The following is a 288358-nucleotide window of genomic DNA, read 5'->3' on the forward strand; positions in this document are numbered from 1 at the left end:
TTCTCTTAGTGTTCTACCCTGCAGCATAATTTGAATCCACTCTGAAATGACTCATTACAAACACAAACCTATATAATATGACACAGTATTTAGTTTGAATTTAAACACTTTGCAACGTCCACAAAAATCGATGAACGATGAATGACAAAATGTTCTTGGAAATGTTCTTATACGTAGTTTACGATCAAATTTGCATATACCTCTGTTACAGTATTTTGAACCAAATCTTTGAATTCTACCAAAGTAACAAGATGATCAATCTTCATTCGCTTTTGCAGAATGTTCAGAGACTGTGGTGCTTTATATCTGGTGGCACAAGTTTATCTTGGGCAGTTTTCTCACTTGCCATTCCGTCGGCCCCAATTATGTTTCACATGTTAAATCAATGAAGGGGAGAGAGCAGAGTTATAAAACATAATGCCTGTTAACCACGCTGTCACTCAATGACTCACATTCCACTGATGTGACAATCTTTGTTGCTGAGGGACAGTTTGCTTCATAAAAATACTCCATAGTTCCAGGGTGAATTTGGAAGTGAACACAAAGATTTACTCTGGCCCAGTACACAGAACACAAAGAGATCTGGGTCGTAGGCTTGATGCAGTTATTACATTTAAGGGCTACACAAATAAATATTACACTTATTTTGCTTTGATTTACTTTTCATCCGTTCATCCGTTAATTTTGCACAGGTGAAAATGGGGGGACGGAACACAAAAAAGAGCTGTTTCTGTGAAGTGGTAAAACACACGCATATAAATACCATGACATAGAAAGCGGATTGTCTGCACTTTTGTCGTTTATTGATCTTTTGATTTCAAGTATGCAGTAAAAATAACAAATTTCTTATTTACCCTTATCACATGTTTGCAGGGCACTGTGATTCACTCCGAAACCTATGGTTGTGTCTTTGCTACCTAGTATGATATGTTTGTTAGAGAGGTTGCTTTTTTCTCTACCAATAATTTCAATGAAAGACTCATTATCTTGTTTGCAGTTGTACAGCCACAGCTGGCTGTATAAACTGTACATTGGGTTAACAAGGTTAGTATTTTGCCATTGAACTCGTGTTTAAATCCTGAACCACCTGTTTCCCACAATTCAGTGCTGTTTGCTATTGACATTAAAGCAGGGATTTCAAACTAAAATCCTGGAGGGCCGCTGTGTCTGCTGGTTTTTGATGTGTTCCTGCACTTCAGTGCTTAGTTTAAGTCATTGATTGGCTAAAGATTCTGCACACCTTGTTCCCAAGCCCATGATTGGCTGCTGATTGAAAGGAAATCACAAAAAACCAGCAGAGACTGCGGCCCTCTGGGACTGGATTTTGAGACCCCTGCTTTAAAGCCTAGATAGATTCAGACTGAGGTTGCACCAAACAGATAACGCAAATACGTAATGTGACGTGATGCCATTTGAATGTGTTTCTCATCTACAGAGACAATGAGTTACGCACAACTGCAAGGGCCGGAGTTCATCAGAACCGTTATTCCGCACCTCAGAAACGGAATTGAGAATTTCAAAGCCCTTGCAGACATTCTCCTCGAGTATGATGAATCAAAAAACCAAGCCATCCAGCAAGTTATTCGTAAGGGAAAAGCAAGCCTGGATCAGGCAGACGCAGCTGCGTCTGCTCACCTGTCGAGGGTGGATGCATACACTGAGAGTCTGACTGCCCAGAAAAGACAGCTGAGCTATGAGCAGTCATATAAACAGACAGATCTGGAAAACCTGAAGAGTGAATCCCAATACATAGCTGACTGTTTGGAGAGTAACAGGCAGGCTTTAGATACTGCTCAGTGGTCCCTGAATTCTGCTCGGGACACTCTTGATGAACTTGAAAGAAAACAGAGAGAGAGTCAAACAGTGCGGGATGTTGGAATAGGAATTATGTTCATTCCCATCATTGGCACCATTGCTGGTGAGTTCCTGTAGAAAAATAGTGTATTTTTTAAATGCCAGTTTCAGTTACTGTGGAATTTTTTATTTATTTTTACACTGTGTGTACAGTGGTCTTAAATGTGACTGGAATATAAATTGAATCTAATTTCACCATTCGCTGTATTTATTAGATGTTGGTAGCGGGCTTAGGCACAGGTTCATAATGTTGATGGTCAATGTATGTATCATTTACAGTAAGTAACTGCATAGAACTGTGGTGACAGAAAAACCGTAGAGCCCAGTAAATCCCACGGTTAATAAAAGGAACTTGTCTTTCCAGGTGCCATCATGGTTGCGGTGTCGCAGGAAGAGCTGAACCGCGCCCAATGGGCAGCCTCCGAAGCGTGGCAGGAAGTAGAAAACTGTGAATGGGCCGTCTATAATTACTCCAGTAGGTTGGAGGAAATGAAGAGGCGTAGGAAAGAGAAGAAGGAGGAGATGGAGGAGTGTCGCAGGGCCATAAGGCAGATCGAGCGGAGCCTGGCACAGGTTTCCGAGCAGCGCAACGGCATGCTTCGAGTTCAGGAGAAGATCAGGATCGCCGTCAACGCGCTGGGCACCCTGGCTGGAAGAGCGGCGGTGGCCAGGACCCTCACCGAACGAGTCATCTGCCTGCCGCCCATCGTGAACGTACTGGGGGAGATCGTTAAACTCACGCTTCAGCTGTACGAGAACAGGAAATGTGAGATCTTCCGCGATCCACAGGTCAGAGCTGCCATCCAAAGCCTGCAGGACATCTATAAGAAGGTGTCAGCCATTGATGGCCAGAACACATTGGAAGAACTTCAGTTTTATTGACGGGGATTTAAACTCATGATCCATTCCAACAGGGTACAGCATACATATATATCAGAAAAAAACCTGTATAGTATGCATATGTAGTAGAAGAATTTTGCCAACATATATACATTATTGTACCTAATTTAACTTTTTTGTTTCACACGCAGTGCATACACCTATTTTTATGTGATGAGAAATTATTGTTATCAGTATGTGATCCGGATCTGGGCCATGTTACTCTAATCAAAGGAGAGTGCACATTAATGCACTTTCTGCATTTGTTCCTTCATGTTCTTTTATGCTTTAGTTTAAAAATTTCTTTTTGCAATTTGATTAGTTTGTCATATATAATGGCATGCGAGTCATAAGTCATTTTGGCTAGGGATGCTTGATCGGAATAATTCGGAAAGAATTAATCATAAAGCGCCAATAAATGTTTTGCATAATTGATTAAAATTGCTTCAGAATTTTATGGTTTTCTCTTACGTGATATTTTAATTTGAAAAAAACATTTCTGGAAATAAAGTGCTACTTTAAAATAATGGTTTTGGGAATGATTTAATCTTAGATGCCTTTGTTGTGTTTCTTCTGGATTCATAAGAATGCACTGTCAGAGAATGCACTGAATTTTTTTCCACCCTCTTTCCCTCCCTTTACCCATGAACCCTTTCATATTAGGAAGAGACTTATTAGGTTCTTAATTGATCCATGTTAAAATATGCATAGTAATCTCAATCGATTTTAAATCTGATAGCAGCCACTTGAATCCACTTACTGTATTACACATGAATAAAGTACTTTCATGTGCTAAATCACCTGCCTTTCATATTAACTGAAAACAGAAAACGTATCTGTTTGCATTGAAGTACATGTTTTGTACTTCAGAACATGTACTTCAATGCAAGACAACATAACTGTTCTCAACAACTTTTTTTTACCCATCAAATAAGACCGTAAATTTAATGCAACAATCATTGGACCAGATTAACGGGTAGCTACAGTGTAGTTAATTGAGTTACATATAAATACTTGTTCAAACTGCAGTACTAAAGTAGTACTGCAATGGCTCAATTCAGATTTATTGTACGTCCATAGTGAATTATTTTCTTTGAATCACATGGGAGTAGCCAGTCAGTCAGTGTCAGTACAACAAATGTTTTAATACATCATAGAATTGTAGAATTCCAGGTGTGTGAAATTCATGAAAGACCATTCATCTTGAAAGTCAAACAGCATTTAAAAAAATAAAACTCCAGCCAGTCCCAAAATGCTGCAAGAGACAGCGCTTTCTTCTCAGATTGTTTTCCCGTTTCATTGTCTCTGTGCTGAAGGGCTTGCGGGGTCCCTCAGAAGAAGGTGTTGGGTCTCTTGGTGGTGAAGCGGGGTTTGTGCTGGCGACGCAGGACTCTGTGGGGCAGCGGGAACTTGATCTTGGAGTCCTGGAGGAACGTGGGACAGAGGTCAGAGGTCAAAGGTCAGTTGCCGTGAGAACACGGGAATAATTCATAATTTAGATTGTGATAAATCTGGCGAGGACAGCAATGTTCAGGTATCAGTAAATCTTCCCAGTACCTACTTCCACCTATTCTCCCCCCCCCCAAATCTGAGAATGAGCACATTTATAGTTCCAGATGCATGGTTATCACGGCCAAGCGGTGAGCTGGGGAGGGACGTAACGCATGCATATACTCAAACTGAGCAGGCGGCTGAGTGCGTGAGCTTCATCTGAGAGAATTTAAATAAATAAAAGCGGCTCGGTGGAACATGCGCTGAATGACCCTCACTGCTAACAGGGATCACAACAGATTCTATACATCGGTTTTCTTTTTAATTTCCAAAACATTAAAATTTCCATTTCAGTCGTTCACAAGGGGAAAGGGAATGTTGCCAGTTTTAAAACCGCCAGTTCTGAAGAAGTTGAGCTTGAAAACTGGAAGAGGAATCTGGCGTTGATCTTGCAGGCTTTAAACCAGAGCTGACTACAGCAGAGTCAGACCAGTGAGAGACCTGCATAATGGACCAATCAAACTGCTGACCAATGCATCTGTCACTGCCCATCACTACCCAGTCCCACAATGGACTACGCTATGAGCAGGGAGCAGCAGACCAATCCTGAGCCAGCAGCACTGGAAGCGTGAGCACAGCGAGGACTTCCTGTGCGACTGCCCGTGTGCGTCCCCCTGGCGTTCTCTGGGTCTGGCGTCGACTCACGTGGAACTGCTTGATGGCGGGACGGCGGCACTTGTTGGCGGGGATCTCCTGCACCTTCATGATCTGTATGGAGTGGGCGCGGGCGCGGTGGCGAGCCCCCATGTCCCGATCTGGAAGAGAAGCACCCGAATTTAACCCGCGGGTCGTCGGAACGCACCCGCCCGGAACACTCCTGGGGCACGGCTAACGTCGCTCCGATACTCTCGGCAGGCCGACGTCGACACTCGAGACACGCCCGATGTCCAACGGCTGTGCGGAAAGGCGGCAAGGGGCGGGACTTACAGCACTGAGGGGCGGGACTTACAGCACTGAGGGGCGGGGCTTACAGCACTGAGGGGCGGGACTTACAGCACTGAGTGACGGCGCCGGAGGTGGTGAGGTCGCGGTACTCGCGGTACATGTTGTGGGTGCCGCTGCGGGAGTCGTAGCGCAGCCAGATGCCGAAGTTCTTCACCCTGAGCGGGGACTTCTCAAACACCTGCAGGAGGAGGAGGAGGCCAGACACTACTACAGGCCTGTTTCCCTCAGTCACTTTCACTTCATACCAAAGCACACAGCCTCTGAACAGTCATCATATTCCCTGCCAGAGGAACAGAGGCCCAAGTAGTTTCTGTCTTTTCAGTGTCAGTCTGAAAGGCCACATTTAAGCTTCCAGACCGTCTGAAAAAGGACGGCATCATCGGTGACACCTCCCGGGTGCTTACATTCAAAGATCCAGCCTTTCCCCCCACCCCCCCCCCCCCGGTCCTGCCGAAACATACCAGCCCACAGTAGACCGTCTCTCCCGAAGCCTTCTTCATCTTCCTCAGCTGAGAGACGAAGTACCAGAAGCGGGACTTGGCCACCACGTGGTTGGGCGCGAAGATCCGCATGCGGTAGAGGGGAGGGGCGGGGTTCTTAGCTGAGGGCAGCAGACGCCCGATTACTTTATATTCGCTAAGCTGAGAAAAGGAGGAGGAGGGACAACTTTAACAGGCATGATTGACAGCCGTGCTTATCCAACCCTGATCCTGGAGGACCCCCATGTCCAGAGCTTTTATTCCTGCCAGGTACTTAAATGAACCGTTGTCTTCATTGGACCAATTTAGCATCCTTAACTACCAATTTTGGGGGCATTGCTGCTTTAAAGATAGCTGTAAAAAAATAGCCTGAGAAAAAAAAGCTAGCTACCCATTAGGAAATACACCAACTAGCTAACTTACCTCGCCTAAAATACATGAGACATGTCAAGCAACATGAACGTCTGATATGTTAGTGAAGTACATACAGTCAGTGTAGGACATTGCCTACATTAAGTAGAACTCATGGTTTCCCCGTCCAACTTTTCAATGGGCCTCCCAACGACACATGGTTAGCACGAGTCACCTAGACCTACAATGCCCTATTTCATACGATTCTGAAAAGAAAAGCGCTCGTTAAAACCTTCACATCTGAACCACAGCTCCAAAGTTACAGCAATGCCTGGTACTTTGGATGTTTCATTTTTTTCTCAAGTTTTTACATACTGTGCCGGACGCCTTCATTGTCCCTCTCGCAGCAGTCTCTGTCTCGCAGACAGCTTATTTTCTTCTTCTTCTTTTGGAGTTTAACGACGATGGTTACCAACTTTCGTTACCGCCACCTACTGGCTAGAATGTGAACCACAGAACAAGGTCGTGCCCGAATCAGCGCATTGCCGACTACTATACTAACTTGAATACTCAATCTTAACAAAAACACGATTTACAACGTAGAAAAAAACTTACTGACGCATACGAAATCAGTCTAGAAGTCATTAATAAATGCTCGTAAAATCAAGACCTGTCGTTAAAGGTATTCTCTAGTGGGGTCGATCTGCCTACAGAACAACGTAATTTATGCCAGTAATCTCTTTTCGCTTTGCTAATGGTCCTCCGTACAACAGCCGGTGCCATTTTATAATTCAAGTGCTGGACATTATGCATCTTTTGAAATAAACCGAACGCCCTTTTCCTCACTGCATCTTTGCATTCATCCGACCACCAAGATACTACTTCCCCACTTCCCTTATTCTTAGGGATAGATTTTAAAGCTGCTCTTACTATGGCTGCAGTAATACTTTCATTTGTACACTCCACATCTTTATTCATATCAACACCAACCATTTGTTGATCGCATATCACCTGAAACTGATCCCATTTTGCCTTCACTGGAATCCTCTGACAGTTATGCTGCACACTATAGGATAATGATCAGTCCCCACCCATTTACACAATCCGAGATGATTCAAAGATAGACTAATAAATTCGTAATCCAACGGAGTACGCCACATTTTAATTCAAATGGATAATTTGATTCAGTCGGTAGGCGTCAAATTATCCTGGAGTGTTCAAGCGAAGTATGTGAAACGGGGTCCACAGATCAAACAGCGAGCGGAAACGTGCAAACACGCGCAGCGACCAGTAAGCTTCCATATTATACTAGTGTATTATAACGGAATCAGCCTACTAAGATTTGACTGCAACCTCGATAACAGTACGTTTGGCAAATATAGGCCAATTCCACATGTACTATCTGCAAAACCATCCATGGCCAAAGTTACAGTAGGCTAAGTATCTTTGCGCTGGTGTCACCAAAACACCACGGAAGCTCTTCCTGTGGTCATGAGTCAGAAGGTTTCGCTGATTTCCGTATGTAGAATGAGCAGACACGCCGCACCGAGAGGCGCACGCTGTACGGAAGCTTAGAGGCAAAGTGAAATTCTTTCCGAAACGTGTCCACTGGTGTTTAGTTAACTACAACCGCCACGGGGGAACAATGAGATAAACTCGACAGGAAGGTATCTATTGTGTTTTTTGTTTAAAGTGTTGTCCGTATTTACGTAAAATGCCTCCGTAACTTTCCTTGGGTGTTTTTCCCCACACTGTCAGAAAGCGAGAGAGAGAGAGAGGTGTGCATATGCGATTGAATAAAGCCAATCACTAGGTTACTTCAGCTGGCAAATGAGTTACGATTCACATACTTTGCAACTTCGGTAAACTTGCATATTTCCGCAAAGTATATATAGCTTTTCAGCAGCAACTGGCCAATTATTTTGGTCTCCGCTAAGCTAATAGTAAAGCAATGTGCCCGCGCGTTTTCATGGCGTTAGCTCAACTTGGAAGTTGCAGCTCGGTGAGCGACACTGTCATTGTGTATTACCCATTTTTGTTACTCATTGTGTAATTACTCATATCGTTCGTCAGCTGTGTGCGAGTAATTTGTGAAATGCTGCCTAGTGACTAGTCGCAGTTTTGTTTACGGAAATTATTCCGTTCACTGCTGACTGGCAATTAAAAAGCGCGAATATCGATCGCGCTTTTTAATTGCCAGTCAGCAGTGAACGGAATAATTTAGCTAAACAGTGGTATCATAGGTAGCTATTCGTATGAAAATATTATGGCGACGCGTTGGAATAAAGCTAGCTAATTCGTATTGTGTTTGCCGTGTTATGAAATAGTCGTGCAGATACTGATCAAGCCAACTGTTTCACATATGGCATGTACTGTAGATTGCTGATCGGTTGCATCATTTTAGCAGTCTAATGGAATTTATTTGTAAATAACGAGTTACTCTTCCGCACAGGGACTTTTAAGAGACTGATGTTAGACGGCGGAATATATATATATGGTAATGCTTCTGTAATATCAAATGTGTATGAGTTTAAGTTGTTTGCGAATTCACTAGTCACTCATACTGTCAGGTTATGAAAAAATGAAGAAGCCCGCGGAAGTTATGATACATATTTGGTCTTGGGGGACTGCGTTTCGCCAGGTTTACTGCACTGCTTAGAAACATTTGGAAGTGTACGTGACGGTAATGTAATTACGATCCCGGCCATTCAGGCTTTTGTGTGCGGCACTTTAGGTTAGTTTTTTTACGCAGGACACCTAAATGGATACTTAAATGAATGATTTAATAATCTTGTGTGAGTAAGACACTTCTTATTGTGTGTAATTTACATTGCACCAGTGTTTCGTTAGAGTACATTACGGCTCTCTAGAACCAACCGTGAAAAGTCAGTCCCCACCAGTACTTTGTCAAGTAAAGGACCATTGTCCACTTCATATTGGTTGTTTTGCTTTCGGTGTCCTGTGTCATGTAGCTACAATGTCTCACCCTCTGTTACGACTCATTATCACATTTTATATAAACACTCTTAATCCCCCTTGAGCCTGGTTCCTCCTGAGGTTTCTTCCCATCTGCCACAGGGAGTTTTCCCTTGCCATTGTTGCTTTAGGCTTGCTCCTGTGGGGGTCTAGGCCAGGTCTGTGACTGTGTAGCGTATTGTGACAATTGCTATGAAAATACGCTTTATAAATAAAACTTTATTGATTGATTGAATGACTCGAGGGCTCATAGAATTGTGCTTCTGTGTTTAGACCATATCACACACCGCAGCCATTATACAAATCTTTTATCGTTAAGAGCTTCTGTGAAGATGGTAGTGGCATAGTCACCTGTTGGTATGTCCAAAAGGAAAATAAGTTATTGTGTTGTGATCCAGACAGCAGTACATTGTTGCTTTTAAGTTGTGATGTTTAAGTTGTGTTGACCAGAATCAAATGAATCGTGACTGAAATCAAATCAATCGTGATCATTAATCAACCGCAAAACTGTAATGCAGCAAGTACTGGGTTTTTATGTTTAGTTTTTTAAAAACTAATAATGGTGATATGTTTGTCTTTTAACATTCAACATTCTATGTACACTGTCTTCTACTGTTACCTGCCCAGGGACAACAGATGCATTTTAGCTTGATGGCTAATTCTGGGACAGCCAAGTGGCTGCCCACTGTCCCTGTCAAGCAAATAAATGTGTAGCACCTGCTGGTTGATGCACGGCAGCCATTTTGCACCAGAACGCTCACCGCACATTAGCTAAGGTGAAGAGAACCTTTTGTAGCCAGTTAAATGAGGGGGTGATTGGGTGGAGAGAGCCTGGTTGGGAACTTAGCCAGGACGTTGCGCTCACTCCTTGGTGCGGTCTGTCGTTTTGCTCTCAGATGCGAGAAGCTCGCCGGTGGGTAGAAGGGAGCAAGTTTGTAACGGAAACGAGGAACACTCCTGCCTGCCCCTCCCGCCCCCCCCCCCGCCATGGATGAGCACGCCTTGCTGGGACTGAACCCCAACGCTGACGCCCCTCACCGCCAGCAGGTGAACACGCCCCCACCCATTTTACTGTCGCTGTTGAACGCATCCATACTGGGAGGGCTGGTGTTTAGCATTTCGGTGTTGAGTGGGAGGGCTGGTGTTCAGCGTGTCAGTTTTGAGTGGGAGGGCTGGTGTTCAGCGTGTCGGTGTTGAGTGGGAGGGCTGACGTTTCAGTGTGTTGGTGTTTAGTGGGAGGGCTGGTGTTTCAGTGTGCTGGTGTTGAGTGGGAGGGCTGGTGTTCAGTGTGTCGGTGTTGAGTGGTAGGCTTCATGTTCAGTGTGTTGGTGTTGAGTGGTAGGGTTGGTGTTCAGTGTGTCGGTGTTGAGTGGTAGGCTTCATGTTCAGCGTGTTGGTGTTGAGTGGTAGGGTTGGTGTTCAGTGTGTTGGTGTTGAGTGGGAGGGCTGGTGTTCAGTGTGTTGGTGTTGAGTGGGAGGGCTGGTGTTCAATGCGTCGGTGTTGAGTGGGAGGGCTGGCGTTTCAGTGTGTTGGTGTTTAGTGGGAGGGCTGGTGTTTCAGTCTGTTGGTGTTGAGTGGTAGGGTTGGTGTTCAGTGTGTCGGTGTTGAGTGGTAGTGCTGGTGTTTAATGCTCAGTCCATTTCCTCCAAGGCTCTGGCCTACTTTGAGCAGCTGAAGGAGTCGGCTGATGCCTGGCAGGTGTGTGCGGAGGCCCTAGCCAAGAACGTTTACAGGTAGGACCGTGACACTGACCCTCTGCAGGTTCATATGGGTCATATAACCCCTCTGCAGGTTCATGTGGGTCATATAACCCCTCTGCAGGTTCATATGGGTCATAAAACCCCTCTGCAGGTTCATGTGGGTCATATAACCCCTCTGCAGGTTCGTATGGGTCATATAACCCCTCTGCAGGTTCGTATGGGTCATATAACCCCTCTGCAGGTTCGTATGGGTCATATAACCCCTCTGCAGGTTCGTATGGGTCATATAACCCCTCTGCAGGTTCGTATGGGTCATATAACCCCTCTGCAGGTTCATGTGGGTCATATAACCCCTCTGCAGATTCGTATGGGTCATATAACCCCTCTGCAGGTTCATATGGGTCATATAACCCACCCTTACATTGAATATACCTACAGTTTACAGTTATAGTGCAGAATACATTGTTTTACTAAGGGCAAATTTGAGCATGTTGTAATTCTTGAGTTTACTGATTTGGTGATGGTTGTAATTATCACCCAGTCCCAGTAATGTGAGATGGCTTCCCCCCTTACAGCAGTGACCATGTGAAGTTCTTCTGTTTCCAAGTTCTTGAGCATCAGATCAAGTTCAGGTAAGGGAGAATTGAACGTGTATTTGTTCTTGAATGTGAGTGTGTTTGTGTAAGAACAGTTCCTGAATGTGAGTGTGTTTGTTCCTGAGTGTGAGTGTGTGTTTGTTCCTGAGTGTGAGTGTGTTTGTTCCTCAGTGTGTGTGTTTGTTCCTGAGTGTGTGTGTGTGTGTGTTTGTTCCTGAGTGTGAGTGTGTTTGTTCCTGAGTGTGTGTGTGTGTGTGTGTTTGTTCCTGAGTGTGAGTGTGTGTTTGTTCCTGAGTGTGAGTGTGTGTTTGTTCCTGAGTGTGAGTGTGTTTGTTCCTGAGTGTGAGTGTGTGTTTGTTCCTGAGTGTGAGTGTGTGTTTGTTCCTGAGTGTGAGTGTGTTTGTTCCTGAGTGTGAGTGTGTGTTTGTTCCTGAGTGTGAGTGTGTTTGTTCCTGAGTGTGAGTGTGTGTTTGTTCCTGAGTGTGAGTGTGTTTGTTCCTGAGTGTGAGTGTGTTTGTTCCTGAGTGTGAGTGCGTGTTTGTTTCAGACACGCGGGCCTCAGTCCCACCCAGCAGCAGCTGATCAGAGAAACACTGCTGAAATGGCTGCAGTCACAGGTGTGTATTTCTCTCTTCCTGTACATGGGGTTTGTTTGTGTGTACACGTGTGTGTATGAGGTATGCGATTTAGCTCTGATAACGTCCAGTATTAAAACACTGTCATTTATAGTCATTGATATTATTACCCAAAATACGCATTCCCTCCCATTCTGTGGTTGATTAACTGTAAATTGATTTTGGAGATCTTGTTTAGTCACAATGTAAACCGAGGCTAACTGTAGTCATAGGCAGTTATTAGAGGCGGCGGTCCATGTAGTTCAGTGTTGGCCTGAAGCCGTGGCTGACCTCTGACCCCCCACCCCCCCTCATTGTCACACCCCCCAGTTAATGAGCGCTCAGCCACAGAAGGTCTTCATTCGCAACAAGGCGGCGCAGGTGTTTGCTCTGGCCTTTGTGACGGAGTACCTCACCCAGTGGCCTGAGTTCTTCTCGGACGTCCTGTCTGTGGTTGGGCTGAACCCGCGGGGGGCGGACCTGTACCTGCGCACGCTCCTGGCCATCGACGCCGAGGTGGTGGACCGTGACATCACGCACTCTGCCGAGGCAAGACCCCGCCCCGCCCTGCCCCGCACCCCAATGCCACGTTGCTTCCCCGGGACCTCTGACCCTGCTGTCCACCCTCTGCCCTCTGACCATGCCTTCTGACCTCTGGCCCTGCTCTCTGCGACCTGTGACCCTTCTGTCCACCCTCTATCCCTGCCCTCTGACCTCTGATCCTGCCCTCTACCCTCTGCCCTATGACCCTGCCCTCTGCCCTGTACACCCTACCCTCTGCGCCCTGTGACCCTTCTGTTCACCCTCTGCCCCTGCCCTTGCCCTCTCACCCTGCCCTCTGACCTCTACCCTCTGCCCTATGACCCTGCCCTCTATACTCTGGCCTCTCACCCTGCCCTCTGACCTCTACCCTCTACCCCATGACCCTGCCCTCTACACTCTGCCCTCTGCCCTCTCTCCCTGCCCTAAACCCTCTACCCTATGACCCTGCCCTCTGCCCTCTACACTCTGCCCTTTGACCCTGCCCTCAGACCTCTGACCTCTGCTCTGTACTAGGAGACGCGCCGGAACACGCTCATTAAGGACACCATGCGGGAGCAGTGCATCCCCGCTCTGGTGGAGTCCTGGTACCAGATCCTGCAGGCCTATCAGCACACCAACCCTGAGCTCACCTGCCAGTGCCTGGAGGTGGTGGGCACCTACGTGGCCTGGATCGACCTCGCCCTCATCGCCAACGACCGGTGAGCGGGACTGCAGGGGTTTGGTCACTACACCTGATTCTGCTCATCAAGGTCTGGAGTGAAGACCATGAGTAGTTAAATGGTTAAATCAGGTCTTGTAGTGCTGGGATAAGACAGGAACCTGCACCCACGCCGGCCCCCTTTGGGACAAACGTAACTGCAAAACCTGATTCTGGATCATTAGCCGAGAATGACAGATGTTTCCCTAGCGACGCTGGAGTAGAACTCGCTGGTGTGTTTGCAGGTTTGTGACCCTGCTGCTGAGTCACATGTCCGTGGAGGTCCTGAGAGAGGAGGCCTGCGACTGCCTGTTTGAAATCGTCAGCAAGGGCATGGACCCCGTGGACAAGACCAAGCTGGTGGAGTCCCTGTGCCAAGTGCTGCAGTCCGCTGGCTTCTTCAGCGTGGAGCAGGTAATGGTTGCTGAGCTCCGCTCCCGCGTTCAGCAGGTAACGCTCGCTGAGCACGCTCTCCTGTGTTCAGGCCTCTTCAGCGTGGAGCAGGTAATGGTCGCTGAGCACCATGTTTCACTCATGACCGTTTCACTGGACTACCTCCATCATTCAGACAGAAGTTAGTTTGAGGACAGACGAGAGACGGCAGGTAACTAGTTTTCTCCGAGCGGTAATATGCTGGGCATTGTGGGATAGCTAACTGGCCAGTAAGTAAGTACCTGTTGTTGAAGACCATCTAAATTTATGGGCGCTTCTTGAAGTATTGTTGATATTTAGGTAGGGAGAGAGCAGTTGTCCATGTTTTGAAGTTACATGATGATTGGGGAAGTCATGCCAAAAATAGTCTGTGGAATTAATTAAAATAAATCCGTGTGCTTCCACTGATGAGGGACTTGAATGGTGTTCCACATGTACGGAACATTCCGGTCTTCCATTGGCTGCCACTGTGAAGGGCCTAATACAGTCGCCATGTGGAGGGTCACCCTGTCTGTTCCCTGTCTCTCCATCCCATTGGCTTTCTCAGGAAGAGGACGTGGACTTCCTGGCCAAGTTCTCCAGGCTGGTGAATGGCATGGGCCAGTCGCTGGTGGTCAGCTGGTCCAGACTGGTGAAGGTGGGCGACTGGGAGGGTGCCCAGGTGACACTGCGGTCCCTGGAGGGCAAGGTGCCCCTCACCCTGCAGCTGCTGGCCCACGAGGACGACGACATCTCCGCCAACGTCGTGGGCTTCTGCTACGACTACCTGCACGTGCTCAAACAGGTGGGCTTCTGCTACGACAGCCTGCACGTGCTCAAACAGGTGGGCTTCTGCTACGACAACCTGCACGTGCTCAAACAGGTGGGCTTCTGCTACGACTACCTGCACGTGCTCAAACAGGTGGGCCTCTGCTACGACTACCTGCACGTGCTCAAACAGGTGGGCTTCTGCTACGACTGCCTGCACGTGCTCAAACAGGTGGGCTTCTGCTATGACTACCTGCAGTCAGTGTTGTAGAACCCCATGGCCTTCAGTCACCAGCAGTGATTGTGACATCAGCATTAGAATGTTCAGTTAAGAACATTCTAATCGGCACATTCAGGGATGTGCTGAGCTCCTCCTCGTTTGCTTCCATTCGCTTTCGCGAGGGTTCCAGAATACTCGGTCCACAATTACAAGTTTGCTTGATTTCTGTAAATGATGTAACCCAACACACAAGGTTGGTATTGTAAGTAATTCTAATGGACACCTTGAACATTCGAATATATGTGTGTTTGCTCTTCCTCTTCCAGCTTCCACATCTTGCAGACCAGCAGAAAACCAACATTGAGGTACATTTTCATAGATGATGCTTTATTTTAACTGTGTCACTTCATACAGATTTGAATGTTTTTTTTTTGAAGTAGTAAATTAAACAATGGGTATATTACTCCTTCAACAGGCTATAATGTTAGCTGTCATAAAGAAACTGACATATGACGAAGAATACAACTTTGAAAATGAGGTAATGTTTTATATGTCCCAGAGTCATGTTGAGGCTGCCACAGATTGTTTGATTTGCAGTCATTTTATTTAGCTGACCGTGATAATTAATGATAAAATTAAAAGAATGACTGCTTTTCCTCTGTCCTTCCTTTCTCTTTCTGTCCACTTGCCGTGTCTCTCATTTCCTCTCTTTTCATCTTAACCCCTCCCTTTCTATCACTTTTACACTCTTCCTCTTCCTGTCCTCCCTCCACTGCTGCTTTCTCTCCCTTAACCCTTTGAAGAGTAGATTTTTTGGAATTGTTTTTTTCTTCTTCAAAATTCTAGGTCAGCTTTCTAGAGCTCCATCACTTTCAGTTACCAGTAGCGATTGTGACATCAGTATTAGAATGTTCCATTAAGAACATTCTAATCACAAATTTGTGACCTCACACCTTAATCTCTTGTTCTCGCTCCCTTTTTCTCCCACACGTACACGCAAACACACACACACACACGCACGCGCACACGCGCGCAGGGGGAGGACGAGGCCATGTTTGTGGAGTACAGGAAGCAGCTGAAGCTGCTGTTAGACCGTGTGGCCCAGGTGTCTCCAGAGCTGCTGCTGGAAGCTGTGCAGCGGGTCTTCACCTCGACCATGCAGTAAGCCCCATTCTCACAGCAGCACCATGCAGTAAGCCCCATTCTCACAGCAGCACCATGCAGTAAGCCCCATTCTCACAGCAGCACCATGCAGTAAGCCCCATTCTCACAGCAGCACCATGCAGTAAGCCCCATTCTGTCCTACACGGGTCTTCACCTCCACCATGCAGTAAGCCCCATTCTGTCCTACACGGGGCACAGCCGTTAAAATGTGGCGTGATTAACACTCAGGTGTTTCTGACGGAAATAAACTTCTGTTGTCTAACAGAACCTTTGGATATCCATTGAGATCTCTTGCCAGAGAAATTGTCTTGAGGTCAAGATTTCATGCTGAGGTTCTTTCTGTGTGTGCCTGTGTACCTGCGTGCGTGTGCTTATATGTGTGTGTGTGTGTGTGTGTACGTGTGTCTCCTCTCAGGCACTGGCAGGCCGCGCCCTTCATGCAGGTGGAGGTGGCGATGCGGCTGCTGTATATGCTGGGCGAGGCGCTGCCCGCCCACCAGGGGGCGCACTTCTCCGGGGACGAGGCCAAAGCCAGCGCCCTGCAGGGCATGATGAGAACGGTGAGCCGTCTGCCCCTAATGCCCCTAACGCCACCTGCTGCTAATGCCACCTGCCCCTAATGCCCCCTGCCTCTTAAGTGCTCTGCCCCTAATGCTCTCTGCCCCGAATCCAATCTTCCCCTAATGCCCCCTGCCCCTAATTCTCTCTGCCCCCTAATAACACTGATGCATCTGAAATCTGCCCAGGCCAGGCTTTACTCGCTGAGTAACCTCAGCGTCTGTATTTGCTGCAGTTTGTGCCAGCGTGTTTATAAACTGGATGTTCATGGGTGCTAGACCGTGTGCATCGGATTGACAGCCTAGATATTCGCAGCCAGGTCAACCACATGGACATGCCACTGTATCTGACAGTGTGACACACTGTGACTTTGTGAAATGGGCAGCACACCCTGCGTTGGCATTCTCTGTGGCTGATGAAGAGGAGCTTGTCACTGTGATGTCACTGTCATGTCTCTGTGATGTCACAGTGATGTCCCTTCCATTCCCAGCTGGTCACCTGTGGGGTGAGTGAGTACCAGCACGTCTCCGTGACGCTGGAGTTCTTCGAAACGGTCGTGCGCTATGACAAGTTCTTCATGGTGGAGCCCCAGCACATTCCAAACGTTCTGGTGAGTATCTCCGTGGGTCCTCTGTGCGCCCTCCACATCTGGCCTCAGCTCTCATAGGTGTGTGTGTGTGTGTGTGTGTGTAAATGGGGTGTGTGTGCGTGTGTGTGTGTGTGTGTGTGTAAATGGTGTGTGTGTGTGTGTGTGCGTGTGTGTGTGTGTGTGAATGGCATGTGTGTGTGTGTGTGTAAATGGTGTGTGTGTGTGTGTGTGTGTGTGTGTGTGTGTGTGTGTTCATGTTCATGCTTAGTTCATATCTCCTGCAGATGGTGTTTCTGGATCACCGAGGCCTCAGACACAGCAGCCCCAAAGTGCGCAGCAGAGTGGCCTACCTCTTCTCCCGCTTCATCAAGACCCTGCAGTGAGTCACACCCAACACTGTCACGCCCAACACATCACACACCCAACACCGTCACGCCTGTAACACCGTCACACCCAACACCGTCACGCCTGTAACACCGTCACACCCAACACCATCACACACCCAACACCGTCACACCCAACACCATCACACACCCAACACCGTCACACCCAACACCGTCACACACCCAACACCATCACACACCAAACACCGTCACACCCAACACCGTCACGCCTGTAACACCGTCACACACCCAACACCGTCACACCCAACACCATCACACACCCAACACCGTCACACCCAACACCGTCACACACCCAACACCGTCAAACACACAACACCGTCACACCCAACACCGTCACACACCCAACACCATCACACCCAACCCGACCTAACACATTTCATCCGGCCGGCCAATGGTGTAACTTCATCACTCAGTCACAGACATTCGTGTTTGTAGGGCTGGCCCCACTGTTGCGGTCCAGCCAAAAAAACAGCAAAGAGCTGGAAATCGTGGGCCTGACCTTCTGGACCTTCTGATGCGAAACTCTCTTCTGTCTGCAGCAAGCACATGAACGCCTTTATTGAAGACATCTTGAACAGGATACAGGACCTTCTGGAACTTTTGCCTCCGGTAAGAATCAGTCAGTTGCTCTCTTTTTTCAGTGAGGTGGTTCACACCAAAAATAATAATTCAGATAAGGGCAAGTCATGTATTGATAATGTTATCTCAGAGAATGTAGTGTTTAAATTGGCACCCTCTCCTAATGGGACTGAATTGTGTTGTAAATGAGTTCAGTTTGGGAAGGTGTGATGTTTGAGTGCTTAATCTCAGGTACTGGCTTTTTTTCATGTGCAGTAAAATATTATTTAAAAACCACCCACAATATGGAATCTGCAAACCTGCGCCTTTAGATACCGGGAGCATGTTGTGATCAATCATTGGGGAAATTATAACCTGAAAAGAAATGGCAGTTCATTTTTGTTCCTCGTAGGGGACATGAATCTGTGGTCTCAGTAACCATTTATTACCACTATGCAGAAACCCTACACTCCAATGCAGATTTAAATATGTTACGCGTTTCTCTCATCCCAGACACGTGCATTATGTGAGAAAAGATTAAAAAATAAAAATGAGTAGCAGGTCTCCGGAGGACATGGTAAATCCTTGTTGAGTATTTTGAAAGGGTGCTGTGACTGTCCCTCCTCCCCCCAGGCGAACGGGTGCCCGCCGGCCCTGACCAGCGATGACCAGCTGTTTGTGTTCGAGGCGGCGGGGGTGCTGGTCGTGAGCGGCGAGGGCGGGGCGGACAGGAAGGGGGCGCTGATGCGGAAGCTTCTGGAGCCGCTGCTGGAGCGCTTTGGGCTGGTGCTGGCGCAGCTGCAGCGTGAGCAGGACGAGGAGCGGCAGGCCGCGCTCGCCGACCGCCTCAACCACGCCGTGGGGTTCGCCAGGTACGCCCCGCTACTGCCGTCCCGTAGGTTTCCACTCCAACCCTAACAAAGCCACAGCTCACTCAACAGCTAGAGCAGGGCTGCCCGACCCTGTTCCTGGAGATCTACCGTCCTGTAGGTTTTCACCCCAACCCTAACAAAGCCACAGCTCACTCAACAGCCAGAGCAGGGCTGCCCGACCCTGTTCCTGGATATCCCAGAGAGCTTGTTGAGCTGCTAATTAGTAGAGTCAGGTGTGCCAAATTATGCTTGAAAATGAAGCCCTACCGGATGGTCTATCTCCAGGAACAGGGATGGGCAGCCCTGCAGTGATCTGTGCATCTGGATGGGCTGGTAACAGAGACGGAGAGTTACGGTATGAAGTAAAAGCTGAATGGATGTGCACATCGCTCGCCGTGATGCCGGTTCAGCGTGCAGTCGTCTGATTGGCTCCTCTCCCCTCTGTGTCTGCACAGCCGCACCAGCAAGGCCTTCAGCAACAAGCAGACGGTGAAGCAGTGCGGCTGCTTGGAGGTGTACCGCGACTGCCTGGAGGTCTTCGTGCCCGCGCTGAGCTGCCCCGTCCAGCGGGGGGCGCTGCGGAGCGGCGTGCGCTCCTTCCTGCACCGCATGATCATCTGCCTGGAGGAGGAGGTGCTGCCCTTCATCCCCGCCGCCTCCGAGCACATGCTGAAGGACTGCGAGGCCAAGGACCTGCAGGAGTTCATCCCCCTCATCAACCAGATCACCGCCAAGTTCAAGGTACAATTTACTGAGCTAGGTCAGGACAAGGCCCAAGGTAGGCGTCCTAAGCCAGATCCCTGTTAAGCTCAGTGTAGAGTCCCTGAACTAGATTACAAGATTGAGGATCACCTTGAGGGAGGATTCTTAAACTGGGTCAGTACCAAGTGCAAGGCACTGTTCCTAATCCAAAAAGGGTGACCGCTATTAGAAAGTGGAAAAACAACTGTGGTCTAATAGTCCAGCATGGCGAATGGGGGAAGTATAAGACCTCCCTTGTTATCCGGACCTGACTGACCCCTCTCTCACCCATCTCTGACTGTCCTCTGACCCCTCTGTGACCCCTGTTTGACTCTTCTCTGGCCCCGCTCTGACCTCGCACTGACCCCACTCTGACCCCTCTGTGACCCCTCTGTGACTCTTCTCTGACCCCCCCCCCCCCCCCCCCGGCAGGGCCAGGTGTCCCCCTTCCTGCAGCAGGTCTTCATGCCGCTGGTGCAGGCCATCTTCGAGGTGCTGGGCCGGCCGGCCGAGCAGAACGACCAGACGGCCGCGCTGGAGAAGCAGATGCTGAGGAGGAGCTACTTCGCCTTCATCCAGGCCATGGCCGGCAGCGGCATCAACGAGGTCATAGCCAATCAGGGTGAGCCTGCGTGGAAACGCTGAGGAGAAACCTGGCCAAAAACCAGAGCCCTCTGCTTGTGATCCAGTTTGTTCATGTGAAAGAGGCGTCAGCGGATCAGGGTCAGGGCCGATGAGCAGAATCTGGTCTACTCTGAACACAGATGCCCCTGTGCAAACCCTGCTCGTGTTGTTCGCAGGGGTGGAGAACATTGAGCGGGTGCTGTTCACCATCATACAGGGAGCGGTGGACATCCCCGATCCTGTCGCTCAGAAGACCTGCTTCATCATCCTCTCCAGGCTGGTGGAGCTCTGGGGTGAGCAGCTGTTCGCGCTGTCAGACGGGTCCTCCTGTGTGAGGCTGCACTTAGGTTTGGATAGAGCAGGGGCGTCCAGTCTTATCCAAAAAGTGCCAGTGTGGGTGCAGGTTTTAGCACTGCGGCACCTGATTCAACTAATTAATCGTGGTCTTCAGTAAAGACCTCGATAAGTAGAATCCATTGACCTTAAAAGAACTTTGATTGGAACTGCAGTGTTATGGTCAACATTGAGCTTTTTGGCCTGGCATGCCAGCAGTGGGTTTAGGGTTAAAGGTCCTGTCTCCAAAGCAGTTCCATTGTAACTCTGCTTACATTTCATTTATTCATTTAACTAATTGTGTCTCAACGTGTGCTTTTTTTTCAGGGGGTAAAGATGGTTTGGTTGGGTTCCCCGACTTCATCTACAAACACATTGTCCCAGCATGCTTCCTGGCCCCGCTGAAACCGACCTTTGACCTGTCCGATGCCCAGACGGTTGTGGTATGCCGCCTAAAACCTTCTCTTGAAATATCTATTCTCAGAGAGCAGGATTAGTTGCAGGCCACATTTCTGTACAATTAATAAAAATTTGTTTGTTTTTCAGACACTGTCCGAAGTTGCTCTCACTTTGAAAATGATTCATCTGAAGAGGGTACGGTTGAGTCACTGATCTGCTTGTACACGCTTTGATATGAGACCAAAATGTTTATGACAAATACATTATTTGAGTGCTTTGTTTTTACTAGAAGTCTAGCTTATTTTTTGTACAAACATCAGCTCCCAGTTCACTCCCATTCATTTTCGGGACCTTGCTGCAATGAATAGTTTTAAAGCGCTAACTAACTATGGAGGATAATAGGTCGAAAACAAGTACTAATGTTGAAAGGTCTGTCAGCCATCTTGCAACACTGAAAGTGGGGGGAACAACCACAAAAATAGCCGTTTCAGTGAAATGGTAAAACGTACTTGCGTGTAAATACCAGGAAATAAAAGCTTATTAGAAATGGTGACATACTTTATGGTTCGATTTTTCTTCAGCTGAATCTGAAATGTCTCTTCCCAGGGGCAAGAGTTCCTCCTGTATCTGCAGCAGGAATACCTGCCTTCTGTGCACGTCACACCCGAAATCACACAGGTACGGGAAGTCCGTGTACAGCATTAGGTTCAGCTTCACCATGAATCGTTTGAGACCGGTGCCGAGCGTTTGCCTTAAAAATGATTTTTCCCCTTAGGAACTGTGTCAAGTGCTTCAGCAGCCAGATTCAAAGGTTATAAAAAGTTACATGAAGGTATGTGGCCAGCGCATGTTGTCAGATGAGCTCAGAATTGTTACTGGTCTTTACTGCACAAATGCGATGCCTACGTGAAGCCTTTTCCACTTGATCTTTGTTAACAGGCGTTCTTTCAGCGAGCCAGACTGTAAAACTGGGACGTCAGGGAACCGCACTGGAAGAAGGAGCGGTCGTCGGTGCCATTTCTTTAAAGAAAAAAAAGGCTCAGCAGAGGAATCGTTTTTGCACTTGAGAATTTGCGTACGGGTGTCCGATCTGTCCGTCAAGGATGAGGCCGCCTGGGAGTAGGAGGAGCCACTACTTCCCCGAGGCTCCGCCCCTGCCACCTGATTCGCAGTCGGACAGGTGAAGCACGCGAGGCTCTGCGGGCACTGGGCTGGCTCGCAGTAGGAGGGCTGCAGGCACTGGTGACCCCTGCTGGGAGACAGAATGTGAACTTTGGATTCTGGGCAGTCAGAAAATAGATGTTGTGAAAAAGTTTTTCTTTTTTTCTTCCTCTTTTTCATCGGTCGCTGTGGCCTAATTGGGTAATACGAGGTATTTGAGCCAATGTTGCTTTGTTATATATTAAAAGTCTTTTGAACTTTTAGAGCTACTTTATTTTTATTTTTTTGCTGCCTCTGTTTGAATTTTTTTTTGAGACATTGAGCTAATATCTAGATCGAATGGTTTGACTTCAGATGTGACCTTTCAGGTTTGTTTTACAAGGGACAAAGTTTGTTCTTCTTTTAATTTAAGGACAATACCAGTTTTATGTTGTGACCAATTTTTACATTTAGCGCAGGCAACAGTATCACCTGTACATTTTTTTTTACTGGCATTTTGACAGTCTGCCTTCCCATGTACAGCTGTCCTCTGGGTTGTCTGCATGGCTTAACGCGAACGAGCAAGTGACCGTGTGCCGCCGACAGTGTTAACAGCAGTTGTGTTTATGAATATACCGTTAGATTTGTTCACGCTATGATTACAGTGTGGATATCCATAATGGATTACTCAGAAATGGTTCACATCTTGAAAGTAGAAATAAGAGAGTGTAAATTTACCTTTCACGCCCACCCAAATCTAAATGGAGACATTTTGCGCATATATGGTCACATTCTTTGCAGACGGACTTGAGTAAACTTGAAGGGGTAAACTCTCGTTTTAGAGGTTCTATGATGTCATTTATTTGAGATGAAGAAATATGAAATATGTGAAAATTCTGGACTGCTGAATGGATGCCCTGCCTACTCATTAAAATTCTCATGAATTATTGTTAGAAAATTATTTTTACATTTATTTTTACAATTTTGTTTAATTTAAAAAGATGATGTATTTGTAAAGGTCTAATGTAGTACCTATGCAAAGTATACCCCTTTGAACCTTTTCTGCTTTGTGATGTCAGTGCCAGATTTCTCTTCTACATATGTACATGGCATACGCCGCATATTTAAGGGGAAAATTGTTATTTTGAAAAATATAAAACCAGTGCAAAACTGACATTGGATAAGACTGCCTGGTCTAGGCGGGGTCTCAGTAGTGGCATACACTTTCAGCTTCTTAATAAGCGCCTTGATTGTGCTCCAAGGGATATTTAGGGCTCATTTTTATATTCACATTCTGATCTGTGTCTTTGTAAAGATAAACTTCTTGGTGCTCATGCCCAAATCTCTGTTATAAATGCACTGCTCAGGAGAAGGAACCTACAAAAATGGCAGAACTTTTATTGAAAACTTGTGAATCACTTTGATTTACCACAGGTTGGGGCAATTTCACAGTTGGTTACAACATGGGGAATTTAGCTCTGCTTACCCAGTCAAGCATTTTAAGTTAATTATAATTTATTTAATTTCAAAGAAAGTTCGAATATTTCACTCTCAGATATGGGATGCAATTCCAGGCTAAAAGGCAGCACATTTTTGAAGGGTGTATTGTTATTCTTACTAAGAAATGATCTTGTAACTTAAAATGTACAACACAAACATCCCAAATATTGTTAGTGCAAAGATTTTTCCTGTTTTTTTTTTTGCTTGACTGGCTTATTTTACTCTGTAGCTTAAGTCCGTTACACGTTAGAGTCGTTTATCTCTTCCTCCATCCCCTATCTTTGTTTCTGCTTCTCTAGATTTCATCTCTAGACTTCATTTCATCACTTAAAGCATTTTTCTGTTGAATTTCTATCTTATGGTGGCCATTTTGAAAGTTGTGCCAAAACGTTGCTGTGGAGGGAACCTTCAGAAGATTTCCAGACATTTTCTTTTGTGGTGATATTAATGTCTTGATATTTTAACATAATAAAACTCACTGGCTCAGGAGGTACATTTACTCACTATGCCGAAATGAGAACATAATTAAAGGTTAAAGGACCGGTGGGGCAGCAGGGGACTCAAAATGCAGAGAATGTTAGGAAACATTTTTTAATTCTTTATTTAACCAGGGAAGATCCATTGAGAACATGTTTCTTTTTTTCAAGGACACAGAGAGAGAGAGAGAGCGAGAGAGAGGGAGGGAGGGGGAGAGAGAGAGAACAGGGGTAAAGCCACTGGAGCAGTTTGTAGGGTTGCTGAAGGGCCCAGTGGCAGAGTTCTTTCTTTTTGTGTTTAGGGATCAAACGGAAGATAAAAGTGAGCGTATGCCCACCCACAGCGCTCTGCAGTTTCCCGTTGTACCCGCCCTCCTGCCCTGCTGCCCTGCTGCCCTGCTGCCCAGTTTCTCTCAGGTGGAGTTCCTTTCTCCAGGACACAACAGTGGTGACCCATTTGAGAACTGAACCCTCAACCCTTGTGTTACAGACCCAGTTCTCAAACCATTATGGCACAACACTGCCCCTTATAGTTAGTCCATGTACGCGAGGGAAGTAAAGCCCATTAAAACATTAATAATGTTATGGGCTTTACCTAGTATTTCATTCTGATTACCTGTTTTTGTACCAATAAAGGTTTTTTTTTTTTTTTTTTTAAAGTAATGCTAAAATTGTAAAAAAAAATCTGTGATCGCCTTTTTCTATGAGCTATCCTTGTTCTTGCTTACGTTTTACATTTCTTAATCAGAGACTAGTTATTAATGTATAATGTTTTCAGATTGCATGGGGTAGAACTTGACTCACTTCCTGTTCCATATGTCAGATATTTGGGTGAGAGGCCTCTCTGAATCACTCAGGACTGTGGGTGGACATTTTGGGTCCGTGTTTTACTTATTGGTGCTGGGGGAAGACGGGTGGAACCCTGGCATCAACCATGGGGTCCTGCACATGCATGCGCAGGGCCGTTTCCAAAAACAGCCTCCAAACTGCTGTGTCCTCAAAATATGTACTAAACCTACTGCCTACTTGTTTGGTGTGTATTTTCTAGTACGCAATGGGCAGTGTGAAAAAAAATATCCTCTGTACTATTTTGTAATGGTGCTGCGGAAGTGTCGTAAGACGTCCCGCCCTCGTAGTAAAAAGGCCCCGCCTCTTCCTGTCTGATTTATGGGACCCACCACACCATTGTGTGGGACCTCCTAAATAGCATGGCTTACTTCCTGAATAGAGTGATCCTGATTACACTAACACACAGTGAAACCCTGGAAGTAAGGATATCATCCAGGGCTTCTTAAGTACACTACATTTAGAGAGAAGAGTGTGCCTGCTTAACGTTTTCATCCAGTGTACTCACCTTACTTGCCTACTATTGAGTATAGTTGTTTTGGACATGGCCCACGGTTATGCTGGGTGGAGATAGACACTGAAGTATGCTTGTGGGGATGGAAAAGCAGAACGCATGTCTGCTACCGTGTTAAGAGATAAAATTGTGAACTGTTGTGAATGCCAACTGAATAAATATCAGCAAATTACAATGACTTGCTTTTTGCAGCGATTCTTGAATTAGTGGTGCTTAGGAGGCTCCGGAGTTTTTGATTAATCATAAGACGGCTAAAGAAAATACAGGAAAACATACATTCCAGAGAGGAAGAAATTTAATATTTGTGTTCATGCAATGAAATGCAACCCCATCCCACCATTCCAAAGTTTTTAATCTTAAAAAGCACATCCACATTTGCAGCTAAGTTAATTTCCTGTAAAAAATGTATACTCTGGAGTTTAACTTTCTATGCAATTATTTTTTAACATCTTGAAAACAAATGAGACAGGCAAAAGTCCTGCCGAATGAAGTACCTCAAATATATAACAATTTAATTTACTTATTTCACATTTTTTATTTAATTATTGCTTCATTTTTGTACGTTTAAAACGTGTTTATAGTGGGGAAATGAACTTCTGGAAATGGTCTGCCCCAGAAACTCCGTCACCCCTCTTATCGCCTATTGGAATGTTCCTTGTTGTGCCGTAACTCGAAAGCGCGCGAGGCCAGTTGGCGGCTTGTCTGCAGGGCTACAATGGCGTCTCGTGCAAAACCAGGTGGGCATGAGTGTTTGTGAAGGTAGCTTTAACTGTGCAAGGACTGAACCGGTCATACCGCTCCGTTTATTTTCCGTTGGATAGAGTGGGCATGCCATGTTCGCTTACTAGCTCCCTCGCCATAGCTATATGATGGTTAGAAGTTCGTATTGAATAACTCTGTACGACTTTACCTAAAATGTTTGTTTTTGGAAAGTAGCGTCGCATCTCCAACTGACTGTATTATTAGTATTTCAGCGTGCCTGTTCATGTAGGCTATCGCTGTGTTGTTGTCTTCCTGTTTGCTTTGGGAAAAAATGCGCCACCGTTGTGGCTGCAGATGGCTAACTTTTATGCTGAACGGTCAAAGTGAAATATATCAGTTATATAAACAAATAGGTAAATTATTAAAAACGTTTTAAATGCAAAGAAAGGACTGCATTTTCAATTTGACCTTTGGCTGGGTTTTTGCGTGACCACGTGAAAATGATATATGAAATCTAACGGCATTGCTTCCCGTTTGCATTATGTCACCCTTGTGCCACAGCACCATGAAAATGAAACGATACGGCCAATTGAATTTCAATTTAATTTTTGTCCTGGATAATGTGGTCACTTCCGGGGTTTCGGACTACAAACTGTAACACTATTGGATCGTTTTAACGCCACCTGCAGGGTTGCCTGTAGTGATCTGTTGTCCCGACCCGTACGATTTAAAAGGCTGATTAAATGAGTAACACTTTCCTACTGGAACTCTTTCTTTGACAGAAAGGGGAGGGAGATTAAGTGAAATTGAAATTCAGAAAATTTCAACATCATAACCCCCCCCCGGTCGATAGGCGACCGCTGAGGGTCATATTTATCTAAACATACGGACGATTGGCCAACCCTAGTGTGAGTCTAAAGACTCTCTGCCTTCTTTCCTTCTACAGGTGGGCGTGGCAGGAAGCGCAAGACGGAGCCTGAGGGGGGGGAGGAGCCAGCGCTGGAGAACAAGAAGGAAAAAGCGGAGGAAGAGGAGAATGACAAAGAGGAGGGGCAGAGGGTGGTCATAGAGCACTGGTCAGTCTGGACATGCAAACTTGCTCTGTGCAAAAACAGCTGGTGTGTGTGTGTGTGTGTTGCAGTAAGAGCTGACGTGTGTGTGTGTGTGTGTGTGTGTGTATGTATGTGTGTGTGTGTGTGTTGCAGTAAGAGCTGACGTGTGTGTGTGTGTGTGTATATGTGTGTGTGTGTGTGTGTTGCAGTAAGAGCTGATGTGTGTGTGTGTTGCAGTAAGAGCTGATGTGTGTGTGTGTTGCAGTAAGAGCTGACGCGTGTATGGGCGTAATGCAGAGGGGATTCGGGGCGCCCTCCAGGCGGCCCACCCCGACCTGAGAGTCCTGCTGAACCCCCAGAAGCCCCGACGGAACAGCTTCGAGGTCACGCTGCTGAGCGAGGGGAAGGGTGAGCACATCGCCTCTGTCCCCCTGTCTCTGTCCCTGTCCCCCTGTCCCCCCGTCCCTGTCCCCCTGTCCCCCCGTCCCTCTGTCCCCCTGTCTCTCTGTCTTTCTGTCCCTGTCTCTGTCCCTCTGTCCCTGTCTCTCTGTCCCTGTCCCTCTGTCCCTCTGTCCTTCTGTCCCTCTGTCCCTCTGTCCCTGTCTCCCTGTCCCTCTGTCCCTGTCTCTGTCCCTCTGTCTCTCTGTCCCTGTCTCTCTGTCCCTCTGTCTCTATCCCTGTCCCTGTATCAGTCTCTGTGTAGGTGTAGATGTGGTTGCATAAGGAATGTAAGTATCTGTGCTTCTCTCTCACAGAGATGAGCCTGTGGTCTGGGATTAAGAAAGGTCCCCCTCGTAAACTCAAGTTCCCTGAGCCTGCAGTGCTGCTGTCCGCCCTGGAGGAGGCGCTGAAGAGCCAGTAGAGTGAGGTGCTGAAGGTCAGAGCACGCGTACACACATACACACACACACACCTCAACACCAGTGGGTACACAATGACGATCCATGTGTTTTGGGATTTCACACCAACTCATGCACATAATTGGCTCAAGTGTTGTTGCTTTTTATTATGAAATCACAGCAAGGAGTCTACTAAATAATTAAGGCTTATTGTTTTCGCCTTTAATTTTTCGAAAGAAAATGATAAAATTCGGGGTAACAGGTATACGCAAAAAGCAGTTGAGTTCTTGGAACATGACGCCTACACCAGTCCTTAAGTGTGTGTGGTGCGTGAAAAACATTAATGCTCAAAAAGAGCTGCGGGAAGTTTCACAGTAAAAATGCAGCGGCTCCCTTTCAGAGTGCAGTGGGGTGTGTGTGTGTGTGTGTTTGTTTTCTGGTCCAGTATAGTCCACTACGTAATGCTGCTTTCCTGCGTTTATCCTCCACAGCCAGTCATCTCAAGTTCTTTGCTTCGGGGCGCATTATGACGAGGAATGGCCAAAGGGGGCGCCCCCTGTTGTTCTTCTGATGCCACTGCAGCCCCGCGCTTTGGACTGGGATGATGGTGTCAGGTGACCTCATGCAGAATCGCATCTCGTTATTTTCCTGCTGAATCTCGTCTGCCTTTTTATTTTGAATCACTGCTGCTGAGAATGTTCACGATTCACTGAAACTACTTCTGACTCACATTCTGACTCCCGTATTCCACATTCTGTGTGACCTTTTCTCAATGTTCAAATAAAGATGTTCTTAAAGATTTTTTTTGTACTTTATTCCGTGAAATACAGAAGAAAAGGTTTTCACTGTGAACTCCAAAAGTAACAAATTCAGTTTTTTTTTTTTTTACAGCCATTTTGGCTCCTCTGTTCCCCGTTCGGTATCGTGTGACTGTCAGCCTTTTCTTTGACCAACATTAGATTTACAGGAGTACCTGAGAAACGAGGAACAAGTGGTGGTGTAGCGTAACGGGCAAGGAACAGGGCTTGGGCCTCCCAGGTTGCGGGTTCGATTCCCCGGTGGGACACTGCTGCTGTCCTAACCCTTGAGCGACGTGCCTAAACTGAGCTGTGAGTTGAGATGTATTCATTTGTCAACACATCCTGTTCACTGTTTGAAGTTCACAAACCAAACTAACCAGAGATAATCTGTCATGTCCCAAAGACCTGGAAAACATGGAGGCAGCTGCTGAATCAGGATTAGGGAACCTGAATATGTAACTGACTGGGGACAGGGCACTATATCAGTGGTTCCCAGCCTTGATCCCGGGGACCCCTGTGTGTGCTGGTTTTTCTTCCAACCGCAGTTGCAATCCCTGAATGTTTTAACCACGGTCATGTAAGATAGGATCCCTGCATGTTTGCGTATGGCCACCAGGTGGCAGAGCTGACGGCTCTGTGAGCATCATTAGCACAGGCAGTCTCTAGATGAGCAGGAGTGTTGGGGCTTCAGAAAGGCGGCATGTTGACTGCCTGTGACTGGCCAGTTTGGCACTGAACTTGCCAGTCATGTTGGCTTTAGAAATTAGTGAGTTCCTTAAGAAATCAGAATGCTGATAATAATGTGAAATCATAAAAGCTGCTTCATGATCAGCAATCTATGCTGGACACAGTATGTACAAAAACTTCAGAGTTCTAGTACGTATGACTAAAATTTAGTCACGCTGGTCTTTCAGTAAATCAGTATAGTACTGCCATGTTCTTCAACAAACAGAACAAAAACACCACATGGTTCTTTTGTTACAATTGAAATGGTGATTGCTCTACTTCAGACACAAATCACGGGGTGTACTTATGATAACAAACCAATGCATCCAGTGAAGGGTTTGTCCCTGTGAATGAATCCAGTTACTGCTGAATTTGGAGTAAAACAAACAGAACGTTTAAAATAAAATGAAAATGCACTTTTGTGTTTTTGTCAATGCTAACAATAAAAACACACGAATGATAGCATAGCAGCATAGCGTAACAGCATAGCAATGTGCCTTTTACAGAACTTCAGTCAGAAAGTGCACCGGCAGTTAAAGTAAACAGGAGGAATTATTTCCCCTCGGTTGCCGTAAACGTTTTTTTCAGCTTCTGCAACCAGGTTCCTCTGGTCTGATTGTCCTTTTTTATGGGAAGGGATGGTGGAGTCTGGTAAGACCAAAATTTTCATGCGATACACTTTTTTTTTGTACGTTTGTGACTTGTCAACTGTGTGATGTGAAAATGTGAGAATTTGAAAGTGACACCTGGCTGTCTTGTTCACCGTCCAAACTTCTAAACTCATGTTCAAAAACAAGTTCAACAAATTTCACACTGCACATGTAATTCAAATTAAACACTGCTTAATAAATAACATATAAAATGAGTTTCTCCTTATATTTGCAGATAAATTGCTAATTATTGTTTGAAAGTGCAGATAATAATAACCATACTTCCCTCCTGGCATTATCATAAGTGAATAAGACATCTCTGTATCTTGCAAACCCTCAGCATTTAATTTAAACAAAATAAAAGCACTTCATTCTAAGTGTGAATAAAATGTGAGAAAATAATGCTTCTCAACCATCGACATGAGCTTTTTCTGTTTATTTTCCAAGAACAACGCGTTTTTCATTTGTTTAAATAGAGTGATTGAAAACGCTTCATTCTTGTGAATAAAATAAGTATAAAATAAATGTAATAATAAGCGCAAGTTACCACACAATGAGGCAATGAGGCCATTATTAAGAAACTTGTTCATCTTTAGCTCCCGTGAGTTTTTGGCTTTAACTCACTGCATTCCTGTTACAAGGACTTATGGATTGCACCCTGGGTAGGCTGCTAGATTCCAGAGCATTGCACCCTGGGTAGGCTGCTAGATTCCAGAGCATTGCACCCTGGGTAGGCTGCTAGATTCCAGAGCATTGCACCCTGGGTAGGCTGCTAGATTCCAGAGCATTGTTACAGGGATTTGCTTTCATTCAGCCAGAAGAGCATTAGTGAGGTTCAGGTACTGATTGGATGATTAGACCTGGCTCACAGTTGAGTGTTGGATGGGGTTGAGGTCAGGGCTCTGGGCTCCAGTCCAGTTCTTCCACACCAATCTCGACAAAACCATTTCTATATGGACCTCGCTGTGTGCCCAGGGGCATTTTCATGCTGAAACGGGAAAGGGTCTTCCCCAAACTGTTAAGGAAGCACAGAATCATCTAGAATGTCATTGTATGTTGTAGCATTAACATTAGCCTTCAATTGAACAAATTGACCTAGCCCAAACCATGAAAATTTTGATTTTGAGAGTATGTAGGAACTGGCAATCCAAGTCATTTGTTGATGTTCTCTCTCTAAAAAAAAATACATTTGTATCACTTTTAAGAGCGAGCCTAACTTCTGCTGTATTTGAAAAGGAAGGGAATTCACCAAGGGGAGCACTTAATTAGCATGTCACGCTGATCAAAGACAGCTGATTAAAATCATCTTGAGAGTTCAATTTACACCGTCTGGCAGGGCTGAGTATGAACAAATTGAAACTGAATTGTCATAATTAATAATTAATTCATATTATGACGACAGGGGCATCAGTGCCAAAGATCCGGTTCCCTTTCATTGCTGAGGATGACAGCTGCCTTTCATTTGAATTATTTCAGTTAAGCGCAGAGAAGGGCTCTGTGTGCAGTCTGTGTGTGTATATGCAGTCTGTGTGTGTGTGTGCAGTCCATGTGTACATGCAGTCTGTGTGTGTGTGTGTGTGCAGTCTGTGCATATGCAGTCTGTGTGTGTGTGCAGTCTGTGTGTATGTGTGCTTAAACACAGAGAAGGGCTCTGTGTGTGTGTGTGTGTGTGTGTGTGTTTGTGTGTGTGTGTGCTTAGCACAGAGATGGCTCTGTGTGTGTGTGTGCAGTCTGTGTGTGTGTGTGTGTGTGTGTGCTTAGCACAGAGATGAATCTGTGTGTGTGTGTGCAGTCTGTGTGTTTATTTATGTATTCCAGTGCCGGTGTTTCTGTCCAGCCGTGGGCATGCTTTCGACATGAGCAGATTCACGTCCTCCACAGCACGCAAGGAAACGCTTCCCGCTATCGGACAAAGCAGGTGCACAGGGTGAGCCCGAATGCCTGCTTAGAAACCTCACAACTCTTGACGAAAATACTTTGGCGGATGCATAGATCCGAACAGAGCCATACGTGAGACATCAACATTAAGTTGCATTTCTGGGGGTCGCCTAGGCAACGCAAAAGGCACTGGGTTTCAGTTCTGAGCCACCAGCTCCGGCGCAGGTTCAGTAATCTCCCTAAATGACTCGTTTGTCGAGCGAGGGGGGCGTCCCCAGGGAGGCCACTGGCCGTATCTCAATGGGAGAGATAATCGAGCTGGGCTGTTAGTTCCCCGTTAATCGCTCTCCGGTGACCACTGCTGGCGGCGCGGCATCTGGGCGACCCGTGCCTGTAACAGGCGAAACAGCGCTCCCGTCCAGCTGTGTTTCATCGCCCAGTTAAAGGCACAGCAAAACCGGGGGGGGGGGGGGGGGAGAAAGGCAGTGGTTTGTGCTTCAATGGCATCGGAAGTCAGTGCTGGTTTTCACCCTCCAGGACCATGGCAAGAATGAGTAGCAAGGACTGAAATTTTTAATTTGGGAGAAAACAGGATGATGATGATGATGATGATAATAATAATAATAATAATAATAATAATAATAATAATAATAAAGCAGAATTACCTCAAAGCTAGAAACATCATTTTACTATGAGATACAGTCCTGTTTTACCCTTGAGTAGCATGCATCTGTGCAAATGAAAGATGTTAAAGAACAGTTCACACACACGGTTTAAAAAGAGGTGAATTGTTCCAGAATAACACATGTTGCAGCATATGCAGATCTGCAGGCAGCTCCAACTTTGGCCACCACACCCACAATGATCCGCCACATCTGGTGTTTGATGTCAGCAAGGAACAGTTTCTCATCTTTAGTGCTTTAAAACTGGTGTTTTGAAAGTTATTCTTTTGGGCGTAGGAGGAGCATTCTGGCAAGAGTCCACCTTACCAAGGACCCTGGACTTCTGTCACAGTGGAAATGTCGCTACGTTGAGGTGGAGGAGATCAAGGATCAGCTTCCACATCAGGCAAGCAATCTCTCCGCATCCATGAAAACCTCCCGCTCGCCACGGTTTAATTATTGACGCAGAACAGGGAAAACATTTCTCCCATTGCGCTGACATTTTGAAAAACATGGGGAGAGTGGCTTGTCAGGGTGATGACCTTTATGAAGGTGTACATGGTTAAGAGTGTAATCCAGATGGTCTGTCACTTTGTTTGCCACTTCTGGATTAATTCCTCTGATTTAGCTTGCAAGATTATTTGTTTATTTGGATCTGCATTAGCTGTTGCACATTCACAAGCTACTCTTCCCAGGGTCCAAAGGCAATAAAAACATGACCTAGTACAGAGGAATTATAGACACGCACATACAATTGTATTTAATTAAAATACTAAAAGTAAAGCTTTTGCACATTTAAAAAAATATAATGCTTAAAATATTTCAATACACCCTAAAATAGGCCTGGAAAATGGATTCCCTGCTACTGCTGAACGGGCAGATCTACCCCCGTTTCTGTCGAGCCGTTAAAGGCCAGTGTGCTCGTTCTCACTTCAAAACCCCGCAGTCCACTAACTGCATGTTAATTGACTCCATCTGTGACAGAACACTTGGTAAACGGTTACATGTGAAAACTGCTGAGCTTGAGTTTTACCTGATCGTTTAATTAGCAAGCAACGGGAACATTAGCCATTTAATTCTTCTGCTAGGAGCAATGACGGAAAAGCTTTCAATAGGACGCGACTGCCGGCCGTCTTCACTCTTCGCAGAATACAAGAGTCGCGAATGAAGAGGGGGAAAAAATGAGACGTGGAGCAGCGGAAGCAACACCGTTAACGCTTAAGACCTAACTGGTGGGGGAGGGGCCTCCTTCTCAGGCTAAAAACTCGAGGAAAAAAACATACCGGAAGCAGTTGCAAATATTTTGTGCAGAGTTCGGGTATGAATGCTGTTAAAGACGTTATTTCACGATTTCCTCCAGCTAAAGTTTTCGTCAAGCTACCCAAGTACGAACGGTGGGGAAAGTGTCGCTGTCCAAGGTACTTGACGTACTTGCGTTGATCAAACGCGTGGGTTTCATTTGGCTTCAATATCTCCCTACATGAGCTGTGCATATTTGTGAAAATGAATAATACATCAACATCGCACATATTTTATCCAATTCAAAACGCACAAATATAAACGAATGCGATATATTTGTCGTTTCTGTTTTTGGCTGGTACTCTCCCATCACGTCGGTGAAGCTACCATAAAATCCACAGGAATTCATGCGTTGTTTTATATTATCTCCGCACGCGCTGCTTCCTCGTTCTCATCCCACTCGGCTGATTGGTCACTCGTCATCCCAGCTTTTGTTGGTGTTAAGCGGTGCGCGCCCACTCCGGCGAACCGCCCAATAAAAACCGGGAGCATCGACAAAGGGTGGAGAGAGAGAGAGAATCAAGTCTGTAAAAAGACAGTTAACTCATATACCAAAATACAAGATCCAACAGAAAAATAAAATAAAATTGGAGATCACAAAGCGTAAACTGTTTTTCACATAAATTGGACACAGTGACAAGAGATAAAACATCAATCCAGAAAACAATCAACATTGCAAAAAACAAAACAAAACCTCAAAAATGCTGAGCCTAATGACCCATATAAAATAAATACCAGGATGAGAGCATTTGAGGGTGAAAATGAGCGGAGAATTCTGTTCTAAGAGCAACATGGACAACACCACAGGGCGACACGTTGGCACAAACGCTGATAATGAACCAACGACAACAATGGGTGAGAATTGTATTTCCAGTGAAATTTATAAATATTTATAAATAGTTGCACATTACTTCATAAGCGTAAACAGCCGCCTACAACATAATTTTGACGTGAATTTATCCTACACATTAACAACAAAACTAGTAATTGAGCCTCTGTGAAGATTGTATTATATTCCAATATTATCCAGAGTGACGTATTAAAGTAGAGAACTTCAGTGTTTGGCCTCCGGAATACAGAAGTGATATCACCAAGAGGCACAGTAGGCCCATTTATAATCAACAAATTGTCACTGAACAAACCAACAAGTATCGCTAACTAGTCAAGAATAACAGCTCATACTAGCTCAGGTTGCCTTACCCAGCGGACTATATTTCATTGGCCAATAACATTTATTAAGTGAATGCTTAAAACGATTAACGTTGAAATGATACATTATAGTCTATAACAGCACACATCCACAGATTAGAAGGAAAATAGGCTACATATAGCTAGTTGATTTTACAGTACATTTAGTCAGAGCCTATTATTTTATATATAATACTGTCGGAAATAATTAGCCACACTATTGGAGTTTATTAGAGTTTGCTTCGCAATGTAAACCTCTGGTGATTTTTTTTGTAAGAGCGCGCATGACTGAGCCGTGTGTGTGTGCGCGCGCGCGCGCGCGCGTGTGTGACAGACCAAGTGTAGAGTTTCTGCTCTTCTAGCGCCGCTCCATCCGGGAACTCTCGAATTAGCATTGACAGCCGAAGCTCTGCTTTTCCCGAGGCAAAGTGAAATCAGTCCGCGGACTCGGACAACATATAGTCCTCTGTTTTCAACTGAAAATGATCGAAAGAAAAAACTAAATCATACTGGACTGGATGCATCGCTGCGGGAATATTTTAAAAGCGGATCTGTCCAACTGCTGAAATCTTTGTGCGACCTCTGGAGTACTTTCCTCACTGGCGTAAAGTGAGTGACGAGTCCGATTCCGAGCAAAGGAGCGAGAACTTGCTTTGCGGTCTGAGTAGTTCTTCTTTCGATTGTTATTGTCGCTTTTTAAATATTCTTTATATCTCGGAAACTTCGCCGCGATTGCTTCGAAAGTATACGAAAAGTGCTTTGGAGTCAAACCATGGAACTACAAGGCCTGCAAGAGGCGTTGAAAGTAGAAATTCAGTGTCATCAGGTAATGCAAGAATCTTACCATTATAGCCACCGTTACCCCTTATTGGTATTTTGAGCGAGTGAGAGCAAGGGGGGGAACTGACCCGATCAAACATGAGCGATTTGTATTCCGAACGTATAACTAGGTGATCTTTGGTTGTTTCTGTCCAGGGTCTGTAACGGCATAGCATGTCGTTTGTGGAGAAATTGTTGGTGTACTTTTCGGAGTAGTTTGGGAATGTCGTGCGTCTTTTTAGAGCAACAAGGATTGGAGTAATAATGCGGTGGTTCTGTGTAGGGAGCAGAACGAGACTTGAATATTTATGAGGTTCAAGAAACTGTCTTGCTGTGTTTGCTCGTTGCTTTGTTCCTCCCTAACATACTAACTTGAAACACTTGTGTTGTCATGTATAGGTTATCTTATAATAAAATCATAATAATAAGATTTGTTATTATTATTATTATTATTATTATGATTATTTAGAAACCAGTTGCATAAATGAAGCCAGACTCACAGGTCAATGGATATATCTGTACTACGCTTTGCATCTCAATAAGCAGCTCTATTATGAGTGAAAAAACTTTATCAGCATAGATCTTTTTCTCTGATTTCCCCCGGGCACTAAGCGACGATTCCACCGCTTTGTCCTTAGTGTGACTTTGCAGGAAAACGCAGCGTATTAAATTTAGTTTTGTGAGTATCAGTCTTGTTATAACCGACTTACAATTTGTTTCTCGCCTGCGTTAATAGCATTTTGTTAAACTGTACGAAGACGAGCTTAACAATTACGCGAAAGACTAAAGACTAACACCCCCAAGCGAAAAACAAGTAAGAATTTGTGAATGTACTGAATAGCCAACATCTGTGCGATATTCGCATTCTCATTCTTCGTGGGCACAGTGTCGCCTGTGTAGCCTATGCGTTTCACAGACATGTTCGAAACAAAAATGGCCTGCGTCAAAATGTTCTAAAAGTATGCTATTTCAGTACCGTGTGGTATGAGGAAACCGCTTACGTTGCAGGAGACATTAGGATAGACTGCAATTATATTTGGGTACGGGGTAAGTTGTATAACATGAAACATGTTGGAAAAATTAGCGTCCATTTTGAGTAGGTCGACATGTTTCTGTTGAGTAGTGTAGGAGAGAATCTTAAGTGTTAGGCCATTACTTTTAGAGATTAAACACAGAAGAAAAAACGAGAGACCAAATAGTTATTTAACGCACCAAATATTTAGGTTTACATTTTAAGCCTGACAAATTTGTTACTTTACAGTCTTGAGGTGTTATTTCTCCTCGGTCACATGACTACATGGTAGCCCTTCGATTCGACTCCGCTATATTGACTACACTTTCACTTTTCTATAATCATGCACCAGATAGTGTTCGAGATAAACTTTAATATTTCCTCCACACAGTAAAACTAGTATTAGGAGTTAATTTCGCATGCGACCCGTGAAGACTTGGCGGTAGTTGATTTCTTGTGCTTTGTACTAAGGAGCTATTTTTCAGCACCACGCAGAGATGGCATCGAAAGCTTGAAGTCACAATGCTCGTTCGCTTACAGTCGCTCGCCCAGTCCGTTGCAGAGTTCCAGAAGCGAGGAAAGAAAATAAGATGAAAACAGGAAAGCATAAATAAAAAAATATATAACTGTCGTTGGGCGCGATATAGATCTGGATCCTAGTGTGATTGACTTTCCATTTCTTAAAGTTTAATCGATGTCGTTTCCTTAGGAATGCAGTTTTCATCATTTGAACATCACATTGTCGTCTCTTTAAAGGGAAACATGCTTTAAACATGGAACGAGGTCGCTTTTACTAAAGAAACTGGTACACAATGCAGATATTTGCATATCTGCGAGTATTTTTTATGTTAGGCTATTTTTTGAGCACATCACTTTGATAGTGGAAGCTTCCATTTTGTGTAAGAAGGGGTGTCGGCTCCTCTTAACATGGAGTAAAAGTCTGCAGAGTTTCGTGGTGGGGGGATGGGCCACCATTCATGGTGAACATTACCATTTTGATTGCTTTGATGCCATTTTTGGTGGAGGGGGAGGGGAGAAGAGAGAGAGAGAGAGAGAGAGACCCAAGACAGGACTTATTTATTTTATCTGCGTGTAAAACGACCTCCCCTATTCAATATGTTCCACCAATATGCTGCGTATAATGGTTTTTTCCATATGTAGTTTATTTAAAGCGAATGTTTACCCGTGACCATTTCCGGAAAACGTGAAGCTTTTAACTTTGCAACCTAACGATGGAAACGCATATCCGTTTACTGCATATGTACACAATTAGGCCACATGTAAAAATGCAATATTTCGCTATATGTCCTGGAATATAAACCAGTACGTCCTTTTGTTGAATCCTAGAGTTATAATTGGGTTTGCAAGCGAGATACTTACCGTGTTCCAGACGTCTGGCAACCGGATTCAGTATGCAGTATTGTACTTAGTCGTAATATTTGCTTTAAAAAGTCCAGATTCATTTTTTTGATTAAATTGAACGATGTAATATTTTAAAAATTAGAATTATTATCTAGTATATATGACGGGAATATATGTGATTACCAGTATCTCAAAAATTTTTTTGCATTTAGAATATTATGTTTGCATACTGAACAGTTTGTAAGCAAAGCACTGCATGCAGTGGTCAGGACACACCTGGGACTAAAAATGTTGTGAAAATGAGCAGATTCGTGTCAAATACACAGTAAAGGCAGGGCAATAACAATAATTAAAATAGTTAACTGTTCGTTTCTGCCTAGTCAGATACTGTTCTGCATCAACAAAAACCAGGCCATTGAAAACAAGGTCACATGTAATGTTTTTATTGTAGGTGGGATTATTTCCTCAAATGCATGGGCTTGAGTAAGAATAATCATTATTTATAAGTTTACTAACCCTCAGGGATAATTGGGGTACTACTGTACAGTATACAGTATATACAAACACAAAAAAGTACAAATAACCCTTTCATAGATTCATTCATGCGATCATTATGGTGAGGGTAGTGCTTGCAGTGGCACAAAGAGCCGCTGTGAACTCTGAACTCTGGAGTTAAAGCCCTTTTCTGCATTTCCTTTTCTATACAGCACTTAAGCACTTAAATTAAGATTTATGTACGTTTTTAATGCAAACACGAGAGTGTGCGGGTTCCCCTGGAGTGTCAGGTATTTGAACATGCTAATAATATTCATGTTTCACTTGCATTTTTAAAAATTCCATTTGCCTACTTAATTACATGCATTTTTGGACGGACCTAGCCAATTAAAAATAGCCGTGGTGATGTCACCTTTAAGGTGTAGCCATAGAAAATGGAGTGGCACTTTCTGCCTGTTGTAATTACATGGCTAAGCGAGTGGACGCTTGCAGTGGAGTGAAAAGTAATGTTAATTATGCAGGATGTGACCATTACACTTTAAAAGACGGATAGATGGATTTGCAAACCACTTTCTAATGCTGTAGTTTGTGCTGTTTGTTTTTAAAACTCTCCCACTCAAGATGAATCTCTTTCACTGAAGAGCAACGCAGAGTCTGTATGTAGCTACTCTCAGCGAGCTGCAGACACTAGACAGATGGTGGGTAGGTGTGCTTACTCTATGCCCATCAGCAGGAAACACTGGGCCCTGAGCTCACAGGAAGTGAGACCAACCTAGACGCAAGGGTAATTTGTAACTCAGAACTTTATTGACAAGAACGCACATGCGCACAAATAACCAAGAACATATTACAGTAATATGCTCACTTTTTTATAATCGTACCAGTCAAAACAATAAAAAAGGCACTTATTTTTTGCAATGCAGTTGAGAGACACATGAATATTTATTCTGTTTTATTGATACAGTATATTACATTACATTACATTACATTACAGGCATTTGGCAGATGCTCTTATCCAGAGTGACGTACAACAAAGTGTATAACCAAAACCAGGAACAAGTGTGTTGAAAACCCTAGAGGGAAGTACAGTTCCAAGTGCAGGGAACAACCGCGTATATAAAGCATTCAGATCTAATGTTGTGACCTTAAGCATGGAGGTGTGATGTCACTTGTCCTGCTCATTGATTTATTTATTGGCTATTTAATGTCAATAAATGTTTTTGCCGTTTTACATTGATGTTTGTTCTTGTTTGCTTTGGCATTGAGTCTTCACAGAACAGTGCTGGGTGTGTAATACATTCTCACTAATATAGCCTACATACTGATCGCCCTTATTCACCTAATGTTTCCTTGATAATGCTTTTTGCTCTACTATTCTTGTGTGTCAGGGCTTCAACAGTCTTCTTCAAAGAAGAATTTTATAATTAGTTTAGTTGAGTTGGCATCTGTGCTTCCATTAATGTAGTTACACTGGATTCCAATTAGTTTTAATGATGTATTAGCAGGCCACGGAATGGGAATCGTTCCTTTGAAAGTTGCTTTCATCGGAGGAAGTCCTCGGATTAGCCTCCCTGTCCGAAACGCGCAAACGTCTGCCTCGTGAAATCACTTTCTCACCGCTCACGCTCGCAGTAAGCCGATTATACCTGCATCGCTTGTCCTGTTTTGATTCTGCTGCCATAAACCGCCCCCATCCAGATTAATTAATAAAGCTTCCCGTGAGGTAGCATGGGAATGTTGCAGGGAAAGGAGTGAGAAAGATCCGCTTTAAATGCACATTTACTCATGCCCAGTTAAAGGAGGAGAACGCTTTGGGTTTTATTGCCTGTGTACGGTTTTCCGTTCGCTGTATAACCGGTGCAAATATACATTGAAAATAGAACAGAGGCAACAAGGAGAAAAGACAGAAAGGAGAGAAATGAAAGAGGGATGGAGACAGGGATTCAGGTATGGATAGACAGACGGAGAGTAAGTCAGATAGAGAGAAACAGTCAGACAGACAGAGAGAAAAACAGACAGGCAGAGAGAAACAGTCAGACAGACAGACAGAACAGTCAGACAGAGAGAAACAGTCAGACAGACAGAAAAACAGACAGGCAGAGAGAAACAGTCAGAGAGACAGACAGAGAGAAACAGACAGACAGACAGACAGAGAGAAACAGTCAGGCAGACAGACAGAAGGATCAGATGGACCTTGGGAACTGAAGGAATGAATAAAGAGATATCAGATGGATGGATGACAGAGGGTGTAAGAGATAAGGGGGGGGGGGGTGCATGAATGGACAGAGGGAATTCAGGAGAAAGCAAAATGAACCGGGAGCACAGCGGTAGTGTCCCCGTCAGGGCCTGTTTAAGATCCCAGTCAGGGTCACGGTGAGGCCTGGTAGACACGGAACAAGCAGGAAGAGAACTGCTCAAGAAACCGGTCACATGACCGCTCGGGAGGTCATCCTGGCTCAGTCCATCCCGCTCGTTCACTGATAAAATCAGACCCCTAATTAAAGCGCGTTAACGGGCCACGTGTTCTGTGTTGGACTCAATGAACGGAGCATTTAAACCGCACACAGGCTCCCAGAGCCACTTTTTACAGGCACGCGTTAATGCGTACAGCAGCGAACTGCTCGGACTGTCGAAAGTGGAGCGTTTACTAGCGCGTCGTAGCTTTGCAGCTTGCTAAATAGCCTATATTCCGCTAAGGCATAGCCATGGTGCATAGAGGCAGTGTGTGGGGTTGTGAAAAAATCAGGGTAATGTCTGTATTTAATCACTACTCTGGAGAGTGTTGCTTATTAGGACTTCACGGTATCATTTCTGTTGTTGTCACACTCCAGTATACAGTGCTACCAGTTTGTTTAATAAATCATAGGCTACACATGACATGCACGTACAACAATTGGCTCCATTCATGCTAACCAAAAATTTTACTTTCGAAAAATCTATGCAAATAATTTGATTAAAATGTTCATTGAACCTTAAATAAGTGTATTGTGGACAATTAGTGTCCCATCATGGAATTTTAATGTGATGTACAAACAATTTTTGTGACTTTTTTTTTGCTATGGACTTGTGCTGGCCAATCAATAAAAGCTAACACATTAGCGCTTCTTGTAAGTAGCCTTTCAAACTGCACTGGAGTGGGGAAACATTCCGGAACATTACTACTCACATATTTCAGACCACATATTAAAAAAAAAAAAAAAACAGAACGGCACATTCTGGAACATTATGGAACACTGTTTACATATTTCAGACTAGGCAGGTTTGTGGGAGTAGTAATGCCCGTAAAGCCTGAAAACTTTGGCAGGGCAGCAGCTGATTGTAAAGACAGGAGTTAAGATCCTCCTCCCTCACCGTTTCTCAGATTAAGACTGGAGACGCAGGGAAGGTGCGCATCCTCCCCACACTCCTGATAGAAATGGACAGAAATGGAAAAACATGCACAGGGCGGTAACTGGATACAGTTTCCAGCCCTCGTTTCTCCCACATATTGATTATCTGCTGGCCAGCTGTTGCCCTCGCCAGTAAAGGAGGGGCTGTGGTGCCGGTGCATGGCTTCGGCTCTGTAATTGGACATTTGAGAAGACAGGAAATGCTCCATTTTGTGTTCCTGAGTGGGGGGGGGGGGGGGGGGGGGGCGGGTGCTGTGCCCTCTCACCCTCAACACTCGCTCATCCCTGCACTCACTGGTGTTGGGTGTTCCCAGGTTCCTCTACAGTCCCTAAAACCCAGCCTTCTGATTGGTGGTGGGAGATGTGTGAAATTGATTGGCGTGCCCCTGGCCCCGCCTCCCTCCCTCTCCCGTAGGACTGTGCTTCCAATCCAGGGAGGCTCATTAGGGGATCTGGATGGGATTAGTATGTGGGAGGTTTTAGAAAGTTTCACTGGTTTTGTTTTCCAGGAAGGAGATTAATTCCAAGCTCTCCGTTGTTTCCCTTGACCTCCTGTGGCTTTTAGATGCGGAAAACCAATTATTTCTTTACCTTCTTTCCCTGCAAATTCTTTCCTATTGATTTTCTCGGCTTGGCCATTGTAGTTTCATAGTTCACATGCAGTTTTATTTGTTTGTTTTGGATCAGCTTACTACACCTGATTCTAACACCTACCGTTATGAAAGGTATGAGAAAAGGTATAGGCCTACCTGACTGAAAAGCACTTAAGCAGCCAACTGATAAGTGTACAATCGAAAGGAATTCTCCTTACACTTCACTGCTTTACACTTTGAAAGTTGGTCTCTTTTCCTTCCTCTCTCTGCCAGCAAAGATAATCATACGTTTTTGTTCCCCTTTATTGTCGGAGAAATTTTGATTCTCTGGATCAATATGCTTGTGAGGTAACCATATGGGACTCATTAAAAACATGTAGGCTACTGAAAGAATACTCTGGCATTTTAATTCGCTCTGGCAAACGCTGCAGAGCTTGGGTGTGTTTAGGGTTTTTTTTTTTGCATGGTGCTGTAATTAGAGATGTTGCATTCTGTTTGGGTCTGATTTGGGTCTGAGATTGGGCATGTGTGTGTACGTGCATGTGTGCACCCGTGGTTGAATGTGCGGGTATTTGTGGCAACTGCAGTCTTTGAGTTCACACTGCACAGACTGCCCCTGTCAGTTGATAACAGCCGCACTAGGCCCAGCTTCTCTGTACACCGTTCCTCAGAAGGGGAGCTTGTGGTCCTATGATTCCTGGGAAGCATGGGTTTGTAGTCATCAGGAAGGCCCCAGAGTGAATGCAGAGTTCCGATTGGTCTTCAGTGCCTCAACTGCAGGTCTTTTAACCCTTTGAAGCTGAGGTTCCCCCCCCCCCTCCCCCAACATTATGTCACTGTTCTAGAACTCCACTGCTCTCCATTACCACTACTGATTGTGACATCAGCATTAGAATTTTCAGTTAAGAACATTCTATTGACTTTTATGATCTCACACGTTCAGGAGTTAACTGAGACCTCCAAGCAGCGGACGCAAGCAAGGGGGAAAGGGGTGAAGAAAGGCCGTTCACAGGGAAACCAGGTCCCTGGGAACGTCCCACGACTCTCCCCTTTCAGTTCCTTCAGGCCGTGTGTGTCACCCGTTGTTTTGCTTGCTCTTTAATCCTTGACTGGAAGGCTGTTTTAATTGTGAGCACCATTTCAGAACTTCGCCTCTGCTGTTCCTGCGAGCAGTTCTAGCCCCAGCAGCGACAGGAAAGCGGGCCAGGCTGTAAATCTCACGTGGAAAGTGAGCATCTGAGCATCTGTTTTTTTCCCCTTTCTCTAACATCCTTTGTCTTCAGTGTGCGGATGCCTCTAGAGTGGGGGGGTGAATGTTGTGTTGCTTATTTTTTGGCATGTGGCTGAACAGTCTTCAACTGTAGAACGGTTAACGGAGGGCCTCTGTGTGAACGCTGATCCCGAATGAGTGCTGTTACACAGTCTGCAGCCGTCTAAATGGTACAGTACCCCCTCTTTGTGATGACAATGAAAGATATAGTTCATCCCATAATTGCCATTTGCTGCCATACGGTAGCAGTTCTCCAGGAAGGTCTTGTGTAGCAGTGCTGACATGGCACAGCTCTGGCTAACTTCAGGCAAGAGAAACGGCTTCTCGCTTTTATAGGGAAATAACACCTTATCTCCAACGCGTTTTACACCATCAAAGCAGAGCGCTTTTAATCAGGCTGATAATTTGTGAGACACTTGCTCCCTGAAACAGGTCACTTTTTACTCCTTAATGAGAAATGCATTAGGCAAATGAACCAGTTATTATTCTGGGAATTGGTGGTAGTATAAAATCGTGAAGGTGCTACGGCAGGCTTTTGTGAAATGGAATTCAGGCGAGTTGTATTTTCAATATCGGGTGCCTGCTCAAGTAATGAAGAGGCAGAGGTGAAACTGGGACCCCTTCGCTCAGAAATAATTCCAAATATTTGATAAATAGATGCAAATTATGGGGTGAGGCAATGTGGAGGTCTGAGTAATCAACTCGAGGAGCATTCTTTTCATGGTAAAATGTTGGGGGTTTTGGACGTGTGGCACAGCTTAAGGTGGAGCCGCCATACGGGGCAGTGATTGGACAAGAAACACCCAAAACTGGATGCAAGCAGTGGCCTTTAGTTGCTTTATTTCCAACAAAGAAAACAGTCCAACAAAAATTCCCCTGAGCCTTTTTAGGAGGTCCGGAGCGTTTGAGGGAACCAAAAGACAAAATGGCAGAGTTCCACACGGTCTCTCCTCCCAAGACACAGGGGCCTGTGCCTTTATAACGTGCAAAGGGAAACACTCGAGCTGATTGCTGATTGGCCCGAAGGTGAGCATGTCTAGTGAGAGGCTGCTGCTGTCCAAGGTCCTGTAGGTCCCTCCCTGGCAGTGGGAGGGAACATGCACAATTCACAGCCAATGAGGCTTCAGAGGGGATTTCAGAAACAAAATGGCTGTTAACCTTCTATGCCTGTCCTGGCATGGGTTGCAGATGTAAACGAAACAAAATAAAATGGTATGAAAGCTTTAAAAATTCTGAATGAGAGTCATTGATGCCACTGCACCATAACTCATAATGTGACATAACTGATGCGTTTCTGTATAACTGCATCATCTGTCTAATTTTGCACCATTTAAGGGCAGATATCAGCAAGCAAGGGTGCCTCTAAGTCATTGTTTGATATGAAAATACTAAGTTAATTTGTATAGAGGAAAATAGAATTTTACACAGCTGTCCCAGTACTTTTGCATTTAACTTTCTGTAATCAATAAAAAAAAGAACCTCACAAGAATTAAATCTCACAAAAAATGAAAGCAGAATGAAATGTGACTGGCTCCCTGGCTAGCAGGGCCAGTCTGAATTGCTAAATTCAGCGATATGCATCATGCAGGATGTTGGTGTGTGAAGAGCCGGGTTTTTTATAGCGTCAGATCTGAATAGAGGGCAGCCTTGTACACATCAGAATCTAATTATGAGCACAGGCGGACAATGGCCAGTGTCACGGGACAATGGCCAATCTCGCTGCTCTTTGCATGTCTGCCGCCTTCAGTGCCCTCTTTAATTAACTTCTTTTGCCCGTGTATCGTAGCAACAATGTTTTATCCTGCTGCAAAGTCAATTATTCTACCATTTTGAACCCCCCCCCACCCAAACCTGCTCATGTCCTGCAGTTACATTGCACCACAAGCCAGCCCCCCCAAGCCAATATACATTTTACTGCTATCATCTCATGTCTTATGCACTGTACTTTGTCTATAGCAGAGCACCAGTGACAAACTTTATCACTCTCCTTTTTAAGGATCAGAAGCTTGTTATGAAAGACAGTAAATCTCATATGTTTATTTATTTATTTATTTATTAATTAATTTATTTATTTATTTATTTTAAACTGGTTCTCCTGTTACACCCAGAAAGTATTTTAAGATTGGTGAAAGTGTTGAAAATCCATGTTATTTTACATAAAAGTGTATTTCAGGATCCACAATATTTGCAGTGTTTTTAATCACTTAAAAAAAAAAATGTAATTGCAATTCTAAACTAATTTAACAATTTGGCAGATGCTTTTAGACAAAGTAACTTATCGAACTGAGAGAGGCAAATGGCACTAGAACTGGAGAAGACAAATTTGCAGTCGTCAAAGTGCTACCATCATGGTGCCCGCATCAACTTTTATAACAGTGCCTGCAGTGGCAATTCAATCTCTTACCAAATGTACTTTCAGAAATTATTTTCAGTCCTTGTCGAGTTATAACGTTGCTCTCCAGTCTCTTGAACTTGAACTGCTGCTTGTTCAAGCTGCTGAACATAATCGTGCGGGCGAAGCCTTGCTTCGTTTCGCATTAACCAAGTTAGTCTCTAATCTTTTATTCATTTTTTATGCTAAAAAGTGGTCCCCTGGTAAAATATCAATGCGAAGGGCTGCAGCTGAGGACACTGAAGAGCTGCTGTTTGTAAACAACACAAAGGAGGGGACGTGTTGCTGCTGAATTTATCTACAGAGAATTCTCTGTAGTAAAGGTAAAACTTTAGATGAAACTTCTGGGACCACACTGACCTCATGACTATGAATTGAGAAGGATAGTCTGTGTGCCTGGATAAGAGCCTATAATATGCCTATAAATGTAATAATGTGTGTTGAATGCTTAAATCACCTGCCACCGGACAGAATAGCATTTTGCTCTCAAAGCAGTGGCCGTGAGTTTTTCATTTTTATGTCCTAAGAGGGACTTTAGTAAAGATGTTTTTCCCCCAGTTACTGGTTAAACCTTAGCGATACATTCTAAATAGAAGTGCATTTTACCCTCATTTAAACCCATAAGTTAAAATAAGTGCCTACTACAGTAGTTTTTTTTGTGAAGAGATGGAAAGACATTATAGAAAGGCCTCCCCTCCTCCTTTCCTGTTTTCCTTTCTCCCTCTCTTCTATTCTTTCTATCTTCTTTTTTCTGCTTTTCTTTCTTCACGTTGATGAATGTGTGGGGGCAGGAAGGCCGTCAAGGATTTTCTTTCTCTCCCCGGTCGAAACCAAAGATTCCCGGCGTTCCAGCCTCCCTTTGAGAACGCCAGCATTAGGCCTATGTAGCGTTGGAATCTGCACACCGTGGTGCTTGCCTCTTTAAAACACAAATTCGCTATGAAAGGCAGAACAGGGAGATAGGTGCTAATGGATGCTCGCTTTCCCCAAAGCCAGGTCCACTACCCTCCACTGCTTCTCTTTCATTTAATTTCCAGCATTTTCTGAAAGTGGAGCCGTCTGTCAAACAGCATGCTAGGTACTACAGCTAGTAGCTAACGCTAGTAGCCTACTGCAACTCACCACGATTGAGGATGGTTACCGATTAATTTTTTTTAAGGATCCATTGTGTTCAAATTTGCCTTTACAAAAGAAAAAGAAAATTTGAATTATATGGCGAACGTAACAGATTACCAGTGTTCTTGTGGTAATGGCTGTTGTCATAACCTATAATTATTAATAACCTATAATTGCCTTGTTGAAACGCAGCTAGGGTGATGAAAGAACTTTGTGTCACTTTAAAGCAACTTCCTGCTGAATTCATCCTCCATTTTCACATCTGTACGTCCTCTATTCATCGGATCCTTATGTGATCTCAGCACGCCCGGATTGATACGTTTTCTTGGGGTTCATTTTCGAAAACATTGAAGCTCCAATTAAAAATGTATACTCTGTGTTGAAATGCAAAACAAAGGACAAACTTGTTCGGAAAATGGCTCAGTGCCCTGTAGAAAAAAAATTGTTGTGGAAAAAGATTGCTTATGTATGGTTTAGTCTAGAACCAATGTTGATTGAATCCAGGCCTTAGTTTCTTAGTAAGAGTTTTTAGAGCTCATGTTTTGTTTAAATACTGTATATCAAGGCTCTAACTGCAGCAACCCTGACTGATTTGAACCTGTACCTTTCAGGTCAGGGGGCTGACGTCTGTTTGTGAGGGATGGTACAGAATTAAGAATTACGACACTGCACTGTTCCATCAGTGATATGATCACACATCCAGGGCAATAACTTTTTATGGCCCAGCAATTTATTTTTGTCCCGTGTAGGGACATGAGTCTCTGGTCTTAATCTCAAGAGCCACACTCTGTGCAGTGCTGAAACCTACAGAACTGGGGACTTTCAGTAACACAAAATAATATTTATGTACGTCCGCTCAGTCTGATTTTCATCAGGTCTTCTCCAGCTGACCGACTCACACTTTTTTTTCTTTCTATGAAACGTTTAAGATGGGTGTTATACTTGTGTCAATAAGGCCATTCAGCTTTAGTAAATCTTCATTTTTTCTTAAACCTTTGGGTACATGTTTTCTGTAAACTGGGCAGGTAATGAGACTGCAATGGTTGGCTGTATAAGACTGACATTTTTAAAAATAAAATGATATGAAATCATTTTATTCCAGTCCAGACATTGTTTGAGGATGAATTTAGACCTCAGCACACTCTCCATACCCAAACTGCTGCGTTATGCTCTGCTCACACACAACTATGTCTGGGTTGAGAACAAGAAGTTGATCATTTGAATCGTTTATATTATTAATTCAAACATGTTTATTTTGGAGGGCAAAGTCATCCAGGCTAGTTACACAGAAACATCAAGGGTGGCGTTAGCTTTTCGTCATCTTCTGAAATAATTTGCACTGGTGCAGACGCTAATCAGTAAAATGTCTTTGTAACGAGGTCTGCTTGCGTACCTCGGCAGCGAAACAGTCCTAATTATGATGATAATTTGTGAATCCGTTATTTTCAAGGAGTCTAGTGATCATGTAAAAATAAGTACAGTGATGTTTGCATTGAATCACAGGGTTTAGGCTATATCATAATTCTCTGACTCGAATTTCATTTACATGACTTTGAATATGTTGACCTGGCCATGACAAAAATTGGAAATAGTGTTGTCATGAGTCATTTTTTTATGACAGTGATGTGTGTCCAAGAAAAAGGTAATCATTAATAATTAAATGTGAGGGGTCACAGCTTCATATGAAGAAGCGGTAGCAGTATAATGGAATGTTTTAACTTTTGTTATTGGAGCCGATCAGATCACAGACCATTGCCTGATTTTTCAGTTACTCTGAAGATATCGGGTTATACACATGCAGTATCACAACTCCAACCAATTATAATATCACAACTCCAGCCAATTAGAATATCGCAAGTCCAACCAATTAGAAAGAAGCATTTCTGTGAAGTCTCTAGGCGGGGAGGAGCACATGACTCATCGCTGTTAGCTAGGTGTTGTTACCGCCATTTCTTAATTTATTATCAGCGATGCGATTCACACGCTGAAATTCATGCGTAGATTACCAGTATCGGCTGGGAATTTCTTTCACCAACATCTAAACTGACAGACAGAACATAAATATTTGTGGATAGCTGGACCAGTTACCTCATCGAACGTTGTACCTCACAGGATGAAACGGCACTCAGTGGTTCTGTTTGGAGGTGATATGCTGACTGAATTTTTGACCCAGGGAAAGTGCTTGGTCAGACATGCTAACCACTCCAAGCTGACGGGCCAGAATGAGCTGGCCTACCAAGCACGTTCCCTGGGTGCTTGTTGTTCTCTGTGTGCTCTAAAGCAGCCTGCCCACTCCTGCCATCTCCATGCCTGCTGTAGCCTGGCAGCCAGAAGATGGCATGGTTTGTTTGCAGTATGCTCTCAGATGGAAAAGCAGCCAATTATGTCATTAATAACTCTGATGGTTTTATTAGCATTAATAACTCTGATGGTTTTAAGTACGATGCTGGGAAAACACAGGTAGTGATTTTACTGCAGGAAGCCTGGCCCCAGCCAAAATGAACAGTCAATACACAGATTCTTTAAAATTTAAAAGAAAATACTGTCTGAATAACAACCCTGTGCAATCAAAATTTATAATAGCTATAAATACAGTTCTGAATACAAAATACAAATAGTCTATTCTGTTGAGGTTTTTTAAAAATATATCCTGAAAGCAAAGAAGACAACAATAAAAAAAGAATAACTTCTTAGTGTGAGCCTGCTTGTGTTTGCAATTCTCGATGAACACAATGCTAACCGAAAAAGTTTGAAAGGCTTTACAAACATTTTACTTTATACTTAGCAATGTGAATGCATATCTGAATGGTTTAGTAGGCTAAGCAATCTGGGTGTTTCACAGTGTCTGTTCTTGTATGATTTTGTGTTCTTGAGATGATATGCTTAATGACCCAATTTCTGCTCCAGAACGAAAGCAGGAACACAAAGAAGTGAGAACGGTAAAAGGTCCGGTGAGTTTGGTCAGAGTTTGGTCAAAACAAATGTTGAGCCTTGTGATTGGCTAATGAATCCACACACCCTATCCTCAAAGCCTTAATTGACAGCTGATTGGCAGGAAACCACAAAAACAGAGACACTGCGGCTCCCTAGGGATTCAGATTGACCCCCCTGGTTCGGAGTATCCAGTCGCTTATTTGATACAGACGCTAATGGACCCTCTCTCAGTTGAGAACAGCAATCCAAAAATTGATTTACATACCAGAGTGCATCACATTTGTCCGATGGGAGATGGAAAAAAAAAAGTGGATTTAATGACAGGATTAAACAAACTGTTCTCTCAAACTTGAAGAAAAGAATGTGAATTGAAACCAGCAGTGAGGTTTAATGTGGCAGCGCATGGCACCTGAATGATTCAGCGAATGTTCTGGGATAGACAGTACCTGGAGAGAGACCGCACAGCTCACTCTCGTGTTAAAAGTAGACACCTATCACCGTGGTGACTGGAATACCAACTACTGCAGAGTGAAGTGTCTCGGTCCAGCTGCTGTGGTGTCTGGTGTGATTAACGGACTGATAGCGTGTCCGTTTCTGGGCTGAAGTATCAGTTATAGTTTAGATTTGGTGAAGTTTGAGCATTGTGAAAGAAGCTTACCAATTTTCTGTGCCGCTGCCTTTCAAAGTAACTATTTTGAAGGAAGCGTCTAGGATTGGCGCTCTCTTTGGAATGTCTCAGGTGTTATTTGTTGGATGCCTTCGTGTACGTAAGGTGAAGGGGGGAAGTGCTCGGTCTGTGACAGGGTTTCCATGTCGATTCCATTCCGGAATGTTCCAGAAAGCAGTCCTATCTGTGGGTCACTGCAGCGTCTTGGGTTGATTGATCTGTGTGCTTGGGTCAATAAGGAATGAGTGGCAGTACTGTGGACCTCAAGGGCAAACACACATACACACGCAGGCACACATGCATACATACATAATTAAATCATGCACACAAACACGCAAAAATACGTAGGAAACATGCAGTTACACTCAAACCTATAACAAACGCGCACACACACACTCACAAATCCATCTCTGCACCTCTAGCAGGCACCTCATTGACAGAAACTGGTGCAAATGCCCCCCCCCCCCCAAAATAAAAAAAAAAGAAAGACATTCCTGGACCTGGCAGCTCCCTGTAGAAATGCCTGCTGCACACATTATGTGTGAAACTGGACTGCTGGGAGACCCAGAGGACCGTTTGCTCATTAAAACCCACAGAGTCAATATTTGCCATTGAGTTCCTGAGAGTGTGCAGATAGAGGGGGCCCCCCCAGATAGAGGGGGCCCTGAGCTCCCTTTTAAGGGGCCATTACCGTGTTCGGGGTGAGAGACGGGAGGACAGGACAGGGCGAGATGCGGAGGTCTCAGGATGAACTGTGTGGATAAAATAAGAGTGGGATTCTCTTTTATAGACAGATTTGCTGTAGTTTCATTACTGCCGTCCAGAGCTCAGGGGACACTCCGAATTTCAGAGGAGGGAGGCGTGTGCCTGCTGCCATGGCAGCAATTCTGTTTGGAAAAAAAACAAGAAAAACGTATGTTAAGAAAACTGTATAAATGCTGTAGATTGACACACACTTCTCCATCATATTACAAGCAATTAGAGTGTGCTACGAGGGAAGAAGAGGTCTGAGAATTTGTGTTTATTTTCTGTGTTGCACTCCTGGTGGCTGTTTGACCCAACGCTGGGTCAGGGCCGAGTTTTATTTCTTGGAGGAGTGGCGGGACAGTGTGGTTCTGAGCGCTTTATTGGGCCTGCGGGACCGCTTGTCCCTCTGTGACCCTTCCCAAAACGCGGGCGCATTACCCAGCCTGCCCCGGTCCTTCTGACCAGCCGTTCCCAGCAGCAGATCAATGCGGTAATCAATAGGCAACTCAAAGAATCGATACCGTTTTATGCAGCGTAGCTCTCTCAAACAGACACATCTATTCTGTCGCGGCGCGCTCTGAGTAGGGCATTTAATTAAAGTTAATTCATTGAAGTCGAGGCGGATGTAAATCTGGAGCACAGGGGACAGCGTTCGGGTCGCTCAGCTAAACGCGAAGGCACAACTGTGATGAAATGTTTACGAGCTCGATCACCGGTTTTACACTTTTGAGGCACTGGATGCAATTTTGCTCCAAATTGCTTCCGAGATGACAGAAAGCGTCTCTGGCTCGTTGTGTTGTTTTCTCTTTTTTTTTTAAGTTAAATGAAAGGCATCCACTTTTCAGGCACGCCGTGGCTTCCTGTCGTAAGCGGCACACGATGACGTTTGTTTTTCTGGTGTAAACAGCGGCGAGTTTGCGGCCGTTTGGCCACGTAAACAAAGCACACGTTTGGTCTGCCCATGCAGAGAACGTCCTTGTGTTTCATGGTGACAAAGTTATATATTTCCTACAAAAAAAAGGGTGTAAGTTCACACCATGTTTTTTTATGTACAAAGGGTTACATTTATATATATATAAAAAACAGAGCTCCATGCTTACTTATGTGTTCAAAGTTCATAACAAGCTCGGCTGGACTAGGCTCGCGCTGAAAAACCACTTGCCTGTCATTCTAATACTACCCTCGTGAAACTGAAGGACATTACACATTCTCTTGTACTCCTTACTTGTGAGTCAAATTTAAGTGCTGTTTTTTTCAGTCTCATCACAAACTGGTTTGGATTTCCCGTGGTCGTAATACCGTGCTTAACAGCAGGCTCAGGTCAGCCAGGCTCTGGTCAGCCGATACTGGGCTGGCTCTCGTATCGGTGTGCTCTGGCCGGCAGAAGGTTCCGGAAGTTATTCGAGTGGCGAGCCTGTGTTTGTGTTCGTATTGACCAGGCCTCTGAAGGCTCCTGTCACTCACAGAGGCAGCAGGCCGAGGTGCTCCTGTGAGTTTGGGAGAGTCCCTGTGTGTTTAGAGACCTGGGGGGTCTCTCTCAGAGGAGGAGGAAGAGGAGGAGGAGGAGGAGGCACACTTGTGGCTGTGGTACCTGCTTAGCTTTCAGAGGGGGGCTGTTTCTTGGGGGAATGGGGGGCATACCTGCTTAGCTTTCAGGGGGGGCTGTTTCCTGGGGGAATGGGGGGCATACCTGCTTAGCTTTCAGAGCGATTGCTCTTTGTTTTTGAGGTGCAGCCTCATGGGGGGGGTGGGGGGGGGGGGGTGGGGGTTTGGGTTTGGGGGTGGGGGGGGGGTTGGCAGTCCCTCTCCCTGTTCTGCTGTTGGGCTGCTCTTTGTCACTGCATCTGTCTGTGGTTACTGTCAGACTGACTCCATCTGCTGCCCCCCACCGCAGGCCCCCAGCATGCAATGCGCACACACTTGCACGCACAAACGCGCATTTACACGCTCACACGTGCATTTACACACGCACACAACTTTTACTTTTTACACGGCTCTACAATTCCTGCAGATTACTGATTTTCAAAAGAATCCATTTTCACCAGAATGCTGAACAGAGTGAATCATTTTTACTCTGCGTTTGCACATTTTGGTTAGTAGTATGTTTTGTTGAAAAGTCTCAGGGATTGCAGGAGGTGTTTCATCTACTCCTATGCACATATCTATGTCAAAACATAATCATTTAAATGTCTTCAGAATTTTATTAAAACTATTAACTTGAAAATTACTTTTGTGTTGAATGTACTGCGTTGGTGAGGGAGAAGAATATATTAACAGTGTAAGAGCATATAAATCTGAAAAAGGGGTGTGAATGCTTTCTGAAGACACTGTATTCATAAACATCACACAGAAACATGAACTCCCTCCCCCCACCCAGCATCAGATTTCTCCTTTATCCCTTATTTCATTTCCTTTCAGCCTTAGCCAATAGAAAAAGAACAATTACAGAAAACATTATCTAATGCTGTATTAATGAGCCGATTGCTATGAGAAGAAATGCGATTAAATCCTTTTCTTCGGAGTCACTTTGTAACAAAAGGTTAAATAAAGAGGTTGAAAGATGACCGAGATGGTGGCAGAGGAAGTTTATGGGTGTTACTTCCTGTTTGGTTAGCATCTTCTTCTCTGCTGTGTATTCAGAGATGTGGTTCTGCTCCTTCTGGACTTGAATAGCTTATCTTTGAGTGCCATTTTGTTATCAGTATTAGAAGAGGTGTCCTACGTATTGACCAGATATGTACCGCTGTGTTCGGAATATTGAAAAGTCTGTCTGTGCTGTTGTTTAAACACAAAGTGACCCGAATTGTGTTCTCATTAAAATATTAATGAGGAGGTGTGGTTAGAGGCAGAACATCCAGCTTGTGCATTGACACAGACAGCACAGGAACTTCCCGTGGAAACCAGGAACTTCTAGAGCAGGGGTGTCTCACCTTATCCGAAAGGGCCGGTGTGGGTGCAGGTTTTGCTTTAGCCACAGTATTAATTCTATTTGTCAAGGTCTTGATTGAAGACCATACCATATGATTAGTTAAATACTTAAATCAGGTGTTGTAGCGCTGGGCTACAGCAAATCTGCACCCACACCCCGGCCCTGTCCGGATGAGATTGGATCCCCCTGTTCTAGAGAAAGAAAGTGCTGAGTGCTGAAGTATTGCTGAAACTGACTATCTTTAGTTAGATCATGTTCTTCTCCTACTGAGTAGGAACAGTGCTCAGTAGCGTTAGGGCAAAGTGGCTATGGAGCCTTAATAATTAGTACAATGTTATGGGTTTTAGTCCTGAGCAAGGTACTGGTTTGAAAAAGACACTTCAGCCTAATTGGTCAGTATCACTCCATATCCATGGGTATAAAAATGTAGAATATGAGGAGCTTATGTTGGGATAAAGGCTCAGCCCTGGATAAAAGTGTCTGCCACAGGAATAGATAATGTGATGTACACACCAACCGGGTTATTGCTTCGTAAGTTCATTTGTGTGTGTGTGTGTGTGGGAGTCCTTCAGCTCAGTGTCTTCCCTGGCACCCAGCCAAAGAGCATGTTTCTGCCAAGCTCTCAAAGAACAGGAAGATAATAATAATAAAAGAAGCGTTCTTTAATATGAGAGAATTTGAATGCTTGATGGTGCAGGGTTGTTCTGAAGGGCTCTCCAGTGGTGGTTTGCATATATTGCTGTGGTGTAGGCCCCAGCTCTCTGTACGCTAATCTTGCAATGCTAAGTTCATCCGGCGCAGGGTTGACCAGACACGTACTGGGCTTCCAACTTGAGAAAAACATTTCACCATTCAAGAAACCTTAATATAAGCACCTGTTTTCATTCCCAAAATTTTTGTTGCAGTGTCCAGAATATTAATTCACCTGTGTTGGGTGCATTCAATATACAATGTACTATGCCAAGAAAGTAGATATTGACTGCAGGTCTTGTGGAACTAACTGACTGGCAATCAGTAGGACCTCTGTAGAACATGTTCAAACCTCGTTCCTCATCCAATCTCTGAACAGTAGTAGAACTCAATGCTACTTACACAAAAGAATCCTGTCCCGTTGGATGCCCATCTCTCGTGTCGGTGTGGTTTTGTGATTCTTTGTTATGGTTGCTGCAGTGCTTGCAAACAGGATTCCCCTGTTTTTGCCGTAATGTGCACAAGCCTGAAGTAGACTTGGCGGCTGTGATTAAAAACTCAACACTTGGTACAGCGCAGTGCCACTAGGCAGCAGGAAGTAGGCAATTATTAACAGTAATAACACTTTTCCCCCCATTAAAATTTGTGAAAGTGCATTTCTGTCCCAAAGCCTGAGGTTTTTTTGCACTCCGCAGTATTTCTCTAAATATGATATTGAATGAAACTCCCTCTTAATGAGTGAGATGGAACAGGTAGGAAGTGCCAATGGAGTCAGTGTTCTTGGGTAATATCATATCACAGGAACTGAACATGCTGTGAATGAACACAGATTTGCAAATTGGAATATTATTACAAGTCACTGAAATAACAGCTGTGACATCAGGGGTTTGGTGAATTGCGATTGGGTAGAGGGGATACCTTTTTAAAAAATAAGTCTTGGGCAATGGAAAAAATATATATAATTCAAGGAGTTTACTGGGTAGAAGGAAGGACCATTTTTTTACAGTCATCCACTTTGCGAGTACAAACCTGAAGAGCCCTAAATGTCAATGCATCACACTGTGGGAGATTATACTGGTTCGGCCACCCAGGATGGAACAACAGCCCATTATAAAAATAAAAAAAACGTTTGTTTCTTGCATCAAATCAAAAGCAGACCATTTCTGAATCAGCAGCCGAAAGGTTGGAGTTTTCAAGTTTGACAGGCATTTAAATTATTCTGTTCTGTTTTTGTTGTTGTTGTAGGCCATCAAACCTCAGGAAATTCTCTCCAAATTGCTTTAACACTTGGAAATAAAATGCAGTGTATAAAACAGGATTGATAAGAATTGTTGTTTGGGGAGGGGGGACTTTACAAGAAGGGAATGTTTTAAAAGCATGCATTTTGTGACATTTAAATGCAAGTTTATGTAGGTATCTATTGTTGAATGGATAATACAAAAAAAAAAAAACACACTCTGCTCTCTACATTCATGGAGGAAGGCTATTTTCGCAAGCTGTTTCTTAGAGTTCACTCAGAATGAAAATTATACCTGGGGTGTGTATGATTTGCATTTAAATAGATTTATTGTCTTCTGATAGTGTGACAGGCACCAGACACACGATTACATAGATTTCTCTGGCAGGAAATTAGGAGTCAGAATTTGATTTTGCTTCTCTACGATGTTAGATGAAAATGTCCACAAGTCAATTTTGTGAAGTTTTGGAAGTAAACGATTGCTGATGAGATATGCATCTGATAATAACTGAAGGGATAAAAATATAGCTGCAAGCAGCAATGTCGGGGGCCAAGCAGGGTGAGCTATAGCCCATTGGGTGTACTTTGTCATGGACTTAAAACCTAATTCAAATACCTTCCGTACCAGCTGTGGTGTGTGTTGGATCTGTAATAATTATTTTGAGAAATTGCTCATTTGAAGTGATGGTGTAGTGCCACCTAGGGTGGTAGTGGCCCAAAATTTGACTCCCATGACACTGTGCTCAGAAGACTAAGAGGCAAATTACAGAGGTTACACTTCCAGATGAGCATGATGAGTTTTGGGAGCAAGTCTCATGGACAGATGGGACGAAGATAACTCTTTTGCCAGAGCGATGGAAAGGTGAAAGTGTGGAGAAAGAGGGGGGGTCTGCTCTGGACCCTCGGCATACTGCTCGTATAATCTGCCTCGCATTGTCGAGGCGGTGTGATGACCTGGGCCTGTATGGCTGCATCTGGACCTGGTTCAGTGGTTTTTATTGATGATGTAAGTTAGTGATGGTGGAGAATGGCTGCTGAAGGGTTCAGAAACATTGTCCACCAGTATCCAGAGAAATGGACTAACTGGGCAAAAGGGTAACATGCACGAAGACACCAACTGAAACATGGCAATATTTCTGCTGTACAGTATTTAACTGTACATGTGTGCGTGTGTCTGTGTGTGTGTGTGAATGAATTGCATTTATATAGCCTAGCACTCTTCCGAATGCTCAAAGTGCTTTACAGTGATGAAGGGGAACTCACCTCACCCACCTGGGCGATGCACGGCAGCCATTTTGCGCCAGAACGCTCACCACACATTAGCGAAGGTGGAGTGTGTGTGTGTGTGTGTGTGTGTGTGTGTCTGCGTGTCTGTGTTATATTATAATTAGCCCTGAAGATGTGACTGAAGGTATCTAGCCTAACAGAACATTGTGCAAACCGAGTGCAGGGAACAGATACTCACATTTTTATGTGCACAGCAAAACCAATAGCACAGCAAATCACTGCTAGTGTTATCCTCAGACCGTGCAGAGCAGCAAATGCAAATATAAATTCATTTCACAGCGCACAGCAAATACATTATGAGACAGCTGCTGGCAGCCGAATCCCTGCGGAAGCTATAGGCTCAGTCCACGCGCGCATCTTCATAAGTCGTGCGTATCTGGGGTTTGTGGGTTCAGACGTGAGTCGCCGTCCTGACACGACATGCATGAGCGAGCCAGTCTGAAACTCACCAGCGATGCACATCAACAGGCAGAAGACCAGACACTGAACAGGACAAACGCTAATATTTCACCTGCAGGACTTTATTCTTTAAAAAAAAAAAAAAATTTAAAAACGCAAGTGGTTGGTTGGGTTGAGTTCAGCAGTCACCAAAATTAATAAAAACTGCATCTGTAGTGGAAGGGAGGAGAGGAGCAGTGGAAATGACTTGCAGTGAATCTTGGATACAGTTTCAGCTTGAGGATAGGTCCCAGTGCTCCTCAGTTTCACAGACAGACGAGAGCCATTTCATCTTCTCAAATAGCAATAAGTTCAGATGAAGCATCTCAGGTAAAGGGAAAATAAAGAAGTAAAAGAATCTCCAGCCCGGTTGTGCCGATCCTGCGCACAGCCATTTGAGGCCAGAAGCGCTCTGTCCTCAGGCCACCTCTCTCCTCGCCTGCGTCTCTCTCACGGTGGGAACCTGCGCCTGGCGGTTAAACGCAGTCTCAGCGACCGCTGAGAAACGACCCGCCGACGCTTGTGAATTACCCGCGGAAGAGACGGCGGTGCGAGCGGCTTTAGAACTCCGCCAGACGGTCCTTAACCCTCTGAAGAGCAGGTTTTATGATTCTAAAATCAGTGTTTTAGAATTACAACAATCAGCGGTGATTGTGACATCAGCATTAGAATGTTCCGTTAAGAACATTCTAACAACGTATTGGTGATCTCACACCTTAAGGGTTAAACTGCTCCATTTGATTTTTTAAATTTATTTAGCATACTACCCAGGATATAGCGTTACCAGAAACATTTCCTGCTTAATTTATAATGTGAATGTTACTCTTCAGTATCGTGCACCATAATGTCTCATTGTGCAAGAGTATCTTCTCCGATCTCTGTGCTCTGAAGGTAGTAGCTGTCCAGCACCGCTGGTGGACTGCTGGATGAAAAGCTTCTAAACACGCTTGTCTGCTTCTTCCCAATTTACGGTCGGAATCATTCTGATGAGAGTGGGCTCACAGCAGGATTGGCTGTTCCAATTTAAAGTAAACAAAAAAAAAACCAAACAAAAAAAAAAATTGTATTTTGAAACTCCCATGTTGCAGTTTGAAGGTAAATCGAGTGACAGACATGGTGCTTGAACATGCACCTTTCGATAACGCTTGGCACTCAGGGTGTTCGTACGGTTTCGACTGGAGTGCTCGTTCAAACTAAACCTTAACATTATGATAATGAGGGCTGCATCACTGCCAGGGAGTGCGGTATTGATCTGGCTCCTGTAATAACTGAGGCAAGTGTTAGACTGATTTGACCAGCACTCTAAAAGGCCTTGAGGCTGCAGGAGATTAGATTCACCCAGGAATTATTCTCTCTTCAAGCCTTTTTTTTTGTCGCTCACCTTGCTGCTAAGTGCTCCACAATAGCAGGTTTGTGCCGAGAGCAGCAGTGTTCTCTTGCCTTCAGTTTACTGTCCTCTGTCAGTCGGAGTTGCTTTCCCCACTCATCACCATAACAACACCTGAATGCAGACTGTGTGTGGAGCGATCAGTGCAGCCTGGCTCCTGGCAGGAACTGCTCCTCCAGCCTTATTTTGAGAGAATAAAGCACCTCCAGGGGCATCAAACCTTATTCAAAGAGAGTAAAGCACACCCAGGGGCCTCAAACCTTATTCTGAGAGAGTGAAGCACCTCCAGGGGCCTCAAACCTTATTCTGAGAGAGAGTGAAGCCCTTCCAGGGGCCTCAAACCTTATTCTGAGAGAGAGTGAAGCACCTCCAGGGGCCTCAAACTTTATTCTGAGAGAGTGAAGCACTTCCAGGGGCCTCAAACCTTATTCTGAGAGAGCGAAGCACCTCCAGGGGCCTCAAACCTTATTCTGAGAAAGTGAAGCACCTCCAGGGGTCTCAAACCTTATTCCGAGAGAGTAAAGCACCTCCAGGGGTCTCAAGCCTTTTTCTGAGAGAGAGGGAAGCACCTTATGATGACCTAATTCTATAATAAACATTTCTAAAGTATCCCTAATAGACAAGATTTATTCTTGTACACTAATGCTACAAACAAATCCCATGTCAAATACACACAGAACTGCCTTTTGTACCTTCTAGCAGTCATAATTCATCACAACCAGCAGAATTTTTGAAATGTGTACTCTTCGTAAGGAATTTTGTCAAAGTGCTTGAGTGTTTCTGTTTCTGATGATATGACAAGGACGTTATTTCCTGAAAAATGTTTTTGGTTTCCGGCGTTCACCTTTGAAACTGGTCTCTGAATGCGTGGCTGTAGGTTTGATGAGCAGCCACAATGCACGCTGAAGTAAGTGCTGATGTTGTTCATTCAGATAATGAATGACATTTGACTGAAATGGCCCTGTAATGTCGCCATTATACAGCAGGCTTGCAGGAAGAATGTATTACAGCTGGAGCACAAGGTTTTCATAGCAGCTGCATTCATCACGCCCAAGGGCATCTGTGCTTCTGCAGTGGAGCACATTAAAACAGGGGAAACGTTTGACGGACGGACGCGTCATGTGTAGGCCTGGACTGGGGAAGCACCGTCCTTTTGAGTCTCGGACAGTTCCCTGTAGATTTCCTAATGGATTTTATATGAAATATGGATGCAACTATTCCACTGAACTTCTGATGAAATTAATAAAACAGGGCGGTTAAAAGAAAGACTCATTACAGCTCAACCCAATAAAGATGTCTGTAGCATTTCTTGCATTTCTATGCGCTGACAGTAGAAAGTGACAGAAAGTTGATTTCTGTGCTCCATTGACCTCATTCGGAAGGATGACTGAATTGTAGGTGAGAAGACTGCCCTAGGTAATCTGCTGTCCCTACTTGTACAACTGCGTTATTTTATGAAGACTTTTTTCCCCCCATTTTTTTCCAAGGTTGCCAATCTGCAGTTTCTGAAAACAATTTATTAAAGGCATACAAGAGTGAAGTCACTGCTTACAAAATGCCATTGATTGTATTATATCGATTAATTATAACTCTGTTGAACTGCGAAATTAAAAGGAATTTTATGTGGTCTTTCATATGGCAGAAATAACAAAGGAACTATTAGCACACATGTGCACACACACCCACCCACACTTTGGCACATGGTGAATGATTATGTGTTCTGTGGAGTATTCTCAGGAACCCTTGGGGACCTCCTGATGCCAACAGGGCTGTCTTTACTCACCTGGAACAGAATGGAATCGACCCAGTTTTGCCTTGCTGATGTTTAAAGTGCATGTTTGTGTTCTTTTTTTAACCCCTCTCTCGCTCTCATTCTCTCCCCCTCTCTCCCTTTTCCTCGGAAGCTGGCCGTCAGGAACGCCAAGCCCCTCTCCCTCATCAAGTCCAGCCAAGCCATCGCCACGACGCCGGCGAAGGCTCCCGTCTCCATGGTGACCACGCACGCGAACGGGCAGAAGGCCCTGGGCCCCGAGCCGCCGCAGAAACCCGCCGCCGGCCTCCTGACCGCGAGCGCAGCGCCCGGGAGCGGCCCGCCCGCCAGCCGGAGAGCCGGGGAACCGCCGCACTCTCAGGTACACTTACCGCGCTTTACCGCCTGCTTTACCACCCGCTGTACCGCCTACTTTACCACTCGCTTTACCGCCCACTTTACCATGCTTTACCGCCCTCTTTACCACCCGCTGTACCGCCTACTTTACCATGCTTTACCGCCCACTTTACCATGCTTTACCGCCCTCTTTACCACCCGCTGTACCGCCTACTTTACCATGCTTTACCGCCCGCTTTACCGCCCACTTTACCATGCTTTACCGCCCTCTTTACCACCCGCTGTACCGCCTACTTTACCATGCTTTACCGCCCTCTTTACCACCCGCTGTACCGCCTACTTTACCATGCTTTACCACCCGCTTTAGTGCCCACTTTACCATGCTTTACCACCCACTTTACCACCCGCTGTACCGCCTACTTTACCACTCGCTTTACCGCCTACTTTACCATGCTTTACCGCCCTCTTTACCGCCCGCTTTAGTGCCCACTTTACCATGCTTTACCACCCACTTTACCACCCGCTGTACCGCCTACTTTACCACTCGCTTTACCGCCTACTTTACCATGCTTTACCGCCCTCTTTACCACCCGCTTTAGTGCCCACTTTACCACCCGCTTTACCGCCTGCTTTACCATGCTTTACCGCCCTCTTTACCGCCCGCTTTACCGCCCTCTTTACCACCCGCTTTAGTGCCCACTTTACCATGCTTTACCACTTTACCGCGCCACACAATGGATCCGCTTACGTTACAATATTTGAAACGGTCAAACTGATGTGCACATGTTCTATTTACCCATGGTTTATAGTGCAGCAATGTTGTCAATGTTGTATTGACCAATGAGCATCCAGGGGCAGATCCGTTTTATAATACTAAATTATCTATATGTGGTACATAGAAGTCCATGGTCTCACCAACCTTTTTCTTGGAGCTTCACAATGTTTCTACAAAAAAAATTAAAATAAATAAATAAATAAATCACTGCTGTGATGTGCCTTTGCTGAAAGTTACTGCCGGAACAGTTTCTGGAAGAGTGTGTCATTCTTTGACAGTTTAGTTGACAGAAACCTTTGAGCTTTCTGACAGGGTGATAGTGGCCAAAACTCCACGAGCAAAACTCACATTATCAGTTTTCTTGACCCCTGACCTCCCGAGGATCTGGGAAGGAAGATTTCTATTTTAGCGGTCAGTGATCGAGTTGGTTTGAACTGCCACAAACTGTCGGAGCTTCACCAACACGAGGAACTTGTATTAGAATATCAGCCTGCTACGGGCTTGCAGGTCATTTGGCACAGCCTGTATTCTAGCCAAAATTAGCACTATGATAAATGCACATCAGTGTGTGTCATAATATGGCCATATACTGTATGCAAGTAGAATAAATAAATCAATACATTTTCTGTTGTGAAATATATCTGCTATCACCACTGTCATGTGTAAGCACCACAACAAAAATAACTACTGTGACATAAATACGGTATATGCATCATCTGTGTAAAATTACTTTGACGTTTATCGACTGAAAGATTGATTAACATGTGGAATTAAGATATAAATGCACTTATATGGCAGAGAACTCTAAAATATGAAATTGAAATGACTGAAATTAATTCGTTTTTGGTATTGAAAGGGTATACAGCAGAACAATTACAACCATGAATGGAGGAGAGTGATTTATGATTTTCAGCCCCAACAGAAGTGTCATTGTAAAGACAAGCAGTGCATTATCTTCAAAATAAATTTTTCTAGGAAAGTGTCACACTGATCTTTAGGAAAATGGAATCTTAGGGAAAGGCGTGAGGAGAGCATGAAGCAAAGCAATGCTGTGAAGCCTGAGAAGAGCCCGTTTCACAGACTCATTCAGAATTACATGGCCTAGCCTCTACTGGGGGGGCATTTTGTCCCCCCCCCGGGTAAGGGGGCAGGAGGCAGAGTTGTATTGCGTGCCTTTAAGGCTGGGGGAGGGGAGGGAGGAGTTTCTCAGAGGGAGGCGTGGGCTAGTATTGAGTCATTCTCTGTGAGATGCCAGGATGCTGAGTCAGTAGAGCTGCAGCATGTCTTCCAGCCTGCGGACGGGCACAGGATTCTCTCAGGATGTGGGTCAAGATGAAGATCAAGGAGAAATAGCCCGAGTACCTTCAGGCATGGGCCGGTGTGAGATTGACCGTGTGAACTTCAGCCAATAATGCCGCGGTTTCACGGTCTCATTGTGTCACGCAAGTGTGAAAGTGTGCTGCTGCAGACTCGTTTGCATACGTTACAAAAAAAAAAGAAAATGAAATAAAATAAAAATTAAGTCATAATGCTAATATTTTTTGTATTTGTAGCATATCATAGGAGTCATTTTGATTGGAGGAGAGGAATTTTTTTCCCCCTGTTCACCTGTGGTTCCGCCCCTGATGGCCCTTTCCAGAGGGTCACTCTTTGTGTGCGATCATTTCCCCACCACTGCTTCTCACTCTGTTTAAGTGTCTGGGTGTTGGGTTACCCCCCCATACCCCACAACTACACTGGGGATGTTTGTTCCTCCGAAGAGTGGCAAACAAACTAATACAAATCCCCCTAAATTCTCTGGACAAACTTACAAAACGTGCAGCACTTGCCACGGGACCACTGTTCGGGGTGACCGGGCTGATTAAAGCTACACAGATGCATACTATAAACTGAAGGCTCGCTGCAGTCCACCTTGGACGTTTCTTTGTGTTTTTATAGCTGGACTGGAATGAATTGCAGAGCAGAATGGCGGTTTGTGACTGACAGGTAGAGCACTTTCCAGCGCTGTTATTTGGCGTTCGTTTAGCAGGAAGGTTTTGGTCGATCCCAAACCCCTATTAAAAATCACAGCTGCTGCCTAATACTGTGACATTTCAGTGGCTATAAAATAAAAAAAATAAAAAACGTCCCTCTGGATTTCACGGAAGCAGGAGAATAAGATATAAACAAAAGGGAGTATCTGAACACAGTCGGACCACACAAGATGCTCCAGGGTTTCAGAGAGCTGGGGCTCATTGATGATCATTTACAGAACTACATACTCCGAATCTCGCTTCCATGGTTACAAGCCCCTCCCCCTAAACGTGATTTTTTTTTTTTTTTTTTTTTCCAGCGTTGAATATTCTCTTTTGAAAATTCTCTGTGATTCAGCAGCAGAAGCTCTGCTTTTGTGAAAGCTGCTTTCCCCTGCTCTGGCCTGCTTCTCTTCTATCTGCATTCTCTCTACGCCACACGGCCAAGGTCGAGGCTCAACCCCCCCTCCCCCCCCCCAGGTGTACCGTTTAACTCCTGTCAACACTCTGCCAAACGTGTCACTTCCTTTCTGGTGGATCATTCTCCTTTATGTGGGATCACTCAGCTCGACCGCTCATGGTACTGCGAGGCTGTTTTCTGAATCGCACAATGTCGTTGTGTTACTTCTACAAATTCACACGAAACCAGTGAGAGGACTGTGTACTGTGTGTACATGCTAGTGCACAGCTGTCCCCTGTCGGCTGAATTCCTAATGTAAATGTGTGCGTGCAGTTGCAGAGAGTACACACGGTTTCATATCTACTAAATACACTGAGGTCTGGTCAGATGTATTCTTCAGTAAACAAAAAAAAAAGCCTAATTTGAAAATGCACAGTCAGTAGAGTCCAGCTTGTTTAAATAATTCAGACCAGGCACCCATTAAAAATAATGATTTAAAAAAATATTTGTTGAATAGACAAGTGCATTACTAGTTTTTGAGGATTGTGAATATGAATTAGCTGAAATGATGAATGAATTATGAATTATGGAAGATGTGCATAACAGAATATAATCTATAAATAACAATATGAATGAATGTTAGGAAATGATGCTGAAATGAAGCATTCAGAGATGGGCTGATGGTTTGATGCCCGGCTGAGGTAAAGTCTCGTGTGAGTAGGCAGGTTCATTGAGAGAAGTCCATGGAGAAGTTTACAGAGAGGGATTCCGCGGCTGGCATTTCTGTGAATTTGGCTGCTGCCTGTATGTGACATGACAGAGCCCCTCATGTAGACCTTCCAGTGAGCAGAAGCCCAAATACAGATGGAATCGAGACGACTGGAGGCGTGGAAATCTAGGTTTTGACATTAACGAACTAGTTTACTGCAATTTAGGCCTAATTTAGATTGTATATACCATCCAGACGTTCGGTGAAAAACCGGCTGGATTTGGTTGAAATGTGAAAGTTTTCTAATCGGCTGGGACATAGCCAGGCTATATCAGGGTAAAACCTGAGCTAAGTTAGGGCTAAATTAGTCTTGCATGGCCAGACCTATCTCCACACTTCGTTTCAGCACTGTGCCAGGGAGAAAGGTCTGGCTGAACCCATTATCATTCCGGTATAGGGGGAAAAAACGGCTTGTTTGTATTTCTTTAAACCAATCACAATCGTCTTGGGCGGCGCTAAGCCAGTGCCAGGCTTATACCCACAGTCTAAACTAGCCCAATTACGTCAAAACACCTGTCAACCCAGAGTTGTATTCAGGCTCGTGCCCTCTGGGCTTGGCTCAGGGGTGGAAAATAGAAATCAAAGATGGCACGCGAACAAACGTGAGTGATCCATCGTCTCCTAAGTGTCAGTCGTGTACAGATCCAGATTAGGCTACGTTGTGACGCATTATGAAACTAGTTCATTTGTACATTGGTGTGAAGTCACCAGATATGGCCCTCCTGACTCCGAAGCTGTCGTGCCACTGCAGGGGGTTATGGGGGATTTTCCTCGTGGCCACTCCAAGAAAGTATGGCTGTGGAAGTTTTCGTGCGTGCGCCTGGGGGGGGGGAAGGCGTAATAAATCAGACCAGCCCTTACGGTGCTTCGCTGAAACGCACGCGACAGCAACTGCATAAAATATGAAACGTGTGAAAACAAGAGAGATATTTCATATCGTGTAGTAGCGCTATCATTTCACTCAAATTGAAAATATATCTTTTAATTGGGTTTGTGTAAAATGGCGGCCTGTCACCGGGAGAGGTTTTATGAAGTGGGAGCTGGGGGAGAGACAGCGGTCGTAAAAGTGCTTCTGTGGAGCGGGGTGGGGGGGGCTCGGGCGTGCGGGGGGGGGGGGGGGGGCGGGGAGGCCTCTGGAGTGCGCCACTAACTGCCCGCTTGGTAGTAAGTGAATTAGGTTGGCAGAATGCCCGCTCCCTGCCCGTTGGGACAGGCGAAGTGCCCTCAACTACCGTTCTGACAGTCTGTGGCACCCGGGGACCCCCCACAGGGCATTGTGGGTAAATAGATTTTGTTGCTTCACAGAGGAAAGGTTGTTATTTCGGGGGGGGGGGGGGGTGGGTATTAATGTTTTTTGCAGTGTAGGCCACAGTTTTTTTATTTGTGTTGTGATTTTGCGCATTACTTGGTGATTGCAAACTGAAGTCCTGGTGGGCTGTGCTAGGTTCTGGTGTGTTTCAGCATGTAAGCGCCGAATCGCAGGCTTTGGCTAAAGATGCTACATTAGCTGCTAATTCAAAACCACAAAAACCTGCAGATGCTAAAGGCCGTCTAGGATTCGAGTTTAAGATCCCTGATTTAAACTGGCAACACACAAAATAAACAGCTTTGGATCGTCTGGAGATTATTTTAAAAAATATTAAAAGGTAAAGCCTCCAAGTAAAAATGTGAATTCATAATTTAAAAAATGTGAATTGCAACAGAAAAACACATCTTGGCTCTTAGCTTTTTATGACCTAATATGTGTAGTAGCTGAGAAGTGCGCATACAGTGATTGATTGATCTGAAGATTAATCCCGTTACTTGGCTGCTACAGGTGTAACAAAACATGTAAGAGTAGAAGAGTAACAGGGATCCTGAAAAGAGGTGTGGTGTTGCTCCAGACTGCCCCCTGGTGGCAGAAGAAAGAAGTTAAAGGGAATTTTAAAAAGCAATTCTATTACCTTTAGTTTTGAACGTAAACATTATAAACATATCTTTATGGGATATCAATCAATCAATCAACCAGATTTTTTTGGGAAAAACTCCCAAAGAAGAAACCTCGGAAGGAACCAGGCTCAAAGGGGGGAACCCATCCTCCTCTGGCCAGCTCAGGGTGTAGCTTTATGACCAACATGGATACGGTCAGTTGAAATCAGTTATAATACTGATAACCTTGAAAGCTTTAGCTTATTGAAAGAGGGTATTTGTGGTTTCATTATTCCATGCTTTTCTGTTTTATGCACTAAATTGTTCCTGAAACTTTACAGTTTAAAACAAAGGCTGTGCCTGTGTTGACACAAATTGCATTTGTGATGGTGTAATTAAAACAAAATGCCACTGCTGAGATTTCAAGAAGAATTTTGATTAATTTACCAGTATATTCATTTACAGAGTTTCAGCGGGAGCCAGAACTTGGACCGTTATTTTGAAAATGAAAAATAAAAGGGTGGCTTAAATTTTAAGCCTGGAGTTTGAAACTACCTGGTGTTTCACAGGCTATTTGTGATGCATCAGTATGCATTAGCGACCCAGTGCTATATCCTGAACTATAATGCTATTTGCACAAAGCAGTGGGTGTAATCACCAATATAATCACCATGAACAAAACCACCGTAGAGGCAGTGTATATCATACACAATGCTGTTTTTTTAGAACAGGAAGCTAATGGCTGCAGGGGGTAGGATATGTACAGTAGCGCTTGCAATTATACGAACAACTGCCCTGTTCTCAGAGATCTACCACCCTGCTGGTTTCCATTTCTACCCTAATCTGGCTCATCGCGCTGTATTAATTAGCAGCTCAACGAGATCTCTAGCTGTTGAGTGAGGTGTGCTTTGTTCGGGTTGGAGTGAAAACAAGATGGTAGATCTCCAGGAACAGGAGTGGTTAGCACTGCGCTAGCTGTTGAATGAGGTGTGCTTTGTTCGGGTTGGAGTGAAAACAAGATGGTAGATCTCCAGGAACAGGAGTGGTTAGCACTGCGCTAGCTGTTGAATGAGGTGTGCTTTGTTCGGGTTGGAGTGAAAACAAGATGGTAGATCTCCAGGAACAGGAGTGGTTAGCACTGCGCTAGCTGTTGAATGAGGTGTGCTTTGTTCGGGTTGGAGTGAAAACAAGATGGTAGATCTCCAGGAACAGGAGTGGTTAGCACTGCGCTAGCTGTTGAATGAGGTGTGCTTTGTTCGGGTTGGAGTGAAAACAAGATGGTAGATCTCCAGGAACAGGAGTGGTTAGCACTGCGCTAGCTGTTGAATGAGGTGTGCTTTGTTCGGGTTGGAGTGAAAACAAGATGGTAGATCTCCAGGAACAGGAGTGGTTAGCACTGCGCTAGCTGTTGAGTGAGGTGTGCTTGGTTAGGGTTGGTGTGAAAACAAAATGGTAGATCTCCAGGAACAGGAGTGGTTAGCACTGCCCTGCTGAAAAAGAGCCATGTTTCTGCTAACCTGTGAGAGTGCCTGCTGGTGATTACTGGAAGCAACCAGCTCAGAAGTGCCCAGAAGAAGGTGGGCTAACTTAAACCCACCATGGAACTGACCCACCGTGTCTGTGAATGCCTGGTCACAGTTTACTCACACCACAGCCCTGGCTGAAATGTGTTGTGTTTTGGCTAATGGGACCTGGCTGTGCTCCTGGGGAACGCCCTACCTGACAAAATGGGACAGAGAGGACAGCACAGCCAACTCCAGCTTTGTGTGGAATGATTCTGAGTAACTGACCCATTCTGACTTCTGCCGAGTCGTGCGTCTGTGGTTCACTGGGTCTGAAGCCTGACCGTGTCAGGGAATGGCTGTGGCCCTGTGGAGAGAAGGAAGAGAGGGAGAGAGAGGAAGAGAAGGGAGGGGGAAAGGAAGAGAGGGAGAGAAGGGAGGGGGAAATGAAAAGAGGGAGAGAAGGGAGGGGGAAAGGAAGAGAGGGAGAGAAGGGGGGGGAAAGGAAGAGAGGGCGAGAGAGGGAGAGAAGGGAGGGAGAAAGGAAGAGAGGGAGAGAGGGAGAGAAGGGAGGGGGAAAGGAGGAGAGGCAGAAGAGAGAGAGAAAGAAGAGAGAGAAGGGAGAGGGAAGGAGGAGAGTGGGAAGGAAGAGAGGGAGAGAGAGGGAGAGAAGGGAGGGGGAAAGGAGGAGAGGCAGGAGAGAGAGAGAAAGAAGAGAGAAGGGAGAGGGAAGGAGGAGAGTGGGAAGGAAGAGAGGGAGAAGAGAGAGAAGTGAGTGGGGAATGAAGAGAGAAGGAAGGAAGAGAGAGAGAGAGAAGGGAGGGGGAAAGGAGGAGAGTGGGAAGGAAGAGAGAGAGAGAAGGGAGCGGGAAATGAAGAGAAATGAAGAGTAAGAGCGAGAGAGAGAGAAGGGAGGGTGAAAGGATGAGAGGGAGAAGAGAGAGATGGAAGAGAGGAGGAATCAGGTGGTCAGTTCTGCGATTGGTTGATGCTCAAAGGCCTCGCTGTTTGTGCTGAAGGAGTCTTAAGTGGAGGGACTTCAGCTCATAAAAGAGATGGAGCAATTACTAAAATAAATGCCCTCGGTGTAAGAAGGCTCTCTCGGCCGTTACCATGGGAATGGGCTTTTTAACTCCTTCTCACCTTTTCAACGGCAGTGGTACAGAACAAAAGGGGTTTCATGTTGGAGGAAAAAACTGTGACTTTGGCCTGTTTTGTTCTTTATTCATCATGGTTCGCTGGATGAGATGCTGAAAAAAAAAAAACAGAATTATATTGACTGCTGTTCCCTGTTCCCTGAATAATACTGTTACTACTCCTAATTGTGTGCACTTGATTAGCTGCACCTGGGTCAAATTATATTCTTAACGGATAGGGGAGCGGTACAGGTGCACTTGCTTTTTAACGCACGGCTTCTGCGTGCTGACTTATATTTGGTTGAATAAATAATGACAAAGTTAAATCTGTGTGTGTTACGCGCCACGCAGGGTTAGATTATCTGCTGTGTGAGGACTAGATGAGGGTGAGTTGTGTCCTAATATGAAAGAAAACCACAGAATTGAACGAGGGCGTACTTCATGACATCACTGTAGTCTGCTGTGGTTTTCAGACAGGCATTACATTACAGGCATTTAGCAGACGCTCTCATCCAGAGAAACTTACATAGCATTTACATTGCATACAGCCGGATATATACTGGTATGCTGAAGCAGTGCAGGTTAAGTACCTCACTCAAGGGCACGATGGCGGTGTCCTGCTCAGGTATTGAACCTGTGACCATTAAGTTACAAGACCTCCAGACGGTAGATCTCCAGGAACAGGGTTGGGCAGCCCTGCTCTTGCTGTTGAGTGAGGTGTAGCTTTGTTAGGGTTGGAGTGAAAATCTACAGGACTCTCTTTAACCCCACCCCCCCCCCCCCTCTCTCTCAGATGCTGGGACATCCCACAGCTGGGCCCATTAAGGTGCCTCAGGTCCACTCCCTGACCCGCCTGCCAGTGCAGAAGCCCACGGTGCTACCTCAGGTTTGAGCTCACCTGAACACACCTCTACCTGAACACACATATACCTGAGCACAGTAGTAATGCTTCTGATCAGGGCGTGTCTCCAGCCTGTGTACATGTCTGTGACCCCCCTGTGTGCCCCTCACCCCCAGGTTCGGCCAAAGACCCTGATCCCAGATGGCCTCCCCCACAGCCCCGCCCCCGCGCAGCTGGCCAATGGGCTGGCCCATCCCCAGACTCCGCCCCCCTCCGGCGCCGACCCCGCGCAGCTGGCCAACGGGCTGGCCCATCCCCAGACTCCGCCCCCCACCGCCGCCGCCCCCACCCCCGCCCAGATCAGCGGGGCGGGCGTGGCCTACGCCATCATCTCCACTTCTCCCGCGGGTCCCGCGTCCATCGCCAAGGAGACCATGGAGGTGCATCCGCTGCTCTTGAGTTCCGACAGCAAGGTCAGGTTCTGGTTGGTTTACCCCGCTCACTGTGCTACAGCTAACATCAGCTTAGCAGAGCTGGCACTCTGAGTTATCCCAGTTGTTCAAATTACAATGCCTATTAATGCCCATGAAAATTATTATTTCAATCAGTCGATCGGTTTTATTTTTATATAGCGCACCTCACACCAAAGGTCCCAGGGTGCTGGCCAGATCGGAGCGAAGTGGAGCAAGTTTGAACATGGTTTAGTGTTTGAGCCTTTAGCTTCGGCTGCATCAATACACGCTAAATAATACAGAGCCTGTGTGAGAAGTGAGTGCAGGTCAGCAGATCGGCTGGTGCATTCACACATAAAGGTAGAGGTGGAAAAACAGATAGATGTGGGGGAAAAAATAACAGAAATGAACAAGCTTGAGAAGCCGATTGCCCCAGTGAGATCCAGTGTAAGTGCGTTCATGCTCTGGCGACAATGTTCTGCTGTTGGTTAGGCTGTGTGGTCTCAGACTCACTGGAATCAAATTGATCTGGTCTCAATCTTGCACCGTCTTGGACATGACTTGAACTAAAATGACCACCAACGCAGCTTAGAATCAAACTCAGCTTCACTACAACCCTGATTTTATCTACGGGAGAGATTCGTTGCAACATTCATCAGACAAATGTATTAGTTTCTATTTTTCAACTCATGTTTTTTAAAGTTATTGCTTGTTTTTTTAACAATTTGCTTCTATACTCAAGATACATACTGCTAGATTGGCTTTCAGATGTCTGGGAAGATGTTTTTGTTTGCAGTCTCCCATAATCCACCAGGAGGCACTCTCCAGCCAATAAGATTGCATTACAAGATGTAGGAAGGTACAAGGTCAATAGCATTGTTTTTGGCATGGAAGCATAGCTAACTGTGTTACTGGTGTATTGCATTACCTTACAGCATGTGCGCTTGTCCAGAGTGGCTTTCACGGCTGACATTATTACACTGAATCCATTTATGCAGCTGGATATTTACTGCAGCAGTTCAGGGGAAGTGCTGTACCTCGCTCAAGGGCACCCCAGCAGCACCCCATCTGGGAATCAAGCTCGCAACCTCCCAGATTCAAGCCCAGTTCTTTAACTTGTGACCGTCATTGTGACAGTTTTCTGTAGAAAGTGCTATACCAATAAAAATTGACTTGATTTGATGTTGGTTGCTGTTTTGTATATAAATTAGAATTTTGGATCCCTCTGCCTGGCAGACCTTACCTACTGACTGTGCTCCTGTCGGCTTCTCTGTCCTCAGGTGATCATTATCCAGCCCCAGGGTCCTAGTGCCTCCCATATCTCCCCCGAGCCAGAGGCTGGCAGCCCTGACCAGGAGACCACGCCCACACTATCTCCTCCAGCCAATGAGAAGAGTGAGGAGGACCAGGAGGTAAGATGGAGGCTCCTTATCCTAAAATGGATCCCCTCTTTTATCACATAGAGTAGAGGCTTCTGAAGGTTCTAGTGTGTACAGTGGTGAAGGACATGGACCCTGTAATGTAATGATGCATGTTTGAATCGCAGACAGGGCAATGAAATTATTCCTCGTAGCCAGTAAGTTTTGTTACCCTCATTAGTGAATGTCCAGTTGTAGAGAAAGTAAAAGATATTACTGCAACAGTTTGTTTCTTCTCAACAGAAAATAACGTTCATGGTCGCTCTCGGCCTCGTGACCACAGAACATCTGGAAGGTGAGTGGCACGCGTGTGTCATGCGTGTGGGGGTGAGAGCCTCGTGGCATTAGAGTGATATCGGCACGCGTGTGTCATGCGTGTGGGGGTGAGAGCCTCGTGGCATTAGAGTGATATCGGAACGCGTGTGTCATGCGTGTAGCGGTAAAGTCTTGCGGATTTAGTGTGATTTCAACATGCGTGTGTCATGCGTGTAGCGGTGAAGCCTGTCAGCCTGAAGTGCAGTCAGATGGAGCATTTAATATAACGCAGAGCAAACTGCAAGTTTAGCCGTAATGTCAAATCTAAAATGATTTCCTGGCTCTTTGTAATTATTTTGTCTGCTACAATGCTTGGGATTGAGCTCGGGGAATCATTTCTCTGAATAGCAAACATTTTGTCATAACATATTGAAACATATTGGCCAATATTGAAATTTTCTTTTTCCCCCACATCATTATAAAAAAGAAATACAGATATGCACACTATTACAAACACAGAGGGAATCTGTGCACTAACAAGAATATCACAGCCCATCAAATGGTAAATGGTAAATGGACTGCATTTATATAGCGCTTTTATCCAAAGCGCTTTACAATTGATGCCTCTCATTCACCAGAGCAGTTAGGGGTTAGGTGTCTTGCTCAGGGACACTTCGACACGCCCAGGGCGGGGATCGAACCGGCAACCCTCTGACTGCCAGACAACCGCTCTTACCTCCTGAGCTATATCGACCCCCTAATATAAATAAAACATACCTATACGGTACATTTATATATATTACATATAAACATTTTCAGACTCTACTCATTTAGTGTTTAATACATATTAAACCTGAGTGTATCTGAGTATGTGCAGATCTTAAGATAAAATGATATGGCAGAGATACACATGCTTGGCAGCTTGAGCTGAACCATTTCTTGCTGGAAGTGAAGGTTGCCTTTTTTGGTGTTACGTTAACCTGGTTCTGGTAAGATGTGCAATGGCTCAGCCTGCTGTGCATTGTGGGTGCCATTTTCTGACGCATGTAGTCAGGGTTAACAGGATCTTTCTGTTGTGTGGCGTGTGACTCTTCTGTGACCTGCAGAGATCCAGAGCAAGAGACAGGAGAGGAAGAGGCGAACCACGGCCAATCCGGCCTACAGTGGCCTGTTTGAGCCTGAGGTGAGTGGATGGTTAAAGGCATTCTGGGAAATGGAGTTCCTGTACTGGGGGGGAAAAAAACACACACAACAGTGCCTGCATTGTATGAGTGTTGATGGCAATGAGTAATGATGTGCTAGTGCTTCAATTACAGATAAGCTAATGAAGTAGTCAGCCGCATTCTTAGAAAGAACGCTTTTGACGCAGATCTGTGTATTGGTGCGCTGAGTCACATGGTGTGCCGATGTTCTCCTTTCTGTTTTGGCTTCGCAGCGGAAGAGACTCATGGCACATTATCTGAACAGCCAACTATTCCCTCCTGCGAGAGGTAAGAGAGACTTCATCTCCCAGCTGCTCAGGATGACAATTGTGACTATTTTCAGACTCACACACACACTCACATACACACACACACACACGCACACACACAAACATACACATGCGCACATGCACGCACACACGCACACGCACACACACACACGCACACTCACACACACACGCACATGCACACACACACACACTCACACACAGGTGCACACACACACACACGCATGCACGCACACACACAAACACACACGCACACACACACACACACACAAAAGCAGTGACGTGCGTGTTTTAAAAGTAAAGGATATGACTGGACTATTTTGAAAAGTAATGAAATACAGTCTCCAGCATGCATCAGTCAAAGCTTATAAAAGAGAGAAGGTTCAGTCAGTGTGGGACAGAGCATAGAGACAAAAACATATTTTAAAAATACACCTGAAGAACCCAGGTATATTTTTTCTCTATATTCTGAAAAATAATTAGGACAGGGGATTTATAAATAAGTCAAATGAGTCGTCTTGTAGGCCTCTGTCATATCCGTGCTCTTAGTGTACGGTGCTTCAGTGTTCTTTCCTAGAGCTGTCGCATGGCTTTTCCTTTCCCCCCGTCTGTGTCCCCCCCCCCCGGTCCAAATTTACCTGTGCCCCCCCCCCCCCCCCCCCCCCCCCCGTCCAAACTTACTGCTGCCTATTAACCTGTTCTCTGCCTCCTGCCTGCATGCTAGACACTGAGGATCTGTACTGGAAGGTATGTAGTGTGACTGTAGGCCTGGTGTGTGTGTGTGTGTGTTTGTGGTATGTAGTGTGACTGCAGGCTTGGTGTGTGTGTGTGTGTCGTGTGACTGTAGCCTTGGTGTGTGTGTGTGTGTCAGTGTGTGTATGAGGTATGTAGTGTGACTGCAGGCTTGGTGTGTGTGTGTATCGTGTGACTGTAGCCTTGGTGTGTGTGTGTGTGTGTGAGTGTGTGTATGAGGTATGTAGTGTGACTGTAGCCTTGGTGTGTGTGTGTGTGTGTGTGTGTGTGTGTTAGATTGGGTTTCCCTCCATATTTGCTGCCACTTGTATGGTAGCACTGTGTCTTGTTCTGCTGTCTCATAGATACTAATAAAATATTTCAAACCTAATTGTGACTCCCACTGGAATGAAGCACAGGTTTTGGTACAGGATACAAAAAGTCACTGTTTTCTGGAACAGTTTAAGGGTTTACGGGGTGTGTGTCAGAGCCGGGATGTGAACCTGCAGCCTCCTGAGCCGTGTCCGCTCTGTGTGGCAGGAGGACTTGGCGGCTGACGAGCACTGTGCCGTGTGTAAGGAGGACGGAGAGCTGCAGCCATGCCACGGCTGTGCCCGCGCCTACCACCCCGCCTGCCTGCACCCGCCCCTCCGGACCCCACCCACGGGCGCGTGGCACTGCCCCTCCTGCCAGAGGAAGGTGGGGGTCTCGTCTGGAGTCTGTGGGGAACCTCTGGGCTGCGTTTGGCCCGGGAAACTGCCGCTGCGTGCCTCTCAAGGAGGATGATGGGATACATCTTGGCTGACAATTTCACATATGAACTTTTCATGCCTTTTTTTTTTAAACTTGAAGTTCCATGCTTTAAAACTCTGTGCCTCACAACTCAAAGTTGCACATCTTTATCAAAAATTGGATGATTTAAATAATTGTGCCATCATTTCAAAGCTTAAATGCTGTTCTTTTGATTATACATATTATAAACTTGTATATATAGTATAACTATAATATACAACCCAAATGTGAAAGTTCTGGAGATGCACTGCATTTCACCTGAGTCAGTCTCAGATCACTTGATGGCTATCAGTTCTGTGCATTGCTCCACTGTGCAAAAGTTCTGTTGTATCCATGATTCAAACATACAGCAATGAATGTGCATCCTAAATGATTGCACCACTTGTGATAATGTGATTATGGGGTCATGCTGTCAAAAGTATCTATTTTTGCATCTGTTAAACTCATAAATATATTTTCTTCCCTTTTTCAAGGTACTAAACAAAGATGATACGCCTTGGACACAGAATTTCATCCAGTCATACTTAACACACAAAACAGGTAAACAACAGTGCAATGCTATGCTTCAGTAATAGAGTAGTGTGTACTCTATAGCTACATGTTAAGTTCTGTAACCATGAGCAGAGTGTCTGTGTGGAGACTGAATGGAAGTGGTGCTTCTCCTTCACTCTGTGTGAGTTTGTACCAGGGTGGATTCTGTACTCTGTTGCTAGAGGGAATTTCCTTGTGTTCCGGGTTTGTTTGGTGACTGAGTGTAGGTGCTGATTTCCCTGTGCTCTCCCTGTGTTTGGTGACTGAGTGTAGGTGCTGATTTCTCTGTGCTCTCCCTGTGTTTGGTGACTGAGTGTAGGCGCTGATTTCTCTGTGCTCTCCCTGTGTTTGGTGACTGAGTGTAGGCGCTGATTTCTCTGTGCTGTCCCTGTGTTTGGTGACTGAGTGGAGGCGCTGATTTCTCTGTGCTCTCCCTGTGTTTGGTGACTGAGTGGAGGCGCTGATTTCTCTGTGCTCTCCCTGTGTTTGGTGACTGAGTGTAGGCGCTGATTTCTCTGTGCTGTCCCTGTGTTTGGTGACTGAGTGTAGGCGCTTATTTCTCTGTGCTGTCCCTGTGTTTGGTGACTGAGTGGAGGTGCTGATTTCTCTGTGCTGTCCCTGTGTTTGGTGACTGAGTGGAGGTGCTGATTTCTCTGTGCTGTCCCTGTGTTTGTTGACTGAGTGGAGGCGCTGATTTCTCTGTGCTGTCCCTGTGTTTGGTGACTGAGTGGAGGTGCTGATTTCTCTGTGCTGTCCCTGTGTTTGGTGACTGAGTGGAGGTGCTGATTTCTCTGTGCTGTCCCTGTGTTTGTTGACTGAGTGGAGGCGCTGATTTCTCTGTGCTGTCCCTATGTTTGGTGACTGAGTGGAGGCGCTGATTTCTCTGTGCTGTCCCTGTGTTTGGTGACTGAGTGTAGGCGCTGATTTCTCTGTGCTGTCCCTGTGTTTGGTGACTGAGTGGAGGTACTGATTTCTCTGTGCTCTGTCTATCTTCAGTACGGCAGGAGGAGAGAAGGAGACTGAGGAAGAGGAACAGCGAGCTGAAGAAAGAGTACGCGCTCGTGGAAGAGCAGGACCAGCAGCTTACCCAGGCCCTAGCGGTACTCCTTCCCTACGGTCACCTTCGCACACATCCAAGCACACATTCTGGTGCAAGACAAGCAGTAGACATAGACCGTTTTTATGGACAGGTTTCATACCCCAGTTATACCCTGAATCAGGTCTGCATTTTTTACACTCACTGTCTGGGGTTACGATTAGTAATGGGAGCAGAATGGGAGTTCTTAGAACAGGTATGATTTAGCTGCTGTCTTCGTCCTGCATCATATTTAGGGCCACCAGTTTGTTGACACTTTCTCACACTGCACTTCAGTCCTCCGCCAGCTAGGGGTCAGAATAGCCTCTTTGTCAGACCACTTCTCAGACAATTGTCTAATTTGCACCACCTCGATCATCAAAGTTGATAGAGTAATTGACATTAATTAAGCACAGATGATGAGTGACAGCAGTGTTTACGTGTTAAATTCAGTTTTATTATTACACCTCTCGTCCATCTCTCAGAAATGCGTGGATCTGAAGCACAGCCTTCTGGGACGGCAGAAGGACACGCGGGCCTCCCTGGAGCGGCTGAAGGCCCTGATCCGCCTCATCCAGCGCGACCAAGTCATCCAGGTCACCATGATGGCCACCACCACCTCCACTGGCACCTCACTGCTCTCCCTGCCCTGGATCAAACCCACCAGCACAGCACACCCTGCTGGCGGCACCATGCTACTGCAGAAGAGCCTGCCCCAGAAGCAGAGCAACAACTGACCCACCCAAACTGCCCCCTCCGTCACCCCCCTGACCACCGTGAGCCTGGCGGCAAACCCGCCAAAACGCTGGTCATCACCTGCATAATCTCGACAACAACGAAACAACAACAACTTTCTTTTTTAAAAAGTACCATTGAGGGTATTGTCTGAACAAAACACCGCTGTTCACCCGGTGAGGTTTCCGAGGAGCCATTACAGAAAAACATTCGCGGCGTACAACTACTCCTGCCTAAGTAATATTTTTTTAAACCCAACACCTTCAGTGCTTATGAGATTTTTTTACTCATTGTTTTTATTATTTCTTATTTCTTAATGTACTTGGCCTTAATGTATTTATGAATATAAAAGAATGCCACAGATTTATGAAAATAAGTGTTCTGTGAGGCGATTGTTTTTTTTTTTTTTGTTTTTCTTTTTTTACAAGGGTAATAAGAACTGCTTTGAATACAATACGGGAGAAAGGAATGACTTTTTATGGTAGTTGAAAATAAATGGCAGAACAGAAAAGGACTATACATTGATATCTGAGAAGCTCATTCTTATTCTCCCATGAACAGTGTTTGCCATATGAATTCAGGTAAAAGAGCTTGTTCACTGTATATGTATGAACCTTATGAGCCTTCAAACAAAATAGAGAATAACGTTTCACAGTATTAATATAGTTGAAATTGGAAAAAAGAATTTAAAGAAGCTAAAGAATTTACATTTTTTTGTGTGAAGAGTTTAGTATTTTCAATGCCTGTTGATAATGCAAAAAAGAGTTTTTGAAGGATCTTTGAAGGTCTTTGTACAGATGTTGTGTTGTTTTTCGCTGTTCTTTCTATCTTCTGTCTTTTTCAACATTAGTGAATCACACACTCACATGGTGTTAAAGTATACATCTCCAACGAGCTGAACACCATTTATTCTTCCATTCTTATATTTCACTTTCATTCATCAGTATTGAAAATATGCCAAAAATGTACAATTTTTTTACATTTTTAAAACATTTTTGCTACCATGCCAAGCTTTAATTTCACCCCTAAAGACATTGCCTTTTTATCAATGAAAGACGAGAGATGCTGAATGGTGTAAACAACTTTTAAAGTGTTCAGCGACGTTCAGAGACGGCTTGATTTGTGTGTTTTGATTTGTCTTGGAGGGATTTTAAATGCAGACCAGTGGATTTCTGTAGCCCGGGATCCTGCGAAACAGAGGCTTCTGGGACGCAGAAGAGCAGATCTCACCCCCGGGCTCTGGCACAAACTGCTGGAACAGCTTCCCTGGGCCCAGAAAGGTAGCATGCTACTCGACAACTAAAGCTGTTATGGTATAGTTATTTATTTCTGTTGCTGTCACTTTTAATGATGTTTAAAATATTCATTGGCTGATTTTTTTTTTTTTAATGATTGCTTGTTCTGTGCAAATTCAGCTGATACAATGTGCCTGGCAGCACAGACAATAATTCTACTTTTTGGACATTTTTTTGAAATGTTTCAGTTTATGTTTCCATAAAGCTGTGCACCAATAAAAACAAGAATGATCACTTTTGCATAGAACAGGGCTATTCATCTCCAGGTCCTGTGGGACTCTGTGTCCGCAGGTATTTGCTCCAACCATGCACTGCACCACCGGATTTCACTAATTATTTTACCTCCTTGGTTCAGGAGGGAAGCTCATTTGTGAAATCTGGTGGTGTAGTGTATGGTTGGAGCGAATACTGCAGACACTGTGACCCACAGGACCTGGAGTTGAGTATCGCTGGAATAATAATGCAGGCACTACCACAGATGCACAAAATGTTTTTTTTTTTTTTTTTAAATAACTTTGATGATTATAGATTCATATCAGTGCATATAAATTAGTATGCATCTTTTCTGTTATTGCAAAAGATTGTATGCATCACGTTAATGTTTGAAAGATTAGCCCACCACATGAAGCTGAGCGTTGTGTCTGCCAGTTTATTGAGTTTTGATTCCTTGTTATGATTCCTTGCCATTCTCGCCTTGAATGATTTTTACCATACATTTTTACATACTCCAGCTTATACAATGTATTTCAAAATATACATTCCTTAAAATTAACATAACAGGTATTCTTAAATATCACTCTAAGGGATTTACACACACAGTTTTATGAGTATGTCATGTTTGTCATTGAGCCACAAATTTTAGAACAAGGTTTTAAAAAAAAGAAGCTGTCTTTATGCCCCGTACACAGGATCCTGTCAGAACAAACCTGAGCCTTGGAACTTTCCTGTCGAATCTTGCCTGGAAAGAAATAACTGGATAACTAGCCCCTTCACAGTTCCTTTTAAAAGCCGAACACAAATGTGCATTTGCTGCTGATGCTCATGCTGACGGCTAGAGCCAACGTGCCACCATTTTAAAATCAGGCCATTTTACCCGGCTTGGGTAATGATTTTCTGACATCCTATCGTGCATATTTGATCCAGCAGGTCCCGAATGTGCCAGAATGTCAATGTCAGCTGTCACTTACTCAGTTCTCCGGGGAGGTCGTTTATCAATCTCGCTCCTGCGCGGATTTGGGCGTTAGCCATGCTCACATTTACTTCCATGCCAACTTGAGATTTTATCTAATTTTAACCTGATTTAAAAGTGCACATCTCTGCGCGGATTTCAGATCATGCAAATGCACGACCAGTAGCTGAAAAGTCACATTGCAAGCCGCAGAAAACGTTTTATTCTTTCAAAACGAATACGAGGTTAGGTATGTGTGATTGGAAGGAAAGCGCCTATCAGGTTGGATGTCACACAATAATCCATTTACATAGTTATGTATTTATTATATCTATCACATGCTTTCAATCGTTGACTTGTATGAAGCTATCAAGGCTTATCTGCAGAAAAGCACTATGATTTGTTTGTCAGTCACTGATGACACATGATGACTCCGCCTAATTTGTGGTTCGTGAAGCCTCATTCACAGTTATGTACGAACCCTGCTGAAGGTTCATTGGAGAGATGCTGACATATGTGTGGATTTATGTGTTTGGAGGGGAAAAAAAGGAACATACTTAGAACCATATCATAAATTGTGTTCTATGATGGGAGTCTATCCCAGGTGTTTTCAAACTGAATATTTCCGGGAAAAAACTGTGCGGTGTTTTACAAATCTATTTTAATACACTTGACATTTCGTTTGAACACATTTTTTTACATTATTTTGCCAATGAACAAAGGACAAAAAATGTTTTGAGATACTGAATATTACTGTTTGTCATTTATGTGTTCTGATGTGACTTGCTGCACACAGTGTAATTTCTTACATTCAGTGTACTTTAATTTGTCTTATTTGCTGTGCGAAGGTATAGCATTGGGAGCTAACGAGGCTACACAGAGCATTCGAGAGGAACACTGGCTGGGGACTGTTGAAAATGTTTTCTTTGTTGTGAACAAGGGATTGTCTGATGATTAGAATATATTCAGTAGGAAAAGTGTTTGTCTTACGTATGGCACTGTAGTTTATTTCTTCTTTACAACGCATTAAAAATTTCATTGATGAAAGTTGGTAAACTAGTAATGACTGGGCTCACTTTTTTTGTATTGTTACAAAGATGGAAACAATAAATGACTTCTTGAAATATTACTTGTATTTGAAGTGCCTAGTTTTAATTCAGTCTTGAGTAGAAAAGGATCGCATTGATAGAAATATAACTCTCTTCCACCTCAGCTGATGTGTGGTGAGCATTCTGGTGCAAAATGGCTGCTGTGCATCTCCCAGGTAGGTGCTACAGAGATGAGTTTCTTCCTCATCACTGTAAAAAGTACTCTGACTTTTGAGAAAAGTGCTGTATAAATGTGCGGTTGTGATTGTGGAGGTGGTGGTTGTTGTGGTTGTGGTGGGTGTGGTGGTGGATGTTGTAGTGGTGGCTGTGTTGGTGGTTGTGTTGGTGGTAATTATTGTAGTGGGTGTGGTGGATGTTGTAATGCTGGCTGTGTTTGTGGTTGTGTTGGTGGATGTTGTGGTCACTGTGTTGGTGGTTGTGGTGGTGGATGTTGTGGTGGTTGTGTTGGTGGTGGCTGTGTTGGTGGTTGTGGTGGTGGATGTTGTGGTGGCTGTGTTGGCGATTGTGTTGGTGATTATTGTAGTCGGTGTGGTGGATGTTGTAGTGGTGGCTGTGTTGGTGGTTGTGGTTGTTGTGGATATATTGTTGGGCAAATCTCATCACTCGTGTGTAGAAGACAGCGCTGGCATTGCAGGTAGCTGCTGGGTGAAGGTCTAGCCTCTGACAGTTGTTTCATTTATAAACTTTGGGAGCGTCACCTCCATCCTTCACAGAGAGCAGGTGTGGAGAGCATACACACACAGAGCGTACTCAATCAAAGGGCCAGCAGTCTGGCCCGTCAGCGATAGGTAATACAATAACGATAAGCTATGGATGTTCTGTGGCTTATTGGTGCAGGGTGGTACAAACTGTGACACTCTGGATTTGTTGGGCATCTAGGATGTTTGTATCAGACAGAACTTGAACTGAAGGAAGTCAGGCGAAGTGAAAACAATGACTGCAAAGTGACAAGAGATTCAGCTCCCCAGGAACGGAAGTTATGCTCAAAGTCACCATCAATCCCACAATTCAGTGCGGTGTTTTTCAACAGTTTTTTTTTTTTTTAAACTTCACAGTATTATCAAAAAAAATGTACTACCGTTATCTGCAACAACACGAGAACTGAGGGCTGTTCTTCTAGTTTCTTTCTGAAAACAGTGGACATATACTGCACATTTGAATGCTGTTTACGTTATGGTAAATGATCTAACATTAGTTTGCCTGTTCAACATAAACCTAGTTCCAGTATCAAAGGTACAATTTTCTGCATCTGTGATTTTTTTATGCTAATTTAGTCATCTCCCGACACTCTGAATGGTGGTATTTCAATGATATTTTAATGTACCTCTATCCACAATGTAACTTAACCCAGCACATACGCCGATTCACATCGCCCTGAGTGAATACATTTCATTATTTATAACCGTCCTACAGAAGATCGCTTGGCAGCAGCTGCAAACATTTCACATACTTTCACCAGATCTTCACCAGAAGAATACCACACAATACAAGCCTTTGGATATTTCTGCTTTTTGCAAACGTACACCCACTCAGCATCAGAATACAGCCACACATCTGTGTGAGAAGGAGGCCTTGAAACAGAAAAATCCACTGTGGTTAATTGTAATTTGCAAAGGCTTACTAGCAACAGAGTGTGTGTGTTTGCGTGTGAGAGTGAGAGTCTGTGTGTATGTATGTGCATGTGTGTGTGTATGTGTGTGTGTGTGTGTGTGACTGAGTGTAAGTGTGAGTGTGAGCATTTCAGTGTGTGTGTGTGTGTGTGTGTGTGACTGAGTGTGAGTATGTGAGTGTGAATGTGTGTGTATGTGATCTTAGCTTAAAATGTTTTCCTAATGTGGCTGCATATCTAAAATGGTTTTTCTGTGAAAACCTTTGGAGACATTCCGAAAACTCCTTCAACCACGCAGGACGCCACTAAAAACGGCAGGATTTCTTCCTCCTGGAGTGTTCAGTTCTGTCTTTTTCGGATTCCCGTTCTCTCTCCGGCCATGTCTTTATGTGCTCGACGCACTGTACTCCGGAATTGGAAAATGACTGCACGGCGTAAATGTCAGACCGCGTGGCCTGTCTTTGTGTGATGTATGTGTGCGGTGCGCGAGCGTGAGCGTGCGTGTGTGTGTCAGGGCGGGATGATTGGGGCGGGGTGCTGACAGTCAAACACGTTTTTCGTAATCTGATCCAGCGGCGCACGGAGGTGTCTGGGCCTTTCGCGGCGGCAGGAAGTGTCAGCTCGCTCCCTCGTGGCGCGCCGGACGGCTCTCGCTACGCCGGCTAATTGGCCTGGAGCTTCAGTCAGCTGTCCGGGCTTCACTTCTCTCCATCTGCAGGCCTCATCTCTTAAATGCCACATCCTGGCCGTGGCTAAGCCCCTCTAATGAGCACGAGGAGCTTGTTAGTCTGAGGACCACAAGGGAGGGCTGGTGGTCGTATCGATGTTGACTGTAAACACATTAGGAAGAGCTGGGGAGATCTTCTGAAGGCAGCGTGCAGGCCTGTTTGACTTGGCTTATTTTGGGAAGAGCCCTTCAGTCAGCCTGAAGTACTCTGTTGCCCACTATAGCTAACGAAAGAGCCACCACCTTTGAAGTGTCCTGTGTGTCCTGGAGAGGTGTATGCTTTGGCTGGCTGTCCGTCACTACCAGCACTGTGGAAAAACACTGGCTCATATTTCCTTATGGAAATTTCAATTTTGAGAACTGGAAAAGCTTCACCCAGGAAGCAATCTCATTTGGTGGGATGATTATTTCTCATTGCGCATACTGTGGTCAGTAAGGTGCGCATAGTCTGTCTGTACGAGCTAGGCCTTGACCACAGAACAAAAAGAAAAGATAAACAGGAACAGACACAATATGATGTATACCAAGTTGGGTGAAAATATGGGCGACATTTTTTTTAAAGCAGGAAAAAATACACATTTCATCCACATATGACCTTCTTCAGTGCTGACATGTTTCAAGGTTGTTTGTGTAAACTGTAAAATTAAGTGTGGGCAAGTAGGATGTGTGAAAAAATAAGCCACATTATCCTATGTAAATACTGGAGGCAAGTGACTCAGACGTGTGTTATGAAATGTAAAACTGAAAATGGACGTTGTGGAGATGAACACTGGAGGATGAGTGACACCTTGTGGTGGAGCAAGAAAAAAAGAAAGAAGTACGGTTTCCCTGTCACCCCCCCCCCCCCCCAGAATTTGGTATAATGACTCTCCAGTCCCCCACTGTGTGGTCTGTGTCCACTCAAGACAGCTGGTGCAAAATGGTAACCAACGCATTTAAACGGCTGAGACAGTCACATCAGTTTTATATGCCACGAGCTGTTGTTATTATTTCCAATAGGTCGCTACATCTTGGTGAGTTTGATGTGGTTCTGGCTTTACGTTTCTTCTATTTGGCTTGTGTAGGCCTAGCATTCGGTCCGCCGGAGAGGCGGATTGGTCTCAGCTGCGCCGGCTGGTGGAGGGAGCACACGCACCTGGGCTGCGTTAGCTAATCAGCCCAGGTGCTTAAAGGTGTGGTGCTGTCCACCGTTCGGGGTCGAGACCGGGGGCTAACACCGAGGGCATGTTTCTTTGCGTTTCGGTTAATTTCTGTTTTGTTTCTTTTATTAAGACGAGGAAAAGTTAGCCGCTACTGAAAAGTCGGAGGAGCTGGTCTGCTGGAAAGCAGTCCAGCTACAGAGCGGCGAACAGAAATAGTTGTCGCTCTGTTTTACTTTCTTTTGTCTTCGTTGTTTTAGTTCATTGTTTTTGCCCAGAACCCGTGAGGGGGAAGGGGGGATGTGCCGTTTATTTTATTTCATATTTGTTTGGGTGCGCTCTCTGTCTCAGACAACGGTGTGCCCTGCGCATTTCCCTCCCAGGGGTGTCACACTGGTTTCCAAACGACACAAACCAGAGAAGGCCTACAGTAGATTCGCTAATCGCTAACAACCCAAGTAGCAATTAATGAGAGCGCAATGGCAAGACCGTATCACCCAGGTAACGGCCAATCCTTTGTCATTAGAATTAACGCGTGGATGGGGAAAGGTAGAGGATTTTGATTACTACGGAAGGTAGAGAGGTACACTGCTGTCCCGACCCTTACGATAAAAATCACTTGTAAACGCCAAACGTGAGGATTTCACACGTGAACTATAAAAATGATCCCACTTATGAGAAGAAAGGGTAGAAAAGGGCAACCTATACTACACATTTCAAGTCACCCGTTTCCTTCTCACATCTATGTGGAAAATTTCATTCACACGTGGAAAAAAGCCAGCCACGTGTGAAAAATGTTCACTTCGTATTCGACTTTGTCGTTTCACGTGCAAATATGTTTAATTTAACCCAGAGGCTGTGTTGTGTCCATATTTGACACACCGCCTGTTTGCATCAGAGATCCGTTTCAGTGGCGCAGTGCTTGCTTACCACCAGCAGAGGTCAGCATTGCAGCAAAAGGCTTTGAACAAGCGACAATTAATCCAAGCCCTGAGAATACCATATTATCATTCAGTCAGTGTCTTTTGATTCCAGGGATACTGGATTTTTGTAATGGTTTGTCTCAAAATGATCAAATGTAGTTTCTCAAATTCCTGAAAGTAACTTTCCTTTGATGAATTCATGATGCATACTGTATGTTCACTGTATGCATTTAAAATCTCTTAATGTAGAAGGTCCTGGGTTTGAATCCTGGCTGGGGCCTTTCTGTGTGGAGTTTGTATGTTCTCCCTGTGTCCACGTGGGTTTCCTCCGGGTACTCCGGTTTCCTCCAACAGTCCAAAAACATGCAGGCTAGGCTAATGGGGATTATAAATTGCCCATAGGTATGACTGTGAGTGAATGGTGTGTGTGACCTGCAATAGATTGGTGACCTGTCTAGGGTGTATTCATGCCTCCTGCCCAATGCATGCTGAGAGGCTCTAGCAACCCCCCCCCCCCCCAAAACCCTGACCAGGACAAGCGGGTATAGATAATGGATGGAATGTTACATAATGTGGCATCAGTCATTTCAAATTTAATAATGATTATATGTTTGTGTTATTGGTCATTTCTCACACACAGTAGTCACAGTGTCTCATTTAGAAATCTCCAAAAGTGTGCTGTGTTTGTTGGAAGTGAAACGTAATGATGGTGCCAATTCAAACAAGAGACTCACGCAAAAATACACACACGTGGCCCAGGGGAGGCCTCACCATCCCGGCATGGGAAAAAAACGCAAGATTCATGAGTTTTGGAACACTACGGCTAGCACTCTGGGCCAAAAAGCACCCCGTGTGAGAGACGCAGCCGACAGATTGTACCGTTGTTATTATTTCTTTAAGCAAACAGGTGCCAGTATCCAGGGCGATACTCATTGCAAGAATAATTCTGACGACCTCATCAGCGTTGATTATTGTACTTTTGTATTTTATTAAAATGTTTTTTTTTTTTTTTAAACCGGAGACAGGAACCATGTTCCTGCTGACAAGTGTGGTCCCAGGGTTGGGTAGTTCTCATCCAGGAAAGGGATCGGCAAACTGTCAAATTTTTTAAAAGCCCTTTCCTTTCCCCTGGAATACTAAAGACTTTTCACATTCATCCTTTTATAGTTATTAGTAACACTTTACAATAAGGTCCCATGAATTGGCATTAACTTATGTAGTTGTTAACGTAAAGTAATGATGAAGAAACACATTAACAAACACATGTGGCCCAACTAAAATCTTGACAATCTTTTGGTGTTAGTAAGAATTATGATGAAAAAGGTGCACCAGTGGTATCATTTACAAGTTTAAAAAAATCCAACAAACATACTAAATTGTGCTAGCTATACGTCCAGCATTCATCAGATGAAATGCATTTCTTTCAGTGCAAGTTCCCAGGCCCCAGCGTTTCACCACCAAGCTACCAAAAATGGAACGGGCTTAAATCAAGACCCGGGATCTCTTTCCGGAAGCCACGGAGAAGGGCCCGAATGTTCCACTAATATTTCGAGGGGGCCGAGCTTTCTGGATCGCTGAGCTGGGCGGCGGGGTGTGCGAGTCCAGTTACGGCTCAGGCTCCTTGCCCAGGTCCTCCCAAAAGGCGGAAACGCTGCCGGTAACCTCAGACCGCCGGCTGCTAAAACTGGCCCGCGGATGTTCTTTTCCGGAGTATCCTTTTACGCGGAAGCAGGCCTGGGTTTCAGTCAGCCCGGGCTTGCGAGCTACGCTGCCTCTGATCTCCAGCTAGCGACCTCGGTTTATTGACCTTATGTAATTTATGGGAAATGTTGGAGCGGAATCACGACAGTCGTACGTGTCAAAGTCGTGATGGGTTCTAATACTATTTGCGGGTTGCGTTAATGGGAGCGCAACCACTGCATGAAAAGCGAAGTTTCTGGAAGATATGCGTTAAAGAGGTCATGAGTGGTCGTTTCCCCGTTTTTTCCCCCAGAAACTTCTGCACACTCCCGGGCCACGTCTGTGATCAGGGATTTCTGGACTCGGATATCCCTAGTTAATTCGTGGAATTGAAAATTTCATGCCGTGTCCTGAGGCGATGACAGCCATGTCTGGTAATTTATGCCAAGTGTCTGAACACACATCTGCGTGCCAAATCATGTCCGTTTCTGTCACGTAACTGTGGTTTCCGGTGTTGATACATGCCGCACACGGCAGGACGAGAGGTGTCCGTTCTCATGCAGTGAACTCCAGTGCAATTAAGGGTGCACAGCACGAAATTATACAGCAAAGATAATGTTTTAATTATCTGTAGTAATTCAATTCAATAATATCTTGATTTTGTAATTATTAGTAATGAAAACTATTTTCTCGATCTATTCTCTCCCTATTCAAATTTAGCATCAAAATACAGGAAAAAAACATATTTGCTATTATGAAATAACAATAATGTTACAATATTTAAGGTAAAGCAGAGCTGAAAATTTTACCACATTCTTAACACTGAAAAGTAGAGAGATGTAAAAAAAAAAGAGTTAATATTAGGATTAGAAAATAGCATATACAGCAATAATTTTATTTATTTTTTAAAATCATCACCAATGACTGTGAAAATGGCGATCAAATGGATCCAATTCAAAGTAATTTGCAGGAAGCGCATGCTTCGGCGAGGTTGCGACCTTCGACTCCGCGGCCTAAGCTGTACGTCTGTCATCTGTTGGAGGTAATTGGGTGACAATCCCTCCAAGGCCTCGGAGGACTTAGCATGGTGCAGAGAGGGCAGCCCTGAGAATGTCACGGGACGCGTGTGGAGCGTGGGTCCACACGGCAGCGCCGCCTCGGCATCGTGCGGTGAGGACAGTGTTAATTTTGGCGACGTTTATCCACACAGGCACCGTGCCGCTGGGATCTCTTACTCAGACGCACGATGGAGACGCGTGGCACGCCAGAGCGTTCGGACGGCGGCGACCGGGACACACTGTGACCGCCTGTCCGGCTGCTTTGGGTCCACACACACACAGAGCCAGGCAACAGAAAAAACGCCTCTGTGTCTGGCACTGTGGTCAGGAGGAAGGAACAGAGACATCATAACAGAGACACGGGGGCTATTCACGGCAGCGAACCGTGCAGAAATAGCAGTCTGTCCCTTTAAGAGAATTAAACAAATGAAGCTGTGCTGCGGTGTTTGTGGAATATAACCAATGGGCCGCGGCGCTCACTAGACTGCTACCAAAACATCGATCACTTACTGCAGAAGTCTGGAAGAAGTGAGAAATGATGTCAGTAATGCTCTGTTTGGACATTCTGAAGAAGCGCTTCAAACGCTTTTCACCTGACACATCCGCTTCGCCAACAGAATACTCGCCTCTCCTCCGTGTCTCTAAAGATGTAACCTGAACATTTTTATCATGCTGCCATGCAAATGTGGAGGTGTATGGCCACATAAACAATGGCTTTCCATGGTAGAAACAGAGAGAAAAATGTTTACAAAAATACTGCCCTGACAAAAGCCAAGTGATTTAAAAATATTCACAAAACATCCTAAGGCTAAAAGTAGTTCATAACTTTCTGATTTAGGATAAGCTCTTAAAAATAATGGGTGTGTCAATCCTAACTTTATAACTCCTAGGTTTTTGGAGAGTGATTCACAAAGCATTTTAGAGTTTAAACCAGCTCCTAAATCTGCGAAAAGTTAAGAGGAAGGAGGTAGTCAAAAGGACTCCTAGGTCGCTAAGACCAAATCACGAAGAGTCCTAAAATTGGCTGCAATTCACCTCATAATCGGGTCAAAGTTTTAGAATAGTTGAATAACGTCCAGCAGTGGGGACGTTGCATCTGCCTGGAGGCATATATGTTCCCAGGGTTCTTTTTTGGCTTTTGAAGGGATCCAGACTCCAAATTTCCCTTCAATAATGTCCTTCCTTCCAGGGAACACTTTGGCAAGAAGTAAAAGCTGTTCTTGCGTCCAGTTTGGTTTTCATTTCTGTTTGCAGGCTGATGGAGCCTCACACTAGTTGCTGTCACAGCCATGGGTATTCCAGCCTGATAATTAAAATGCTGTTTAAATGCATATTCGCTAATTATTTTACAAGCTTCCAGACATCAAAGAGGCTGACAATCAGCCAAATATGTACTTAACTAGTCAGTATATTATTTTTGGTTTAATGTTAAATCAGTGACACTTAGCCTACATTTTCATTAAAAATCATTATTTGGATATAGCAACGTGGTTTGTACCTTCTCCTGTGGTATTTCTACAATGAATTAATTGATACAGACCCCTCCCCTATCAGCCAATCACATTGGGCATGGTTAGTATGTTTGTTAAGGAAACACAACATCCTCTGATAGCAACCAGGACAACCCAGCCCCTCTCTCTTGACTTAAGAGTTTTCCCCATTACTTTACAGTGAAAGTTAAGTCTCAGCGGCTTTGTGAATAGGTTTTAAGAGGAAGCTCTTAGCTCTGAACTTTCAGTGCCATTTCACCTTCAATTTCAAATGAGAGGTTCATTGGAACTATTGAGTCCGGGGGACTCACGGACAAAGCCAGTGGCCAGAAGGTTGCATGTGACACCACCCAGCGAGATGAGATGGGCCAGGGAAGAGGTCAAAGTTCACTGCCCCGAACAAGAACAAACGCAGCGTTTATCATCCTAGTTGACAAATGCGTGGGGTGGAAGGACAACCGAGCTGTACGAATGACAGCCCAAAGAATGATGTCAGCGAGCTGACAGTTCTGGGAAGTGCAAACTCTTATAATGCGCAGTATGGTTATAGGGGTGGGCTTGTCATCGAAGGCAGATTTTGGTTGATTTGTCTTGCAGTAACAATTTTGCTTTTGGCTCAGGCCTTCGCTTGAAAATGAGCGCCAGGACACACCTTGTCAATGACTGTCGATTATTCATTCATTTCATACAGTAATCATGGCCAACCAAAGCCTCCCCCACCCCCACACATAGTTACATAGTTTTGCTTCCAAACAAGTCATTAGGTAATGCACTGAGGAAAAACTGAATTAATTTCTAATTAAAGTTCAAATTGAAGCAGAATTCGGCTTGTAAGACTTTGCCACTTTTCTGAAGATCCTGTGGAATTCATGAAGCTGAATGCCTGACAGGAACTTGTGCACTTACATTGAGCACTGTTTGATTAGCTTTTCACAAAGCCTCTTCTGTGATAGAGCAAGCAGGAAAACAAGATAAGTCTGCTGATAACCATGCAGATGACTAATATACAATGACCACTCCCTCCACGACACTGCAGACTTTCAGGGTAAGCCAAACATTTATGACATATTGACTGGTGCCGTTGCTGTAACTCATTAACAAATAATGCACACCTACACAAGCTATCTGCAGTTTGTGTTGGACAGTGTTCCGCAGAGACAGCAAAGTTTATAGAACGCTATCACACGAAAAGTCAACACGATTGATCTGCAATTCAAATAAGTAATGGAAATGGAATGTCCATTTAGGAACCAGTACAGACAGTAGGATCCTTTATCCCTGTCTGTGAAACTCACTGCTAATGATTACATTCAGTACAGCATGATTTGTTTCCCACTGAAAGTATTCATCTAGGTTCAACCTAATAGCAATAGCAATGGCTTTGCCTCTTAACTCATAAATACAGTGCTTAGCTTTCATGTAATATAACGCAACTTAATGAGTTTGGTGGCTTCTAACACTAGGACAAAATGGCCCACAAGAAAACAGATAACAATTTCTCAGACTTAAAGACATGGCATATTGAAATTGTTGTGAGTTTATTCTACAGTATATGCTTTTTCTTGATGCACACTCACTGTGTAGTTATCGTCTGTAATGCCTATCCAATCACAAACTTTCAAAAAAAAAAAAAAAAAAAACTTCTAGTAGGATTGACTTGCCATTGTCCCCTAATGTTGAACACAGGTTCGATATAAATTTTACCCATGACCTCTAAGCCAACCGAATGTTACCCTCGCACACAGAAGGTCCTTTGGAAGAGTCACAGCCTGGAGCTTTTTGGTTTGTGAGGCTGCGGGTCTGTATTGAGAGTCACAGCCTGGAGCTTTTTGGTTTGTGGGGCTGGGGTCTGTATTGAGAGTCACAGCCTGGAGCTTTTTGGTCTGTGAGGCTGAGGGTCTGTATTGAGAGTCACAGCCTGGAGCTTTTTGGTTTGCGGGGCCGAGGGTCTGTATTGTTACCCAAACGCTGACAGCCCTGGCAGGAACACTCTTACGTAGGTGTTCTATATCGGTGTGGGCACCTGTTGCCATGCCGTCAACAAATGCAGCTGTTCCTCGTGACAACCAATCCCTCATGAATGTAATGGGTCCAGATACATGGTAATACACAAAATTAAAAACGAAGGTTGATTATATTTTGTATACAGTTCATATCCAAAATTTATGTTTGTTTTCTTCCTTTATGTAGGCTATGCTATTTTAATTAACAGTCTAATAGAGGACACTGTAATGGGGTTACAGTGAGGAATAACGAAGGAGAACTATAACCACCACTGCTTGACTTCCTGTGGCTCAAAGGCCGCAGTAGTGGAATGGTGCCTCGCTTGAGGTACCAGAAAACTTTCAAGATATTTTTCTCATACTTTGTTGCGTCAGTCTTTTATCCAGACTGTATTCAGGAAGCTGATTTGGGTCTTACCTGGATCATTTAACCTGCTCCCTTAAGTGTTATGTTTATGGTGAACTTTATAATAAGCTATTAAAAATATGTATTTTTTTTTTAATTGGTGTGCAGAATTATTTCCCTTTTATCTAAAAAATCATTCACACACAAGAAATGTCCGAGCCAATCAAGAACACACTTAAACTGAAACTCCACAAAGTGAACAATGAGCAACACGTATGAAATGCACAGAGCGAGATCAGATCAGTCAGGAAACTTACTGCAGCCAACCATCGGTCAGCCTCAGCAACCACATGTTCTCATACTCAACCAATCACAAGCACACATCAGTCCATGTTCTCATACTCAACCAATCACAAGCTCACATCAGCACATGTTCTCGTACTCAACCAATCACAAGCACACATCAGTTTGTGTTCTTGTACTCAACCAATCACAAGCACACATCAGTACATGTTCTCATACTCAACCAATCACAAGCACACATCACTCGCCGTTAGCCGTCTCCAGTGCTGCTCATTGCCACTGCTGCTCTTTGCATGCTTCGCTTGCTGATACTCACAGAATTGTACTCACCCTCCACCACCCCAAATGCCACCTGTTTGGGTCTGCTTCTATATACTGGGAGTTTTTACTTCTTTAGTAGGGGAGATGCACTGTGGTGTACCGTGTCTGATAGGTTAGCACCTAAAGCTAAATATATGAGTCGTCCTGACTGCAATCCTTTTAAGAATAACAAGTGACTGTAGCATGATAATTTCACAGGCATGGTTGGACCAACAGTATTTGAAGTTTCACAGTATTTAGTGACAGATCATTTAGACCATTACCTCATTCTCTTTCAGGGCCTCTCTCTCTCTCTCTCTCTCTCTCTCTCTCTCTCTCTCTCTCCCCCTCTCCCTCTCTCACACATGCACACATATCGCCCAAGGCCAGTGTACAGTGACAGACATCTGATCCTTTGTGAATTGGCTTTCACTCAGAAATGAACAGAATAGCGAGACTGTCATTCTGAACTCCTGGATGGCTACTGTCAACATGGATTTCTTTATTTTCTGTAGACCTAAATTATTTTACTGTTTACTTTCTCAGGCAGTACAATCGTTTTAATGGTTCCTATTACTGGTAATAATAATTTTTATAAAAGGTGAATGCACAATTTCATAGCACTTCTGTTCTCTTTGGAATGAAGAAGTGAGCAAAGTCAGTTTTACTTTGTTTTTTTTTTTGTTTTTTTGGTGTCCAGTTTCATCACTGTATCATAAATATTAATCACATTTCTTGAGTCAAATGTAATACTCTCTGTATCTAAAACAGCGAAATGCAAAGTATTAATTCTGCAAAAAAAGCAAAAGGAATACTTGGACATCTGGCGTACTACGACTTCAGATAGGATCACTGTACAGCATGCTGCCAGATGATCAGGCGTATTTACAGATAACACCATGCGCTACTCCATCAGTCAGCAGCCACAGCTTCAGATACCATTAATATGCAGATTTTATTTATTTTGATGTGGAAGAGAGGAAAACTTTTATCCTGCCGCGTACATTATCCGAGAACGAGGGTGCCCTGACACAGTAATTTGACGAGAGGCCAAAAGCGGAGCGGGTCTCCGACCGGCCGCACTTCCATTCACCCTTCCTCCTCCTCCTCCTCCTCCTCCTCCTCCTCTTCCTCCTGCGCGGTATCCTGTTCCCACGAGGGATCCCAACTCGAGACCCTTGTCTGCCGCGCCTCGCCGTGCCCCGCCCCGCCCCCGCATTCCGTCCGTTTCGGGAGGGTATCGCCCGTCAGAGGAACCGCCGGCCGTGCTGTGCGCTCCGCGGTTCGCGCTCCGCGCGGGCTTCCCGCCGCTGACGGGCAGGCACAGCTGGCGGTCTGTCACACGAGGATTCCCCGCGCCGAAGGATGAGCCCTGTTCCATTTCAAACATGCTACGCCGCGCGCGGCAGCTAGCCCTGGGGGACGCGGTCCACCCGCCCGTTCCCCTGTGAGCGCTCTTTGCTGAATGGGACAGGCCCCTGTGAGTGCTCTTTGCTGAATGGGACAGGCCCCTGTGAGTGCTCTTTGCTGAATGGGACAGGCCCCTGTGAGCGCTCTTTGCTGAATGGGACGGGCCCCTGTGAGTGCTCTTTGCTGAATGGGACAGGCCCCTGTGAGCGCTCTTTGCTGAATGGGACGGGCCCCTGTGAGCGCTCTTTGCTGAATGGGACAGGCCCCTGTGAGCGCTCTTTGCTGAATGGGACAGGCCCCTGTGAGCGCTCTTTGCTGAATGGGACAGGCCCCTGTGAGCGCTCTTTGCTGAATGGGACAGGCCCCTGTGAGTGCCTGTGTACCATAAAAAGGCATCTGCATTGGCCATTTTTGGCCAGACATTGTGAAACAACCACTGCTCTGTTCGGCCTTTTTGTGATTGTTTGTCTCCATGGATACCGGAAAACATGGCCCCTGACCCCTGGGGCTGACCCTGTGCCTTGCCATGTGCCCAGAGAAAGTTAAGACTTAATACCCCAGCTGCAAGTGACCCGTGTCTTAAACACAGAGCAGCTGAGATGCTCTGCAGACTGGCTGTTTGTGCCATGTCATGAAAAACTTGCGTGCGTGTGTGTGTGTGTGTGTGTGTGTGTGTGAGTGTGTGTGAGTGTGCCTGCGTGTGTGGGGGGAATAGTACATCTATGTTGCATTGCCCCTTATACACTTCGACAGCCTTGGATATTTTATGTATGTGTGGTATAAAATCCGGGGACACTTTACAGAGAACCATTCATTACCCCCAGAATGCATCTGGTCAGATTCAATATCGGAGGAAAATACTAAATCTTCCCTGTAACCTTTCTTCGGCGCTAAAAAAGTCCCGCTTGTTTCTAAACCTCCGTGGTCCACACATAAGTGGAGAATTAATGGAAAATAATTGACGGAGAGCGAAGCTGAATTTTCGCTGTAATGATGTCAGGCGTGTCAGCCTTGCTGTGGTCGCAGCGCGTCCTCCTGCAGTGGAGGGATCTGTACAGGAGCGCGTGGAAAAGGCCCGTAAGACATCTCCAGCACGGACCTGGGGAGTTATGTGGCCTCTGTGCAGGGGGTCACATACCCCCCTGGGGCCCTGCTTCTCCAAGTTCCAGAATTGGACACTGTAGGCACAGGGAGGCTCTTATTTTGGCTCCGGTGTTCCGCGGATGTTCCTGTTGCGGTCGCTCAAGTGTCAGGACGTTACTGCGGGGGCATCCCCTGCCCAGACCCAGGAAGCCCACCGAGAACAGCAAGTGGGGGCTGCGGCTAAAACTCTCAGGTCCATAGGCTGGGTAGAATAATCAGCATTATGAATTAACTGTGGTTGTCTCGACTGGATGTCTCAGATATCTGTTTTATCTGTTTAGACTTTTTTTAAATTTTTTAATTTTTTTAGAAATGTACACACAAAAGGTGTGCATACATGAAAGTTGAGGATGACACAAAACAGTCCCAGACCTGTTTGCATTGTAGTCCTCTTTAATACAAGATGGACAAGGCCGGATTGACAGGGAAACTGAATTTAAATACACATGAACTACAACTGGTAATAAATACACTTGAGACAGGGTTAAAAATGACAAAACAAGACAACAATGATTAATTATTATTGGAATTAATACAACAATGAATCTGGTATCACTGTAATTGTAATAATGCAATTTGGGAAAATAGTCTTTGATGTGAAGAAGATTTCAAAGGGAGAGAGTTGTAGTGAAAACCACGATGTTAAAAAAGGCCATATTTGTGAGCTATAATTATGTGAGCACTCTGTATTACTACAAACACAATGCAGTGTATTAGTAGCACACAGTCTTAAAGGCATACTATGCAGGATTTTTCAGCCTTGCTGTGGTCCTGTGTTTACAATCAAAGAAGTCTCCTCCTCCGTCTTCATCCTCCGCCCACTCATCCCAAACTTTAAGGTGCTGGAAATGGATTGAATCGATATGAATGGGCTGTGAGATCAGGTCGAGTGAATACGTGCTTCTTTTCAGCTGCTTGATAAAAATTGGATGGTTCAATCAACATTTCTCCTCAGATTTGACTCATTACAAAATGCAACTATTTGTTTTCTTCTTCACAAATACAGTTTGAGTTCATCTTTCACATTAATTAAACAAAATGTGAAAAAACAAAACAATTAACACATGATTTTCCCTAGAATCCAGGCCTAGGCCTTGAGCTCAGTGTGAACGAAAACGTCCTCGGAGAAAGGCACACAAAGTATCTAATTCAAACAGCAATAAATCTTGTTAATTATTATTTAATCCAGTCGTGTCATGTGGAAACGCGTGTTCAGCAGTTATTAAAAAATAAACTTCAGTTCCTTAACACATCCTCAAGGCGAGAACAAAGTTCGTTGCAGTAACACTGAGGCTGGGCTCGGCTTATCGGCATGTCGTGGTACAGTACCATACCTTTATTTCTGTGCAAATATGTATGAGTCTCTTATCTGTTAGTAAATTAGTTAATGTTTACGATTTGCAGTGCTACATCCTTTATCGAAAGCCAAATATTTAATAAGCTTGATTAAAAATTAACTGCAGGATGGCAGGAGATTAACCAGAGGCAAAAATGTCTGCCAACATTCTCAGTTCCAGTTATAAACGTTTGCTCAGACGGATGTACACTCAGTGGCCACTTTATTAGATACACCTGCTCGTTAACACAAATAGCCTGCTCCTCCAAACAGCGAATCATGTGACTGCAACTCAATATTTAAAGCACACGGACAAGGTGAGGAGGTTTAGTTGCTGTTCGACCAAACGTTAGAATAGGGAAAGATGCGTGATCTGAAAGACTTTGGCCGTGGTCTGATTGTTGGTGTCAGACGTGGTGGTTCCAGCATCTCAGAGACAGCTGTCCTCCTGCGATTCACACACTGCCGTCTCTAGAGGTTACAGAGAATGGTGCAATCAACAGAAAACTTCTAGTGAGAGGCAGTTCCATGGGCAAAAACACCTCGATAATGAGAGATCAGAGGAGAATGGGCGGACTCGTTCTAGCTAAAAGAAAGGCCACAAATGTTAAAATGGCAGCTGTTTACAACAGTGGTGTGCAGAAGGGCATCGCACAATGCATTGAGCCTTGAAGTGGATGGGCTGCCAAATGTTAAAGTCACTGGAAACTGTGAGCTCTCAATGAGATATTAATTTATTTTTTAAAATAATTTTTATAAAAACTTCAGTCCTGAAACTTTGTTCGCTTTTTAGGTAGCGCATCATAACAGAAGACGCTCCACAGGCAGAACAACCTGCGTTGGAGGGGGAGAAAAACTCAAGATGTTTCTTCCCCTCCACGTTGCCCAATGCAGGCCATGGGAAAAAGACATTCGCCTGCTGCTCTGGGAGAAATCCTTCTATTTTAAGAGCGCACGTCATGCTTTTATTATTCCCTCCCATTTCAGAACTCTCTCAAAGAGCTAAAGTCAACTCCAGGATTTACATCAGGGACATGCACAGCGCAGCTGCACACAGAAGGGTCTGATCACTTAAAAACAGCTAATGTTTTGATCTGAGAAACACAGAGAATTCTCCCAAAGTAAACAATCACCCCTTTCTTTATGCAATGACTCCCCCACATTTCTTTAAGGGGGGCAGTTTTTTTAGGGGAACTTTAACCACTCCCAGTACTCTGTGGTCACGTTGTATAAATGAAAATACTACTTGGGATAAGCTAAAGAGGCTGTGTCAGTCACAAGCCAGTATTCAGTACAGGGTAGCAGGTAACATTCTATATTGGAATGCTTTTTTTTTAGTTAGCTCTTGGAGGGTGTTGCTTCTGGATAAGGGGTACCTGTGAGTGACCGCCAGGTAAATTCATGAAACATTTTAACTGCACTCAGCCTTTTGTTCCCAGTTTCGTTTGAGCAACAGCAACCTGTAACTATATACATTTATGTGGCAAATTTGCAAATCGAGAAATTTTTAAGACGCGCGATTATTGCATAATTACTGTAGTTAAAGCTAATACATTGCATTATTCGGTGCATGACTAATTTGTGTGTGTGTGTGTGTGTGCGTGTGTGCTGCTGTGCTTGCGCGTGTCTTCCATTCAGCAGTAGACAGCGCCTATACGTCACCCCACTTGGGGAGGGCACTGCTGTTTTAAATGCTGTGAGTTTGACAGCTAGCAGTCCAGACTGCCCACACGGGGAGGTGACGGTGGGAGTTGTATAAAAACCTACAAAGAAAATGTGATCAAAACAATACGCTGGCATGTAAGAAAGTGACCGTGGGAAAGCAGGGCGCGCGCGAGAGACGAACCTGTCTTCTACGAGAAATTGCATTAATTTGTTCCAAACATTTTTGGTTTGAAAAAAAGTGCGCACAGACGCCAGGAGAGGGCAACTCAGACGAATCGTGGCGCGGTTAACTGTACCCTTTGGGGTAAAAAGATGACCGTAGTGGACGGAGAAGCCCTGGACGAGACTGTGGAACTGACAGCCTTGTCCCAGGATGCATGCGACCCAGAGCGCGCTGACCAGGAGTGCTGCGAGAGAGTCGTCATAAACATCTCCGGCCTGCGTTTTGAAACTCAACTGAAAACCCTCGCGCAGTTCCCTGCCACTTTGCTGGGGAATCCCAGGAAAAGGATGCGTTTCTTTGATCCTTTGCGAAATGAATACTTCTTTGACAGGAATCGACCCAGTTTTGATGCCATTCTGTATTACTATCAGTCTGGGGGTCGGCTCCGGAGACCTATGACCGTGCCAGTGGAGATATTCATGGAAGAGATCAAATTTTACGAATTGGGAGAGGATGTCATCGAAAATTTCAGGGAAGACGAAGGTTACATCAAAGAAGAGGAGCGCCCACTGCCAGACAATGTATTCCAGCGCCAGGTGTGGCTTTTGTTCGAATACCCCGAGAGCTCCGGACCTGCCCGGGTGATCGCGATGGTTTCCGTTATGGTCATTTTGATATCAATTGTTATTTTCTGTTTGGAGACTCTGCCGGAGTTCAGGGATGATAAGATACCGGACGATCGCCTTGCTGTGAACGGGACCGTGCGTGTGAAGAAGCCCAGTCCGTTTACAGATCCGTTTTTCATCATCGAGACACTATGCATCATATGGTTTTCATTCGAATTCATAGTGAGGTTTTTAGCGTGCCCCAGTAAGGCAGCCTTCTTTAAAAATCTCATGAACAGTATTGACATCGTGGCGATTATTCCCTATTTCATCACGCTGGGCATGGAGCTCGCAGAGCACCAGGGAGTCGGCCAGCAAGCCATGTATTTGGCTATACTGAGGGTCATCCGCTTGGTGCGCGTTTTTAGGATTTTTAAGCTCTCAAGACACTCCAAGGGCCTCCAGATTTTAGGGAAAACCCTCCAAGCAAGCATGAGGGAACTCGGGCTGCTCATCTTCTTCCTCCTCATTGGCGTCATCCTGTTTTCCAGCGCAGTTTATTTCGCCGAGACCGACGACCCAGGTTCAGCATTCGTCAGCATACCGGCCGCGTTCTGGTGGGCTGTGGTATCCATGACTACCGTGGGATACGGGGACATGTGCCCGGTAACCATCGGCGGCAAAATAGTCGGCTCTTTGTGCGCTATCGCCGGTGTGCTGACCATTGCTCTACCGGTTCCGGTCATCGTTTCGAATTTCAACTATTTCTACCACAGGGAGAAGGATCAGGAGGACCAGATCGAGTACACCCACGTGACATGCGGTCAGCAGCAACCCGTCTTCGGGGAATTCATAAAAAGTGCGAGCAGCCCGTCTCTCAACAAGTCAGAGTACGCGGTCGATTTAGATTTTGTAAAATGTGAAAACTGCAGCTCGCATAATTCATACACCGGCAAGCTGACTGATGTCTAGCCTAAGTGCTGCAAGACTATGCAGAACCACAAGAAACGATTGCTTTACTTAAGTAGCCTATAGGCTGCCGAGAATCTCAAACTCGCAACATGTCATGAAAAGTGGGAGTTAAAATGGACAAAAATAGATAACGTTAAAATAGGTAACGCATCGATACAGAGTCTGTTATTAGGCTATCCTTTTTTTTTTTTTTTTGCTTATAGACCTTGCTTAATCGATTAAGTGTATACAGTTGAAATTAAATCCACGAATCGGAAAAACAAAATATTCCTTATGTGACCCACTCTCTGTAGCACTTTATAATATATGCTTTGGAATATGTAGGCTATATACTATTATTTACAGGTTTGTCGTATAGAACGTTTAGAAGTTTAGCCTATATAAAGAATGTGTGTGTACGGGCAGAGCAAGCAAATGTAGGACCAATTAAATTAAGTAATGAATGCACGCTAACCCCAAATGCACCCTGTGCAGTCGTTAACACAAGAAAGCGGAGTTTTAACACATTCCTGCAGCGACGTCAAAGTGAGGACATTAGCCGCCGCGTCACTTAGGAATAACCTATCGCTCTAAGTAACAAAGCAGAACGCAAAACGTAGCACGTGAACTAATCCACGAGCTCTCGGGTTTTGGCTAATTTGCCGTTGTCTTGTCTATATCGATTCTCACTTTTGAATGTCACAACAATGAATTTGCCGAATCGGAATCATATTAGTAGCTGACAGAAGCTTAAGACGTGGGGCTACGGGAGGTGCAGTTATTTATTATTGTTTTTTTCCTGCCTGTCCAAAAACAGCGAAACATTATCTGACTTTCTGAAGTGCAGCAATGAAACGCTATCCGACACATGTTGTACTTAAATGACGTGCTTGCCATGTGAAATACAGACCGAGAAAATAGACGTGATTATGGGAATGTTGCCTAATACTGCTGTTGACTGCGCATGCTGCCAAATGTCTTGAAATTTTAAAGCGAGGACCGCCTCCAGGTGGTAGCAAGTGGGCCTTGCAACCGTCTCGGAAGACAAAACCGTTTCCATGGCAACCTTCCGACACGTTATACTTTTTATCCTCTGGAAGTTGTTCTGGACAAAAGAAAAACGTTCTTCTGGACGAGCTGTAATTGGACTCGTGGGTAAATGTGGCTGCTCGTGGAGTAGGCTAGGCTTCATGGCTATAAAGTTATTGTTTTGGTTAAATGAATGCCAGCAAATCACGCCATTGTCAATGTGTAAAATGTTAATTTTGGTAGAAACTGGCCTACTACTTTGGTGGCAAAATGATAAGTGAGATAGGCTAAGCAAGCAACATACATTATTTATTGCAAGATAAAGTTTATCCTACGTTATAAATGAAAGCATTAGTAATCAACTTTCTCAACGGTTACAATGTGAAAACATTTTGAAAGTCCCCACATCGGTTTTTCCCTGGCGTCGGGAATGGAGAAACCGGAAATCAATAAAAATCCGAGGATTTGGATCTGCTAACGCGAGCTCTTGCCTCTGCTTGAGAAAGACGCGTTTGGAGTCATGGAAATAGGAGGACTTCTGAAAGACACTTCACAGTAATTGTGCACACAGCTGGATGGTAAACCCAACTAACTGGAGAAATTTGGGTGGTGCCGCTGCTATGCTGCTACATAGGCCCACCAGGCTCGACTGCAGCAACGTGGAAAGAATGCAGACCTGGCAACAGCACTTTACCTGTGACATGGGCGCGAGTCAGCATGTTCTGCAGCCTAGGCCACTATACGCAAAGGCTGATGATCACCTTCATGGGATCCAATCAGAATGTTCGATAGCCCAGGGTACTACAAGCAAAGGCTGATGATCATCTTCTGTGGAGGTGAGATTGAGTACATGCATCCATCCATCCATCCATTTTGCAAACCATTTGTTCCTGCTCAGGGGGAGGGGGTGAGTGGCTGGAGCCTATCCCAGCATGCATTGGGCGAGAGGCAGGAATACTCCCTGGGTAGGTCACAAATCCATTGCAGGGACACACAACACAACTCACCATTCATTCACACACTCTTACCTTCGGGTAATTTAGAATCTACAGGTAGCCTACTGCATGTCTTTGGACTGTGGGAGAAAACCTGTGTGGACATAGAAAGAACATGCCAACTCCACACAAAAATGCCCCATGTCACTATGGTCTGCACCACCATGCCACCGCCGGGACACCCTATTTAACCCTCCTGAGCTTTGTACTGTCCAGTCAACCGAACTGAGAGTGCCCGAGTGCCATATGCACTTCCTGCTTTTTCAAGCTCCTCATTATGAAAGACAGAGAGTTTCTAACACGTATCAAGCCTAGCCTTGAAAATCCCCAGAGGTTCTGCCTCTATTACGGTAAGCTTTATTTAATCAGGAATTCCCCACTAAGAATTCCCCATGGTTAATCAAAGCAGCTTCACAAGCATTTGTCTGCAAGAACTACAGCACTCTTCTCTTTTGTTTTGCAGGAGGAGAGGAAGACAAGAGTTGACAACGTCTCCGTTTTTCTGCTTAAAAAATAAAAATAAAAACCTCACGGCTCACAAGGAATGAAAAAAAGAAACAAACATTCAGAGGACACTATGTTTTCACACTGGAGAAATCTCACGGGCAGAGGGAGAAGGACAATTTGTGTGTGCACATGCGTGTGGAAGACAATTTCAGAAAAATGGGCATTGGCCCTTTGACTTGTTATAATGTACCAAGGTACAAAACTCTTACTTGAATTGCCCACTTTACGTACATTGTATATGAAACCATTATTGATTTCAATTAGGCATTCACCTGAAATGCTTCTCTTACTGTAGAAAAACTGGGTGTGGGCTGGTATGGATTTATTGACTATGTTTTGAATACGCATTGCATATCACGTACTGTACTGTACTGTACCAGAGCATGCCTTGCAAGCTGGAAATTTCAGCAGGTGAAAATGTGCTGACCGCTTAAAACTACTCCAATGTCAGTTGTCTGCCATGTGGGAACAATTAATGACTGTCTGATACATATTGTATTAGATATGACACTGCTGAACTGAGATTAATGTGATCAAAGCTATATTTTTCTAAGCAATGTGTATGTTTTATATAAACAAATCGGTTAAACTGGTGATTTATTTTTTCTCATTTGTAACTTTTTCTTTGCTGTATGATTGTTTCCATTTTGGCTTGATGGAAACAAAAGGAGGTATATACACGTGTGTGTGTGCGTGCATGTATGTCTGAGTGCCTGTGTGTATGTGTGCGTGCAAGTGTGAGCTCGTGTGTGTGTGTGTGTGCATGTGTGTGCCCTTTAAGGCATGAGATCACAAATATGTGATTAGAATTATCTTAACTGAGCATTCTGATGCTGATGTCACAATCACTACTGGTAATTAAAAGCAGTGTTCTAGAACACTGACTTAGACTTTTTAAAAAACATTCCAAAAATTTTTTTGAATTTGTCCAAACTGTGGCGTTCTGGTCATAAATCTGAATGTCTAACCCTAAGCCACACTGAAACTCATTACATGAGCTTTGTGAGCAGCTGTAGGGTGTTCATTGAGCGTGGAATACACACAATTCCATGACTGCATTGTGCTGCTTTTGCTTGACCAGTAGGTGGCGCCCATTACCCTATATAAGCCTATCACAGAGCTGTCCCCTACTTCACTCTGAAAGATTTTTCCAAATATTTTTTTTCTTCCAATTTTTTTAATCCAAATTGTGTTTGCAGGTTAATTTTATCACAACACAGTTACCTCCATCAGTGCAGTAGAGCTGGGCCTGTCCCCTCTGGCCTGTGCTGCCAGCCATCTGAACTCTCGCATGGTGGATAATTAAATACACAAACAAACAAACAAACAAACAAGTGAGCAAGCAAGCAAGCAAGTAAATAAATAAATAAAGCATTTAATGTCTTAAGTGTAGGCTCACTATCATGATCATCAACTAACCTGCCAGCTAATATTGATGCCCATGATTGGAATCTACTGTTATGTAACCTACCTCAAGAGATCTAGTAAAAAAAATTTTTTTAATTACACGTTTTCTTGATTCCTCCTTTCCTCACGTCCTCCGTTGGATGGAGCTAAGGAAGCAAGGAGGTAAAGTAAGCAATTGGAAAGATCCCAAAGACACATTCCAGCTCCAGCGAGCCAGAGAGAACCAATCAATGCAGACACACAATTCTGCTCTGGCCAGCCAGACAGCATAAATCAAACAAGAGGTGCTCCCTGCTCGGACGGCTCGTGCAGTACTGCCTTCCGCCACACAAGCTGCTTCATTACATTCCGCACTGCCAGTACTGACTCTGATGCACACCTCTGTGAATCTGAGCTAACCCCCCATCCACCCCCCCCCCCCCCCCATCCCCCCGTTATTCCTCCAACTGATAGAAGGATGTTTTAAAAAAATGAAGAAGGACTGGTGGAGGCAGAGGGAGTGAAAAATGATGAGGCTGCAGATTCAGGCACTATGCAGAGCCGATGAACAGCTGTCGGTTAAGCCCCGCCCATGCAGGCAACTCACATATGACTCAGGGGCCTAAGCCCCGCCCATGCAGGCAACTCACATATGACTCAGGAGCCTAAGCCCCGCCCATGCAGGCAACTCACGTGTGACTCAGGAGCCTAAGCCCTAAAGACTGCATCACACACCTCACCTGTGAAGCCTTTTTTTCTTTTTGAACTCTATTACAAGTGCTTTCTTCATCAGCAGCACTGAGAAGAACACATAACTAACTGAGAAATTCAGACAGTGTTGTTCTCAACTGAGTCAAATGAAACTACAGTACTTTCAAAACAACTTTGGCAACCACGCATAAAGTTATTAAAAAATATGAATAAACAGTTTTGGATTATTTATAATGAACTGCAGAAATGGTGTGGCCTGATGGAATTACTGAAATTCATTCATTTATGTTCACTCCAAAAACAGAGAACAGGAAAATTATGTTTTGAAATAAGTGGTTGACTTATTTCTTTGTGTATGTGTCTGTGTGTGCGTGCATGCAGGCGTGCGTGCGTACATGCGTGTGTGTGTGTGTGTGTGTGTGTGTGTGTGTGTGTGTGTGTGTGTGTGTGTGTGCCTGCGTGCATGCTTGCGTGCATGTGTGCATTTGGGGGGGTGTGTGTATGCGTGCCTGTGTGCATTTGTAGGTGTGTGTGTGTGTGTTTATGGGATTAGCAATATTGTTACATAATAACCGTTATACAAAAGCTAACCCTTCAAGTACAATGTTTCAGATACGAAAAGCCAGTAGCTTATCTATATTGTTTTATCAAGATGGAGCACAATACTCAATACACACCGACAGGGAGCATATTTGAGTCTTTACTCTGTTATGCAGTTCCTTAGCAGATACCTTTATGCAGGGAAATGTATTGATCTACAGTAATGCAAGCAGGCAGTGCCTAATGCCTCAGTGAGGATTCAGACCTGACACTTACTGTACTTACCAGCTTATTTTCCTACATGCAAAACTGTAGAGATGTGTGTGTGTGTGTGTGTGTGTGTGTGAAATAGCACATATGATTAGCATGTAGGTGTAACTGTAGAGATTACATCATCACCCCCATATCTTAATCTCCTACCAGCACAATACCAGTTTTCTCCCTTCTTCTCTTAAACCGTTTCCTATGTGTTCCTCTTTCCTCTGTCTTGGTCTCAATTTCTCTCCTCACTCATAATACTAATCCGCTTTCCCATTCTGTGTGTGTATCTGTGCACCTATGCCTATGTATGTATTTGTGTGTGCACATCTCTCTATACATGGGAAATAGAGGTTTTCGTTCCTGAATGCGGAATTCATTTATGGATTTCAAGCTACGGAGTTGACGCTGTCCACGGTGCTGATATCCTTCATTTCCACCGCTACGATTTCTGGTTCCGGCAATACTTTTGCTGCTTGAGTGGCATTATTGAAGCATCTTGCAGACCGCTACAAGTTCAGTGAAAACAAATCAATTCTGAGAGCGCCGACTTTCGAAATTCAGTGTAACGAAATACAGTCATGGTTCAGCGGCAACAAACACGTCCTATTGGACATAGTCCAGTCTATCCAAAATCATTACAGAAACAACAAATCCGCCTTGGAGTCCCATTTCAAACGTGTGGGGGAGCTGCAGGTGGCCGCTTATAAATGCAAATGAATGAATGAGCTGTAATTTTCGGAATTCAAATTAAAATACATAAAAGGAAAGTCACCGTCTTTCAAATCGCATCAGATTTCATCAGACGCGTTTAGCGATTCTTCTGTCAATGTCTGGAGCCCCAGATGCTAACGATTAGCTAACCGAAATCAGGCCTTATCCGAACCAAGGACGGCAAAATCGTGCTTCTGTTTCACGCTGACCAGCTTTAACTGTCGTTTATTTTATCCGCTCGAACTAGAGTCCAGTGGCCCCATAGCTCAGGAGTATTGTTTCATCAAAAATGTATGCATGATAATTTTGTGTTTTTAATTTCCTACACCGGAAAGGATGTTCCGATCACTTAATGACCAGAGGTGAGGTAATATGCCCCGCGCAGTGCAATTTAATATGACATTATGTCTTCCAAATTCGGACAGATGCCATCTTTAACAGACCAACCACGATGTTCTTCTGAAATTATTGTGCATGTGCTTTTTAAAGCATCCATACCGGACACGTACACATATACGAGATTATTATTATTGTTGTTGTTGTTGTTGTTGTTGTTGTTTGCTTTGAAGACGCCCTTATTCAAAGCGAGTTTTAAAAAATGCAGATTTAAAGACCATCTTCGTGGATATTTGCATACCTCTTTGCGTTCCAACAAGGTACAGTACAGGATTGGTGCCGGCTAACCAATCCCCTGCCGTCTTTACAGGGTAGTTAATCATTCAATAAAATGTTCCAACCAAGTCCTCTAAATGGTCCTTTAAATAGCCCTTGCCATTTCCCATAATAATTCTCGAACTCTGGCGAGCAGTAACACACGAGACTAATCCAACAGCAATCTTACATGAAGGACAATATCAGTCTGCATGACAATTTATGGCTGTTGCTGCAAAGATTTTTTTTTTCCGTCTGCGGGGTTCCCTTACCTAAGTTAAAATATCTGTGGTAAGCAATAGCTATGATTTGAAACATATATGACGTACACAGATGAACATAAACTCACTGAAATTAAACGTGTCTGTGAGAGACAGGTGTGAGATTTTCAGAATAAAAGACTTGGAGGTGCAGGGAGTTTAATATTCCTTGAAACATATTCTGTAATTCATTAGGCCTAATGTGAGAATCAGTGTGTTCATCGGCCATCGCTTCCCCTTCAGTGGATAAAGAAAACGGAAGTATTGCACATTTAAATGTACAAAACCTTTTGGAATGTAAAAAATCCGTTGGAATTAAATGACTGACCGGTGATGAGGTTGGCACTCAAAGCGTTAAGATTTTGGCACCGAAGTAGCGGAATGAATACAAGATTCTACAGCTTGCCTGGCTCGAGCGGTGCTCCATTGTTTTTATGATGTGGAGAGCACTCGTGGCAATGTGTATTAGCTCGCCCTGGCCTGCATTGCGTCGAATTCCCCCCAACCCACACGCGAGCGCGCGCGCGCGCACGCACGCACGCACACACACACATTCACACACACTCGCACACATACACACAGTCTCTCTCTCTCTCTCTCTCTCTCTCTCTATCTCTCTCTCTGTTATGTATGCGAAATGCAGCGCATTTTTTTCTTCTTCTTGTAATTACAAATAGCCGTCGTTCTTCGCAGCCCCCTCCATTCTAAACACAGTATGAAGGAATACCCGAGCGCCCCGGGACGTCTGCATCCTGCCCGCGCCAAACAGGAAAAAACCGTCAAATTTCTGCTGATGTGGCAGCGTCGAGTAGCCTAATGGAAAGAGTTTGCTTATTGCCCCTTAAGATATTCAGCTTTCAGTCCCGCCATCCTGATGTCTCGCGCTGCATAGCACGCCGAACTGAAGTGCAAACGGGCTAGGATCGCCAGATATTTGTTTCCGCTTTTTAAAAAATCTCTCTTACTGGCTCTTGTACTTTCCCTTTCTTTTACGGCATGGTTTTATATCGCTTTGGCTTGAGGACTTCAACCCTCCGAGACTTAAACCTTTCTGAGATCTATCTGTTCAGGTCATCGTAAGCTTACACCAAAATGCTAGGGATGCTTGTGTGGATAATGCAGTCTATGACTATTACAGGAAAGCACACACAGAGTGCACTGTGAACTGATTACATTACGAAACAGGGTCCGCGAAGTTATCGCGTTATCGGAACCCACGAAACATACGCATTCCTGTATAAGAAACCGACTCTCAAGATAAGAGGTAAGCGCAATTGCAGTTAGGAATGACAGCGATACTGTTTTAATAATAATAATAATGATAATAATAATAATAATAATCATGCTTTTATGTAAAGTATGGCAGTGTCTGTAGTTGGCTGAAGCTCTGTAATTGTTATCAAGAGGCAGATGTGGTGTGCAGAGAGTGGGCAGCACAGTCAAACTCGTATAATGCGGCATGCGGCATAAAAAAAATAAAATAAATAATAATAATTGTATGGTTCTGCTGACTGGACAACGCTGGATTTGTAACCCTTTTGCAAAATTCTGCATTTCGCGTTCATAGAGACTGTGCAGTTTTGCGTTCTGGCCATCGTAGTGTCCACAGCATTAGAGAGGCTAAACTGCTGAGCTTGCAAAGACACGAACTGTTCGATCCATTCTCCTCTCTTACGCTCTCTCCTTCCATCTTTCCAGCTCTCCCGGAACATTTGCAACGCGGAAAAGCAATGATCGAGACATCAAGAACCGCCGGGAGAGCGCACTAAGGGAAGACGGCCTGTCGCATACGCTAGATAAGCTTTACAGGAATAGAAATTGGAGAAGAGAACCGCGATAAGACTGAATGTCTGTTGAACCGGGCTAACGAAACCCTGCACATCACACAGTCACCAGTCCGATTTAGACCAGCGGAATGACTGTAGTGGCCGGAGATAACATGGACGAGACCTCGGCTCTGCCCGGGAACCCGCTGGACACGTACTTCCCTTACCACGAAGACCACGAATGTTGTGAGCGAGTGGTCATCAACATAGCCGGGCTTCGCTTCGAGACTCAACTGAAAACCCTGGCGCAGTTCCCCGAGACTCTGCTGGGCAATCCCAAGAAAAGGATGCAGTACTTCGACCCACTGAGAAATGAGTACTTCTTTGACAGAAATCGTCCGAGTTTCGATGCCATTCTCTACTACTACCAGTCCGGTGGCAGGTTGAGAAGACCGGTAAACGTACCTCTGGATATGTTCTCGGAAGAGATCAAATTTTACGAGCTCGGGGTGGAAGCGATGGAAAGATTCCGTGAGGACGAGGGGTTCATACGAGAGGAAGAGCGTCCTTTGCCCGAAAAAGAATTCCAACGCCAGATGTGGCTTTTGTTTGAGCACCCAGAAAGTTCAGGGCCCGCCAGGGGAATTGCTATAGTGTCCGTCATGGTCATATTGATTTCAATTGTCATATTTTGCTTGGAGACCTTGCCCGGACTGAAACAAGACCCCGCGGGGCATCTGGAAGTCATGGGGAACACTACCTTCTACTATAAACCAAATATATTGACAGACCCGTTCTTTATTGTGGAGACCCTCTGTATCATCTGGTTCTCGTTTGAGTTGATAGTGCGTTTTTTCGCCTGCCCGAGTAAGGCGGCTTTCTTTAAGAACGTGATGAACACTATCGACGTAGTGGCCATCATTCCCTATTTTATCACTCTGGGGACAGAGCTCGCGGATGATCAAGAAGGCAAAGAGGTCAAAGGAGAGCAGGCGACGTCCTTGGCTATCCTCAGGGTAATCCGTCTGGTTAGGGTATTCAGAATATTCAAGCTTTCACGGCACTCGAAGGGTCTGCAGATTTTAGGGCAGACCCTTAAAGCCAGCATGCGCGAGCTGGGACTACTCATTTTTTTCCTCTTCATAGGCGTCATCCTGTTCTCCAGCGCCATTTTCTTCGCCGAAGCCGAGGAGAGCGGGTCTCACTTCACCAGCATCCCGGACGCGTTCTGGTGGGCTGTGGTATCCATGACAACCGTAGGCTACGGGGACATGTACCCAGTGACGATAGGGGGCAAGATCGTGGGATCCCTGTGCGCCATTGCCGGCGTGTTGACGATTGCGCTTCCGGTACCTGTCATCGTCTCTAACTTTAATTACTTCTACCACAGGGAGACCGAAGGGGAGGAGCAGGCTCAGCTTTTAAATGTCAGCACCCCGAACATCGCATCTGACTCCAACTCAAGCCGCCGCAGTTCTTCTACCGTCAGCAAGTCAGAATATATGGAGATTGACGAGGACATAAATAACAGCATTGACAATATAAGAGAGGCAAACCTCAAAACTGGGAACTGCATCGTAGCCAACCAAAATTGTGTTAACAAAAGCAAGCTGCTAACTGACGTTTAGAACTTTAATTCTTGCCGCCACTGCACTCAAAGGACTCCTCACTCCTTGAATAGCCTGTTCTGTACTTCGCCTGTATCCGAAAGCTTTATCTGCATAATGCGTTCTTGCATTGCGATTTTAAGCCCCAGCAAGATCAAAGGAGAAACACTTTCAGAATAGGCCTCATGAAAGATGAATATGTTTTCTTTTGAAATGGGATCCTTGCAAGCTGATACAGGAGCAATCTGTTAACCTGGGTGATTCAAATATGACTGTAGGCTACAACAAATCCACTACACCGGACTTCTTTCAATTGCTTGTCAAAACAGACTAACTGATGGTTTAAAAAAAATATGTTATGCATGGACTCAGGCAACCTGGAATGTCTCTTGAGTTATTAATTCTACTGAAACGCACGCATCTGCAGCTATCGATCAACGTACTTCTTCGTGACAGGTGACCAAGCTATACTAACCAGCCTAAAGCACTTTAACGAAACCTACAAAAAGACTGGTCTATCGCAGCGAGAGGAAATAACGGTCTCGAAGACGTCCACAATGCTGCTATTCTATCGCAGATGCTGTAATTTCAGAATGTTGCCGTGTGGAACATGTGAGATGCCGTGCCCTTTATATGCTCGATAGCACAATGACAACAAAAAAGGAAGAAAAAGTTAAATATTAGCATGTTCAGATATTCTAATTTTTTAATATTGGCATGCGTGAAACATTACCTCATTACAATCAGATTTCTTTGTTGTTTGATCCCATTATTATTATTATTATTATTATTATTATTAAGTTTCTCATTTGCTTTCACCAAAAGTGCACTAGCTATCAATAATTTAAGTTGTTAATAATTTAAAAGTATTTAAGTGCTGAATGTTAAATCCTTAGGGAACAGTAAATTCTGCAGATCATTGCATGTCAAAAGTGCTCAGCATTATAGCCTAATCGACTAAGGTACTATGTATCCTAGTATATTTAATGCATGACGTCAGCATTAAGAAGCTTGCGGTAATGAATGATTTATCGAACGACTTTTTTCCTCGTTATTGTTTGGGACGTGAGGAAGCGCCGTGACCACGGCGTGCGTCCCAAAACTTGACTATGTATAAATCCCAGGCCAACACGGGAAAAAAAGGTTTTAAAACCATAAAAAGATTAAAGGGGAACGGATCAAAAGGTATATCATATAGCCTGCACTTAGCACCCATTACAGTCAACACTCATTTAAGGGTGCACTGCATGGACGTTCTATAAATAAGGAAGCTAAAAAATTGCAATGTAAATGATGCATCCCTATTGCGTTATTTTAATAAGTTTGCTAGTGCCTTTGACCCTGTAACCCATTGGATTGTTGAAAGTGCCTCATTGTACACTAGAATAACACAATTTAAAGTTGAAGTGGAGTGATTCTTTGCTCAATTGCACTAATAATCAATCCATGTGTTCTTTAGTGACCAACAGTTAAATACCCTAAGCTTACGTTAGCAAGTGTTCTGAAAAATGAGTGAATTCTTGGATGTGGTGAAGAAGTGAAAATGTCTGAATTTGTGTCTGAATCGAAGCTTTGGGCTGCCGTTCAAATGGCACACTGTGTGTCAGCCTCAGTGAAATCCCCAATACGACTTCATTATGAGTCAATTATGAGTAACCTATACTAGTAAAATTCATCTTAATCTATACACTTTTTCTCAACATACTGTACCAACATACCTATTTGTTATTCATTTTTCTATTTTTTATTTTTTATTTTTCGTTGTCTAACTGCCCTGCGGTGGATTGGGGGCCTGTCCAGGGTGTATTCCTGCCTCTTACTCAATGCATGCTGGGATAGGCTCCAGCACCCCCTGCGACCCTGCCTAGGACAAGCGGGTATAGATAATGGATGGATGGATGGATGGTTGTCTAACTCAGCTGTGGTGGTATTATTCAATGCAGCGCTCGTTATTTGAAATGTTATTTGAATTTAGCGTTCAGCTGATTGTCATGCTTTTGGACAACCACTTTTAAACCACTGGGACACCCGGAAGAGTAACGCAGGCACTTAGCGTGAATGAACCCCAGACCCTGACCCCTCCGAGGCACGGCCGTAAGTCATACATGGTCGTAGGATTTATAGATTTCAAGTCAGAAAGCTGTAGACTTTGGGAGAGTCTGTAAGGGGTTGTCTGGTATGGAAGGGGCATACTTCAGACTTCAGTTTCGAACAACAGGAAACCCCACCCCCCCTCCCCCAACAAAAAAATTTAAATAAAAAGCAAAACTGAATAATAATAGAGGGCATTATCCAATTCTAAAAGGGAAATTTCTCCCTTACTAGACATTCTCATATATTTTTAAAGACATAAAATTGTGTTGTGGTTATCTAGATACAGTGAGCTCCATAATGTCTGGGACAAACATATATTTCTTGATTTGGCTCTGTACTCCACAATTTTAGCCTTGCAATAAAACTAATCACATGTGGTTAAAGTGCATATTCTCAGTTTTTATTTAAAGGTATTTTATACACTTTGGTTTCATCATGTAGAAATTGCAGCACTTTTTATACACAGCACCCCAATTCAGGGCACCATAATGTTTGGGACATAATAATGGTATGAAATGAAAATAGTCATCTTTAGTACTTAGTCACTTATCCTTGCATGCAATGAGTGCTTGTAGTCTGTGACCCGTAGACATCACAAGGTGCTGAGTGTTTTCTCTGATGATGCTCTGCCAAGCCTGTACTGCAGCCACGTTCAGCTCCCGTTTGTTTAGGGGGTTAGTTGGCTTACATTTTCTCTACAGCATATGAAACACATGTCCAATTGGATTCATATCAGGTCAATGACTTTGCCAGTCAAGAATTATCCAGTATTTGGGAAACTTCTTTGTTGTTGTTTTTAGTATGTTTGGGATCATTGTCTTGCTGTAGGATGAAGCGCCATCCAATGAGTTTGGAGGCATTTGCTTGAACTTGAGCAGATAAGACGCTTCTGTACATTTCAGAAATCATTCTGCTGATGATGTCAGACGTTATATCATCAATGAAGACAAGTGAGCCAGTATCTGCTGCAGCCATACATGCCCAAACCATAACACCCCCGCAGCCATGTTTCATAGACAAGGGGGTGAGGGGGGTGCTTTGAATCTTGGGCAGTCGTTTTTGGCCTCCTCACATTGCTGTTGCCATCACTCTGATACCAGTCAATCTTGGTCTCATCTGTCCAACAAGACATTTTTCCTGAACTCAACTGGCTCTTTCAGGTATTTCTTAGCAAACTGTAACCTGGCCGTCTTGTTTTTGAGCTGACCTAGTGCTTTGTGTCTTGCATTTGTCAGGACAGTGAGGACTGAGTAAAATATGCATATGTTCTGAATACAACAATGTATGAAAAGTGCTGTAATTTATACATGGGAAACAGTATAAAAATAAAAGTTGAGTATGTGCCCTTTAAATGCATGTCAATTGTTTGATTACTAATCTGAAATTTTGCAGTAGAGAGCCAAAATAAAAAAAAGATGTCTTTGTCCCTAGGATTATGGAGCTTTCCATGTCCTACATCTGAGACATTTCTCAGAGCTGCCACCACATGGGTCACGATTGTCCATATGTTGTTCTTAGTTTTGTTGAGGCGTTTGGACTTCTGAGGTTGTTGTGCAAAGGAAAAGACAGGAACCACAGCTACCTTAACCTTAATGCAGGTATGTTTAGTCCTCGCTTTGAGGCAGAATGGTGAAATAATAAACATGCATGCTCTCTGTATCCTCCCACAATGTTTTATTGAAAGAAAATACGCACTGGAAGAGCTTGATGTACATAACTTGTGGACATTCCAAGAGACAAAAGGGTAACATACAAATTCATACTATTTAGAAATTAATGAAGTTTAAAATGGTAACGCAGGCTAACTTGCTAGACTTGTATTAGTGAGATACTGATCCAGGGGTGTTCATCTCTGGTCCTGGAGGACCAAACTCTGTGCTGATTTTTGGCATATGTGCAGGCTGCAGTGTATGTTGGTTTTCGTCCCAACCAGTCGCAATTTCAGAATTTTAACAAGCTGTTATCTTTTCTTAGTGAGGTGCTTTTTAGAGGGACTGTTTATCCCCTTAAGCCACACTATCTAAACAGAACTCACTATCCGCTGTCCAAACACTAGTATGGCTGACTAGCCTTCTATCAAGCTTGGTAGCTGGATACTGTTTGTCTACTCAGAGAGCTACAATACGGTCCCATTGGGTTTGGCTGGCAGTTCATCGGCTGCCACTGCACTGGACGTTTCTAAAATGGCCGATGTTATGAAGGCAGGAGATTTCCGTTACTTACGACACACGGCTCGTCCTCACTCAGCTGCAGTCCACGGTTCCCTTCGTCCCAGCAGCACACTTCTTCTGCAGCCATGGCTTCTGATTTTCTACAAGTTATTGTTTCTTTTGTTTTTTTTTTTAAAAAGGCTTTATTTATTTGAGAAAGTGTTTGAGCGCTGAGAGAAATGCCCGAGAGAACAGGGCTGGGTTCAGGACCTTGCTCGTTTTCCATGTCGTTTTCCTGCCTTTTGGGAATTACTGGCTTTCAAACCTGGGAGGGGATGTTGTGGTGACATTTTTGAAGAAATTTTCTAGATTCCGAGAAAATTATTTTTGAAAATTAATATGCTTTTATTTGTTTGCATGTACACCTGCAAAAATGTGAGTGCGTATGCAAGTGATAGAAACATCTTTTATTATCTTACTTGCCAAGGGAAACAAAAGAACTGTACTACTACTGTGGGAGTAAATAAGAGTCATTAAGAAATCCTCGTGCTTAGTCTAGGAAACACAAGTTTATTTGATCAAAGTGAAAATAATCAATGCTCTGCAAATGAACTAAGGCAGAACTCTCTTGTGTGCCTTTGTTGATTTGGGATATATTTAGCAATGAGTTACATGATGCTATGACATTGACATTTTTAACTATGGTGGACTACACATCAATTGTGCTGAATTGACTTGAATTATTGGCAAATCAGTGAGGACAAAAACCTGACTAACTGCACTACCTGGACTTGGTGTGTGTGTGTGTGTGTGTGTACGTGTACCTGTGTGCGTGTGTGTGTGCATGCGTGAGTGTCTCTGTGTGTATGTGCATGCATGCGTGTGTGTGTAACCTGATAGAGGCACTTGGATGCAGGGTTTTTGCAGGGTGTTTGCATATGAATAACTACAGGGAATATGTTTTTGTCCCATTGAGAGTTTCCCATTTCACCAGTGAGCAATTGCAGGATACACAAAGACATGCATTCTTAACCAAGACATGAAAGCCATACTATTATTTTTTATTTTCTTATTTAATTTTGGAAGAAAATGCTCTCAGTATCCCCTGTCTGTTGTATTGCAGTGGAGGAGAACTCTGAACCAGTCATACTCTTTGGTAAAGCACTGTGTTGTTTTTGATGCCTGTAATGAAGGTTTATAAAGCATGGAAAAGCTGCTCATTGAGTTTGCACATTATTGGGGCATTGTATAACAATGCGCTGTGACCATACCACCTCTAATTTTCATTTTAGTTATTACTTTATGTTGACGGTTTATGTTGTTTTTTTTACGTTTATTATTATAACCTCCCTTCAACAATTATCTGTACATTTTTCCCAGGGAAAGAGCTTGGTTGGACGCATTCAGAAGGCATTAAGAAAATGGCCGCCTTCGCAGTCTCCTCAATAAAGGCTTTGTGAGTTTCAGCCTTCCTTGCAATTGGTTTCATTCAAGGCAACAGCTCAGCCCTGTAAGTCACTGTATTCCTCATATGAAGTACTGTATATTTATATGGTGCTACGCAAATCAAGTATTTGAAGTAAATCCTGAATGGTAAATCCGGATGTGTTTTTTTTTTTTTTTTTTTTTTTTACTAAACAAGGTCAAACCCTATGAGGTGTACAATTAAGCGAAGGTTATCTCTGTGCACAATGGGACTGTGTGACTCCTGGTCTTTTGTAGTGCCGTTTATTGATTTGTTTGGTATGGCTGGTCGAAATGAAAGAGGCCTTTTGTTAAACAACCTACTGAGGGACCAAGGTTAGCTAACGGAGAATGTATTTTCACAAAGCTTCAAACACTTGACATTTGTAATATGATAAACTATGATTGGCAGAAGGAAATACAATGTGAACAGTAAAGCACAGCTTATAGAAAAACACTGTGAGCAGTAAAGCACAGTTTATAGATAAACACTGGATAAAGAGAACATTTTATTGTCACCTATTATATATATATATATATATATATATCTTTTTGCATATAATGTAGAATATACAGAAAAATAATAGGCCCTAGATTGTAAACTAGTTTACAATTTACATCTCTTGACTTTAAAAAAATGGAAATTGAAATACATACTCCATACTTATGTCCTTCTGAGTATTCTTTGGCTTTCCTATTTTGCAATTTATCAAGAAATAGGAAATACATTTTCCCATGTTGAATCAGGTCCAAGAACAAGTGCAGTCGGTAAGAACAGGTTTAAGCCAAAACAAAATGGTAATTATGTTTTCTGTTGTATTTCAATGCCATTTCAAATGATGATTTTCTTTTGGTTTTGAATGAGAGAAATAAGGACATAAATTCCAAGGATTCTTTCAAATAGTCTTGAGTATCATGGGTGCAAGTACATGCAAACTGACCAAAATTTTAGTAGATTATTTTCAACAAATGTATGATTATTTGACCAAATCAAAATTTTTTAAAGTTTTACTGTAGTATGCTAAGTGCACACTACAAAATTATAAATATCCACAATGACGCTATTTACAGATTTAATATTTTCAGTTTCTTTGTAACTTAATATATGTGAATTTGTGTGAATGACACAGGAACTGCAGATAATCAAACCGTAGGCATTCCAATATTTGATACATCATAAGCTTTCATTCCGCTTTTGTGATATAAAAACGCTGGCATATTGCAGCAAAATCATATCTATTGAATGGTGTGTATAAGATTTTTTTAAAAAGCATAGACACCGTTATCTAAATGGATTTTTGCTTTTTTGTATCGGCTTCATTGGTTCTTGTTGGGCATACTCTTATTTCAAGGATTTATCTTTGAGTCTGTTCATTAAGGAACTGCATGGCTTTTTGAAAACTGCATGATGATTAGCCATCAGAAAATTCAAAGACCATCAGTGATTGTCTAGCCCTGACATTCATCTACATTCTATATTATTATTATTATTATTATTATTATTATTATTATTATGAAATATAAATACATATTACAATCTGTTGTGTTTTTAACTGTACTCAATATGGTGCATTTTCACTTACAGTAACATTTAAGATACAAATTAAACCAGAAACATAACCGCAGAATACTTGTTGGTGAAAGACACTGGCCACAGCTCAAGACAGATGCAGTACGCCTGCAGTGTGATTTCTCGGTACCTTTGAATAACACAAAGCGACTGCTTTCTTTTTCTGTTTTTTCTGTTGCCAGTCAGAAAAACAATGCGGTGTTAGTCCAGGATAAAAAGTAACACCAGCTCAAATGTGCTGAGGATGAACCATGTGACAGTTACACTGAATGCCAGGCTTTCATCTGACCTTTCTGTTTCTGGGATAATAGTACTGATTGTTTCTGTGTACCTTAAACTGTTAATATTATTTTGTATTTGTTTATTTTATTTCATTTTTTTATTTGGGACTCTGGTACATTGTAAGGTTTGTCGTATGTCGGCAAAGGCGTAGTCTATGATCTATGCAAGAGTTTCCCCTGTTTTTTTTTTTACTCATGATTTTGTCATATACAATATAGCATCTGATTAAAGCAATTTTTAATGACCTGATCCCTGTCTATTTTTCCTTTACACTTTAAAGCATTATGTTTATATCATAGACATTCTACCAAGTAAAGAGATATTTCAGCTTCATGTGAATATCTGAAATTAATTAGACTGATACATGTATGTAAATAATATGGTTTCTGAATTTGAAAGTGTTAGCCTAAATTTTCTGTCTGATCTTTAAGCTGATTTGACCATACCTTTACGTGACGATTGCACATTTAGAATTATTCACACCCTTGGTAAAGAGGTAGTAAAAGACTATTAAATTATACCAGTCCTGAGTTATATTTTAATTCTGTGGATACATTATTTTATAATGATTCACATCAGCTCGCATGAGTTAGACTCATGTTTCAGAGAATTGCATCATGAGTGGGATCAGGGAAACCTGTGAAAATTGAAAACTGCAGCCCCCCCCCCCCCCCCACCATACCCCCTCCCTCCTCCCCTGTTCTCTACCACCCCCCCCCTCTTACCCCCCCTCCCCGCTCCCCCTCTACCACCCTCCTCCCTCCTCCCCTCCCTTCTACCACCCTTCCCTCCCACTCAGCCCCCAGGCAGCCCCACCCCCAAGGTCACAGTGGAGGGACCCCAGACCCCCCCCCCCCCCCAGACACTTGGTATGCTCCGCTCCGCTCTGAGCTCCACTTTTCCCGCCCACGTGCCGGTTGTGTAATCAGCCCCCGGCGGCACCGCTGCCGCATTCCGACCCTGTTTGCCGAAACCGGGCCTCCTCTTCTCCCCGTCCCACCATCATCTGCCAAAACCAGGCCTCCTCTTCTCCCCGTCCCACCATCATCTGCCAAAACCGGGCCTCCTCTTCTCCCCGTCCCACCATCATCTGCCAAAGCCAGGCCTCCTCTTCTCCCCGTCCCACCATCATCTGCCAAAACCAGGCCTCCTCTTCTCCCTGTCCCACCATCGTCTGCCAAAACCAGGCCTCCTCTTCTCCCCGTCCCACCATCATCTGCCAAAACCAGGCCTTCTCTTCTCCCCGTCCCACCATCGTCTGCCAAAACCAGGCCTCCTCTTCTCCCCGTCCCACCATCATCTGCCAAAACCGGGCCTCCTCTTCTCCCTGTCCCACCATCATCTGCCGAAACCAGGCCTCCTCTTCTCCCCGTCCCACCATCATCTGCCGAAACCAGGCCTCCTCTTCTCCCTGTCCCACCATCATCTGCCGAAACCGGGCCTCCTCTTCTCCCCGTCCCAACATTATCTGCCAAAACCAGGCCTCCTCTTCTCCCCGTCCCACCATCATCTGCCAAAACTGGGCCTCCTCCCATCCCCGTCCCACCATCATCTGCCGAAACTGGGCCTCCTTTTCCCCGCTCAACCACTGTCTGTCTAGAACCCCAGGGGCTACTCTCCGCAGAGAAAGAGCAGGAATCCCACCCATCCCACGCAATTCTCCCGTTTAACTGCGCGCGCGTGAGCACAGCCGTGCCCCTTCCCGCTCCGCCGTGGATAAGAAAGGGGGGAATGACTCGATTCGGGTGGGAGAGGGGAAGCATTTGAGAGGCGCGCACACGGCTTTGATGGATGTCCTTTCCTTCAGCAGTCGTGCAGTTCCACAGAGCTCATGAATGTGTTTCATAGCAACAGCAGAATGTTATGTTTTTTTCCCTCTCTGCTCAACTGCAGTGCGCACCCGCCATTTTTTATACATACCTCTCACGGTTGTCAAGGTTTTTTTTCCTTCCATGCTCTTAAAATCAGACGAAGCTCTGATCGAAAAGCACTACAGTTAATAACATTTATACATTCATGACTGACAGAACACACAGTGGCAAATGGGGCAGGTCTCACAGATATGCTTTTTCATTCCAAATGAAGGAAAGTATGGAATAGAAACAAGTTATAAAAACGAATGAAATAATTGGAGAGCAACACCGTTTTAACTACTGCTCTTAGCAGTCACTGAGAAGACTTGTTTCAGAATTCTGTGCCTAATTATGCAGTTGATCAATTAGCAGCCAATTCGGACGTGACAAACATTTTTGTTTAATTGTCTCATTTTAAAGGAGAGCGTCTCGTTTTGTACCTTATACTGAGTATTTGCTTTGCAAATTCCCTTATTCAGGGTCATTTATTCAACACACGTACTTGAGAATGCTAATGACTGCACTTGTGGGATTTCATCCTGGAATACATTACATAAATTGTGCAATCATGGAGTACATGGAGTTCTCTTACAGCAAGGACAGCATGGTCCGCAGCTTCCTGTTTATTCACCTTCACAAGACTCTAAAAAGCAAGATGTTATCATATAATTTAAAAAAAAACATCTAAATAATTAGTTTTGACGTTGCAGAGTCACTAATACAGGAGAGAGGGAGAGAGAGAGAGAGAGAACAGGCCTGGATTTGCTTTTAAGGAGATCCAGATGGATGTGTGATTTGTGCCCCTACCCACAGCAGCGCGCTGACTCAGCACTGCGACGGGCTGCCAGAGGGCGGATCCATACGGCCGCACAGCGTGGGGGAGATATTTAACGCCGGACACCTTGTCAGACGCCTGCTGTAACGAGGTGATTTTATGCTCTTTGGCTGCGATGTGAAGCGGAACGGAAGTGCGATTCGATTGGTCCCTCACAGAGGCGGGCTTCGGCCAGACGATACCCCCCCGCCCCCCCCGCCCCAGTCCACAGGGCGGCTTGGAACACTCAACCTGCTGCAGAAACGGGGGCTGTACCTCGTCAGACTTCTGCTTCGGCAAAGTCGTTTATCTCTTCCTTAAACAATGCAGGTCATGGAAGCCCGGGGAGGTTGTTGCCTCTGTAATAAATCCCTGTGCACGTCCTACATTGACGCGCACAACGTTTCTCATAGCTGCTGCAGGCTAGCGCCGAACACCCATCTTGTGCACAAGCAGGCCTGCGGTCGTATGGACCTGAAGCAGCCTCTTTGTTTGACAGACATTCTCTGCTTTGCTGGCATCAGGCCAGATCGATGGAACAGTTTGTCCGCTGAACGAACGCGAGAGTTCAGCGCCGGGCTGTCCCAGCCGGGCCGGGTCTGGGGCGAGGCCGATCCGTGCCCGCCAGCGCCCTCCATTTCGGGTCTGAATTGCATTAGGCCTCCATTACCTGCGCTGCATTGAATCATGGGATTGTGTTTTAGAGCAGCGCGGTGTAATTACCTGGCAACTGGGCTGTCGCCCGAGGAGCGTGTGCAGCGCCTTCAGGACGCTCTCAACCCCCGGGCCCTGCCACCCACACGAGCTTGTGTTGGAGCAAATCTGCACCGAGGAATGGGAAAATATTATTTATAAAAATTTTTTTAAAAAGGTACAAAAATTACACAAAGATCATGCAGACATACCCAAGAGTAATCAGAGCGGTGCTGCATGTGCATGAAGCATTGGGCTGCATATTTTTGTAAATGAGAAATCTAAGTTTTTTTTTTTAAAGATATTTTTAAAAATATATTTGTTAAATAAAAAAATCATGTTGAATTTAATCTGAATTTTAAACAAAAGAAAAAAGGTTCAACCAGGGCAAATACTTTCTGAAAGCACGGCTAGATGTGTGTCGGTACTCTATATTTCGATCTGCAGTGCCTTTTCAAAGCTCCCATTTAAATAATGGATCCATGTATTTTTAATGGACGCTAACAGGCCGGATTTAAATGGGCGTGGCGTAGCCGTGGACACGGTTTCACAGCACATTTCCACAGCACATTTCCACAGCACATTACCACAGCACATTTCCACAGCACATTACCACAGCACATTACCACAGCACATTTCCACAGCACATTTCCACAGCACATTTCCACAGCACATTTCCACAGCACATTACCACAGCACATTACCACAGCACATTACCACAGCACATTTCCACAGCACATTTCCACAGCACATTACCACAGCACATTTCCACAGCACATTTCCACAGCACATTACCACAGCACATTTCCACAGCACATTTCCACAGCACATTACCACAGCACATTTCCACAGCACATTACCACAGCACATTTCCACAGCACATTACCACAGCACATTTCCACAGCACATTACCACAGCACATTTCCACAGCACATTACCACAGCACATTTCCACAGCACATTACCACAGCACATTTCCACAGCACATTACCACAGAGCCACTGCCTGGCGAAAGGGTCTGGGGTGAAAACTGCAGTGCAAAAAGAGATTACTTTTCACCTCCCTCTACAACTCTTAAAAAATGATTTGCCATTCCAATTAAGCTAATATTAAACAAGGTTGCGGCACACATGTTTTCTTGCATTCTTAAAATTAATTTGAGCATATGTGTTTTCTTTAACTTTTTTCTTCTTCCAAGCTTTGCCTGCCAAATGCGTATTTGGTTGGCTCGGCTGATTCAGTTCTATCGTTCTAGGAAATGATTTGAAATTCCTGCCAAGAACCGAGGCCTATGGAGGAAGAAAGAGAGATTTAGGACAATTCATCGATATTCAGTTAATCGAACTGTCCGAGCAGAACACTATGGGCATTTTTCAACTCATTAATTGAATTTCAGTTTATTTTCAGAAGCGACTGAATCAAAATCCAACTGGCCCCAGGCCTGGATACCGTAATTCAGGATAGAAGGCATTAGCAGTGCTTTGATGCGGCACTTGTGGCTAACCTAAAATTTGTTGTTGACAGATGATGAACCATAACTCCAGTTCTCACTCTTTAAGGTTTGGAGTGTGGCCTATTTTTTCCCTTTGGCTCTGCACAAACAGTTAGTTGCATATTGTGCAAAACTAAATTTATTAACTGGCGTGCAGTGAAACGGGTGGAAAGTCTTGCGCTCTGGACCTCGTTTGTCGAATATGCTACAAAGTGTTGCAGTTCCGGCTGGCCCTTGCTAGAGGGCGCCAGTTTCCCAGTCTTTAGTTCCTTCCCTGTGTTGGCGTTGGGTTAATTAGTGTTAAGCATTGTACTATTGTCTGTGAGCTCTGGACAGGAATACTGTCGAGTTCATAAGCACGCTGATTAATTACCTCACTTACTCACACGCAAACACACACACACACACTCACTCACACGCACACACACACTCATTCACTCACACGCACACACACACACACACACACACACACTTCCTGTTTAAGTGCGCACTTTAAGGGACAGTCCACTGCGGCTTTGAGAAATGGCCAAGAAAAAAAAAATCTTTGGTGAGGGTGAAATTTAAATATTTCTTTAAGTTCATAAAAATGATTTTATTTGAGCAGTAGCATCGGAAAGCAGTGTGTGTGTGTGGGGGGCCAGGGGCTGGGGCTGGGGGGTGGGGCCGGCGGCTGTGGCTGGGGGCAGGCCGATCCAGCAGACGCGGCGGATTTCGGAGCTCCCCGCTGTGCCGCCAGGTTGTGAAGGGCACAGAGCGACGGGGCCAGGTCTGTTTGGCGGGAGAGGGCGGCTGCCGCCCGCTGCACTCACACGCACTCCCCTCCTTTAGCAGGGCTCCAGCAGCGCCCCACTCTGGCTTACAGCACCACCTGCAAGCCACGCGTCAGCACAGCCCTGCGGCGCGGATGCATCCGCCAGGGCGGGTAACCTTGGGCCACCTTCAGCAGAGACAGAGGTAAAACTGCCTGTGTTATGAAAGAAACACACTGCATTTACATCGCCAGCTACTCCCCCAAATGAGCCGTCCTTCAGTCAGCGAGTGAAACTGCAATGCCCTTTTTTTTTTGCTAAAAGAACCCAAAACCCCATCCTCCTCATTCTAAATCAATGAATAAAGGCCCAAAAAGAGGCCAGTGTTCTCTGTGGAAATACAAAGTCAAATGTTTTACCCAAGAAATGATGGCTTAAAGGGACAGCGCTGTACTTTAAGTGTGAAGCTTTTTTGTGAAAGCACAGCAAAGTCGTGCTTCAAGCCACGCTGCACAGCAGCTAATCAATGCTCACACTTATTTCCGTCGCTAATTAGCAAAGCTAACGTTGCTTCCGCCTACAGACACTCACAGAGGAAGCACAGTTAGCATGCAGCCCGTAGACAATGTTTAATATTTTTGGACTGAACTCACTGGGATGAAAATTGACATCGATTTAACTAAGGGCAAGATAGCCCATAAAATATGTTTCAGGTAGAATATTCTTGCATTGTTACAGGAGGGGATGTATGGTACATTATGGAGGAATGTGTAAAATTCATAATAAAGGGGACGCCAGACAAAACCTCATCTGACCTTTGACACCTTGGCCAGCTCCGCATGGGCAGTCTGAAGTGGCAGAGTGCATTGTGGGAAACCGTTTCCTTTCCTATCATCCGGGCATGCGATCCTCTTACTGATCTCCAGCTGAACTGAAGACGTTTGAAGAAAGAGGAACAGGAAGAGTCCCCCCTCTGGTCCAGCGTACGCTTGCCACCCCCGTTAAATTCACACACTCATGGGGGTTTACAGTGACACGCTGTGGTGCTATGCCTGGGGTGTCCAATCTGAAAACAGCTGGTGTGGGTGCAGGTTTTTGTTATAGCCCTGCATGCACACCTGATTCTACTTATCAAGGTCTTGATTGAAGACTGTGATTAGACTGTTAGTTAAATCAGGTGTTGTAGTGCTGTGCTGAAACAAAAATCAGATCATATCTTTATATAGTTTAAATACTTTTTGCCGTGTGTTTTCCATGATTGCATTGAGAGATGATTGCAGCTCTTGGAAATCAGTGCCTGTTCAAAAACACAGCACCTCAGCCACAGAATGCTATTCAAATGAGAACATTCATCTTTCATACACAGCCAGAGAAAAATCTCTGGCGGTGCATGAGATCTGTATTTTTCCAGATGTCCCAAAGACAACAGACTCCGGGCTATGCACCATTTTGCCTACTGCTGTAGTACCGTGATCGCACACTAGGTGGCAGTAACGTGCTGGCTCTGAAGGTAAAGGTGATTGCAGCAGAACACTCAGGACACTCCTCTCGTTGCTGAGAGCAGCTGAATCTGAAACTGAGATTAAATGGCTCTACTTTAGTGCAGCTCTCTGGGAAACCTCTTCTCATCTTTTCTTTATTTTTTTGTCTCCAGAGGTGATGATAAGTGAAAATATGTTCTTAGGTCAGCATTGCATCGTCCTGCACATCATCTGAACTCGTGCTGAACCCTCGTGTGCTGGACCTGTCTGCAAGGTGAGTCCCGATTGATATCCCGGCACGAATCGCGTGCGCTTCTCTCTTTAACACTGGGGGCTGTGTTTAAATGGTCGCCTGCACTTCTCTCTTGAACACTGGGGGCTGTGTTTAAATGGTTGCATGCTATGTATTGCACAGCGGGGATGATTTTTTCGCAGAAATGCATCATAATGTATTATAAGGAATTTATAAGTCAGAGGCAACCACCGCAGTGTGGTTCTTCATACAGAGCAGCCCAGGGATGCATTTTACTAGCTCTCTGTGGCCCTCTAGTGGCCAAGTTTAGCATCTCAGGACTGTGAAATGCAGTTCTTCAGCTCTAACTCCTGTGGCATGATTTCCTAATGATGTAGTCTTAGTATGGGAGGGACTGACAGACGAGCCTGACCCAGATAATCTCTGCTGTATGGCAAAGGCATTAATGTGGACAGACCTCCTAACCTCTGCCAACCAAAAAAAAAAAAGTCACTTGTCTGTCAAAATGCGCGTGGAACTCATTGTGTCATAGCTAGTGAGGGAAAACAATCTGTGTGTGTTTATATGATACTTAAGGAATAATGTAAATACATTTTGAAAGTGATAATGAAGGTATTCTATACTATAGGATAATGTGGGATATCTGGTTTATATAGTGTGTTATGCATGGACTGTTGACCCATGGCTGAAGATAAGCTTGGCAATGTTTTTTTTTTTTTTTTTGCATGTCACTTTGCTTGCTTTAATGAATTGTACACTTGTTGGGTTTTGCTTTTCTTGTTCACAGCCTTGTGGAAGTCTTGTGAAAATATCACTTTTTCAGATGGAGCAGTCACGGATGTCAATTAGAAAATGAGGTAAATGTGCATTTTATAGAGATATACACCTAAAATATCCAAGAACACCAGTAGATGTAAAATCACATTTGGCCACTGGAGGCACTGTTGACTGTATTTTCCCCACTTTTGTTTCATTTAACTCAGTGGTTCACTTAATTAAGACACGGCCAGTGTGGGTGCACACACCTGATTCTACTAATCAACCTCCCTGCTCTAAGCACCTTCATCAGTAAAATAAGGTGTGTGCTCCCACACTGGACCTTTCTGGATAAGACTCAGGACCCGGGCTCTAAAACATGAAAAGCACATAATTAAGAAAAAAATAGCAGCTTCTTAAAATTCTGGGATTGCAGTTGAGGTTGGAATGAAAACCAGCATATACAGTGGGGTCCCCCAGGACCGAGTTTGAGAACCACCGATTTTAAAAAAGAAGAAGTTGTCCACTTCATGGAACTGAAAATGCTTGAAATGAGATGGCCTGGAAAAACGTGTTTTATCTCACATTTTGAATGTGATTACAGTCCTGCCAGAAGCCGGTAAGCACACTTTGTTCACACTATAAGCTGGCTGGGAACACCCTTCTCCCCCCACCTTTCCACCATCGCACAACTCCTGCGGGTGAAACAAAAAAGAAAAGAAAAGGGAAAATCCCTCCAGCCAATCACATCGTTCCTAAGCGTGTTGTCAGTGTGGTTGTGAGGGGGTTCCTCTACGGTAGTCACAACAGTGTTGCCAGGCGTCAGAAGGCGAATCGATAAGCAGCACTGCATCTTAAAGATGGACGTGGCCGACACGCTCATTCCCACCCGTCTACTGTAGCGTGTGCAGCCAGATGCCCCCCCCAAAAAAACACACACTCTCTCATACCCTTCTCCTACCCTCTGTGCCACCACACATGCCTACGGGGAAAAGATTCAGCTCAGAACTTCAGGCCTCATAGACTTCTCTGTACACCTGCCTGATGTACCTGTCTACCTGCCCCTTTTACCTCAAGCAGCTTTAGTCTTGTAAGAGCTCAAAAGTGCTCTCATCTGTCTTGGCTTACTATCATCTTAAAATAAGACTATGATATTTAAATTCTCACATTTTTATTGCAAAACTTTTTTTAAAATGCTGTACTGTGGCAGCATAAAAATGTCCCAGCTTAAATGGTATATTTATATGCTTAAAAACATATTTTCTTTAGTATCCGGCTCAGCCTAATTTCTCAAAATAAATTTTTTTTTTTTTTAGTTTTTTGAATTTGAAATTTTTTTAATCAAAGCGTGCATTCTACTGACTTTATCTCCATACACAAAAGGACACAAGCTCGATTGCTTGGGAGGATTACAGTTGTGCCTCCGTATATGTCTACCAGAATTCTTGGATATTTTAATCTTGCTGGTAGTGTACATTGTAAGTAATCAACACTCTTCCTGCTAAGGTCAAAGGTCGTAGCATCTTAATGACAGTGCAACAGCACATTGCACATCTCACCAGTTGTTTTGCCCTGTGAACTTGCAAGCTTGGTTCCATGTACGTGTGTGTGTGTGTGTGTCTGTGCATGCCAATGCAAGAGCAGGGCTTCCATTTGAGCCAGCTGTCCATTTAAAGCTGATTTTTAAATGCTTAGCATGTCCAAAAACAATTATGTATATTCCAAATCTATATAGAATTTTTTTACACCTAGTTGAAAAACACCTTTCAAAGCAAAAGAAAAAAAAAAGTATATATGCTTGCATCTGTAGCAGCAGAATAAAGAACTAATCTTAACTCTGTAGTATTTGACTATCATTCCTACCATAACAGGCATGTGATTAGAGAAGGCAGCTCTGCTCATCCTCTGGCCATGTTTCACTGGAGGAAGACTCTCCATGTGAAGAGTAGGTGTGCTGAATGGAGTGCAGAGATGCCGTTTCACACTCTGTTTGGCACAGAGAAAGAGGCTTTACTCTCAGTGCAGCGTCTGCTCCATCACCCCTCATTCAGCGCTCTGCTCTGCTTTTCAGCTCTGACCCCCCTGGGGGGGGCGCGGAAACTAGGGCGGTGTGCGAACAGACTCAACTGGATACCCCCCCCCCCCCCCCACCCCTCGAAGTCCCGCCCCATCCTCTGCCTGGCTGTGAGAGCACTCGGGGGCACCTGTACCTCACTGTCACACACCTGCTCTCAGGTGCGTATTTTAAATTCCTCACACATCACACCTCACACGCAGGTGAAATGCGGTCGCGGTCGCGTCTGTTTACAGCACCGACAAAGTTCCACATTAGCCTTATGATGTGAATGAGATTTCATCAAGCATAGCGTAACATAGCATATAGCATAGCGCATAGCATATATCATATAGCATAGCATAGCTTATAGCATATAACTTACCATAGCATAGCATAGCTTATAGCATATAACTTACCATAGCATAGCATAGCTTATAGCATATAACTTACCATAGCATAGCATATAGCGTAGCATATAACTTATCATAGCATAGCACATAGCATAGCGCACTGCTGCTGTTCTGGTGGGTGGAAGAGGCTGTGTGCGCTCGCTGGGAAGCCTTTGACCTCAGTGTCAGTGAATCTGTGTTGAGCACAGTCTCAAGGGAAAAACAGATCGCACAAAACGGATTCCCCAAATTACTGTAATTCTGTACCACCCTCTCCCTTCTGCTTCTGTGCCCCCATCGCCATCTTGCCCCAGCTGTCAAAAGCTATTTTAGTTTCTTGCTCGTCCCTAGAGGGAAAAAAAAGCTGCAGAACGGAGATTCAGACTGCTGTCAGTTAGAATCCTTATGCATGCCCCCCCCCCCATCCTTTTCTCAGGAAAACACACCTCCCTCGTTCGTGGTGGGGAGTGTGTGGAGTACATGTGCGATGCCCCCCCCCCCCCCCATGTCTTTTCTGTCTGGGTGGCTGTTAATTCCTTGGAGATTTTCTCATGCATTCATGGATATGGCCTCTGCTGGCTCTGGAGCCTGCCCCTGAGTAGAGGGGAGGGAGGGAGGAGGAGGGGCGTGAGAGTGTGTGTGTGTGTGTGTGTGGGGTGGGGGTGTGTGTGTGTGTGTGTATGTGTGTGTGTGTGTGTTTAAAGCGTGTGATGCACGTGGCTCACCTCTCCTCGCGTTCATTCCCGTGACGCAGTCATCATCCAGCTTCGCTGATTATCCCGGCGTCAGCGTCTTCTTCGCTCAAGTGACGGGTTTTTACCCCACATCGTCTAGAACGTGCCTGTATGCTGCAGGACTAGCATCTGCCTGCACTGGAACTAAGGGGCCTAGCCCAAGCCAACCCTAACCCTAACCCTAACCCTAACCCCAGACCAAGGGCTGTCCAGATACTTTTGGTCACCCGGTGTATCTGGAACCTTCTGTATGCCACGGTATTCTGTGTTCATTGTTTGTAACATCCAGCCCATTTGGAGCGCTGATTCTTTCCACTGTAATTAGAGGGCTAATTTAAATGTCATTATAAATGCCGGTTGTTACTGATTATCTGTTGTTATGGTTACTGTTTCCATTTACGACCGGCGGTGGGACATGGTGCAGAACAGAAAGCAGAATTCTCGCACCGTTGAAAGGGCCACAAAATTGCTGCTCCTCCGTGTCAGAGTCAGAACTGCACCAGAATTGCTTGTTTCTTTACACCGTAAACAGCGGCTCTCCCAGGACAATGTCACACGCCTGATTTACCACAGGGGGCACTGTTGCACAATAATGCGGGGAATATCCTGCTGACTATGGCTCTCCCTCTTCTGCGTGATGCTGAGGCTGGTCGGGTGTGGCCTCCTGGTGAGGATTGGATCTGAATCGCAGCGAGTATCACTGCACTAAAAGTCTCTCAGCCAGAGACTCAGAGACATGCTTTTTCCCCCTTTTCCTTCTGTTTATGCGCTGTCAGAGCACGAGATTTCTCCTCTATGCAGACCAGGCCGTTTCCAAACTTCTGTGCAGGTGAAGCATTGTGCATTAATAGTATCAGATTTTTCTTTTCTTTCTTTAATATTTAACACATTCAAATGATATCCGTTTAGGAGAGGGTCAAAGTACTTCATCGTTCTGTCGGGATCGCTCAGCAAAGTGTCCAGGAACTGATTCAGGGTCCCCAGCTGAGTCTCGAACCTCAAGCCGGCGATATTAAACAAGCCCTCTAAATTGTCCGTTGGTATGAATGTGCGAGAGAATATTGCGTAGGCCTCGCGATGGATTAGCGACCTGTCGTTGGTTGTATTTCTGCCTCTCGCCCACTGCATGCTGGGATAGGCGTCTTCTTAGGGTCACGGTCAGCCCGTTAAATGGTTTACCACCACTGATTTCCTAGAAAACACAACGCAGGGATAAAGATTACACAATAAAATGGAAGCATTTGTTTCAAGTACGATGCTAATGCCAACTTCTTAGCGTCTGCAAGTCTCATTCGTTCTATGCATCTTTGTGTGAGAGCTTCTGAACGCAAGCAGATTTGACTTTAAATAATGTGCAACGATTCTGCTGAAAGGATGAAACGGATAATACCCCATTATGCGTTTATGGGAGAAGTACCCTACTGTCAACGCACTTTGCACAACTCGATTGAAAAAGCAACCTATATAGTCTAGCCGCTACACTTTGATCTAATAATGGAGTAATGACATCAAATAAATGTTTTACACTGTGTTACCCTTAGCCATTGAAAATAAACAATGTGTAAGAATAGAAACTTAAAAACGTATTTTGTTAAATAATTCTAATTGCTTGTCAAAGTAAAGGACTAAGCCTCTCAATTATTTGATGTAATGTCCCTATTGAATGGCGGCGCCGAGGGCTCAGTAATGAATAGGCTACTACTGTACGGCAAGTTAATTTGACTATGGCGTAAACATCATAAAATGTGTTAACAAATTGAAAATTACTTGCATCGCGCCCTTTAATTCTGTTACGTGGAACTTCGGGATAGGGTAACATAAATGCTGTTTTTATTATTAGAAAAAACATTCCTTCGAACAAATTATTGGCTATGCTGTTCCAGAAATGAAATACATCCAATAACATTTCCAATTTTGAAAAATAAGCATCGCGCACATATCATATCACTTCCTGGTCTGAACCTTCAAAAAACCCGAGGGAACTGAACAGTCTTCGTGAGTGACAACTGTGAATAGCAGATACATGCGCGTGCTTTAAAAATAATCTGTAATATAAATAGTCTCTCAAATCTGCGCGTAAATTGAATGGTGGACCGATTTAAGAGAGGCGTAAAAACGCACGGACTCGGTTCCCATTTGCAGCTAAATCCCTCCTCTTTTTCGTTTCTTTTTTTCGCCTCTGAGTTTGAGATGACAGATTGCCTGACAACAAGAGACATTTTCAAAGGATTCCCTGACAGCGGTGGCAGAGCGGCTCTTTTGACGTCAGGAACAATCATTACTTTTTCATCCGGGTCTTCGCTCCCTCTCTCTTATGGTATTATTTGCTTCAATAAGACATAACTAGTGGGTTCAGGCGTCTTCTGTGTGCACATGTATTATACGCGCGATAATAACTGCGAGGAAGAGGACCCTTTCTTTATCCAGATTCATCTGGAACTGCTTGGTTCTGAGGTGAACAAATAGTGCGCGCGGTGAAGGGAAAATCTGTTCAGACTATCCAAGTCTTTTACAAATGAATATTTAATGGCTCCGGAATGGAGATAGCCCTGGTGAGTTTTGAAAACGGCGGGGCTAAAGGAAGCGGGAGCGTTGCCGGCGAAGCTTGCTCAAACGCACTGAATCTCACACAGACGGGACACGGCGACGGGTACGGAATGGAGGCGAACACCCTGGGCAGCCTTCAGACGGCCTCGCTGAAAACAAACGACATGAACAACACCTTCAGCAGCAGCGAGAACGCAATGGACGCGCTGTTGCGGGCTGATCACAGCCCGCATCTCTTTGACGAGGACATGCTGGACATGGACATGGATAACGAGAACAACGAGAGGGTTTTGATCAATATCGCTGGCTTGAGGTTCGAGACTCAGCTGGGGACCCTGAATCAGTTCCCGGATACTTTGCTGGGCGATCCCGACAAAAGGATGAAGTACTTTGACCCTCTCCGAAACGAATATTTTTTTGACCGCAACCGACCGAGCTTTGACGGCATTCTATATTTCTATCAGTCGGGCGGGAAAATACGGAGACCAGTCAATGTGTCAATTGACGTCTTCGCGGACGAGATCCGGTTCTATCAGCTCGGAGAGGAAGCTATGGAAAGATTTCGAGAGGACGAGGGCTTCATCAAAGAAGAGGAGAAGCCTTTACCCCAGAATGAATTTCAGAAGCAGGTATGGCTTATTTTTGAGTACCCAGAGAGCTCGAGTCCCGCTCGAGGAATCGCCATTGTGTCTGTCCTGGTTATCACCATATCCATAATCACCTTCTGCATGGAGACGTTACCGGAATTCCGTGACGAGAGAGAACTGGCCGCCACGAGCAGGGCTGACAACGCCACCCAGCACCGGCCGTCCCACAGCTTCTCCGACCCCTTCTTCATCATAGAGACCACCTGCGTGATCTGGTTCACCTTTGAACTCATCGTGAGGTTTTTCGCTTGCCCGAGCAAGTCCGAGTTCTCCAAGACGATCATGAACATCATCGATATCATGGCTATAGTGCCTTACTTCATCACGCTGGGTACGGAGCTGGCGGAGCAGCAGGGACAAGGGAACAACAACGGCCAGCAGGCTATGTCTCTGGCCATTTTGAGGGTGATTAGATTGGTTCGAGTGTTCCGAATATTCAAGCTGTCCAGACACTCCAAGGGACTGCAGATACTAGGACAGACCCTTAAGGCCAGCATGAGAGAGCTTGGACTTTTAATCTTCTTTCTGTTCATCGGGGTCATCCTCTTCTCCAGCGCCGTGTACTTTGCGGAGGCGGATGAGCCCGAGTCCCATTTCTCCAGCATCCCCGATGCCTTCTGGTGGGCCGTCGTAACCATGACAACCGTCGGCTACGGGGACATGAGGCCGGTGACGGTGGGAGGCAAGATCGTCGGCTCGCTGTGCGCTATTGCCGGCGTGCTGACCATTGCCTTGCCCGTGCCCGTCATCGTGTCGAACTTCAATTACTTTTACCACAGAGAGACCGACCAGGATCAGTCGACGCTCAAAGAGGAGCCCGACAGCGGCAGCGCGAGCCCCTGCGGCGACTTGAAGAGGAGCACGAGTGGGTCCTCTCTGAAGCCCGCGGGGGACGCGGAGAACAACGAGTGTGCTGACATGCCAGTCGAGAAAACGAACATCAAAGCGAACAGCAACATGGACATCAAACGATCCCTTTACGCCCTGTGCTTGGATATTAGGGAAACAGACCTGTAGTTTAAACCGTGTGCATTTTGCCAGTAGTGAACATTTTAATGCTGTCTTGCAGACAGATCATTAGGCTACTGTAGCCATACCATTTAAAATACTCAGAGTTCTCACTTCCCTTTAGTTTCTATACGGAGGACCATACGTCACTGCACGTGAACATTCATAGCAACGATGTTAAGCACAATATACAATTCAACATGGTATATAGGCAACTTTAGCATTTTACTTACCAAAAAAACAAGTATTTACGAATATATGAATACCATTTACAAATCGCCAACATAACCTATTTTTATATTTATTGACAGAATGACAATGGGATTAACTTGAGAAACGTGGTCTCTATGCGATGAAAAGTCTCTGTTACCAGAGTTACGCGATTTTTGTGCTCTTAAGTAGGCTATATCACAGGGGGCGTATATGAGAGAAGATAATATAATTGACATTGGTCGCATAGGCCTTAATCAAAACCGAGTAAAATATTTTGACTTGTAGGCTAATATATAACATTATGTCGTTTCTAAAAAGCCAAATGTGCATTTGTATATGCACTGTCTATCGTCGTCTGTTTACTATAAGTGAAGTTGTTGTATTAGACCTATGGGCTATAGCCTATGTGCATCTAAATATATGTACATATTTATTGAATTGAATTATTAATTTATTGTAACATTTATAGTAAGCGGACTGAGAAAGTAGTGGACGACTCTGCATAGATAAATTAATTTTATATGTAGCAAAATATTACCGTTATTCAGCTGGGTGTGATTACGTCTCCTTCCCCGGTTTCCTAGGCCATTTTTTAATATACAAAGTATCTATTTTTTACAAGTGTATAGCACATGTGTCAATTTTTTTTTTTTTTTTTTTTGGAAAAAAGTTTACATTTGTGACTGTTTCTGAGGAGGACATGAGGGAGAGAAGATGACTCTTGATATATATTTTACGTGTGTATCTGTTTTAACCATGGCGCCGAGACATGGCCGCCTTGCGAACCTGAGCGCTCAGCTGGCCTGTACCCGAGAAAGAGAAGCAGATGCACGTGCAAAATGCAAAGGAATAGCAGCGGAAGAATTTAAACAACCGAAGCATCTGTCGAAGGGTCGAAATCCCAGTGATCGACCGAACGTGCCCAGAAACATCAAGGATGTGCTATCGGTCGTGAAACACCAACAGGTCAGTACCAGAACGTCTACACTTGAACTTTTTTTTTGGTCTTGACCTAAAGATTTCAGAAATGTGCGCTAGTGTTTTCTCTAACGGTCCGAACAAAAACACTAGCGCGCGCTTCCTCTTTAACGTCATACTGCGGGCCTATACTTTCTGAGAACCTCCTTGAAGGAAGTGGTGTCAGGCTATGTGCACTGTATGTCAGATTTAAATAAAAAAACAAAAACAACAAAAAAAACGGTTTACTTATAGTAGGCTATTTTGTGTTAACTGTGAAAATGGAACGATAGAAAGCAGTCCAGCGTGACAGTGCTCCCTTAATAATTTGTCCTAAAAAACATTAATGAAAGTAGGCTACGTTTTACGGAATATGCTGTAAAACCAGCTGCCAAAGGCTGTTCAAGTCTCACGCAGGAAAGGCATCAGGAGCTGTCCTTTCAGCACCATTATCGCGGATTACAAGGGGCGCGTTAGCCTGCATCTCATGGGATGTCAGGACCTTTCGGGAGCCACAGTATGTTCACAATCTGCGCAAAAACACGGTCTGATTAGTGGTCTCCCAGGCTGTTTCAGAAACGGGTCTATAATCGTGAAAACACCGAATAACAGACATGTGAAAACTATTCTCGACAAATGTCGTATGACGTAAGAAATAATTACAAGCTGTGCACAGTTGAATGTTCTGTGTTAATTCAATTCTGACAGAGTACATATGTGTCCAACAGGGACCATATGTACTCTGTAAGAGTTGATTTAACAATGAATATTTTACTGTGTACAACTTGCAATTATTTCTCATGTCATATTAGACTTTGCATTTATTAAATGTATCAATTATTATAAATATATCTATTATTAAAATCCACTAAGAACATAAATAAATATCTTTTTTTTTTTTAAATAGCTGAATTTTATTTCGTGAGTGCAAGAATTTAGTAAAAGTGAGTCAAAAGGATGAAGGCTCAGCTCATAAGAGAAAACAAAAATTAACTGAAAATGATCGACTGAAATATTTTGTTAAACAGGAAACACAAGAGTACACGGATGTTGGACGGAAAGGTTTTGTCCATCGCCGTTGCCGGTTGGCACATTGAGCGCAGAGCAGGACCTCATTCTCGCGCCTATCCGGTTACGTCCCCTGTCTCTCCGAGAGCATCACAGCGCTCTCTTCATTACATGCCCCTCACTGCAAAGCTGGAATGTCGTTTCTGGGGGAAAACGAAAACATCTGTTTGCAGATGATATAACTATAACCGCAGGAAGTGGATGACGTTGAATAACAAAGCTTCCTGAGCGGTAAACATTAAACCTTTTTATCACAATTTCTATGGTGTGTAAGTGGTCTGTTGCCTTACAGACTGAAAGAATATCTAGTTTATGTGGCCAGGAGCTCTCATGAAAGAAGTCTCCCTATCATTTACCCCCGTTTTCTCAACTTGATGTCCGAATATCATACTTACCCTCTGTAGTGAATTAGAAGTGAACTGATGCTTGATATCAGACTACCTGGAAGTTCAGTATTTGCCCTCGATGCTTGTTGAAGGAAGTTTTTTTCCCGACCAATAGCATTTTAGCGGAGACATTTTTGTTATTTTGTGGAGCGTTGGTTGGGACACAGTGACCTTTTCAACTCTGCTCATGTCTGCCTCCAGTCCCTGCGTGCACAGCAAGCTAATGAACACCCTTTCATCTGTTCTCCTCCCACAATATTCACCATCTAAATGCGGGGGCCTTCCAGAGCTTTTTGGAGTCAACTTCATTTCAGTACAGTCCAGCTGCTCCTTGGTGAAGACTGTAGGCCGACCAGTCTAGAAAATGGATCTTGCATCCTGGGATTTGTATGAGACTTTGATTAACATGTAGCTGGTCAAGGAACTACCAAACGCTGACTTTTACGATTTGTTTTTAAATTACACTAATTCTTGATGAGCATATTTGCTAGAAGGATGGACGCTTGGTTGAAAAATGGTATTTTAGTCAGTAGTGTAGATGGCACAACAGACAGCTCTATAAGAAGCAGTAGCCATTGCACTAGTGCAGTGATGCCTTCTTTTGGATCCCTGATTAATGGTGGCCATGACTTACTGTGGTCCCACGACACGCAGAGTAGAGACAGTATTCCAGCAACTGTGAGCTGTGCTTTTGTTAATCAGCTATCAGGTTATCTCAGGCTGCTCGGCTGGTCAGCAAGGGTGCAAGGATGGCCACTGTGCACTGTGTGGTCCTCATTTCCAGAGGTCATACCTCTACACCAACAGGAAGAGGGCGGGCCACTACAACCACAAGATTAGAAGCACCAGGAGCAGCCAGGGTTCCTCCTGTAGGCAATGGGAATACCAGACAAGGAAAATACTGTGATATGAGAGATGGAAAAATAATCTCACCCATTACACTACACTGGGGCGGCAGTGTAGTATAATGGGTAAGGACCTGGCTTTGTAACCTAAAGGCCATAGATTCAATTCTCAGCTAGGACACTGCCTCTGTACCCTTGAGCAAAGTACTTATAGTAACCTGCATTGCTTCAGTATATACCCAGCTGTATAAATGGATGCAATGTAAAGTAAAGATTTGTGTAAGTCACTCTGGATAAGAGCGTCTGCTAAATGCCTGTAATGTAATGTAATGATTTTACAAGTAGTGTAGTGTGTTTTCATGCAATTGCTTAATCTGAGCCATTAAAGTGGACAGGTGTGCATTCTGATGCAGATATGGCTGCAAAGACTCACACGCTATGGATGAAGCCCCCCTCCAGATACGATGGAAGCTACTCACTTTAAAGGTCAGTGGGGGCTCGTTCTCTTCCCTGACGATCATACCCAGTGTCAGCCGGGACGCCACGTGCTGATTCTTCCCTCGTCCCGAGCGGCTGCGCTAACCGTACTTTTGAGAGCATTGCGGGTCGCCCGTGTTGGTTTGCCCCAGCTGGGTGCCTCCTGGCCGCCGTCGAACGCGCGGGCAGATGCGGCGGCTTTTTAACGGGGTCTGATTCTCAGGGGGAGCCTCGAGGGAACGTGTGCCCTCAGGGACAACCGCCGAATCTCGGCGGTGCCTCGGATTGGCGTTTTTTTTTTTTAGGACAGACGCAACTGTGCCACGTCACAAAGAGCCTTCGTCTGAGAAAAATTAGCCGCACGTTAAATCATCGGGAAAAGAGTAGCTGCTGAACTCTCGAGTGGATCTGTGAGCTGGATCAGGGATAATGAAGCAAATCAATAAGAGATAATGAAGGTTGGAGTTAGGGGGATGGCATTATCCAACAATGACTTACAGTGGACAGGAGGCTCATCGTGTCTGGGGCAGTGTGGGTCTACGGCAGGGGTGTCTGGTCTTATCTGAAAATGGCTGGTGTGGGTGCAGGTTTCTGCCTTAACCTAGCACTACAACACCTGATTCAGCTAATTAACTAATCATGGCCTTTCCTGTCCTCTCTCTCTGCTTTATACGCCAACCAGCAATGTCAGAAAAATGGTAAATGATCTGCACACAATGCCGATGTTGTTGATGATGCTGGAATTCCTATTGTTGTTGAATTCATTCTTGTCAATGTTAACAAAGCTGTTAATGTGTAAAATACTATAGTTGATGGCATTTTGTAGTGTGCTTCTTTTTTAACTAGACACAAGCTTGCCACTTAGATCCACAGTCTTGGGTTTTGTTGTCGGAAGCCTCCTGCTTCCATGTCGCTCAGTGGTGATAATTAATTGAAAGTGCAGTCTTATGATTTGGTAGAATAATAAAACTGGAAAAGAAATGAATTATTTCTCACGCTGAGTGATCAAAGCCAGAAAAACCAACATCCATTCAAGTGGTTTGATGATGAGCTGAGAGTCATCCACCACACATACAGAACAAACAGCCCTATTCATCCACCACACATACAGAACAAACAGTGCTATTATTATTCCCTGTGGTAAAAAACCACTATAGGGTCAGACAAAGTTTAATATCATCACGCGCATGAGAATAATATCTATTTATGCTTGGGTTAATCATAGATTTACAAAAAGCTAAACTTAACATAGTACACACATGGCATCATACAGGCCTTGTAATGATAATAATAATAATACTAATGTTGCGCTATAGTTGTGCAGATTCAATTCAAATTAAATTCACCATTAAATTATATTTTAAAAATGAGAATATAATTGATTCAGGGTAAAATATGTTGATAAGCATTTGAAAAAAATCTCAGGTTATAGATGTACTTGTTTGGACATAAAGGACAAAGCACAAACCAAAATGAGTCAAATGCTACGATCCAGGATATAAGCAATATGTGCATTTGTTGTTTTTTTTCTCTCTCATAGAAGTAATTGTGTTTTAAGTCCTTGTTCAGACCTCTGCACCGTGGTCATTCATTCCTATGGCTGTTCAGCTCACTGTGTTATGAGGCTGAATTGATCCCAATATGGTCTTATTCACCCATGGTGCTGAATGACATTACAGCATTATATAAGGGTGTTTTTTTTTCCTCCTCCCTTGAGAAAAAAAAAAAAAAAAACGAAAAAAAAAACAAGATTTCTCAGCTTGAAGATTTCTCTGCTTTCTATTATTAACCTCAGAGCTGGAGGAAATAGGTGATGTCACATGTGACAGCTGTCCATACTGTAGCTTATTTCCACAGCTTCTAACAGCTGGATGGAGGCCTAATTATTGCTTTCCTTCTCCCCACATAGGAGAGGAGGCTGGCCAAGACATTGCCTGATTAAAATTAGAAAGATCTTTTTTATTTGTATTGTTGTGTATAATTCTGGTTCCACTTGCACTGAAGGCCCAATACAGAGTCTGTCCAATCAGCAGCTCTTTATTGTATAGTGGTCACGATGCAAATGCAGGTTCCTCAGGACTGTGCCTGGCTTCAGGTCATTCTTGAGCATCCGGAATACTTCCTGTCTGCATACAGGAAGATGTTTGCGTTTTTCTCACGTAGTGCTTACCTGAGTCTATGTGACGGGCATGAACAGTCTGGACAATCTAGGGAAATATTCGGCACTCCATAGTCTGTGCCCTCCAATGGATCTTTGTGGTGGATCAGCAGAGCGTGCCTCTTGTAGGTTCTGCATTTCTTGTCCTCCTTATTAACAAGCGCTGCAAGTGCTCCCTCAGTCAGGCAGCTCACAGGTGGAGTCACCTTCCGTCACATGGGACAGCCTGTGTTTGACAGTAACTGGCAAAACCAGATTGGTTTGGTGTTTTATATGAAGCATCATAAATGTTGCATAATTATAATTTTGCACTTTTGCAAAAATGGGACATACATTTCTTAACACCGCAGGGCGCTGACCTTACCAAATGCGCGTGTGAAATGTTTTATTTCAGAAAAGTCCAATTTAAGCCGCTTGAGGGTTTTTATTTTTAATACATCACACATAAGGGGAAAAACAATGCACAACGGGTCAAGTTTGGGTCATGCAATTAAGGTTCCAAATGACCAAATCCCAGCTAAGTCACAAGCGACACTCTATTTTTATTTTATTTATTTTAATTTTTTGGTGAAGTACTTTACTTTTAAATCTCCACAGGAAATTCCTGTGCGTAAGTGTCTGCATGAATTGAGTTGGTTCAGCTCTTTAAAAAGCATGAGCCAGATGTGTGTGCATGGCACCCTACGCAGGCCCATCTGCTGAGTAAACAGTTACAACTATTACAGGCTCCAAATGGGCTTTTAATGCACAGAACAGAGACGGGACATGCAAAGCAGAACAAAGTATTAAGATAAGTGCATTATGTAGTAAATATGCAATTCCACCTCAAATTTGTCACAGCTTATGGAGTGAGCTGCGGGTCAGTGATATTGGGGGAGGGGAGGGAGGATTAAGGGGGTAAGAGGGGCGGGGGCTTTCTCATCTTAGCAAAGGACACACAGTCCACTGTATGGTTCCGTCTTCCTGTGTTCAGGCGTGGGGGAGAGCTGCAGCCCGTTTCCTCTTGTGTTCAGGCGTGGGGAAGGGTTGTAGCTCGTTTCTTCCTGTGTTCAGGCGTGGGGGAGGGTTGTAGCTTGTTTCTTCCTGTGTTTAGGCGTGGGGGAGGGGTGTTCAGGCATGGGGCAGGGCTTCTTCCTGTGTTCAGGTGTGGGGGAGGGATGTTCAGGCATGGGGCAGGGCTTCTTCCTGTGTTCAGGCATGGGGGAGGGGTTTTCAGGCATGGGGGAGGGCTTCTTCCTGTGTTCAGGTGTGGGGGAGGGGTGTTCAGGCGTCGGGGAGGGCTTCTTCCTGTGTTCAGGCATGGGGGAGGGCTTCTTCCTGTGTTCAGGCATGGGTCAGGGGTGTTCAGGCATGGGGGAGGGTTGCAGTCCGTTTCTTCCTGTGTTCAGGCATGGGGGAGGGTTGCAGTCCGTTTCTTCCTGTGTTCAGGCATGGGTCAGGGGTGTTCAGGCATGGGGGAGGGTTGCAGTCCGTTTCTTCCTGTGTTTAGGCGTGGGTCAGGGGTGTTCAGGCGTGGGGGAGGGCTTCAACCTGCATGTACATCACCACTTCGCCTGCGGCTATCCCCACAGATGTAAACAAGCGGTTATTTCCCAGGTGGCAAATCCCACTGAGGGCTTTTGTGGATTACCCAATCATAACAGAGCTGTAACCAAGGGAGCAACGCTACTGTGTGCGTGCGTGTGTGTGTGTGTGTGTGTGTGTTTGTGCATGTGTGTGTGTGTGTGTGTGTATGTGTGTGGGTCTGTGCGTGCATGCATGTGTGTGTGTGTGTGTGTGTGTATGTGTGTGTGTGTTTATGCGTGTGTGTGTGTGTGTGTATGTGTGTGTGTGTGTGTGGGTCTGTGCGTGCATGCATATGTGTGTGTTTGTGTGTGTGTGTGTGTGTGTGTGAAAGAGCGAGACAGAGAGAGAGAGAGACTGCTTAAATATTTCTCATCCAGTCTGATCGTATCCCTGGGGGGTGTGACTGAGTGTGTGACTGAGCACAGTGTAGGAAAGCAGGGAGAGAGGAAATGGGCTGAGAGAGGTTTTGTAGCCGCAGTTCATTTGTACTCTTCTACACTGACAGCCTTCCCCTGTGCTGTATTCTGATTTAGGAGCTGTGCTGTATTCTGAATTAGGAGGTGTGCTGTATTCTGATTTAGGAGCTGTGCTGTATTCTGATTTAGGAGCTGTGCTGTATTCTGGTTTAGGAGCTGTACTGTGTTCTGATTTAGGAGCTGTGCTGTGTTCTGATTTAGGAGGTATGTTGTATTCTGAATTAGGAGGTGTGCTGTATTCTGATTTGGGAGATGTGCTATATTGTGATTTAGGAGCTGTGCTGTATCCTGATTTAGGAGCTGTGCTGTATTCTGAATTAGGAGGTGTGCTGTATTCTGAATTAGGAGCTGTACTGTATTCTGATTTAGGAGCTGTGCTGTATTCTGATTTAGGAGGTGTGCTTTATTCTGAATTAGGAGCTGTGCTGTATTCTGATTTAGGTGCTGTACATCACGCGCGTGAGCTCGCACCCACACTTTCTCGTGGTTCACACATCAGCCATGATGTCACATCCACACGGTGATCTCGTGCCTCACACTTACACAGAAGCTTTTTTCAGAAACAGCCTTTTTTTAAGTGCTGAGAGCCCAATTAACTCCATACGATATAAACTTAACAACTGCATTGGCTTGACTTTTTTTCTTCTCTGATACAGTTCAGCAGTCGCCAAAAAGTATCTTGTCACTATCTGTGTGCGTGTGCAGGTGTGTAGGTGTGTAGGAAAGACAATTGTCTTTAATTGTAAGTTTCAGGTTAAGAGCAACTGTTAATTCGGGCCAAGCATGATTCCTTTTGGCAGGGGAAAAAAGCAACTTTAAAAAATGAATGATTGTTTTATACTAAAAGCATAGTGCAATGATTCCCAACCCTGTTCCTGGAGGTCTGCCATCCTGCTGGGATTTTCATTTCAACCCAAATTTGGTACACAAGATTTTACTGATTAGCAGCTCAACAAGATCTCTGGGTGTAGAATGAAGTTAGAGTTGCTTTGTGCAAACCTGAAGGATTGTAGATCGCCAGGAACAAGGTTGGGAACCACTGCTATAGTAGTGGACATACCTCTGACCGTAAAATATAGCCCTATGTCTGTGTTGCTTATTTTGTATGGCTGTTTTCCACAGTTTCACTGAGGATTCCATTAACTGTCACTGTAGAGTCTATTGCTCACTAACTTACTGAGATATCTTGATGCCCTCCTGCACATGTTTATTGTGTGAAGATATGTGTAGACGTCCATGTCCTTGTATGGGGGTCCATGAGTGGACGCCAGCAAAGACTAATACTTTGCAAGGGACTTATCAGAAAAAAACAATCTTCTCATACATTCTTCACACTTAACGTATCTGTTATATGCTGATGTTTATTTATACGCTGATTGCTTCAATATATAATAGATGTACAATTTGACCATCTTTGATATGAAAAGGTATAGGAAGTTTTTAATAGTTGTAATAGTTTAAGTGTAACAGTTTTACATTTTAAAGTATAAAATGGTAACTGAAAGCAAGTTTCATTATTTTAATGGATGCGTTAAAAACGGCACTGGAATAATCCTTTAAAAACAGATGGAATAGGGGTAAATGCATCAGATTAAAAAAACTTGTAATCTCATGTTAAAAAAAAGAAAAAGTTGACCCAATTCAACTATAAAGTATGTTTATTAAGTAGAAAAAACACCCCCACACACAAAAACACTTGCTGTTGTACAGTTCCAGAGTAATGAAACCACAGTCACTAACATATCATCATAGAATATATACACTACATGGCTAAAAGTATGTGGACACTTCACATCCAACATCTCATCCAAAATTATGGGCATTAATATAAACTTGGTCCACCCTTTGCTGCTATAACAATCTACACTCTTCTGGGAAGGCTTTATACTAGATTTCAGAGCATTGCTGCAGGGATTTGCTTCCATTCAACCAGAATAGCATTAGTGAGGTCGAGCACTGATTGAGCGATTAGGCCTGGCTCACAGTTGGCCTTAAAATTTATCCCATAGGTGTCGGATGGGTTGAAGTCAGGGCTCTGTGCAGGCCAGGGAAGTTCTTCCACTCTCTTCTTGAAAAAACAATTTCTATATGGACCTCGCTGTGTGCCCAGGGGCATTGTCATGCTGAAACAGGAAAGGGCCTTCCCCAAATTGTCTCCACAAAGTTGGAAGCACAGAATCATCTAGAATGTCATTGTATTAAGATTTGCCTTCACCAGAACTAAGGGACCTAGTCAAATCCCCTTAGTTCTACTGAAGGCAAATCAAGAGTGGAATCATGTGAATTTGAAAGTGGATGTGAGTGGAAGCATGTGTGAATGTGAATGTGGATTTGTTGAGTGACACAAAGTCACGGATGTGCCTGATTGGCCAGGATTCCATGGTATGGCACATAGGAAAGGACAGGCAGTCAGATCTGATTGTTTGCTTGAATCATATAGCTCACAACACTACCAAAGTTAACAACAGCTTTGTGGACTATGAACACTGAACGACATACTGTAACCTGAGACTTTACAGTCATCTGTAGACCTTAGCTTCCTTCTGCAGGAAATAATGATGCAAAGATTCACAGCCGGCCAAGAAACAGCTGGACAGCCAATTGTCCAATTATATTTGCTCCCCTAAAATATCGAAAAACATACCGATCAACCAATATGTATACAAATACCCTCAAATTAAAGATGTCAGTCTGCACTGTAACCTCATGCTCACTGTTTAATTTAAATTCCGATGTGCTGGAGTACAGTGTGTCACTGGCCAAATGCTTCCCTACTGCACTGTGACTGTAACGGTGGCCAGCCTATTTTAGTTTCCTTGCGTGTACATCAGGAGCGACACTTCAGCGCAGATAACATTGTTCAAAACTCCCTTTGCAGTGGTAATTGGGATGATCTGAAATGGGCGCGAGAAGTGATTAATGAGCCATTTTATTTTCGCTGGCCTGTCTCGAGGCTCCCTGTAATAATTCTTCCGGGTGAGCATCCGTCCAATCTGGCCTGAGGCATAAGCGCTGAATTACATATACTCCGTGTGCAACAAAACTCGTTTTATTTTACTTTATCTGAAGTTGTTTCTTTATTTCTGTATATGAAGGTTTCTCGCCTGTCCGTAAGCTCCTCCCCCACAGGTATGTTGGCAGCCAGTTCATTAGTAAACGCAGCGCAGCTGTTTACCTGGGCGGTGTCTATTTAAGCAGCCGGTTTTCCTCAGTCAGGTGGGTGACGCCAAATGTGCGGTCACCCCGAACAGCGGTCCCGTGAAATAACGAAGCTGGGTTAGTTAGGTCTGGCGTTTGTTAAGTTTGTCCAGAGAATTTAGGGGGATTTGTATTAGTTTGTTCCCCACTCTTCGGAGGAACAAACGTCCCCAGTGTAGTTGTGGTGTTGGGCGTGAGTAACGCGTGCGAAGCAGTGCTGGAAAAAGCCTTACTCCAGTCAACCGTTTGTTACTCCTCAGATTCTCAGTTTCGCATTATGGTATAAAACCGGGGTGCTGACTTCTGTTTTAAGTCTCTTCTGAACTTCCTAGTGGGTCACGCTTCGTGCGCGATCTTTGTTAACGATGCATTTATTTATTTCTATTTTCGCGTGCGTGTTTGCATGTAGCGTCCTCGCGGGACGAGTTGGGCGGCATCAGCATTCTTATAAACACAAACGCGTCATGCAGTTGTCCAATTTTACTCCAGCTATTGAGTAAAAAATGATATTACCACAAGCTGAATGTGCCAGTTCGTACTCCGCCAAAACCTCTTGGCCGGTGACTCTGAATGTCTAATTGTGTCTTCGGTGTGAAGCCACTCATCCCAGAGGAATGCTGCAGACGTATTCCTCTTTTCCGAGTAATGCTATAGCTGCACAGTTTGGGCTTTTTATTTTCTTTTTTTGGGGGGCATTGGGATTCAAGACATTTTAATGCAACCCCGTAATCACAAAAGTGCCATTATGCACGGTACGCTACACCAGATTTAGGCTAAAACGTTAATTTTAATGATGGCTCTGTGGATTTACATTATGTTCTTCCACGTAGAGAATAAGGGGCTTTCCGCCGAGCTACTCGAGTTCGCTCGAGGTCCGTGCCACGCTAAGGCAAGCTGCGCTCCAGTGGGCTCGTGGAACTTAATTGTTTTGCCTCAGGGAAGAGCTGCTATCTTTAAAATGGCTGCGCATCGAGAGGGCTCTTATTTAATCAAAAAAAGAAGCTATTAAATGTGACCCCTTATCCCCATCTCCACTTGATCATGAGTTCTGTTATTAGTATGTATTTCCTCATTCATAGCAGGTGATGGGCAGCACAAGCTAGCAATAATGCCCTTAACAGTCAGTGTCATCCTTGAGCTTAAAGCTGAATTTAACAGATCTGGAATAAATTTACCGTTTTTGTCTTGTATAAATTTCATCGAGTTCATTTTTTATTTTATTTTTATTTTTTGCTTGTGTAAAACACAATCCCTGGTCTTCATCTATGCTTTTAACTGCAAGATGGTGGTCCCCTGATTTTCCTGATCAGTTTATTAAATGAAGTCTCTCTGCTGTCTCTTGGTATTGTATTGTGTCTTCAGATGTACAATGTGGAAACTAGAGCAGTTTTCTGAAATGTCCTGCAGACAGTTTCTCCTTCAACGCATTTAACTGGAATCCGTGTTATTACTCCTTATGAACACTTCAGAATGAACCCAAAGTGGAGAGCTTAGTCTGACCCACCAAGCATGCTTCAGTTCAGTGGACCATTCGAGGGTTAAGAACTGCCTGAACGCTAAAACTGCTTCAAGCCTTGGTGGTGATTCAGTTCTCAGAAAGGTTATGTTTTTATAACATGTAGCCTTTTTTTGTTGCCATGGGAATAATACTGACTGTATGCACAAAGTAGAATGTGTGGGTGTTCATGGGTACTCCCTGGCAGTGGCTTGTTTTTTTAATTTATTTTTAAAAATTACTATCTCATGCTATATCTATCTGTAATGACAGCTGCTGTGTGTTAAAGCATGTTACCCAAAAGAAGAGAAAACACACAAATAAGACCAAAGTACACAGAAACAACAGACAGTGTGCAGAGAGACATTACAGCTTTGATTCCTGGGGGAACTTCATCCCTGTAGGGGGAGTCTGGGGGCATGCCCCCTGCCCTGGAAGATTTATTTTATTTTTCATTAAGAACAGCTGTGAAATGATAATTTCTGGTGAATTTTGAGGGGAAAATACTTCAGACTACAGATGAGTATATCCCAATCACAACATGGAAATCCCAGTTTTTATAACATGAAATATTTTCTAATCATGCTATATTATTTGGGGGGGGGCACAATGTAACAATCTCATCATTAGTCATTGCATTGTTACTGACATCAATACAATACTTCCTTATCAGTCTGGTTCAGACACCTTAGCTTACATTTCAATAGTCATCCATTCATACAGAATTCTTACCTGTACTTGTTATTTTTATAGCTAGGAGCGGAAAGTCCCATTTGAAGTTTGACGGGTGAAGGTTTGAATCCTGAGTGGCAGGGAGCACGTTTGCCTGCGTGTGCACCATTAGTTTCACATGGCTGGGCCTTTTTAACGACAGCCCTGTGCATCCCTCCCTTTAAAAGGGCGCCCCGGGCTGTGCGACGAGCAGAAACTCTGGGGCAGCACGCAGCTGGCCGTGAAAAAGAAGTGGCATGTGACAGACTGCCCGATGACTGGGACCACACAGGGAATGTCCAAACAAAACTGAAGCTTCAGTACACATTGATTTTTTCCAGTAGAAAAAAACAGAAAAATATTTTCGCGCTCAATTCAGAAACTGTGACGAATGGTGAATCATAACCGATAATGGTGTTTTCCAAAGAACTGTTGGAGTTGGACTTCAACGGGATGGGGAAGGGACACGGAGGAGGGCCACAAATTGAGGGGTATGGGTGCAAAAGGCCCAAAATAAGCTCTGGTGGAGTGTGGCTGGTCTAGTAGCTCCTGCCCATAGGGGATGAGGGAAGGAGCTGGTGGTGGACAGTGTTGAACACAGCAGAGAAGCACAGACTGAGAAGGACAGATGAGTAGCTTCCCTCTGACCAATCAGAGAGCATGACTGCAGGGACAGCAGTCTTAATAGAGTGCAGAAAGGCCTGAAATTAGCCCTGGTGGATAGAGGGCCCCCTGGTGGAGAGGGAGCCCTGGTGGAGATGGGCCCCTGGTGGAGAGGGGGCCCTGGTGGAGAGGGAGCCCTGGTGGAGGGGGCCCCCTGGTGGAGAGGAAGCCCTGGTGGAGATGGGCCCCTGGTGGAGAGGGAGCCCTGGTGGAGAGAGGGCCCTGGTGGAGATGGGCCCCTGGTGGAGGGGGCCCCCTGGTGGAGAGGGAGCCCTGATGGAGGGTGCTGGGTGAAGGCTCTCACTGTGTTTCTGCATACAGCCCAGCACCAGAGGGCATTCTTTTCTCCTGGTGCACTCAATCTCGCTAGAGCCCAGATCAGTCCGCGGGAATGAGCGGAGGGGGAGGGGGAGAGAGTAGCACTCAGCTGTACCACCACAGCGACCCTGGGGCGATGAGCCCCCCCCTTAAAAATATTCACCACCCGCTATTCTGAATAATCTGTAAACGGCGTATTTTTGTGGATAGAATACAAATTGTGTACAGAATGCTATTTTGTCGAACATAATGAACATTTAATCTCTTTGAAGAGTTGTGTTTTTTTTTTTTTGGACAAGACGAAGCCCCTCCAGGTCACCTGGTAGGAACGGTCAGCAGGAAGAAGCTGATGGATGAGTGTTGAGCAGCAGACCTGTCAAGATGGAGGAGGACAGAGCTGAGTGACTTGGCTCTCGCTAATTTAAGAGCCTCACTGCTTTAAGAGCCATCTTAGTGCAATGCCCAGAGGTGCAATCTGATTGGCTGGTTGCATTCGAGAAGGTTATTCTGTATGAAATTGAGAGCTGTTTGATTGCTGACTGCTCGAGAGTTTCGGATAAAAATTAGAAGAGTGAGATGGAGTCTAATTAACACGTATGCTGGGTTCAGAGAAGGTTCGTTTGAGGGAACGGACCGCTTTTAACAGCAACGGGGACAGCGCAAGTGGAACGGGAGAAGTTGATAGGAGAGAGGATGGAATATTGTCAGTAGAACACGTAGGAGGTTGTGGGACGAATTTCGGAAGTAGTTTCGGGCTAAACAGGAAGATTGGGATTTGGGAGGTTGAGGAAGGTCAGAGACAGGTGTGGGAGGGGTGAGCAGAATGAGCTGGAGATGACATTGACCTTGTAGAAGGATACAGATTAATTTTTGGTTTGAGAGAAAGTGGTCATGGTGTGAGGCGAGGTGAATATGGAGAACTGATTGCGTGGGTTAGAAGTAGCCGATTGAATTCTGGAGTGAATGAAGGTAGAGGAAAGTCTAGATGAGACGGAGGCTAGGTCACTCAAGTCAGTGAAAGTTTCAGATTTATTGAGCTGGCTTTCTGGAATGGTCCCCAGGGAGGACTGAAAGACTGGTCTGGGGATTTTGGTTTGTCACTACTATACGTAGTTTGTAAATCCTTAACACAACTCCATTCACTGCAACAGATGCTCAGGCGCAAGCCTTCTCTCTTAACGAGGTCACTCGCGTTCACTTATCTTGGCAACTTTAATTATAACCATTACATGCTCACCGGTGTTGAGTGTCGCCTTGTCCATAGCTAGTAGCTGTGGCTATTTATAGTTCGGCAGAAACTGGGAATAGGCGACTGAGGACTATTCTTGCCAAGAGAGACAATTCAGTTATTACATTCTACATTTCAATTTTTTTGAAGTGCCATCACCGAACTAGGGATGGGTGTTGGCATGCCTGATGGTTATTTCATTATCTTCCACTTATTTATAATTATCATAATCATTATCAACAATTGCAATAAATTATTTCCTGAACTTAATATAATTAGCCTACATGATTCATATTTATTTGAATTGCAGTAGGTGGCAATCAAATTGTGTCTAAAATGTCATCTTCCAGCTTTTGAAAAGACTGTGTTCCCCAAAACAAATATGACTCCCCCAGAGCTTTTGTAGTTTTGATTATACTCAGCACATTTCTAGTAAATATGTATGATGTGTTTGCTGAATACCAGTTTTATTTGTAGGTCACATGGTATGGCACATATGGGGGGGGGAACCATATCCCATGTTTAAAAGAATCATCAGCTATTAGACAGAAATGTTAAACATTGCATATTTGTTTCTCGCTTCATAATGCATATTTTCCACATACCCAATCATAATTTCAAGTTTAATCATTTCTCTATCATGAAATTTGGCACCTTCAAGTCAATATATTTTAGTCCTGAATAAACTATGCTGTTAATAACTGAACAATGATTTCATTGTATGCTGTTTTTTTACACAGTGAGTCATGTGATCCGTTCTTTTGATTTCGGCCATGCTGTGTCATACCTGGCCTCCGGAATCGCTGCTTGCGGCTCCTTGGCATTATTATAAGGGGCCCGGGAAGATAATCCATAATTTGACCATCTGGGCTGTCGGCCTGAATGTGAGCAGTTCCTCCTCCAGGTGTCCCTGCAGGTAATCAGCGGGCAGTCGGTGCACACATGACTGATTCCACAATCAGGGACTAATGACCAGCAATGCATCAGCGCAGAGCAATAAACAATGCTGTTACAGAAACATGTAGGACAAGGGTCCTTCGATGGGTTTGATTTTTATTTTTGCACACTAATTTACCTTCAGAGGGAGATCTCTGTAGACAGACTCCAATGGACCCGCCAGGCTGCCAATCTCGATTTAAAATTTTACATTAACATTTAAATGAGGGTGTCGGATAATCCGACACGTCATTTACGCGGCAAGCGGTTATGGAGAGTTTAACCGAACTGTTGGGGGGGTTTTGTGTGTGCTGCAGGATGTACTTTAACCGCGCATGCGCCGTGGTCTGTGTCTGGACTAATAATAGATTGACTCACTCCTCAGAAGTGAAATAAATGTCAGGCCTGCGTTGCCAGATTTGTTTTATTTGGACTCGGAAAACCTAAGAATTCTGCAGCTGCCTCATCTCTGATGCCCCTTTCCCGCCTTGGCGGCGCAGCGATCATGTGATTCCTTTCTCCTGCATGTTTTATACATCATTATCAGAGCGATTTACGTAACTGATTATATAGGAGTTATCCGTGTTTACACGTGGGTGTTCTGTTGAAGCCGTTCGGGACTTAACAACCTCAAGTTATTGTTTGGAATGCAATGATTCCATTTGGACGAAAGTAGCGATAGCATGTGTAAATAGACAAGAGTGAAGGCGTTTTCACCCGTGCAGCCACGCAACCAGCAGCAGCAGCAGCACCGCCGCTGGATGCACAGAATAAATCGGCAACTAAGCCGCTTTTGTATCATTAAATGGATGTTACATTAAGGCTATAAATAGTCACGAAGTAATAAGTCTGGTCAGGCGGGACACTGGAACTCTGGGATTTCACCTTAATGTGGGCGACAAAACGCATCTGGAGAATGCGATAAGGGACCTCGTGGTAGACAGAACTGTGCGTGCGTGTGTGGGCGCGCGTGCGCGCGCGTCTTTAAGCCGTTCCACTTGGACTGGCAGCTGATGCAGACACCATCCAAGAAAATAGACTTTAGGAAATCACGAGTCGCCTCCTCCGTTCGACAGCTCCCCGGAGCTGCGTGCTGATTCTCCATATGTCCCATCTGTTTCCAGACTATCGCATATCCTCTGAATAAATATTCATAAATATTCACGTTCTCAGTTCCTCCTCGGTCTAGTGAAGCGATGCCGTCTTGCGACGTCATAACACAAGAGATCGATTGTCATCATGTGTGCAGTGTGCGATATTGGCAGTGGTTCGTATTGAATGAATATTATCATGCTTGTTTAAAATATACATCTGTATATAACAGCAGCCCCATTTTTAATATTGATAAAATTTGTAAACAAAACGTTGTGGTGATTTTATGACAGTCACATGTTTATCGCATCAAACAGAAAACATCTGGTGCCGTAGTAAAGAAATGGGACGTTGGATCCACCTAGCGGCAGGTAAATGGCTGTCGCTCGGTGAGTTGCAAGTAAACCTGTTAAGAACGTAAATGGGACTCAGCTCAAGTATTATGTTTCGAATCAATACTAAATTGTGAGTGAAAATATAACAGCTTTTAGAATTATTTAAAATACCCCCTACCCCCCGCCAAGCTTGTAGGTTTTATTAATTGACAACGCTTTGCTTTTACATAAGTTAACATAATAATCACTTCCACAAAATCTCTTGTGTGAACCCACTTAAAGGCATTTATTAAAGTGTTTTTTTTCTATCATATAATTGCGAAATGGGCAGCACAGTGGGATAGCACTGTCACCTCAGAGCAAGAATGTCCTGGGTTAAAATCCCAGCTGTGGCCTTTCTCTGGGTACTCTGGTTTCCACAGACAGTCTTTTCCTGCCTCTAGCCCAGTGCATGATGGGATAGCTGCAGGCCACTAACCACGCACCCTCCTGGTTAGATGATGGATGGATGGATGGATGTTAATACTATCCGAATTGCTTATGTGTGCCTCTGCTGCACTCTCAGAAAATAAAGGGTTCCTCTGTTTCTCCATAGAGGTTGTAACACACACTGCACATGAACTTTAGGAGCGAGATGTAAAGCTTGACAGGGATCTAATTTGTACCCACTAGAACTGGAGATCAATATGAGTTTGTTTTTGGGTTCCTGCACCATACAATGTCCAGTGTTAATTCAACTAACGGAGTATGTACGAGTCCAATAGAAATATGTACTCTTTAAGGGTTGACTCAACATCTGAAAAGTTAACTGTGCGCTAGCTTGTAGATTTGTGAGCCTCAGTGTTCCATTTACAGTTGATTATAAACCTTTGAATTCATATGCTTCTGGTGCGATTTTGGCAGCAGTTTCATCCTTGCTGTGAATGTGTTACAACTAATGACAATTCAGGACTGAACTAAAATACTCCAGACTGCTGGCATACAGTAAGTCCTGTCAAGACACCACATTACAGGAGATTTTCATATTTTTAAACTGTGGTGCAATTTAAAGATCTGCAAGGTCCCTGCACAATATCATGATCTTGGTCCTGTCTAACAAAAAATAGATAAAATAAAATATATTGCTCTTGCTCTTAATCTGGAGGTCTGAGGTCAATAGAAAATGTTTTCTGAGGAAGCTGCTTAAGGAAACAAAAGATCCATACCTTCTGTACAATAAAATGTTTTTACAAGTTTAACTGGGTTGTCAGAAGACACCTGCTTGTAAAGCACAAAAACAGATTATTGTAATGCATTAATGTGAGTACACAAAAAACAATACGGTGCAGGGCCAGGGATACAACACTGCTGCCCTCTAGAGGATTTGTGTGGAATGGAAATGTATTCTTACGAGCCCTGGGTATGGAGTGTGTCAAGATGTTGTTATATACTTTCTTTTTTATTTATTTATTTTACACTTATTATTTTACCTGGGAGACCTTGCCAGGTAAGAAATGACCATCCTGTGGTGTTTTCGCTGAGCCTTGAGATTACGCTGTTTACTCTGTGGTGTTCTCGCTGAGTCTTGAGATTACGCTGTTTACTCTGTGGTGTTCTCGCTGAGCCTTGAGATTACGCTGTTTACTCTGTGGTGTTCTCGATGAGTCTTGAGATTACGCTGTTTACTCTGTGGTGTTCTCGCTGAGTCTTGAGATTACGCTGTTTACTCTGTGGTGTTCTCGCTGAGTCTTGAGATTACGCTGTTCACTCTGTGGTGTTCTCGCTGAGTTTTGAGATTACGCTGTTCACTCTGTGGTGTTCTCGCTGAGTCTTGAGATTACGCTGTTTACTCTGTGGTGTTCTCGCTGAGTCTTGAGATTACGCTGTTTACTCTGTGGTGTTCTCGCTGAGCCTTGAGATTACGCTGTTTACTCTGTGGTGTTCTCGATGAGTCTTGAGATTACGCTGTTTACTCTGTGGTGTTCTCGCTGAGTCTTGAGATTACGCTGTTTACTCTGTGGTGTTCTCGCTGAGTCTTGAGATTACGCTGTTCACTCTGTGGTGTTCTCGCTGAGTTTTGAGATTACGCTGTTCACTCTGTGGTGTTCTCGCTGAGTCTTGAGATTACGCTGTTCACTCTGTGGTGATGCTGTTGTGTGGCGTGGTTTTGTGCGGCGTCGCGGTGCCCTGTAGAGAGCTGGCCTCCCAGCCCTTAAATGTCTCTGCTCTGCTCTGCACTGCCAAGCTTTCTCCCCCCGTGACCCAGAAATAGACAGGTCAGCCCCCCCCCCCACCCCCCCGTACATGATGCTGCATTCATAGCCTTGGAGGGGTGGAGGGTGGGGGGGGGGCCTTTCTTAAGGTAGAGGCACTTATCCTTATAAAAATCCCCCCCCACCCACACACCCACACACCCACACAACACTTGAGTGCTTTGTGTGATATGGGAAATCAAAGAGAGAGACGGAACGGTTTGTTCTTGGTAGTGAATGTTTAGCAGGTAGCTTCACTTCCAGTACATTAAGACGTAATAAATGCGATCAGGGCAGGAAGTGGGCACGGGCCGGGTCATGCTGTTCAGCTGTACTTGTAAAGCATCTCAGGAGATGGACGCCGGGTTCCTGATGATCCGCTGTGTCAGTGACACCAATGGTGGGCTAATCTGTCCAAGTTCGGAAGTGCTTTGTGTCAATCCGCATTTACTGTGTTCCTCAGAGGACAACCCCCCACCTCCTCCTCTTTCCCCCTCCTCCTGTCCATCAGCTGACTGGTTGAAGCTCCTTGCCAAAATCACACAGTACTGCAGCATAATGTCATACATATACTGGTTATGTGAGTGACTTACAGTGAAGTGAAATCAACTTTCACTGAGACACAGAGAACGTGGGTTCTTTCTTGTATTTTTTTAATCCCCTTTTGCATGTGGAGCGTACAGGGTTTTTTTTTTTTTTTTTTTTTAAATGTGGCTTTGTTGGCTAAGGACAAGGTAGCCCGGGTTCCTGAAGTTACTGTGTCAGCCACACAAAAACCTCTGATCCGCCCAAAATGGTATTCCGTTTTTATAGAAGCTACATTTGGTCCTCTGCTTTTGGAAATGTGGGAGAGAGAGAGATGAGGAGAAGAGAGGAGAGGGAGCGAGAGAGGAGAGGAGAGGAGAGGAGAGAGTGCTGAATGGTACAACAGGGAGCATCCCTGAGTGGATCTGGGCTGGAAGGCCGGTGCATATGCTCCCCTGGATTACACTGATCCAACTTAATGCCTGAAAGGCGATGCAGCCGCTGGTGTCTGCGGGAGCTGGGCACGTTCTGGGGCAGCCCTGGAGCGGCCCTGGGGCCTGGGGCAGCCCTGGCTGAGCCCTGGAGCGGCCCTGGGGCCTGGGGCAGCCCTGGCTGAGCCCTGGAGCGGCCCTGGGGCCTGGGGCAGCCCTGGGGCAGCCCTGGCTGAGCCCTGGAGCGGCCCTGGGGCCTGGGGCAGCCCTGGGGCAGTGCCAGCTGTGTGACGGAGCCGGATTAACTCCCCGGAAGATAACGGGGGAGACGGACCGTCGGAGAGGCGGGCTCGGTGACACGCTCACCACCACCACCTCGCACGCACCGCTGGCGACTTAGCAGAGTTACCGCCACTTCTTAATTACTGCGTGCGCCATGGGCCCCGTCCTGGGTATGGGGAACTCCACAGACCCCCCCCCCCCGCCCCCAGTTTGGCTTGCTTATTGCGTTTCCTGTTTCGCAGAGTGATCTGATCACTCCAAAAAAGGATCTCTGAAAGACAGACTCTCACTCCCTGATGTTAAAGGCTGCCTGCTGCAGCAGAGGAACATAATTAGAATAAATGTGCAGCTCGCTGTGTGCAGGGAAGTGGAAATGGGGGGGCGGGGGGTGGGGGGGGACACAAAATGGCATAACCATGTAAGTTTGGTACAAAGATCTGAGTCAGCAGATTGGTTGATTCTAACAGTAATAATCCAATGAAACAAATAGTTTCCCTGCTACTTTTAACCATGGTTTTGGTTTGTGTGAAATGTGTCAAACGAAAGACTGGTGACACACACGCACACACACACGCACACACGCACACGCACACACACACACACACACACGCACACGCACACGCACACGCACACACACACACACACACACACAAACACACTGCTTTCAGGCCAGGCCTCCAGCTGAATCGATTTACCCTGAGACAACCTGCAGGGAACACACAGGAATTTCAGAAGCATACAGCATTCATGAGTGAGCTGTGCTTGCGCGTTCAGCAGGTTGGAGCAGAGAGCGATTCCTAACGAGAGCGTGACTGCTCAGCTCAGCGATCCAGCCGGCCAGGGAAGCAAAATGGACGCGTCTCTGGGAAAGTGCTCATCTGGCACAGGGTCCCTCCCGGTCGCCTTGGTATGGCTGATGACAAGTCAGGCAGCGGCGATCTGAATCAGTTGTGGAGGTCGTATGGTACAGGCTGGCAGGATTGCAAGAAGGGAGTTACAGTAATCTAGTCAGGACATTACCATAGACTGGACAAGTAGCTGGGTGGAGTACAGGTTTTTAATTTATTTATTTTTTTACTGTCCTAATACTTGTGGACTGCACAGCACTTATTTGAGACATAATGGAACAAAGTTGTATATACAGGAAAGGACTTCAGAAAATGTATTTAGAGGTGATGCATGTTGTCCAACTGAACACACATTAGAGTCACTAATATGATAAGCTCCTTTGCTTTACTGGGTAAAGTTCGGGTTTTTTTTCCTTCTTCTTTTTCTTCCCTGTCCATCACTAGAGCCACGATGTCTCGGCTTTAACGCGGTTTCCCTGTCCTTTTCAGATCCCGCTGCGAAGGAGCCGACCTGAGCCGCCGCCCGCGCCCGGACTCGGCGACCGTTCCTCTGGAGAAGCGCGTCCCGTCGCGGAACGCCAGCTCAGAAATCTGTGCCTTCTAACCCCGCCCATCGCTGCTTTTTCGAAACGCGGTTCGCGTTTGAAATGTCCGCGATGGAACAATCGAACGAGTTCGTACAGCACCGAGGGGGGTTCTGCCGCACCGCGCCAGAACAGAACCGGGCTTCTCGTCTGCGACACAAGAACCTACGGAGAAACGATATGGAGGAGTTATGGCTTTTATATGGGGGATAAATAAAGTGAGTGTGGAAGCTTCCCTCCATGTGCAATATCAGTCAGTCATGTTAGTGTACCGTTGTCATGTGGAAGTAGACATTTGGATGACTGTGCTCCGTTTATTTTTGTAATAACTGCATTTTTCCTAACTTATATTTTTCTAAAAAAAATGATGAAGTCCCACCCAGGGAAGGGAGAAGGGGGGTTTATTAAGCATGCACACTGCGGAAGCGCGGTCGTGGTTACTGCACACACGGCCGTGGCTACAACCCGGTCCTGGTTACAGCACAGCATGGTCCTGGTTACAGCCCGGTCGTGGCTACGGTATGGTCCTGTTTGTACATTCGGCTGCGGAAAAGAGGGTCTGGATATTAACTAACGTGCTACTCTTCCGGTCTGCGGACGGCCAAAACCACTGTCCCGGCACGCGGCTGGTGTGCCCGCCTCGAGATTTGGACATTCCCAGAGCGTGGTCATGGCTTTGCTTCTGGGCGAGAGTAACTCTGCACGTGGGATGCGCTGGCGAATGTGGGCCACCGTGCTTTTCTACTCTCAAAGCATTCGCACTGCTCTGATTGGGCAGACACTGCCCCCACAACGGAACATGACTGGAACCATACTGTTTTTTGATTGATTGGTTGTTTTTGTGTCCATACCGAGGCCAATCAGAAGCAGGCTATGGTCTGCACAGAGAAAGGCATCAGGCCCCACATCAGGGAAACAGAATCCGCGTAGGTCATCAGCCATTTTGAGAGGCTCAAACTTATCTACCTATGTGGCCTGTTTTTTTTTTTTTGTTTGTTTTTTTCTTTGTCGGAAGGTCAAGTTATTTCTTAATTTTCCTGTATTTCAAGACATTCCTTGTGTGTGTGTGTGTGTGTGTGTGAGAGAGAAAGAGAGTATGTGTTTGAATGGTTGGTTGACTAGTTTGATTTAGATGTTTTGTCCCAATTCCTTTACCTTTTTGGCTGCTATATCGTTGTGCTGTGTTGATGGAATGCATCCATACCCATTAAGAGATGTGAGCACATTTCATTAATTCCTTGAAAATCTGTCTTAAATAAATTTCATAAATAATGACTAGCTGTATTTATTTTGGAATCTTGCTGCAATTTCACCTTGGAGCTTTACAATCATTCCCTGTGTTTGAAACAACAGCCCAACAAGGTTTCCAGTTTATTTTATTTTATTTATTTTTTATTAGATTTTTTTTGGTTCTGACTGGAGCCATGTGATGCACTTGTTCAGCACAACCAACTCCGTGGAGAGTCTCCCTGCTAATCCTAAGCAAGGGACAGGAGCCAAATTCTGTCTCCTGTACAATGATGCTTCCCAAATTATTTTTTTTCAGTGTGGAAGCCCATCCAAACACACACCAACCTGCATTCATCAACCCATAAATACTATAAAATATGCACTCGCTCCAAAAAAAGATGAAGAGCTTAAAGCAATACTGCTTAAAATTAAAGTAGGCGAAGTGAAGTATGGGCTCTCCTCTTCCGTCTTTTGAAGTCATGAATATATGATGGGTAAGATTAGTCTTACAGCAGTAAACGGAATATCATGGCAAAGAAGTAATTTATTTACCAATTTAAAAAATATCAGCATCAATTCACACTCTAGCTTGACTAATGTCTGGAGATATAGCATTTCACCTATCCATGGGGTTACACTCCCCACTATGAAACAGGGCACTAGATTTTCAATATTTATCAGAAATCTTTTGTGATTTGCTATTTTGAAAGGACATTCGGAAGAATATGCTCAACTGATGTACACCAGTAATAAATCACCCCAGAGTGGTCCAGAGGGGGCATGTGGCCCGCTGGTCACTGGAGAGCAGGACGTTCCTCTGCGGGGGCCATGTCCCTGTGTACAACCTGCTGCCGCAGTCTGCTCTTCCCCTGGAGAAGAGCTGCTGCCGCAGTCTGCTCTTCCCCTGGAGAACAGCCGCTGCCGCAGTCTGCTCTTCCCCTGGAGAAGAGCTGCTGAGGACCACTCCACCTGCAGTCTCACTGTAAACACAGATTTTTAAAGATGCAAAGTCTTTCAAAGACCCGGGGGGGGGGGGGGAGGAGGGAGGGGTTCCAGGCGGGCGGGTAGGGGGGTTCCAGGCTTGGTGCATGAAACGATAAACTGATTCAGCCAGCTGCTGCTGCCACCAAATCGATTCCCGTACCCAGACCAGTGAATTTTTTCCAGATGCTATATGAGATTGAAAGTCAATGCTGTTGACAGACGACAAGTTATGTAGCCAACTATCGTATCGATGATGATGATCAGCTGTGCATGGTAAGAGGGCCCAGGTCTATACCTCACACCACTTTCTCTTTAGTATGCTTCTAAAAATAAAATAAAAAGTCTATTAGGGCTCAGCCAATGAAAAACGGTCATTTCCAGTACTCGGCACTGTACATACATAGAACTCCGAATGAAACCACGGCCACCACAAGTAGGCCAGTGTAGAGCACGGGAAGCAGATCGCAGGGAATCGGGTGCTAATGATGTCGGCACCCTGAATCTGTGAATCGGATTCTCCGCTTCAGTATCGCACTCGTGGAGGATTAGAGGTGCAGATGGGCGGCATGAAAAAATCGACAATATGAGCGATCCAGATGGATCCACGCGCTGCCTTTCATCCATCACTGGCCTGTGAGGAGAAATGACAGATTGGAATCGATAGCAATCTGGCTTTGCTTCATTTCACAACACCCCCCCCCCCCCCCCCCCCCCCGTGCCCCCTCCCCTCCCAGGAAGAGGCCGGGCCCTCCATCACTGCTCTCTCACAAGGGGTTTGAAAAACAGCTGCTCTCAACTGATGGGGGAAGACATTAACTTTGAGTTGCATGTATTAAATTATTGATTGATTGTGCATTAGCTTTTTGGGTTTATGGATTATCAATCCCTTCCCCTGCAGCACTGCTACTCTTGTGGACATGTGCTCTAAGCTACTTAAATGCATTTACTGTTTGACGAATGTGATCCAGAGACTGTGAACTGAAAGTGCCCAAGACCAGTGTAATTGTCAAATATTTGATATTGTCAGAGGCTGTGACTGAATCTGTTGTCATAACCACTTACCAAAATAATTTAGTATTGTTTTATCACAGTATGGATCCAGATTCTTACGACATTTCAGTTAAATTAATACAATTAACTTAAATACATTTTTCCTATATCCAGTCATGCATAGAGTGGGGGTAAATCATACCCCTTCAAAACTCTGATTCAGAAATATCAGAAAAAATACTGTTTTCTTGATCATGAACCTACATCACCCTCTTGTGGCGATAAAGTGCACATGTAGTTTAACTGTGGCTGTACATCAAATTATACTGTGTACATTTTAATAAGCCTTTGTAAAGGTCATTTACTGTTAGGTTATTATCCTATTAATGTTATCCTATTCTTAAAGATGAGGATTATTAATTTGACCTTTAACACAAAAACAGGGCTTAGAACACTTCTGAAGTTCGGGAAGGCTCTGAAGCATTGGTGGCATTGTCTTTGGGGGCATCGTCCCGAGTTTTACAACCCATAAAGATTTCGAGCACATTTCATCCAGCTGCAGCAGCGAGGCTTACCGGGGACGGGGGAGCAATGCTTCTATGTAACTGACAAAGGCACGTGTAAGAGACGCGTCTCGATGCAGGTCTCTGATCGAGTTTATACCATCGCATCATGTGTCCCAAAAGTTTAATCTCTTAATGCCCTCATTGAGAACCTCATGGAGTCACTGTCAGGGGAGCTGCCCGGGAGCATATCTGTGAGCTCGGCAGTTTATATATATATATATATTTTTTTTTTTTTTTTTTTCACAGCCACCGAGTTATTAATAGCACAAAGAAATGTTCACAAGACTTAGAAGGAGACTGTGTGTGGGAGCATTTCACTATACTATTATATCATATTCTCGCGCTCTCTCTCTCTCGTCACCTGTGCTACAAATACTGTGTGTGCAAACGTTATGTTTCTACAATGGCAGCCAAAGTGCCTGAAAGTTCTTTCACTGCCGTGTCGGGGAGAAGAAGAAAAAAACTCATGTGATTTATGATTGGTTGAAATGGGAGAATTGCTGTGACTTCATTAAAGGAGGTAGTAAAATGTGTACTAAAATGTGTATGTCAGCAAGCCATTCTACTCTGTGTACAGGTTCTGTCTGTTTGTTTATTTAACGCTACGCAGAAGGGAGAAGCATGGCCATATATTGGCTGTCCGTTCAGCACCATGGACAGCAGCCCAGCTAACGAAGATCAGTCCTTGCATCTAGGGTGGAGAGCATGATTGTACAGTCAAAAAAATTATAGTGTTTTATATTTCAAACTATTCATGAGGTGGCAATGGACGAGGTAATATAATAATATACAGTAAGAATTTTCTTTTTAATGTATTTTTGTAAACGTGTATATTTGAAAAATATTATTATATACGTATATTATTTCAAACGTTATGCCCTGTAGAGGTGATTTGAATTATGTGACCAGTATCATGTCAGCCAAATTACAACGATCAATAGGACCTGTACTAAACGGTTTATTTTCTAGAATGGAATGGGCACAATGAAGACAATACAGATTCTAGACACTAGAGGGCTCTAGTCACTGAGATTTCATGTGAATTGCACTACACCGTCAAAATCACCGCAGTGCAAGTGATTATTGGTAATAAATCAGATTAGACATCATTTAAATGCATATTAACATTTCACAGTTTTGTTGTTTAATCCCAATTACATAGTTTGAGAGAGAGAGAGAGGCAGTAATTAAGAGAATTATCGAGAGGCATTTATGTGTGTAGAGCAGGTGTTTCCCAAACTCGGTCCTGGGGCCCCATGGTGCATTGCTTTTATTACTGCCAGTCTATTTATCAATTAAAGTTATCAGACAAAAAAGCATTCTGCATAATTTGTGCCAGACAATATTTGAACACAGTGCAGGTTTGGTTTTCCTGTTCATTTTCTGTCTGGGGAGGGGACTGGTTCAGTTTCAATAGCTTCCAGCCTTAAGGACTTTATTTTAGCTGCAGGTCTAATCCATCAATTAAATTTCAATTAAAAAAATTAAACCATTTCAAATAGAATCATTGGCCACAGCAGATTACAGAAACTTGAAAGTCTGAGAACAACGGGATTAAAAGTCTTAAATGAATATTGATTATACAGCCATGGCTGTATAATTAGTATCAGATGGAGAGACTGGTGGTATAAGCAAAAGGCATTGGCATGTATTTTCCACTGATCTGTTGGGTGCAAACATTTAATAATCCACCTTTTTCTCATTACAGATCAGAGAATATCCAGGATTATGCAGTGTGTGCACACTCACATGCCTGCTGATGCCAGAGGCTGACCTGATGCTTTTTTAAAAATCAAATAAAAAGTATATGGTTTCATAAGTACTGTGACTGAGAGAGAATATAAAATAAATGACTTTGTCACTTGCAACTCAAAAAAAAAGTTATTTATCTGTTGCAATGTAGCTGTGGTCTCCAATATGTTGGAAAAACCAGAAAGCCAGTTAAAACTGGCATTATTGAACACCAGAGTGCTGTAAGATGCAATGATGAAAATCATCTATTGAAAGCCATTTCTCTTTCAGATAACATGGTCTCAGATTTATCCTTCTTGGTGTTTGGGACAGATCAAGCGATACAGGAGAGAGGGGGTGTAGAAAGTCTGCTATTCAGAGAGGAATGTAAATGGGTATATTATATGAAAACATTACATCCCCAGGAGATGAATGAGGAAATGGTTTTCAATGTATTCTCAAATGAAGGACTCCTCTTAAATATATCTCCCATGTACTCGACGCATTTGACAAATAGGAACTCATTTTGTCCTCCTTTTGGAGATGGCTCCTACATACAGGAAGCTTCATAGCGTTTGGGATATATCATTTTTTATTTGGCTTCGTATTCCACAATTACAGATTTGTAATCCAAGCCATTGGTAAAAGTACAGATTCTCAGTTTTTATTATTATTTTTTTTTTGAAGGGTATTTTCATACATTTTTGTTTCACCGTGTAGAAAGCAAGTTTTTATACAGCCCCAATTTCAGGGCTTTTCAGTGCACTGCTAATTCCCATTCACAGTAATATGACTTGCCCTTGTAAATGTGTACGACGGACGTAAACTTTGGAGTTACTAAATCTCATTCTCGTGTTGTTTCCATTTTTTTTACAACCCGTTTCTGTCCAGCTCATGTTAGATCTAAATGTCCTTATATTATACAGTATATGTAGGTGTCAAAGTTATCGCCACCTCTGTTTTCAGTAATTTGTGTACCCTCCCTTCCAAAGGATAACTTATCTCTGAGCCTACTGCATTGTGCTTGCATAACAGAACATAATTTTCCCTTTTATTTTGAGCACATAATTTAGCTCACCTGAGTTGTGCATCTTGTCCAGCCTTAGCTCATCTTTATTCAGGGAGCCAATAGCATTGGCTGGCACTTCACGCATCACAGCTTTACTGTACTGTATACGCTGGATGACAGAATAACTGCGGTCAGTATCTTTGACAAAATTATGAATAAAGCCTTCTGCTTGCGTTGCCTCCAGCATCTATTATTTCCAAGCATTAAAAAACATAAGCATAAACACGGAAATTATCATCCTGGTGCTCAAAGCAAAACTGGTACCAGCAGAGGTTTGTTATCTTAGAAACGAAAGAAAGAAAAATGATGGATAGCTTGAATTCTTGAGAAGGGATGTGTGGAATAAAACAGGTGTTTTATTACACCCATAATAATATTCAGAGAGCACCGAATATTAAGGGCCATATACTTCTGGATTATTACTGCAATAAGTGACATAAGACGGTATGAACAGTTTACCTCTGATAAATCATTCTCAAATATATCCTGCTTGTGAAAATTGTTCAATAAAGTCCTACACAAGCGACTTGTCATCAAACCTGAGATATGTGGGTGTGAATGCTACTGGGGGTGCCACAGTGGCTCGGTGAACAGCGATGTCACCTCTCTGCCTCACAGCAAGAAGGTCCCGGGTTCGATTCCTGAGCAGGAGCCTTTCCGTGTGGAGTTTGCATGCTCTCCCCGTGTCCACGTGGGTTTCCTCCAGATACTCCGGTTTCCTCCCACAGTCAAAAGTACATGCAGGTCAGGCTAATTGGAAACTCTAAATTGCCCCTAGGTATGAGTGTGTGAGCGAATGGTGTGCGTGCCCTGCGATGGATTTGCTACCTCTCCAGGGTGTGCTCCCGCTTCATGCCCAATGCATTCTGGGATAGACTCCTGCCCCCGGGGGGGGGGGGGGGGGGGGGGGGGGGGGTGGGAGGCTGGAAAACAGTCTTTCAGTGGCTGGTGTTAGGATCTCTGCTCTGCCTTAATTACATAATTAACACTGATAAGGATGCTAGGAGCAAAGTAGTTCTAACAACACAAAACCTGGGGTGTAGAAAACCGTTTCGGGGGGGAGGGGGTGGTGATATTTCAATAGGATCCATCTTGGAAATTAATTGGTGTATTAATATGGTGTATATACAGTATATGCCTCTGCAATTAAAGCTCTACATATGGACCAGAACAGCTGAGGGAAGGTATCCAGTTCTAGGCATCACAGAATAAATAGACAAGAACTGTTTAAAAAGCAGAGGGAGCCCAGTTCAGATGTGATGCTTCCGGGCTGAGAAAGCAGACTCTCTTTGTCCTCCATTTTCTATAATCTACAAAAAGCTATCAAATTAAATTCCGAGAACTTTTCAGTTATTCATGCAAGAAGACTTCCCAAAAATCAGAAAAAAAAGCAGAAGCACAGCATCGATCAAGAACAAACTAGAGCCAGGATTAGATGACCTTTTACATACCATTTATAAATGGACATGAATATGCAAAATGAAGCTTGCATATGCAAAGGAAATGACTTTTTTTTGCATGATAGAAAGGTCACACTGGGTCTGATTACAGTCATAATGAAATGGTTCTACATCACTGACTAACAATGCGAAGAAACAAATGATAAACATTAGTGCTATGATTAGCAACATAACAATCTCCCTCTTGGACGAGTGACCGTGGTCCAGTTAGAGCGATGAATACTTCCATTACGATGTAATGAGGTTAGGGTGACACAATTTATTTTTTTTAAAACCCCACTTTTACAGACGGGATTGCAGAAAAGAATACACTCTGGGCCTGATACTCCAAGCACTTTAGCATGTGCAAAACCTTTCAGCGCATGCAAAACCAATAACGAAGCCAACGACTGGCGCAAAACAAGTGCCATGGCCCATCACTGATCATGTGACGGCCCATCATTGATCATGTGACGGCCCATCACTGATCATGTGACGGCCCATCATTGATCATGTGATGGCCCATCATTGATCATGTGATTGACTGTGCATGCACTAAAGGCCCTCTGTTGCCAGGGAACCATGCCAAAAATCTCTCTGAGACCGAGGACCTCGTCTCGTAGATAAACACCGTTTTAGAATTTAACAGTGACAGCTGTGCAATCAGGATTAATTAGTCTGCGCAAGTAGGAGACGAGTGGGGTGAAGGGGGAGAGTGGCGCTCAGAACCTCCGGATCAACTGCACGGAACAATATACGCCCAGCCATCGCTGGTCATCGCCGCTAATTGTTTGCTTTTAGCATCCTCTCATCTCGTAAAACTTAACACAGCATTAAATTGTTATGATTTGGCTAAACGGCCGGAGTGATGCGATGCGTCTCCTTCGCCACTAGGGGGCGCAGGTCTCTGACCCGTCACGTTGATCTGCTGCGTGTGGCATCAGAACAAGAGGAACACGCAGAACGTGAACTGCTCGTTCTGTATTAGCGACCGAGCTAAGCTCGCGATTGGCTGTGCCGTTTTGTGCAGCAGAATGCATGAGTGTGTGTGTGTGTGTGTGTGTGCGTGTGTATTGGCTTCCGAGCAGCTCTCTCCATTTAGAGCTGGCTAACTGCCATCTAATTGGCTGTGATAATTGCCATTGAATTCCAATCGGAATCCTTTGCATGAATTGTTGGGGGGGGGCTCACATGAAATTACAGCTGAACTCCACAGAATTTATGATCAACTCTGTTTTAACCAGATCTCTGAATGAGCGGTAAGGGACCAGGCCGCGGCCCGGCTGCAATGCTAATTTAGACTGGGCTGCACAAATTAACATGAGTCGGTCAACACATCTGAGTGCAATCCACGATTGTGCAGTACACTTAAAACCACTGTATGACAGAAAGGGACTGAGTCTGTATCTGAGACTCTCTGTCCCTGTCTCTCTCTCTCTCTCTCTCCGTCTCTCCCTATCTCTCTGTCTCTCTCTTGCTGTCGCTCCCTCCCTCTGTCTGTGTGTGTGTCTCTCTCTCTCTGTCTCTCTCTCTGGTATAATTCTTCCTACCAAAGGGCACACAGGACCGTTCATGCTCTGCCATTAAAGCCAGCCACCCAGCCGAGTCCCAGGTGGGGAGAGACAGTAAAAGCAGGGATCTTTCATTTGGCAGAAAGGCCTCTAAGAGGGAATTAATAGCAGCATGAGCGTCTCTCTGCAGTTTTTACTGTCTCGTGGTGAACGGGGTTTCCAATAAGGCTGCGATCTCGTTAAATCAGCGTGTACCTCTACAACCCCGCCCTGGAGCGGGACACACACACAGCAGGACACTGGAGCGATGTGTGTGGGCTGTGTGTGTGTTGGGTGTGTGTGTGTGTGTTTGGAGAGTGCATCATAACACGCCACAGCTTTGTAAATGATGCACTCTCTCTTCCCTCTCCGCTTTGACACCATAACTGTGTCTCAGGGTGGTTCGTGGGGACCCAGATGTATGCCGTGTGTGTATGCCGTGTTTCCAGCTGGTGTGTAACGCCTTCACCTCAGCTGTACAGCTCAAAGGGCCTTCACTGAATGCTTATTTCCAATAACTGGAGCCTTTACAACCTGTCATCAAAGCACAGTAATGACTGAGGATGGTTCACACAGTTCAGAGAGCTACACACACACACACACACACACACACACACTAGCAAACACAGGTCGCTTCTCAGATCAGGCCGAACCTGCATCTGTCTAGTTCAAAGTCTAGACTTGATATTTCTGTTGGAATCTAAACCAATTAAATTGCTTCTGGTTGGGTATTGATATGAAAAATGAAATTAAATAAAAATATCCACAAGCCTCTTCATTTTGTTTTATTAGGCAGCCGCTTGACCATCAGCACTGTCTTAAACAGAGACGGACACAACCACGTGTCTTCATCATTTACTGCATACAGACATCCACGTCCCCCTACACATTATGTGTATGTACACACACTCACACGCATATGCACACACACACAGACACACACACACACCATGGCCCGCTACTATCTTTGTCAGGTCTTCACACAGATAGGAGCTGAAAGTGGGGTCACTAGTGCAAGCTTGGCCATTCCAGCCAACAAGCAGAGGAGCTTCATCCCCCCCCCCCCCCCCCCGTCTGACATTCAAAACTGAGAAGAGAGGGGGAGCTGCCTGGGATTTGAAAAAAAAAACCAACAACCTTGAGTTGCCCTCTAATCCCTCCACAAAGCTGATGCAGATATTAATTTCACATTCAGTTTCCAGCTCCAACCCAATTTGATGAGCTGAGCAGTAACAGGAATCCCAGCTGAACAGTAACACCATACAGCCACTGATCTTCACAGTACTCAGACAGGCTTGTCTAATTCTGTACCCACTTCCAGAATATCCACATATAATGTAGCCCAGTGGATCTCCGGTGATCCTGTAGTTCTGATGCCGAAGAGCACATTCATACATTTTCAGTTTTTGAGAGATTCTGTCCGGCCAGTCTTCCCTCTCCTGCCCCAGGAGTTTGTGGGTAGTGCAGGTAGTGCATTTTTAAAATTTTTATTTTATTTTATTTTTTAGCTGCACACTCGCTTATTTCAGACATGAAAACCGTAAACACATTCCAATATTTTAAACCACTGAATACAAATAAAAAATAATTCATATCACTTTTTTTCTTTTTTTTTTGTGTCCCTGTGGGTGAAACTTGAATTCCACTGACACAATAGGACTTCTGCAGAGGTTGAGCAGCTGGTGACAGGGGATAGTAAGACCTGGAAAAGCGCTGCATCACTGGGCCACAGGTTGCCGTGGAAACACCCAACCGCTCTGCACCCAACGCCTGGCCGCAGAACCAGCGGAACGTTCCGGTGCTTCTGAGCGTTCGTCCTCACTTTCGCGTGCCCGCATCCTCCGGACAAAGTGTGCCGACGGTCCTGTTCGCCGCTCGCGTCCGAAACGGCAGCCAGGACAGGCCACCGTGTTCCACGCCGCCGACCCAGCCAATGTTTCGACGTGCTTTACAGCAAACCTCAGCGACCCGTCCCCCTTAAAAGCACAATGCACAAACACCCACGAAATAAGCTTTCTTTTTTTCTTTCGCTATAAAAGTACAGAAGTTTCCGTTGTGGACGCTTGGTAAGCTGTGGGCCTGTGGAATTATTCTGAACACGTCTGCCACTGTTTATGAAGAAAAGTCAGCGTTTGCCATCCAAATATCAAAAGCCCACAGGATGTTTTTTTTTTTTACCACAAGCAATTTCTCCTTTCTGGTATTCTTTAAATAACATTTCCTCTTTGTATGCCAAAAAAATATTTGAATTTTATTATTATTATTTTTATTTTTTTACAGTGGAACCCTGGGAATTCTGTTACCCAGATCATAATCCAGCCAGGCCGCTCCGATTTTATTAAACGCAATAAAACCTTGAAGAATCCGCACCCCCCCGGCACATCGCGCATGCAGCGATGCCATTGGAGGGCGTCGCAGAGAGCGCTTCATCGGTGGGGAAAAGGAAAACAGGCCCAAGATGAAGCTGTTTTTACACTGCAGTACGTCTTCCCTCCAGGGCCTGGAGCTCTCCGGCTCAGTGGAGCGGCTCTGTGTTGTCAGGAGCATGTACAACGTTCAAGGAAAATAAAAACCAGCAGCACAGAGCATCGCTCGGCTTTAAGGTGGTTAAGGACGATGGAGGCTGCCTTTCCAGGAAAAGGAGAGGCATCGATTTCTTGCCATCGGTGTGCTGTACCGGCAGGCTTGCCGGCTTGGACAAACATTTCCTTTCCGATGCACTCAGTCTGTATATCTGGAGAACGCCGGGAGGTTGGCAGGGAGATTCCAGCCCTCACAGGACCGAATGACCGCGTGAGCGAGTGAACACACACCCTCTTACGGCTCACCGCTGTTTGCACCGTCCACACACACACACACACACACACACACATCTGACCCTCCCCTGCCACACCACCGTTTACATCTCATTAACCCTCTGAGGTGTGACATCACAAACACATCATTTAGAATGTTCTTAACTGGACATTCTGACGCTGATGTCACAATCACGACTGACAACTGAAAGTGATGGAGTTCCAGGACACTAAATTTTGGGGGGAAAACATTCCAGAAAACCTTCTCTTCAAAGGGTTTATGGCAGTACCTCCCCACTCCTCCCCTCCTAAATCTTTCCTCTTTGCTCAAAACGAAAAGCAAAGTTGGCAGCAAAGTCAGCAAAGGGATTCTGTTGCATCCATTAGGGGGAGTTTCGTTGGGTACTGAGAGTTCCAGAATGTTCCTTGTTCCTCTTGTACAGGCCCCCTTAGCCACCCCACACACGCACCTAGCGCTCGACTCCTCCGGGACCGAGACGGGGGGCGCCGGGAGCCCCTGAGTGGGCGTGGCGCGGGGCGGGGCGGGGCCTAGCCGCTGTTTTCGGCGGTCATGTACTTGAGCGCGGCGAAGCCGTAGCGGCGGGACATGTTCTGCTGGAACTCCTCCTTCAGCGTCCTCAGGCACACGCGGTACTGCTTGTTGGAGCGGAACTTGGTGATGTCGAAGCTGGGCGCGTGCGGCATGTGGATCATGTAGGCGTTGGGCAGCACCACAAACTCGTACTCCTGCACCAGAGAGAGGGGGGGGGGAGGGGGCAGGGGGGAGAGAATGTCAAAGGAAAGACAGTTCTGTACACACAGTAAGGACCTAGATTTACCAGTTTCTTAGTTTCACTCATCTTTTCCCTCACCCAGTGTGCTGTCCGAAGAGCTGGTTTCACTGCTGATTTGGGTATACCCTGCATACTTTAACTGCCAAAGTGAATTTTTTAAATGTATGTTGTTGCCAGTTCAAACACCACACCGCCCCCCTCCCATGTCCACTAATAAAAACTTTCTAGGGGAAACAAGTTATTTACAAGTAATATAAACTATCTTCACATTTTGGCAGCCACATGTTGTCACATTTCTAATTCGCACACCGTTGGCTCAAGTGGTGTACTGCCTCTTTAAGAGCTGATAAGAGCACCTACAGTAAGTGAAATGAAGTGGAGTTTGTGAAGAGTCAAAAGGCTGGGCTGAGTGGTGTAAGCTTCCGGATAAATTAATCTTTGACCTGCTTTCTGATTGGCTGCCTGCTTTGAGCTATTGACCCAAGCCTGAAACACAACTGCTTTCACTCTGTGTTAGTGCGTCTCTGGTAAGCAGTTTTAACAGCCCGGAGAGTGTTGGAGAGGTTGTTTTATGGTAGTTAGGCCCTGAGGAGACCTGGCGGTTTGTGTGTTCTTTGATTCCTCAAAGCTCTGCTCAGATTTATTTTCCTCTTCTTCCAGCCAAATAAATGTTGGGCAAAATCGCATCGCCATGGGGATCATATTGGCCATTGTGACTGCATATGATCACACGCATCGCCATGGGGATCATATTGGCCATTGTGACTGCATATGATCACACACCAAGGATTTCCTGGTGACCTGCCTTTCAGTCTCTCACATATAGCACATACACACACTGTAAAATCCACAATCTGTGTGGAGTTCATGCCATATGTCAAATAATTCATCATAACCTTCCAGGAAGCAGAGGCTCTGTTTGGCCACTGTTGTATTTATTTATTTTTTAATAACTGTACTGTCTTCTTAAAGTTAGGCTATACATTTCATTTCATAAACATTTCATTTTCAGAAAAGTGAGACAAGAGAGCAAAAAAAAAGAAAAAGTCGTTCCCTGTCGATCCCTGTAAAATCCATATCCGTGTGTCAGTACAGCCCTGATATTCAGCTGGTTTAGATCGAATCGACTCATCCAAAATGCATTATTCACACAAAATGAAAAACAACAGCCGTCCAGAACAGCAGCAGTGATGTCAAACGACGAGCTGAATTGAATTTGCTCAGTTTTTGGCTTTTACTGGAAGCATGCAAATAAACCCTGCACACAGAATGGGTGAAAGCTGGACTATAAGCAGCCACGGCTGCAAAAAGGGAAACACTGCAGGATTGGTCCAGTGTGTCCCCTTAAGAAATAAAGGGAGAACATAAAGTGTATTACCATACAAAGCCTGGAATATTTTGTTTAAAAAATGAGTGCTGTATATCTTGAGGTCCTTTACTTATTGTACATGCAAAAATACAATAAAAAGAAATTTGATAACAAAAAAAAGAAATGAATACTAATGAATCATCTTGAAAGGTTTTTTTTTTCCTGGAGAAAAGTTAAGCAGGGCGTCCGTTAAATTTGCATCGCCTCTGGGGACATAAGACCGCTGAGAGATTATAGCACCGTTTCAATTATGGAGGCACTGTGTAAATGTTTGATTCTGCAGCCTCATCTTCATGGGAGGATGAAAAACACTGAATACGGAACACTGGGGAACAGAAGGGCTAACTGAGCAGCCCGTTAGCCCGTTAGCCCTTTAGCCCGTTAGCCCTTTAGTCCGTTAGCCCTTTAGCCCGTTAGCCATTAGTCCTTTAGCCCGTTAGTCCTTTAGCCCGTTAGCCCTTTGGTCCGTTAGCCCTTTAGTCCTTTAGCCCGTTAGCCTGTGATCACGGAGGGATTCAGGCCATACCTGCGCGTCCAGCTCCATCACGTGGGCCACCTTGTTCCAGCCGAACCCGACGAAGCGCCGGTCGTACTCGGGACTGTCCCGCCGCACCATGACGTAGGGCTCGAAGTCCGCCTCCCACTGCACCCGGTACGGCGTGGTGGCCGTCCGCCATTTTGCGAAGTTGGTGGGGGCGTGACCCTTCGTCCACACGTGGTACCTGTTTGAACCAGAGTGGGGCCGGGGGCAGGGGGGGGGGGCAGTGTGGTATAATGGGTAAGGAACTGGTCTTGTAACCTGAAGGTCACAGGTTCGATTCCCGGGTAGGACACCTTGCCATTGTACCCTTGAGCAAGGTACTTGAAGAACCTGCATTGCTTCAGTGTATATCCAGCTGTATAAATGGATGATTCAGTGTATATCCAGCTGTATAAATGGATGATTCAGTGTATATGCAGCTGTATAAATAGGTGCAATGTAAATGCTGTGTTAAAGCTGTGTAAGTCGCTCTGGATAAGAGCGTCGGCTAAATGCCTGCAATGCAATGTCTCAAACTGCCGCTAGGATGAGCTTCACGGTCGCCTGGGGTCTGTAAGCTGGGCCACAGGCATAGATTTAACAGGAACACAATCTCACTGAAAGCCCCATTTGCTTTTAATGCTCTCTTCCATTACAGGCAATGTAAGGTAAAGTCTCCATCAATCCCCGTACTCTCCGCCAGGAATTGGATTACAGGGCATGAATGACTGCAGACGAACGCGCAGATGAGATTTTTCTGCAGAAGCTGACAAGCGATTTGCCGCAGGAATAAAATGTAACTCTAATATAACCTGGCTGATTAACCGTACGTTTGCCATTTGCAGAGCTGGGCCAGTTGTTTCAGGGGGCCCTGATTAATGAGGACCTGGGGCAGGTTCAGTATTACAGCAGAACAGCGCTGGTCGAACCTACAGATGCACCGCATGGATTTCACCAGTCCACTACTTAATCTCGCAATGTCATGCTACCCAGGTGGAGTTAAAGTGGGGGGGTCACCTGTGCTTACCTGAAGGTGAAGAGCGTTCCCATGTCCAGCTGGGACAGCAGCTCGGCCTTGGATTTGGGGTAGGACAGGCGGTAGCGCAGGGTCTCGAAGGCCGGCACCACCAGGGCCTTCTTGGTGTTGGCCATGTCCAGCTGCACCACCGACTTCCTAAAGGACCACCAGAGCAAGTAAAACAGATTCCTACACACTGCCGTAAGGTGGACGTCACCTGACGTACTCGTAGAGCTCACAGCTCAGAACGCAATACACAGGAGGGCTCTCAATGCCTGCCGGTGCCTGAAGAGTGCCACCCCCCCCACCGACACCCCTCACCCCCACCCCCAACCCCAACCCCAACAAACACACGGACAGGAAGCCTGTCTCCCTCACCTGAGGTACTCGTAGAGCCCGTACATGGGCAGGAAGTCGATGTCGGACAGGAAGTCTCCCTCACCTGAGGTACTCGTAGAGCCCGTACATGGGCAGGAAGTCGATGTCGGACAGGAAGACGTAGGGCGTGTTGACCTGCTTCATGGCCACGTTGCGCAGCAGGTTGACGGGGTAGAACTGGCCCTCCTTGTAGACGATGTGGTACCCCACGTTGCCCCGCCCCATCAGCACCTCGGAGCCCTGGGCGTAGCGCAGGAACTGCTGCGCCTCGGCGTCCGACAGGTACAGGGCCAGGCTGACGGGCCCCTCCCAGTGCTTACAGATGGCCTCCAGCATCTGGAGCCTGCGAGACAGGACCACACACCCCCCCACCCCCAACATTTAACAGCCCTGGCCTCTATCATCTGGAGCCTGCAGGAGAGAGGGCCACACACCCCCCACCCCCCAAACTTTAACAGCCCAGGCCTCTATCATCTGGAGCCTGCAGGAGAGAGGGGCACCAACACCAACCACCTCCAAAATTTAACAGCCCTGGCCTCCAGCATCTGGAGTCTGCGAGAGAGGACCACATACACCCACCCCCCCCCCCCCCCCCCCCCTCTTAAATTTAACAGCCCACTACAAGGTCTGAAGCACTAAATGTTACTTGTCTAAGGCAGGTAAAACTAGGGGTGGGACATTTCACAATATTCTCTACACAGTGACGAGCGTTCGATTAGTTATTTAATCGTTATCTTACCATATTGCTATAATCACAATATGATGTGATCAGCTGCGATGTGAATGCGATCATTAGATTTGACAGATTCCCCCCACCCCACGACACTCAAGAGATCATTAAAATAACAAACGGTATAACTTTTCAATTTAACAAGTGTTTTTAATAAGTTTGCCATGTAAATGACTTGCGACGCGAGTCGGTATCTGTTCATACACGTCGCATCGATGCGGCTGCATCGTGACGTTTGCATCGCGATGCGCTGATGCATCGATGTCTCACTGCACCCCTATTCGGAGGCGAATAACTTTTACTGACTGACGTGTCGAAACCCAACTTGATGCGGCTTTATTGAATTAATATGCAGATGACTGGCTCCGGATAATCTGCCCCATTAAAACCCATCTATACTGATTTAGCTTAGCTGATCCGAGGCACAGCAGGGTTTCCCCATTTTATTTACTTTTCAGTGAGTTTTAATTAAAATTTTAACTGTTGGGCCTTCACATGCTGAGAGCCATCAGGAAGCAATAGAGCGCTATAGTTTGCAGTGAATTTGCTTCGGCAGATTTCCAATCCTTTTTTAATTTTTTTACCCCCATAGGGATTTCGATTTCTGCAGAAAATAATGTCTGTGGTAAACATAAGCATAAGAGAGCTCTTCGCGTTTTGTTCTACAAGATAAATTACATTTATTATTTATTATCTCAATCATGAATTTCAAAGCCGTTGTGTGCTTAAAATAAGTTGCCAACGAGTTATATCGAAACTACGTTCGCATTCCGCCAACCACCGCCCAAATTTCACGCTAGCCCGCCTGCACGCGACAGCCTTCGTGGTTTCAAACGGAGACTTCGCGGCCACGTTCCCCTGGCCACGGCCGGCCGTTTCCTCCTGACGACTTTATTCCGGTACGGACAGGAATTTAGCGGGAGAAATCTGCCACAGCCATCCGTCACCCGGCCGAGCGGCCGAATCGTGAGCGTCGTCGGAAAAGCGACGGTGGCGAAGAGAGCAGATTTACCGACAGAGCGTGTCGCTAGTCCCTCGGTCGACTTGCGGGAGCGAGACTTCGCCCGAACATCGCGGCAGAAACCGCGACGAGCTTCCCTCACCGCGTGCATTCCGTGAGCGTCCTAGGTACTAGAGGCGGTATGAATGCGGACGGTAATTAAGATCAATGCCCTCGCTGCAGAAAGGGAATGAACCCAAGCTTTGACCTAAAAGGTCGACCGATCAAAACGTTCTGTTTTTGAAAACACTGGTGTTTGCTTCGTCCAGAGGAAACGTGACACGCATCAGCTGGAAAACAGCATTTTCCAATTTGTGATTTGTGCAGTGTCTCTGTGGAGTTCGGCTCGTGTTTGAACATCACAGAATTTCCTCAGTTGCAAAAAGCTCGAGGAAAAAAAACAAAACACATCTTTGAAAACTTTTCTGCTCATTAATGGCACAATACAAAGACGGAAAACTTTTTTGTGCCGTCAAAGTTTACGACTCTAGTTTCGCGTGGGCAGTTAAGATGCATCTGAACACATAAAGGCCATTACTAAGATATAAAAAAAAATACGGATTCACACAGACTGCAGTGAGGCCCATCTGAAACATAGCAGCACATTAAAAAAAATAGGCCACCGAATCTTCAGAGTCACACACTGACAGGGAAATGAGATCTCGCCTCTGCAGACTGCCTCTGTGGGGCATCCAGAAATATCTCACATCAGCCCGAAAAAGGCTATTACTTTACCCCCCCCCCAAAATCTGTGGATCCACCCCAAGGTCACACAAACTCTGGCTATGGCGATGTGTCCGAGGGGAGGGGCTGGAATAAGAGAGCCGTTATGTGAGGAGCACGCTGTGTTCTCCACACTCTCGCTGCTCCCTGCGCAGGCCTGAGTGTAATGGGCCGCGGGAGGCATAACCGCTTTTCTGTTTCTCCTACTTACTGGAAAATTTCATTTTATGGGTCAGGAAAAGAATTAAGGCTTTTATCCTTGAAATATGAGAGAGAGAGGGGAACAAATGTGCGCATAAAATCAAAACAGGTTGCCCAGGTGATAAGGGCTTAAGGCAAACTCGGTCCACTTTAAATGCCAACATGGCCCACCTTCTCGTTCATAGTAATGTGTCATCCCTACAATATTTAAATTGAGTAGATCGTGGGGCTTTCATGTGACCTTACAGGTGAGCGTTTAGGCCCTTCAGGTAAACTTTAGGCCCTGCAGGTGAGCGTTTAGGCCCTGCAGGTGAGCGTTTAGGCCCTTCAGGTAAACTTTAGGCCCTACAGGTGAGCGTTTAGGCCCTGCAGGTAAACTTCAGGCCCTGCAGGTGAGCGTTTAGGCCCTGCAGGTGAGCGTTCAGGCCCTGCAGGTGAGCGTTTAGGCCCTGCAGGTATACTTTAGGCCCTGCAGGTGAGCGTTCAGGCCCTGCAGGTGAGCGTTCAGGCCCTGCAGGTGAGCGTTCAGGCCCTGCAGGTGAGCGTTCAGGCCCTGCAGGTGAGCATTTAGGCCCTGCAGGTATACTTTAGGCCCTGCAGGTGAGCGTTTAGGCCCTGCAGGTGAGCGTTCAGGCCCTGTAGGTGAGCGTTCAGGCCCTGTAGGTGAGCGTTTAGGCCCTGCAGGTGAGCGTTCAGGCCCTGCAGGTGAGCGTTCAGGCCCTGCAGGTGAGCGTTCAGGCCCTGCAGGTGAGCGTTTAGGCCCTGCAGGTAAACTTTAGGCCCTGCAGGTGAGCGTTTAGGCCCTGCAGGTGAGCGTTTAGGCCCTGCAGGTGAGCGTTCAGGCCCTGCAGGTGAGCGTTTAGGCCCTGCAGGTGAGCGTTCAGGCCCTGCAGGTGAGCGTTTAGGCCCTGCAGGTGAGCGTTTAGGCCCTGCAGGTATACTTTAGGCCCTGCAGGTGAGCGTTTAGGCCCTGCAGGTGAGCGTTTAGGCCCTGCAGGTGAGCGTTCAGGCCCTGCAGGTGAGCGTTTAGGCCCAGCAGGTGAGCGTTTAGGCCCAGCAGGTGAGCGTTTAGGCCCTGCAGGTGAGCGTTCAGGCCCTGCAGGTGAGCGTAAGGAGGGGCGGGGCGTACCTGTCCATGGAGAGCTGGGCCACCAGCGTGACGTCGGTGCGGTCGGCGGCGGGCTCGTGCTCGTAGTGCAGGAAGTAGAGGTGCGTGCGGTGCACGGTGAAGCGCTCCCGCCGGAACTCGTAGCACGGGTCGTCCTCGTCCAGCTCCGACAGCGTCTTCTGCAGCTGAGGGGACACGCAGAAGCCCCGGTCACCTTCGCCCCCGTCCCAGAACACCAGAGCGCGCGTCCCAGAACACCTGAGCGTGCGTCCCAGAACACCTGAGCGCGCGTCCCAGAACACCTGAGCGCGCGTCCCAGAACACCTGAGCACGCGTCCGTCCCAGAACACCTGAGCACGCGTCCGTCCCAGAACACCTGGGCGCGCGTCCGTCCCAGAACACCTGAGCGCGCGTCCCAGAACACCTGAGCGTGCGTCCCAGAACACCTGAGCGTGCGTCCCAGAACACCTGAGCACGCGTCCGTCCCAGAACACCCGAGCGCGCGTCCCAGAACACCTGAGCGCGTGTCCGTCCCAGAACACCTGAGCGCGCGTCCGTCCCAAAAGTACGGCCGTGCCACTCCCTCGCGTGACGCTGACCCGCGACACGCTCCGTCTCCGTTCCTCAGGCGCTTCAGACAAATCAGAAACCGCAGTGTTACGTTTCACAAGCGCAAAGCTCGCGCTTGGAATGTACTGGAAAAATCGAGCATTCAGAAACCGCTGCCCATCCCCCAGCCTCCCTTTGCTTCGATGGCAAAGTCTGCGCTCCTGAACACTCCAAGATTCCGTTCACGGAGAGAGTAGCTCCACAAAAAAATTTAATTTTCAATAACCATGCTTATCCAAATGCACACAAATTTCAAAAGAAATGCCATCATAATAATTAATTATGTGGTTTAATGAGGCTGGCTGTAATAATGCTGAAGTTAAAAAAAAACGATGTTTAGCTTTCTCTGATCACGGGAATGAGTGCAGACTAATGACAGAGGAATATAACTCATCAGCAGGACCCTTTAATCAGCGGGGAAAGACCAAAGGGGAACGACAGAAAGCAAGTCCCCGAGGCTCGGGACTGGAAACACGACTAATCAGGAAGATCAAAGCCCAGAGCACCGCCATTACAAGCCTGGCACTAACTGCTGAATAAAGGTCTTCTTATTAGGAGGAGGAGACCCACAGCCTACCAAGCAGATCCCTGCAGGCAGGTTCTCTAAGGTCACGGTAGCATAGTTGTATGAACTAATATTCTGAACCCGTGCTGGCCTAGCGTTGTAAATCCTGCCTGCGATATGGATTCTTGGGCCCTTCTGCCATACGCTTGTTGGGGAGTTTTGCGGTTTTAACGTAATAAAAGGTTAAACTCAGTCAACATGCCAAAAGCAAAAACGTGCGGGTGTGTTTCGCCCAAAATGATTTCAAACAATGGGACGTGCCTTTTCAGTAAAAAAAAACAAAAACAAAACGAAAACGTTATTTAGTGATGACGTTTGCTATTTTACAGAAGGTTGACTGCTGGTTCAGGCACTGTACTGTTTCAAAAGCATCGTTTTGGCAGCGGCACAGCGGAAGTCTAAACGATGCCCATCCCTAATCAGTGCAGTCCCGTAAAAACCTTTCACTCCGAATGGTGCCTCCTCCGTTTCAGCACGAGCTGACGCTGCACTGTCCATTTCCTCAAAAGGCTTTCCTGGCACTGCTTCCTGCTCACCCCCAACCCCCACCCCCACCCCCCTCCTAATGGGGGTATTCCCAGCCAATGATCTCTGGGAAGTAAAGGGAAGTGCTGCTCAAATGGGCAATGAAAATAAAATGGACCAAGCTGAAGGACGGCTAACCGGATTTTTCAACAGACACTTACTGGAGTAAGGGAACACACATAAACCAGCGAGTTTCTAACAGTGCACCACAAAGTGAAAACACAGCACAGCACAAATTAATGGAGACTAATACTCTTACAAGACCGAGCAATGCAGGAAAGAAGGGCACTGCAATAAATATCTGGTGAATATTTCTTATTACATCCTTGTAAAAGTTTTGAAATACTATTGTACTATGCGGCTGGAGGCAGGAGCATTTTTACTGGGCAAGTGAGCACACCCATAGCAAAGATCTTTGTTTGCCTGTCTCCAACTTTAGAGACCTCACCAGTGTATTATATTTAACACCCTCAAAAAAAAGTTTTAAAAAGTTTTAACTGTTGTAATTTATAATGAATTTCATTTATAATTATTTAAACAATGATAGGCATAAAGCAATTGACAATATAATTTCTCATCCTTTTATCTTCTATTTTTGGGCCATATTAAATGTAGAAAATGATTTTTATGCAATAATGATAGTAGACAATAAAAGGAAACAATAAATACTGGTAAGTCAAAGTAACATTTCCAGAATTAAAAGCTGCTGATCTACAACCCTGCCAGGGTCCGATATATCCCTGCCATTCCATTGGCTACTGATATCAGCTGGTATAAAAACTGAGAAACTTGAGCCAATTGAGCAGCAAAACAGAGACAGCTCCGTTATATTTAAACGACTTTACACACCGGCCAGACGTCTCTGTTCTGAATCCCCAGGGAAGCTGACGCCCCCCCCCCCCTCCACATGCTGGCACTGTGGAAATTATTAAGTATTCACTTAAATGCTTGTTTACAAATAATGCTACAAAAATAGAACATCCTCAATAAGCAGTTTTCCCCCCTGGGACGTTAACTTTGCGAGAACAAAACAAAAAGGCAAAAAATGTGTTAACAGTAACTACTGCAACAGTGAAACACTGATATAGTTTATAGCCTTGAACAGCCTCGAAAATGGTTCCACGTACAGGTCAATAATTTAGAAATATGATCTTGCTGAAAAGTGTAAATGAAGTCACTTGAATAACTGCCGCACAAGTTGCAGCAGGGAATCCCAAATGCAAACTTTCATTTAAAAAAAAAAACAAAAAACAAACAATTTTTTAAAAAGCTGTTGTATATTTAAATATTAGGCTGTATTTTCTAATGAACAGATTGACCTTGCCCTGGGGATATGAGTTACCAAATGGTTTCATCCTCATGAAAAGACAGTTATGCTTATTTCTTTTTAAAGCCTCATACGCAGCAATATGCTGTAATTAAAATGATGAGAAGTGTCTTGTTACACCTATAATTAATTAACTTATATTTTACGACATTACCAGCATGACAAGTAGCAACCATCTATTTTCCCATGTTGTGTGGAGTTCTAATACTGTGTGTGGCCGGTGTCCTCATAAGTACTGTGTATGGGGTGGAGTCCTCATGAATACTGTGTATGGGGTGGAGTCCTCATAAATACTGTGTATGGGGTGGAGTCCTCATAAATACTGTGTGTGGTGTGGAGTCCTCATAAATACTGTGTGTGGTGTGGAGTCCTCATAAATACTGTGTGTGGTGTGGAGTCCTCATAAATACTGTGTGTGGTGTGGAGTCCTCATAAATACTGTGTGTGGTGTGGAGTCCTCATAAATACTGTGTATGGGGTGGAGTCCTCATAAATACTGTGTATGGGGTGGAGTCCTCATAAATACTGTGTATAGTGTGGAGTCCTCATAAATAGTGTGGAGTCCTCATAAATACTGTGTATGGGGTGGAGTCCTCATAAATACTGTGTATGGGGTGGAGTCCTCATAAATACTGTGTGTGGTGTGGAGTCCTCATAAATACTGTGTGTGGTGTGGAGTCCTCATAAATACTGTGTGTGGTGTGGAGTCCTCATAAATACTGTGTGTGGTGTGGAGTCCTCATAAATACTGTGTGTGGTGTGGAGTCCTCATAAATACTGTGTGTGGTGTGGAGTCCTCATAAATACTGTGTATGGGGTGGAGTCCTCATAAATACTGTGTGTGGTGTGGAGTCCTCATAAATACTGTGTGTGGTGTGGAGCCCTCATAAATACTGTGTGTGGTGTGGAGCCCTCATAAATACTGTGTATGGAGATGCAAACATTGCTGGATTTGGCATGCTAGAGAAGTGCAACCCCAATCAGACACTAAGCAATAAAAAACGTGTGCGTTTACTACTGCCTGACCAAGCAAGAAAAGAACTGTGTGCGTTTACTACTGCCTGACCAAGCAATAAAAAAACGTGTGCGTTTACTACTGCCTGACCAAGCAAGAAAAGAACTGTGTGCGTTTACTACTGCCTGACCAAGCAATAAAAAAACGTGTGCGTTTACTACTGCCTGACCAAGCAAGAAAAGAACTGCGTGCCTGACCAACCAGAGGCGACCCATGATAACAACCCATCCCTCCACAAAACGAGGAGAACTGGGATATGGTCAGTAAAGCAGACCATTAGTAGGGATGTACAGTAAATAAATAATAACGAATACTTGTTTTCTTTAACGGAATAGTATTCAGATACTCATTTTTTCTTCTTCTTCTTCTTCTTCTGGGGTTTGGGGAGGGGGCTGTAGTGGTACATTCTTGGCAAACAGAAATGGCAGCAGGCTAAACCTCAGATCACGCCAGGCGGTGTCCTCGAGGCAAAGCTTCAGCTCTGAAGAGGCCTGATCCCGACATAATGAAACCCGTGTTTGAGCAACGGATCATGGGAAAGGATCACAAGGCCCTGTGCCAGACTGGCCTACGAAGCCATCCGGTAAAATACTTCTCAAATCCGGCCTGTTACTTCATGAAAATCGAGCGTATCCTTGACCTGATTCCTGCTTCTCTCTCCCCTCCTGAAGCACGACGGCAGATCCCTCAGGCAAGCCAAAGACATGCTGACGCCCTCGGTGAAAACAAACGGCTTCCTGGTTATTACCGTGACTGCAAGGTTTTATCACCTCTGCTCAAGCGAACTAATGGGATACCGGAGTTAAAGTTTGAGGACCCTGTGCGTGTAATAAAATAAAAGAGCTATCTGTTATGCTCGATTGAAAATTAATGAATGAATCCCCACATAAGTAACCGTTGGTGAGGCTCTCCAGTTTGGAGTTTACATTTCCTGGGTCACATCCAATAAAAGAGGAGGTCACAATTGCCCTTGGTCCGCGAAAAGAGTCCCTCTTCACCGCTTGGCCACCATGTGAGCTCGTCTGTCCAACCCTCTGACAGAGGTGCATGTTGTTGTCTTTCCCACCGAGTTCAAGGAGTGGAAAGAAGGCAGCGAGCATAGCAGTGTCCTCTGTCTCTCTTGTCCAGTCACCCCTGACACAAGGACCAAGCGCTGCGCCACAACATGTAGTGCTTCAGTTAGATGCATTCAAAAGTGAATCTGAATGCCCTCCTAGCACATTTGTTTTTACAACCTTTTACTTTTCACTAGTAAAGCTGCCAGACCTTAAATGAGCCAATCGTCGCCTTAAATGAACCCGGTCCCTTCAACCCAGCATCCAGTCAGCAGCCTCATCACTGCTGGGTGGAGTATCAAGGCTGCAGTGTAGCATGGTGGCTAGGGAACTGGGCTTGAACCTCCTATCGCCATGGTTCCCTAGAGCAAAGTGCTTAACCTTCATTTCTTCAGTAAATATCCAGCTGGATAAATGGATTGCACTGTATGTAAATGATGCAAGTCAGGAGCGACCATCTGCTAAATGCTTAAATGTTAATTTTTATGAGTACTGAGGGGGGTGTTGAGTTTTTACCAATGTCTTGGAGAAGAAAGGATGCTTTTTCTGTTTTCGTGGTTTAATGATGTGTGTTCCCACTGAGGAGGTTTTTTTTCTATTTGGGAGTTCAGTCCTGGTTTTTGCTCCCTCTTTCTGCTACTCTGTACAGCGTCTTTGTGGCAGTATTCTGTAAAACGCTGTACAAATAAAACTGATTTGATTTGATTGTGTGTTGGAGAGTGCAGAGAGTTGGTGACCCCCCCTCCTCTGCATGTGGATTTCTCCCAGCATGCCCTCCTTTTCCTGTCCTCCTCTCACTCCCCTGTTCAATGCCTTGTTTCCTCTCCAGTGATGCGCTTCCTGGTCATTGGCAGGGTACCCCAGATGGCACCGCCCCATTAAGCCCCCCCTCCCCCCCCCCCGCAGCTCGCTGTAATTTCCCGCCTCCCCGATGAGACTCTGTGATGCTTATTTCGCCTCATGCTGCTGCACTGCCTTGCACCCACTCCGACTCTCAACCCCCCCCCCCCCCCATGTCTGCTGAATTGCAGACTGGCAACGGACATTTTTAATTCACCCCCCGACAATACGAGGCACCTGACTTACACCAGTGTGGACGCAGCGCGTTCCCTAAAGACCCTGACTCGGCCACAACCTTCGCCTGCAACCAAAGAGACTGTCGCACAACCAACACGAATGCAAACCACGATGCCCCCTGTGATTTACTGCGTCCTGTGCAGAGGGGGATAAGAAGGCAACAGGAATAATGGGCCTCGCTGTCAGAGGACCTGCTGGGGGAGATGAATGTGGTCTAGGCGGCCATTTTGCAGAGGTTCAGCATGGCTCGTGCCAGTTTGCGGGATCTATGGGTGACTCAGTAGGCCCCGCGTCCGCTACGGGACCAGGGGAGCAGGAGAAGGAACCGTTTAGTTCAGAAAACACCAAAACTCACATCTCCAGCACTTGTGAAGAAAAACAAATCGATGGAATTTTTCATTCATAAGCGCATTTTACAGTAAGGTTGACTGAATCCAGGTGAATGACTCGAATGGTCTCCGACGGATTTACAGCAGTGGCAGCCCACCCTGTTGCTGGAGATCTACCGTCCTGTAGGTTTTCACTCCAACCCTAACAAAGTGCACCTCACTCAACAGCTTGAGAACTTGTCAAGATGCTAATTGGTAGAGTCAGGTGTGCCAAATTCGGTTTGAAATGAGAACCTACAGGATGGTAGATCTCCAGGATGGTAACTGGTTAACACTGAGTTAGAGCCTCACTGAGATTCTTAGAGCGAGTGTGATTTGCCCCCAAACAGCTCTTGATCTTCTCTCTGACAGAACCTACGTTCTCGCTGTTGTGGGCGGTCTTGGGCGGTACCTACGTTCTCGCTGTTGTGGGCGGTCTCTGGCGGTACCTACGTTCTCGCTGTTGTGGGCGGTCTCTGGCGGTACCTACGTTCTCACTGTTGTGGTCGGTCTCTGGCGGTACCTACGTTCTCGCTGTTGTGGTCGGTCTCGCTGGGGCAGCCGAAGAGTTCGCGGCGCAGCAGGTTGCCGTCGTACTCCAGGAAGGTCAGGTAGAGGTTCCGGAAAAACTCCACGTGCTTGTTCTTCACCCGGAGCTTCTTGGGGGAATTCCAGTGTATGACCTGGAGGCAGAGTGAGGGAGTGAATAGGGAAAGAAAGAAGAGAGAGGGAGGGAGAGAAAGAAAAGAGTGGGAAAAAGCAAACCCAGCGAGAAAATTGAGAAAAGACAAAGTAAAGGACACAGGAAAAAGAGAGGTAGAGAAGAGAGGTGGACAGAGTAGAGGAAGAGTGGATGGGAGGATGGAGAGGGAGATGGAGAGAAAGGCGGGGGATGATGGAGAGGGAGGAGGGAGAGAAAGGTGGAGAATGAGGGTGTGCGGATGGGATGATGGAGAGGGAGATGGAGAGAAAGGCGGGGGGATGATGGAGAGGGAGGAGGGAGAGTCATTAGCATCCACGCTAGGTGGGTTCTGAGATGTGGTAGCTCCGAGTCCTGAGCCAGGCTCCAGATGGCAGTGCCCAGCTGGCACGCAGGAGAAACCGTGCCCCCTCCCCCGACCCCTCCCCGCCAGGGAAAGCACACATCACACACAGCTGTGGGGGCGGGGGGGGGGGGGGGGGGCGGGGGGGGGGGCACAGTCCGGGGCACCAGTGTGGTGTAATGTTAAGGGAATTGCCCTCATTATGCAGAAGTCCCATATTCAGTTCCCAGTTGGCGATCTACCATTGTACCCCTGAGCAAGGCACTTAATCTGGACAGAATGTAACAACACAAACTGTGTAACTCGCTGGATAACAGTATCTGTATATGACCAAACTGCAAATTTTGATTGCCCAACTAGGGCTGTGTATGTAATTGGTTAACTGAGTAACCACGGTAACATTCACCTATGACAGTAAAAAACAATTAACCATCAGTTAAAAAAAAAGAAGTGATTTTTTTATTTTGTGCATACCATAGCAAGACATTACATTACATTACATTATAGGCATTTAGCAGACGCTCTTATCCAGAGCGACTTACACAACTTTTTACATAGCACTTTACATTGTATCCATTTATACAGCTGGATATATACTGAAGCAACGCAGGTTAAGTACCTTGCTCAAGGGTACAACGGCAGTGTCCTTACCCGGGATTCGAACCTGCGACCTTTCGGTTACGAGCGCAGTTCCTTACCCACTGTGCCACACTCCGTCCCTACACTTAGATAGCTACTATTTCCACGCAACACATACAAACTTTTACATATGAACTGCAGCTCCACGCCCCGAGTCCCTCCCCCGGTCTGGGAATGCCGCCGGGAATGGCACTGGGAATGCCGTTGGGAACGCCGCTCACCTTGAGGTCGGACACGTCCTTGTAGCACTTCTCGGAGCGGGTGTGGTCGGACAGCTGAACGTTCCAGAAGCAGGGCAGCTGGTACACCAGGAAGGGGTTCTGCTTGATCACGGCGTTAAAGATGTCCTGCAAACACATCGGACGCCCAAACATTAATCACCACCTCCTCTCATCAGGCTCCCTAAGAGAAGCACTACACACATGACCAGTACTGTTCCAGGAGAGCGATTAGTGTGGGCAAGCTTTTTATTTTCACAGCAATCAATAAGGGGATTTCTGGTGATGCTTGCTCAGCTCCTGCCTCATGATTCCACTTTACCACAAACTTCTGTTTTAGAACAAACTTGATTCTCTTAATTACTATTGTTGATGGCAGCTGTACAAAAAAAAAAAAACAGACAGCTTCCCTTCAGAAAACACTCAAGGGCAAGTGTGTTCAGAGATGACCCAGCCTCAGTAAACACAGAGATGACTCAGCTTCAGTAAACACACACAGATAAACCAGCCTCAGTAACCACACAGCTGACCCAGCCTCAGTAACCACGGAGACGCGTCGCTCAGCCTGGTTTCTGACGTGCTGTCTGAGGCTCAAAGAAGCGCGCAGGGCACATGCAGATGCCCTACAGCCTGGGCACCCTACAGAGCAGGGATGCCTTTGAGGAAGTCACAGCATAATTCTGACCGAGTCATTTCCAATTCATCCTGCTATCTTGAAAGTCACACACACACACACACACACACAAGGGTGAGAAGCTGTCCTCTGTCTCACCGGAAGAAACTGCTTTCTTTTCGTCCAGCTCCTCTGGCGATGCTGACAGAGGGAAGCTCAGTGTTTTACTCACACATAAATACCGCTAAAGCAAATACTTCCTTAGCCGTGCTTAGCCACAAGCTAATCCGCCAAACTGCGACGAAAGGGACATCGGAGCTGTGCTGGAGACAGCCACGGATGCCGTTATTCTGATTTAGACCAGCACTGGACAGCGACTCGCGCTATTTTGGACTGAAAGCTTGCGGTTTCTCTTCCTTCGCGTTTCCCTTCGCGAGTAATAAGCTCGTTTTATGACCTCCATTATACGCTCCTTTTGCCGCTGGCATTTTTCTGCTAGTTGCAGCTAAATCTCTTCTGTGTCCCCCTAAAATTTTGCTGTTTCTCCATAAAAGGCCATTTAATTTTACGTTTTTTTTTTTGTTTTTTTTGGTCCACGCAGTTGGTTAGTGCAGCGAGACGTAAGAACATAAGAAAACAATCTGACTTGCGCATAATTTGAAAAGGACCAAACTGCAGTTTCCTCTGTTGGAGCGCAGCGGCAGCAAAGAGGGAAATCAAATCAAACTGAGGCTGAAATAAAACCGAAAGTGAAAAGGGTGGAGACAGATCGCCTACGACGTGTGGAGCGCCTCACCCAAACCACCAAACATAAACACTGCTTCATTTAAAGCACTGCATGATATAGCAGAAGCTGAGAAGGTAGCCTCAACAAGAATCGTTTTTTATTTTAAGAAGCACAGAGAGAGCATTTTGAATAAACAAAATTTGCCAATATTAGCCAACTAACTCCACCCAGGCATGAGGAGGACAGCTAAACTCCACACAGGCATGGGGAGAAACAGCTAAACTCCACACAGGCACGGGGATGACGGCTAAACTCCACACAGGATGGCCCCGGCAGGCCACCCGTTACACCCCATACAGCTTGTGTCAAGTCTAAAACTTAAAATTGCATGGCCAGCGCCCCAAACCACAGAACAGCTGCCCCCAAACCCCACGGCCTGCTCAGCCTCCAGGAGACTCTGCCTCCGCTCTCCTGGCTCAGACCTACATATCTGGCAGATATATCTGGATGGGAAATGGCAGCCAATTTACCCCCAAGGAACCAGGTGAGGCAGGAGAGGCCCAATCAGCTGCAGTTAGAGAAGCTCAGTCACCCGCTGCGGAACAAAAGCAGCTCCCCCTGCCCCCCTCCTGGGGCAGGACAGGCCATCTGCTCAATTTGCCAAATTACAGAGCACCTCGTCCACAGCTTCCAGTGAAAACTCTAAGCAATACATTTTAAGATACAGTTCACATACGCAGCGCATCTTCATTTCAGCTATCAGCAAGCTGGTATGGTAGTACATACAAATACTTCATATAAATTTTTTTTTTTTTTTTTTAATTATAAGTGTTGCTTGTTGCAAACTCAAACGTCTCTTAAATGCCTCTCTGTATTCAAGATCCTCACACCATTTTTCTGTGGCTGATTTAGAGTGACAGGCTGAAATTTTGCTTCCATTCCGGTCAAGGGCTGCCACCAGGAGGAGGTACAGGTACAGGTGTGTTAAATTTGAGAGAAATAATCTCATAACAGGGAGAAAGGGACACTTTATTACTGTGGAGGGACCTGAAGTCCCTTATGGGGAGTTATAGCCATCCTTTATGAATCCTGCCGAGGGTTGCTCGTGTGTGCGATATGAGTGTGACACAACAGAACGCTCACTGAAGTGCCTCACCGGTTACCTGACTTCAGATATGACAGAAGCTCCTCTAGGATGTTCCGGTTCCTCACCTCAACGATTCAACGGTTCCCTTTCATGCGCTCTTTGACACTGAAAACCATTTTCATCTGCAAAAATTGCTCTTTCAGACCCCCCTGGGTTATTCCCAAAACAGGCTCTGAATCCTTAAACACTCCTGGAATCCTTTCTCCATATTGAGATCGGCCGTGCGAAAATCAGTAAAAGCGCCATGGGCCCTTTCATTTATGTTTAAAAAAAAATATTAATGTTTGCCGTGTGTAGTCATGAGTGCCAAATTAAAATGAAACAAACTTGGCTTGCTGTCCCGTCCCATCTGGACACACACCAGCAGAAGCGAACGACCACCCCTGCTGTTAAAAACAGACACATCTGGCACATCTGGCAGCAAGGTGGGCAGTGTGGTGCAGCCGTGCTCTTACCTGGTCAGCCAGAGGTGTGTGGTGCGGTCGCTGTGCTCTTACCTGGTCAGTGGTGCGGTATGGTCGATGTGCAGTCTCACCTGGTCGGCCAGCGAGGTGGACAGCATGCTCATCAGCTCCCGCTCAGCTGTCAGCCTCCAGGTCTGCTCCCACCTCAGCTTCCTCAGCCTGTCCAGCAGCAGCAGGATCACACCTGTGTGTACACATCGCACACACACACACACACGGGTGCACACACACCACACACACATACACACACACACGCCACACGCACATACACACATGCACTCACATGCGTACACATACACCACACACACACGCACACACACGCACACACACACACAGACACACAAAAAGATAAGTGGTGGTCATACACACTACAGAATACTCAATTCCTGTCTCAAGTCCTTTTTTCTCTGGACTAGTTTTACCACAGGTTCTGAATAAAATTTTCAGATTTATAAAGTAATCGGTAGTGTACTACTCTTTCAGACTAGTTTCCCCAACACTGAAGCTGAGCAGTATGCTAGTCCAACCCCTCACCCATTCATATCCATTGCCTGCTTTTACCTTCATGTAAATTATTTCATGAAAAAAATGCGCACCCCCCCCCGTGGTATCAACATCAGTGCCATGTTTAAAATGCAAACCATGAAACTGAACGCATTTCCAATTTTGGCTAAATAAATGGAAAAAGTCCTCCATAGCACACAGGTACCATTATCATTATTAATTATTATAAACCACTCACAGTTAAAGCCCAGCCCTGAAGTTAATTCACTGAAGACTCATATTTCCTGGCGTGTGATGAAGTGATCTATGCAGACCCGTCCTTATTAATTTTATATATGAACTCCTCACCAGTGTGCTCAGCCAAGCAACATAATTAAACAACTTTAGGGGCCCCAGCAGATACGCTGCTGGAATCCTGCTGTTTTTGTCCATTTTGCTTTGATGTTTTTACTTTTTACTGTGCCAATGCATGATATTCTGCAGGCGAGTAGCGACCGATGGACATTTCAAGCTATGTGACTATGATATCCATGATGAAATTTAACTGATACACTTTAAGAGATCAGCTCCCATTTCCCCTGATTGGATGTAGTGTCTTGAAATTTGGAGCATTAGGTTCTTCTCATGAAGAACCAATTTGACAATAACTAATCAAACGATTCAATAACAAAAAGGACCAGTAAACTTCAAACATACTGGATATTCAACCATTTTCCCCCCACAATATTTCAGGACAGCTTGTTCCACAGGTGTGATGGGAATATTTTCTATATTTGCACAGAACATTTTTTAATCGCAAATGCAAATTTGTGAATTTTACAGCCCTGTGGAGTCTGAGGTTTTATTGATTTTTCTCTGATGTTCACAGAGACGCAGTATTAATACCTGGAGGAAACCATGCTTAAGAATTTACCTGCCGCCTTAGCAGAATTTAATTTTACGGATAAATGTATGCTCAAGGTTACAATAAGTGGAGAAGAACACGAATGGATAGCAGATGCAGAAAAAGAAGCTCCTTGGGTCTTTACATCTCAAACCCCTTAGGACCATGCTCTCCCAATTCTGCAAGGTCTGGCATGGGAAGCCTAGAGCAGCTAGGACTTTCCAAATTTACAGAATCTCACGGCACACCCCTGTCAAAAGCAACGTTCTGACCCTGATGAGACGGGTCCACAGCAGGCCTTCGGGGTTCTAATTAAGTTTTAAGTTTTAAGTTTTACTGACACTTATTTTGGCTTCTGTGGATGGGATTCGAGTCATTTAAGTTTTTAAAATTAATTTAAACTTTACTTTAAAAAAAAAAAAAAAAAGAAAAAAGAATGCATCACACAGCACCCCTGACCTCACCCGATGGCACACCAGATTGCCACGCACATCGCTCTGGAAACGCTATCCTAGAGCACTGCTCACCTGAACCGCTGCTCACCTGAATCACTGCTCACCTGTGTCACTGCTCACCTGTATCACTGCTCACCTGTGTCACTGCTCACCTGAATCACTGCTCACCTGTATCACTGCTCACCTGAATCACTGCTGACCTGTGTCACTGCTCACCTGTATCACTGCTTACCTCTGTTACTGCTCACCTGTATCACTGCTCACCTATATCACTGCTCACCTGTATTGAAGCCTCTTCCCAGGGCAGGCCAGGGCCGGTGGTTCTTCCACAGGTTCCCCAGGTACCAGTCGCTCTGGTTCTCCACCAGCCCCAAAACCTGCTGGCCTGGGGGGGGGGGGGGGGGGGGGGGGGGGGGGGGGGAGGAGGAGGAGGAGAGGCATCAATGACGGCTGCAAACATCACCCAGAATCATGCACTCAAATTTCACTCAAATTCTCATTCTGAATGCGAGCCAACACTTCAAAGGGGAAGGGGATGAGAGAGGGAGAGATCAGATGCAGGTGAATCCATTGACCTGAGATGTTCTCAGACACGACCATGTCATGCTTCAGTAATTCTGAAGTGAATCCACAGCCCTACATAGTACATAATAATTCCTGTAAATCTTTCATGCAAAAGCAATATTTGATCTCCGGAAGCTTCCGACACGGAGCACCAATCATTTTCTCTCACATCATTAATAAGAGCAGCCAATGCCCTTGTCCAAGGAGACGGTGCTTATACAATCATGAGCGTGGCTTCCAGTGGGTTTAACTCATAGTGAGCAAACAGCAGAGGCAGCTGGTGGACCGGTATAACCCAGCAGCACACAGACAGGCTCTGGCTATAGGACATGGCCCCTGTCACCCCCTCCACAGCGACTTTGAGCTGCTTCCCTCTGGCTGACGTTTCAGCCAGAGCGCCAGTAGCCGAAAAAAAAAACAAATAAGAGATTCTTTGTTCCAACCACAGTCGGTCAATTGAACAAAACCAGATGAGCTATTATGTCGAGTGATTGTACTGTATTTTGTTTTCATGTGTGTATTTTCTTTTTCTGAGCTGAGACCAAAGACAAATTTCTGGCCTTTGTCGGACAAAAAAGTCCTATGAATAATATCCTATTCTAGCTCCCTGTGGGCTCAACACAACAGGATTTCACCACCAAAGATGAACCAGCCTGCCTATCGGTTACAAGGTCATTTCCCTCAACACCGGTGTACTTGACTAACAGATAATGGACAAGCTTTAACCACAGACCAGCTTTGTCCAGCAACAGACCAGCCACAGACCAGTTTAAACCAGTGTAGAATCCCAGCTGGTCTTCACTGGAGTTCTCATGGACCATAAAGACGTTGGGCACAGGCGGTCCTCATATCTAGCCCTATTAAGAGCTCTCGGTGGCAGACAGGGGAACCACAACAAAAGCACTGGTTTGCCCGCCTAATGACGTTCCTGAAAGTCTGCATTCAGAGGAAGAGACAGGTGGGGGTGCACAGCGAAACCACGCCCCCCGCTGACCGGATCACAGGCGCGCGCGTGAAGCTAATCCTGTCCTGGCCGCAGTGGCTCCTCCCCCGTGCCGCGAGGATTAGCAGGTCCTTTAAACCACAGCCAGGCACACCCACCTGATACTGTACGTCAGCAAAAAGGAAAAACACCTGAATAGACCCTTTTCTGTTTGAGAAAAAAAGTAAAACAATCCATTCTGTGTCAAAACAATTTAAAATAAAATGAATTCAGGAAATTCAGGAAAAACACCTGAATAGACCCTTTTCTGTTTGAGAAAAAAAGTAAAACAATCCATTCTGTGTCAAAACAATTTAAAATAAAATGAATACATATTCATACACAGTTGGGCGACATAGCTCAGGAGGTAAGACCGATTGTCTGGCAGTCGGAGGGTTGCCGGTTCAAACCCCGCCCTGGGCGTGTCGAAGTGTCCTTGAGCAGGACACCTAACCCCTAACTGCTCTGGCGAATGAGAGGCATCAATTGTAAAGCGCTTTGGATAAAAGCGCTATATAAATGCAGTCCATTTACCAGTTGCCCTGAAATTAGCTTATGAATAAGTATATTTCAGTACAGCAGCATTTGTCTGAAAGGTCAGATTTTTCTGCTTAGATCACTAGACGGATCTTAAAATCAGGGCGGTAGTATCAACGGCGCCTCCACCCTCAGTGGGTGAAACAAACCGCACACAGTTTAAGGAACTGGGCGGAGCTCGTTTGAAATTCGAGCGAAGCGTTCCTCCGCGTTTAGAAACGTCCACTCGGAAGGCGTATCAAACCCATCGCGTCTTCTAACGAATTAAATCTGGAGGGGCGGAGGAGGCGACGTGCGTCTTGTCGCCGGGCGCGGGAGCGTCGCCCCTCGAAGACTCGCGCGGGGAGACGGAGGAACGGCGCGCCCCGAGCTCGCGGTCACGCGGCCGCCGAATCACTCCCTGAGGAAAGCCGCCGCGTCCGCCATTACGCTCGCCGCGTTCAGCGGCCCGTCCCGACCCGACTCCGAGAGCGTCGGTCTCCCGCGCTCGTCGTAACCGCGGGAGATGCGCCGCGATACGGTTCTACGAGTCGGCCTGGCAGCGAACCTAACGCTGTCTGCCCCCCCGCGTCCCGAACTTCGCCGCGCTGTAGCAGATCTTAAAAAGCACACGACAAGTCTCTTTAATCTTTTATCTGGGAACATCTGCTGCCAGCCCTCTTTCTCTGACAGGCCAACCCAAACAAAGCATTAAAGCGCTTTATTATCACACCACCAAGCGGTCGCAGAAGCTAACACTGCTGTAATTTGAGAACGGAAGTCTGGGTCACAAAGTTCTGTGAGTCCATTAGTTGTATCATTATGGAAGAACATATGGTATAGCCTGTCTAGTAGTGCATTGTGGCATATGTGGCTGGGCTCAGTATACTACTTTCAAACACACACAGCCCATATGTGAAGAAATAATAACAATAACAATAATAGTGTGCGTGTCCATGTGTCCAATATAACATTAGGGTTTTAAAATCTTTATAAATAAAAAAATATATATTTATTTTAAATTGCCCTGCGTTATCTTATCGAAAAAGGTTCTGGTACATATTGAAAGTGGCCTCCCAAATCGAGCTCCCTGAGGGGGGAGACAAGCTCACGGCTCACGGCACTAACGCTCTGTTTGGCTAAGCCATCTGCCGAACCGCAAACATTAGGACAGGGAAGCGGCCCGGATTAACTTTGCCCCTCACACCAACCGAGTCAATATTGGCTGTGTGCGCACGCTAGGCCTACACTGAAACACTAGAATCCTGTAATGGACTGAAAAAAGTATTACCGAATTCACCAGGCCTTTTTCCGAATCATGCTCTGTGACTGGTGCCAATACACCGTTTTTCCTGTGGGGGGCAGCGACATGCATAAAGGCTTTTAGTCTGCCACAACTTTTAGGAAGAAGAAGAGGACGATGTGAAGTGACTAGAGAGGTGAAAGACAATCCAAAGATGAAACAATAAAGAATATGAGGTTAAAGTGCAGACTGTCAGATTTAATTTAAGGGTATTTACATCCATATTGGGTGAGGTAATTTACAGTAATTGTGCATAAATTACAGCCATTTTATACACAGTTCCTCCCATTTTAGAGGAGAAAAATATTTTCTTGTTAGTATGAGGTTTTCAACTACTTAAATTGACTTTGAATAAATAATTAAATGCATACGCATTTTACACGTTTCCAAACACACGTAGATTTCCAAAGTGTTTGTGTTCGTAAGCAGTTAACGATAAAAAGAACGCGGCTTAATTTCTTTTCTTTTCAGTCCCTTTATGGTTAACAAATGCTCAGTACGAGCACAAAGCAAAAAGAACAAAGTTAATTTGTCCCTGCATACAGATGTTTTTTTAAACTAAAATGAATTAACAGTCTAAATGGATTCCCACACATGAATACATTACATACCAGAGCTGTTTGAGAATATACTAACACAAATTGTAACACTAAAATAATGTCTCAGCTGCAAGCAGCAATGACTGGGGGTCCAAGAATAAAAAAAGTGTCATCTAGGCCTTATGGAATCTTGAGGGAAGTGTTTCCAGTCAGAACAAGTTGAATATAGTAGTGAGATGAGTGGTTAATGCAATTTATTATTTTTTAAAAAGTTGAATTAACTCCGATAGTGCCAAGTACTATTTATTTGAGTTGGAACTTTGAAATGGAGAAACTGCTCAAGCAATTCAGAGACCTCAGCCGGTTCACCAGCTGGCCCGTGTGGTCCAGCTGGAGAAGGAGACGACTGAAATCAGTCAGAATGTGTTCCAGCCGCTGCCAACCGGAGAAAACGAGCCTAATAATAACGAATCCAAATTTAAAAAAATTAACTGGTCTGAAACAGAGCCTCAAAGGTGGAATGGCAACCTGTCACAAGACAGACCCTGCCATTATACATTCATCTTTCATCTCTGGAAAAAAATGTGTCCTTGTGCGATAACATGTTCACTGTTTGCATTTAGCCAAAGAGGCAGAGCAAGTTAATTGTGAAGCAGGGCGATTTTAAACGTCGAGCCGGTTTATGGCCCAGGAACAAGAAGTCGAGATACTCCACAGGCTCTGTTGCCCTCGTCTTTGCCACGGGCTCACCCCAAAACCCCTTTGAGCTCGCCACAGCCCCTGTGATTGGCTGTGATAAGTTAACAGGCCGAGTGTGATTAATCTCACCCCCCCCCCCCCCCAGAGCTCTGGGCCCGAGCAGAAGAATGAAATCCGAGTCGTCTTATTAATCACATTTTGGGGAGGGGGGGGGAGGAAAGTAAAAGGTCTGGCATTATTAAACCCTGCCAGGAATTCAACCTGGAGCTTATGGGGATTGATGGTTTTCCATTTCCACGGCATAAATTACATTTTCCTAAGGTTACTCCATTGTCAACAGTTCTCTGAGGAAGTGGGGTAGCGCCTGATTTGACTCATTACACATGGAGGGAAAGCCAGAGTCTTCAGCTCACAGCCGTGGTTGATCTCCACACCTCCAAGAGCTCAACCAAAGCAAATAATACATAGTAAATTATACACAGCGTTCTTTTTTTAGCTATTTCTAACTTACATAAAACAAATAAATGATGGGATAACTGTGTTGGGTTCAGGCATAAAGAATATTTTTGACTATCGTCTCGGCTGTTGAACAGCTGAAAATGCGCTCACAAACCATGTCTCCTTTCATCTCCTGGGTTTTGTTGGTGTGGCCCGTGACAAAGTGGCGTTGTGCACTGTCACTTCTCTCGACTGCACCGTTCATCACGCCACTGCGTTTGGTCAGTGGCATCGTACATCGTCTTTTTGGCATTTAGTTAGCGGTGACATTGATCTCTCGTGAGCTCACATTGATCTCTAATAAGTTCACGCGTGAGAGACCAATGTTACTGTGGGCTAAACGACAGAAAGACTTCAACCTTCCCGATATGGATTTGCTTCATATACAATTATATTTGTATGTAATGTTATCAGTTTGCTGCTGAATTACTTTTATTTACTGCCCATCAAAACTGGAGGTAAATTACTTTTTTTCAAAAAAATGAACTGCTGACCACATTTATTACTTGCTATAGTACTTAACATTATGACCACACATTTAAAATAAAGTACAGAAAATAAAATATGGCAGAACCTCAGTGTTAAGTACCCCAGGGGGTCTGGACAGACCAGTCAAACTGAACGGATTTGACACTGCAAGTAGCATACATAATTAAGTCTGCGCCTTATCAATAACAATCTTTTTATTATCACTGATGGGGAATAAAAGATGAGCACTATACCAAAATGAGCCACATTTCCTTTTTATTAAAAAAGCTCAAGGTCATATAAGTGAAGAAAGGAGTGTGTCTAAGTACTGCTGCTGAAGAGTACCAAGAAGATATAAGTATAAAAAGAGGTAGAACACAATAAAATTAGTAACAATTCCAATCAATAAAAGAAGGAATTCTTGAAATTGGCATATGTTGCTGTCATTTTGAAAGTTTCAAATATTCTGGAACAATTTCCTACTGTCGGTGCATTCATGTATCTCAGAGGTGCTAAAAAACTGGCTATTGTAGTTTTTAAAAAAGATAGATCCAGAAGCCCTGGCACATGCTCTGGAAGCTAACTGGTCCACAGATTTTCCCCTGCACCAATCATCGTCGCTTCTGAAGTCTATGCCCTTGTGATTGCACAGTTCATCCTGCCAATCAAAGAGTAATTACACTCTAAACCACGTGTCTTTTTCAACTTACTGTAAACATTTTAGATTACTGGTGTAAAAGAACTCTTCAGCTCTTGTCCCAGGCAACGAGTTAACCTCCCAACTGATTAGACTTCACATGAAATTATGTATTAATTTTACTGCAGAATTTCTGCGGGAATACATTGCCCAAAAAATGAATGCTGTTTATCCCTGTCATAAATATTAAAAAGAATTGCATTGAAATGGCGTAGGGCAAATGCCATTAATATTCATTAACAATTTATGAACTCACATTAATTCAATCTGATTAATATTAAAAGCCAGAGGCCTGAATGCGGAGGGATCCTGTGCACATTTGTTTTGTAGGACAGCGCCATTGTCACCGCAGTCCATTCAGCCAGGTTTAATTACCCCTCGTCACCAAGCGCACGTTTGCTGCTTCGTTACGGAGGGAAATGAAGGTTTGCGTCTTGCTCTTCTACACCAGCCGCTCAGCTCTGTTTGCAGACGGGACCGGGAGCGTCACCATCGCCGTCGCCATCGTTTGCAAACCGTTAAAATGCGGCGGAGTCGGCTGTTTACACGCGAAAGGGCACCGGCCGTCACAGGAAGCCGAAGGAAAACGTCGAGATTACAGAGCGACAGAGCCACAGAGCGACAGAGCTACAGAGCGGCAGAGCCGCAGAGCGACAGAGCCGCAGAGCGACAGAGCGGCAGAGCCACAGAGCGACAGGGCCACAGAGCCACAGAGCCACAGAACCACAGAGCGGCACAGCGACAGAGCGACAGAGCCACAGAGCCACAGAGCGACAGAGCCACAGGGCGACAGAGCAGCAGAGCCACAGAGCCGCAGAGCCACAGAGCGACAGAGCCACAGAGCGACAGAGCCACAGAGTGACAGAGCGACAGAGCGGCAGAGCCACAGAGCGGCAGAGCTACAGAGCGACAGAGCCACAGAGCGGCAGAGCCACAGAGCGACAGAGCCACAGAGCCACAGAGCCACAGAGCCGCAGGGCGACAGAGCGACAGAGCCACAGAGCGACAGGGCCACAGGGCGACAGAGCGACAGAGCCACAGAGCGGCAGAGCCACAGAGCCACAGAGCGACAGGCCTGATTAAATGTATAAATGTATGCATAAGCCCGGCGAGCGTGTGACATATAATCCAGCGCCCCATCTCCTCACCGCCATCAGTTAACCCAGCGCAAGTACACTTACGGTACGGAACAGCACGTCTCTAAAAGGTATTATAATGATGATAATACAATGTAGTTCATTCAGGTCCTGTCCCTGTTCCGTCTATAATTTCACTTTTTAAATGGTCCGAGTGAGACTTTTAAAAGACCAGAGGGAAGATGAGCTGAAAGGCATTTCTCAGATTTCTAACTAGCACAGACACACACGTACGTACACACACACACACACACACAGAGCCCTACGTCCAAACACGCCCCCTCCCCCCCAAGACAGAGTGCCCATCCGAGCCAAGAGCCTGAACTCAGTCTGCTCACACAGGGATTTCCCTGTTACCGCTACACAGTCAGTACCACGCACACAGGTGACAGTATCTGCCTGTGGAGAACGAAACTTGTGGGTTGCTATAGAGATTAAAAATAAACGGACTGAAAGATGACAATCCCCGCCCAGTTTGACAGCAAGCAAGGCCACCCCACAGCTTCACATCGGCCTGAATTCTTGGGAAGAAAAGGCGCTAGTGAAACCGAGCTCTTTTATAGGCCGCCTGCCGAACATGTGACCACACAGGCAGCGCTTTTATAGGCCGCCTGCCGAACATGTGACCGCACACGCACCGTTTTATAGGCCACCTCCCGCTGGGTGAAAACTTGAAATGCGCTTTAAAAAAAAAAAGTCCCCACAATGCAAGTGTGTAAAATACCAGCAGCTGCTCGGAGCAGAAGTGACACTCGATGACACTTTTCACTGACTGATTTTATTGAGCACTTAAACGACAAAGCAATCTGCAGACATTATAAAACAAGGCGGGGAGGATGATTTTATAATGTCTGCATTTTATAATGGTTTATCTTTTTTTTAAAAATGTATTGTAAAAATGCAAAAACCTAACCAGAAAGAACATTCCACATAACTTATATAATAACAAAATGCATCAATTTCTGTCAATTTAAAGCATGTATTTGGATGTATGCAATGTATTTCAGAAATACCGTAGCACTAAATACTGCCATTGTATAACAATGCCGGTATATATATACAGGCATTTCTGTACCAGATTGAGAGTAACATATTTGGTCACCGCTATTTTTAGCCATCACAGCATACTGCCTCACCCACCCACCGCCGTCAGTGTGTGTCTGGAGGGTTACCCATCTGACATATTAACCCCTCGGTGGTGCAATTTTGCCGTTACCCCTTCACTCAGACCAGTAAGACACCATAACTGCATCGTACTGGTATTAATCTTCAGTGCGAAAGAGGACGTGAGGGTTTGCAATAGCCAGAGGAGCACGTGACCCAAAGCAAGGACACTACGAGAGAAACCTGACCCAAAGCAAGGACACTACGAGAGAAACCTGACCCAGAGCAAGGGCACTACGAGAGAAACCTGACCCAAAGCAAGGACACTACAAGAGAAACCTGACCCAGAGCAAGGACACTACGAGAGAAACCTGACCCAAAGCAAGGACACTATGAGAGAAACCTGACCCAGAGCAAGGGCACTATGAGAGAAACCTGACCCAAAGCAAGGACACTACAAGAGAAACCTGACCCAAAGCAAAGACACTACAAATCTGGCTGTCAGAAAAAAAAAAGCCAGGCATTTTTCCAGAATTACAATTGGCTGTCAGAAGTGGTTCGCATGATTGGCTGTCCCATCCTGCTTTAATAGGATTCTATTTACAACAAAAAAAACACACCCAGGAAGATCAGGCTCCAGATTGGCTCAGATTGGCTCAGGCTCAGGAGTGAGCTAAGTCCTACAGCATTGACATTGCAGGTTCATTCCCCCGGTTCATGTCATTAGACAACAGAAAACAGGATCCCAGAGTGATGAGACACAGCTGGCCTCGTTTCTCCAGGTGCATGGGTTTCCAGTCAGCCAATTCCCCAGGTTACCAAAATCAAATCAGCTTCTCCAGCAGCCTGTCACCTGGCGCCAACTAGCCACGAGCTAAAGAGAGAGCGAAACGCCTATCCTCCAATCAACTCTTACTTTCCTGTGACACCATCAACTAGCAGAGAAATCAGCCACGGGCTAGCGGGGCAAACGCTACAGAGGAGGACTGCAGTGTGTTCCTTCCTCGAGCATCATGGGAAGAGATGTAACTGTCATTGGGGGGGGGGGGGGGGGGGGGGGGGGGGGGGAATGGATTCAGGGAAAGAAATGGCGGGGGAAAAAAAAACATGGCTGTGGCGAGAGGGCGACAGAGATGCAGCGGGAGGCGGGGTTAACCTTTGAACTTGTGGAAGACGGCCCACAGCTCGGCGATGTCGGTGGCGAAGGTGATGTCGGTGTCCAGCACGATGACGCGCTGCAGGTCCGGGGGGAGCGTCTTGGTCAGGACCAGCTTCATCAGCCCGTAGATCCCAGAGTAGTGCTTATTGGGAATCCACGACACCTCCGACTGCAATGGGGAAAATAAACATATCCAAAATCATACGTCGCTCACTGAGAAGCTTCTATAGCGGACCTGACTAGGGACAGTGGCCTTGCGATACCAGCAAGTTTGGAGTTCTCTTTTATTTTATTCAGAGAAAACCCAGGGGTTGTGGAAACTGTTGTAACTATTTAGATTAATCAATTACAAAATGGATTAGAATTCAGAATGAAAACAAGCATTTACACTGAAAACATTTCTAAATTCAGAGGATGTATTAAAAATTTAGAAAATCAAAACAGGCGATATATATTTACAGGACAAGCACAATACAGCAGACATCTTTTCATTTCACATGATTGGAATATGTCAAATCTGTCTTTTAAAAAATCAAGTCAGAATTGCCGGCCTTAGCCGAGCGTGGATATTGGAAGTGAAGATCGCCCAGCAGAACCGCTGCAGTTATCTGGTACAGCGATTTTACCGCCACAGAGTGACAGGCTAATAATCACAAGCCTCCGTCCGCCAGCTCCACTAAGGCCCGACACACACAGCTCTCAGAAATGATCGCGCCACTTTACTTAGACTGTAGCAGACAGAATGACTGGAGAAGCTAAGGAAAGATAAAAGCCTGCACTGACTGCCAATCACATCTAATATGTGATTACTGAGTCTAACATACAGTATGATAACAGGGCTCTGCTTATGTTTGTTACATTAAGAAAACAAATCACACAGAAAGGGTTCACTTGCAAGGAACACTGACCGTATGTCCATCCATCCATCCATTATCTATACCCGCTTATCCTGGGCAGGGTCCATCCATTATCTATACCCGCTTATCCTGGGCAGGGTCCATCCATTATCTATACCTGCTTATCCTGGGCAGGGCCCATCCATTATCTACACCCGCTTATCCTGGGCAGGGTCCATCCATTATCTAAACTTGCTTATCTTGGGCAGAGTCCATCCATTATCTACACCTGCTTATCCTGGGCAGGGTCTATCCATTGTCTATACCCGCTTATCCTGGGCAGGGTCCATCCATTATCTATACTCGCTTATCTTGGGCAGAGTCCATCCATTATCTATACCCGCTTATCCTGGGCAGGGCCAATCCATTATCTACACCTGCTTATCCTGGGCAGGGTCTATCCATTATCTATACCCGCTTATCCTGGGCAGAGTCCATCCATTATCTACACCTGCTTATCCTGGGCAGAGTCCATCCATTATCTATACCCGCTTATCCTGGGCAGAGTCCATCCATTAGCTCTACCCGCTTATCCTGGGCAGGGCTGCAGAGCCTATATTGACCTTATGTGCTCACACTAAACCTTTTCTTACCTTTTACTGCATTCATGTTCAAAGTTTAATCTGAAGCTTTGCAAAAAAAAAAATCCTCAAACAATTTTTTGTTTTAGCAACAGTTAGAAAAACGTTTTAATGAAAACGAACTTCAACAGAAAATAATTTAGTTTTCCTCAGAGAGGACCCGGAGCGAACGGCCGGGGGTGACCTTGAGCTCGTCGGCGTCGTAGAAGTCCACGCGCACAGCCGGGACCATCCAGGTGTGGAAGAGCGAGGCCAGGATCTGCCGGGCGATGGAGTCTGTGATGAAGTGGAAGTGGAGGGGGTTCCGTCTGAAAGAGGAAGACCAAGTCAAGACCCCCTCTCTGACTGGTAACTTTCCAACTCAAAGACAAGCATGGTCTCTTCATGGCTAACACCTGCAGACGGCCGTGCATAACTGTGTGTGATTGTAGCACCTAAATCTGAGTGAGCGGGCGAACACGGAGGTCTTCTGAGGAGGTTAATGGCTTACTTTACAGATATTACAGGGAAAAAAGCCCACTGTACTCTAGGCCAACAGCGGCACTGCTTGCTGCAAAACCTATGGGTGGAGACACTGTGAAGGCGGGGAGGGACAGGAATGCGTGGCCTCATTCCAACCACACTCCATTCCAAAAAGATAAAAATGACATCACGGGAAACAACCAGTCCTGAGCACGTGTGGACCAAGGCCCTCCGCGAATCATCTGCAGCCAATGTCATGTGACATCGTAACGTCAACTTCACATCCAGAGAGCAACTCGGCTAACCCTTCGAAGAGTAGGGTTTTGGAATTCTAAGTCAGTGTTCTAGAACTCCATCGCTTTCCCAGTAGCAATTGTGACATCAGCATTAGAATGTTCCATTAAGAACCATCTAATCACAGATTTGTGAGACCTCACTCAACCTTAAAGGGTTAAAACTCAGTGGAAGCACACAGAAAGTTCCCCTGGCTGTGCTCAGGAAAATAAAGGCACTTTAGGAGCGGGGTGGTTTTCTTTTCTCTGCGCCGATGATCGAACCCAGTCCACTCTGCGCCAGCAATCTCCCAGCCTCTTATTTCCTCTTTAAGACCCCCCCCCCCCATCCCCCCATCCCAATCCCTCAGCTGGCACCCCCTGCGAATTCAACCTTACCGGCTCGCCCCGTCTTTCACACTGCCCACCCAATTAATTAGGCCCGCTGGAAACCCCCCGGCCGCAAAAAAATTGCCACAGCGTTCGCATTTCAGCGCGCGTCCGCTGGCGCGCGCGTGTAAAACCGCGTGTAAAACCGCTAATCCAGCAGAGCGCCGGACGCGCTGGAGCGCCCCGGCGCGGCCGACGCGTAATTACATTTCAGACGCGGTTTCCGCTCCAGTGCGCATCGCCAGGCCTGCGTGTGAAACGCTGTTTCTCTCCATCGCCAGGCCTGCGTGTGAAACGCTGTTTCTCTCCATCGCCAGGCCTGCGTGTGAAACGCTGTTTCTCTCCATCGCCAGCACAGCTGACACGCACAGCGCCAGAGCAGCCCTGCGCTGCGTTAAATCACAGAGCAAAAACGCGGCGGCCTCTCGCCATTGGACGCCTTCTCTTTACCGTTCGCCACGGCGCCCGGCTCTGTCAGAGGATTCCAGGAACCTCGCGCACACTGACTCATCACACAACAAGCTTGTGCCCACACGCCCACCCCCTTTCCCCCCCCTTTTACCTGGTAGGAATGATATGTTGTCTGTAATTGAATTCTGTGAATTCGAATTATAATGCACCCGAGTAGTGTGTGTTTTTTTTTTTTTTTGCAACTCTGAAGCGAAATGTCTGTATAACTCAATAAGGTCACAGTGTTTAGTTTCTCTCTCTAAGTGCTTCCCATCCAGCCTTTTTAAAGCAGTGTTTTTGGTCCTGGTCCTAAAGTAGCACTTCATGTCTAAAATGTAGTTCAGAACAGCGCATAAACAGCACAAGTGGGTCTTCTCAGAATAATGAGGACACGTACCCTAAAACTTTACAACAATACTCTCCACAACAGAACATATTTGTTCTACTGAATATGTATTTTTCATGAGTCAAATTTGGCTTTACTGGCTCTAAACCGGTAAACAAATACAACTCTTGAAGGTCTCAACAGTTCACAAAATCATTATTCAGTAGGCAAGTGTGCTTTTGATCCAATACTGAAATCCACAACTTGACTAACTGTGAAATGGCTGCAATGTTAAAAGCACCAAAAGTGGTTCTGTGAGCAAATAAAAACTCAAGGAAAGTATTTTAACAGACACACATTTGTAGATAATTCGGAAAGGCTGCTGACTAGCCATTCGGTTGCAATGTTTGATAATCATTCCCGAAAAATTCTGAAATGCATGTCGACATTCTTCAGAAAAAAAAATCAAGTTTAACTTCAACTGCCTGAGCTCATTCATCACTCTAGTGAGCAACAATAACTACAGCTGAGGTATGCCAAAATACCCACTCCCAAATCGTGGCCTTTTTAAATTTCCTTTTTGTATTCCTTTGCCCAGTCACCTGTGAAAACCCTACTGTTTCCATGCTCATTGCAAGCTGACTATGTTTATGGTATGTGTTTGACTGCTGCTACGTGAAAAGGAGGAAGTCCCTCTTTTCTTCCCCAGTCTGGGCTAACTGTGATAGCCTCAGCATACCATGGTGACTGGGCTAACTGTGATAGCCTCAGCTTACCATGGTGACTGGGCTAACTGTGATAGCCTCAGCTTACCATGGTGACTGGGCTAACTGTGATAGCCTCAGCTTACCATGGTGACTGGGCTAACTGTGATAGCCTCAGCTTACCATGGTGACTGGGCTAACTGTGATAGCCTCAGCTTACCATGGTGACTGGGCTAACTGTGATAGCCTCCGCTAACCTTGGTGACTGGGCTAACTGTGATAGCCTCAGCTCCCCACCCCCCATCCCCCCCCCCCACCCCCCGAAGGCGCATGATGAGCTCTCCCTCGCCATGGCGATGCTGGGATGCGATCAGCATTCTTCAGCCCTGTGGGGAATGCTTACTGACCTGAGGCCTGCCTGAGCATTAGCTCCTCCCCTTCAGCCCGCATTCTAAACCCCGCCCCCCCTACATGCACACACACACACACACACACAAACACAAACACACACACACACACACACACGCACACACACACACACACACACACACTGGCAATACTGTTTGCACCCTTGGGTCAGGCTGTACAGTCCTTTATGCAAACAGTGACTGTCTCTTTAAGAACATGGACATGCATGTGATGATGTCATCTGTGTGCACTGCATTTAAAATCCTTGTCACGCAATGAACAGGTGCAAAGGTTCCCCCCCTCCAAGTTAATAAAAGTGAGCGATGACCATCGCTTGTCCTTTTTTGTTTTCCTGTCATAGCTGGTGATCCCTCGACTCCGTGGAGTGTCCACATCTCCAGACAGAAGAAGAAACTATTCTGCTTATTTTTATTATTAATATTTTTTCTTTTTTTATGGCTGCCCATAAGAAGAAGAAAAATGAAAAGAAAGAACATTGAATAATCAAAGGGCCTCAGATCATAAAAGATGTATAAAATTGACAGAGCTGAGACAGAGCTGAGGAGTCATTAAATGGTGCATTGTGGGAGAAGTTCTCAGAGGCCCTCCGTCACTGACTTGGCGTATGAATCAAACGCCCTTCCGCACTGCCTGGCAGAATGATTGGATCTGGGAGTTGCTGACGACAAATTATTGACCTATTTTGTCGGGCGCTTATGTTGCCTTATTTCGAGACAAAAGTGCATTTTGCGTAGTGCTTACCCTCACTGCGGGGGGGGGGGGGGGGGGGAGATACGCCACTTTGAACTGCAGCAGAGGGGACAATAAAATCTCAGAGACGACACTAAATTGCACGGCTGCGCTTTTCTCCACCGAATCAGGAAAAATGATGAAAATGCATCGATCTGCCGGATCAGTTCATCTACGCTCACCCGGGCGTCCGTGCTTCCCATTCCACGCCAGCTCCTGATCATCTCAAAAAAAGTCTACATCCTGAGGGACACTTGCAGAAGCACCGTCTTTTGCAGTCGTTCTGTACCAGAGCTGTCTGTGGCTGGGGGCCAAGCAGGATGGCGCATAACTGGACGTAGCAATGCCCAAGGAGGGGGAGGGTCTGCAGGATATTCCTCACCTCGTCGTCAAACACTCTGGTCAGGAACAACCCGTCATTCCGAGCTCTACCAGACTGGAAGCCCTCAGCCATGGACCAGCGCTTCCCAATCCCACCGTTCTCCCACTCATACTTTCAATTCTGCAACTCTCGCAACTTCCCCAACACTTTCCCTTTTTTTTTTTTTTTTTTTTGGAGGCTGTGTTGCCTGGCAACTGGGTCCAAGCAGCACACTGAGATCAGCGAGCTGAGACTCTGGAGTGTGCACTGGGAGACCTAATTAACTCTGTGTAACTAAAAACGCTGCGCAAACGAGCTCTCAGAGCAGCTGCACCGCACGTATGTTCTTGCAAACGGAAATCTTGGAAACGGGCGAGACCAGCCAGCAGCGTAATCCTGCCTGATGTGCTGAAGCCGAAAGGGGGGGGGGGGGGGGGGGGGGCTTGGCTTGGATTTGGATGGAAGATCTGCTGGAAAAAGGGTTTTCCTGCTAGAAGTGTGTATTAATGGGCCAACAGGGGACGGACTTCCCTCTGGACCCTGCGGTGTGCTGTCGGGGGCCCCGTCTGTCTGTTGGGTGAGATCCAGCAGAAGACTCTGGAAAGATCTCTTGGCATGGCCCGCAAGTATACTGTTCCCCCAGCTCATTCCTCGACTCCAGTAACATGATGCCCAATCAGTGCAGCTCAATTAAGAGCTTACAGTATTGGCTCATTCGCTTATTCCTCACTCTCTGCATCAGCTGATACTTGGGGGGATCAGCTTAGGTGGAAAATATAAGGCTTAGCTCGCCAGCCAGACCCGCACTTTGTCAGACGGCATTCTATGGCAGTTGTCTAGTATACAAAACAAAACAAAGGAGGGCAAGTAACATCATAGCTAACTTAGCGAAAGTATTACCTCAGCAGGGCGGGTAATTCTTTACACAGGATTACTGGCGTTAGCTGGATAGCTGCAGAACAGCACTTTTTACTTCAGTCCATGTGAAAGATTTGGGGAGGTTCCGGGTTTTTATCCAGCTAACTCAGTAATCCTGCTTTGTGAAACAGGGCCCAGGTTAGCTCCAGACAGCTCAAGGACGAACAGATGGTTGGCGGGATTGCGATTGTGGAAGCAAACCGATTAGAAAGCACCTCTTGCCACTTGCCACCTCTTTTAATGTAAACAGGTGCCATTTGGTGAAGCCAGCAAGTCTCACACAAGTGTCACACATACACATACACACACATTATATACAGTGCAGTCTGTAAGTAAAAGTAATTTTAGGGGACCGTAATCACTTATTGTAGTGAAAGACAAGTATTGATCGAACCCAGGGCCACTTTTCCTTGAGAGTCCAAATTACATTACATTACAGCCATTTAGCAGAACGTCTAATCCAGAGCGATTTACACAATTTTCACACTGAAATTACATGAGAGTTCCCCTGAACACACAGCATACTGAAAACGATACAGTTCAATTATAAATGATTCCTGTAAGTGACACTATGTGCTGGATTATGAGAGAGCCTCCTCAGGTGAGCTTAAATAAGACGGCTGGGGGACCGGAGACGGAGGAGGACGGAGGTGATTTACCGGTGAAAGAGGACGGATTTCACCAGCGTCACCACATCCCTGCTGGCGTTGTACCCGGCACACACAATGGCCACGTGAATCGTCTGGGGGAGAGCAGACAGAAAGGAGAAAAGAGAGAGAGAGAGAGAGAACTTTTCAATCTGGTGCATCCTGTCAGAATTTACCATGTCTGTCATTTTTACCTGGCTGCAAAGTAAATTTTTCAATTCAATTCAATTCAATTTGTATAGCACTTTCTACAGAGAACTGTCACAAAGACACCTTACAGAGCAGCAAGACAAAAAGCATAGCAAATAGAGAAAACAGAGCAAATACCAGGCCTGAACCCACAAATATATCATTTTCCTGGACTGAATTACCTACTGCTTTTTTTTGGGGGGGGGGGGGGTTGGTAACCAAGGTCCTCTGGTAATACTAGTCCTGTGTGAATAAACATCTCAGTAATTTGCAGCGAAATGTGCCGCTTATTTTTAGCTACCGGAAGTTTCCATATCTAACATCTGGGACACGGTCAGTAATTGGAGTGGGATTCTTCAGTGGGAATTACTGTGGATTTTTTTTTATCCAATCAGAATCCTCCATTGGAATTACCCACATAAGTAAAAAAGACATTACAGGACCTCCACGGGTAAAACTTGTTAGATCCTGTTTGAATAGGGCTTATGATCACTATTTTCGGGTGTGTAAACAAGGCACTCTGTTGTAGAAATTCACCCAATGTGTTTAATGGATAGTAGGGAATTGCACTGTCTCTGATTAATTTCCATTTATGTCTAAAAAACATACACAAGGTGAGCTTATGCAAAGTACTAATCAGCAGTGACTTCCGGCATCTAGAGTTAGTGCCACGTGCAAAACTCTCATCCCACATGAGGCACATACGTACAGCTGTTCTCCTTCTCCATATATTTACTTCACTTGCATTTTTCCCCCCACAATTTGCCCATTCCCTGTTTTCCTGTAAAGCGTTTCTTTGGCAGTGGCCTTGGTTCAATCAAACGTTTTCTGCAATTCTGACTTACAAATCTGTCTTTTGTTCTCCACAAACAGTCTGGCTGGTTCAGCTAAAAATAAAAATAACTTTCCAAACTGAGTTTGCAAAGAAAAAAGTGCAATGCTTGCATTTGCTCATAAAAATAAAAAAGTTACAGACAAGTGTTGTCTGAACACCAGCCGCTGTCTCTGTAAGAGGTGCAATACGAATAAAACAGAATGACACTAAACCCCTTCAGGACTGCTGAATGCACAGGGACTACAGATTTCAGCGTTATTTATTGCATTGCACCCACGTCACTGTTAGAAAGAACAGGGTAAAAAAAAAAAGAGAAATATGGTTCGGTACGAAAGCTCACTTCTGACAAGCAGCAGCAGCACTGGGGTGGGCAGTGCTGCTGCAGCTGGGCCAAAACGAGCGGACCCAAAGACAGAGACTAAAAGTTCATTTTCGCTTCACATCAGAGTAAATTATCATTATTTTTTTAAATATCAATATTAGACTCACAGCCGTGGCATCAGCATGAATTGTTGATGTTTCCAGAGAGCCGTGCCAGTATCCGATGTGACGGATCCGACTCCAGTGCTCGCTGACCTCAACTGATCAACTTTGACACGGCAAACCGCTCACAGCCATCCAGCCTCATTCCAGGCCAGCTCACCCGCCGCATAAGGGTGACTCAGTTAATTATTTACTGGGCTGATTCAGAGGCTGGGGTGGGGTTGATAGGGATGGGGGGGGGGGGGGGGTTGATGGGGGCAGGGGAGGGGGTATTGATAGGCGTGAGGGAGGGGGGTGGTAGTGGAGGGCAGGGGGGTTAATAGGGGTGGGGGGATAATAGGGGTGGGGGGGGGTGTTGATAGGCGTGAGGGAGGGGGGTGGTAGTGAAGGGCAGGGGGGTTAATACGGGTGGGGAGGGGGTGTTGATGGGGGGGGGGGGGCGGTTGTCGCCATCGAGGCGGGGCTCCGAAAGGCAGATCTGAACCCGCTACGCCCCCTCAGCACACCGCCCGGTTCTGTGGGGGTTATCCCAAACGCGCTACGCCCCCTCAGCACACCGCCCGGTTCTGTGGGGGTTATCCCAAACCCGCTACGCCCCCCCAGCACCCCGCCCCGCTACGCCCCCTCAGCACCCCGCCCCGCTCGGTGGAGAGGACTCAGTACAGGCTGATGGCAGGGGCCAGGCTGGAAGATGACACTTATAGCTTGGCTAATATCACGAGGCGGAGGTGCTTTTAAAAGCCCCCCAGGGTTTCATTTAGGAGAAAACGGGGGCCAAGCAAATATTATTGTTGAAAACAAGCCATTAAAAAAGATTTCAATAGACATTTAAATTTATCATTAAGCAATGAAGTGTTTTTTTTTTTTTTTCTCCTGTGATGTCTCTTTAAAGAGAGTTCCAGAGACATGCTGCAGAACTGGAGAAAACCCTGTCAGCAATTCCAACTCCCAGGATGCAATGAGGTCAGAATTGACTGACACGCATTAAACAAGTTGGGAAAGTACATTTTTGAAACCCATCTATCGTATACTGAGGGATCTGTCCATTTAAAGCTTTATAAAAAAACAAGGGCAATGGGGGGTTCCTATATTTGGTATTTGTGAGAATCTTGGTAGTGTCAAACACACTTAAATCTAAGAGGATGCTACCGCTCTTGAGCGTAAACACCTGAGGTCACCTGTGACTTTAATGAGCCCATTGCAGTGCTGTACAGGGGCCTGTAACCAGGATCAAACAGCTCAGACTGTCATGTTTCTGGCTGATACCACCATTTATTTTCCTTCCTGCGCCTTTTCTTCAGTTATTACGGTCATTGGTTTTTTACTGCACCTTTTCTTCAGTTATTACGGCCATTAAGTTTTCCTTGATTGAATTATACGTGTGCAAATCCCCTTTAACGATTTGCACCTGTTGGCTCTCTATTTAAACCCTTAGCAAGCTGATAAGCTTTGCTTCAGTGTCACTTGCGTTACACGAAAGCCGGTAACTTTGGTCTGTTTGGTAAGAGGTTTAGTGTTTGTTCAGTACTAGATCAGTTCCTCTTCTGCGTCCTTTGTCTTACGCGAAGAGTTACTGCGGAACTGAACTTAGAGGTTACTGGATTGTGGGCTACAAAGTTAGCACTACTGTCCTTGCTCATTTCTACTACTCTCTCTAGTGATTCTTTTGACAGTCCTCTGTGCGAGGGCTTCTTAAAGTTCTCACGTTCTCCAATTTTTTCAGACCGTTTTTGTTATACTCATACTCCTTAAGCTTTTGTTTGGTACCCATTATGTGGGTTGTTTAGAGCTTTTCTTTGGGATACTCTACCTTAGGAGTATTGTTTTTCTTTTTGTTCTTTTTCCCTGTTCTTTTGTCTCTTTTGAGACTTAGTGGTTATTCTACCTCTGGTGAATAGCTTAAAGAACCCCTGTTCGGTCGCGGTTGGTCTCCCAAAACCCCTACTCCCTCACACAGACAGGCTGCGGGAAGACCTATCCTTACCTGTACTCCTTCACTGGGACTGGCCTGAAATAAGGAGAGGTACAGCACTCAAAGCTCAGAAGCGCAGACTCTTTAATAAAGAAGAGTGACTGATGTTTTGATGTCTGAGACATCCTCCTCAGTGTCAACAGAAGAGCTAAAGTCTTCATTCTTTTCTTTCCTTTCTATTGCCTCCCTGACACAAATCCCAGATGTCAAGATGTCACCCTTTATTTATTTATTTTTATTTTTTTTATTAAAAATAATGTTTTGGAGCTTTTGAGTGCTACACTTCTCCTGATTTCTGGTTTGTCCCCATGAAGTGATTCAGGCAGGGGTGTCCTTTAAGCGTCTGGAGCGACCCTGGATGTGAAGCTGCCATTTTGTCCTCTTATCTGCTGGGCTGAAGTGTGTTTGACAAAGCTCGGCGAAGCGTGAAAACGTTAGCCGCTAGCCCGTTAGCCCGTTAGCCTGCTAACCTCGCACTTGTCCACCGGGGGCTGCTGCGCACAGTCGGAGCCGTTGCCGGGGGCTCCCGCTCGCTGGCCCTCGTTGTCGCCGGTCCCCTCCTCCGTGGAGTAGGTGCGGGACTGGTTGCCGTGGCGAGGGCGGGGGCGGAGGCGGGCGGCGGCCCTGGGCGGCTGGCTCAGCTCCCAGCGGAGGGCCTGGTTCTCCTCCTCCACCTCTCGAACCCGCACCTCCAGCGCCAGCCGGTCCCGGACCCCCGCCGACGACGCCGTGGCCGACTGGGGCTCCAGGGGGGACAGCGGGATGGACCTCACTGCTGGGGGGAGGGGGGGTTTGGGTTAGAAGAAAATGACACTTGTCATACATGGATGAGATCTGGACATTGGGTCCTATGGGCATTTCACACATTAATTAACCTTTATCTGCACAGGGTAGGTTGACTGAGCACACATGCTACTTTAGAGCAAAGGCCTGTTAATGCCTCCCCCCCAAACAGAAATGCTTCACATAAATTGTTGATGCTGATAAGCCAATATAAGCATGGCCCCATAGAGCTCCTGAAAGCCACATGCATCCCTATCGCTGGCGTAAAGTCACCTCACGGGTAAAAGTGCACCTTCATTCTTTAAACCATTACGCAGCAGAAACTGAGATCCAACTAAATCCAAAATGTAAATACACTTTCCCCAGATAAAGAACAACAAATAAGATTACCTGGTTCAACAAAAGCTCTTAATGACTGAACTGAACTGAACCTGACTGCATCTGCAGTGGGGAAGACGCTCCAGAGTTTCAACGCCGCAAGGGCTGAGAGTAACAGCACGGCGAACATCAGAAAACTGACAGGTAATACATTAGCAAATGGCAGGCATGTAGATTTCAATTAGGACTTAAGGGGACTGCTGTTAACACAACCTCGGCCTCTGAGTGTAAAGTTGTAGATTCAATATCCTCACGCTTTGAAAACAAACAGTTGCTCCTGATTTAAGCAGAGGGGAATTCCCCCTGCTGCTCAGAGCCAATTCGGCAGTCTGACGGCATTAAAAAAAAAAAAAAAAAAAAAAAAAAACACGGTCCGGACATCAAAGCAACAGCACCTGGGCGAACTCCGTCAGAACTCGGCAGCTGATAAAAATACAATTCCCAGGATGCCGAGCGTATGCGCATCGCCCCGGAGCAGATAACTGAAGGCATTCGTATTCTTACTGCGTGCAGACCGAGCACACGCAGATCAATGCTGTGTTACAGGGCCTTCAAAATCCTCCAAATCCAGCCCTGGATTTCTCTCCCACCAGGTAAATAACTGAAAAAATTGGCGCTGCTGATTGGCCACACAGTCTTCACACCTGACTCCCAGGTGTGCAGGGAGGGTGGAAAACCAGCCGTTCTCTGTGATTTGACGATTCCCGAGTCTATGACCCATCCACTCACTGCACCCGAAGGTCATTATGGAGATTCCCCGTCCACTAAAGGACTTCGGCTCCTTAGGCCTGATATCTGACAGGAGAAGGGTTTCAGCCTGAAGAGCTCATTCCTGCCCTGTGGCGTAAAGGCAAAACCCGGCCCTCCCAGGGTTTTCACTTTCCCAAACACTTCTGCCCTCCCAGGGTTTTCATTTTCCCAAACACTCCTGCCCTCCCAGGGTTTTCATTTTCCCAAACACTCCTGCCCTCCCAGGGTTTTCACTTTCCCAAACACTTCTGCCCTCCCAGGGTTTTCATTTTCCCAAACACTCCTGCCCTCCCAGGGTTTTCATTTTCCCAAACACTCCTGCCCTCCCAGGGTTTTCATTTTCCCAAACACTCCTGCCCTCCCAGGGTTTTCATTTTCCCAAACACTCCTGCCCTCCCAGGGTTTTCATTTTCCCAAACACTCCTGCCCTCCCAGGGTTTTCATTTTCCCAAACACTCCTGCCCTCCCAGGGTTTTCATTTTCCCAAACACTCCTGCCCTCCCAGGGTTTTCATTTTCCCAAACACTCCTGCCCTCCCAGGGTTTTCATTTTCCCAAACACTCCTGCCCTCCCAGGGTTTTCATTTTCCCAAACACTCCTGCCCTCCCAGGGTTTTCATTTTCCCAAACACTCCTGCCCTCCCAGGGTTTTCATTTTCCCAAAAACTCCTGCCCTCCCAGGGTTTTCATTTTCCCAAACACTCCTGCCCTCCCAGGGTTTTCATTTTCCCAAACACTCCTGCCCTCCCAGGGTTTTCATTTTCCCAAACACTCGTTCAGAAATCAGCTGAATATAAAGTGGTATAGAAATGAAACGCACGTTGTCATGTCATGCACAATATCGGCTCAGCTCAGGGGCTTTGTTAGGCACAATAAAACACGGGCTAGAGCTCCATACTGTTTTAATAAAATGGATCCATCCACATATATATTAGAGAAAGGTGCAATAATATTATAATGACGTATGAACATAATATTTAGCCATGCTATATCATGAATATTGGTACTGCTGGGAAGATATGTTGACCAATTAAGGCCTCCAGGACCAGAAACATTTATGTATCTATTTATGAATGGCCATTAAAATAATGGAGGTCCACAGCAAATAACCGCAGTGATAGAGACAAAAAGGAGAGTTGGCATAGACCGTTTGAAACCTGTACACTCTTTTCAAGGTACACAGAAATATTTGGGTTTATTTTTTGGGCTTGGCCTATTGAGGATGCACTTCTTGTGCGTCGCTTTGGATAAAAGCGTCTGCCACATAAATGTAATGTAACGTAACGAGGATGCAGCTGACAAATTGATCCGCATTTATGGACAGAAGTGTCAGCAGACATCAGCGTTCATGTTTAACTATGAATGATGGGAATTTGAGTTTAATAGATATCCCAGTGGAGGGCACACTAAGCTCCCACCACCTGCTGGAGACTCCAACTAAACTCCCCCACGCTGCCCCGAGGCAGACGGCTGGGCTAATTAGCCATGCTCTAACAGCGCAGAGTGGACGCAGGCCGCCGGGGGCCAATCAGACGCAGCCGTCTAAGGCCCTATCACAGGGCTGCTGGGCCCAGGTCTAGCTGTGAAGTTTTGGGTAAATACAGGCACCATAGAACAACACAGGGTGGCATTCGGTTCTCTGGAAAAGCGGATTGGTCTCGGCTGCACGGGCTGGTGGAGAGAGCACACGCACCTGGGCTGCGTTGGCTAATCAGCCCAGGTGCTTAAAGGTGTGCTGCTCTCCACAGCTCGGGGCCGAGACCGGGAGCTCACACCGAGAGCGAGTTTCTTTATTTAGTTTTTGTTTGCATGTTTCTCTGGGCACGACAAAACAAAAGTGAACCGCTGCTTGAAAAGCTATGAGTGGGGAACTGAACTGTTCTTTCTTTTGTCTTTTTGTTATTTTAGTTTGTTGTTTTAGTTCATTGTTTTTGCCCAGAACCCGTGAGGGGGAAGGGTGAAGGTGTCCATTTGATTTTGTGTTGGTGTGGGTGTGAGCTCTCTCTCTCCATGCGGAAACCAACAGTGTTCCCCGGCACTGCCGCATCTCCCTCCCAGGGATGTCACACTGGCGTGTGAAACACAACTTACAACTGAATTTTTATACTGAAATTCATATCTATTATTTAGCATAAGGGAGTCTGTGTGTATTTATACCTAAAATACATCTCTGGTAAGCAACACAGCGGATATCAGGAGATATCCAATCAGTATAATGGGTATGTGATGTGTTAGTGAGTGCATGCACTTGTGCACATATGTGCGTGCTCGTGCAAGCGTGTAAACTGTGCATTTCACTGTGTGTGCGTGTCCTTATGAACTTCTGTGAGAGTGTGCACATTGACCAGAGAGGTTAGCCCAAGCCGTCGCTGAAATATCAGTGCAGTGAGAGATTACATCACACACTTGAATCCTACGCTCCGCATTGACCCCAAGCCTTGATTACTGCCGAGCTCACGCTGAGTAAATCCATACACTTATCCAGCAGGTACTGCGCCCAGAGGCAACACCATTCAGCACAGCAGAATTACTCCCATTCAAATGCATATGCTGAGATCTTACGCCTTCCCTCATCAAAGGGTCTCAAAACACCGCTTATGCATTTCATTTCATCCCTCTTTTCATTTTTAAAAACTGTTATTTTTACATTTTACAAATGTGCACCACAGGATGGTTGCCTTTCTTCCCTGGAAGGCTGGTGACCTTTAAGCAAATAGCAAAAAAAATTGTACTGAAATGCATTTTTTTTTTTTTTTTTTTTTTTTTGCTATCCACTGAGTTCCACTATAACAGACCCTTTCTATTGCTAGGTTGCCTTTGATGTTTGTCATTGCATTCTGAAGCAGGCAAACAAGGCCTAACTGTTAAATCTTTTCTTTTTTTCTCCTTTCACATCCAATATGCAGTCCACAAACAATCCAGAATGTTTTGTTTTGTTTTGTGTTTCGAAGTGCATTTGCCTGCTTTATTGGATTCAAAACTTTTTTTAATAACAGACACTTCCTCCTCTGCGCCTGTTCCGAGTGTAACTCTTTCTGACGCGTGACACCGCAGGCGAGAGAAGAGAACACAGACGACTGTTTTTAGGCAGGGCGCGATAATATCAGGAGCTTATCAGCACTGGCCAGATGCTGAAATTACGGGCGATGTCACACACACTCACACACTCACACACACTCTCTCTCACACACACACACACACACACACTCTCACACACACACTCACACACACTCTCTCACTCACACTCTCACACTCTCACACACACTCTCACACACACTCACACACACACACACACTCTCACACACACACACTCACACTCTCACACCCTCACTCTCACACACACTCACACTCACACTCTCACACTCACACACTCACACTCTCACACACTCACACACACACACACACACTCACACACACCAGAGAGACGACGCATTTAATGCACCAGTGATGCTCTAAATGAGGAGGAACGTCAAGCTGAGAAAGCAGCCTAAGGATAGCCATTTGAACTTTTTTTTGTTTTGTTTTATTATTTATTTTCAATTTATTTATTTTCCTATTTATTAATACCAGCCAAACCCACAAAGCAAAGTCCTACAGAGACTCAGAAGCTCTCTGTTTAATAATAAAGTAAGCAATTTGAAACATTTTGTTATATAAAATAAAATTTTCATATGTTAGCATCATGCACTTTTTCACAGGTCAGTAGGTTCCAGGGAGAAGCCAAAGCTTGGCTGAGGCATAGCTCTGTGGGCTGTAGTGGCCTCTGAACACAAGAGCTGCAGGTTCAAATCCCGGATGGGAAAAGCAGCTTTTTATCTCAAGTGAGCTTATGCGTGGTTTGCGGAGGCCACCCGTACGGTTTATAAAAATAGTTCACAAGTGCCGTACAGATTATCATGAGCCAAGCTGCCAGGGTAGCGTCGCTCCCAAGATGAGGAAGACCGTGATGAAGGTCACGAGGGTCACTGAGCCACAACCCACGCTGACAGCTTCAGTGTCATCGGAGCCACAATCCTCTTTCCCCCGTTGCCAGTCATGTCGGAGCCAATTTACCACGCTGCGGTGCAGTCAGAGTTCACCCCGCTCGCCACCTCGCCAAATACTGCAGTAGCGCAGGCTGCGGGGGTGCGCTGAAACATCGAAGCCTCAGCACGTCGCGACGCAAACGTCACGACGCAAACGTCACGACACAAACGTCACGACACAACTGCATCGATGCGACACGCATGAATCGATCCGCATCACGACAAGTCGTAAACTCGCGTGGCAGACTATTATTTCAGGCAGACTGAGACACTGAAGGTAATGAACACACCTGTTAACTTTGAAAGTCATACTGCTTGGTATTTCAATGATCTCTTGAGTGTCAGTGGGGTGACGTGGAGGGAAACCTGTCAAATGTAATGGTCACATTTACATTTCAGCTAATCCTATCATGTCATGATTAATCGTTATTAATCAAATCGTACCATTATAAATGAAGAGAAATCGCATCGTATCGTTGTTCAGAGTAACACCAACACATCCCAGTTGGGAGGGCTCATTACATTACATTACATTACAGGCATTTAGCAGACGCTCTTATCCAGAGCGACTTACACAACTTTTACATAGCATTTTACATTGTATCCATTTATACAGCTGGATATATATTGAAGCAATTTCGGTTAAGTACCTTGCTCAAGGGTACAACGGCAGTGTCCTTACCCGGGAATCGAACCTGCGACCTTTCGGTTACAAGTCTAGTTCCCTACCCACTGTGCTACACTCCGTCCCTCGCAGGGTTGCAGTGAGCGCACTTCCCTTTGAGCTCGGAGCCAGCCGATACCCCTCTGAAGAGTTCGGCAAAGTTACCATTCACCCCCCGTCTAGGACAGAGGGGGGGAAAAACGCGTGAATCAGGCTAGCCGCTAAAACGCGCAGGAATGCTAAAGCTAAACCCCCGTCCCTTTGACATCACACCGCATAGTAACGTCCTGCTGTCCTGAACACAAACTCGTTACGCCAAGGTGCAATATTTTCTAAGAGACGATAAGGGTACAGACAATGGCTGCTAATAAACATGACATTCCATGATAGATACTGGCAAACTAAAGGTCCTTGAAGGAGGTCGAGACACTTTATAATGAAACTAAAATGGCAGCCCGCAGCCCTGCGGAAGACGGCTTTGTCGCTGCTGTAAGTGTGGGTGGTAGCGTGGCTCGATGCTCGTTTGACCTTTTTTTTTTTCTCTTTTGTGTGAGCCGCTGAATTCTGTATGGAACACTGCGTGACTACCGTTCTGCTCCGCTCTTTGATGTTCCTGCTCCCTAAGCGACTTAGTTGCCCATCTTTAGAGGGGGGGAAAAGGCCATTTAGGTCTTTATTCCGAAATCTCCACCTTGAGCTAGCCTTTGATGTTTTCCCTTGTAAAACCGTGAAAAGCACCTTGTTTTATTTTTTTTATTTTATTCTTTTTCCCCACTCGAGTTGGCCTTGGAAATAATATCTGCTCCTGTGATGTATTATATTATTGTGATATTGTGTTCCTCCACTGGTGACATCTCCAATTGTTGGGTAACAATAAATAAATATTGCTTTTACACCATTAAAAATAGGTCTTGACCTTCTCTCTCTTTCTGTAACTGACTACGCAAATCTTCAGGTACGACGTTACATACAGTAAGTAACAACAAATAAAATGTAAAGAGATTGACCATAAAACTGTGGCAAGCGACCTCCACATAATTAGCCCACATGACAGAATTTTATAAATACAATGCACAATGTTATTTATTTGCTTAAAAAAAGTTAACAGATTAATAACACATCACGGAAGTATGCAGAATTGTAATAAGTAACCCAGCTGCAATAAAGTGACAAAAAAAAAGAAGACACCGTTTTTCCTTTTTTCTACTTTTTTGGCTGTTTTCTAGCTAACATTTGCTGGTCATTAGCTGAAATGTTTTGGCAGTGTGCTGATTCCTCCCCTGGCTCCATACTGTGACTGCAGCTGTCCTGAGTTTCCTTCACTGTGGGGATAAAGACTGTCAAATGTTCAGGTGGAAAGAGAAGCTATTTTAAATAGCTCTGCAAGAGGCAAAGCTTGTTTAAACCGTATATATTATAGGCACTTAATACCTATAATGGCTTTCTGGAGTGTCTAACTTGAACAAGTGTTTTACTGAAATAATAAAATTCTTAGCCTGTGGGGTTGGAGGAAGTGGTCACATTTGGAATTAACCAAAATGTGCATGTATCTTGTCCCAGGTAAATTCCCAGGTAAAATAGTAAGATCTAGATGCATCCGCAAATAATAGGGAAAACCTGTTTCAGGTGTGTGAGCATGCGCATGTGTGTGTGCGTGTGTGTATGCATGCGTGTGTGCACACACGTGCGTGTGTGTGTGTGTGTGTGTGTGTAACATGCCATAGCTACAGTGACGGTACAGATGACTGTCTTTTCATTATTATTGATGGTCAGTGCACCATGGCTACACCATGTGTGGCCATAATTACGACAAAGTGGCTAAATAATGACCTCAGTTGCAATGTTCAGCCTACTTTCTTTAAAGCTAAACCTGCTGCCAAATTGTTTCCTCCTTGCAGGTGCATTAATTTGACCGACATGGAAAAACACAGAATATTTGACTAATGTTCCTTTACAGCTATTTCTCTTTCATGCCCTCTCTTTCCAATCCATAACAACACAATAAGTTATTCCTTTCTCCGACAGCATGAATTTAGGCAACATTTATAATTTCACCCACTGAGGCATTTGCACCATATTACTTATTTGTAGACGCAAAAAAATTGAGGACAATTAGCATTATTTCCATTTTACACTTAATTTGCAAAGCCAGGATATTTACTGAAACTATTAAAGTTCCGTACCTTACTCAACAGCACAGATACCTTTTAGGCATGGATATAGATTTTTTTGTTATTTTTTTTAATTTATCATTTATTTTTTTGAGGGTTTATGAATAAATGCAATGATTCATAATATAAATGTTAATGCTTTCAGGAATGAAAGAATAGGTGATCTCTTCCAGTAATCAGTTTGGCAAATAGATGAAGTAGCAGTCCCTCAACCGACATTGGAAACCACATGGATTCCTTTACGAGATCAGCTCTCTGAACATCACTTAAATGACTGTACGTACAGTACATTCTCCACATCATTTTATATTACAACTTAAGACCCTTTTAGGACTTAAGACTTAAGCCAAAGACATCAGTTTTCAAATTTCAAGGACCACTGAACACGGAGGTCACAGAAAACTAATTTAATTACAGTCACTGGACCGGAGTGAAAAACATAAAAGACAAAGGCAATTTAATTTCACATAACGTTTACATTTTTATGCACTTCATCACTAAAACATATGAACCATTACAAACACTGAAAGAAGGATTACGAGCCAAACCCTACTCAGTTATTTATTTATTTTTTAATAGCGGCAGTATGCACTCCATAAGATAATAGCCAGCAGGTCGGCGTGGAAACGCTCACCTGTCAGAATATTACTGGCCAAGATCACATTAGCATGAAACGACTGAGGGAGGGGCAGTTAATCCCATACACGACCATCTGGATTCTATTAAAATCATTTTATAGCTCAATCAAAGAGCCACGATGGCTTTTTTTTTTTTAACTGAACGAGAAAGCGACATTTGATCCACGTAACTACTTCAGATGATGAACGATGCCGAGTGTGTGGATGTCGTGGTGTGGTTTAAAGGGACACTGCATTACAGGCATTTAGCAGACGCTCTTATCCAGAGCGACTTACACAACTTTTACACAGCATTTACACTGCATCCATTTACACAGCTGGATACATACTGAAGCAATGCAGGTTAAGTACCTTGCTTAAGGGTACAATGGCAGTGTCCTACCGGGGAATCAAACCTGTGACCTTACATTGGTTACAGGTTACATTGACCATTTCCTTACCCATTATGCTACACTGCTGCCCCAGTTGACCAGCAATGGTTGCCTCAGATAAACTCCCTCATTAATACAAGTACGGGGTATAAGAAAGTAAGCCAGATTTGAAAGGCTTTTTCCAGAACATGTCATCTGCAAATTAAACATATGGGGCCACTATCATGTGACAGCACATCAGCAATTTAAAAGAGGAAAATCATAAAGGATTTTTTTCTCACACTGCAGAATCACACGGGACACAGAAGGGCTCAAAAAAGCCATGCTCTGCTTCAGCACCTTCCTTAATGTAACATGTAATATACTACAGGCCATAAAGCAGCTTTACAAACGTGACGCTATTATGGCATGAAAAGCAATATTTCCCATTTAAATACCGGAGTAAAATGGCCTGGTACACTGTATAGGCTGCTGAAATGGGAAATCATTTTTTAAATAGCACATTGTAGCCCTGTTATGAACTCAATCAGCTCTGTAGCAGAAAATAATAATAATAATAAAAATAATAATAAAACTAAAGGGCTCAACTTTTTTCACTCTAGCCCAGTTGAGCAAGTTGGTAAGAAATCTACTTGCCTAATTTATAGGCTAAAACTAAATTTACACTCAGCCAAATTTGGCAAAGTTTACCTATTATATAAAAAGTAAAAAAAAATAAATAAAGAAAAAAAGCAATGAATGGATCACCCAGTCACCTGCAGTTCAGAATTTAGAGGCAGCGTCCTTCGCCCGATAGGACGTCCCGTTACTCGGGGGGTGGGGCATCTTATGCAAGAACGGTCGGCGTGACTCGGGTGTTTCAATGCCGAACGCTTTTCGAACAAAAGCCAGCTCCCACACTCAGACTTTTTATAGAAGATTGGACAGGCCGTCCAAAAATCTTTGTGAGGACCTCAAAAAGTGCAGTGAGGGGACTTACAATAACGACCAGCTTAAGAATTAATGTTAGCGGATCTGATGACGGTTTCCCCAAATTACAGCATGTAGAAAGTTACCATAACTTTTTCTTTTTTAAAATGACAGACGCGCAAATATGTTGTTTCTCTCCGGAAATGCAGATCAAGAGGAAGGGCAAGCTGGGGGAGAGGAGAGAGGAGCAGGTAGGCGGGGAAAGAGATCTGTGTGATCAGACAGCTGGTGCACATTAGGGAACATTTTCAGATTTTCTCTGCACGATGACAAGCTGATCTGTCCTCGCGATTACATGAGTGCTCTTTTTTTCTTCTTTTTTTTGGGTGCCCAAAGCCGGTTTTACGGCAGCAGAACTGCTTAAAGGCTTTGCAGAGCATCTTCCCCCCGGTTTTACTTCACGCAGAACACCAGGACAGGAATAAGCAAATAAGCACTCAGCAGCTACCCAGCTCTTATCCAATCATTATCAGGCTTTAGTGGTCTTATTGGCTGCAGACATCGTTTAATAAATATTTTATTTATGCGATTCTGGGAAATGAAGACATAAAAATAGACTACATCAGAGGTATCGTGGCCTAAGATTTGAAAACGCAGCGTGTCTCTTGTGTGCACTGTACTCAGGAGGACGGAGGACAACTAAGAAAACCAATGAGGCATTGTGGGAAAAAGAATGCGCCACAGGAAGTTAACCATCTCTTACACCTGGCAGCGGTGCCAAACCAAGACACCTAAAACAACATAGAGGGTGACAATTAAGCAAACAAATGAGTGGAGACGATGCGAGTCTCTCACACTGCGATCTTTTGTAAGCTACGCCAGCGTGTGCACCGAGCTTCGCCCTACACAGAATAAATGTGCGCCTCAAAAGAAGGCCTATTGATGATTTATCGGCTATCAAATCATACTCTGACATCTGTGTGACATTTTTACAAACTACTTTCATGTCTACAAGCGGCAGCCTATCATTTGAAGGGCCAGGAATAAACAGTGGGGTATAAATGCAAGGCCGTTTTGACTTAAAGACTAGCAGGCTAGACTGTGTTTGCTCTTTTGATCTTCATCAGGCCAATTTCTTTAAAAGGAAATACGTTTATTAATCTTCTGGAAAACTCTCAAACATTAGATTCAAGTGCTTGTAATTCAACACTCCTTAAAGCATTAAATGCAAAAAAAAAATCTATTTGACAACATATCAAGATATACAGATATCATTTGACCAAAAATTCAGATTTTCTCATTTTCCAATTAAAATCATAGACACGGGGCCTGAGGAACCAGCTCGCGTTACAAACGTGTCTCCTAAAGGCGAGGAAAAGCTGCTCAGGACCTGGAGAAGCTCAGGAAAGCAAAACAAATCCCGTCTCGAAATAGTTTTGCTACCATTGCTCACCTTAGATTTAAGTTTTTTTGTTTTGGATAGGCAAACAAATCGTTTTTTTAATAACTAATAACTAGGTTATTTTTCTTAAACTGTCAAATTATGTGATTTTACTGCAGGAATGTTCTGTCAAATATGAAGGTGGCAAAAGCGAGAAATAAGCAATGCATGAGAAATACCTGCTGGCAATCCTCTTTAATATAAATACAATTAATTTTTTTTCCTCGTGCTTTGAGATTCTGAAAACCCATTAATCTTTGTAACTGTAACTGATGCTCTGTGACTGTGTGATATTACTTCTGAAATTCTGAGGCAGATGTTTCAGCTTTACACAATTACACCTTCCTCCTCATGTGTGCTGATTTTTCTGAAGTCCTCTGTGATATGCACCTAATTTGAATCCCACCCCCCCCCCCCTTCCCAAAAAAGGAAATAAAAAAACCACAAGGCCAATCATGCCCCTACACCCTCCAAATGTACGATTTTTCAGTGCCCACAATCATGTCTGAAACTATTTTATTCTGTCCAACACTTATCTGTGATATTGTGCCTTTCACCAAGCTGCTATCAGGAGGAAATATAACCATGGGCTGTTCTGTGGGGAAAAGACCTGATAATTGCCAATCCCACCCCCACCCGGTTTTCCAGCAGAAATATTTAATCAACAGCACGGCGTACTCTGCGAGAAACCACAAGAGATGCTGAACATCCCCAGCCGTCGCCCAGGAAGGCTAAAGGATGTGTTCCGCACACGCTAATTTAGGTGCGTTATTACTGCGAGCCAGATCCAGCGCTACGACGGAACCGTGCCAACGTGCTGATAACGTTATCGCCCAGACTCACGCGCCGAACGTGCGCGAGACTCATTTAAAACGAAGAAAGACGCGAGCCTCTTTGAAGGAGAAAACAACGATAGCGCGTTATCGGCACATTTGCACGTGAAACAGCGCTTTATTTGGGCACATTTTATTATTGAATTCTAATTTGAATTACCAAACACATGTTTGTTTACTGTATTACTTTTTGAGTTTACCAGGCAACGTAAGTGACATACACTTACGATGGAGTGCAGTCCCTCTTCTCCTACACCCTCTGCACCTCCTGTACACCCTGCACCTCATATACACTCTGTACCTGTGTGTGTGTGTGTGTGTGTGTGTGTGTGTGTGTGTGTCACAAACGAAACCAAACATAGCAAGTCATTGAAGAAGGGAGGCATGTTCGGAAAGCTAATGTTGAAAAAATAATTAATGAGAGATTAAGAGATGCAAGTACCACCGCTTTTATTAGTGAAGGTTACAGTGATGTAAGCAGCAGTTTCAATTTAAAAATTCAAATGATGTAAACTGTTGCATTTTGACATCACCAGTAGGAACTTCCAAAGTTCCAAACGATCTTCATTCTCTCTGCATTTCTGTCTTCAAGCTTAGAGGCTACACATGTTTACTGTACTGTTTAGCAAACGCAAATCTTACAGAAATTTAAGGATGTAAAGACTGCACCTTTCCCTCAGTGTCCACAAAACATACATTCACTGTTCACAAGTGCGCATCGTTTGCACACAGCAAAACATTTTTGACACACTCCCTACTGCACCACTAAACCCAGGCTGACGTAAACACCATCACTGGGGACCACAAGAGGCAGGAGATACTCGATTTGCACTTGACAAAATTAGCAATTCCATTAACACCCAGGCACATCGGCACCACCGGACAAAGTTCTCATAAGAAGGTAATTTGTGTGAAAACATGCATCGCTACGTATCCGAGTGAAATATGCCTGTAATTTACACCTGTACTCCCGTACCCTGCTGATACAATGTGGCCTGAAATAGCTCCTGCGATCCACTTTATTAAATTGCTCCCATTTGAAAACGTAAAAACCTTTCTTCGCTTTATGTCTTACTAAAAGTCAAATCGAGAAGTACCTGCCGCATTTCACCCTAATTTGTTTCTCCTGTTGTCCCGTCTCTGGAGCTCTTTCAAGGCCTTCCCAACGGATAAAAAAATGATCAAAGTTTAAACAACCACTCAAAACTGTCAAAGATAAAATGATCATTAAATTAGAATGTTATCACCTGTTTTCATGGACAGGCTTCAGGAGAATAACTTCATTTCATTTCCGTCCCTGCTTTAAAGATAATCGTCTTGTTCTATCGGAATCTACTTTCCATTTTATCCTTCCTTTCTTTTTTCCTCGGGTTGCTTTTATTTGTTGTTTTTCTTTCTCTTTTTCCTATGTTCCTAGACTACCCCTTCTCTCAGTCTCAGCTAACCGATACAACTGCCCGCCGTAGCCTGAGTTGAAACTGACCTTGGGAGCACTGGATCATGCTGAGAATTAATTATGGGATGCTGTCGCCATGGGCGAGCATCCCCGTAGTTTGAGGGATTTTTCGTACCTTTTTTTGTGTTGAGTGCTTAATGGAAACTACGATGTGCTGAATGAAAGTGAATGGGGAGGCCTGCTAACAGCACATAACAGCTGAGTTACTGATGCGCCACCACTGACACTCTGTTACCACAGGGACGGGTATATGCTTCCAGCCCTGGTTACCAATTTCAATGAACTAGTGTTAGTTAAGGTTTATTAAAAGTTTATTAACTATTATCCATCCATCCATTATTTATACCCGCTTATCCTGGGCAGGGTCGTAGAGGGGATGCTGGAGCCTATCCCAGTGCACAGGCAGGATTACACCCTGGACAGGCCGCCAATCTGTCACAGGGCACACACACCACTCACACACTCATACCTACGGCCAATTTAGGCTAAGTGGGTGAAGAGACTAAGCGGGTAAGGAGACACTGTGGAGGCGTGTACTTAAAGGACACAAACTGCACCCTGCGATGACAAACTGGGATTTACGGGGACTTCAGATGGTGATTTAGCTCCACAGTGCTGCCCTTTGTGGCTGGTAACCGATTCTTCACTGAAAGGCTTTTTCCAAAATGAAACTACGGAAGAGCAGTGAATCACTGGGCAGAAAGGGTCGCTGTGGACGACAAACTCACACACGTTACGCCACGGAGCGAATCAAGTTAAAAAAAGGTCATTTGCATCAGCTTGCATTCGGTGTGTGTGCGAGTGTGTGCGTGTGTGTGTGTGTGTGCGCGTTCGTAAACATTTTTATAACAAAAGGAACTGCCTCAATCTTGCATCGTTATTTGTTTATTGAAACACCTTTTCTCTTCAGAAGAAAGAGGGAAACACCTCTTACTGAACAGCAAATAATTCTGTAATAAACGGAATTTCCACTATTTACCGCAGTGAATGGACCTATACAGATAGTAGACAATACAGTAAAAGGCTCTAGCCCTCAGTGGAGAATAATACATTTAACACAACAATAAAACGGCAATTTGCTGATCGTATTAAGCTCATCTTTAATCCGTCTCAAGTTCAACAAGCCAAACCATCTTGTTCAGGGTTTGCCCTTCCACTTGTGTGACTCTTCGTGGCATGGAAGTGGGCAACTGCTGACCGGAAATGATGAAATTCCCACGAGTTTTACTTCATCCTGAGGTTCACATTAACTGCACAGCCTGCTCCTCCCGCGAGCACTTCTCATCGCGCTTCTCAGCCCGTGGAAATCGCTGCGTCGTGCTGTGAGAGGGTAATTACCGGTTTTGCTGTGCTTCCGAGACCCAATAAGTGAAATGCATATTTTGACATTTTAAGAGCCAGTATTTCGGCTCTCATTTATTTATTTGTTTATTTATTTATGCATGCTGGGAAGCAGGCTTTCGATTTCCTGGACTTTGATCATTTTTATCGGTCAAAATCAGACATTCCTTGCTCACATGAACTTAGATAGATAGATAGAACTTAGATAGTGAAAAATTTATGAGGGAAATATCACATAAAAAATTGCTAATTAGTGTTCGGGGGAGTAAAATCTTGAAAACGTGCATCGGAGAGTGAAGTATTTCAAGGAATAACAAGAATCTGCTGACTCTAATCACAGAGCACGTAAGGCCTAGGCTTCTGGTTACTCTTTGCATATGTCTCGGTCCCTAGACTATCCCTAGATTACACAGAAATACATTTCCCATCTCACAACACCAAGGCCAAAAAATGCACAGCCGATTCCACCATTTCCCCCTCTACCAAATGTGGTATTGAAATGGTGTCAAACCTTGCTGAGAAATTTCAGTTTTTCCTCAAAAGAACACAGTGTTCATCCAAAATGGCCTCCCTTTGACCAGGGGCTGAAGGATGCATGTTATGGTACCGTTTCTATGGCGACCCTGAACCCCCCCCCAGGCCAAATTCACCGCCTTAAATCTGAAAAAACTTCACACCAGCCATGGAATATTTCAATCTTCGGTCCAGAGAACTCCAAAGATTTGCTGAGTGGGCTGAAATCATATTCAGACGGGCAACAGAAACACTAAATTTATTAAGTTAACTTCTTACTTCACTGAAACCAGTACCAGAAGGGAGATAATGTAGAAACATTCAAATGTAAAATTTTTACCACTCAATGTGACTAACTTTACTTAATTTATTTTAATGGCACTGTCAATGTGCCGATGAAGACTCCGTATATAAAAATGATGCTAAATCAATGGTGAATGAATGCCGTGCATCTTCATCATATATCTTGGCACAGATAATTGTATATTGATCAATCCAAGAGTTGAGCCAGTAAAAAGCCGACTTGATTGAGCTGCTAAAAGGTTTTACTTTTTTGACTGAAAACTGCAGGAGTTTAAATGCCCCGCCTCATCATTATTCCCGCGCAATCCTATGCAAGTGATCAGCTGTTTATTTAAATGTACAAAGAGTGCTTCTGTTCACAGTTCCATTGCATAATGCTATTGAAAATTCTGAAAGTTAATAAACTAAAATTCCCACACTCTGTCAGCTACACACTTGATAAGCAGTTATCGATCCATAATTCTTTGCATTATCGGGTTCTATATGACATTTTTGTCAAGTTTGAATTCTAAATACAGTAATTCTCTCTGTGTCCTCCTTTGTCAGTGCAACAAGTTTAAACATCTAGGATGACTAATCAATATGTTATTTAAAAAAAACAAACATATTTGTTGTTCACATAGAACAAAATTATGCTTTGATATGGTACCAGGCTAGATATGAATTTACATCTCAAAATGATCTACAGACAGATTAATATAAGTCAGCACTCTCCCAATGTGTATGTGTCACAGGTGGAAGCTCCAGGTACGGAAAGTAAAAGCCCTCCGTTACCGTGGAAACTGGCGGCTGAGAGGTAGAGCCATGTGAGAGCTGGGACGAAGAGCACGGCGAAGGTGGCCAATAGGAACTTCCTGCGGCCGCGGCACATTCCCAGCATCCTCGGCGGCGCGCGGCTGCAGTCTCAGCGGGCGGCGCGACCTCTATGTGGGCAGGAGCGGGTCACCAGGGGGGCGCATGGCACTGCCTAAAAAAGGAGGGGAACATGAACAGAACACTGGAGGAGAAAATACAAAACAACGATATTCCGATGCAAAAAACTTATCCACTACATGTGCTCGTGTAAAAGTGCACAAAAGTAAAGGTGAAACAAACCCAAAACTGGGTGACATCTGACAGGGATCAGAGTCACTTTTACTCAAGCAGGTCCTTTTCTAACTTCCCTACTGGGTACTGGGTACTGTTGAGGGACGGGGTATTGAGGGGTGTGTCCGGGTTAAATTAGGCTATTGGAAATCAGTGAAGTGGCAGAATAACAGACTGCGCTTTGATTCCGCAGGAGCTTCTGAACGTCCCTGGCTGTTTGAGAACACCTCCCCTCTCGCAGGCGTCAGATTAATTCTGTCATCCCCATCGAGTCACAGTGCGCTAGAATCCATTATCCTCAGAAACCGTGCCACCAGGGCAGCACAGTAGCTTCAGTCAATATCTGGAGCAGAGCCAATCGGTGAGGAGGCGGACAGGGGTCAGTGGGCGGGGTTTCTGAAGGGTCCAATCGAAGCCAGTTGATCGGAGAGAGTTCATTCTGAAAGGACATTCTTTTTTTGTTGGGGGAAAAATGCAACACTAATGCTGCCAGCAAGACAAAGAGATGCACATTCTAAATCCTCTCACTGGACATTTTGTTCAAAAATCATTAAAGCTAAAATTCCCAGCCTGAGTGGTAGGCTGAGTGACCGTGAGCCATAGACGCTAAGAAGAGGAAGCTTCAGAAGAACAACAGGAAGTGAGAGCCAGCCCACTTCCTCTCCTGGCGTCATTATTCTGAAGATGAAGCTGTGTCTACAGGTTTCCGTTCACAGCCAGGATCAGCGGTGTTAGAATGGCCACAGCAGCAGGCTGGTCTACAGAATGAGGAAAAAGTCCTCGAGACGAAATCTTATTAGATAAGAGCTGTCCCTGTGTCCTCTGGTAGAGAGGCAAGCGATGGAGAGGGAGAAGAGTTGTGTGAGGAGTAGACGACAGGCAGGGGAGTTCGGCTGCGTAACTTTGGATTACGGTTACTGTTCTGTTTCTTTCTATCCATCTTTTAAATCTCGTTTTTAATTGCTACAGTGATATTAATATGTCCCTTGCAGTACCACTGAAGCACAGTGCCGTATTCACACAAGAACGGAGAAATGGCCGCAGCTTAAACAGGCTCTCATTTTCAGCCACAAATTAGCTTAAACGTTAACAACTAATGATAAAACAAGCTATAAGAGGACCTCATAATAACATTATTTTTATTGAACACAGCACAACCCACAGTATAATAAGAATTAGCAGAGTAATACTCCCACAGAGTCATAACACTGTAGTTGACAACTGCTAACTAAAAAAATGGTAATGCTTCTTGAATTCTCAATAACTAAAACATCACCAACTCTGGGCTTACTATAGGTCGCTGTTAACGTGCATGTCATTCCCATGTGAAAAAACAGTATGCTGAAGTACACTATTTTATACTTAAGAATACTTGAAGTATAATTGAAGTTTGTATGAAGTATGGTTAGTATGCCACTTCTTTTTTTTTTTTACATGGGTTGTGAGAAGAATTGCATTAAAACATCTGTGTTATTGTGTGCGAGACAATGATTTTTTCAAGTCATTATGCCAGCTACTCCAATCATTGGAAAGTGATTCACTTCGGTTGAATGCTAACTACGTTGTGCAAGTCACTAGTTCCTTACTGTAGTGACAATGGATTTCCTGAACTTAAATATTTTTAAAAAAGAGGAGAAACTTCGGGAAGAAATAAAATCCACATACAACGCATGATGTGTGTGCACTTCTGGGAATTTGGTTCAAATACACCCCTACGTTGCATAATACCAAATGTGGAGTTAAACAGGGCTTCCTTAACCTCTATTTCTAAGACAATACCCAAGAGAACTGAAGATCTACCTTAAAGTCAATATCACGTTGCAAAATGCTGACAGGAAAGTAACGAGAAGCCATTACCGACCCCGTGCGACGTTTCCCGTGAGGTTTTTTCCCAGCATGCTCGGGGAATTCCGCAGGATTGATCTACTCCAGGCACAGATCCAGCCACCGCTGGCTGAACAATTAGAAATCAAAGAGACATGCTCGGCCAAACAGCTAAGAACAATGACATCACAACACCTTTGTGTACACTCAGTCCTGCGTTCATTACCCTGGGTTGGTGTTATTTAGCGCACGTGTTCTGTTAACTGTTACTTAAACTCGTTTGTGTGCTAAGTAAGACACAAAGGCATGTTTTCATTTTCAAGCACACCTCTTCCAAACAACTTCATATCCATTTGCGATTTACTTCTTTTTTTTCTTTCTTTTTTCGGTATGTTATTGGGGAAAAAATACTCCTGAAGGGAGAAATATATGGTTTCAGAATCATGCAAATCATGGAAAACCACAAAACCCTTGTAGCTTTAAACTTTTCAACCAATAAAGAGAGACGACACTCCAGAGACTCAAGTGGGCGTTTGACTAGAGTCCGTCCCACGCATGCGCTAGCCCCCAACTGCAGCATTTTAAACCGGGAAACATATTTTGTGCGAACGCAGATACCGCGGCACAGAAGGTCAGCCCCTGCAGGTGGTCGCTCTGAGACTCAAACTAGCAGCTGAGCAAACCTAGAAGAAGGGCCATGCGGACTCCAAGAGGCTCAAGCGGATTAGCACGTTAGCACGCCGCCAGGAGGAGAAGGGAAGGCCTTTGCCAGCTGTCAATATTCATGCTCTACCAGGTGTTCGAAAAACTCTGGGGAAAATGTACCTTTGACAAAAAAAAGGTACCTTTTTGTAAAATTAATTTATAGACCAATGCTGTGGGCAAACGTTTTTTAATTTGTTACGTTAGCAGATGACTTTAGCAGATGGCTATACAGCAGGAGATAAGATGAAGAAACAGTGAATTATCACCCTAAATACTGGCAATAACTGTTAAATTTCACACAAGCTTTTATTTAAATTACTCATCACAGGGAAATATCTTTTGCCATTATAACTGCACAACAAAGTACCGAGGTGAATGAATGTTATTGTCATGCTCAAAAAGTAATCAGAATTCATTATTATTTTTCGGTCTTTCAAAAATTGCCACAGAAGCAGGTCATATTGTGCATAGCCTGTGTGTTGCATTTACTCCCCAACCCCCCCCCCCCCCCCCCCCCCACACACACCCTCCCACCCCACAATGCCTCAAATTTTATTGCTGTAATCCTCTGTCCCTTTTGAGCACAATGCAGACAGCTATTAGTTTGCGGCTAAATGTTTTGCCATCTTAAGCCGTGATGTCTGCGATGTAGCCCGGTCTACTGAAGCCTGATAATAATTGGAAAGGAGATGGATAGCTGCTGGGTGCTTACTCGCTAATTCCTGCCTTGGTGTTCTGTGTGAAGTGAAGCCGGAGAATATTTTCCGGATGTAAACAGTTCTGTTTCTGCAAAATGGGCTTCAGGCACCAAAAAAAAAAAAAAAAAAGAGTACTCTGGTAATCGCAAGGAAAAATCAGCCTGTCATCGTGGAGAAAAAAACTGTAAAATGCTTCACCCCTAACAGTAACCAGTTAGTGTGAAACCCAACTCTGACACTGGCGATGACGTATGAAAAGGAGCTGTTCTGTCAAACTGGGGGCGGGGGGGGGGGGTCATTGACACGCACACTCAGTGCAAAACACCGGTAAATTTCTTCCATGAATTTCTCGGACCGGACATACATTGTCCAGCCATCGGACCACAAACCAGAGCTGTGCAATTCTTTTTGAAAACCAGACCAAACGTACGTCTGGGGACCCTATATACAGGAAGTGGAAACCATTGTGTGTGTTTTTTTCTACTGGCTGACACTGCTGGGAGCAGATGACCCGAACCGTCCCAGAAAGGTCATAGATGAGCCTTACCCGCTGGGTTAATTCACTGCTCAAGACGTAACCTCTTCCTTCACGTCCTTCAAAACCCTGACATTTGCATGCGCTCTGTCTGAACCTTCACTCGCCCAGTCCTACATCACTTTCTGCCACCACCACCCAAGGGTCCATTGTACATCATCTCATCTTCCTGTAACCTTCAGGCAGATGTCCATGCTATCTCTACTGGGAGAGAATGGGGGAGACTCTGCTCTTATTAAGGCGGGATGGGGTGACATTGCTCTGACATTGCAGTGCTAGACCAGTCCCAGGATCAGGGCCACCTGAAATCCAACCGAACGCCACAGTATTTGTACATGAAGCAGGTATGCCAGCCTGCATCGTGTCCCCAGCAAATGGTGCAAACAGGACGTTGTGTTAATTTGTCCAATCTGAACACCGTAGCTTGTGTCCATTGGCGAAAGTGGCGGTTTACGAAGTGAGCGCCTTGTTATGTTTACTTCCTTTACAATTCCGGCTGATGTATTCGAAATGAGAAAAGGCACAGGCTACCTACCCAAGGAACAAACAAAGCTGTTTCCAGCATTATAATTTAGACAAGAAATGAATGTCAATTCAACTGTTGCTGGTAAATAGGCTGGAGTATACAAATCATTTTAATAACTGAGCAATGGCCTTGGTCAATTCTGTAGTAACACTGTTGTTCTTTTATTTTATTTTTATTTTTTGTGTGAAAGGGAGGAGCTATCAAATAAGCAGGGCGCAAACACAGCTTCTTAAAAGGGGCATGTAAACAGACAGCCCAAACACCATCGTCCTGAAATGTGCTCTTGGGGGAAATAACCTCACACAGAAGAAATACTGCTTTCTTGGGGAAATGAGACTCAAGTTCAGGGAATCGTCAAGATTCTTCCTGACTCCACAATGCAGGAAATACCCAGTAATCTCCTTTCATTAAACTCCTTATTTCAGCTAACGCTGCCTGACCTGATTTAATGGCACATAGAAAAACTCTAAGTGTTGCAATTGGCTTGGTAATGGTGGCGTTTTTTTGTTCTCCTAAATTTTGAATCAAGTATAGCTCCTGACCCAGTGTCAATGAATTACTGAATAAAACTACACCCATGAGCCAAAACACTGCAGCTGACCTTCACACACCTTCCTCCAACGCTCCCATTAAACCTTCCCCAGACACGTTACCTCGCTACTCACTGTTCGTTATCTTACTCCTACTCCAGGTGTACGTTCAGTATGGAGGGTCAAGTATGAAGGTACAGATTAGCCTGTCTGCTCGTCACTCTTCACAGTTGCAATGAATGCAAGACAAATTTACCTTCGGGGACAATAATGTTTATCTTGAATCTGACCTTGACCCACAACTCCTCTGTGCCCCTCCATTCCACAGAGCTCCCTCCATTACATAACAATTTAATTAGCTTTTATCGAAAGAGACATACAATAAGAGCATACTGAAGGTCGTTTGAACAACTACAGAACATACAATAAGAGCATACCGAAGGTCGTTTGAACAACTACAGAACATACAATAAGAGCATACCGAAGGTTGTTTGAACAACTACAGAACACAGCCCCAGTAAGGTAAAATTATCATAAAGTATCAGTTATCCATGGCCATGTACACGTCTAGTTCACAAAGTAAGCATAGGCCAGAAGCTTAAATCCCAGTAACCAAGTGACTACAGACAACTATGTTCAATTCAACAAAGAAAAAAAAAAATGGAGAAAAAGATGTGCTTATCTGAACGGTCCTAGTGGAAGCGGAACACATGCAGCCTCTAAATCCCGTCTGACACACACAGGCCTGAGATACAGGCTCCTGAGGAAGCGAGGCCATCGGTCTCACAGAGCAGCGAAATGTGAGCCCTCCCGCCAAATACCCAGCCGCTACGCGCCATCTGGGCCTCCACAAGACCCCGTCCCGCTTTCGCCCTGTACCCCCCCGACGCCATCGTCATGGTTACCTCACCACAACAGAGCGGGGGGGGGACCCCTGACGGGTCTGGGCCACTTGCAGGTCCCCCATTCTGTCCCGACTCTGAAACTCTCTCAGTGCCTCTTCTGCAACGCAATGAATCACAATACTCACAAGGAAGCAACCTCGCAATGAAGCGAATTTGCAACGAAGCAAACTCGCAGCGAAGCAAAGAGCAAACACTGTGTGTTCCTTTATTTTACCAAGGAGGACAGGAAGCCAAGAACAGGTGCTGGCAGGTTTGTGACTATCGCGGCCGGTCTATCAAGAGCAAGAGACGGCACCAGTGAAGACATCGTTACATGAACATGCTGTTAAATATTAATTTAGGCAAGGTGGTTGGGGGTAAAAGCCAACATCAGCATCAATAGTTAACAGGATGAGCATCAACAGAGCCGCAGAAACTCTTTGAGATGGGAGTCCGTTAAAAATGTATGAATACATATTTGCATACATTTTTCAAAGAGGAGAGGATGAGTTGAGCCCTGATGCATTCTAAGCAGCCGATGTTAAAGTCAGCCTGAGTGGCATTATGTGCACACTAAAGTGGATGATCTCCTGCTGTGGGTTCATCCAGTAGGCCAGATCACTTAAAAAAACACTGCAGTGTCCGTACATCGACAGACCCTCGCTGCAGTGTCCGTACATCGACAGACCCTCGCTGCAGTGTCTGTACATCGACAGACAGACCCTCGCTAGCGTGACTAGCTGAACTTCAACATTTTTCCCTACGGCCGAAATGCAGATCGGCCCAAAATAAAAGTAAATCTGGAGGTCAGCGATGGTGTGTTATGGAACGAAAATCGGCCGGTTTCTGATCCACAGCTGATCGATCGGTGAACCCCTAGTTAAAATATCACATAGCAACGATTTCGCAAGTATGTGGAATTGTTTTATTGACAGCAATGAGTCCATATTTATAGTATGTTCCATGTGTACGGGGCATGGAACTAGAATGCAAACCAAGCTGTACTGAAGTTCTACTTCAGTGGAAATTCTGAGAACCAGCCAGACCTGCGAACGTGTGATATGACGTGGTATTCCAGAACGAAAGTGAGGGTAAATATGGATGGATGAATGGATAAATCGTACTAATGTACGTGCCTCTGCAATTGCCCCTCGGGGACAAATAAAGTGATCTGAATTGAACCTGAACCTGAACCTGAACCTGAACTGAACTGAACGAAATCAGTAGGTGATGTGCTCTAGCCCAGGAAACAGAACCTTAGATGTCATCAATCTGCATTCTGCAGAGCTGTTTCCTCTGCCATTTCAGGCCAATGAGGATTTAGAAGCATTTACAAGCCCCGCGCCTAAAGTCAATAAGCCATAGAAATCTAATGCTATGGACCGAAAACACTCAATAAGCAATGAACACAATACCAGCAAAACACGTTTACACAGCTCTACAGACAACAAGTGCAGATTAGAGCAGACAAAGCATTGGCAGCCAGTCACAAGCCGGAAAGATTGCCAGAAAGATTACAAGGCATCCGGCATCATGTGACACGTTGCCTTGGTAACCAGCCAAGTTCCTCACCTCACCGGACACGGCCCAATGCCAGCAGGTAACGTTCCTCACACAGGAACAAACTCAACCGTGACGTGTGCGAGATTCCAGTTCTCAAGTCCCCGCCGGCATTTCAATCCATACCCAATTAAAGGCCATAATGGAAACTGAATGTGCCCGGTTTATTGGCTGCTAAATTTGCCTCTGATACACTGGAAATGGCCTCCATGCCACCAAACGCAGTCTCCTGCTCTATATCATCCCAAAACAAAAAGCCTCAGAAGTTTGGGGTTGTGAGCAGTGCATTAGTGAAAGAGGCACTGCGTAAGAGGGACCCACCCCATCATGACTTTCAGTCCCCATTTCCTCACGTCGCGGCACAGGACACTTCGACATTGGATGAGCGCCATGACATTGAACGATAAAAATACAGAGCCGACCTTGTTCACATAAACACAATGGTGCAGTTACCCTCCCCGGACATGCTAACAGCACTGGACCACATAGGCTACTGAGGTTCAGTAACACAATCCGTGATTGGTGGTTGTCACCGTCACAAGGGGTTGGTGTCCACACACACCACACCATACACACACACACACACAAAGGCAGACTGAACTCAGCCTTATGAAGTTGCCAGGCGACGGGGCATGAGGTGTCTCTTTCAGAGCACTCTGACATCATCGCTCACCTGTAACAGGCCAATCAGAGGCAGCCAGCAGTCGAAGCCAGCGGGTGAACGCGCTGACAGGAGCATTAGGGCTTACCGCGATGTCGCCGCGTGTGCCCATGTTCTGCCGGTACAGACGTATCGATCAGGGAGCGCTATTACATCTCCGTCCATTAAGGGCCTCATTAACAGAGGGGAGAGTAAGGCCACATTTCAGATTCACGGCGGTGGTGAAGACGGAGCTGAGCCGAAAGGCAAAGCTCTCGATTTACCAGTCGCTCCTCCGCATTGAGAGGAGTCCGTTGAGGAGGTTCGGGCCATCTGATAGGGATGCCTCCTGGGTGCCTCCCTCTGGAGGGGGCAGACCTAGGACACGCTGGATGAATTATATCCACCAACAGTGGAATTCCCTGGGGAGAGGGACGTCTAGGCTGCTCTGCTTGCCTTGCTGCCACTGCGACCCCGATCTGGATCAAGTGGTTAGAAAAGGGATGGAGGGATGGAGGGATGGATGGATGGATGGATGGATGGATGGATGGATGGATGGATGGATTTCAGATTAAAACACAGTAAACAGGGAGCAGCACAGTTGGGAAACTACAAGGACTGCAGGGCACCCTAAACTACTGTTACTGTCACCATCCATTCGGGCCCCCTGATGACCCAGTATGTCAGCAGAGGTTCAGTATGGCGCAAGAGAGCCTGCGCATCATTCCACAAAGTCACAGGGCCAAATGAGACTCGAAAATCAAAATCAACAAAAACAACGCTAACTGTGCCAACCTCCAAAACTGCACAGCCCATTGATTTACATTAAAACCATCATTATCTGAGCAGGAAAAAAAACAGACTTAGTCAAACTAGAATGTGTGAAACATTCCTGGGTATGTATGGAATTCAGCGATGTATGGGAGACTTCAAAAGATGGTGCCGAAGAAATTTTGCATGAAAATCAGATTCTGAGAAATACTTTGGGGAATAAAATCCCAAGCACCCCACAACGTTAACGGCGAGGCGCTCTGTGATAAACCAGCTGTCCCAGACACGCTCCACTGCCTCAGCACATGAAGACAGGAGCATCTCTCTTTTGGTTTCTCTCGAACCACATTGTCTAATAAACCGCCCGGGGTTACGACAGCCAATTTCAGCACCTGTCGGCCGCAGAAACACCTGGAGAGGGGCGGCCGCGTCAGCCGCAAATTTCTATTTAAAACACATCCTGCCCACAGATTAACGCAGGGAGGAAACGGCACGTGCACTCGCACGTTCTGAACTCATTCTGGAAGGGCCCCAGCAATGAACAGCAGTCGGAAATGGAGAGAGGAGGTGAAATGAAATGAAAGTGCCGGTTTGGAAAAATATGTACAGCTGTAAGGAATTTGATTGGTTGATTTAATCTGCGTCAGCATGCCTGGATGCTGACCTAAACAAAGAAATGGACTTGCCGGAGACGTGAATTGATCAAAGGGGGGTGGAAATGAGGCACCTGGGCAAGTGGCAGAGGCAAACTAGTACTGTCCTCCAAGTCAGGGATTCCTTTGGGATTCGGTTTGACACCTCTATCACCCTGAACAGTGCTATCGTGCTATCAGCATGAACAGTGCTATCGTGCTATCAGCATGAACAGTGCTATCAGCATGAACAGTGCTATCGTGCTATCACCACGAACAGTGCTATCAGCATGAACAGTGCTATCGTGCTATCAGCATGAACAGTGCTATCGTGCTATCACCACGAACAGTGCTATCAGCATGAACAGTGCTATCGTGCTATCAGCATGAACAGTGCTATCGTGCTATCACCATGAACAGTGCTATCACCAAGTACAGTGCTTTCGCTAACTGTGCATCATAACGCAGGCTCCCAGTCACAGCTGGGACGAGCAATGTCCTGATTGGATCCAGAGCTCAGTACTGCATCACACGAGCAGGACTGGCAGAAGTCCCTCTCAGGACCCTAAACTAACCCCCTGGTCTTACACCAGCTCTGAAAACGCCCCGCTCCGTAGCCACAGAGCCTCTCTCCGCTCGCCCGTGTCCGGTCCTGCGACGGGCTTCCGTTCCGGGAGACGCCGATACACATGCGGCTTCGCCGATCCGCCACGATTTAATCCGATCGCCCTCAGTCGAGCTCGATAGGGACGGCTCACGGTCCAAAGCAGCGCCTTGGCGTGACACAGTGCTAGAGGAGCACGAACGCGCCGTTCCTCTCGGACGACGGCCGTAGACTTCGATCATCGCACGCTGTCGCGTTTGCAAGGACAGCGAGAGCGCGAAGACTTCATCAGGCCCAGCCCAGCGCAAACCAAACCAAACGGCAACATTACAGGCTTCTTTTTCCCCTCTGACTGCAATTAACACCAGACATGATCGTGATCTGGCCTGAGCTTGTCCTGCTGCAAAGTAGTTTTTGCTACTTGCAAATGAGTTATGAGAACTGCAGGTCTGCTTTTCGATTTAGCTCTCTCCCTCACCCACATGCATGCAGCAAATACATCAGCCAAGCATGGCACTGTAAGTGGCTCTTTATTATGGGATGGCACCGACCCCCCCCCCCCTCTGTAGCAACAAGCGAATAGTATTAATGCACAGAATAGACTGATGTTACTCATACCCTTCCGGGAGCGGATATGCACTTATTGTACATCGCTTTGGATAAAAATAAATGTCATGTAATGTGTGTGCGCTTTTCCATTATCTTTTGAGAACAGCTTGCTTTGGTTACATTCAGGAAAGGAAAAGAGGAAAAAAAAACCTGTCCCATGATGTAAGTACCTGACCGTGGTACGCTTTGAAATGTACTCTCCGAAGGACGTGTTTACCACAAGAGTGTTGCCTTGGCAACAACACTGTTGGCCAAAGCCGGTCCCGGAGCTGAATGACAAAGTTATCTATGCAGCAACATATTGCGGTTATTGCAATATTACGTATTCCTGCGGTGGATATCTGCTGGTTGAATATGTGTGATATTACTGAAAGCCTCCATTGACTCATACGAGTCATATACGGTCTTGTAGCTCAAGATCTTGAAAGCAGCTTCCTGCAGGCCTACCTAACTTGCTACACTGTTCAGCACAGTATTGATGCTGGTGGCTTTTTATCTGGACAAACGGAACAGGCTGTAAGTATTTGGACAGTGACACAATTTTTGTTTCTTTGTCTCTGTACTCCAGCACACTGGATTTGAAATGAAGCAAAGAACATGAGGTTAAAGTGCAGACTGTCAGCTTTGAGGGCGTTTATTGGGGGAACCATGAAGGAAGCTCAGCTGCTTCTTGGTCAGCCGTATGTCTTCGCATCCTTAGCTCATGCACAAGAAAGCTAAAAAGCAGGCCATCATGGGGTAGAAAAATCTGAATAAATTGATCGCATAGCCAAAACATTGTGCGTGTCAAAATCACCCGTTTGATGCAGTGTCAGGAAGCAAGAACACACTGGTGAGCTCAACAATAGCAAAAAAAAGACTGGCGACAATAACACTAAGCCAAGCTGGATTTCAATAAGCAGGGAACACCCGGTTCTGATGTGGGGTTGACGGGTGGGGTTGACAAGCGGGAAACTGGCGTGGACCACAAGCTGACATATTTATTCAAACTCCAGTATGTTCCTGTCAGCAGTGGCACGCTGTGTCAGGAGACAGATGAAGCCCTCTTTTGTCACGGACCTCAAGCCTGGCCTTCCATCTTCTGGCACTGTTATCAACATTTGTGTTCATACAGAGCAGACACTGATCTCTGCAGACAACAGTAACAAATGCAATAAAAAATGAGTGCAAATGTATCTATTTCTGTTATCGCTGATGCTAAATTTTTATTTAAAGACATTTGTGAATCCACACAGACTGGTCCAATAAAGAATGTGTGCCGTTGTCACAGCAATGGAGATCACTGTGACCGAGTGACACAGGGGTCATGATGACTCAACGAGGTCCTGTTGACTCAACCTCTAGTCCAAAACTAGGGACAATGCAGTGTCTACAGTCTGTACTGGTGTGGTCAGGATTGATTTCCGGACCATGGCCCACACCAATGCACCATAACCCACATTTTGGACCGTGGTGCACACCAATGCACCACAACCCACATTCTGGACCGTGGTGCACACCAATGCACCATAACCCACATTCTGGACCGTGGTGCACACCAATGCAACATAAGCCACATGTCTCCCCAATATGCCACCAATTAGCCTACCGTTCCCCCCCCCCCCCCCCCCCCCCCCCCCCCTCGGTGTGTGCCATTTTGCCGAGCTGTCCACTGAATGAGAGAGGCGACTCAATGTTGCCTTGTAGGCTACTGTATCGCACTGTACTATACGTATATTCAGCCTCCTCCATGGTAAAACTGAGCGCCACATGGACTGCCTACAAAGGTTTTACGGTCCGATCAATTTCAATCCCTAATGCACGCTGGTAATTGAGTGCTACGGAAAACACAAATATATTTCGCGGAATTACAGCGACGGCGGCGGAAGTCCCGTTGTCATGACGCACTCTCGGGAGTGATGGATGGCCCCGGGGTGCCATCAGACCTTCCTCTCCTGGTGATTAATGCGTGCGCCCCACACGATTCATTATTTGTCCACGGGAAAAAGAAGAAAGGAAAAAAAATCCACTTCATTGAATTGCCTGTCTGAAAACGAGACGGGTTACACGCCGTGCCTGGCGAATATTAAAGGGCGCATCTCAAAGCCTTCCAGGATGAAGGCTGAGGGCAATTAACCCATCAGCCAGCCCGTCTCTGTCTTCGAAACAACCTGCGAATCATTAAATATCAGACTCTCTAATTCATCGCAATTATCTGTAGCATGTAATTAGTTACATTATTGCAATATAATTATATGGAAGACCTTAATTGTTTCAAACTTGATTGCCATTCTTTCTATACTTGCTGTGTGTTTTATATGTTTTTGTAATGCTACAGGATCTACAGAAAGTATCTGCTGGTAGTGTAAATATCCCTTTATTATCCAAGTTTTGTCCCTGATTTTTTTTTTCCCCCGTTTAAAAAAAATCCCATGCCATTTAAGCCCACCAGCCTTGCAACATGCTCAGTCAATTCATAAGAGTGCGGGCAGGAATTCTCTATCTCTGCAGACTAGCAGCACGGTCAGGTGACCTGGAGGAGTGTAATTACCAAGGCTGTACTGAACGCCAGCGTACAATCAGGCATCCGCGGTACCGCCGCGGTACGGTTCACCGCACGCGCCTCTGCGCTTGACCCCTGCAAACTGCCCCAGCTCACGCACCGTAATCAGGGAGATCCTGCTCTGAGAATGTGTCTGCGAATGACACACCTGCCCGTCACTCAAAGTCTCTCAAAGGCTCACAGACTCGCCCCTTCAGGGCAGCAGAAATAATAAATAAATAACGTGAAGGGTGTGCGTGCCCTGCGATAGACTTGCTGGCCTGTCCAGGGTGTATTGCTGCCTCTCCCCCAAGGCATGCTGGGATAGGCTCCAGCATCCCTCACGACCCTGCCCAGGAATAAGCGGGTATAGATAATGGATAGATGGATGATAAATAAATAAAAAACGTTCCAGCCATTTAGATGTGTAAACTGTGAATAATGGCTGAATAAGAGTCATTACTGCATATTTTTTGGCCGTTTTCCCAGCAGGCAGTAATGGGATGCCCTCGGGACGGCCCGCAGGTGCCGCCACGCCTCAGCAGGAAGACAAAGCCAGCGGAAAAGGACCATTTCAACCGCGTACCTGAGAGTCAGAGATTACACTGAGGGAACGCTCAATAACTGCCATCTGTGTTTGGGAAAAAAAAAAAAACCCGGTTTGCCGGAAAGCCATATGGAATGTGGATATTCCTGACGATGGAATGTGGATATTCCTGACGATGGAATGTGGATATTCCTGATGATGGAATGTGGATATTCCTGACGATGGAATGTGAATTTTCCTGGTGATGGAATGTGAATTTTCCTGGGGATGTGATGTGGATATTCCTGGGGATGTAATGTGAATATTCCTGATGATGGAATGTGAATATTCCTGGTGATGGAATGTGGGTATTCCTGAGATGGAATGTGAATATTCCTGCCAGTTAACCCAGGCAGTCTTGCAGGGCACTGGGCCAGCAGAGTATCTCCAGCAGAACTGCAGTCAAAACTAACTTATCTGCTGCACCACGCTCCAAAAAACGGGACTTTGGGACTGCAAACTGAGCTTTCTAATGCTTGCATTTGTGTGTGTGTGTGTGTGTGTGTTTTATGTGTGTGTGGGGGGGTGTTGTGCGTGTGTGCGTGGGAATGGGGGGGGGGGGGAGGTGGCGGGGGTGGAGGGGCAGTTCAAAAAGCAGGAAAGTTTTTTCCATTTCTTAATAAAATGACATGAAATGAAAATGTCCCTTTCATTGCGATGCACAGCGTACCCTTCACCAGCAGCGAAACACAGACTGACTACCCGCCAATCCCCACAGTGACGGAAAACACAATCTGGGCCATAACTGGATATGTTTAACCACTCCCTCTTGCACAGTTATTTCCAGTAATATAATTGAAATAGAAACCCACACTGCATTTTTTCTCTCTATCTCTGTCACTGTTTCTCACTCTCTCTCTCTCTCACACACACACACACACACACACACACACACACACACACCATTATCAGTATGAAGTCTTCCAGTCAGATGAATAATGTACAGTATGGTATGCTAATGCTATATCTCCACACACACTGCCCACAGATGAAATGTGCAATTACACGGTGGGTGAGACAACAGCGCTGGGCACTCACAGATGCCTGCTCGGCACTCGCAGATGCCACAGCGCTTGGCACTCACAGATGCCTGCTCGGCACTCACAGACGCCACAGCGCTCGGCACTCACAGACGCCACAGCGCTCGGCACTCACAGACGCCACAGCGCTCGGCATTCACAGACGCCACAGCGCTCGGCACTCACAGACGCCACAGCGCTCTGCACTCACAGACGCCTCAGCGCTCGGCACTCACAGACGCCTCAGCGCTCGGCACTCACAGACGCCTCAGCGCTCGGCACTCACAGACGCCACAGCACTCGGCACTCACAGACGCCTCAGTGCTCGGCACTCACAGATGCCTTTATCGCTCGGCACTCACAGACGCCACAGCGCTCGGCACTCAGACGCCTCAGCGCCCGGCACTCACAGACGCCACAGCGCTCAGCACTCACAGATGCCACAGCGCTCGGCACTCACAGACGCCACAGCGCTCAGCACTCACAGATGCCACAGCGCTCGACACTCACAGATGCCACAGCGCTCGGCACTCACAGACGCCTTTATCGGGTGCACTGGGGGGAGAACGGGGCAATCCCCCCTTCCTCTGAAGACAGAGGATCTCAGATCAGTTTAGCACAGAAAGAGCTTATTCATCCCACTGAGACAGGAATCCCTGCCGGGGCCTTTTCCCCGGCTGAGGCGCGGCGCGCCGAATCCTTCCTCAGATGAGGATAAATCACGGTATCGATCATCCCGCAATAAACAGGCGGTTAAAAATCTGGCGTTCGCCGGATTTTCAGAGAACCAGCTGGGCGAGAGCGCCGTGGAAACGGCCGGTCGGAGGTCTTCGGATCGGCGTCCGAAGGGCCGGCGTTCCTCATTTAATCTCGTTGCCCATAAACTCGGGTCACAGCCGAGTACCCCAGCTTCCTCCAGCAAGCAATTACCTCGGAAAACATCCGCCATAATCGCATTTCAATAGCGGCTTGTTGCAACGGGCAATAATGCGGCTGTTTTGAGGTGCCGGTGACCCCCAAATAAGAAGTCAATGGTCCACTTAATTACGCAGCGTCCCCAGGACTCTGTCAGACATCAACAGTGATTTTGATGACATAACCAGCATCGGAATCATGTTGAAACTGGATGTGGACAGAAATTCATGTGGCAATAAGTTCAGTAAATTCCCATGATAGTGATACTTACGCATAATAACAATCAAGCTGCCATCATTTTAAATCAGTGTGTCAAATCAATTTTAGATAAGATATGAATTATTCAGTGATAGATGATCCAGTGAAACGTACACAAGAAAATAAAGAATGATACATATTTTTCCACACTTACATTTATTGAGACTATTTATATATAAGAACATAAAGGATATCAACAGTTTGAAATACACTTTCTTGGTATACTTGTAATCCAAAGAAAACATCCACTATGGGCTTATCTTACGTAAGATTTTCATCTATAAAACCCAACATATTGACTTTGGTTTTCAAGATGACTGACAGCATGTAACTGTGCTTCTGCTCACGTTTAATACTCAGACAGAAGGTGAGCTTACGCCCGAAAAAAACAGATATTCCTGTGCCAGTTCGGTGAATGCTGGGGAGGTGATTTGATGCGACTTCCTCTAAGCCAGCGGATGGCTTCCGCTAGCCAGCGAAGGGGATCCAGGGAGCTGTGTGTCTCTGATTCTGTTCTTTCCCGCAGAGCTGAGGGAGGTGTTGAAGGTGACACTGTTTGGCCCCGAAAACGACTCTCTGGACCTCTTCCTTCTCTGAGCTATCTGGGGTCCTATGCTGCCCCCCCCCCCCCCCCCACGGGGTGATGCGGACTCCATTCCGCCTCTCGCTCTCAGTTTTGATCTCGAGAACACTGGGCACTGTTGTGCCTTTAACCTTGAATCTGGTTTCAAGAAAACTGGTTGTGTTGAGCATGGCCTTGTTGTCAGGGCTGGTACACTTCTCGTCCAAGATGTCTGCCTGGACTTGGGGAGGTCCGCATCGGTCTCCTCCACTGCGAAGCCGTTTGAGTTGAGGACACACAGGACGGGCTTCGGAGCTTCTCCTGAAAGTGTAGCTGTTAGTTCTCCATGACAGGGCTCAGTGCTCTGTTAATGGATTCTAGCACCTCAATATCTCACCAGACTTCCTATCAGCCGAGAGGATCTGTGTTATTGCCTTACTGCCTTCTGTTGCTCCAAAAACACTCTTACGACTATCAGGAGTCTTCATCCGCCTGTGCTTGAACAAGGGCCTCCTCCTCTACCCAGCAATAGGAAAACGTTCTCCACCTTTCTACACATCCCTAATGCCCAATCTATGAGGGCTTCAGAGCATTTTCTGAAGAAAAACTACAAAGAAAAAGAGTTTAATAAAATTTACAGAAGAAAAACATGCATGCATGGTAGTTTAATTATAAGGTATTGTAGAACTGCCACATAAACTGAAAAAATGTAAACATAATTTAAACATTAAATATGAATATGAAAAGCAAGTAATATAGCATAGCAATATTAACCCATATCATTTTGCAACATTACAATGCCCTAATAGGCTAGTTTTATGCACAACTTGGAAAGGTTTAATGAAAATATGCCCCACAAATAGATTTTATGAGCTCTCATTTACTCATCTCCAAACTGAAGTCTGGCCCATTCGTTCAAGTCAGTGGCTTTCACAAGATTTGCTTCAGTTCGTTGCGATGCGTTAGCGAGTCTCCCAGTCCCTGGTTAATTACCATTCAGATTTGTTCTTCTGGGAGGCAAGTCATTTGTGAGCGTCAAAGTAGCGCAAGGTCAAGCTCGCATGCGGCTCCATCACTGCGCTCGACCGCAGGTCGGACGTTGTTGAGAGACACTCACAATTTTCAACTTGACCGGTGATTTGCCGGGGCAGCTCGTGTACAGATTCAGAAACATCTTTCGTAGAGAAATACTGGCGTGATGATACCGTGCCTCTCCGGTCGACCGCGTACCATAACCTTGGGGCCAATTCGTGAAGAGAGGAGACCTGCTCTTTGCAGTGTGGTAGCCTTAGGTGCCTTAGGTGCATTAACTGTCTTAACTACTGCTTGTATTTTTTCCATAGACTGCGTTGTTGACGTTCTCGTTGTGTTAGTGTTAATCAGTTTAACCTTCAGGGTCCAAGTTGAACTATGCGGTTGTTCCCTGCACTTGGACCGGTACTTCTCTCTAGGGGTTTCGTCAGACTTGTTCCTGGTTATGGTTATACACTTTGTTGTACGTCGCTCTGGATAAAAGCGTCTGCCAAATGCCTGTAATGTAATGTAATGTAATGTAGCCTACGTGATGCGTCATTCAATTCCACTGGCAGATGATCTGAGGCCTGGATTTGGTTTTGTAAATGCCGACGCAGTGGGTTGTTGGTTTCTTAAGACATCAGTGCCCTTGTCACACATGCCCTTTTTTGGCCCCCGACTCTTTTGGCCTGTACGCTCATCACACTGAACCGCACGGTGGCGTTTAAGCTGGTCAAAAAGCTAGTTGTGTTCCGGTCAGAAGTTTATACAGATTTTCGGCAGTTCATAGAAACTGCCACGTGTTTGTCAAAAAAAAAACCAAAACAAACCCAAATAGCTGCCACTTGAATGTTCCTACACGTCCATTTTTATCTGTTGTCCAATCAAATTACTTGTATCACTTTTTCAAAAATAAAAAACAAGCCAACAGGTGCATGCCGGTGAAAGAGCTGTGATTGGCTGTACTCGTTTTAGATTAAATTGGAGGACACAGAAGAAAGCTCTACAGGCAAGCTCCTGGGCAAACAGAAAGGTTGTGCATTTATCCAAATTATCGCATCGTTAAGCAGGATTTCATCAGTACGAGGACGCTAGGGTAAGTTTTGATATTCTTTTGTTTAATTGCCCTGGTCTAGGCTATTTGCAGTCCGCCTGCTCGCTGACAACATGAAGACAGATAGCACGGTCATCTGTGTCTATTTACACGGACTCAAAAAATTTCTTCCGGTGAAACTCGGGTGAGGTTTCCATGCCTCACCTACGCAGTGTTCAGCTTCTGTGGAGCTCAGCCGAGTCTTTCTGAAAGCCAGGCCGCACAAATTGGCCATTAAAATGAAATTTGGTGCCGTTTTCAAAGACGATTCGGGAGAAATCTACAAAAAGCTGGCTCTGGTGAGTCTGGGCAACCTGGAGACCCCACTGTGTGTGTGCTGCGTTTTGTACCACCCACGCTTGGGACCAATTATAACGAGCTGTATTATTAACAGTACACATTTAATGTCCACTTACCCACTTAAAGCCATATCATATCAGAAATATATGCATACCCTGAATAACTGTCCCATATGTGCATTCTAGGACTTTAAAAATAATGCTTTCTTTTTCTGTAATGTTCTATATGTCAAACAATTCCTTTAGAGAACTACATTGAAACTGATTGTACTAGAAACTGATGACTGGAGTCACATTGCCTAACCTGCTGAAATGTGGACAGCTGGTCACTGACACTAAACCTGACACTTGAAGGAATTCAAATACAAAGCAAATAGCAGCAAGCAAACCATGTGCTGTATTGTGTTATAGTAAGCTGACGTAAAGCTTTAGGCAAGAACTTCCACACATTTTCAACAACCTTAAGAGATTGGCTTTACGTAATAAAACCATTGTGCGCAGTCGACCTCCAGGACCGAATGTGAAACCCTTCTGTAAGCGGCTTCAGGAGAGACATTACAGGAAGTATAGTGGGGCTCTCCCAACCCGATTCGCTATTGGTAAGTTAATACATGAACATCTGCTCAGACAAAAGTTATAACGCTGGCAGTCACACGGCGTAAAACGCGTCAGCTGACAACAAGAGAGAAAGTACTGTGGGTTTATTTTTGCATTGTACTTAAAACAACATGACAACATGAATGCACTGCGTGTATTACTCAAAATAAGCAGACTCGTCAGATCTGCATTTCCGAGAGAAATGTTATTATTTGACTTGTTTGCTCTGCTATCCAAGATACGCTCGGCGAGACTAATCACGGCTGCGTTAAATGAATGGGGTGTCGTTTGATGTTGGAACTTGGAAGCTTACCTTCAGAACAGAAACCCCGTCCGATCTGTGCCCACCGAATGCCCGGCGATGCACGGTTGGGTTCAGCAATCATCCAAAGGAAAGTCGGTGCATCCGGTGGTTTCAGGACCTCGCGAGCCTGAACAGGTCCGAGACAGCCGCTGCACTCTACCTAGCGCCAATGCTTGATAGATTTTCTCGACTGTTATTTTAAATCTTGTAAATCAAGCGAAGACGTTTCCAAAGGCATGTTAGCTAATGCACAGATTAATCTTTGCAACTTCCCGATGATTAACTTTGTTCGGAGGCAATCAGGTTAGAATAGGGCATCAAGAGTTTCTTCTCCCGGATAGCTCGCTAACTAACCCACTGCAGTTGAGTCACCGAAATAGAAGCGGCCGTTTTCAGGCACTGCGCTGCTACCAGGAGCTGAGAGCATCAGAAGCGTAGCCACTCTGAAAATATATTACCATCTCGGGAATGACTTAGAGTTTGAACATACCCCCAATAAGATGCTCCAAAACACAAGCTCTCCTCTGATACGGATTTAACACGGCGTTGTGTTTCGTCAAGTCCATCCACACAAAAAAAACGGCATTCACGAAGACTTGATCCTACCGATAACAAGGGACGCTTTGTCAGTGCTCAAACTGCGCAGTTTTTCCAAATCACATTGCCTGGGAGCCTGAACACCACCACTTTTCTTCACCAGGTAAGCACACTTTCTAATGATTAACCGCCGAAGACGTGAGGACACAAGCGATCCTCTTCTATTTTATTTTACCTTGCCCTGACTTAACCTGGGAATAATCTCCCGCGCATGCCTCGGGTATTTCTTTAGCAAGCCATATCTTTAACATAACCAATACCGTTTGTTTCGTCCAGTTTAGAGAGCATAATCTTGTTTTCAGAAGCTCGTAAAATTGCACCGATTGAACTGCCTGTGACAACTGACTTCCGTTGAAGAGTTCATTTTCTAAAGCAGGCGAAAAGAGCCAGTGTCCTTGTGCTAGCCTAATACCCACTGGCCTTGATTTTCAAAGAAGAAAAGAGTTCATTTCACAGATCCCCGAGAGGATGCGGAATTTGGATTGTATCCTCGTGCCTTGCTAGTCATGACAGAACGCTCTTCTCAATTGCAGCGGACGTTTCTGATGTCGCGATTAAATGTCAGCGACTGCGATACGTCTCTACCAGGCGCAGCAATCCTAACTTTAAATAATCGAATGCGAAGCCCTTCTTTGATGGCGGCAATCAGTTTCCACCTCCGGATTTTTCGGAGCCCATGATTACGGACTTTAAGGACCGTGGCAGTTGCCATGGATGTGTACTGCCTTTCTGAGGTGTCCTCCCATATATAGAAATCCGTTATCCCAGCCTCCTCCGGTCCCGACATGCAAGAATTGTCCAATCCGCTGCCCCTCCAATCTCTCTACCAGGTTTGAAGCAAAATATGGATTGGATTTAGGAAAGAAGGATCTCAGAGGTGTACCTTACTTCGGGAAATGCAAGTCTATCGCATTATTAGTGTACATTCCAGTGGCATATAAGTTATAGTCTTTTGTATTCGTTACTTCCACAACGTACCGTGATTTCTCCATAGAAGCGGACAGGCTACTCCTTATCTTTATACACATGTTCTGAAATTTAAAATGCGTTGAGGCTTATCTTGTTATTAACATGATGTAACTGGGTGGATATCATGTTATAAGTTCATCTCCTTAAAAAGAGTTAAAGCCCCTGTCCTTTTTGTCTTGTCACTCAGAATGTGTGCACCTACATGTTGTATTCATTTTTTTCATCATCATCATCATCATGAAAGAGACCCCCCCCCCCCCCCAAAAAAAAGAGATGGAGGGGGGTGCATCTATCGCTCAAACCTGGCCAAACATGATTCTTTCAGAAAGCCAATAAATCCAAGAATGTCTCAAAATCACACACAAAGTAATCACTGGAGGGAAAGACGGAAGGTTTCGGAATGGCCATCGCAGTGCGCCTGACTTGAGGCTTATTGAAAATCTGCGGAGAGATCTCAAGCTGGCAAACAAGACGCCTACGAATGCACCCCTGCCAGCGGAATTCTGCTGGGGGAAGCGTGAGAGGAAATCCCGAAAAGAAGAAAAGAAGAGAGAGACGTACAGTGGCCGGCTACAGGACATGTTTGGAAGTTGTTATTGGTGAGCTACAGGAGGCGTTGCTGTGTGCTACCTGACAAGGTGCCCAAACCTTTCACTTGTCCATGTTCACTGTAGTTTATCATTTAGAATCTTTCATAAGTGCAAATAAATAGTACTCACACATTCAAATTTGTAGAAAGATGGATAGCGTGATCTAAGTGACTTGCACTGTAGTATGATTATTGGTGGCAGAAATTGTGCCTCCATCTCAGAAATGATTTTCATGCGCTACAGGCTCTAGAGTTTACACAGAATGGTGCGATTAACAAAAAACATCCAGTGAGCGGCAGTTCTGGGGGTGAAAACACCTTGTTAATGAAAGAGGTCAGAGGAGAATGGGCAGACTCATTCAAGCTAACAGAAAGGCCACACATGCTCAGATAACAGCTGTTTACTGCAGTGGTGTGCAGAAGAGAATCTCTGAACACACAATGCACTGAACCTTGAAATGGATGGGTTACAGCAGCAGAAGACCACAATTTCACTCCGTACAGACGGTCTCTCCATATATACACTGTGCGTGGTAATGGTATACATGATAACGGTAGAGCGAAATCTGTTATTTTTGCTCATTGGCTTATTTGTCTGTGAAACAGAAAGAAAATTTAGAGAGTTCTTAAAAATATTGCTCTGCTTTTACCCAAGAACACTGATCCTTAAACTTCTTTAATATTGGGACTCAAATTAGAAATTTAGTACCTTTCGGGGACCCATAAAATACATACACTAGCCCAACCTGCTGGACTACAGACTCATTCAGGAACCCTCCTCATACACTCCCGCGACCCATTTTGCGTCCCGACCCACAGTTTAAGAAATGCTCTCCACAAACAATCCGGCGATTGTACACGGCTGGGAAGACTCGCCATCGAGCTAAGCCATAATAGAAAACTTTGGAACCAGCCTGGGGATGGAAACAGGAAGACATTTCCACGGTAGGTGCTGCAGTGGGTAGCACTGTCGCCTAACAGCAAGACGGTTCTGGGTTCGAATCCGGCCTGGGCCTTTCTGTGTGGGGTTATGCATGCCCGTGTGGATTTCCTCCCACAGTCCAAAGACATGCAGGTTAGGCTGATTGGAGACTCTAAAATAGAATGAGTATGTTAGTGAATGGTGTGTGTGCCCTGCAATAGATTGGCAGCTTGTCCAGGGTGTATTCCTGCCAAATACATGCTGGGATAGGCTCCAGCACGCCCCTCATGACCCTGCCCAGGATAAGCAGGTATAGATAGTGGATGGACCCTGCCCAGGATAAGCGGGTATAGATAATGGATGGACCATGCCCAGGATAAGCGGGTATAGATAATGGATGGATCCTGCCCAGGATAAGCAGGTATAGATAATGGATGGACCCTGCCCAGGATAAGCGGGTATAGATAATGGATGGACCCTGCCCAGGATAAGCGGGTATAGATAATGGATGGACCCTTCCCAGGATAAGCGGGTATAGATAATGGATGGACCCTGCCCAGGATAAGCGGGTATAGATAATGGATGGACCCTGCCCAGGATAAGCGGGTATAGATAATGGATGGGCCCTGCCCAGGATAAGCAGGTATAGATAATGGATGGACCCTGCCCAGGATAAGCAGTTATAGATAATGGATGGACCCTGCCCAGGATAAGCAGGTATAGATAATGGATGGACCCTGCCCAGGATAAGCGGGTATAGATAATGGATGGACCCTGCCCAGGATAAGCAGTTATAGATAATAGATGGACCCTGCCCAGGATAAGCAGTTATAGATAATGGATGGACCCTGCCCAGGATAAGCGGGTATAGATAATGGATGGACCCTGCCCAGGATAAGCAGTTATAGATAATGGATGGGGTTTCCATGGTAAGCGACAGCAGCAAGGTGTACCCAGCACCTCCTGGTCTCCGTACTGTATTCTGCTCCTCTCTCAAATTTTACAATCCTCTCGCTCATTAGCTACTGCGAGATGCATCTGCAGATTACAGCCTTTTGCTAATTACCCCTAATTTCTCTTCTCCCAGTAAGCCATCTGTCTTTTGGCTGCTAGCGTTCTACAGGAATGTTGCCACATTCTTTTCTCCTGTCAAAAAAAAAAAACAAGTGACGCTCTACATACTGTATGAGAGTTTTTAAGCATAATTATGTAACGTTTTTACTGGCGTTAATGGTGTTCACTTGACTAGAGAAAATAACTGCAAATGACATAACCGAAAGTGGTTGCAATAAAAAAAGTAAGTTCCATGTGCTGGATGCAACATAATGATATAAATCAGCCTCAGAAGAGCTTTTCATGCGCTTGGAGACACTTGTAAGGTTCATTTTCAAGAAATATTTCTACCCACAACCAATTTTTATACGCTGTGCTTCATCTTTAATGTAGTCCAGAGGCAAGGCTATATACATATTGTTTTTGCGGATGTAAGCATTATTGAAGCTAAAAGTGATGAAAAGCAATGGGGAACAAAGCTTCTTTTTTTTCTCTCTCAGTAAATTCCTGTTCAGTTTTTCAGAAAGCAGAGATGAAGAGGCCAGGGGATATACTGTCCAGGAAATCTACAAAAAATGATGAAGAGGAAGGAGTATTCTGTTTTCAGTGTGAACCAAGTGGATTTCCAACAAGCGAGATATTTTGCTCACAGACTGAATAGGAAATTTGAAAATAATAAGTCAACTGTAATGCCCAGGTGGTCAAGAAAATATTCTGAAATGTAATGTCAGTCATTTTGTAATGCAGTTGCTCTATTCCACATGATTCTTTCTCGCACCTACTTATGAAGGTTTCACTTTTTGTTTGTGAACATAGCTTGCTTAAGTATTAACTATCCTAGCCTGGCTAGCAAGGGTGCAAAATAATATTGTGCTAAATGCCCAGGTGCTTCTTGAATATTTATGAACGTATTCATATACAAAAATTTATGTATCACCCTCTGCCAAGTGTAAAATGTAATGCAATATTAGCGTTATTATGTTGTACAGATAACTGACAAAATAAAGGAACGACTTGAGTAACAGAGGGATGTGAAGTGTATTGAAAGCAGGTGCTTCTGCACGGATGGTTCCTGAGTTAATTAAGCAATTACCATCTCAGCGTATCCGTTTCCCATTGTTTTGGCAGCCTTGGCTGCAAGAAGCGATCTTGGGGACTTAGAAAGAGGGGTGGGTGTTGGACGAGTCTGACAAGAGCTTTGGTGTCTAATGCCTGGTGCATCTAATACAGGGCTTTTCAAATCCTACCCGATATTGTGACCCCACATGTATAATGATGGCAACTGGTGCCTAGGGGGCAACTGTGGGGCAACAAGGAGCAACTAAGGGGCAACTAGGGGCAACGGTGGCAAAAGGCGCAAACTTGGCTGTGATACGGCCTTGGTTTGGGGCTACAGGCCAAAACAGATGCGCAACTCTGAACCAGTGGAATGCAAATATAAATATAAAAACACCATGAGCTCATAAGGGATGTATCAGGCATTCAGAAAGCAACTCTGATGTCAATTCCACCAAATAAAACATAAAACCTGACTCTTTAGCAGCTGACCGGGTCCAAGCATGAGTTTCTCTGACCTCCAAACACACCAAAACAGGCTATAAATTGCTTTGCATTGACCAATAAACGTAATTAGATTTACTGTTAATTGATTAGACTCATTCCCCAGTAATTGAAATAGTATCAGTCCGATCCCAGATGTTGACATTGCATGGGGTTATTTTCAATTAGCACTTGTGTCAGTTGCGAAACGAACGTGCTCACGTTGAAATATTTTAGAGCCAATAGCATGGACAATCCCTGCTTTTCAGACGGCATGTCGAAGTTCATTCAGTTGAGAAATGCATTCTGGGACAAAGGTAGACTTTATAAATTCCTCCGTTGATTGGACTACTTTCTGGGATTTCAGATCCAAGCATACTACATTGGCTAGGAGCAGTAAATCAAAGTATTATCTTAACTTTCTCACAGAAAACCTCAACGACGCTTGGAAATTCTGGAAAGTAATCAGATCTTTATCATCGTCCTTACAGCCTCCCTGAACATATTCTGGTGAACGCAGGGAATATTAAAAATAAAGTGGATATAGCCAGTTATTTTAACAATAATTTTGTAAGTCTTCATTTGAGAGCTCTAACAGCCATTCGACCATCTCATTAATTATGTTACAACCATGCCTATTACTTTTGGCTTTAAGCCCATTTTCGTTGATCAGGACAGTAAAGCTCTGAAAGATATTTCCTGCTGACCCGATTGACCTGACCATTTGGATCCCTACCTGTTACAGGTAGCACCTGATATTATTGCTGAGCCTGCAGTGCATGTCTTTAATTCAAGTGTTTTAAGTATGGACAGCTGCCTATGTTCTTCCTTCACTAAAAGGTGGGGTCGCCTCAAACTGGAATAATTATTTCCCTTTTTCCAAATTATATTATGACACTCTCATAAAGAAGTTTAAAGCGAAACCAATTTTAGTGCCTGGAACCTTGCAGATATCATCATGACCATCATCATCATGACCATCATCATGTCATGTACACTATAGATTGTGGAAAGCAGGATTGTGTGAATATTTATTACAGTGGATAAAAATAAAAAGTAGATTTTAGGGGAGAAGTTGGCCTCTAATTTCATGCTTCGGTTAGACATGCATTTTAAGAGATGCCTGAGGGTCCTTTTTCTGATCTGCCGTCGGCGCCCTCTCAGCGAACGCAGCGTGCAGATTTATTCTTCCAAACAGGGACTTTTTCCCAGAGATAATGCGCCCGGCATCGGGTTCCATTTTAGCGTGGACTCCTCCTCCAAACGAGCGGCTGGCTGCCCGTCCCGCCGCGTCCTCGAAGCCACTCTGCGGCGAGGTGGCAGTCCTGGGGGTCTGGCGCAAACGAGCGCTGTAAATCTTCATCATCTCCGCCCCAAACGCACGAGCTGGGAATGTGCTCGCAGGCTGGCTGCTAGCTGACGGAAACGGGTGGGGGGTGGATGGGGAGGGGGGGTTGGATTGCCAGACCCCCCAGTGGTGATGCAGGAAATAAGGGGGTGCAGTTAACCCCCCCTGCAGAGGCCGTGTGTGTGTGTGTGTGTCATACATATGCTAAAACATGCTTTGCCTGTGTCCTCTGTTATCTAAAAAAAACAACCCTTCAACAGATGAAGGGCTGGATTCAGACTTGTGCTTACACGCATTTTCCCGCTAAGTCTCTCTCTCTCTCTCTCTCTCTCTCATGCGCTCAAATGCAGGGCTGGATTGAGCTGTGTGTTTAAATGTGTCACTGAGGGGTAGTGCAGTGGGTAGCACGGTCGCCTCACAGGTTGTGCCTGAGGTTCAAAACCTCAAATAAGTGCATTAGCGATGTGAAATAAACAAGAGAGACATCATCTGGAGAAGAGAGACGTGCTGCTCTTTGTACTGCAAATGATCAATTGTAGAGATGCATTGTGGCACCATGGCTAGTCCTCAGGACACAATGAGCTTAACTGACAGCGTACTGTTCCCAGAGTATCACAAATGGGTTAGAAGAATGTCTTTGTCTCTTACTATTGTAATTGATGTGCATTAATGTGCTAAGAATTTTTTATCCAGTGTTAACAGAGTTAAACTTCAAACTTTTACTATTTTCTTCAGTAGTTTTCCTATCTTGTACTCTAACTACTTGGTACATTCACTATAAAGTTTAGTCTTCCATGAACATTCTGTGTCACTATCATTTGTGATTGAGTAGGCTGCTTTTGGTAATTATTTCTTTATTAGCCAAGGTACAATTTTTCCTCCATGCATCTGAATATATTAACAGTAACTGCAGAGCTCCATGCTGATAATAAATCCCATTGTAGTTTTTCAGCCTTTCTGTGCTGATAAACCTCTTATTTTACGGCTGCACCGGTATATGAGCCAACTCCAGAAAATTCCAGAAGTCAGCCAGTGAGTTGATGATATACAGTTCCCGCAAAAAAATCATATACAACATTGCCAAAGATTTGCTCATCTTTAGAAGGCTGTATAAAATAAACAATGCTGGCAATGAACTGTATTTGTGTGCTAAGAATTTATATTCTTTCATACCAAAGCAATTTTTTTTTTACACTCCATTTTTGTTGCTTCTTGGGGACAGGAAGTCTTCAAATCAACCACTTGATGTCACATCCTGCCAGTTGCCAGAAAAAAAGCATCTGTTAAGGGCAAGCAATAAAAAAGCATGTGGGGTTTGCAATTGGAATTTCAATTGGATCTTGGCTTTTTGGTCAGTTTTAGGGTTACAAAATTCCAGAAAGTTCAAAAATGGGAAATATTTCTGTAAATGAACGGGAATTTGTGAGAATGAATAGGACTTAATTTCTTTGTATCAAAAAAAAAAAACTTGGACTTTACGTTTTTTCCCAATCTAAGTCGATAATGGGATTCTGTGTCTTGGAAAAGATCACATTATCTCACTCTCACATTGCCTCTGAGTATGATATCAGTTGCATTTGTCTACAATAGTGTAGAATGTTTCCTTTATAATACATTGGAATGATACAGGGAGACGCTAAATAAATATAGATAAATCATCAACTTCATCATCGATGTCGTCTGTCGTCCTGTTGTTGTAGTTGCTTTTGTTTTGTTATTACTCAGGATAACACAACATATTGCCGAGCTGAGATGGGATATTAATAAAATATTTAGCTGTGACAACATCTATTATTTCCATGGCTGCAATGGGCCACGTGTTTTTGCTGCTGGGGATGTTTTCAGGTTTCTTCTGAGTGGACAGGTTTGAGGCTGTTCCACTTCTTAACTGTATAACTCTTACATCACTCTTAGATCACTCTTACATCTGGCTTCACTCTCAGTCCAAGCTAGCGTCACTCCATCTCTCATTAGACAACAATCACTATGGGGTCTTCTGTGGAAACATGGTACTAGATGTTGTGTATATAAAAATAGGTTGCGTAACACAACAGTGTTTCCACAGCTAGGAGTTCTCCTATTGGCTCTGAGTTCTAATGGTGTGGGGTGTATGTAATGGTCCTGGCATGAACTGGAATGCATTCACATCCTCAGAAGGCAAGGGTTTTGGTGATCATTTCTTGATGGTACTGAGCAGTTATCTTTTACAACATGACAGTGATCCTAGCCATTAATAGGTGCATATGGCCAAAAAATATTCAAATCGGATGACAAGCTTCTCAGCTCTGCTAAATTCAAAAGTGCAATAAAACGATTTCCCATTAAACACAGACACTGAGAGAGAGAGAGAGAGAGAGAGAGAGAGAGAGAGAGAAATCACAAATCCAACAGCTCCATTAGCAGCAAAGTACATCTATGCCTGCCTTGTATTTCTATGTGTACACTTTAATAATATTTACTAATGTATTTCATGCCAATAAAGCATTTCGATTTTGAATTTGAGAGAGTGCGAGAGAGAGAGAGAGAGAGATCTGATTCGTCACTCAGCAGTCACTACTGTGTGATGGAGCAGTCTATTGTTCTGTATATTTATATATTTACAAAGTGATTCTGAGGCCACATATCTGACCACAGTCAGAGCCAAGCACAGGCAGGAATTACCTGGATGTGACATTGAAAAAATGCTTTGTGATTTGCTATTACCATTAACCAAAGTACAGGAGTGTCCATTGAAGAGACAATAAAAGACTAAGACAAAACCATCTTCACCGAAAGGCTCCAGACTCATTCGAAGATGCCTGACTTAGTTTAATCTTTAATGGCATCATTTACGCTTTCTCAGTGAATTGTACCCCCGACACAAAATTCAGAGGAACACAAATCACTTATGAAAGAGGGAGGACAAAGTTTCCAGACTCATTCATAACCTCCATTTGTGAGTGCAGTGAAATATGAATAAAAATATGAATTATTCAGGACTTTCAAGGAAGAACATTCAGGGTTCAGACATGAAAGGATTCAATACAAATGACCTACTAATTTGCCTTCTGGGGTTAAATCTCAGTGTGTGCGTGGGTTTATGCCTAATTTTGATCTAGTAAAAATTGAAAGGCAACAGTTTTTAGCAGAAGCAGGTTTCAAGTTTTCTTTTTAAAAGCCTCCATCGTTTTACAGAAGAGCTGAAAAGACAGTAAACTACCATCAGCCCACATGGTCTGTTTTGACAGGTACTTTACATCTAAAGTATTCTTCACTCTGGTAACTAAACAGTGGTTGAGTACATTACAGGCATTTAGCACACGCTCTTTTCCAGAGCGACCCACACAGCTTTTGCATTTAAAATGGGGATAATATAGCTGGATATATAAGTGAAGCATTACAGGGTCTGGTGCAATGGCATTGTCCTATCCAGGAATTGAACCTGCAACCTTGCGGTTCCCTAAGCATTATACTATGCTTCCATCCGACTTCTTTGTACGCGTTTAAGTAGTTCTGGAAAATCTGGACTTACGCTGGCACACCTTCCAAGGAGACACCTGGTGATAAGAGAAGCTGCTCTTTCTTGCTCTGCCCAACGCGTGCCCATACAAACACAGCTCCCCTGTGACACATCAGTGAAAGACCGCAGGTGGGGTTTTGAAAGATTTCATCCATTCCAGGATCGGATCATAATTAATAGGTAGCATCTGCGAGAGGAGAACATATTCTGCCTCGGATGCAAAGAGGAGTGAGGTCGGATTTAACCGCTTCCTGCTCATACTGCTCACAGACGTATTTGGCCAATCAGAGAGCAGTAATTTCGCAATAGAGACTGACAAACATGGTGGATCTGTCTAAGCTGCATTCTCTGCCCCAACAGCCTACCCAGAGTTTCATTACTTTGGCTGGTTTCGTAGACGCTTGTACAAATAGATTAGCTTCTCTGGATACCTGTGGAGCTGTGTGATTAAGGAACTAACGGCTTCTGAGAAGATAATGATGCCAAACACTGTAGAAAATTAGGAAGGGGAAGAGATATCCATGGGTAATTTCTACAGCGCATCGAATTACAAATGCAGTTTCCAGAAGAACCCTGTAAATATTTGAAGATGAACCCCACTTAAAAATAAAGATGGACATATGAACCAGAGCAACATACAAGAACTGCCGAAAAGGCTTGAATTTCAATAATTGATATGTCTGAAATATCCTTTTAGGAACTTAATGTTATGGATCAGTATTACTTCTTATTGCAACCTCACTTCATTACCTCAAAACTGCACTATGTTGCTTTATTAGCTGCAATACAGCTTTTGACCACATTTCCGATGGTGCGGACCAGTTGTTCTTCTGGAGGTCACTAAACACTTCACATGCAAATTCAGTTTGTGAGCTACCCCTAATTAAAATTCAGTCTGATGTGTTAAAATATGGGAATAATTTTTTACATTTTTTTTTTTAAAAACAACAACTCCATAAACACTATAACTAGAGCAGGGATTTTAAGAGGTGCAGTGTTTAAATTTTACTGGGATGAATGACCTCGCATCTGCCATCCCACAAGCCACCCCATCGCTTCCCACAACCCACCAGTGGATCCTCATCCAAAGTGTGAGAACCGCGTATATGAACAATCGTCTGTGCGTGATCCACAGCCAAAAGCTCTGGTCTCAGTCCGTTTAGCGCGTCCAAAGTAAAACTCAATGAGGTTTTGAAAATGATCCCCTGGTAAAATATTTCGGGTTTTTTTTAGTGCACATTTTCCCATTTTGTTTCCAGACCCCTCCCTCTTTGTCATTTTAAATAACGACCTTCATGCCGGAGTAGGATACGGCAGGGCTGTGATGCGATTACCTCCGTGTGACTGTGTCCCACATCACGCATTATCCTCGCACGACCATCTCCAATTTCCCAACACAATGCCGGTGCCAGGCACTGCTTCTCCTGTCTTCCAGAACTCGAACCGTTAGTCACAGGAAGCTCCACTCCTCGCATTTCCAGGGGCTTTTAAGTTAGAGCCCATCTGTTTATCAATAATGCATAAACTCTGGAGTTCTCACAGTTTAATTCAATTGTTGGGATACTGTAAGGATCATCTCAACCACAACACTCGGCAACCATTTTATATCCCCTTAATATGGTTAGTAGGGTACAGAGGTCAGCATTTCACATGAACTGAGGAGTGATTTGATGACCCGGGGGCCCTGTTTCAGGAAGCAGGAATACTGAGTTAGCTGCATAACTGCACTGAGTAAAACCCGAAACCCTCCTAAATCTGGAACATGGTCTGAAGTAAAAAGAGCTGTTTTACTTCAGTCCAGTTATCCGGCTAACTCAGTAACCTTGCTTTGTGAGTTCTCCAGTAAAGACAGTGAATCAAGCCCTTTGTTTTAGCATGAAAGTTTGTATCTATCATGCAGCGCAGTGTGATTTATCTCCTATGGCACTGTATCCCCATCGCCACACCATGAAATGACCTTTCTGCTTATCCTTCTAGGAAAACTGTCTCTGGCTGGTCCAGAGAAAAAAAAGTCACCTACACAGAAGATTTTCAGATTTCTAAGGAAATCTGAAAGCACAGGAAACTCTTAATTCCAATACAAACCCACAACATAATTATTAGTTGAATGCAAAAAAAACAAACACATTTTCAAGTAATCTTCAACTACAGTTCTAACCGAGCCACGTTCCCCTCAGGCCCAATCACTACATTAAAGACGGAGTGATGGTGTAGCCATTGGCTGTTTAGGTTTGTAAAAATCAAAAGCGTCTCTGTGGATGTTTTATATAAGAGTTAGTCATTCAAGCCTTTCTGCATTCACTTTTTCTCCATGGACTTCTGCAGCATGCATTATGCGGATACATGCTTTACGTGTGTGTGGTTTCTGTTTAATACATATTCTGGCAATTGAAAGCAGTACAGGCAGTGCATTAATAGCCTGCTCACTGAATGTGTCCTTTCCCAGAACAGGAGGCATTCTTCCCCGTAATCCTCTCCTGCCCCCCCCCCCCAAGTCTAATTCAATCAGCCACAAATTGATCAAATTAAGGGACAAATTGGGATCTATAGCAAGAGAGCCCGAGGGCGCTTCTATCACCTTGTGAAAGTGCCCCTAATTTCAGTTGATAGCTAACGATGAAACGAGAGGAGGACAATAAATTAGCATGCTTGTGCGGCGAAAGCCCGTGGATCTTCCCCAGACGTTTCTCTCCCCTGGCCGTTAAAGAGGTCAAAGTGCAAAGCCGCCATACGGGGACGGGTCATGCAGTAAAAATAATAATAATGACGGGCGGCTTTTATGTGCAGCTTCTGTGGAACAGCAATAACAGCTGGCCTTTACCACTGTCACTCGAAGGTCATTGCCTACAGTTGTTACTGACATATTTGTTATCATACAATCTATTATTATTATTATTATTATTATTATTATTATTATTATTATTATGCATGTATTAGGGCTGTGAAGTGGAACCAATGGTAATAACAGAGCCCTAAGTTTGGGTCGTGTTTACTTTGTAAAAAGACAGAGTTGATGGTTGTGCCACGAAGAACAAGACCAAGGTGGCCAGACGTTCATGTGAGAACAAGGTATTTCAAAAGTAAAAATAATGAAAATAATACAGTTATTTGTGTTTTTATTAAGTATTAACACCTGCACCATACAGGATGTGAGCTAGGTTACCTGAGTCATCCTAACCGTAGCTCCAGGGTACATCTAAGCGTAACCCAGAGAGTACACTCTGTCTTAGCCCCAAAACCCCGAAACATATTTAACATTATTGAGTTCTTAGTCACATAACATTTAGGCTACCACTGACTCATATAAGGATTATGCATCGTTTCATTAGTGGCCAGTTCATGCAAGGACTTCAGTGTTCCGTCCTTCGCATGCTCCAACAACTCACTTACCGAACAGGGCATCTACTAAATCACCGAACTATATTTGGACCGGTTGCTATGACTGCATCCAATCGATACCATTATCCCTTCAGCAATAACAGCAGGAGGCACGACATTCATATCCTCACAAATCCCTTTAATTGATTCCAGTTCTCACAGACAATGCAAGGATTGAATTTAATATATGCGCGTGATTCACATACATTATATATGGAAATAAAGCTCCGGAAAACATTTTTTTGCATTTTCATAATTTGCATTTGTCGGTATAGCATTGTTCAGGCTGGTATTATATATGACGGACACCATGCTTACAATTTCCTGCCTCTTCTCTATTAACAAAAGCTACATTGCATTCAGGTCGATAAGGCACTGACAACCTTTTTTCCCTCGCACACAGCATAATTTGTTGCTTATTACAGTGGGGCCCTGCTTCTAAGGCATAGGGAACATTTAGTATTCACGTTGCGTATCAAACAAACTTGCGTTTCCCAATGTAAATGAATCTATGAATGTCTTACCGCGCCGTCCCGGTAAGAGCCGAGACGAGTAATTTGGCTAAATCAGATTTATCTTTCCAGTGACAAATGAACGCGCCACATCGCGCTTAGTGTTACTGAACACTGGGTTTTGTTTTTCCGCTCTGTTTTCTTACTGAAGCTCGAGACAGCTTTGTATCCCTGCTGCGTCGGGGAGCGAGGCGCTTTGCTCTCCGTCCGCGAGCCGCACAGCTCCCCCGGTATTTAGCAGGGCAGCTAAGACGTGTCATGACGGGGGAGCTGTTTTGAGCTGGGGTGAGAAGAGGGTGAAGCGCTCCTCGGGGACCATCGCGGTCCGCCCGCCACTCGCTTGGGCAGAAAATGACAGCACCGTCTCCGAAACCGTCCGCTGCGGCCGCCCGGGGTCGTAACTGGAAGCGACGGCACGAGAGGAGCCGCTCATGCGCGGGATCCTCGGGGAACACCGATTGTGACGCCACGCGTCCTCCAACGAGAAGCGAATTTCTCGGGCGATGGCATCGCCTCCCATTCATTTTTAATGAGATTCGCTTTTTCGCGTCCCCAGGGCTGTCTGTTGGGATGGCTGGCGGCGGGAGGCGACCCGGCGAAGCCGACCAGAAGTGACAGGCACCCCGGCGCGATAGCCAATCAGATTAAAGATCTGATGTGTACAACTTGCCCCCAATTTCGAATTTATTTTCCCCATTCCATAATTCTGACAAGGAGGACTGGCAAGGTTTATTATTGCAGTGTCGTGGGGTGGGATTAACAGGGCATTGATATAAAAGACCATGGAAATAATGGCAATAAGTCTGTGACTTCTTGTGCTATCCTTGATAATTTTAGAATGCATGACTTGCTGTAACATGTATTTTAATAATTGTCAAATAAACTAAACTAAACATGCATGCTCAGTCAACCTACCTGGTATGTTTAAATAAAGGTTAATGAATAAGTAATGGACAGCATTGCTTTTGATTGGGTGTGTGATTCTGCTGGCCTACAGCCTTATGGCAGCTAAAGCATTCTGAGCCCCATGGACCACCCGATATTCACTTTAATGCAGGTGAATAGCAGAAGCGTCTAATAGAGTTTAAAATATTAATAGTGGCCCGTCAATTCACTGTTACCTGTAGGAAAGGAAAACTAACCCTACTGTGAAAAAACCCAGGATACAGGAAACTAGGCCCTGCATATTGATGAGCTAGACTAACCCAGGGGACAGCTATATAATTAAGACAATTGCACATAATTAAAGGTATTGGAGAACGGTATTCTGAAGATACATTTGCACAAAACTATGCAGGATTACACAGAAGATGTTAAATCCTGTGGAGTTTGTGAATGGTTCTTCATGAGAGCTAGCTACATAGCACCTTCACCTAAAGCACTTCAACAACATTCATAAATGCTTCTGTCTGCGACCACAAGTAGCTAGCCATAAGGAGAGTGTCACTTCTCTCATTTTCAGGAATAAACACATTTACCTTCCCTCCTATTAATTTCTCGAATTAATTTTGCTCGCACGAATCAATTCTTTCTAATTATAATGAGAAATACACAATGATTAATGCAATCAACTTGCTACCATTAATCTGTGCTGCTCGATTAGATTAATGTGCTCAGTTTAGTCTTCACTGTAGGTGAGCAAAGGATCCAAGCAATGGGATTGATTACCGAGCCGTTTTCACCCCCGTTCTACCCTCTCCTTGAGAAAGAATGATTCATGACAATATCAATATGATCAAACAATCCAGGTCATTTTGCAGATGGGTAATCTGGGGAATCTTATTTTTAAAAGACTTTTTAAACGCCTGTCCTCCATTTTGTCCCCGCCTTGGAATGTCCAGATGTACGCAGTGGCCCCCACGCTGCAGCAGCCAAGCGTCCGTTCTCTTCCAGAGCACGATGTCACCAGCCGGACCTCTCCCCGGCCCAGCCAGCGAGCCGCGCTCACGCAGACGTGAGTCAGAGGAACACGCTTCATGCGCGGTTTGACTACGCGGATCAAGGGCATCTGATCAGCCACCAGGGGGGGGCGTCCCCAGATTGTGATGACATGCAGATCCCGGCCTCCGTTACCCTGGGAGACGCTATCTGTAGCACCAACTTGGGCAAGGCAGCCATTTTGCACCAGAACGCTCACCACACATCAGCTGAGGTGGAGAGGGGAGAGGAAGCTCTTTTTTGCCACTACCTTTTTATTTTCCCTGTCTCAGAGCAGGCTTAATAAGCAATGCGAGAGCTCTGTTTCCTTCATGCCCCCAGAGGTCTTTTCCCCTTTCTTATTTCCTCCGGCGGGGGACGGCGGACCGAAGCCGGGTGTTTGTGAACCACTGTCATTGGCTCTGACAGGCCTTGAGTAATGACACCCTCTTCCCCAGAACAGGAAGCTCATAAAGCCCTTAATACCCCTCCTATCTCCCCCCCTAATCGGGATGGATTCCTCCTCCCTCTGCCCGCCTCACAGATAATCGTTCAGGCTCAGCCGCAAACAGGTTGCCTGCTTCCCGAAATCGGGCCGAGCGACCCTTTTTTCGGGGAACGCGGTTTCAGGGAACAATTTTTTTTTTCTACCTGTGGCTTTTCCGAGGAATCCCTTTTGAGGTGACCGCGATGTTCGATGCAGTCTCGACACCTCTCACACTGAGCACCACAGCATCTGTCTCAGACTTGCTGTCTACACCTGAACGTTAACTTTCAGTACCTACTTAACCTGGGCTCTGACCCCACGGCCAAGGTTACAGCATAAAGATTGTCTGAGAGCCATAGATAAGAGATTGCAAGAGTAATCTTCCAGTAGAAAGCAACGGTTGACCAGATGTCCATATTTGATATATTCAGGTTTTATATTCTATAATTAAAGCTGCTTTAGTATAATGATAATGTCTACAGGTTCAAGAGTGGGCCATATTTCGATAAGGCTTTGAAATGCAAATTGGTGAGATCAGTTTATTTATTCTTTAACTGTGTCTGAGGCTGTATGCTATGTGTGGGTCCAATCTGAAAAAAAAAACTGTCTGGCCCTACTAGTTGTCAAGGTAAGTAGCAAAGGGATTCAAGAAACCCTAATGTGATTTCTTAAGTTTCTAAGTTTTATTCCAAACTTCCTGTATTTGGGTCACTGAACGGAGGGGAATCCACTCACTGCCTTGGTGTCGGTTGGCTGATGGGATTTTTTTGACAAGTGGACCCATTCCTGAGAAGCAACAGTCGCGTTTGTGTTTTCCTCAGTAACTGGTTGTTGTCGTTGTTGTTAGATACCAGCAGATGTTGTTTTTTGTGACCAAATTCTCTTAGTTTTTGTTTATTACCGCTGAGAGGATAGGGTATCATACAAACGAGAAATTAAGAGGGAAAAAATGCACTGGAGAGGAGAATGGAAGCACATAATGGATAAACAGGCTCACTGAAGCCACCAGAAATGTGGATCTCCTGAAATCGCAGTGGCCTGCTTTGCATCCAGCTGTTCTCTCGCAGGGAAACCGGCAGAGGGAGAGCAAACAAAGTACACTGAGTAAGCTTTCAGAACACTTCTGGAACTTTCTACAGGAATTAAATTATTCATAACAACGAATACCTCGTGTAGGTAAACAAAAGAGAACAAATGTGTTTTCAGAATACCAATCACACGGCTGACATTCCTGAACAATACAGTAAAGTGAAAAAAGGTGTTTTCGAGGGCGGCGGTTTTCAAACAGAAGGTAATGGGCTCTCATCGCAGACAGAAGACTTTTGTCTGACGGACTCCAGTGCACACCTACACACCACAGATGGGCTCATCAACATTTAAATTCTTCGACTGTGAAAATAAAAGGAAACAAAGTCTAATTACTTTTTTTTTTTTTACCTTGTAAAATAATTAAACAGCATTCTATAATAAAAGCCAATAGGTCATTTAGAGCTTCAGTCCAAACCACCACCACCCCCACCCCACCCACTCCCCACTCCTCACCCCCCACCAATCACTTTAAAATGTGTACAGTGACCAGAGCATCCCAAAAATATAACACTTCATTTCATTTTACAGATATTATTAGGCTGGAAAACATTCCCAGTTGCGTGCCGAACGGGTCGATATCACATTGTTTCGCCGACCAAAGGCACTGATGTGCTTTTCTGCGCTCCAAACCGGCAAAGGCACCTTGCTGTTATGGCTCATAAATAAAGAGACAGAATACTCAACATCTCCCTCAGCGCAACCTCCAAGAGAGTGCGATGTATTAAAAAAAAAAAAATTAATAAAAAAATACGTGGCACTCTCAAGTGCCGAAAATCATTGAGGAAAAGGCGTGTGGCTCCAAGGCCATTCATCTTCATTCTCCTGCCGCACCTCTAAACGCACCACGCTGGGGTCCGGGCTCGATATCTCCCTCGCCATGCCGCGCTCTGTCTGTTTTGGCAGCCGTTCGGATCGAAGGAACTCGCGGGCTCTGCTCAGAAGGGCTTTCTGATCATCGCCATCGCTCTGGATTAGGAGGCCCGCTGCACTTCGCCTGGTTCCAGAACTCGGGCTTCGCTCTCGATCGCATCGCAGCCGTTTCAGCAGACGCTCTTACCCAGAGCAACTCACACAACGCTCTACATAGCATTCTCACGTCGCGTCCATTCATGCTGAAGCAGTGCGGGTTAAGTGCAATAGCAGTGTCCTACCCAAGGAATCAAACTTGTGACCTTCAGGTTACAAGACCAGTTCTTTACCCATTATACTACACAGACATTATACTAGTCTCTGAAAACACACATCCGTATACACATTCACACAAACACACACTGACTCCCTGCTCATGCAGTTGCATGCACAATGATACAAACAGAGATATAATGTATTCACAACAAGACAGTTACACTCATATATGCACATAGGCACACTTATTTCAAACACATTCCCATCCAAACATTGATATAAATACAACCATACACTCCTTCAATGTGCACAATTATGCAGGTGAAGATCATACCATCATCGTCTGTACAACACACACACACACACACACAGACGCACATACACATACACACACACACACACACACACACAGATGCACATGCACATACACATACACACACACACACACACGCACACCAGAATCTATACTCCCTCTCACAGGCTCACAGCCTGAAAATGGTGGGCTGGAAAAATACAAAACAGAGCTGGAAGCCAACTTTATTATATTTAAACTGAAGCCTGGGCAGAGGCTCTCCTGGGCTTTTAGGGGCTTTAATTATGACATGGGTGGCCGATAACCACGGTGTTCTCACAGTCACTAGATCTACCACAGAGGAAAATCAAGCCTAGAACCACAGGAGGTTTTACACACAACTGACCGAGAAGGAGCGTTAGAAAAGGTCACCCTTAATCTGGGCCTGAACAATGCCCCACAGGGACAGCATGGGTGAATCGCTCATTGTAGCAAACAGGGAACACGATGTTCAAGCTCAGTTATTTCCACCTGGCATTTTGGGCAAGTGAAACTCTGTTTTTCATGCAGTGTCACTGAGTTTTGAGTTGGAAGCTGTGCTTCTGCAGATCAGGAGCTAAAGCACACTTCTCCAATGAGCGTGCCCGTTAACCAGCTACTGTTTTACACTCTACGGGTCGGCAAACACTACAGCAAAGCTAGCTCCGATTTCACCGACGGCTAGCCCAAGCCAACTGAGCCCACCTACTGCAGACTCACGCTAACCATCCCAGGCTTTCACCTGCAACCAGCCTATACCTGTGGTGAGTGCCTTTAATGTCAAAGTCCCTTTGGAGCATAGACATTCAGAATTTTTCCCAGCAGAAATTTTTTTCTTTTTTTTTTTAAACAGCTGAAATACGGAACCCAGGGAGAGCGCAGAGCCTGACCGCACGCCTTGTTAATTCCACTCAAATGGCCATTTTCTGCTCTCCTCGAGTTTCCCGTAGCTCATCCCCGGGCGTCTCTTAAAGGGCATTACAGCGGCTTATTGTGGGTGTGGGAGCGCGGAGCGGAGATGGGCGAGGGCGGATCTCCGATGGAGTCTGCTGGGGCTCAGAAACGAGCCCCGGGCCAGCTGCTCCGCGGCGGCACAGCCGCGTGGATCTGAGCGGGATCAATGAGCGGATAATCCCGTCCTGACGGGTTCATTCCGCCCCCCCCCCCCCCCGAGCAGGACGGGAACCTAAATTCACACTCGGGCTGAAACAATCTGCGCTGATAAACGAACGCATCCCCTGAAGCCACCTGACATCAGAGACCAAAGCAAACGCACGCGTGTGTGCATGTACATGTATGTGTATGTGTGCGTGTCTGTGTGTGTGTGTGTGTGTGCATGTGTGTATATGTGCGTGTGTGTGTGTGTGTGTGCATGTGTGTATATTATGTGTATATGTGTGTGTGTGCATGTGTGTATATGTGCGTGTGTGTGTGTGTGTGTGTGTGTGCATGTGTGTATATGTGTGTGTGTGTGTGTGCATGTGTGTATATGTGCGTGTGTGTGTGTGCGTGTGCGTGCATGTGTGTGTGTGTGTGTGTGTGCATGTACATGTATGTGTATGTGTGTGTGTGTGTGTGTGTGTGCATGTGTGTATATGTGCGTGTGTGTGTGTGCATGTGTGTATATGTGCGTGTGTGTGTGTGCGTGTGCGTGCATGTGTGTGTGTGTGTGTGTTTGTTTGTTATGATGGATTGTGGGGACCTCTAAAGTCCAAGGCTACTGATGCCCTGGCTGATTATTCCCTGCAGCTTTGACAGTAAAATAATGCAAACTCCATCAGAGCAAAGGGCCGATACTAACCCCATTCCCAACTATTTATCTTTTATCTTAAATGTTTCTTTGATGTATTACCTTTATTTCCCTCGATACCCCCCAACCCAGGCCATGATGCTTCAAACACGGTCAGAGCTGTGCTCTGAATTCAAATGATCTAAAAAAGACCAGAGTAAAGATAGGAAGGAAAACTTATACCTGCCCTACTTCTGTGATAATTTCACACCAACAATCATCAATGCATCCAAATATGGCGGTCACATGAATAACCAGAGAATTTCCTTGTTAGGCAAATAATCTCAAACTCTCAAACAAAATCATACGATAAAGGCTTCTGTGCTCATAAACATAAACTACCTTTTTTTTTTGTTTTCTTTTGTTTTACACCCCGGTCCCCCTAGTACCCTTAGAATTCAATTGCGTATAAATTTATCTTCCCTCTCATCCTGTGGAAAATCCATAAAGCTTTTATGAATTGCAATATGTTTGAGCTGTTGGCCGGACTGAAGCATCGAGGCTCGCCAGCGAATGAAGGGACAGATCATTGAAAATCACAGAGAGGAGAATGGCCGTGAGGCGCTCATATGCAATCTGCTGTGGGGACTCCTCTGGTGCCACTAGACTAGAGCGCTGCGAATCAGAGCAGCAACCGTTTCATTTTTGTAACATAAGAAAAGTGAAATTTTTCAAAGAATGTTATCTTCTTCTCTATGAGCTATCCTCGCCGTAGTGTACTCACTTCAAGGATAAGGGATCCCAATAACCGTGCAGTTACACGGTGCCTGTGTTTCTGGCTTGTGCAGTGCGTGGCTCGCAAAAAGGAAAATCTATAACAACAAATTATTACGTTCTGTGAGGACGCACGTGAGATGAAAATGCGTTGAAAGTCGAGTTGAAACTGACGTGTTCATCAGCACGAGGACCGCCCCGCAGAGACCGAGAACACAATCCGATGTTCAGCGCACAGGGTTCGTGAGGTCGGGTGAAGATAAGCTGTGCTTTATCTGCAGTTCATCTGCAGCGTACACAACAGCGGCTCACCGGCGACGGAAGGACCTCTCGTTGCAGTGGAGAACAGCTACGAAACAGTCCTCTGCCGTCTTCTGTGATTCCGTCAGAGACTGATGACCGTGAATGAGGGTTTTAGAAAATAAAGGTTCAGCAAGGCCCCCCCCCCCCCCCCCCTTGCTGTATTAACGTCTTTTCATTACACGGGCTCAACACACAACGTCCCTGTAATCGTCCATCAGCGCCGGTACCAATAACACTGAGGCCGGGGCGGGGTGGGACAAGCACACTCAGCCTTCAGAAAAGCGTTCACCGCCGTGAACTCTTTCCATGTTGTTTTCTGTTGCACAATAAAATATTAATGCATTGAAATATTCTCCCCCCCCATTGCCAACACAATAAATTCAACACATTTACGATGCAAAAAAATGTTTTATTCAACGTTTCTTTTTTCTTCTTCTCCCCTCCATGAAGTAAATCAGAAAATGGCATTGAATTCCAAATATAACGCGGCGTGTGCAGGGTGACGCAAGCACAGGATTTTAAAAAGCAGGGAATAAGTACAGCACGTGCAGTTTTGCCTGCGATGGAAAACGGGCCGCTTCACGAAAGAAGCCTCACTGTGGAATTTATTCATCATCTTCTTGAAAAAACAAAGTTTTTAAAAGGAAATAATGCCAGGGTTTGTTGAAACTGAACACAGGCCTGTCTCTCCTTACGAAACCTCGTGAGCGGGAAGTGAAGTACTGGTGACGGGCCGTTTGCAGGGACGGAAACGGTGCTGGGAGAGCGATGCGTTCGGCTCACCCGCAGCCAGAGCCTCACAAGCGTTCGCTGTATTTAAGGATGAGCGAGCGAAAACGGCCTGCCTTTCCCTTCCCCGCTGAGCCCCTTTCAAAATGGCCGCCTGCCGCTGGCTGTTACTCGCCAGTCTCCCATTCACCCCCCAAAACCATGAGAGAGAGAGAGAGAGAAAGCGAGGGAGAGAGAGAGAGAGCGAGGGACAATCTTAACTGACAGCAGGAGATGAATGGACCCGGTGCTGGCTGGGGCAACAGGAGTGTGAGCCATATCACATCTGCAGTGGTGGCTTATCAGCTGCCTGATTGAAATTCCTCATCAGGCAAAAGGGGTCCTAATCCTGGCTCTTCAAGGAAAGACGCTTGGGGGAAAAAAAAGTGCCAAAAGTTGCTGTATCCAAATAATCTACAGAGTAAAGATATCACAGGTCATCTCAGGTTAACTGTGAGTGAGACTTGTTAGTCTTGTCAAAGGACAATGCTGTAAAATTGAATCACACAGCTCCCCAGTGTTTGAAATGCTGTATCAGAACTCCTTGATTAAGTTTCTATTAAGGCATTTTTACCTCTCTCAATCAATCTCAGATTAATTTGTTAAAGCGCTTGCAGAAATGGCACCTAATAAAATTAATCTTTTGGGAGGCAGGCATTTCAAAAGTGGGAAACCATTCGACCGCGGATTTCTCTCCCATATTAAGCTGGTCGAGGGCATTTGGGGAGAATGCAACTGAGAGGCTCAGAGTCTGTATGCATCCTGACGTGTAAAGGCAGTTTCTTTGGGGTTTTTGGCTGTTGAAAGTGATTCTGCTTCTTTAAGTGATCTCAACAGATGGGAAATCTTCTTTATTTTCTGAAATGGCACCAAGGGGAGCAAACTCATCTCTTTTCTGCCCAGAACGATGCCTGCAAAGTTACGGGACGGAGCAACGGCACACCTGGGCAGGCCTCGCACTTAATTTTAGCTCAATGCACCCATCAGAACGTGTGCGGGCTGTCTGTTACCCGAGCGCAGAATGTGAATGTACCTGCGTTCAGAGGCCTAGTTTTACTTTACTTTACTTCTCTGTCAGGTGGTTCTGTGAAAAAGAAGGCCCGTGGACAGGGAATTAATTTGTCTGGAATGACCCAGAAGAGCATTCTGGCACCAACAAAAATAATTATACTTGATTTTGACATGCAATCTCACAAGCAACAATGGCGATCTGGTCAATTTTCAAAATTCTCAGGTCAATTTATTCAGAGTGCATCATAACAACCAGCCATTTTGAACTAGTGCAGATTTTAACTTAGTTTTGTTGTCCATTGTCATGACTCATGTTCCTTATTTCTATGCTGGGTTTAAACTGCCCCCCACCTCCCAAATTTAACCCTTGCCCATGAATAACCTGCACAAGCACAAAAATGAAATGTATGAATGCTATTTATTTTGGGGAGTGTGGTGCCAGGAAGGGAATTAAGGTGCTGCCCACCAGGGGGCAGCACCGACCCTACAGGCAGGTATGGCCGCAGCTGTGCTTCATTGCAATCACATCAGCTGTGGCCCATTCCCTAATTATGGGCTCTATAAGAGGCCTGGCTCTCAGGCCTACAGGAGATGCGTTTGGAAGCTGGGGAATGAATGGTGTGGTGTGTGCGTGCCAGTTTTATTTTTGTGGTTTTAGTTTCCTTTTTTCCTTTGAAGTTTTGTTTGCCATATTGGCCATTATTTTGTTCTTGAACATTTCTATTGTTTTGGTGTTTTGGAATAGATTTTAAGGGCAGAAATCACTTCACTGAAAATATCAGCCTTACCCTGTGAAGGTTTCACCCGTCGCCCTCCTGCCGACACGCACATGGTGGTGCTCTCCCAGGCGCTCTAGCACACACTGGCACAGAGGGCATGGTGCCAGGACGTCTCTATGGTAATGAAGATAGGCTCTGCCCAGGGCACTGCCAAGCCTTAATGGACCCGGCAGCTTCCTCACCTCACAGTAAAGAGGCCTGGAGAAGGATGGGCTCTCCTCTCCCTGCCTCGTCAATACAGGCCCCGCCGACAGCCTGACAGATGGTGGTGTAGAGTCCTGTCAGCTCGCTAAGCTAAATGCTAAACGACATGACGAGAGTACCAGTTCTACTAGCCGCCCCTTACTTAATGCAGCGCACTATATAATCCGCGTTTATGGCTCAGAGTATTTCCTTTTCGCTGCTCAAAAGAGGATGAGGAAACCGTTCACAGAAGAAGACACACGATGCGCAATGCTTGGATTTGTCCTTGATGCAGTTTTATATTTATTTAAAAAAAATACATGATAGCAAAATACAAAAGATACGGTCTTTTCTTTTGGTTTCAGCGTGGACTGAATTCCCAGTGACGAGTAAACGCTGATAGAATGTACACCCGCTGTCAGAATGAGTAACTCTTTAATCATTGGTAAGGGCAAAGTGCCATTTTGGTTAGATTGCCCTTTTCCCCCAATCTGTTTTTCAGTGTTTTTTTTTCGAGGTGAAGCTTGCCTGTGCTTTTAACCAGAGCTTCCACACCATCGTAAAGCTGATTGATGTCCCCTCTGGCCATTAACAATGTGAGCTATGCTCACTGCCTGTCAAGCCTGCTTCTGTTCATTAACATTATCATTTTATTTAAATCCGTACACTGTACACTCAGTGAATTAAAACCTCTCTACTTCCCACTTTAACCCCCCAGTGATGCCTATTTGATTGGGTTTGGGTATGTCAGTTTTTATTTGATGCAATAAAATAAAGCAATCCAGGCTTATTATATCTGTGTAGTCACAGTAATCTCCATAAATACTATTACTATGGCCAAGGCTAATGAGAGAGGGAATCGCAGAGGAACAAACCCAAAGGCCTTGAAAGTACTGATATGAATTGCTTAAAAAAAATTAATGACCCATTCAATTGAAAGACATGATGCTGCCAGACTTGACACTTACATTGAGTACAATCGCAGTGTTTGTCATTAAAAGGAGAAACGTCACAGAGGCAAGGCTCAGCTATAGTCATTCTGACTTTAGCCTTGCATGCTAACTGCATCGTGTGGAAGAAAACAGCCCACATAATGCTACTAGGATGGTATCCTACAGGAAGGTAGGTCTCCAGGAACAGGACTGGGCTGCCCTGCTCTAGCTGTTGAATGAAGCATACTTTGTTAGGGTTGGAGTGAAACCCTACAGGATGGTAGATCTACAGGAACAGGGTTGGCCAGCCCTGCTCTAGCTGTTGAATGAGGTGTGGCTTTGTTAGGGTTGGAGTGAAAACCTACAGGACGGTAGATCTCCAGGAACAGGGTTGGTTACCACTTCCTTAAATCAACAAGAATTTCATGAACAGACCAGGTCATTCTCAGGTCCATTGTCGCCATGTTGCAAATACAGCCAGTAAATAAAGCCGTGTTGCAGTCACACAAGGTCACGCCAAGGTCATGCATTTCTGAAGTTCCCCCTGAGAAAAATGAAGTTATTCTTTTCAGTGGCCTTCAGCAAGCGGTCTGTTCTGCCTGTGCTGAAAGGAGACATGCGCTCATTATGTACCTGTGAATGCGAAAGACGTAAAGGAAAGAAAAACCTATTGATGAACTAGGGTGAACCCCACTGATGGACCTCAACAAAGAATTTCCTTTCTTACATCGAAAATGTAAATTTGACATTACTAGAACCTGCAAACAAAGCCATTAAGTGCTGAAAATGTCAGGACAAATTAGATTTTTTTTTTGACACAAGAACGGGAATTTGAAAGTTTGATTTTGTGCAATGTGATGACTTTAAGATCCCATCAAAGAACTAGAATGAGTATGGTATGGAGAAATAATCAAGCATGTGACCTTTCAGCCTGTCAGCACGTTGAGTTCTCCCAGGTCTTACAAGCTTCAAATAAAAATTTGGACAGTCAATGGTGGTCTTATGTTACATTTGGCTACGCTAGCATTTACATTAGACAGACAGCCTTTTTTGTCAAGCCAGATATCAAACAAATAGCTGATTTCATTTAATAAAGTCAAGTAATTGTTTTTAATGAAAGTCATCATGATTAGCCGCGTAGTTGCATAACTGGTCAATTGAATTGTGCTGTGTGAGGAAGCGTAGCAGGGTAAAAACTGAAAGCCCTTTGGGTCAGGTGATAGGCTTACCCTTGTTGTGAATGTCAATGAACATGAACATTGCACTGTTATTCTCCTAATGTGTCTGATTAAGTGCCCATTGAATGATTAACTGAGATTACTGCTACGATTAATAGTTTGACTCCTGGCTTGAAACAGAGGCTTCATTGACCTCCTGGTGGTGGAGGACTGAGATACAAGTGATTATTTTAAGCCAATTATTTCTTCAGACCCTAGCAATTAGTCCTTGAAGCTTGTAAGCCTCTATTCTTAAACTGGCCATCACATTGCATCGCACGATAAGATCTGCTTCCCAAACAGATCTGTTAGTGTAGTATTGATGCCACAAGCTTCTTAACAAGCAAAGAAAATAACTTATATCACCACAATCACCAGCAGATCAGAGCAGAACAGTTTGAGTCGAGAATAAATCAAACTGAACAATACTGTTTTACAGTACATTAGCATGTATTATGACGTTTTTATTGCATAAAATATATCCGGGAACTTAGGCCAGTTATCAAGTGATTCCTTGGTTTTTCCATGGTGGAAAAATCCCCATGTTGTAGCATAGCCCTTCTCATCGATAGCGCTAATGATGAAGATGTGGTTCATTTTCACTCTGCTAATTAATTTTCCCCCTGAACATCTCACAGTTTTTCCACATTTTCTCAACCTCCCTTCACTGTAATTTATTCTGACAGCCCACACAACTTTTGAAATGCCCCTGATGACCTCCAGCTCCTCAAGCAATTCATACTCAATCCAAGACTACAGTTGATCAACCAGCTAAAACAAGCCAGACGTGTGGAAAACACATCTTACAGCCCAAGCCTGACCGGCGTAGGCTGGTTTAAGCTGGAATTTTCAGGACTGGTGTGGGTGCAGGTGTCTGTTTCAGCCCAGCACTACAGCAACTGATTTAACAACTTAACTAATCATGGTCTTCAATCAAGGCCTCTGATCCATCTTAATGCTGGGCTAAAACAAAAACCTGGACGCACACCGGCCCTTTTCGGATAAGATTGGGTACCCCAGCCATATATTTTTCTGCGACTACCTGCAGTATAGCAGAGAGCTTTAGTAGGGAGCGATATCACAGGCAGAAGAACCAATAGATAACCTCCGTCCAGCTCCCAGAGAGATTGCAGGATTCTGAATGGAGACGCACAGAGGAGGAGGAGGACTTTCTGAAAGTGGATCGGCAGCACAGGCTTGCGCATTCCTCCTCCTCCACCACCACAGCTTCGTCCTCTGAGAAATCACACGCATCAAAAACAAAACAAAAAAAAACACTAAAAACCTTTAAAACAAAAGCGAGCGAGAAGCATAGATAAACCCCCACCGGAACAGAGAAACCTTGAAACACAAGTTCCCTCACCTCTATGAAGAGACTGAGGGGGAAAAAGAAGTGAATTCTGAATTATTAAGAAGCATGTGGAGAGTGGAAGGCAGGGATTCGTTGTAAAAAAAAAAAAAAACAATACTGAAGCAAATCAGGATATTCTATTTATACACCATTTTCTCTGGCTGATGAATAAAGAATACTGTGGCATTTGAAATAATGAATGCTAAAGTTGGATAAAAATGACTGCGGTGCAGGGTTTCAAAGCATGGCTGCCAACAGCCCTATATTAGCTGTGACTTTCTTTATTTCAGGCAAACATTGTTAGACACCCTTATTCTTGTATATAATATTTTACTGCATAACTTCCCAAATTGGAGTTTCTGTATGGTTATATAAACCACATATACTTCGGTAAGTAGCCAGCATTAAATAGTATTAGTCGTAGTATTGGTAGTATTAATACCATGACACTGTGGGCTACCACAGCATAAACTTTCAGATTCTCAGGCACCACAGTGCTGTAGGTGTAAGCGGGAGACTGAGAACGTATTTTCAAGTGGCGAATGGGATTGATTGGCAGCATTCGATAGGAGGGTGTTGTGATGCTAACTTCGGCAGCATCACATAGCAACCGTGTAAAGGGAGCTAAAAAAAAGAGAGGAGATTGTGCCTGTGGCACGTCTGGATTAAAAAAACAACATCAACAACAACAACGCCATCCTCAACAACAACATCAACAACAACAAAAAAAGTGCACCCAGAAGGTGTTTGTGTTGGTTCAGGGCAGGAAGTCCATCCTCCTGAGACCTGCCAGAAAAGAAGTGTTTTTATTTTTATTTTTTACATAATTCAAGTGTCTTTGTTGACATAAACATGTTTCAGTGAAAACATTTTAAAATATGATTTATTTTATTCTTACAGAGCATTAAATGTCCCTTGCAGTTTGTTTATCTGCCAGTTAAGTTGTTGAGACGACTTGTTGTTGGACCGACAAACACACATATGGGGCCTTCTCATTATTTATTTTCTTTTACCATAGAAATCATATCTGTTTTAATTATGAAACTATAAAGGCTTCCATAGCAGCCTGGCAGAAAGATAATGTCACTTTTAATTATGAATTATGATGTTTCACCTTCCGCTAACCCCAATATTGCATAATCCCATGTTCCACATCAATAAAACACCCTTCACATTTCCAACAGGGAGGGAGGGAGGAGTAACCTGATATAGCACGCTAGCTTTCTGGGATTGCTAGTGTGGAAATAGTGCAGACACCCCCCCCTGCTGGGTTAAACCGAATGGGTCTGTTAGCCTGTTGTCAGTAGACTATTAATTAACCAATTTATTGGATTTGTTCAACTCAAACCAGATCTTTGTAAATGTATTTAACTCAACTTCAGGCTACGTGGTGACATATGACATCGACTGATGCTGCTGATCGGATCAAACAGACATTAGACGCGAACCGGAGAATAATGCACACCGTTCTCATAGATTATCATCGATATAGGTAGGCTATGAAAAAACATAAAAGACTGTTTGTATCATACAGCATGGAATAATATTGACTTACCTTAGTTTTTGCGTTAACAGTCTTAATAGCTTTATAAGTTAAGTGTACCGTGTGGTGCGTTCTTACCCCAACCTTGGGGTTAAATGTCACATTTCACTCTTGGTACTTTGTCAGATTGCTAGTGAATAGTATGTCCCAGAGATTTCATTGTGGTGTGTAACCATAGCCAAGGGGTGTAGGTTGTTTGTATTAAAAATAATTAATGTATCTCTAGTAATATTGCCATACGAAAACCGCTATTTCCCCGCTCTCCGCTGCTCTCGACCCTCGATGGCGCGCGGGTTCGACACCCGTGGGCTGGTAGCAGCGCTCTTAACTGGCATGTTGCCCCTCATTACCCCATGTTTTACCCCCCTTGGGGGTATGAACAGCGTGTCCCCGGGTGACGGGTCGCTCTGGGTAACGTTCTCCGCGTGCCGGCTCGGTGCCGCCGTTTGACGTTTCCTTGGTGGCACGTCGACGGCTAGCGCCGCGGCTCCTGCTGAGTCATCACCGTCGGCCGCGCCCTTTTTAAGTCCCGCTTTCGGGCCCAAACCCCACCGTCTCTCTCTCTCTCTCGTTTCTCCGAGCACGCGGGGAAATTTTCCGTAACGTCACATGACGAGGCTGACTTTCCCGCCTTTTTTTTCAGCGTTTCGCAGCCCAGCATCGCGTTTGCTCTCCGCCATTTTGGGAATGAAAGTTACCGGCGATCACATCACGACAGTGATGAAATGTGTACACAAAATATGAAGGGTGTGGCGTTAAAATGCATCAGGAATTCTCATTTGATTAAACATGAGCCCCCACCCCCCCACCCCCCACTTTGGGATGCAAAGCACCAATCACACTTACCCAAATTACACCCCTGGCTTCCACCATTTGGGAACAAGCCAGAGCATGTACTGTTTATGCTGGAGCAACAGGGGACAAACTCTAAAGCACATAGATACGCAGGAGATTTGCTGACATCCAATCAGTCACTCCTGCCGCCCTTAGCCTTGTGTTGCTATGCCAACACAACGGGGAAATTCCATTACACACACCCATAACGCTGATTTGTTAGCCAATGAAAATCAATTTGTACACTGCCGAAACATTTCATGCACTTCTTTAATATATCTGCTTCTCATATTCACAACAAATACATTTACCTCTTTTTTTTCCTTTGATATAATACAATCTTCATTTTTTTTTTTTTTTACACAGAAATAGTTTTTTTTTCTCAGAATTTCATCTATCAAAACATTTTTACCTTTTTTATTTCGCCATTTGAACCAACTTTTAATTTTATTTTTTATTTCGTTGTGGTCTCCATGCCTTCTAGCAAACTGACAAAATGTACAAATTTACAAGCAGAAATGAAATTCCCCAAAAGGTGGGAGAGTGACAGAGGGAGAGGGAAGGGGGTGAAGCTGTTGCCAAATGCAGAGCAGAAAGGAACATGAGTGGCATTAGCCAGCGAGGGCTCTGGCAAGGCTTCACCATGATCAAAACAACATACAGGAGAGAAAGCAATACAAACGGCCCGTGCTCGTTTCATACGGGCCATACAGAATGAGAGCAACACCTCCATAAAATTATTCCATCCTTTCACTGGATCCCACTTCAGATAATAAACCTTAGCAAGATTCTCTTCACGAAGACATAAAAGAAAGAAGAAAAAAAAAACATACTTGTATAAAATAAATACTCTTAAAAGACAACATCGCAGTAATTCCTGTTTTTCTGCCGAGTTCCACAGAAGAAAAAATAAAGTGGCTGAAGGCAAGAGGGTCCTCAAGAACAAAACAAAACAAAACAAAAAAACCTTAAGATTTTCTACCCACATACATATTGTATAATGGTAGCGATAGCTTACTCTTTACTCGATTGCTACGTTCAAACGAGCAGACACGCAGGCAGAACTGGTGTGGTATCCAGGCATGTCTTTCCTGCTGATTTTCTTCCATGAAAAACAATTTCAACTCATTATGGTATTTTAAATAATAATAATAATAATAATAATAATAATAATAATAATACAATAAATAAATAGGAAAATATCCCAAATTAGGTACATCTCTCTGAGACATACTGGTACATGAAAACAACTCCCAGCATGGCACAAACAGTTCTGAGGGTATAAGTGGGTCTCAGTGTCTTCCCAAAGGTACAAAGGTTTAAATAAGCTCCAGTTAAGCTCCTCATAGCTTATACCTTTAACAAATATACAACAATGGTGGGAAAAAAACGGCCTGTGACCACAACATAAAAAATATTATATACTGTATATTTGAAAACAAAAACAAATACAACTCCAGGACTTAAATCTCTGAAACACAGAAATACCCTGATCTCCTGAATTTTTGGACCTTTCTCCTAAAGGTGGTGCAGTCACAGGCACTGCAGCACTGACAGACGCGGGGTGTAAGCTGTACATTACGGTTACATCAGCAGTCACGGGGCGGGGATATTCACCACTACAGACGGGTCATAATGGCCTTGGGGACAAACGGGGCCTAAACTAAAGTCTTATCCTGATACAGGGACCTCGATTTGGGCTTCACCCACAGTTCCTGGGAATGAGGGACATTACTGTGGAAGATCCATAATCTACTGTAGAACAGCTCTTTAAATGCAGTCACACAGGATCCAAGCCTGAATAGTCCACCTTGCTATTCAACGGGTTGACAGTCTGCTCCAAAAATGTATTTAAGGCCAACAAATTTTGTTAAGCATCTTCCTACTGTAATCCACTTGCTTCCTTGACACAGTCAAGAACTTTTATGGGAAGATTTGTAGTACTTCCACCAGTATACACTTATATATTGGTCACAATCAAACTTCAAAGTAAAACCAAAATGTTTACACATTTAGGACACTTGTATTTTCCAGTGTTTTCATAATCATTTTTTCTTCCAGTTTTTAAGGACAGTGCATCAGTCCAACAAATGCTCAGAACTTCTGAATTTCTGAATTGTTCCAAACCCCACTAGACAGTACGTTACGTGGAAAACGGTTATTCTGCCTTTGGAATATGTGTGACCATAATTCCACAACACTGCTAGAGGACTGACAAGGGGCTTTTAAACGGTAGGTGGGGGGAAAAAAATATATTCCACGTTCCATATTCCATCTAAAGCTGGGACTCCTGAATCTTTGCGTACTTCATGTATAAAATATGAAAGCAAAACAGAGCCGTTCCTTCAGACCCTTGCTGCTCTTGCTAGAGGAGTAATTTCGGCCCAGAACACGAGCTACAAATTCAAAATTACACCTCGGCTGTGCATGTTAACCTTGCCCGCGGCAGTACTGTACTACTTTCACGATTAACACGCTGTTACTAAACAACCAAGTGGAGGACAAATAAATGAGATCAAGAAATCGGGTCGTCACTTTAAAGCCATTCGGGAGACGAGTCTGAGCTGGGAATGACAGTCGCTGCGCAGTTCTGTACACAGTTAACAGAGCGCAGAGTGCGGCTCTCTCTCTCTCTCTCGCTTTCTCTCTCCGTTCGCTCTCTCTCTCCCCAGTTCATCACTCCGGTCCCTGGCCGTTTGAGAGGTGATTAATGCAGCGTGGCATGCTGCCGTGCACCAGGGATCTGTGCACCAGCGTTCCGCCCGCTCTTACCGCTCAAACATCAAAGATCCCCTTCCCCGCCTTTCAAGATGCACGACTCTCAGTACAAACTCAGCGCTCGGAGAATATCAACAATGAGAATGAGCCATCAAAGAAATCTATCTGAGGCGGGACTGATGAGCTATCCCATGGTGCACTTTGCACGCGTACGCCATGTCAAACTTTTTCTGAAGCCTCAACTCGCAGGTGAACTCTGATTAGCTGTGCTCACCTATTACACAGGTGAGGTGAAACTGCAGGAAATGTGATACAATGAGGGGTAAAAAAGCCATGTTTTAACCAATTTGACAATTTGCCGACGAAAAATGAATACTGTAAACCAAGTAAGATTTTTCTTTTGTTTGAGATAAAACTAACAGTTAGGGGCCATTACTGGGTTCAACAGAGCTCCTTGGTTTAGAAACTATGAGAAGTACTCCAGTGTTACTGTACCACTGCAACTGGCTGATCACCCAAAATGTCCAATGTTCCGGATCGTGATCTAAGGCAAGATTTTGGAGGACATTTTGGATTTTGGAGAATGACCCGAGTTTAACCATCACCTGGCTTCAGGTGTCTTGGGAGATCTTCCGCAGCACTTCTGTGACTTTGCGCACCCATAAAATAATTCTGTATGCTTAACAGGTTTACTTCCCTTTCGTGGGTCAGATAAAATCTACACACTCTTTGGCTGGCATCTTGTAGGAAGGAAAAAACAAAACTCAAGACAACTTCAATTACTGATACTACCTCAAAATAGCTTAAAAATAGCTTTAATTCAGAATCAGAAATATGCTGTATCATATTTCTCAGATTAAGCGTGTTTCTTAAAAAAATCAAAGCAGCTCTATACATCTTCATCGGATTTAAACCTACATCGAAGATCGCGTAAAATGTCAGCCCCACCGACCGTTTAAGAGAAAGGTCGGAAAGCCACGGCTCACTTTTAAAAACGCCTCCCCCGTTTGAGTAGTTCAGTGCATCGGGAGGACCAAACCTGCCCCCTTCTGGACAGCAGGGGGACTGCAGTGTGGAGGACCAACTAAGTGCATTAAAGAAAACACGGGGATTGGGGAGGAGGGTCCTCAACACGTCAGGTAAACAGCAGGGGTGTCACTGCTGGCCTTCCTCCCGCTCCAATCCTGCAGAATCCGAAACCCTGATGTGTCCTGCAGGGTCCGTTTAATTGGCTTTTCTGCATCTGTTCTGGGGGACTGATGCACAAAAGTAAACTGTGTGATTTCTAATGCACCAGTGCAGCGATGAACACACAGGACAAAATGGATACACACACACACACACACACACACACACACACACACACACACACACACACAAAATGTGCAGGCTCTATTTAAATCTGTCACAGAATTGTTGTTAGGCAAACTGTTTCTGGAGGTAAAGGCTCAAGTGTTGCATCAGAAGAGGTTTCTGTGCCGCCGGTATAAACCGCGTCAGTGAAGAAAGGTCAGATTTATGACTGTAATTAAAACACTGCTCTCCACGAAATGAGTCCCACACCCTGCGCTGGGCTCCTGGACGCAGGCAGCGCTGGGCTCCTGGACGCAGGCAACGCTGGGCTCCTGGACGCAGGCAACGCTGGGCTCCTATCCAAGAGAAAACTGGCCGAGACCTCGGCATCTAACTCTTGTCCTGCTAAAGTAATTCGAGCACAACTGGGTCACAAACACAGCCATTAAGGTTGTATTTTACGGTTTAAAAACTATCTTACTAAAGACCACATATCTAAAAAAAATTAAGCAAAAATAAAGTTTTCATAAATAATTCCGACTTCGCAGGCCTGTCTGGCCACATAAAAGCAGAAACGTTTGGAAATATAAATTAAATAAAACGCCCATTACCCTTAAATAACTGCAATGACTAAAAGATTAAATCAAGGAGGGTTTATAGTTTCAGAAGGGGTTTAACCCTTTGAGTCCCCACTTAGCTGGGCGCATTACTAGCAGTTCATACAGGATGTACTAGCAGTTCATACAGGACGTACTAGCAGTTCATACAGGATGTACTAGCAGTTCATACAGGACGTACTAGCAGTTCATACAGGACGTACTAGCAGTTCATACAGGACGTACTAGCAGTTCATACAGGACGTACTAGCAGTTCATACAGGACGTACTAGCAGTCGTCCTGTTTCTGACGTCAGGTCTGGTTCTGAAACACAAAGCCTTCATTACCATCATTAGCACGGTGCTACAGTACCCTCTCCTCGTCCCTGGCAGAGTCGGCCCATCTTGTATTCGCAACAACAAATAAAACTGAAGTTGCGAAGAAAAGCAATTTACTACGACGTCAGCTAGAGCTTATAACAAAAGCCGCAGTCTTGCACACGAGCAGAAAGAAGCTGCAGCTTAAGCCAAAGGAACCGGTTCACTATGGCACGATGTTTCACAGAGTTATTATATCTCCACAGTAGCAGGAACTGCTCCCCGTTTATTTCCCTCTGTCCTGGACGTCCGCCTCTTGTTCACTAATAACAGCCAACGCTGGCCAATGAAGACCAGCAGAGCTCACAGGACAAGCCAGACAGGAACACATCAATACTCCCCAAACAAAGCCTGCCTCTCCGGCTGCTTCACGTCTGCACAGGAACGTTCATACCACCACTGCACGGCAGTTTAACCATTCAGGACAGTGCCTTCTCCATCACTGCCCAAGTGAACACCAGTGACAGCAGGGGTGCACAACTTGGGTCCTGGATATCATACAGCTCATAATATTAGACTATTTTCAGATGAGGACACAGGCAGTCCGTAGCGGTCAATGACAAATTCATTAAACAAAACGCCACATTCATTACATGATTGGGCTAACTGAACAAACAAAGCATAATTGCAGTCTAGCGTCCAGAAACAAATCCACTCTCTCTCTCTGTGCACTCCAGGTGCACAGCATCCTCTGTTCATGGACAAATCCAGACAAGCAGGCGCTAGCCGATAGCTCTGACCAACACGCTTCCTTTCATAGGAGCGCCTCTGAATGCAACTGAATGTAATAAAGACTGCTGCTCCTTAGCTACCACGCCCACCTTCTGGGCTCTCCTTCGCTTTGCAAGCGAACAGGGGGGAATACTCGAGGATTCCTGTCTAAAAAAAAGGGGGTCCAGTGTGTCCTGAAACGAGCCTCTCGGGTGAAGCGGCCGAACAAATGTCTGCGAAGCTTCAGCTCTGGCGCTCCTCAGCGCTTCGAGCTGAAGCTGACTGCGGCTCCTCAGAGCTGAAGCTGACTGTCTCCTGAGAGCGTTTCGAGCTGAAGCTGATTGGGCCTCTTTGTGACAGCGTTTCGAGCTGAAGCTGATTTACTGGGATGCTCCACTTCATCGGAGCACCCTGAGGTGAAAGGAAAAAAAAACCTCTTCAAGAACTTGTGTTCTTTTTTTCTGAACAATACGACTAGACGAAACATACAAAAAGCAAGACAAAAACATTGGTGAAACCTCCCTCCCCCTCCCCCTCCCCCACCATACCTCAAAACCTCAAAGCCAAACATAATAATAAAAATAAAAAACAACAAAAATAGAATTAAAACATAAATAAAGCATTCAAGTCGTCTTCCAACAGGTCTGACCCTGTGTCCTCTGGCGCCTCTACGAGATTGGCTCTGACAAAGGTCCATCAACCAGTGCCAGCCAATGAGCAGCCGGGGCTGACCGCCCCTTTCACAGCCCTCTCTAGTGCCATTGGTCAAAGTGCGGATTCCATGCTGCGGCTTGCCTCACGCGACCCACCGCCGACCAATCGGCTGGAGGGGACAAGACGAGGCGTCACCACGGCGACGGCTGACCTCCGTTTCTCTTCCCTCCATCCTCTCTTCTTGCTCTCCCCCCTCCATCCCCCTCTTCAGCGAGCTTGAGGGGAGATTGTTGGCAAATTATCTCTGTCTCCTACGGGGTTTACCCACAACTTCACGGACAAGGAATTCCTGTCCATTTATATATTATGTTTGGTCATTATTTAAGTTTTTTTCCCCCATTAGTCTAATTTTTCCCCCATTTTGCGATCTGTCCGTTTGTTTTTTTTTTTGCTGTTCCAGTGCAATTGTCGCTCTTTAGATTGCAAAGGAAGGAAACAGCGCAATTATAGTAACTGTTGCTATTTTTTCTGTTTGTAAAATGGATGAACCCACTGTAGGAACACAAGACTTTTTGAAAGGTGATAAGGGATGTACTGGTGGCATTTGCTCCGTTACTTAAAAGCTGAGAATTCCCCTGTGGAGAGAATTCAAGAGCACAAGTGAGAAATTAATATATTTTAATACAATAATGAAAATCACATTATTACAATACTGAATATAATGTGCTTAAAAATACACTGCTTCAGTACTACCACACATGACACAGGCATCAATGCATCAAAACAGCCCAAAAATATTCTGACTGCCTCAAATTTTGATGGTGTTGCATCACATGAAATAATACAACCTGTGTAATGCAGCATTAAACTACGCTATATTTCACTAACCAGTTTACTGTACTATTTTCCACATTCAAATGTCACTTTGATCAACAGAAATGGCAAAGGACATTTCTGAGCTGGACCACTCTGGATCTTGTAAGAACATTGTTTGACATCTTTAAGGCCAGGTCTGGGGTCTGCTACCCTGGTCCTGGAGAGCCGTGAGCTCTGCTTCGCTTTGATTTCCACCTCAAAATCAGCACTCAATTCAGACCCAAATACCCAGGTGAAGTGAGTTAACTGCGTAATCAGCTGCAGTAATTGGTTGATTAAGTGCAGAGTAACAATGAAAACCAGCAGAGTCTGTGGCTCTCCAGGACCAGGGCTGCAGACTTCCAGGACCCACGATTATCAGGTCCTAGTGCCGGCTGTCACAGCTCAGGGTACTCACCGTACCCCCCCGCTTGGATGGGGGTCTTGGGGGAGGCGCAGGCGTACAGGCTGAAGTCCTCGGTCTGGAACCCCGCCCGGTTTAGGGAGGGCTCGGAGGCGCTGCGGTGGATTTTGGGTAGGGAGCGTGCCAGCAGCTCTATGGAGGCCAGGATCTGTCAAAACCAAAAATCTGCCATTTTGTCAGAGCGCGGCACGCTAGCAAATCAAGACCCCCTGATCAACACCAGCGACCTGGCCCCTGAAAACACCGGCGACCTGGCCCCTGAAAACCTCGATCAACACCAGCGACCTGGCCCCTGAAAACCTCGATCAACACCAGCGACCTGGCCCCTGAAAACCCCGATCGACACCGGCGACCTGGCCCCTGAAAACCCCGATCAACACCAGCGACCTGGCCCCTGAAAACCCCGATCTTCACCAGGGACCTGGCCCCTGAAAACCCCGATCAACACCAGCGAGCTGGCCCCTGAAAACCTAGCAAGCACTTGAATTGTGAAGGGAGATAAGTAGATGGTGCCGCTCGGGGTTTGAGGGCAGCACACAGAACTTGAGTTTCTGATGATATGCAACTTTACGCCAAGCATGAAATTCTCCTTTTATCTGCAACCGTGCATCGTCGTTCCGTTTTCCAAAGCGCTCATCTAATGAGCGACAGCCCGATGGAGGACGTGCACCTGCTCTCACAGACACGCAGAAGTGCGCAGGACTCCGCTGCAGAAGACATTGCTATGCAGCTCACAGCGAAAGGCCCGTCTCGGGACTGTGCAAACTCCGTCTGCTACAGAGGCTCACGCGCTCATGCATATGCAACAGGCTGCAAGGCTTACGTGCTCGAGACCGATTTCAGTCCCTGTGGACATGCGCAGAGTTGTGTAGAAGAGCCAAACATTCAGAGCAGAAATGTTCTTCAGGCATGTGTTTTCATGAATATTCACACAGTGGCTGGGGGTAGCTACTGGATCTCTTCACTTGGGACACATATCGGTGGAGGATAGCGAGCTCATTAGCGATCAATGGTTTCCAATGAGCCAATCAGTACCTTTCGGCACATTTCCAAGGCAACAAAGCATAGTACTGTCACTTCTGTACCAATTAAATTAGCAATAAACGTATATAAGTGCAATAAACCTACAATTATGACTTAGTTAATCAAGCAGTCAGCTTATGATGAAATTAT

The 288358-nt window shown here is 45.0% G+C and overlaps 9 protein-coding genes and 1 long non-coding RNA gene across 17 annotated transcripts in view; 6 read left to right on the forward strand and 4 right to left on the reverse strand.

Annotated features, from left to right (window-relative positions):
* Nucleotides 1–3859: 3859 nt before the first annotated feature.
* LOC118232643 (60S ribosomal protein L18a-like) lies at nt 3860–7514 on the reverse strand. 3 transcript variants are annotated; one of them, XM_035427731.1, is made up of 6 exons: nt 7071–7514; nt 6435–6557; nt 5691–5870; nt 5278–5407; nt 4930–5039; nt 3860–4157 (listed from the first exon to the last, which is right to left on the reverse strand). In XM_035427731.1, the coding sequence occupies exons 2-6, from the start codon at nt 6450–6452 to the stop codon at nt 4065–4067; spliced, it is 531 nt and encodes a 176-aa protein (XP_035283622.1). In that variant the 5' UTR covers nt 6453–6557; nt 7071–7514; the 3' UTR covers nt 3860–4064. The 3 variants fall into 3 exon arrangements, with proteins under 3 accessions (XP_035283622.1, XP_035283621.1, XP_035283620.1); XM_035427730.1 differs by having other exon boundaries at nt 6675–7514; XM_035427729.1 differs by having other exon boundaries at nt 6435–7514.
* LOC118232630 (exportin-T-like) lies at nt 4057–22911 on the forward strand. 3 transcript variants are annotated; one of them, XM_035427703.1, is made up of 25 exons: nt 4057–4192; nt 9932–10082; nt 10687–10769; nt 11312–11368; nt 11880–11949; nt 12277–12495; nt 13003–13187; nt 13432–13600; nt 14166–14441; nt 14912–14950; nt 15061–15123; nt 15622–15746; nt 16165–16309; nt 16798–16917; nt 17181–17275; nt 17840–17909; nt 18492–18730; nt 19186–19471; nt 19904–20093; nt 20272–20388; nt 20756–20871; nt 20975–21022; nt 21434–21505; nt 21603–21659; nt 21767–22911. In XM_035427703.1, the coding sequence occupies exons 2-25, from the start codon at nt 10023–10025 to the stop codon at nt 21791–21793; spliced, it is 2928 nt and encodes a 975-aa protein (XP_035283594.1). In that variant the 5' UTR covers nt 4057–4192; nt 9932–10022; the 3' UTR covers nt 21794–22911. The 3 variants fall into 3 exon arrangements, with proteins under 3 accessions (XP_035283594.1, XP_035283596.1, XP_035283595.1); XM_035427705.1 differs by having other exon boundaries at nt 14166–14402; XM_035427704.1 differs by lacking the exon at nt 4057–4192 and adding an exon at nt 7575–7726.
* A 3017-nt stretch (nt 22912–25928) lies between these two features.
* On the forward strand, nt 25929–28697 carry selenoh (selenoprotein H). The gene is made up of 5 exons (XM_035424995.1): nt 25929–26040; nt 26952–27081; nt 27323–27465; nt 27813–27934; nt 28388–28697. The coding sequence occupies exons 1-4, from the start codon at nt 26019–26021 to the stop codon at nt 27917–27919; spliced, it is 402 nt and encodes a 133-aa protein (XP_035280886.1). The 5' UTR covers nt 25929–26018; the 3' UTR covers nt 27920–27934; nt 28388–28697.
* Nucleotides 28698–34689: 5992 nt separating this feature from the next.
* LOC118232510 (PHD finger protein 21B-like) lies at nt 34690–82384 on the forward strand. Of its 2 annotated transcripts, none has more exons than XM_035427564.1 (13): nt 34690–34766; nt 61768–61995; nt 71266–71358; nt 71490–71786; nt 73046–73177; nt 73427–73478; nt 74545–74621; nt 74874–74928; nt 75652–75674; nt 76200–76358; nt 76925–76991; nt 77979–78082; nt 78543–82384. In XM_035427564.1, the coding sequence occupies exons 1-13, from the start codon at nt 34746–34748 to the stop codon at nt 78792–78794; spliced, it is 1560 nt and encodes a 519-aa protein (XP_035283455.1). In that variant the 5' UTR covers nt 34690–34745; the 3' UTR covers nt 78795–82384. The 2 variants fall into 2 exon arrangements, with proteins under 2 accessions (XP_035283455.1, XP_035283454.1); XM_035427563.1 differs by lacking the exon at nt 34690–34766 and adding an exon at nt 35480–35925.
* A 14529-nt stretch (nt 82385–96913) lies between these two features.
* On the reverse strand, nt 96914–110626 carry LOC118232387. Its single transcript, XR_004766268.1, has 4 exons — nt 110498–110626; nt 104971–105299; nt 103273–103333; nt 96914–98302 (listed from the first exon to the last, which is right to left on the reverse strand). It is a non-coding gene; the product is annotated as an uncharacterized LOC118232387 (long non-coding RNA).
* Nucleotides 98925–104335, forward strand: LOC118232386 (shaker-related potassium channel tsha2-like). Its single transcript, XM_035427338.1, has 2 exons — nt 98925–103080; nt 103703–104335. Exon 1 carries the CDS (start codon nt 99809–99811, stop codon nt 101234–101236), a length of 1428 nt encoding a protein of 475 aa, XP_035283229.1. The 5' UTR covers nt 98925–99808; the 3' UTR covers nt 101237–103080; nt 103703–104335.
* On the forward strand, nt 108726–114137 carry LOC118232384 (potassium voltage-gated channel subfamily A member 1-like). Its single transcript, XM_035427337.1, has 2 exons — nt 108726–109530; nt 109965–114137. Exon 2 carries the CDS (start codon nt 110182–110184, stop codon nt 111658–111660), a length of 1479 nt encoding a protein of 492 aa, XP_035283228.1. The 5' UTR covers nt 108726–109530; nt 109965–110181; the 3' UTR covers nt 111661–114137.
* A 12156-nt stretch (nt 114138–126293) lies between these two features.
* LOC118231088 (potassium voltage-gated channel subfamily A member 1-like) lies at nt 126294–158968 on the forward strand. Of its 2 annotated transcripts, XR_004766001.1 has the most exons (4): nt 126294–126554; nt 127321–127390; nt 129361–129524; nt 157599–158968. XR_004766001.1 is itself a non-coding variant. In XM_035424564.1 (2 exons), exon 1 carries the CDS (start codon nt 133006–133008, stop codon nt 134677–134679), a length of 1674 nt encoding a protein of 557 aa, XP_035280455.1. In that variant the 5' UTR covers nt 131500–133005; the 3' UTR covers nt 134680–135849; nt 157599–158968. The 2 variants fall into 2 exon arrangements, 1 of the variants encoding a protein (XP_035280455.1); XM_035424564.1 differs by lacking the exons at nt 126294–126554; nt 127321–127390; nt 129361–129524 and adding an exon at nt 131500–135849.
* A 9054-nt stretch (nt 158969–168022) lies between these two features.
* On the reverse strand, nt 168023–248921 carry LOC118232328 (LARGE xylosyl- and glucuronyltransferase 1-like). Of its 2 annotated transcripts, none has more exons than XM_035427235.1 (15): nt 248787–248921; nt 228780–228972; nt 211901–212202; nt 207964–208046; nt 202449–202572; nt 200785–200956; nt 191403–191507; nt 189352–189464; nt 186333–186458; nt 184957–185112; nt 177910–178073; nt 174191–174469; nt 173758–173904; nt 172737–172932; nt 168023–170794 (listed from the first exon to the last, which is right to left on the reverse strand). In XM_035427235.1, the coding sequence occupies exons 2-15, from the start codon at nt 228883–228885 to the stop codon at nt 170597–170599; spliced, it is 2271 nt and encodes a 756-aa protein (XP_035283126.1). In that variant the 5' UTR covers nt 228886–228972; nt 248787–248921; the 3' UTR covers nt 168023–170596. The 2 variants fall into 2 exon arrangements, with proteins under 2 accessions (XP_035283126.1, XP_035283125.1); XM_035427234.1 differs by having other exon boundaries at nt 211901–212205.
* A 30887-nt stretch (nt 248922–279808) lies between these two features.
* The window catches only part of LOC118232005 (serine/threonine-protein kinase B-raf-like), a 26303-nt gene continuing 17753 nt past the window's right edge, over nt 279809–288358 (reverse strand). The window contains exons 18-19 of the mRNA XM_035426509.1: nt 287180–287333; nt 279809–286541 (exon numbers count right to left, since the gene is read on the reverse strand). Of these exons, the coding sequence (XP_035282400.1) occupies nt 286519–286541; nt 287180–287333 (177 nt within the window). The 3' untranslated portion in view covers nt 279809–286518. The remainder of the gene's footprint in view (nt 286542–287179; nt 287334–288358) is intronic.

The sequence above is a fragment of the Anguilla anguilla genome, chromosome 7 (assembly GCF_013347855.1).
Source record: "Anguilla anguilla isolate fAngAng1 chromosome 7, fAngAng1.pri, whole genome shotgun sequence".
Classification (NCBI taxonomy): domain Eukaryota; kingdom Metazoa; phylum Chordata; class Actinopteri; order Anguilliformes; family Anguillidae; genus Anguilla; species Anguilla anguilla.

Bases quoted from the DNA above. Each gene is read 5' to 3' on its own strand.
- LOC118232510 (XM_035427563.1), top strand. From the start codon at position 35,872: ATGGAACTACAAGGCCTGCAAGAGGCGTTGAAAGTAGAAATTCAGTGT. The intron at 61,996-71,265 runs GTACACTTACCG...CCTCTCTCTCAG, and splicing joins GGGAACCGCCGCACTCTCAG to ATGCTGGGACATCCCACAGC. The intron at 73,178-73,426 runs GTAAGATGGAGG...TCTTCTCAACAG, and splicing joins AGAGTGAGGAGGACCAGGAG to AAAATAACGTTCATGGTCGC.
- LOC118232630 (XM_035427703.1), top strand. From the start codon at position 10,023: ATGGATGAGCACGCCTTGCTGGGACTGAACCCCAACGCTGACGCCCCT. The intron at 12,496-13,002 runs GCAAGACCCCGC...GCTCTGTACTAG, and splicing joins ACATCACGCACTCTGCCGAG to GAGACGCGCCGGAACACGCT. The intron at 20,094-20,271 runs GTGAGCCTGCGT...TGTTGTTCGCAG, and splicing joins CGAGGTCATAGCCAATCAGG to GGGTGGAGAACATTGAGCGG.
- LOC118232386 (XM_035427338.1), top strand. From the start codon at position 99,809: ATGACCGTAGTGGACGGAGAAGCCCTGGACGAGACTGTGGAACTGACA.
- LOC118232643 (XM_035427731.1), bottom strand. The intron at 5,040-5,277 runs GTAAGTCCCGCC...CTTCTCTTCCAG, and splicing joins CGGCGCCGTCACTCAGTGCT to ATCGGGACATGGGGGCTCGC. The intron at 4,158-4,929 runs GTGAGTCGACGC...ACGTTCCTCCAG, and splicing joins CCGCCATCAAGCAGTTCCAC to GACTCCAAGATCAAGTTCCC.
- LOC118232384 (XM_035427337.1), top strand. From the start codon at position 110,182: ATGACTGTAGTGGCCGGAGATAACATGGACGAGACCTCGGCTCTGCCC.
- LOC118231088 (XM_035424564.1), top strand. From the start codon at position 133,006: ATGGAGATAGCCCTGGTGAGTTTTGAAAACGGCGGGGCTAAAGGAAGC.
- LOC118232328 (XM_035427234.1), bottom strand. From the start codon at position 228,885: ATGCTGGGAATGTGCCGCGGCCGCAGGAAGTTCCTATTGGCCACCTTC. The intron at 208,047-211,900 runs GTTAGCAGGCTA...GCTCTCCCCCAG, and splicing joins CCCCGGTGGACAAGTGCGAG to ACGATTCACGTGGCCATTGT. The intron at 189,465-191,402 runs GTGAGCAGTGAT...GTGTACACACAG, and splicing joins GGGAAGAGGCTTCAATACAG to GTGTGATCCTGCTGCTGCTG.